Source organism: Podarcis muralis, chromosome 11 (assembly GCF_964188315.1).
Source record: "Podarcis muralis chromosome 11, rPodMur119.hap1.1, whole genome shotgun sequence".
In the NCBI taxonomy this organism is placed as follows: domain Eukaryota; kingdom Metazoa; phylum Chordata; class Lepidosauria; order Squamata; family Lacertidae; genus Podarcis; species Podarcis muralis.
In genome coordinates, this window is record NC_135665.1 from 36,359,736 (window position 1) to 36,603,528 (window position 243,793).

General features: G+C 42.5%; 3 protein-coding genes across 5 annotated transcripts; 1 reads left to right on the top strand and 2 right to left on the bottom strand.

The window, feature by feature from the left end:
• Positions 1–27,915: 27,915 nt before the first annotated feature.
• On the top strand, positions 27,916–97,635 carry MAP1B (microtubule associated protein 1B). Its single transcript, XM_028748881.2, has 7 exons — positions 27,916–28,351; positions 36,919–37,020; positions 72,894–72,976; positions 75,400–75,540; positions 80,127–86,403; positions 89,771–90,009; positions 91,478–97,635. The coding sequence occupies exons 1-7, from the start codon at positions 28,174–28,176 to the stop codon at positions 91,631–91,633; spliced, it is 7,176 nt and encodes a 2,391-aa protein (XP_028604714.2). The 5' UTR covers positions 27,916–28,173; the 3' UTR covers positions 91,634–97,635.
• Positions 97,636–106,473: 8,838 nt separating this feature from the next.
• MRPS27 (mitochondrial ribosomal protein S27) lies at positions 106,474–164,569 on the bottom strand. 3 transcript variants are annotated; one of them, XM_028748067.2, is made up of 11 exons: positions 164,509–164,569; positions 159,822–159,899; positions 152,746–152,816; positions 148,947–149,005; positions 123,043–123,157; positions 121,491–121,569; positions 120,354–120,469; positions 120,080–120,182; positions 115,420–115,562; positions 113,297–113,443; positions 106,474–106,907 (listed from the first exon to the last, which is right to left on the bottom strand). In XM_028748067.2, exons 1-11 carry the CDS (start codon positions 164,552–164,554, stop codon positions 106,668–106,670), a joined length of 1,197 nt encoding a protein of 398 aa, XP_028603900.2. In that variant the 5' UTR covers positions 164,555–164,569; the 3' UTR covers positions 106,474–106,667. The 3 variants fall into 3 exon arrangements, with proteins under 3 accessions (XP_028603900.2, XP_028603898.2, XP_028603899.2); XM_028748065.2 differs by lacking the exon at positions 164,509–164,569 and adding an exon at positions 164,123–164,276; XM_028748066.2 differs by lacking the exon at positions 164,509–164,569 and adding an exon at positions 162,802–162,859.
• A 29,364-nt stretch (positions 164,570–193,933) lies between these two features.
• Positions 193,934–225,663, bottom strand: ZNF366 (zinc finger protein 366). The gene is made up of 6 exons (XM_028749119.2): positions 225,465–225,663; positions 209,556–209,624; positions 207,423–208,744; positions 206,256–206,447; positions 197,604–197,778; positions 193,934–196,180 (listed from the first exon to the last, which is right to left on the bottom strand). Exons 3-6 carry the CDS (start codon positions 208,731–208,733, stop codon positions 195,663–195,665), a joined length of 2,196 nt encoding a protein of 731 aa, XP_028604952.2. The 5' UTR covers positions 208,734–208,744; positions 209,556–209,624; positions 225,465–225,663; the 3' UTR covers positions 193,934–195,662.
• Positions 225,664–243,793: the final 18,130 nt, after the last annotated feature.

The window sequence follows — 243,793 nt, forward strand, 5'->3', positions numbered from 1 at the left end:
GCCCTTTGGAACGCCCTCCCATCAGATGTCAAGGAAATAAGCAACTATCCTACTTTCAAAAGACATCTGAAGACAACCTTCTTTAGGGAAGTTTTTAATGTTTAATGCTGTATTGTGTTTTTAATATTTGATTGGGAGCCGCCCAGAGTGGCTGGGGAGGCTCAGCCAGATGGGCAGGGTATAAATATTATTATTATTATTATTATTATTATTATTATTATTATTATCATTATTATTATTATTATTATTATTATTATTATTAGTCATGGTCTACTTTGAGTAAAATGTAGTTGAATACTACCCACTATTGAGAAAGTGACCTAGATAGCTAAGCACTATGCAAAAATAAAAACAAGATATTGACCACACATGTTCAGAAAAATACACCCCTATTCAGACTATAGATTTTTAAAAATAAAATAAATAATAACACAGTTCTATAAATTATTGGAAGCCATCCAGAGTGGCTGGGGCAACCCAGTCAAATGGGAAACATAAAAATAAATTATTCTTATTCTTAATATCAGGAGCAGAATGCCTTCTGTGAGAAAGAGGGCAAAAAAAGGAGCGGTAGATGAGTGATGTAACAGTCTATCCTGAAAGAAGGTATGGCTGACAGGCTGGAACCTTGAACTGGAGCCCTCCACACTGCAACATTTTGTCGTATGTTCCACTTGTCCTTCCTAATCTGCATAACATGCAATAGATGGTAAGACAGAACGGCACCTATGATATATTTACAAGCACTAAGGAGAGTTGCAACCGGGATCCATGTAGCAGGAAAGGTTAAGGGCTTTGGAGGCTGAAACCCTTCCTAAACCAAGAGTCTTTAGCACTGTTTCTGTCTTTGCCTAATTACCTGGGAGCAAGCACCTTTGGACATGTGTGGCTTGTTTATGTGCAAACATGCATTTCTCTCTAATTCTTAATTCTAGGAATCAGTGCCTGCCCCCGCCCTCAAATCACCTCACTAACTACAGGGAGAACGTTTAAATCCAGCACCATCAACAATTCTATGATTCTCTGTTTTTGCAACAAGTGCAAATGCAATTTCTACATGCATCTAATGCCAAACCCATCGTGTGAACCACCCCTTTCGGCTGAGAGGCTGAATACAAATGGGATCCCTCTTTGCAAATGTCGTAAGTTTAAAGAGAAGCAGGGTGGCTAATGGGCAGGGCCTACCGCTGTGACAGAGACTATAAAGAGCAGGAATTGGGAATCTAATGTAAAGACTGCAATGGAACAAGTTCAACCAACAGCGCTGGAGCAGAATCTTTTCAACTAGCAACTCTGAACAGTCATGAAAGAAAGATGATGCCAGACACCCCCTGCTGTATCGCAGTGCTCCATAACCAGAATGGCACAGGTTCATAGTTGCAAGGGAAATCTTTCATCTCTGTGTCTTCCAGGGACAGCGCTGAGGTTGCCTCTACGTTTCTCCACTCCTGTCCTCCATTGAGGCTGTAAATAATGAGACAAGTAAAATCCAAGACATGGGCGATGGGGGGAAGGGGGAGAGAGAGAGGAAGGAGGAGGAGGAGGAAGAGGAGAAGTAGAGAGGCAACATTAGTCAAGTGATCAATTTAGCAGAAAGGGCCTGAAAGCAAGCCAGCAGACGTTTATTGTAAAATTTTATCGCCTTTTGTTCTCATGTACTGATAAGAAAGTACCCAGAGCACTTCAGTTGAATTCAGCCGGATTGTTCAAAGATACTTTTACATGTATGACAGGTATGTGTTGTGGACCAGATCCAGAGCATCAAATGGGAAGGACTCAAAGACATTTACAGGCAAATCCTATGCATGTCTATTCAAAGGTAAACCTCAACAAATTTAATGGGGCCAATATAAAGGGTTGCAGCATTGTGTAAATTCAGTGGGGCTTACTTCTGAGTAGACATGTACCAGATTGCACTGCTAATTTTTTCTTTATACACAGCAGTCCAGTCATCCTGGCTGGTATTGGAAGCTCTTTTGAAACTCACACTGGTTTCAAACATAGCTTTTGAGAACAGCATTCCCCCACCCTATAGGACTGAGGGACTGCTGTTCCAAGCAGAAATGTTTCATGGAAGCAAGTCATGGGCAACTTACACCTGCTAGGAGTCATATGGGCCAACTCCCTGGGTGCCCAAGCGCCCACAAAATTCCCCATGAAGGGTCCAGGCACCCACAAATTTTGGTGCCAGGGCCATGCATGCTGCTTGGCACCCACAGCCCCAGGCACCCATGGTCGTGGGGCCAAGTTGGTACTCCTGCCAGGAGTGATGCCTCAATGCCTTCCATATGTACTGTGTCAGGAAGATTTGGGCATCGCATAACAGTACAGAGTCTCAAACAAATATATGCTTTTCCAAACCCACATTCCTAGTGGTTCTCATTTCTGTCTCAGTGACGTCTATGCTGGTTGGTCATGTACCCAGAATGGAAGGTGACAGGATCCCCGGTTATGTGCTTTGTGGTGAGCTAGCTTCAGGTATGAGGCCTGTTGAAAGACCAATTCTGCCTTATAAAGATGTCTACAAATGTGTCATGAAGGTTGGCAACATTAACCCCACCGTGTGGGAATGCCTTGCAGATGACAGCAGTGCCTGGAGACAGGTTGTGTAGCTACAGCAGTGACCAGAGGAGAAATGATTGCTGGGAGAAACACAGTGTGGTGCATTTGTAACAGCAAAACCAGATGCCTTCCTCTGCCCCAGCTGCAATAAAATAAGTTTCTCCCATATCAGTCTCTATAGTTACAGCAAGCACTGTAAGTCTCCAACATTTTGACTTTACATCTGATGGGTGCACTCGTCCATTGATTCTCAACACAGGCAGATGCCAACACATTCACTTCCAACTGGAATGGAAGTTGACTTTTTAAAAAGAGAATTTTGCACAGTAATTGTTAACAGGCATAAAATAACGTAAGAGCATAAGAAGAGCCTGCTGGATCAGGCCAATGGCCCATCTGGTCCAGCCTTTGTTCTCACAGTGGCCAAACAGATACAAGCAAGATTTGAGCACAAGGGCCCTCTCCCTTCCTGTGCTTTCCAGCAGCTGGTGTTCAAAAGCACTACAGCCTCCAACTGTGCAGGCAGAGCATAGCTATCATGGCTCATTGTCCTCAACAGCTCTCTCCTCCATGAAGTTGCCCAGTCTTCTTCTAAAGCTGTCTTACATTTCATAGGCTTACACCCAAATTAATTCTGATGCATCAAGATACCAAGGTCAGTTCAAAGATCCCAACCTTCACTGCAGAGTGACACATTGAATCTGCATAGTGCAGTAATAGAGATCACAGTGCCTGCCTCCTCTTCATCACTCTTGGGGTGTTACTGCCTGGGTACGCTCTAATGTGTCAATTGCAGTTTTTCTCATTTTTTTTTTTTATTTCTCTGGTCTTAAATTGAGCCCACCACTTTTCCACATCAGTTTGTGATTTTTTTAAAAATATATATCAGGATTTTAGTGTGCATTGCTTCTCGTTTTCCTAAATATAATGCATTTTCTATGTTATTTTCACTCATATGTGCATATTATACACTTTTTCACCTGATATACACCTTCTTTGGGTTGAAGAACCGTACTGCCAAATTTGGAGAAGCGCTAGCTTTAAAGAACAGCTGCATTTTGCTTCACATTCTTTCGGGAAATATGAATTAGATAGGCCTGCTTTAAAATGCAAACTGAACTGAATCTCCCCTGCATTGCTATTTCTGGGCATTCATGTGGCTGTCATTCGGGCTGTCATTAAGTCTCCCTCTGGCCCGTGATTCCAGTATGCAAATCAATGTCTGCATCTCTTTATACATGCAGAGATTTACATTGCCATGCATGAGAGCTGAACAGGTTTTTACACACAAGGGTAAGGGCTTAACAAACGACGTTTCAATGGCACCTCAGTCTGCAAGTTACTGCCAAATATGTATAGCCTTCATTGTTCATGTGACAGTATCCCCACTTGGTACAGGATTTACGGTCTTATCTGATTAAATGATACTGAGATGATTTCAAGAATTATAAAGCATGCCACATAAAAGTCAACATTTGGCACACTTCAGTCTCCATAGTACCCAAGCTAAACACATGGGATGTGACTTTTCATGGGTTTGCGAATCTTTGGTTTTTAATGATACTCAGTGGTACTTAATGGCTTAGCAGGTTTAAATGTTGCTAAAAGAAACCTCTCTCACGCAATGCATTGTGGGTTGGTAGAACTCTCTGTCACTGTGCAGTACTGAGCTCAAACAGCAGAAATGCCATTAAACTTTAATATGATCTCATATCTGTTATTTTAAAAATTCAGTTCTTATGGTTTTATTGGGAAATTCTATGGCTACAATGGTTTTATTTGAAAATGCTGTTTTCTATTTTTAATATGAGGCATTTTATCCATGTAATGGTATGTTTTGTTTATTGTAAATAAGTATTGTTTATTTATTTTAAATACCACTCTGAAAGCTTTTATAAAGCCAGGTAGTGGGATATAAATTTAATACTTAATTCATCCTCTGGATTAGGATTAATTCACCCTATGCAATGCCTATCCCATGTGCACCACAACCCTAAACATATTTAGTCAACAGTAAGTCCCACTGAGCCCAGTAGGATTTAGGACCTAATAAATGTGCTTAGGCAGCAGCCTAATGCCACAATCTTATGTTCACTGACAGATCAATACTGTGCATGCTTACTCCGAAATAAGTCACACTTTGTTCAGTGGGACTTACTGTAGGTTAAGTTTGGATAGGATTTCAGCCCCAGTTAATTAGAACATACAATAAAACATTTTAATACCACTTTTATAGTCATGGAAAGTCCTGGGAACTGTGGTTTGTTAAGGGTGCTGGGAATTGTAGCTCCGTGACATCAGCACCCTTAACAAACTACAATTCCCATGATTCTTTGGGGGAAGCCACGAGTGCAAAAGTGGCAAGAGAGTTATTTGAATGTATGGGGACTATTTTTCCACCTTTTTTTTTTTAGGTAGACCTACTGAAATTAATGGACCCAACTTAGTCATGTTCATTACTTTCTGTGGATCTAACTTGAGTAAAACTTAGTGGAATACTTCCTATGGTGTGGAGATGACTCATTAAAGTCAGTGAGGCATATTTTTGTGTAAATATACATTGGGTATATTCTGCAGTATGCTATCACCTGGTCAACGGTCATTTGTATTCACCTGTGATCATCTGCAGTGGCCTACAAAGTAGTGAATTCTATGACTGGCCCACTTTCCTGGATTTCTGATTGCAGGCAGGCAGGTAGCAACATGTTCCTTACCACCCAGTAGGGCACTATAGCCATCATATTATGTGCTTATCTGCACACTATGGCAAGATAGGAACATACGAAGCTGCTTTACACTGGTCCATCTAGTGCAGAGTTTCCCAAACTTGGGACTCCAGCTGTTTTTGGTCTACAACTCCCATCATCCCTAGCTAGCAGGACCAGTGGTCAGGGATGATGGGAACTGTAGTTCAAAAACAGCTGGAGACCCAAGTTTGGGAAACACTGATCTAGTGCATCACTGTCTGCACTGACTAGCAGCGACTCTCCAGGGTTTCAGGTAAACGGGGTCTCTTACAGGAGAAGCTGGGAATTGCACCTGAAACCTTCTGCACACAAGAGAGATGCTCTGCCACTGTACTATGTCCCTTCCCCTATTTAGTAAATCAGATACTCTCAGAAATTCAGCTCATCGCTGTGTGGACGCATTCAGTCCACTGCAGGCAGCTGCCACTTGATCAAAGGCAATCTATATTCATCTTGAGAATCAGATTCTGAGAATAAGGCAGATTTAAATTCTAGAGGTGGTTATAAAATTTATTATATTGCAACATGGAATGCTGGCAGGCCTTCACAGCAGTGTTGCAGAACTGGGCCTTTTGCAGAAGGCTGAATTAGTCACTTTATATTGCAGTGCTCCAAAAGCATTGCCATCATTAACTGAAAAGGCAGGACCTTGTGCAATATAAATTTCAAGGTAAGGAAGGTCATATTGTCTGTGGTATACATTTATTTTACAAGGAATTCTCTCCCCCACCCCCACCCCCTCCGCCAATATGTATCTCATAGTGTACAAGAGCTAGAAACAATGTCATTAGGACTAAAGCCAAAACCTCATTGCTGAGAATGACCTCATCCATGATGCTTTTAGCTGAACCTGGAGGTTAAGCAAGACGCTTACAAAATCTTGCTTGCAGTTGAGCTACCTCTCCTCTGCATTCTGCTGCGTAATGAAGGCATGCTTAAAATGCAGTATGGCTTGTTAATTTTATGTTTTGTTTTGGGAGAAAACAATGTGGGTAATTGCCACAATTAATTAACATGTCATTAGTTAATCAAAGCCAGAAAACATCTCTCTCTCTTTTTTAAATGCTTATAGTAAAATCTCTTTGGTCACAAGGGCATTGAAAGACAAACATGGGGTTGGATCTTGACTTAGGCTTAGAACAGACCAATTGAAATCTATGGGACATAAGCAAAGCCACATTCACACCATACACTGAACGCACTCTGGCACCACTTTAAACAGCCATGACTCCCTCCAAAGAATTCTGGGAAGTGTAGTTTGTTAAGGGTGCTGAGAGTTGTTAAGACACCCCTGTTTCTTGCGCTGTTTCCTTCTTCGCTGAAGGGGCACTGAGGAGAGGGGGATAATTTTTTTTTCTTGTTCTCCCCCTCTAAAACAAGGTGTGTCCTATGGTCGAGTGCGTCCTATAGAGTGAAAAATACGGTATATCATGTTGCCTCCTTCTCAGCTTTTCTCCAAACTAAGATGCTCCAAATATGACAAGCTCCCCTCATAGGATACATTGTTTATTAATATCCTTCCAAACTTGTGCTAGCAAGTTCCTTTACTTAGCAGAGTTTCACATTCCCCTTTTAAAAGCACAGCAGGTAGCTGGTTGCAGGCTTGTGTAAGCCTCTCACTATTAGGTTCCTGGTAAGTTCCCTTATATCCCTCTTAAAAGAATAAACACGCCATAATATTGTTTAAAGTATATAAAAGAAGTTTACTCACATTCAGTTCACAGTTGGATCCCTGAAGGCAGACTTAGTAACAAAGTATATATATGTGAATCTATTCCATATGAGGATAATCCCAGCGTCCCCTGTTGGCTGAGAACCAACAGAGCATCTCTAACTAAAAAGCTGCTCCGACGACGGAGGAAGTCAAAGAGAGTGTGCTGCGTGCCTTGTCCTTTTGTTACCTGGACAAGTAAGGTCATGCCCACCTCTAGTCACGTGCAAATGAAGTATGTCCCAGCCAGGAGGAAACAGGAAGTTTTCGACTGGCTGGACCAAACATTCCATCATCACATGTCCACTCTAGGAAAACAAGGAAAGTTGTACTTGACTGCTACTTATGTATCACATCCCACATGGTCCACCCCCTCGATCATTTTGGTTGTCCTTTATTAATTCTACAATATATTTTTTGAGGTCAACTGTATGGTTGCACCACAGATCTGTGTGATGGCATTGTGACAATGGCAGTTTTATTTTCAGTTCTTTCCTAATTATTCCTAGCATAGAATTTGCCTTTTTTCACAGCTGCTGCACACCTCCAGCTTGCAAATGTGCCTGCAGGCGCCAAAAGGTTGGTGATCTCTCTGTTAAGCCGAAGGCTGGAGCATGTGCAGCTGTATAAGCAAGTAGTCAGGGTTTGTCGACTTTACATATATAAATGTACTATAATTTTTAATAAGAGCTGCAAAGAGGCACTATTATCAATTGCTATGATTTAAAGAGCACTCGTAGCCTTTATTAAGCCTTATGGAAGAGAATGCACCATTTCTTAAAAACAGCAAAACAATGAAAATGCTGAAAGCAATCAATAATAGTTGATCCACCTACAGCACCAGCACCGTGAGGCTTGCTTAAACAGAAATGTCTTGACAAGATGTCTGGAGCTAAACAGTGAAATGGCTTGGCCAATATGTCCTTGCGTTCTTGTTGGTCTTTGCCTTATGATGTAGTGGCCTGCTGATAGACGCTTCCACAGTAAACAAGACATGAATTTCTAATGTAAAGAAAATCAATCAGTTGTGCAAAACTATCAGGCTCTGAAGATGCTTGTGACAAGGCCATGACAAATGACTTGCTCTGAATAAACAGAAGCCTTTTCTTCCAGTCTTCAAAAAATTGCTTTTGATATTTTAGTGTGTATTTGTAGATATTCATTTCCTTTTTTTCCTTGCTGCCCTGAGCAATTTTCAGTGCAAAGGTGACTGATAAGCTCTTAAAGAGAGAAAGAGAGAAGAGAAAGCTGTTTTTGTAAATCTGATTCTTGCATTCGACAACTGCTAGGAGATATTTCCTCACTGGAGTTCCGCAACTCATTTCATGAGAGTTGGACACCATATACCTCACAGTTTCAGCAATGTTCTTACAACCTGTTGGGCACTGAATGCTCAGTCCGGGTTTGAGGGGCACCTCTGTACAGTGTCCTCTGGTGGGCCTTCTCTTGTGCCATTGGATCCGTGTGGGCTTATCTAGCAGTGGTCTGGCAGCTGCATTTGAGCCACCATTTTAATTTCCCACAGTGACCCACAGCATAGCATTGCTACAGGATTTTGCAGGAAATTTATGCAGTGGTTCTCACTGGTGTGGCGATCCCAGGACAGGGAACAGTGCAGTAGCAGGCCCTGTTGAAGACCTGGCAGCCTGGCTGCAGGTCTTGCTCTCATTTCCCCATGTGGTTCAGTGAGCGATGCACCAAGTCATGAACAGCAATGCCTGTTCACATGACCTATCTAGGGTTTAGGCAGTCTGCCTTTTGCTCCTAGACCTCTGGGCTTAACCACCTGCTTGGAGTTTGCATATATTCAGCCTACGACTTTTGCTCCATAGGGAGCTGACCATGGTCCTGAATTATTGCAACTGCCTAACCCTTCCTTCTTGCCAGGTATCAACATTCCTGCAGGGTGTGGGTGTGCGTGCACACACACATACAATATTTAAATAATATTTTATGTTCAATTATTCATAAAGCATCAGCAACCACCCTCAGAGCAGATAAAATCAAGCAGATATACAATCAAGCAGTATACAAAACTTATAAATAAATGAATCAGTATTTTCTCTTTGTTCAGCGGTCCTCCCATATCTTCACAACACTATGTTTTCAAACAAGGCAAAGCAGCAAGTCTATCCTAAATATATTTAATATAAGGCCATTAGGTTTATGACTAATGCTTCCTTTTCAAACTACTTTTCATACTTTCTGAAAAAGTATAAGGTGGTTATTTATTTTATTTTATTTTATTATTTTATGAATATTGGGTCACTTTGGCTCCATATAGATGCATATCACACATTCCAACTGCCCTCTAGACTGCCCCTATTACAAAGTAAGATTATACATGTCCTGACCTGCAGACTTTGACCAGGATAGAAAGAGCCATAAAACTAGTTTTGTAAGCCTAAGGGATCTTCAAATATCTTTTTCTCTAACAAAAGATCCTCTTCCTACAGTGTGTCATATTGCTTTTGAAACTGAGGGTGAAGTCAAAAGCAGTTTGTGATATATCAATGGGAGGCATGATACTAGTGCCTGTTGCTGTCCAAAGAATAAAGTGGTCTAAAATTGAACAAATATCCATTTTGGCATGTGCAAGACTATTGAGTGAACCTAGTGTTTAAACTTTAGACCTCTGTTTTTATATCTAAGTTCCCAAAGGATTGCTTCAATTCTTATATACCCAGTCACTACAGTCTGCAGGAAAAGGGCTCGTACAGATACCATCTTATCAGAACAACCATTCCATGCATGTAGCAATCACACCTTTAGTGTGATAGTAACCACCATTTGGAGCTTCCCCACATTATATATCAGACGGACAGCGATTGTTGAATACCTTCTTTTTCTAATAGAGATTTTTGTCCTTGACTTTATTGGGCTAGAAAATCTATGCATATGTATTCCTTTGTTAATCATTTCAGGATGTTTCATGGGAGGGGATTCGTGAACAGAGTAAATAATATATCATCATCAAAATATCTAATAAATTGGTTTAGACATTTTCTGAGAGCCGAGCAGAGAAAATGCTACTGACTACCAATACTTTGCCAAAGGCACAACAGCACTGAAGAATTAACTTCTTTTTATGCTTTGCAAGCTGATTACTAAGCTAGCGTACCCATTCAGACTAAATGAGGAGGGGAAAACAAACCCTAGTGTCAATGTGATAAAGTGAGGTAGCCACTTCAGACAGCTGATTTTTTGGTGCCATGGAAAGACAGCCAATCGTTAGTAATTTAAGTTGTTGATGTTTTACTTCCAGCAAGAGGTGCTTCTGGGATTTTCCCTCTCGGCTTTCAGAATTCTTCCTCTCTGGCAGCAAAAGGACAACAGGAATGATGCAGTAACTAACAATTTGCTGCTCTTTCACGACACCTTGAATCTACCATCTTTAACTGTAGTGACAACCCTGTCCAATGGCCATTGGCTGTGGTAGTTGTATTATACCTGCTACTTTTAAAACAAATGGCCTAGAGTCCTCCTAATATACTGAAAGTCAGGGGGGAGGGAATAATTTCTGTCTTTTCATTCTCATTATATATTATAAACCTCTGCCCCTTACAATGTGCCTTTCTTCTTTTTTCTTCCTAAGAAGATGAAATGGCATCTTCACTTCAAAAGTTTTCCATCTGCAAAGCCTGGACAACGGTGCCCTTGCCTTGTGCAGAGTTATTTGGTAAGCAAGATTTCATTAATCACAGTAAGAGATTCATAATGTGTTTTGCTAACAGTAGCATTTTTATTATTCTTATTTTGCAGCTCAGCATATGTTTCTCAGGGTAAATCCTTCGTGTGTGTTGCCAGGATGAAACCTGGAGAAGGCTACTGTCTCAGTCAGGAGGCCTGACTTGTGTGCATCACAGAGATTACTTTTTATGTAGCAGTGCTGCTTTTAGCTTTGCTTTATCATCCCTTCGCTGAGCTTCCAGCTGGATGCAATCCTGGAGATAAAAGCCTGCAACTTCTAAAGGAGGGTCACATTTGGCAGCAGTTGCAAACATCATAAAGCCTTCCAGGCCTGCTTGCTGCTGGGTAATCAAGTTGAAAATGTCTTTGGGAGAGTAGCTTTACAGTGATTGTCTTGCTCAGACACCTGCAGAGTTAAAGGTTTTACATTAGCCCTCGGGCACATTGTGTCACAGAAAAAGACAACTGGAGAAGATCGAGGAGCCTTTGTTTACCCACCAGCCCCAGTTTTCTACCAAACCGACTGAGCATCCTACTTCTTCTTTAATTGCAATCCCAAATGAAAATGGAAGGCAAGGTTCCTGGCTCATTTATTCTCCGAAGGCAAGGCTGGCTGATAGCTCTTGAGGGCAATAATAGAATGTGAAAGTTTGCCTTGGAAGGCATCAGCCTCCTGCAATGTCCAGATCAAAAACCTTCTGAATTGAAAAGGAAGTTTAGGAGCACTTTTGCACTTTTGCAGTCTTTGGAAAGGGTACCATCAGTCAACGTAAAACTAAGAAAAGCCCACCGTATTGTTTTATTGTTACAAATATATATATAGATGCAATATAGTTACTGGGAAAGTATAAGCAAATGCAATAGTGTGCATAGAAAAAATAATGAGCTATTTTCATTCTTGTATGTGATTAATGTGTGGAAAGCTTTATCATGAATAAACCAATTATATACAAACTAATTCTCAGTAAGAGTTAAAAAGTTATTCTAAATGTCCTTGGAGTACAGCATAAATATTATATATCATCTTTGTCCCAGCAATGCATAGATATGCTAACCCAAATCAAATCTTTTAATGTAACAGAAGTATAGGGCCAGAGGTTATGCTGAAACTGTATATTTCAATGCTTTATTTTAAAAAGGCTCCCATCTTACTTTAAATATATTTTGTGCTCTTCCTTTCATTTGTTTTCTGAAATAATTAAACTTAGCTGAGAAGACCTCCTTCCCAGAATGTCTTATGCCATTGATCTATGCCTAATGACTTAGAATACTTCTAGTTAGCAACAATATCTAGTCTAGCTGCAGCCAGTATTATTTATTTCAAACATTTCTTGCTTGCACTTTAATACAAGTGCAATTTTGGAGAGGATTACTCCTAAAACAATTTAAAATACATAACGCAATCACGAAAAATAGCAGATAAGTTGCAACCAGCCAACTAAAAATAAATTGCAATGGGTTTCCTTTTCAATACCTATCTGAAAAGTCAGCGCTTATAGTATGCTGGTGTTACTATAGAGACAGTGCCCTATATGTGAAACATATTTTATGGCATGTAGCAGTTTGCAGGAGTAAATTCTGAAATGTGCGTTCTCTGAGACAGCTTTATAATTGGTAGAGCTAAGCTGGAAGGAATACATTTCCACGGGGGCACAGTCTCCACAGGCTCTCTGTTGTATCTCTTTGCCTTGAAGGTGCTGCTTTTTATCTGTTCCTGGGCCTTACATGCAGTACGGTGCACTCCCGTGAATGTTTATTTGGATGCATATCCCACTAAGTTCAATGGGACTTGTTCCTGAGTAACTGCATATATATATATAGGATTTTGTATGTTTATATTCTGCATCTTAAAGCAGAGACATCACCTTGCCAACAAAGGTCCGTATCGTTAAAGCTATGGTTTTCCCAGTAGTGATGTATGGAAGTGAGAGCTGGACCATAAAGAAGGCTGATCGCTGAAGAATTGATGCTTTTGAATTATGGTGCTGGAGGAGACTCTTGAGAGTCCCATGGACTGCAAGAAGATCAAACCTATCCATTCTTAAGGAAATCAGCCCTGAGTGCTCACTGGAAGGACACATCCTGAAGCTGAGCCTCCAATACTTTGGCCACCTCATGAGAAGAGAAGACTCCCTGGAAAAGACCCTGATGTTGGGAAAGATTGAGGGCACAAGGCGAAGGGGACGACAGAAGATGAGATGGCTGGACAGTGTTCTCGAAGCTACTAGCATGAGTTTGACCAAACTGCGGGAGGCAGTGGAAGACAGGAGTGCCTGGCATGCTCTGGTCCATGGGGTCACAAAGAGTTGGACACGACTAAATGACTAAACAACAGCAACAATTCTGCATCTTCCATCAAAGTCAGCTCCTCAGAGTGGATTACCCTCAAGATCCTATTGATTGCATACATTAATAAATCTCAAATAACTGCAGCCTCCATTGAATGACCTGAAAAGGAGGATCCATGCATGATGAGCTGCATCTGGCAAAATTCACTCTTCTACACAGCTAATATGCATGAAGGAGTTTTGTCCCGCTTAACATCTGGTCACCCATGTAAGGAAATTGCTCTACTCTTCTTTTGCCATGACTGCTAATCTAGGTAGGCCAGCCATGCAAGAGGCTCTCAGGCAAGCTGCCATTACACTTATATTGCTCTAAGTGGAAGTGAAACACAAGGGTGTCACCCGTCTCTCACCCGAGCCCAATGTAACTTGCTGTTCTCTGCTAAATCCCACCTGATGCACACACAGCATGAAGGGGAATATCCTTTTGAGTTTGGCCCGAATGCACACAAGAACCTCAGCAGCCAAACTGAAGAGAGTTTACTAAACACAGGGTTTCAGAGGGGGCAAGCACAAGTGAAGAGGCAGAAGGATGCTTAAATTTTCTAAAAGGTTGTATTTATTTTATTAGGTAAGCTACTCACAAAAGTCTAGGGCCATCTTCAAACACAAGCAGTACAGCATCTTGAATAGTCAGAGACCAAGGGACCAAGGAATACTTACATTTATAAAGACTCTTGACTTAGGTGGGTTCTGGTTGACAGGTGGCTGTGGCAAGTCAATCCCAGGAGTTTCATTGCACATAGCCTGGAATGGCTGATTCTTGGGAAGCTGTTTACTAGTGTGATTGGGCTAGTTCACAAAAGTCCTTCTCAGGCATTTGATAAAGAGTGCAGTAAATGTGGAAGGTGGCAGTGGGTTCTAGTGTGCATGGACTTGTAATCTGGTGAACCAGGTTCGCTTCCCCGCTCCTCCACATGCAGCTGCTGGGTGACCTTGGGCTAGTCACACTTCTCTGAAGTCTCTCAGCCCCACTCACCTCACAGAGTGTTTGTTGTGGGGGAGGAAGGGAAAGGAGATTGTTAGCCACTTTGAGACTCCTTAGGGTAGTGATAAAGCGGGATATCAAGTCCAAACTCTTATTCTTCTTCTTCTGCCCTCCATCACTGTTCCCATTACCCTCCAAAATGGTGCTATAAATCTAATTTATCACAGGCGCAATCCAAGGCATCTCAAGGCATGCTTAATTTCCATTGAAGCCAGTGTATGAACAAACCTGCTTATCCATCCTATTAATTTAACCGACATTTATATATCTCCATAGCGCATTCATAAATTTATACCCCTGATATGTGGCTTATACTGGGTAAATGCTCTCAAGATGGTAATGGTAAAAATCCCTGTTTCAAACATTTAATAAAAACAAATTATTAAGCAGTTAGAAACGAAGGACCTCCTTTTCAGGCACAGTTGGCAAATAATATTAGCACTAAGCAAAAGGGCTAAGTGAAGCCAATCAAACCTGCTGTTGTATTGTATTAGTTCCCTTTTTTATTATTATGACTCAGTAATTCTAAAAATGATTTTGCTTAGTGTTTTTGCTTCCTGTTGTAGATGCAGAGTTAATGATCTCAGATATATCCAATATAATTGGTCACAGAATCATTATATCTGAGTTAATTATCTTTCTGCCTCTTGGCAGTTTATCGTCAATAACCAACAAGAATAAATCACTGTTAATCCTAAGGTGGATTTGCTTATGTGAAAAGAGTTATGAAAATACATTTAACCTTTAAGATGCTGTTAGTGTCTGCATATAATTGGTGAAATACTTAAGCGCTAATGGGCACCTTGGGTTCAGTCATCCGTCAAAGAAGTTCATCAGTCAAGGATTCCGCAGCGTATCTTGCAGCATATACAAGCTGAAACAAAACCACCACCCAACCCCCACCTTGAGGCATCGCAGGTGTACAGCACTCACAATGCAGCCAATACATTAACACAGCTTGCCGGAATTCTGATGTAATGGATTTTGCTGTCGCAGCTCTCTTTTTCTTCCAACATGCTTTACAGGCCAGCAGGTAGATGCAGGAAACAGGGTAGCAAGAGTGATTATCAGCAGCTTTACAACTGAAGCATTGCTTCTGTTTACAACTGAAACTCTGCTCCTCCACACATCTCCAACAGAGACTTAACACTAGTAGAAAGCACTTACGTTCTGACAAAGTTGGGGCACCTGATTCTGCAGCTCCAGTGACCTATCTCTCACTGTTCTGTCAGGTCCCCCAATCCTGAGGAGCAGCTGGAAGGCAACAGGGGCTGCAGTGGGTAGGGGGATCAGTAACACTCGGGTGCAAGCAGAAGTGCTTGCTACAAAGCCACCACTGGATAAGAAGTTCGCTTCAAATTGTGAAGTGTAAATACATCAGAAATCACGGGTGTACACATATTACTTCTACTATGGGGTGGGGCAGGGAGAAGCCATGGACGGACTGGGTGTGCAATGGGGAACCCAAATGGCCATGAAGGGAAGGAGTTAACTGAGGGGATATACTCTGCTTTGTTGCTCTTGGGTCTTTGCTGCATCTCTCCTAGGCAGGGTGAGACCTGAGTCCCAATTGTGCAGTGTAGCTGTGATACATCAGTAATGTGACCCTTTACCCCTTGAGAATCTGGTCATAATTCTTTCAACCGTCATTTTAGCTACACTGATCCTGAATAGATATATTTAATTACAATGGTGTGAAGTGGTGCTTTGGCATAGCAGCAACGGCAAGTGTTCTAGCATTAAAACGTTGTACCTTTTTAACACTTCTGGTCCTAAGATCATAATATTACTCAGTATTTCTTTAACTCTGCCTCCTTTAACTCCAAAAAAGCCTGCTTCCTCCGCCTGCTAGCACTGTCAATTATCCTGCCATGACCTTGGCAGTTAAATGCTGTTGGCTGGAGGCTGTGTGTGCTGCTGCTGGTTTGATATGGCATGAAAATGCTGAGAGAAGTTCACAAGGTCAGAAAGGAGGAATGGTTTTCCCTGAGATCATCCTGCTTCCTCTTCTCTCGGACTCCCATCTGCACCCCGGTATTCTGCACAGTGCTATTTTTCTAGAAAAAGAGGTGCTGAAACTCACCATGAACACCTCTTTCATTGTCTTAGAACCGCAATGGCATCCACCTTAGTTCTGGCGAGTTCTGGCTGGAAAAAAAGCCCCAATTCTGCAAGAGAAGAAGGGAGAATGATGTCCCTTTCTATTGGTTTGCATCAACCCATTTTTATTCTATATTTCTTTTGCAAACCACCTATATACATGGGATGATGATTTGGTGCAAGTCAGCCACTAAAAGGTAAAGGTAAAGGGACCCCTGACCATTCGGTCCAGTCGTGACCGACTCTGGGGTTGCGGTGCTCATCTCGCTTTACTGGCCAAGGGAGCCGGAGTACAGCTTCTGGGTCATGTGGCCAGAGCAGCGCACGGAAACGCTGTTTACCTTCCCGCCGGAGCGGTACCTATTTATCTACTTGCATTTTGACATGCTTTGGAACTGCTAGGTTGGCAGGAACAGGGACCGAGCAACGGGAGCTCACCCCGTTGCGGGTATTCGAACCGCCGACCTTCTGATCGGCAAGTCCCAGGCTCTGTGGTTTAACCCACAGCGCCACCTGCGTCACAAGTCACAAGTCAGCCACTACCTGTCCTTTAATTCAGCAACAGCAACACCTTGCATTGAACTGATATTAAGGGTCACACATGTGGAAAAGTATATGGGTGTATATGCTTTTCTTGGGCTGCCTTAGCCTTAGTGAGTGATTGGTCTCAGAGAGTGTTCAGACAAGCAGATGGATTGCAAGGTATATAGACTGTGCAATGAATACCACTGGTCTAGGAAAGGTGGCGTGTGGCTGCAGCTACTCTAATCCTTTAGACCACTGCAGACAGTCCATTCCCTGCGATCATTGACATCAGCTATATTTAATGAGCTGGAACAAAAGCAGGTCAATGCAATATATAAATACACTGTTGGAGGAATGCCAAATGCCTAGGGTTATTGAATACTAGTACTGTCTGTATATGGATGCAATCAGAAATCTAAAGGATAAGCAGTCATCTTACCTTCCCCAACACTGTCACATCACTTCCCAGAACAGAAATTATTTTGACCTGCATCTTGAACTGCTTGTAAATCTAAGTGGGCAAAAATAAGTGTTTATTGTATGAAAATACATTTGTTGACATCTAGGAACCTGGGTTTGCAGAAAGCCTAAATTACTTCCAGCATTTTGGAAGGTGGATACTTTGGCTGCAAGAAACCTATTATGTAGAACCAGACTATGAATGTAAATAAAGTCTTAACATTACAAATTCTTTTGGAGGTTGGTGTTTTTCTTCTTGGCAGGAGCAAGCAAGCGCTTCTGCCCTGCAGAACATGACCACTGGATTCCAAATATGTAATCTTCATCCCTTTACTGTCTTCCTAAAGGGGGGAAATGCACACGTTTAAACAGGCATCAGATATAGAAAAAGGCACCTCAAATTAGGTTAAATTAAAACTACTCTAGCTACTATTTCATACAGGACAAAGGGTAATTTGACACATCAATTTGATTGACTCTAAAAGCAAAACAGACAAGGAAAATCTATAAGTTTCTCACAGTGTTCAGTCTGCTAGGAAACACTTAATTGAATAGCATGATGATTAAAGAGCTAAGTATGAATGGGTTCCCTTACCAGCTGTAGAACAATTAAACTCTTTGGTTCTCTTGTATTACAAAATGCACACGCTTTGGTCAAGAGAAGTGCCAACATTAATATACAGCACAATATGCATTTCTGTCCATAGTCTTCCCCTGCCAGTCATTCGAAAACAACATGGAAGACAAGGGAGAGAAAAAGAAGAAAGCAGCAGCAGTTGCCACATTTTCAGCTTGATGGTTAAAACAGAAAACTTTAAATACATACATCACTAATTAGGGACTTATTTATGGAAGGGTCCTAGGGACCACTGACCTGTGATCCACATGGGCATGAGTTACCTTACTCAGCAGGATACGTAAATATGAGAGCTGGAGGCGCTATCAATGCTGTCAGGCAGAACTCAGACTAGACCAAGAGGTCTTGAGAGGGTGCTACGCACCAGCCAGTTCCAAGGGCGATCATTCACTGTGTCTAAGCATTCTTTGGCAGCAGATGGAACATTATAATGAATCAGTCTGGAATGTGTTTTCTTCTAGCTGGGTTTAAGAACTTGGTAGTTTGCCTTTTTCTAGTCTAAGTAGGGTATATTGTGCGTGTTAATGTCTAATGCTTGCCTAAAACACACAGCCTTCACCCAACAAGCAACTGCTTGTTGCTCTCAAATCCAAAAGAACCACTGCCTTTGGCAAGCAAAATATTTGGCATAAGAGATCCCAATACATGATCCAAAATCTAGAGCTTTGTGATTAGAAGGATCTAGAGGACAGTTAAGCAGATATTTCTTCCTGGAGCATTCCATGAATGCAATTAATATTAATTAATTAATTATTATTTTTTTGTATTTATATACTGCTCACATGCCAAAATTGCTTCTAAGTTTAGAAGTATAAAATCAATTATAAAATCCATACATAATTAAAATACACAATAAAATAATTCTATCAAAACATTTTAAAAGCCCATGTACAATATAACAGGACTACTGAGTTTGGTCAAAATTTGTCAAATGTTTCATCTGACTGAGTATTGTCTCTGTTCTTCCAGGCCCCCATCACAAACCATTATGCTGTAGTTTGCTTTTAGTCTTCATTACATTCCTTATAATGACAAGAAGTAAGTCAGTACTCAGCAGCACCTTGGGACTAATGGCTAGAAGAGGTTAACTGCCTTTGGCTCTGCTTATAGCTATCAACTCCTCCCAGTCCATCATTAATCCACAACCTTACCCTTGATCATTATTCTCAAAATCAATACCAGACTCATCATTAAGCAGATGAGTACCAAGCAAGGTGGCTAGAAGACGATGGCTGTGGAGCTGGAAAGTAAATTAGGTTGTTCTCTCTTGGTAGTGAAATATTGGTTTTGCAGCATACATACATGATCTGGAATTTTGACTTTGAAAACACACACACACACACACACACACACACACACACACACACCATTGACACTTATTAATAGGTATTGTTAGCAATCTTTCAGAATGTGAGTAAACTCAATAAATGGCCTAAATATATAATAATGGATTTTGCATCATGTTCATAGACATCATTCCATTATGTGGCGTATGGAATAAAAATATTAATGCAATCCATTTCCTAACCATCAAATGTGGTACTGGGGATATTGTGAAAAGCCACTATGCAACACAATCAGAACATATAAATGTCTTCAGAAATAAATTAAATTAAATGACTGTATTGCTAATACAGAAGTCATATTGATCCAGTGAGGAACTTCAGTGCATTCTTCTATTCTGCAGTGACAGTTGATGGAAGTTCATATAAGCTAATCATTATTTCTTATTATTATTTAGCAATAACATATTAATCACCTTTCTAGTCAATACAGGAGGTGACATGCTCCCTATAGAAACATTAGCTACTAAAAATAAAATAAAATGATATGATGCAATATTTTTAGCAGCCGTCTTCAACCCGACACCCTCCAGATATTTTGGATGACAATTCCCATAATCTCTAACCATAGACTATGCTGGCTGGAGGAACTAGGGTCCAACAACAGCAGGCTGGGGAAGTCTGCTTTAAAGCAGCAACAATAGAGAATCTTTGTAAAACTAAGAGGCCACCTATAGAAACTCATTAAAAGCATAGTGTAGTGTAACAACTAAAAATGAGCAAGCTACGAAAAGTTGGTCAATTAAACTATGATCAGCAATATCAGTTGATTTACCAGCCTCTTCATTTGCATTCTCAGAGGTTTCTTTAGTACTATTATTCACAGTTATCATTTGCCATCACTTAAAATAGTTATTTTGTAATTCTAGGCATTTGGAAGTGCTTCAGTTTCTCAGATTCTAGGGCCCAATAGAACCATAGAACTGGAAGGGACCACGGGGGTCCAACCCCCTGCAATGAAGGAATATTTTTGCCTAATGTGGGGCTCAAACCCACAACCCTGAGATTAAAAGTCTTATGGTCTACCAACTGAGCTATCTTGCAGGCTAGAGCACTTTAAGCCCAATATTAGAACCAATGGAAAATCCTGTTGGTCAAAGCTAAAGCATCCATTGTACAAACAGGACCCAGAAAATTAGCTGATTGTGCTGTGATTTGCACCTAGGATCAATGCCTGTCTGTCTGACTCGTGGGTGCATTGACTGTGATCTGCAGGTTTCTCTCTTGATTCTTTTATTGTCATAATCAGAGGGTGAACAATTCTGCCTTCAGTTTATTCGTATTGACTTCTGAATCACACAGAACTTAACTTAGCTGTCAAGCTTTGTCAAAGGCTCAAGTGAATTGGTTGAACATGGCACTTGGGTGGTGAAGAACAGGGAGTTTTACCTTTTAAACGGAGGCAAGTTAATCTGGTAACTACCTGGAAAAAATCCAGAATGTCTCTTTTAAAGGGGAAAGCTTCACTTTTGAATGATCTATTTAAGGTCAAACATCAAGTCAAGAGATCTGAAGGCTCCATGCTGTCCTGTGAAGCACAATGTCCATATTATCAGATGGACAAGCAATCACATCCAATATGTCTGGTCACTCTTTCAGAATTCCTACTCTGGTGGGTGACCTTCAGAAGTTCCTCCTCAAGGGACTGGAGTTCAGTTTTGTTCAGATCAGTGTACCTGATCCTGGAAAGTCTCTTGGGCAGCAGTGACTTCACTGATTTTCAGAGACAGACTCCGAATGACATGTTTGGGCTCTGGGGTACAATTCAGCTGAGATGTTGCTCTCACATAAAGAATTCCATTCACTGCTATAATCATGGGCTGACTGGTAAACATTTGGTGCTGGAGATTGGCTAACTTCTGGGAAGAAAAGCACTGAGTATCTGACACTGAGGAGCTGGGGGTTCTTAAGATAGCAAAGACTGAGGGAAAGACCCTGGTCATGCACAAGAAAGGAAATGATGAGGCAAATTAAAGCTAAGTTGAAAGCCTGGGGCCAGATTCCACTCTGCCTTTACAAATAAATTATTCTACTTCTAAGAACAAGCAGGTCTATTGCTACATGCAAAAAAATATTTAAAATGCTGCTAATTCTTGCATATATATGGTATATATCTTCTAACATAATCATGTCCCCAGGGTAGCTAACAGAAATGTAATAAAACAACACATGATAATTTTTTTTTAGCAAAAATAGGTAAAAAACAAAACAAGCCCCAAGGCTGCAATCATGTACACACGTACCTATGAGTAGGTCCCAGTTAGCTTATCATGAAACATACATGTTATTGCACTATTAAACAGAAACAAACATATATGAGTAAAACTGTTGCCACTTACTATGTTCAAAAAGATTAAACGAGGTACGGTTCCCACCAAAATTTGGCAAAATAAAATTATGCATGTGCCACCCCAGACTCTGTTTGCACATAATGATGTATATTTGACCCATGCTCATATATGTGAACTGGTTCCTGGTCACCACATTCTGTTTCTTGCTATATAGTTTCTTCCCATAACTTCATCCCACACACACTTTTTCCTATGGATTACCTTCCCATCCCCTGTCACTTTGAAGCATCATTGCAACAATATTTATTTTTCTGTGGCAGGACTCACATATATATATATATATATTTAAATCCAACCTGTGCAGACATGTCTTGAAAAAGCATGTGGTAAGTTTCAAAAGATGTCATATAGAAATGCAAAGAATTCACTTGCAGGATATCTGGAGGGAGAGAAGGAGAAAGAGAGATAGATTGACAAGCTATCAAACATTCAGGTATGCAGTTGATTGCAATAGGTCCTAAAGAAGTAAAAGAGGTAGAAAACATTTTGCATACAGTAGATTTGGCATTTCAAAAACAAACAAACAAACAAACAAACAAACAAATAAACATCACAACCAACCTCTCTGCAGTTCCAATCCAAACTGCTGAACAAAATTCCAAGAGGCCAGACTAAGATCATGCAATTTCCCCCTGCCACACAAGATCAGCAGCCTTGAAAGGGTGCCCAGGTAGAACAGAAGCAGGCATCATCAGACAGTGATTTTCAGAGACTATTCCCAAGAATTATATTACCGTTAAAGTAACCTTTCCATTGCATGTTTCTTTAAAAAGATTAACGAGTGGTTCTCTAACTTTGGGGAAGGAGGACTTGTCTACTGTAGGCACCTGGGAGTGAGGGAAGCAGAAATCATGTTTCTGGGAATGATCAGATCCTGTGAGAGATAGTAGCTTTCGGTCAGACCAGCCAAAACACGATTGGATTAATAGGATTTCCCTCGGCAATGGACCTTCACTGAGCCATACTTGAGGCGAGGTGGCTGCAGTTTTACTGCATATTTCGCTTGAACCCATGACCCTGAGTTTAAGAGCCTCATGCTCTACCCACTGAGCTATGGAGGTGGAATAAAATTTGAAAGAAACTTATAGCAAACAGGTTAACAAGTTGCTCAGGAATAGGAAAATGACAACTTTGAAAATGATTGAGACCAAGCCATGCCAATTAAAAAAAAGAAGAGGTTGCATTAAGAACTCGTTTGCACTACAGGGTATTGTTGGATAAGGATATTCATAACTGTGATGCTTGTTGAGATATTTATAAATTTGATATTTATTTTGTTTTGCTTTTGCTTCTCTTTTTTCTTTAAGTTCTTATCAATATAGTAAAACTAGGACTGTGATGTGTGAAAATATATCCTCTACAGCAGTTTACAGGATGGCCTCATTTTTTAGGCAAATTACTTCCCTTTTTTATTTAGAAAAATACATATATATCATTATTCTTTTTTTAAAAAATCAGTTTACAATAGTATATACATAAAACCACACAAAAAGACATTTTTCCCCCTAAAAGGAAATCAGCTAAGTATTCTGGAAATATATATATATTTAATTTCCTTGCATTTTCTCTACTAGATCAGTTTCTCTTAGTTTCAATCCACATGTTCTAGCAGTTGCCCAAAGCAATAATATGACATTTAATAAGCAAAGTATCAAATTAACCAAAGAAAAAAGGGAGGGGGGAGGAAAAGGAAAACCAGAAATGGGAGCATAAAGGAATCTCAGATTCCTGACATCTTGATAACACAATTCCAAAGACCAAGTAATAGATCTGGCAGGAAATAAATGAAGGAAAATGAAACCAAATCAAATGCACACTAATTATTGAAATTTGTTTAATACCCATATGTGCAGGAAGCAAGAATCCAAAACAGCCCAGACTTAGGTAAAATTAGTTGTAAAAATGGCAGAGTTTAGCAAGACTTTCTTCTAGTTAGTGGGCTTAGAACTTGCAGCCTTCGAACTTTATATTGGAAACTAGAAATCCATTGTAAAATAAATGGATTAATATTTCAGTCCAAGGTGACAACTTTAAACCACAGAGATTTTTTTCCAAATAGAAGATGCTCCAGCAAGGAGCCCATGTTTCTTTTTAACTGCCAGAGCTGACTTCTGCGGCAATTTGCAGCTCACGTGAAGCATGTGAAGAAAATCTAAGCAAGGGTCAGTGCAGACTGAGTAATATTTTCTGGGCACAGGATCAGCACTTAAGAAGCTCCTGGGTCAAAAGTAGATGCCTTGTCTATAGAGATGATAGATAGATAGATAGATAGATAGATAGATAGATAGATAGATATAGATAGACAGAAAGAACGGATTATATAATCAACCACTGATGAGTACAATGTGAATTAGACAGCATGCCCTTGTCTGGAGTGGAACATGTAATTCTGGACTGTCCCTTACTTAGACATCCAGTCCTAAAAGTATGCTAGCAGAAGGAGTTGCAGGAGGAAAAGGAATTGCATGCACACTCATGCAAACAAACACACAAAGCACATGTTCTGAGAAGAATGTAGTGAATATAAATCGGACTTCCGCTAATGTCTATCCACATTAGTGGGCATAGGTTTCCTCCTTTGTACAGGGTTGCAATGCGACATACCCAACTTATTCACACTATCCCTTCACTTTCCCCCTTTCTATGCAGCCTCTCCCTTTTTTTGCCCTTCACATTTACAGTCTAAACAACTGGTATGTTTTCAGTGTTACATCTGGACCCTCTGGGAACACTCAAATATCATCACTTCGCCAGTGTGGCTTCTGCCCCTTGCACACCCCAGTTAATCATAAGCACGGGGTCGGTATATTTTTGAGGGCATTTTCACATGTGGCTTTAAGGGCGACTTCTCTTCATGATGGCTGTGCAATTACATGCTGGAAACTCATAGAATATTTGGTTGAAGGCCCATCTGGAAGGTGGGTTTACTTTTGCTTGATGTGCTTGTTTGGTCCTCTGTGAATGAACATGCTGTCTTCTGAGCACACCTGCCTGGGCCCTTGCTATGATGGAGAACTTCCAAGTGGCTTTGGCAATCTCTGCAAGAGGACAGGTGCTTGGTTTGCTTAAAAATGTGTACCACAGATACCTGATTCGTACCTGGGATGCTTAGCCACCCAAAATCTTCCCAGTGGTCTAAATTTTAGGTCCACGTTCCCGTGTTTAGAAGCTCTGCTCATAAGGAAATCCCTGAATTATCTAGTCCCCTCCTCCCCAAAAAATGTGAGTTAGAGGTGAAATGATAGACGTTCATAAAATTATACGTGGCATGGAGAAAGTGGATAGAGAACAGCTTTTCTCCCTGTCTACTGCGAGAACAAGCTGCTGGATTGAATGGACCAGTGGCCTGGACCAGCGTGCTATTATTGTGGTCTTATGCCCACCTCTGATAGCTAGGCAGCACCAGCAATGGAAATAACAATATGCATCATGGTATACATTAAAAAATAGCATCCCTGTGGTCTGGTTCCACATCAACCTGGTAACATTTGGAAGCTTTAAACGTAAGGTAAACTGTGATTATATTGTTACTTCTGTGCTTGTGCTGCACATTCTATCTCTAGCTGTTGTACGAAATCAATTAAAGGGCATAAGAGTGCAACAAACTAACAAACCTCACTGTGAACCTTAAACACCCAACCCAACCCAACCATAAAACTCAAATACCAAAAAAATTGACACAATGAAATGCAATACAAATGATAAAAACGGCTAGAAATCACTGGAGCTAAAACTGTATCACAGGAACTAAAATATTTTTAAAGGTCTGGCAATCATATAAGGTTGCACTTGTAGACACAGCATTGCAGAGCAATCAGAGACAACATTACCAGAGATAAATTTTGTAATGACTAGTCTCTCTTCATTTATTTCTCACCAGAAAAACCTAGACCACCTTCTATCCAGATTTTATTTACTCCAGATTGTATTTAATTAAATATGTCACTGACTGTCTCCAAGGTTTAAAGAAGGTTGCCAATGACAAGTCCGCTGTTGTGATCAGTACTATATGTTTGGCATTTATATTGTATAATGAGAATGCATGGTATTTTTCCCTTCTATTGTGATATTGGACAAGTCTGATTATTTTATATTGGTTTGTTTGTTCTAATGTCCTGTTTATCATTGCATCGTGCAATAAACTTACATTTTTAATATATTAGAATATTTACATTCCATAGCAAGGCAGTTTACAGCATAAAATCAATACAGTACAAAAGAAAACAAAGCACCCAAATACTACAGATATCTGATATCTCTAATAGAGCCAGTACTAAAAAATCAAAGCTTGAGAATGTTGTCATGAATAGGTATGTTTTAACCAGCTGGTTGAACACCATTACCATAAGGGCCTACATATATCTAGGAAAAGGCTATTGCAAAGTATTTCCCATCAGACAAATCTCTGATGGGTGCAGCATGACTAACAGAGCTTCCTCTGATGATCTCAGTGAATAGTCTGGATTGTAAAAAAGAAGGTAATCACTCAGATTGACTGGACCTTAGCAACAGAACCTTATACTTGACTTGGTAGCAAATAGGCAGCCAGTGAAACTCCTCTAGTACACAAATGCTATAAATGTGTGGTAGGATGTACCACTGAGCATCCTGACCACTGCGTTTTGAACTAGCAGCAGTTTCTGAACCAACCTTAAGAGGAGCCTCACACAGAGTTCACTGCAGCGATCCAGTCTAGAGGTTACTAATGTATGGGTCAAGCTGTCTCTGTCCAGGAAAGGGCATGGCCGGCATACCAGCTGAAACTCATAGAAGGCGATGTAGGTAAAAGTTAATTGTTCATTTATTTACTATATTTGTATGATGTTCCATACCATGAAGCTATCTCGAAGCCTTACAAAAAATATGTAAAAACAATTGAAATATATAGTAAAACAAAACTATTTTTTTAAAAAGGGAGGGATGAAATTTGCATAAATTCAGCAAAGCAGAACTTGCTGCCCATCCCCTCATTAGAAACATATTTTAAACAGAGAGGCTCAGAATATCTCTGTTATTTAATAGGCTTGTGGAAACACCGGATGCCCAAAAGTTGTTGCCATGCAAACCTCCTTGTAGAGGCTATTATGTAACCAGGTGCCACTACTGAAAAGTCCCTCTCCCAGTTGGTTAAATGAAGAAGCACCTCTTTTTGTCTAAACCAGAGGTTCTCAAACTGGGGTTCATGGACCACAAGTGGCCATTCAGGATGCTTTGTGGGAAACCTGCACCATTTCAATTCTATAGTATGCCACGGAATTCAATTGTAACACAATAGAATTAAATATTTAAAAAATAAAAGAAACAATAAATGTAAGTATCTGAAGGTATCTGAAGAAGTGTGCATGCACACAAAAGCTCATACCAATAACAAACTTAGTTGGTCTCTAAGGTGCTACAGGAGGGAATTTTTTTAAATAAATATACAACGAATGAGCATACACTATTTGGCACAGATAGGGGTGAAAACCATTAAGTGTTCCATCAAGACCCTCTGCAATTTCCCAGTGGCCTGTGGCGAGGGTGGAGTCGGGAATATTTCACCAGTCAGCTTTGTTGAATGATGCCTGGGTTCTAGCGCAGGGGTAGGCAACCTAAGGCCCGGGGGATGGATGCGGCCCAATTGCCTTCTCAATCTGGCCCGCGGACGGTCCGGGAATCTGCATGCTTTTACATGAGTAGAATGTGTCCTTTTATTTAAAATGCATCTGTGGGTTATTTGTGGGGCCTGCCTGGTGTTTTTACATGAGTAGAATGTGTGCTTTTATTTAAAATGCATCTCTGGGTTATTTGTGGGGCATAGGAATTCGTTTATTCCCCCCCCCCCAAAAAAAAAATATAGCCCGGCCCACCAAAGGTGGCTGACCCCTGATCTAGCATCACCAAAGAGGGAAGGAGAAGAACACACACCTCTAGCCACTTTCTCCACAGTGCAAATGTAACGTCCGTGGTTTACAAAGGAAAACCAAAACAGCCTGGCACCTGGCACATCCAACACCACGTGCCTGACCTTAGGTACCCTCTTCCCCGACCTATTCTCTTCGGGGTCCGCTAAGGAGAAAAGGCTCTCCTGCTGGCTTGGCCTTCCCTTCCCTTGACTGCGGGGCGTGTTGGTCTCCATCGCCTCCGCGCGCGCTCCAAGCCTCCTTGGACACTTCGGAGCAAAGAAATGCACCGGCTCGGGTGGAAAGTGACGGGCAGGTTCACCTTGGGACCCTGGAGCCCGAGGGCTGGGCCGGGCCTCCTTTGCCCCCCGGTCTACTCGCCCGGGCATTGTTCGCCCACCTCGTCCTTTCTGCTTCCGGAGGCAGCGATGGGAATGATTTGCTGCAGATGACATCAGCTGCCTGGGCTGGATGCTGGCGAAGCAGCAGCAGCAGCAAGCGAGCAAGGCAGCGCGCGTGGCTGTGCCGGGTCCCCTCCTCCTCCTCCGACGCCTCCGACGCCTCCCTCCTCCTCCTCGCCAGGTCCCAGCCCCGCACTGTCTCGGTATAAAAGCGCCGCCGCCTCCCCGCCCTCCCTCACTCGCCCGGCTGCCTGGAGCGCGGTGGTGCCTCTGGAGCGCGCGGTTTTGTGGCTGTTTTTTTCCCGCCCCTCGCGAGGGAAGGAGGCGCCTCGTTGGAACTAAAAGCCTTTTCGTCCCGCCGCCTCTCCTCTCTCGTCGCCGCTGCCTGAGGGGAGAAAAGGCGAGGAGGAGGAGGAGAGGGGCTTTGCCAGGATGGCGACGGTGGTGCTGGAAGCGGAGACGGAGCCGTCTTGTAGCCTCCCCAACGCGGTGCCCCCCTCGCCCAGCCTGTCGCACCGCTTTCTCGACAGCAAATTCTACCTCCTGGTCGTTATAGGCGAGCTGGTCACCGAGGAGCATCTGAGGAGAGCCATAGGCAATATCGAGCGAGGTAAGGCGGCGCCGCCGCCAGGCAGCCCTCCTCCTCCTCCCCTCCCTCTCTCTCCCTCAGGAGCCAGGCGAAGAGATACTTCAGCTGCCGCCCTCCGTCTCTCTCTCCAGGGGCGGCCAGTCGGGTGGGGTGGCGAGGGAAAGGGCTGGAGAGGCGACCTACAGGTTGCGTGGCGCGAAAAGTCCCGGCTCCCGCAGCGCGAGGGGGTTTCTGCGCCATCGCAGCCCAGGACTGTGCAGCTAACCTTGGCGCAGCCGCCTCCCCGTCGGAGCTGCTGCTCATTGTGGTCTGAGGTTGAAATCGGTGCGGGGTTTCACTGGGCTGACTTCATGGTCCAGACAGAGAGAGGGTCGAGAAGGGGAAAATTGATGCAACCACTCCCTCTCCTCCCCCCCCCCACCCCCGTGTGCGTGTGTGTGTGTATTGGGAGGGGGCGAGGAGGCTCCTTCGTCTAGAACTGCGGCTCTAGAGTTGGCAGCGATCTCCACCACAGCCTCGGTTTCCTACCCAGCCTCTTCTGACTCCGTTTCAGACTCTTCTCGGAGTTGCATTGCGCATGGAATGAAAGAAGCTGCAGCTGGAATCGCGGAAGGGTGTGTTTTCTCCACTGGCTGGCTGCAGTTCTTGGGTGGAGGTGGCGCGCGCGGAGCGGGGGGTGGGTGGGTGGCGAGATGGAAGAAATGGCTCCCTTATAATTAATGGCTTTGTTTTTAACCATAGCTGACTTTGACAGCAAACCAACAAAACAACAACCGTGAAATACAGTCAGAGAAAAGTTGATTCCCCACCACCGCCTTCTCTGTCGTGGTTGGGGAAGCTTGTACAACAGATGCACTCATCAAACAAGAGTCTCTAAATCGGCTCCTGTCTTGCAGAACATGTAACAAGGAGGCATTGCAGGAATCCAGTGGGGATTTCTTTCTTGGGCAGGTGGGTGGGTGTCCAAGGTTGTGACTCCCTCTCTGTCTCACTTGATAGCGGTGCCTTGAGATGCTCATCGCTCTTGAGAATCCTGCAGCAGCAACAGAGTAGGGGGGAGACAGGCTCTTTGATTCCCCCCTCCAAAGATCTGCAATTCTGGCTTTTTGCATTTAGCTGCGCCAATTGGCACAAGGAAGGTGAGAAGGGGATATCACCCCCTCCTCCCATCCTCTGAAAGCAGTTGATCTTGAGTTTGCGCCACTTTTTCCTTCTGTGAGTCATTCCGCCTTCTCGCTCCCAACATTGTCATTAGACACCCTCCCCAACTAGCTGGGCAGAGCAGAGGTCGTTCAGGTCTTTTGCAGAGCCAGCAACAGTCCCTCCTTTGCTTTCTCTTTCTCGCCTCTTGGTGCTGCTGCTGGGGAGTCTGCCCAGAGATACCGGCTTGTGGGCGTGGTGCAGTCCGCAGTGCGGTCCCTATGGCAGCCCATAGCGGACAAAGGGCGTTTACACAGTCAAGGAGAAAAAGGAAAATGCATTAAATAAGCATCGGAAAGTAGACAGGCTTTGCTGCCTGCAAATTGAAGCAAAAAAGATTTGGAGATCTCTTGTGCTGCAAAAGGTGCAGCTCCTGACAAGAGATGCTGCTGCAGCTTCCTTTGTTTCTAACTTTAAGCCATAAGTATTCTGGGGTTTGTTTCGGGAACCTTAGAACAAAACTGAGACTTCAGAAAGATTTTCCCCCAAGAAAAACAACAGTAACAATAAAGGACAGAAGCTCTGGTTATAAAATATTGAGCACTTTTCCTGTTAAATCTTGTCATTGCTCAGCTACAGACATTGCCCTGCTATAGAACTGTATTGTTAACTTTTATTTTATAAAAGTCACGTTGGAATACTGGCCGAAACAAGTGGATTTCTTATAGATGATCTTAAATATAATGCTCTGCATTGTGTCATTCTGGGGGATGCAGTTATGCACTGCAAATGGGATAAATGATACACAAGTGTTAAAAGGCAGTATTCATAGGTTTCATACAAGTCCTTAGTAATATTAAGTTTTTGAGCAAATGCATTTCTTTTTTTAGTGGGTTTTGGCTTTATCTGGGAGAGAACAAGGGATTTCAGGAATCTGCCATTTTCAAAGAACCCTTAGGCAGTGCCTTGATTACATTCTTGCTATATAGGTGTGGTTCAGCAGATGGAGGGCTCCAGTTGGTTCCTATTGTTGCTTCACTCCCTACAAGTGGTTCGAATCCATAATTTCTTTGTGCATCTTTTCTCAAATCCACATTGTAGTGAAGATGGGACTGCCTGCATTGGTGGCTATTTTTATAAATTGACCTGTTTTAATCTGACACTTGCTCAGAATGAAAGTCTTTGTTTTAGACTGCTCTGGTTATTTTCTTTTTAGCCTTATCTGAAGTTTTAGCTTAAGCCTGAACTAGCTGTTACTTACTTAAAGTTATTAATAATTGATATAGTAAATGGAGGTGTGTTGTGCTCTCAAGGCATCTGATGCCAACTTGCTCACATTGCCCCAGAAGAAATAAGTTTTCTTCCTGCACCATTTCCCCCTCCCCCACTTGCTTTATTGTTTGGTTGTAGCTCCTTAGAAACAATGCCTACTTTTAAAAAGCTGGATTGAGAGCAATACATGCTATTTTTAGAAATCCAGGGTCTCTCTTATTAATGATTTTATGCTGAACCTGGTTTGGGGAAGAATGCAGATTTTTCTTTTTCTGTGGAGCTTGATTATATAGTTAAGGAGTGGACATATTAAGTTCTCACCTGAAATATGCATTCCCAGCAAGGGCCTCAGTATTTCACGTAACTTACCTGTGCTCTCAGTTTTGTGCCTTGGGCACCACCCTTGAAGATGCCGGATTAATGAGATTAATGAGACTCACTGCAGAGAAATCTGAGAAGACTTCATGTACTGATGACTTATTAAGGTTTATCCTGAATTATCTGGAGGATGAAGATTTGGTTTTTGTTCTAAATATTGTCAAGAGGGACTTTGTCCGGCATCATTTAATAATCTCCATAAGCTATTTGTTTTAATTCACTGGCTACCCTTTTTCAATATGTAAAAGACTGACTCTAGGATCTGTACGAAACTCAAGATTTGTGGGTGTGCCCTCGTTGCTAATGGAGGGGGGTCTGCTGTAAGGCCTTCTACTCTTCTCACAGAAGAAAACAACTTGATCTCAATTGGAATTCCATTGGTCACTCACATTCATAACAGCAGACTATCTATATATATTTTTCCAGATTTCCCCTGTATTAGTGAATTTTGTGTTGTGTTTCTTTCATGTTTCTGTCAGAACTGCTGAAAAGACATAGTCCTGGCTTTGATCCACACAATTCCCAGTTTGCTTCAACGATACTGCATGATTTGCAGCTACAAATGATATATGGCTGGAGTTTATTTTTAAACAGCAGAAGGCAAATCACCCAATTTGGCTACCTAATGCTTTGTGCTGTGATGGCCCATCTCCAAGTGGTCTGATCATGAATGATCAATGCAAGTATGGCCCCCACAAGAATATGAATATATATATATATATATATATATATATATATATATATATATACACACACACACACACACACACACCTCAATTCAATCTTAACCACATAACAAATGATACTGAATGTTGCCCACAATGAAAATGCTTGTGATATCTGGAAACCATGAAATATGAACACTGTTTTATTATGTTGCATTAAACAAATTCTGAATATACTCTATGGAAGATCAGTAAAAATCTGCAAGAAAATGAAGGTCAGATTCAAAACAGACATATCTGTATCTCTACACTAAGCAACTGGGTCAAAACATCCTCTCTTTGATATTTCCCTGTACTGGATTGAACAAAGAACTGTCACAAAGTAAAACTATTTCTTTTTGTTACTTTTGAATCTCTGGCTGTATACAATGACACTGAGAATAAATGTCATTGAAAACTATCTGCTTGGTGAAGTTTTTCATCCTCTTGTTGACTTTGATGGGGGTTATATGCATAACTGTGTAGGATTGCAGCTTTACCTTCAAGTGTAAGGCACAGCTTAAAAGGTAAAGGTAAAGGTACCCCTGACCATAAGGTCCAGTCGCGGACGACCCTGTGGTTGCGGTGCTCATCTCGCTTTACTGGCCGAGGGAGCTGGCGTGCAGCTTCCGGGTCATGTGGCCAGCATGACTAAGCAGCTTCTGGCAAAACCAGAGCAGTGCACGGAAACGTCGTGTACCTTCCTGCTGGAGCGGTACCTATTTATCTACTTGCACTTTGACGTGCTTTTGAACTGCTAGGTTGGCAGGAGCAGGGACCGAGCAACAGGAGCAAACCCCGTCGCGGGGATTCAAACTGCCAACCTTCTGATCGGCAAGCCCTAGGCTCTGTGGTTTAGACCACAGCGCCACCCATGTCCCCTAAGGCACAGTTTACACATGGCATATTCATCACCCACTAAGTATGGAAGAAATAGGTGATATGCATGTGTGATACAGGTCACAGATCAGTAAGCTCAGGCTTGTTGGTCTCTGGAAGGGAGAGTATGATTATTGCTTTCAGTGCAAGAAATCCTAGGCCCTGTTCCTGGACATATCCATACAACCAGAAGAAGTGGGCACCACACCTTTCAGGGATGTTTTCTTTCTTTAGGGGAAGGATTGTAGTTTGGTGGTACAGCAGATGTTTTGTGAACAAATGTCCTATGTCTAATCTGTAGCATCTCTAGTTGAAATTGGATAAGTGAGCACGCAGACAGTTCTGGGTTAGAAGGACAAATAGTTTGACCTAGTATTATCTATATTCCTATTGCAGGCTCAACCTTCCTTTCTCCTTATACTTTTCAGTGGAGACAGTTTTGCATTTGGTTGAGGAAGATGTTATGAGTCAGTTCAAAGTGTGAATCTGCCTATTCCCCCTTTTTGGACTCTGACACTAGTGGTCATTACTGAATATTGGAAGTTTCCACAAAGAACAGGGATGAAAGTCCATTCTAATTTAAATGATGTAGGCTTTTCAGCAAAAATTGAATTCATAAACTCCAGTGCCCTAAATGGTTGGGAACATGATTTAGCTTATATGACTGACACATTTAGTAAACATATCCAACAAAAATACAGCAGATTAATTTTTCATCCTATATAAATCTCATAAGTTTTTGCAACAGCCAGATAGTGACTCATCAGGGATTATCAGCAAAATTCATTAAGTATTTCTTTCCATCTAAAACACATCTGTAAGTATTTCAGTATGCCTCAAAGTTTGTTTAACCATTGTATGTAACACTTACGGAAAGTTCTAGAACATATATATGCACTTAATGTATATATATGCATTTATATCTGGCATTTTTAATCTGTCTGACAAGCTGGTTGTTTTAAAAGTAGATAAGGACTGTGTGAAAATTGTCTAAGACATCCTCCCCCCTTTTTTTACCAAGATCATGTGCAACAGAAGGATCAAGCAACTGTGAATGTCATTGGTGGTACAGAATCACCATTGGAGTGACTCTATTTTACTGCACATAAAATAACCACTACTCCCAAAAACCGTATTAAGAGGAAAACTAGACTTTCTTTTTCCTCCCTAGTGAGATTTTGTTGCTATTGCAAGCATTTTGAATTTAAATGCTGGAATTTAAAACTGCTCTCACATAACTTTTAAAAGCTTTATATGATAAGCTAGGTCCTTTGAAATGATGTCTCCTTAGCCACATCATGGTACATTTATTTGATATAAACAATGATAAAATCTCAACGTTGGGACAGAAGTAAAGTTCCAACTAGCAGTATTCACCCATTCTAATATTACTGTGCTGTAAAGCTCACCTATTTTTAGAAAACCATTCCATGGTTTCAAGCTCCATATCTTAAATGAGGGATGATAAACTTGTGGTCCTCCAGATGCTGTTGAACCCAAACTCCCACCAACCCATCTGGCATAGCCAGTGGTTGTGTTTTATGGGAGTTGTACTCCAACAATATCAGTAGGTTCACAGGATCCCCATTCCCATATTAAATGCTTCTTATGCACATGTTTACACAAGTGTATAAGCACAGTCTTCTAGACTCCACTGCTTGCTTTTAATTTTTAACATCAGACAAGCAATTTGACCATTCAGAGTTTCTTTAACTTTCTTCTATACTTTGGTTTTGTTTTGACTTCCTCCATCTGAAAACAGGCAAGTGACCTTTTGAAATATGACATAGCAACTAGTTTGGACTTGCTTTTCAAAACATCTCTGCTTATTCTGCCATGTAGAACTACTGCTTGCAGGCTTTTTAAAAAATATATAGTTACAATCCTAAAACTGTCTTGGATTATTATGTGCATTTAACATTTAGTATATGTGTCTTGTAGAGCCCTGTATCACAGGGAAGCCTTTCCCAAGTAAACAGTAAAACTCTGTTCTTTTTGTTTTTTAAAGTGCACTTTGGTTTAAAAGTTTTAGTGCAGAACATTAATCTGGGGGTGAGTGAACATCTACATCAGGAATAAGAGGGAAATAAAGATCTAAATTGGGATCTACTGCCCCTTTGGATCCTGCCGCCTTACCTCATAGGTGGATTTAGGTGAGCACGACCTGTTGGGTCATACTGGGTGTGTGGCCATAGGGGCACCACAACTGTTATGTAGAATGGAAGGTGAGAGGCACAGGGAGGCACCGAATTTTGGTATTGCACAGGTTGCCACTGAAATTCGAAACCCCAAGGTCTGTGATTGCCCACCTGACCTCCTGGATGGGCTGGTCCTGATGGTATGTACAGGAGAGATTGAAGTCCTACGAAGGGAAAAGTGAGCGATTTCTTCAATAGAAAGAAGAGGGCCTCATACATACAGGCCTCAAACAAAGACTAGCACCCACTGATGTGATTGCCTGCATAAAAAAAGTTGTGAGGGTTTGGGCTTGTCACAAGTTGCCACAGAGTCTGGATCTGAGATGGAAATGTAGGCATGAGGGCAAAAGCCAGAAAACATGGATGGAGGGCTAGGGATGAGGGAGTCAGGGATGAGAGTTTTAGTCGCACACAGGATGGAAGTCAAATTCACCTTGCTTCACTTCATTAAATATAATGATGGAGTGGAGCAAGGTGCAGTGCAGGCTGAGGCAAAGCAAATGCAAAGGATGGAAAAGAAGGTGTGCTACCCAATGGAATGACTAAGAGCCTGTGAGCCTAATAATAATAATAATAATAATAATAATAATAATAATAATAATAATTTATATCGCACCCATCTGGCTGGGCTTCCCCAGCCACTCTTGGGCGGCTTCCAACAGAATATTAAAATACAATAATCTATTAAACATTAAAAGCTTCCCTAAACAAGACTGCCAAACCAGCCTAGAAGGAGCTGTCAGGCTGTAGCTCCAGTTGACAGTGTTCAGGCTACTGCTTACAGCTCTATGGTGCCTGGTCTTGTCTGTCTGTCTGTCTGTCTGTCTGTCTGATAGTGCTGGTGCAGGAGATAGGCTGGTTGCCAAAGGGGGCCCATTCAAAACATTCCCTGTCCACCAACCCCAGGCACTTTTGCTTGGGAATCAAACAACTAGCTAGCTGAAGGCCCTCTTCCAAGCACAAACTATGTAACCCAACAATCCCATTTATTACGGAAAGCCCAGAACAAAAGGGTAGATTGGCACACTGGTGTGCTTCCTATTACTGCTACTATTTATAGCACTATGGTGCATGCTTTTCTTTGTAACTGCAGTGTGGTTAACAAGAGTTTGACAAGGTTGCTGTTGTGGAAAGAAATGAAAAATAAAGTTCCTTCTTGTGACAGGAACTTGGATTTTGAGTCATACGGGTAATAATTGAAAGTGTGAAAGACACCAACTAAATGTGGCCTATTCAAAATTAGTCGCCACTTTTTGAGTTTTAGCCACACTTTCATATATGGATAAAGACTAATAAATGAATTTCACTCTTCCATTGTGTTTATACATAAAGAAGAGGGCAATGTAATTCAAGTTAGTGATTGTGAGGAAAGAAATGTGGTCTCAGCTGAGGCAAGATACCCTAAATCCAATGTACGCTCTCAAAGTAAATCAGAGTAACAGATTTGTCCATTGTATTGTATCTGCAATCAGTATTTTTCAATGAGGGAAGTTTTGTATTTTTTATGTTACATGCTATTTAAGCTGCATAAGCAAAATTTCAGGTTCATAAGCAAAACTAATTTACTGAATTTACTGAAAATAAAATGTTGCAAAAAAGTTACTGGGAAGAAGTTACAAGAATTTTAATCATGCAGAATGAGTAAAAACAAAAACAAAAAACCATTCCAAGTTAACTATGTTGTAAATAGGTTTGAAAATGTTATCAGTTGTCACCCTGTAATCCTGCTACATATTAACCAAACTAGTAACAATTCTTAAAGTTGTGTTTACAAGGACTTGAGCAGAGATTCATTCAACAACTACTGTACTGTATTCAGAAGAACTAGAAAATGTTTAGCATGGTGATGGATGGAGTCCTGGAAAATGAGAGCAGATAATTTATTTTTAATCACCATGTGGCTTTTAAGAGCATAGAGTATCCAGATAGGGCACAGATTTTATTAAAAGAAAATTCAGAAATACGCAATCTGTTTGTATCCAATAATTACATGTATTTTATTTATCTTGGTTTTTAGGGATCCGGTCATGGGACACAAACCTTATTGAATGCAACTTGGATCAAGAACTTAAGCTTTTTGTGTCTCGCCATTCGGCTCGATTCTCTCCAGATGTGCGGGGTAGGTTTTATTTTTCTGTCTTTACCCATAAACAGCATAAAAGAATGTAAAAATACTTACTGGCATAATGGAGCATGATTTCAGTTTAATTCATTAAACTATTATTTCCCCCTATGGCAAATCAAGCCTTTTGGATATTGTGTGTTCATGTAGATAGAATTATTCGTGGCTCTTCTGTTAAAAATAACACCACACAGTGGATATAAACATGGGATCACAGCCATAGCCTGTAATTTAAACATGCTTGCAAGGAAGTAAGTCTCATTGAACTCGGGGGGATTTAATTCCCTGGAAATATTCCTAGTTGGGCAAAAAGCCTTGTAAACAGCTATGCTGTGTATCATATTTTGCACATGGGTTCTGTTTCTGGACAAACATTTTTGCGGAGTTCTACATTTTCTTCATATATTCCCTTTTGTGCAGTAATAGTGCAAAGAAAACCCCACTGAATTGAATGGTGCTTACTGGGTAACTGGGGTTAGCACTTTCGCCTAAACTGTAACTCTGCATATCAGTTACATTTAAAATAATTGTAACTCTGCCATATTAGTTACATTTAATTGGGCAGAGTGCTTAAGTGGTTATAGATTGACATGGAAATTTGAATAAGCAAATAGTACTTAATGGGCATCCAAGGCATTAGCGTTTTTTTGCTGCTGCATCATGTTAGGCTTGTGGTCTGCTAAGAAAAGACCCGGATGCTGGGAAAGATGGAGGGCACAAGGAGAAGGGGATGACAGAGAACGAGATGGTTGGACAGTGTTCTCGAAGCTACAAACATGAGTCTGACCAAATTGTGGGAGGTGGTGGAAGATAGGAGTGCCTGGCGTGCTCTGGTCCATGGGGTCACGAAGAGTCGGACACGACTAAACGACTAAACAACAACAAGACTCCTAGATCCTTTACACATGTACTCAGGTGTCCTCCATCTTATATTTGTGCAGCTGGTTCTTCCTGCCCAAGTGTAGAACCTTACATTTGTCCCTATTGAAATTCATGTTGTTAGTTTGGGCCCTGATATAAATATAAATTAAACACATTCTGGGAGAGAGAGAGAGAGAGAGAGAGAGAGAGAGAGAGAGAGAGAAGGAGAAGGTTCAGTCTCAAATCGGCTCTTCTGCAAGCTTGTGTGTTTATATGCCTTTCCTGATCCAGTTCTCTTCATAAGACTCCTGTGAGGAGGGAAAGTGTTGTGTTAAGTGGCTAACACTTACCTGGGTTGTCTATATGCTCAGGTTTATAAATAAAATGCTAGCAAGTCTTCACTCACACTCAGGATAAAATTTAGTAACTCTTAAGTCTACCCACGGAGCTTAGTGAACCTGCCCGTAAGCTGAAGTGACCTTCTGAAAGGTCTTGCCAAAATCTTTAGGAATCTCACTCCCTTGTTGGAAAGTGTTGGGCTGTTTATCAAGCTGAACTTGCTTGTTTTGGTCTAGTCCAGGCATGGCCAGACTTGGCCCTCCAGATGTTTTGGGACTACAACTCCCATCATCCCTAGCTAACAGGACCATTGGTCAGGGATGATGGGAACTGTAGTTCCAAAACATCTGGAGGGCCAGGTTTGGCCATGCCTGGACTCTAGTCCCACTTAGTTAGGGGCAGAGCAATCATAACCCCTGATACACATTGCTGAAAGGGAATTATTGCTGCAGTTGTCCCTGCTGCACCTGCTTAAAGTGTGGTGATGCTACTGCTGACAGCGTCAATCCCTGCAGCAGCTGTCATAAGACCTCAAAAGCAGATATTTTAGGGCAGGGTGGTGGTGTGCTGTGGTGTTGGCTCTGTTTGATTCAAAGCTGGTCCATACCTGAGGAGGAGATGAATCCAGGCCTCTGTGCTAGTCTGTAGCAGGCAGGGCAAAAAACAAAGCTTGATCCTATCAATGGAGGAGCCTGCTGCTCCATTCTACCCCAGCCTTGGATTAGGACTGTTCTCCTAGTCACAATGAATTAGCTCCAATGTATATATGCAGCAGAATTAGGCAGTAGAAATGGGCTGCATTGCTTCAGGCAGGGGTCTTCCCTTTCAAAATAATCTTTATTTATTTTAGATATACTTCCTGCTGTGTAGACTTTCTACTTGCAGGGGATTTCTTTAATGTAGGGAAGCAGTGTGAGTCTGCTGCTGAAGTCTGAAGAGGTAGAGTCAATTCTGTCATCTTAGTCTGTTGTATGCATAGACTTCAGCCTTACTCTTAGAGGAGACCTGTTCAGGTAAGGATCAACACAGAATACTTGGGTGGGAGGAAAAACAGCCTCTCCGTAACTGTGGAACTTGAACAAAAACTTATTGTCTTACAAAAAATAAGTAGCAATATAGGCAAGCTTATAATGAGCTACTTCTTGTATCCTGTAGAATGCTAGGACTGGCTATCACCAATGACATTCTGATTATTCTTTTCTGTCTTGCACTGCATAGTATTTCAGACTGGCCTGGATCACACTCCTGTTTACTTTTGCTGTAATTTCATTCATTTTCTTGCAGCATTGCATCAGATTTTGTAGCAGAAACTATAACTGGCGATTGCATTCCTCCCCACCCCAAATTCAGAAAAAAAGAAATGGCTCTGGTTTATTTTGGGCTTCTAAAAAACAGTGAAACAAATATGTAGATGTAGTCTTCTAAATGGCTGTGTTCCACAAGTTCAATATAAGTTTACAGTATTGTACACTATGCAGATTGTGCTGAGTTTAAGAGCCAATTTCATATTTGTTTGAAGATACATCTTTTTTTAATGTAGTGAGAGGGGTTAGGCGAGATTTTATTCCTAAAGTATTTAACATAAAATCTGATTTAATAATACTCTGATGTAAATGTTTTAAACACTGGTGCAGCTTAGCTACTTGTGGCACCATTGCAATGCTGTTCTAATCCTGACATGATGATGTTTTGTGAATCTGCATTCCTCTTTGCGTATTATCTGCACACCTCTTGCCACCCTCGGCTCCTTTGGGAGGAAGAGCAGGATATAAATTCAACTCAGTAATGATTATTTTTTTAAAAAAATCCATTCTAAGGATATATATGGTGACAACGCCAAATTTAGGATTAGGTTTTAAGAAACACCACGTGGTTGATTCAAAGCTATGTGCCCTCCTGCACAGTGGGAGGTTAATGTACAAAGGGTTTGTCTCCTTTCAGATTCCATGTTAGTTGTATAGCGCATATAGTAGAATTGGGAAGTACCTTCAGATGTGGAGCTCAGTGTATACTTCTTTTTTAAAAAAATCATATTTATTAAAATTTCCAAAATACAAAAAAAAGATAAAAATAAAACAAAAATGAAATACATTTGCAATCTTACTTTCATTAACCACTTTCTGGGACTCCCCCATTCCCCCCCCCTACTGTATTCCCCTTTCATAATGTTGGTTCTACAAGCTCTCACTCCCAATTTACAACTTAATTTGTTTAACCCCATATTCAAATTTAAATTATACAATCATCATCATTACCTTAAAAAAAGAAATACAAATCAAAAATTCTCTCCCCAAGGCCCACCTCAATTTCATTCCACGAATTCCCTTTTTCTTTTAATAAAAACACCCCAACAAAATATTAAAAAAAATCGAAAAAATAGTTACACAGCCTTTGGATTCTAGTTCTCTCCCCCCCCTTCCCCGGTTTGAATTCCCCATGTCCATCAGTCTGTCTGTCTGTTGTCTGCCTGGAGGTCTTAGATCCATACTCAATTCAGTTCCACCTTGCCAGTTTCTTTTTTTTAATATTATTTTTATAGTGTTTAACTTCAAACATCCAATCCAAAAACGACCCCAAGGGGTTCCCCCCATTGTTCTGTTCCATGTTGTTGTCAAATTTCTTGTCCTGTTCTGCTGCTAAAACGTTCTAATTCAGAAATTTGGTACCTCTACAGGGGTTATTGTTATTCAGGAACAAAAACTTACGTCCAGTCCCTTCCTTTCTTCAATAGAAAATTCTATTGTCTCCTTTAATGTAAACACCCCTGTAGACAAAATACTATTTCAGTTTTGCAGCTTTCCCAGGCAATAATAAGTCCTGTACAGTTCCCAGAGTGTTTTTCCGCTTATGGCCGTTCCTGTAATGTCCCGAAACCCCTCTAGGGGGATTGTAGTAACTTTGTTTCCTCTTATCCAAAAGTCCGGTTGTTGTTCCATATTTTCAACATTTTGTATCCAAATCATAACAAATTGTAACAAAATTAACTAGCAAAGTCCTCGTAGCAAAGTCCTCTTTACACTTTCCGACTTTGACAGCCACTTTGACAGCTGTCGAAGTCTACGTCTCTTTTCCCCAGGCTCTCTCGCAGGTCGCCCCGGTTCCCGGGGGGGGGGGTTACGTTTCCCTTCTCACTCCACTCTTCTCCTCCAGCACAATTCTTGTAGTTTCCCATCGTGAAATTCTTGATTTTTGTCCAAAATACGCTTCTCTCTAGACCTTGGTTACTCAGTCCTTGTTTTAAAATGCTTACAATAGGGAGGGGGGACTGACTTCCTTTTTGGATCCCCCCTGCTCGTGCCAAATGCGAAATTTTTTTTCTTTTTTTCTCCTTTTAAACCCGGTTTCCAAATTACTCATGGGTTGTTGTTAAAAGTCCGAATTTTCAATGGAAGAAGTCAGTGCTCTCCGCCGGATGGCATGCGGCTTTGCTCAGCAGGGGAAGCAGAGGACTCAAAGCACCACGCCACTCCCCGGCACCCGATCCGAAGCCTCTAAAAAGGCTTCTTCACGAGTCGGGAGGGCGCTAACGGTACCAGCCGAGTCACCCATGTCCACGGTCTCTGTGTCCGTGGTTTTTGGGGGTCCCTGCGTCGCCGGCGCGGTAGGACCCAGCCCCTGCCGAGCAGACTCCCTCCGGAGCTCGGAGGGAGTCCGCCATTCGGCGATGGCGCCAACCCGGAAGTCCAAGCTCAGTGTATACTTCTAAGGATCCAGGTGTGTGCATTGAAGCCACTGGATTGGATGTGAAATTGGAGAAACCACTGCAGCAAATGTCTCACTTTGATCAAAGGCGAAGTCTCTTAACGTGGCCAGTGTGTTTGATAGCTTCATTCAAGAACTAAAATAATGCAAATCCTCCTTTTCAAATGAATAAAGCAGGATTATATTATCTTTTGAATGGAAAGATTTGGTGTACTCTAGGAAATATTTTCCAGGAACAATATTTTTGGTCTAGACTTGTACGCTTAATCTGTCATTGTGTCGGATTACAGTTTAATTGCATGTGACTAATTCATCACCACCTTTATGGCGTGCAGTTGTGGATATGTTTCATGAACTGCAGTATTTGAACAAAATGCTGGAAAGCAATGTTCCAGGCATGGAAAGCAATCTGTCTTAAATCTGTGTTAAACCTGAAACACCTAAGAATTTATTTATTTTTTAAAAAACAAGGTTCATTTTCAAGACACTAAAAATTACCATTATAGGATGCATCTGTGTTTATCCTAGCTGCATAGTTAGAAATGCAGTCTGCCTTGTACATTTGCCCATTTCATTGTCTCTCTGGGCCTTTGTTCTTCCATTCCTTACAATGCCAAGCCAAGGATGCTTCTGTGACTGTAGTCACAATAGGCAGTGAAACCTTGTAAGATGGAGGCACCTAAGCCTCATGATACACAAAGTAGAGTTTCACTTCATGAGATTATAGTACCCTTGCTGTTTAAGACCCTTGCTGAAGTTAAACAACAAATTTTGCACTGGTGTCGGCATTGTGTATTTTATGTTAAACAATCAAGATGTCTAATTAATGGTTGCTATGACAACAAAGAAACCCAAATGTCATAATGCAGTGGTAAGCAGCTTGTTCAGGGGGCGGAGCCAGTGTGATGCTTCCATTTGCAGCAGAAGGGCAAAAAGGATGCCTACCACAATAAATGCAGTCTTGCTGTATCCAACCCATGCCCCATATTACATCTGTGAAAGTGTCCAAGAGCAGAAACAACAAGGGAAAATAACTGATGAAGGATTAATGGAGAAGTAAACCAATGTTCATGGTGGAATCCAGCTGATGCCAATGGAAAGGGTTTTTGATGTAGCAGACATATCTAATAACAGAAGAGGAGTAGGGGGTATTTACCAATTCACTTTTTCCTCTACAACCCTTCCACCTTGTTTGGTGAATTCTTCAACTCTCTGGAGTCTATTTTTAGATTGTGCTGGGGGTTTCAAGGGAAATCAGAAAAGGCCTCCCTTCTTCTGTTAAGGGAGGTGTCCAAAGGAACAAAAGCCCTTCAGTGAGCATAAGTGCATCAACTGGCTTCTACCCCCATGTTTTTACCAATCTGTTTCACGATAACTTGAAAGGAGGAGGTATAATTGCAGTGCTATACACATTTACTTGGAGAGTAAGTCCTGTTGAATTCAGTGAGGCTTTAATGGCCCCATGGAAAAGACTAGTATGTCAAAGTCATCAATATTCCAATATTAATTCTTTGATTAATATATTTATACCCATTCATTATCCCACAACACTATGTTTCAAAGAACACTTTCTTGATTATCAGCAGGCATTTCCATTTTAAACTTTAAGCTTTGCTTGCTCTCTACTTCTAATATTACATGGAGTGATGAACCAATAGGAATGAAGTCTGCACAAGCCTGAGTTGTAACTGAATGGCTATTTCAGTCTTAATACTTGTGCTGCTTCACAACTGGATAGTTGTGGCATGCTAGTATTCACCTGCTAAGCATTTGATCTTGTGTACTTATCATTTTAACTCCTTAAAATAAATCACAAAGCATGTGCATGCTGCTGGATTATTGGACATGGTGTATTTTAACATAATAGGGAAATATTGGGTGTGGTTCAAGCAGTGCTGGTTTCCATCCAGTTTCATTAGTATACTCGCAAGGTGCATGTGGAAGTCTGTGCAGAATAGAGAGCTGCAACCACTGGAACAGCTGTGCATTCCAAAGAGGTTTTATGTTTTATAGTAGTGGATAGGAAGGAGTAGCTATAAGCATAGAGCTGTAGTTATTTACCTTCCTTTTCCTCCATTCCTTGGAATGGTTTGTTCTCTACCAGCTGACTTTGGAGCATTGTGAAACAATATTGTGAAATAATGGTTTAAATGCATTCCAGCTTTGTCATCTGGCTTTGCAAAGACATTTAACATTTTCGAGGGATAGCTAGCATGCATTGCTATGAATCTGCCCACTTACTGCATCCAGCATTTGAGACTCTGCTTTGTGTCCTGCCAGTTTCAGAGGGGTGACTGGTAGGTACACAAGAACATTTGTGGCTCCCAGACTGTGGATCACCCTCCTCTGGGAGGTTTGGTTGGATCCCTCTCTTACGACCATCACCAGATCTATTGTTGACCTTCTTATTTTGTTTATTTGATAGCTTCTGCACTTCTCTTCCCTTTGCGGTTATTTTTGTTTTGTTATGTTGACTTGCATCTACATCTCTTACCCCTCTTGTTTTTATTATGCTGGTTTGTTTAATTTTGTAAGTGTAAGTGAATCTCAGCATCTTGAGAAGTAGAGACGTCACCTTGCCAACAAAGGTCCGTATAGTTAAAGCCATGGTTTTCCCAGTAGTGATGTATGGAAGTGAGAGCTGGACCATCAAGAAGGCTGATCGCCGAAGAATTGATGCTTTTGAATTATGGTGCTGGAGGAGATTCTTGAGAGTCCCATGGACGGCAAGAAGATCAAACGCATCCATTCTGAAGGAAATCAGCCCTGAGTGCTCACTGGAAGGACAGATCATGAAGCTGAGGCTCCAGTACTTTGGCCACCTCATGAGAAGAGAAGACTTCCTGGAGAAGACACTGATGCTGGGAAAGATGGAGGGCACAAGGAGAAGGGGGCGACAGAGGACGAGATGGTTGGATAGTGTTTTCGAGGTTACCAGCATGAGTCTGACCAAACTGCGGGAAGTAGTGGAGGACAGAGGTGCCTGGCGTGCTCTGGTCCATGGGGTCACAAAGAGTTGGACACGACTAAATGACTAAACAACAACAACAACAACAAGTGAATCCCACTTTTGAGGGGGTAGTTGTTAGGATTGATGGGTGAGGTTCTATATTTGGGGGGATTTTTTTAAAACTAATGTGAAGTTTTAATACTATTTACCTTATTTATTAAATTTATGTCCTGCCCTTCCTCCCGTAGGTGCTCATAGTAGATATACTGTGGTGCGAAGAAAATTCAATACCCCATGGCACAGCAGTTTTGCAAATTTGCAGAGTTAAAGCTGCTTCAGAAACTGAAGCAGCTATGCAACTATTTCATTAAACTCATAAAGAGCAGTCTTAAGATTTCTGATTGCAGAAGAGTGTTATTTCTGGAATAACTCATAAGAGTGGATCATAATGGCTTGGCAGATCTTTGGATTATTCCACTCTGACTCCCCTAATTGACTGAAATCTTCAATGCACATCTTTATACTTTCTCTTAGAGAGAAGGAAAATGGTGACTAGGAGACAGAGGTTAGATTCATTTAGCTGATTCATGCCGATGGATCCTTCCTTCGTTTTCTCCGTGGAGGCGTTGCTGCTAGCAACTGTACCAAAGCATCGCTATCTGTAGCTACACAGTAACAATGAGTTGGGGAAAACAGATGTCTTAAAAGTTCCCTGGATTGTGTTCATTCTGTGGGGTACGGGGGGAAGCCCTATGATTTCACCAGCTGTAAGTAGCATTAAAACTGAATGTGTTTTTAAGAAGCAAAGTAGAATATGTGCTGTTTCAAACCTGGTTTCTGTATTGTGCACCTTCCGACCACAGTGTTGGCCTTTAAAGTAAAATAGCTTTCTGGATACATGAGCTAAAACGTTCGATGCTGAAAAAGAGGGCAACAAAGTCCCCCCCCCCCCCAAAAAAAAAGGTTATTGACTTGAGGACACTGCAAATATAATGCATTTCCAGTATGGCATGAAGTTTGATGTAGGAAAAAGTTTGGCATTCATAGGATGAATTCCCCCATATTTCAATTTCACCTTGAGTGCACATAGTGATTTCTATGCAGAAAACATGTAAAACTTTGAGAACCACTTCTGTGCTGAACTAATAATGAAAACCAATAACATGCACTCTTGCATGCTAAAAGACTAAAATTTCTGTGGTGCCCTCCTTCCCTTGATGGCCTAACCATGTGCTTATTTTGCTTTACGGTTAATCCAGCCCTGATTATGCAGCAGCTAAAAGGTGGCAGGAGGAGGCGAGGCTCGTAAAAAAACAAATCCCAGGGTCTGGGCATTCCAAGGGTGGTGGTTGCCTTAAATACAGTACTGGCATCCACAAGAGTCCCAGTAGATTCTGGAACTCGGAAGCTTCTGTTTATTTTTTCTCTATAGAATTGGTAATCAGATCTGACTAAATAACTTTCACCTTAACTTTTTGAAGATTTTTGTTGTACACCTTTTAAATGTTTTAGCCTTCTGAAAGATATATTAGGAGAGTCATAAAAGCCCATTTGCTCTAATGTGTCTGAAGACAGGATTTAGCAGTCTGCTAATTTAATATTACTCATAATCATTTGTCCTAGTCTATTGAATTTTTAAAGTTGTCATTATCAGTTTTAAGCTGCAGCGCTCCAATTTCTGAGAAGTTCATTAAGACTTAAAAAGATTTAAATATTCTTCAATAGGTAATAAGGAGCATTCAAATTTAGCACTTATTAAAAACTTACAATTGTAATATTTTACTGTCTGCATTTTTTGGCTAATTATATTTATTTTTTAAAGATATTTTTTTAAGGGGGAAGGTTTCATGCAGAAACAAAACAGATCTTGTACAATAATTCCAGAACCTTAACACACTTTGGTTATTTGTGTATGGCACAGTAATTAAGTCTTACGGTATCTCCTTGGAGGTGAATCACAGCATGATTCCAAAATCACATATAGAGTTTGTGCCTCCTCCATTTGTATTCATAAAGAGACCCAAGTGGGAATGGCTGCTTTGCCCCTAACAACTCCCCCCTCCCCATTAAACCCTGTAATTACATCAAGAATTATAATTTGTCTTTGGCTTCAGTGGGATAATGTCATTGCATGTCAAGTTGGGGATTATCAAGTGGAAGGAGACCCTGCTGACATTGTCATTTTATGTTAAATAGGAGAATCTGATTTTAATTCATCTCATAATGATTCAGTAGAGTATAGCCATTTACTAGGCAAGCTAATAGGAGCATCTATATAATAACCCTTTACCACCAATTACAAGCAAGACAGGAGACACTATAGAATCATTAGTTCAATAAATAGGAGTAGCTGTGTTTCAGCTGTTACACTATATGGTGCAGTCTGAGAATTCAGGAATCTAATGCTTAAAGTCAGTGGCCCCATTTATCCTCAACTTCACAAATGAATAAATAAATGAATAGAATATAAAAAGGGTTGCAAATTGTGGAGTTTGGGTTCTTTTAAGAAGTTTGCTTCCCCTGCCTAAGAAACTATTATTAGCATTTTAAAATGGGCAACAAACTTGAGGTGCTTCTTCTGCCTTCCCACCAGCCATTCCCTGCCCCAACACAACTCCTGCTTCTTTTCTTTTCTTCTCCATCAATTGCTCCCTGCCAGTCTTACCAATGCTACAATCTACTGAGCTCCCAATCCTTCAGTCCCAGAGGATGGAATAAAAGCAAGTCACTCTTGCATCTCTACCACGTATGAATGAGAAAACCAGCCTCTCCACTCACTCATAGCACTGAACTGCCAGAAAGCTGCAGCACATTTGGGATGATTATCTTCCAAGTTGGCTATCAGAATACAGTGGTACCTCAGGTTAATTACTTAATTTGTTCCAGAGGTCTGTTCTTAACCTGAAACTGTTCTTAATCTGAAGCACCACTTTAGCTAATGGGGCCTCCTGCTGCCGCTGCGCCGCTGCAGCACAATTTCTGTTCTCATCCTGAAGCAAAGTTCTTAACCTGAGGTAATATTTCTGGGTTAGTGGAGTGTGTAACCTGAAGCGTATGTAACCTGAAGCGTATGTAACCCGAGGTACCACTGTAGCTTACTTTGTACCATCAAACAAATCTTATTTGGTTTGCGGTTTTCTTTTCCATCAAATTCTGTAATTTCAAAACATGACAGCTTTATAGGAATTAGGCATCCTCATTTTAGATAATTGGTTAGGTTTATGTTGTTGGTTGGTTGGTTATTTTACAACTAATTGTCCGTGTTTGGAGCAAGAAATCACATTAAGATACAGTAAACAATGTTTCATTTGAATAAAACTTGGTTGTTAGGGATGGTTTAAGAGAGAGAGAGTTCAGATCATGCTGACCCAAGGATCCTTATAGTCAGTATCTTCCTTTCAGCCAAAAAAGGGCCTCTCACAAAGGGTCACACCCAAATACAAAATTCAAATACTGCACACAAAAAATAGTACTCTCACAAAAAATAGCAAAGTCTTAACATTAAAAGAAACATTAAAAGCCAGATATTTAAAGCATTGGTGTTTCTGATTAAAAGGGCAGTCCCTGCAAAGATACCAAAGAGAGCAAGTGTAAATCCTTAGGGAGCAACTCCTCTTTTTCAGGGTCCCAGGCAGGATGGGCCAGGCAGGTATAAAAGCTTAACCCCTTAATGGTTCAAGCGCAGTCACTCCCCTGTAGCAATGTCTCTAACAATGGCCATTGAAATACTCTAGGGAAGTCCACAATAAGGTCTTTCCTCCATTGTTTGACCCTCTTCAAGCGGCATTCATACAGCCTGTAGATTGGAAATGATGGCTAATAACTCTTGACAACTCATCTTCTATGTGTTTTATTAATCCCTCTTAAAGCCATCTAAGCCAGTGGCAGTGAATTTTCCCAAGTTAATTATATGCTATCTGAAAAAGTACTTTCTTTTTAGATGCCATACTTTCTTTTTGCTCCATACTATTAATAAATGTCAGTCATAGTCTGTTAATTTCTCCCCCCAAAAAACTAGTTTTTCAAAGGGAAGATCTTCCCTCTCTGTACTTTTTTTCTATGGTACCCCTTTGAAATGCTGGCTATCAGAATTGCACACAGTACTCCAAATGTGACTGAACCATAGGTTAATATTATTATTTTGATTGTTTTTTTGCTTGCTTTGAACTTGTGGATTGCTTCTACAGTAAAAAAGTGTGTAAGGTAATGTGCAATAGAAGTTAATGCCTGGTTTTTAACCAGTAGCTGGCACTAAAAAAAGTTGTTATTCACAACCACTTGCTTATAAAAGTTTAATTGTATTCCCACTTAAACTTCTGCATATGAATACTGCATATGAATATATTAAATATTTATTAACAGTTTCCACCATTGCCTCTTTTTCTAAAAAAAGTAAGTCATTTGACCACAAAAGCACCAGTCATTAAATATCATCAGAAAACTGGCTTTCTAAAATTTTAGAATCGTTATCGTCCCTGCTGTTATTATTAGAATGTAAAAAAATAAACATCAGCTAAAACACTTCCCTTATGTTCTGAGATAAAAACTCTATTTTTCTGCATATCCCCAGCAATAAGGTATGAAAGACATTTGACAGAAACCAAAAGGCCCTGCCCAAGTCCCTGTGAGCAGAATCCCCTGAGTGCTTTAGATTCTGAGCGATGCCTCTCTTTCAGAGATTGGGCTCCTGTGGAGACAGGGGGAAATGTCATGTAATTCTTGACTTGGTCTGGGAAGATGAGAGTTCAAAACCTTACTCAAAACATGAAGGTCTTGGGTGGCATTCAATTGAATACAGGGTGATCCTTGAAGGGAAATCCTGGGTGCAGGAGGAAAAATGTAGGCTTTAGCCTGAATCATGAGAGGAAGAGGTGTGTGCAACCCCAGTCCTTCTCACTGTCTTCACTGCTGCCATCAAGTGGGTATATTTGTTTCCAAGCTACATCCACCAAACATCCCCCGACATCTGGAATGTACTTACTGACCCTGCCAGCTCTCTGTACTAGGTGGCGTGGTGAAACATTTTGCCGAGAGGTGAATAACAAGGCCTCAGACAGCAGTATGCCAGAACAAATGTAGCTTTTGAAAAGGTTTTTATAAGGCAGACAGTTGAATATTTTCAGGAGCAGGAAGCCCTAATTTTAAAATGGTTGGAACAGTTGAACTCTCAATGTTCAGCTTTGTCTGCTCCAGGAGTCAATAGATTCACTGTAGCTCTTGGCATCTTCCTTCTGATTTTGGCTCTTCTTTCTGTTTGGTTATAGTTGCATACACCATTTTCACACCCCCCCCCTCAAACTCTTGGCCCTTATGTGTCAGGCTAAACTTGACTCTAGTACTCAGACATATCAGTCACCAGGAGTGGGTGGAGGTTGTGGCCCAACATCTCCTCCTTTGCAGCTGACCGTTGGCTCTGGCCCCAGCCTGCTGTGGGGAATGACTAGATTGACACGTGCAGTTCCTCTATGCAAGGACTAAGTAGTTGTGTATTGTGCTCAGGTTTTAACTGCTGCTGTACTAGATTTGAGTGTGAGTATTAAATTGCGTTATGTTGTTAGTGTTTTCAAATAGTAAGCTGCCTTGGTGTTATGTATTGAAAGATGGATTTTCAATTTTTTTAATATATAAATAATCAAATTACCTTCATATCTTTATTTCTACTGAGAATCTATTGGTAGGTTGTGCAGATGTTTCAAAATTAGCTGAATATGTGCTCATACCCATTTGCTCATTCTTGGTTACAGGCTCTGCATCCACACTAGTCTGAGAATAGAGCTGAGTCCGCAGTGTGTTAATTCCATATATGGGTAATTTTGGGGTTTTATTCCAGTTCTGTATTTTTTTAAAAAAATATTCATCTGTTTTTAACCAATACGCACATAACATATTCTGCAGTGATCGTGATTTACTGAGCTGCTATGTCAAAGGAAAAAAACAATCTGTGTTCAGTTACTTTTCCTCCGCCCCTTGCTTTTAGTTCTAGTAGTCTTGGCAGTTGGTAAGTGGCTTTGCAATGTTGATACTCCTCTCTAGAATCTAAAAGGTTTGTGCAAAGCAAAACCCATGATGAAATACGGGCTGCTGTCTACTCAAGTTTCACTTCACAAAGGAATTGGATGCTTTTAAGCATTGCCATGTCTCTCTGGAAGTACCGTATGTGGGTTTTTTTGTTGTTTCTGGAATCTGTTTGCAAGTCCTTTAAAAAAACACACCAAAAAAACCCAACAACCCAGAAGTGCTTACAGGGTAAAAGTTAAACCCATGCAGAGACAAAATAGATGAGTATTCTTATTAAAAGCCCAGGTGGGCTTATTTGCCTGGTGCCACCTTCAACTCCTGGGGTTGATGAGATTGACTAGCATTTGGCTTTTGTCACCTCTGATTTGCCAGGAGCACACGCCACCGCCCAACATTGATGCATATTTTATGGCTGAGGGTTAATTAGAACACTATAAAGCTGAAGTAGAGGAGGTTGATTTAAATTCCATCTGTGTGGATTATGATGTAGCGGGGTGCATTAGCATGCAGACAGAGTTTCTATACGTATCTTTCAAATGACAAGTGACTTGAAGGCACATCACAATCTGGCAGATCTGCTGTGTGTTATAGAGCTGGCCTACACCTTCATATTAGCACAATTTAATTAGGCAAGAAAGAGCACCATATCTCTTAAGAGACAAGATGAAATGATAAGTCAATATTCCTTCCAAAGGTTCTTTCAAGTAGAAAGTATGGCCTGCTAAACAGATTTTCTCATTTGTAAAGAAAAGAAAAGAAAAAAGATGCTAAATATGCTTATTCCTAACAGTTAAACATTCTTTGTCCAATACCAAGTATTAGAATAGATTTGCTTTGTGGCATTATATTGTCATTTCCATTTCCATTATGTTCTTACGTCATGCTGTTTTAGTGTAATATTCAAGCTTGAATAAAGGCAGTGTTTTATTTACAGAGGCTACATGCCATTAGTTTTCTTGAGCTAATAACCACTGTATAAATACCAGAATGTTATGAAAATGATGGGCATTTATCTTAACTAACAAATGTACATTTTTGGCATCATTCTCATCTAGCTGGTTCCGATGACTTTCAAAATTGTAACATCTCGCTAATGTACTTAATAAATAAAATGTGATAGTCCGCATGTAGCCGGCTGATGGGTATTGCACACGGTCCTCTGAACATTATTTACTTATGGAAACAGCCTTGTAGTTTACTCCCAGATAACATGTGCATGGTAGGTGAATAAGCTATACATTAAGGCACAAACAAACAAACAAACAAACAAACAAACAAACAAACTAACATGAACCACATATTAATAGCCAACTTGCATTTCCAATTTATCCAGCCATTGCAAAGTAGTAATGGGAGGGGACAGTGTGTAGGGGAGAATTGGTGGGTGGGAGAAGGAAGTTATTCTACTCCTTGCCACTTTCCCCACTCAATCCCTCCCGCTTCCTACCCACACCCCCAAACTGGGTGTTCTTCCAAGCAGTGCTGGTCTTTTGTATGCACTGATCTGCTGGTACCTGGTCTCTGGGCGTGAAGCAATGCACATGGTGCTCTTGATCAGGATGAAGGGTCAAGATGTACAGGATGACAAAATGGGCTCCACCAACTACAGATCTTGAAGCAGCCACAATGGACTGAGTTGGACCAATTCTTGGTGATCTGAGAAACATTTCACTGGACATAGTTACATAATATCAATGTCTGTGCATGGGCTTGGGCCAAAATTACTTTCTTTGTTTCGAGTTTCCAATGAACTTTGTGAGTGTTGAGAAGAGCCACCCATTTCTGGCACTTTTTGTATTGCTTTGATGCTGTCCTCTCGACTGCCTCTTTTCTTCTTTGTTGTCCTTAGTCAAGTATGTGCACACTGAAGTTTTATCTATTTGACTGTGGTTATCCAGATAGTTTTGTCCATGATGTCATGATGTTCTGTTCTAGTATGGTGATGTCATGGATGCCACGGATGCTTAGAAACAAAATCATTTGAGTCACACCACAGTCACTTTGAATGTAGTCATTCTAATTCCCTTTTTGTAAGACTTATATTTAATGCTGTCAAAGCATGTATCTCACCACTGATTTAAGTATTCATCCCTTAAGTTTTATAATGGATGAGTATAGTTCAGGCATAGGCAAACTTGTCCCTCCTGACCACTGGTCCTGTTAGCTAGGGATGATGGGAGTTGTAGTCCCAAAACATCTGGAGGGCCAAGTTTGCCTATTCCTGGTATAGTTTCTTCTGTGGAGAAGTTCCCAGTAGAAATGCTAGAAGCTCCCAGGAATTGACATTACTTAGCTGGAGAAGAAAACATTTGTTATCCAGACCTACTGGAAAACGATAACAAAATGAAATGGAATACAGTTATTTTACTGTATGAAGGAGCATAAAGGTTTCTTGGAAAAATTAGCATTCACCTGTCATTCCACTGTGTGTGCTATTTTTGACTGATGGTGATCTTAAAAGCTTACTGAATATTTTTTTCCTAAGTAGGTTAAAGTCTTGCCAGTGCTGACACCTTGTCGTTCTGACGGGGTACAATTTATGAAACTAATTACATAGTCATATATAAATTGGCAAATGGGAAGTTACACATCTAAAACAACACTTTATATATGCTACAATCAAATCAAATCTGATATTTCCCAAGAAGATTAAAAGCTCTTTCCTCAAAGTAACAGTTGAATATTTCTGACTTTGGGTGCAGAAGTGGTAGCTGTAAGGAGAGTCTGTAATAAATCTGTTTCTTATCACGTTAATGGAATGTCTATAAAATTGATTGATTGTCTTTCTGATTGAAAAAAGGCACACACGCATAAAAAAGAAAAAGTAACCACACTTCTGTCTGAAAGCACAAGAGAATAAAAATGAATTTACACTGTGCTTGAACTCTGAGAAGGCTAAGATGGTCATTTGTTATATTACATTTATATCTGACCTTTTCTTCCAGGGAGCTCAAAGCAACTTCCATAGCTCTATTCTTGTTCTAATCTCACAACAACCCTGTGAGGTACATTAGACCAATGGCTGGGTGTGGATTTGAACCTGGATCTCTCTTGTCCTAGGCAGTGCATCATTTACAGAGGCTACATGCCATAGGGTAGCCAACATGGTGCCCTCCAGATATTGTGGACTACAACTCTCATCACCCTTGGCTTTTGGCCTTGCTGGCTGAGGATGATGGGAGTTCTAGTCTAAAACATCTGAAAGGCACCATGTTGGCTACCCCTGCTCTGTCCACTGCACCAAACTTGTTGTCCTTGGAAGATTATGCCAAACCTGTGGGCACTACAAGATTTCACGTCATGTAGGAAACAGTTTCAGCAACATTCTCCCTGCAGAAGACCTTAAAGAATTAGGGTGTTCATACAACAGGAGACACTCACTTAGGTAATATAACATCATGTGGACTAATATAGCCACAGATGATACTGTTTTAGTATTGTTTGACTGCCTTCTCCATCTCCAATATAATAACTTTTTCTGCCTGCCTCCCTTGCCCATGAATTGAGGGTAATGGTGCTGGATTATCATTTAAAATGGAAAAGGGAAGACAAGACGTTTCATTTTTGAAGAGGAATTAAAATAAGTGGAGTGTTAATAAAGGCAGTCTGTAGTTTAGGTGCAGAAGAAGTCTCTGTAAGCAGTTCTATATTAGACATGTGGTACTGAAGACAAGCCCTGTTCAGCCAATCCATATTGAAAGTACTAGTATTGTGCTACAGGGATAGCAGGTACTTACTACACAATTTGAATACAGTAATTGTACCTCAGCATGACATTTAGGGATGTGAATTCTAATATTGCCCAAGGGCTTAAATTCAGATTAATGCAGTACATCTACTTTTGAAATACTGCTTTCTCTCATTAAAATAAACTAATTCGAGACCCACAGCAACACTCACATTTTCTTTGTAAGACTTCAAAAGTACCTGAAAGGTATTTTTACTGTAATGTGTGGCTTAGGATTTATAAACCCAGGTTGAATGTCTTGCCGTTTTGTAACGAAACTCCTATTCCCTTTTTAGCTATTTTTTTTGTTGAAATTGAAAGCAGTTGTTCAGAGTCTGAAAGTTTTTGTATGATAAGGGAGCATTACTCATACGATGAGATCATCTCAAAAGTGATATTTTTTTTTGCCAACTCTGAAATGAAAAAGGAATTCTGTCCTCCTCTTAACCTTTCACCTTTCTCTGAATTATTTAGCTTAACTGGATAGCTCAATTGGTAGAGCATGAAAATCTTAATCTCAGGGTTGTAGGTTTGAGCTCCATGTTTGGCAAAAAGATTCTGGCTTTGCAGAGGGTTGGACTAGATGACTCTCGTGTTCCTTTCCAACTCTATAATTCTATGACTTTATGAAAACAGAAGTCGTACCCTATCAGAAAAGGAACGCCTTTGCTGTGGGACATAACATTTGGGTGCTTTTGGGTTTGAATTGCTCCCTTGTCGTTCCATTATCCCTTTGCTGCTGTTCATTTCATTGCTGCTCTTGATACGAATGTGTCCTTCCTGGATTGTTGAATATTTCTATATTATAGCGCTATATGTGTGTACAGGTGATGCTGCAATTACACTTGTGCATCTTGTGCAAACTTGTTTGGCAGCAAACAATGAAGACGGCAGCTGTACTCTGTCAGGGTTTTAGCTTACTGAATGGTTACTTGTTTCTTTCTTGAATTGAGCAGAAAAATCACTGCTAACACCCTCACCTTGTGGTCCTCATGATATCACAGACTTTGATTGATATCTAAATCAATTTGAATTTGAATATGCTGGCATCAATGGGTTCTGCTTTGCCTGGGAAATTATCATACCAGCAAGATTCATTTTCACTCCATTTGGTTTCAACAGGATGACCAAGTGCTTTGAAACATAATGCTACATATGCTATATCACACCTGATAAAAATAATACACACAATTTCTCTATACAGTGGTACCTCAGGTTAAGTACTTAATTCGTTCTGGAGGTCTGTTCTTAACCTGAAACTGTTCTTAACCTGAAGCACCACTTTAGCTAATGGGGCCTCCTGCTGCTGCCATGCCGCTGGAGCACAATTTCTGTTCTCATCCTGAAGCAAAGTTCTTAACCTGAAGCACTATTTCTGGGTTAGCGGAGTATGTAACCTGAAGCGTATGTAACCTGAGGTACCACTGTACAGTGGTACCTCGAGTTACAAATACCTCAGGTAAAAAACGCTTCAGGTTACAAACTCCGCTAACCTAGAAGAGTTACCTCAAGTTGAGAACTTTGCCCCACGATGAGAATGGAAATCATGTGCTGGAGGCACAGTGGCAGCAAGAGGCCCCATTAGCAAAAGCACGTCTCTGGTTAAGAACAGTTTCAGGTTAAGAACGGACCTCCAGAACGTATTAAGTTCATAATTAGAGTTACCACTGTACTTAAAATCTAGGTAAATTAAAATGAAGCAACATGTAGGAAAATCATGATCTTCTGTGGCTGCTAGATCACAGAGGAGCCAAGTGAAGCCCCAGTAAAACTTGTTTGCCTTGATTCCAATAGGATGCTGGCAAATTATTCGGCATTCCTCTGGGGCACAGTCTTCAATGCCACCCATGCTGTTGGCCTTGTCTGTTAATTGACCTCAGGGGGCTGGAATAAATATGAGCAGATAGTTTGTGATATCTTGATGCAAGCTTTTTCCTCAGTTGACAAGCATTCCAAGGGGAATATCTTGAACTTCTTGGTACAGTTTTGAATTTAATGGCTCTTTCTTATTTAAACACAGTGGGAGACTAGATGACCAACTAGGGCAAATAATATTTCTTTTCTAAATTGCAGCAAACAGTTGGTCCCTCATTCTTTTCTTTTAAGTAGCTGCTGGATGATAATGATGACAAGAGATTTCTAATCATTATGTCCAAGAAATGGCATCACCTCACCACCCACCATTTTAGAGCGTTTAGCTGACAGTCCTAAGTGGAGAAAGGAAGAGAAAACCACAGGGAACTAATGTATTAGAGAAGCTTCTGTGAAAACCTATTCACTGCTTTTTATTGTTATTGATCCCCACACCCTTTTGCCTGGATGTGCCAACTTTGCACCTAGGTAATAGGCTGCTATTGTTGTGTGCAAGCACATTTCTTGTGGGGAAAAGGACCCTTTCGTTTCTCTAAAGCCTCTCAAGGGAAAACTTCCAGTCTACTATAGGGTTTTTTTCACACAAGGAAGCAATCTGTTCTATGAGTTTGGTACGAGAAATGCCTTTCTGTGGCTAGAATCTTTGGCACACTTGTTTGAGAATAAATCACTTAATTTGTATGATAATGTGTACAAATATTTTGATTGGCCATTGATCCCCATGCTACAAGTATTTTGGTGCAGCTCAGGGAAGCGGATTGTGATATACAGGATTATTATTATTATTATTATTTAATTAAATTTATATACTGCCCTTGCAGGGACGCGGGTGGCACTGTGGGTAAAAGCCTCAGCGCCTAGGGCTTGCCGATCGAAAGGTCGGTGGTTCGAATCCCCGCGGCGGGGTGCGCTCCCGCTGCTCGGTCCCAGCGTCTGCCAACCTAGCAGTTCGAAAGCACCCCCGGGTGCAAGTAGATAAATAGGGACCGCTTACCAGCGGGAAGGTAAATGGCATTCCATGTGCTGCGCTGGCTCACCAGATGCAGCTTTGTCACGCTGGCCACGTGACCCGGAAGTATCTCCGGACAGCGCTGGCCCCCGGCCTCTTGAGTGAGATGGGCGCACAACCCCAGAGTCTGTCAAGACTGGCCCGTACGGGCAGGGGTACCTTTACCTTTTTATATACTGCCCTTATTCAAAGATCTTTTTATCAGGACAAGTTACTTGTTGTTTACTGTTGTGATAATTGTTTTCTCAAAATTTATCTTCTGTATCATGAAAATAAATAAAAACAGTATTAAAAAAAAAGCACAAGTAAATAATTAAACCAAAACAACAAAACAATAACTCCCCCTCCTTGTTTGCTTCAGAATGTTGCTTATGGAAAGCAACAACTAATGAACTGTTACATTTAAAATAAAGAAAGAAAGCTAAATGTATTGTGAAAGTTAATTTTTAAAGAAATACAAGTATTTGTCTTATAAATGAGCAAGTCTGATTCCCCCTGATATATGCATTACTGCAAAGAATACTGATGTTTTTTCTTCCGTTATATATTCAATGCCTGACATTGCTAAGTTTACAAAGAAGGCTATGCAGAAGCTATATTACAGCTTTTGACAGTAATACCATAGACATCTGATGCTCTCTGAACCTTTTCTAGTAAAAGATTATCCAGGATCTCAGTGGAGTTTTTTAAACCCCAAGATGCTGTCAAAAAACGATATTATAGCTAAATAGGGTATCTATGCACATTTAATCTTTTTTTTTTTTTTTTTACTAAGCTATAGCCCTAAAGGAGAAAGCATTGAAACAAAATTCTCAGAAACCTTATGTATTGCCTTTGATATGAATGAACTGACACTTTCAGTAAAAATTGTGCTAGAGACATTTTCAGAAAAAAATTCTAAATGCACTTAGGGCTGCTACACTTGGTTTGCCAGTACGGAAATCTTAGTATACTTAGTTTGTGCCATTTGTGAATAGTACCCATTTAAATTTTCTATTTTTTTCAATAAAATGCCCATCGGTCTTAGTGGAGACTGACTGGAAGTTGGCAACAACAGGAAAATGAAATTATGCATATATTTTATTGCTTGTGGCATATTAAAATGCTCCAACACACAATTTGAGTGTTACAGGTTTAAGAGCTGCAGGTTTCATTCTTGAAACAAACATAGATATACAATTGCAGCACTAAACCCCTTTACTCATCTTCACTTCTTTTCATGCTGCTTAGAGGTCTAATTATGAGGCCTAAAATGTTACTAGAGTTCTTTCAGTCATCATTAAATATCCTGGAGGCCTGAAAGTGCTCTTATCCCATCTTTACAGAGCTTTGTGGTTAGTGTAACCTGGCTTCAGTTTTTTTCTGTTATATGAAATAATAGTGTGTGTATTCAACACTCAATCCACATTCGATCCCCAAATAGTTCACACGCCTTTTTTGGACTTCTGTGCTGATAGCTTATAACAGCAATAGATTCTTTTTTAGGCAGGAACTTTGTGAAAGTGGATTCAGAAGGTGCCATCCACTACTATTCTTGAAAAAGAGCAGCTGCACAATGCATGAATCTTGTGGGGCAAAATGCATGGATACAACTTCCTGACAGTAAGAGCTGTTCGACAGTGGAATTTGCTGCCAAGGAGTGTGGTGGAGTCTCCTTCTTTGGAGGTCTTTAAGCAGAGGCTTGACAACCATATGTCAGGAGTGCTCTGATGGTGTTTCCTGCTTGGCAGGGGGTTGGACTCGATGGCCCTTGTGGTCTCTTCCAACTCTATGATTCTATGATTCTATGAATTTTAAAGGATTTTGGATTTCAGGCTTAATAGACTGACGTTGCATAGACTGACATGGAAGCATATCTATTTGAAAATACAGTAGCTCAGAAGATGGTTCAGAATGACTTCTCTTCAGATTGTATGCTACAGAATACATTTCACCATTTGGCCAATGTATTTCTGTGAGAGGTAAATCAAAAGAGTTTGTATTTCTTTTATCCATGAGAAAAAGTTCCTGTTCTTTCCTCTGGCGTCATATTATCTAGTAAAACGAACACAGCGTTTGGACCCAATAAATATCTGCATTTTATTGTGGGCCTGCCATTTTTTGGTTGTATGAGTGAGTCTCTTCCTATATTCACTTTCTCTTTGATTAACAAGCCACTTTTTTGCTTATTTATTTATTATTTAAATGCTTTGCTGATTTTTTGTTTTGTTTATTGGCCAAGACCTGTTATTAGCTCTCATTCTGCATGAGATTAGGTTGCAACTACTAGGCCAAATATGGCAACTTAATTTTGCCTGTAGTAAGTACACAACAGAATTCCATAGGATAACTCAATTAAATTTCATTCCTCCCCTCTGGCATTCAGGAAGGGTAATTTCCTTAAGAAGTACAGCAAAGCACAGAGGGCAATATCTCTGTGTGCCAAAGTAGAACAAATAGGATTAAGTTGTACTGTAGAGGCTTTTTCAACCTGCATGACTGAACACTACTTTCACAGGTTTGAAAGAACCAGTGGATTGTAACTGGAGAGAAAACATGGCAAATGTTCCTCTTTGTAAAGTACAAAAACTATGACACCGGTTTTTAGATGCTAGGTGTCAACTTTGAAATGCAAATTGTTACAGTAATGTACTAAAAGGTTTAATAATTTAGAGCCCCAAATCCTCCTTTACATATTAGCGTATTTCATTTTCTAAAAGTTAGGAAAGGGTAAGCTAATAAGGAAGTAAAATGGGCTATAAATGCTATATTGGATTTATTTAACAGAACACTTATTTAAGAGAACACAAGGAACATCCCCGACAGCAGCCTTGAAATGATGACATGTGAAAAAAGCTTGTTTCCCATTTTGGTCTCTTGAACATGCTGAATGATCAGTGCAGAAATACTTCAATGACCAGGATAATTATTCCACATTCTGCTAGAATTGAAATAAAATATTTGGTAGCATAGGGACGCGGGTGGCGCTGTGGGTAAAACCTCAGCGCCTAGGACTTGCCGATCGCATGGTCGGTGGTTCGAATCCCCGCGGCGGGGTGCGCTCCCGTTGCTCGGTCCCAGCGCCTGCCAACCTAGCAGTTCGAAAGCACCCCCGGGTGCAAGTAGATAAATAGGGGCCGCTTACTAGCGGGAAGGTAAACGGCATTTCCATGTGCGGCTCTGGCTCGCCAGATGCCGCTTCGTCACGCTGGCCACGTGACCCGGAAGTGTCTCCGGACAGCGCTGGCTCCCGGCCTCTAGAGTGAGATGAGCGCACAACCCTAGAGTCTGTCAAGACTGGCCCGTACGGGCAGGGGTACCTTTACCTTTACCTAGCATGAGTTCTGATAATGTTACAACAGCTATGTACCAGGTCACATAGAAGATTTAAACCTAATACAGTGGTACCTCAGGTTACAGACGCTTCAGATTATGCGATTTCGGGTTGTGCACCGAGCAGAACCCGGAAGTACCAGAACCATAGTTGTCAACGTTTCCCCTTTTTAAAGGGAAATTCCCTTATTCCGAATAGGATTCCCGCAAGAAAAGGGGAAAGTTAGATAGCTGTGACCGGAACGGGTTACTTCCGGGTTTTGGCGCTCGCGCATGCGCAGGAACACTAAATTGCGCTTTGTGCATGCGCAGAAGCGCCGGATCGCAACCCACACATGCGCAGATGCGGTGCTGCGGGTTGCGAACATGCCTCCCACACAGATCACGTGTGCAACCCAAGGTTCCACTGTAGAAAGTGTTAGGTGTGATTTTATTATAGGGTTGCCATACTGGACATAGCTGGAAATTGGCCGTTGGAAACAGCATCCGGTCGAAAATATCTGAAATGTTTGGGAAAATCCGGACATATGGCAACCCAGGTTGGCAGTGTCATTTTTTAAAATTTCCCTTAGAAAATGGCAGGGTTGCCAGCCTTCACATCATGTTTGTAGGCATATCTGTAACACAGAATTGGTCTGCGGCCTGGTGCATGAAACCAGCTTCCCACAGAGTACATCCATGGGGGTCCTGCCATCTTCCATTCTGTGGACATCAATGGGATAGTGAAAAAATGGCTAAATATTATATACTCAAATAAAAGAAGATATCTGAGGCAGATAAATAAATATCTAATCAGCTATGTTAATATAACTAGAGTTGGATTATTCAAATTCAGCCAGAGTTGGTTTTTTTAAATAAGTCAAATGTTGAGAACATTTTGCTGTTAGCCTACACAAAAGATGAAATAGAAAACACACTATGCAATTTCCTCAGAACTGTTATAAGTTAATGCTTAAAGTCTATGTAATACAGTTTTAGATTCTAAAATACATTTCCTTCAGACACCAGTTTGCATTTCACTAAAACTGACTAGCATGCCTCTTCTTTCTAAGAAGTCTACTGAGAGTCCTCTTTTGGTATTAGAAACTGCTTAGGTGAGCGGTTTGGCTGAAACCAAATATTGGAAAATGCAAATAAGTGATCCCATGTATTTCTAAGCAAGTCAGAAAATCAATTTATAATGTTCTGTAAGCGCTGAGAGAGGAAGCCTTTATAAATATATTAAAAAGATGAGAAACCTTCTGGGGCTTTATGATATATTATTTATACAGCATGAAGCCAAGTGTTTCAGTATGAGAAAGCAGCAAAGAGGTATATGAAACTGAATTTTTAAAGACTGGATTGCCACTGACAAAAAGAAAAAGACAATGCTTAAATGGAATGTTGAGAAGAAGATGCAGGTGTTGTTGGTTTTGATTGTGATAATATCCTTCCCTACATTTTTAACTGAATTGACACAAAACGAAGCTTGCTAGGCAATTTTGTTTGGAATTCTGGAGATAAGTCATTTTAGTGACATAGTATGCTCTTCATGCCAGATATTTACCAGTGCAACCTTATTGAATGTGTATTCGGAGCCGCAAGCCATAGTTTCCCCTGATAACCATAATACACTTGCAGTGAAACACATTGTGTATCTTTTTTTACATAAACAAAGTAAGGTGGCATATTTTAATGCTCCATTATATTTTAGCGTAGTGTTACGCAAGCAGGTGCATTATGCAAACTCTTCGTAAGTCAGAACTGGAGATTAAAAGTTGGCATACTTTTGCACTAAGGGAGAGGTGCTGGGAGCTTATCCTGCTGCAGTACTTGGAAGCAGAGCCAAACCTGTGCTCCCAACACCACACACTGCACTGGAACAACCTCCCCACATGCTTCATTGGGTTCTGTTTAGGATAAATTGGTCTTCTTGGATTAAAATTTAACAGAATAAACAAGACTTCAAACTATAATATCAGTTACTTCAGGCATTTCTTTAAAAAAGTTATTGTATTAAAAGGTATCTGAAAAGCTAGCCAGGCTTTTCTTTTAAAAATGTGTTCCAAATCCAAATGATAGCTTGCTGTTGCATGATAGAATCAACTCTTTCAAATAATTCTTGTTAGTACAGTGGTACCTCAGGTTAAGTACTTAATTCGTTACAGAGGTCCGTTCTTAACCTGAAACTGTTCTTAACCTGAAGCACCACTTTAGCTAATGGGGCCTCCTGCTGCTGTTGCGCCACTGGAGCCCGATTTCTGTTCTTATCCTGAAGCAAAGTTCTTAACCCAAGGTAATATTTCTGGGTTAGCGGAGTCTGTAACCTGAAGGGTATGTAATTTGAAGCGTATGTAACCCGAGGTACCACGGTACTTCATTTCTTTGCTGGAGGTCTTCAGGCAGAGGCTGAACAAACATGTGCTGGGAACACTTCAACTCTGAATTTAATGGATGACATTGAAGTAAATAGTCCACAAATCAGTTCTATAAATATGATTCATTCTCTGCCTTTTTTTAAGAGGAGGGGGCTTATTTCTCCCTATGAAGTACCTTGTAAATGATGTTGTTTATGATAGTCTTCATTCTTCCCAAGAGCATAATCAATAGATGGATTTTGCTGTCCTTTATACATGTGGATATTTCAGAATTCAGTTTAGAAATAAAATTACATATTCTGTCAGTTTTTCTGCCCACAGAAGGGGAAGTGGGGACCTGCAGAATTCAACTGAGCTCCAGTTAGCAGGTTGCAAGAAGAAAAATGCATTTTTAATAAGGCAGAATTGTCTCTGATGGCTGTTAATGGATTCAGGAGATCCATATGTGTCAGAAGAGGAAGCCTCTGGAAGAAGGAAATATAAAGCAAGAATAATCAATATCTCATGGATACCTGAAGGGGTCCATAATTTGGGAGATGTGAGAACTGTAGGGGATAAGGGTGCATACAAATAACTTTTTATGTCTGTACCGTTTTATTAATAAATGAGAAAAACATTTCACTTTTATTATAAACTAACACCTGCTGCAAAATGGTGCTAGCCAGGGATCAAATCCATGGTTCGTTTCTTATGATTTACCCACTCTTTAAAGCCAGTAGAATTTAAAAATGAGCAGGACAGACTAGATACGTAGAAGCACAGACAACAGATTTTTCAAGAGTCCTATAAACATTTCTAGTGCTTTTCCTATTCACAGTGGTAGAAGGGTTTTTTATTTTTTTGGAGATTAGAAACATTTTTCTTTTTAGTGTTTAACCTTGTGTATTATACCAAGGAATTTGGTGGCATAAAATAAAATATAGAAAATCTGAACTATGTCTAGGCTTAAAGGTACAGGGTTGTGTACAATGCTAGACACTCAAAGTAGTTCATTTGGAATTACTGGACGTTGATTCTAGTAGGTCAGCTTTGAATAGAACTTAGTTGCATATAACCCATAAGTTTTTCATTATGCTATGATAATGATACTCTGTTCACTATAGGCTGCTCAGAAGAGAAAAGTCTGGTTTGAGCTGTGCTTTCCTTCCATCCCTATATTTGTCTTACCTCAGATGAGAGCCATGTGGCCTCATTAATGGAAGGCTAGAAATTGCAGCCTGTAGTAACCACAAATATTTCTTCATTGCTTTGTACACATATGCACACACAATGTTGTTGTTTTACAATCTGTTGGAGCTTGAATTTGGAAAATAAATTTTGTTACATTGGCCATATTTGCCTGCAACACTAAACCATGGTTTACTACAACCTGCTTTAACCTTGTGCTATCTGGATGTTTTGGACTACAACTCCCCCATAATCCTTGACAATTAATCGTATTGGCTTGGCTGATGGGAGTTATAGACTAAAGAGCATACAGTTGGGGAAGACTGTGGTTTAGCAAGTTCTGGAACATACACAGAGTGCCATGGAATCAGGCTCTTGTGCTGTGTCCTCCTCTTTGCCAGTATTTATTTTCAGTTTCTTGCTAATCTTGGCTTGTTGTGTGCCAAACCAATGATTGCTGTTTATCACAAACTCTGGCTAGTTGAGAAAACCACCTTCTCGCCTAGCGCTTTCATTGCACAGCTTTAGGCACCAGGTGAAAACATTCTTCTTCTCTCAGACCTTTGGCTAATTAAACACTATATGGACTTTTAATTGTTTTTTTGGGGGTATTGTTTTGTTTGTTATCATGTTATGTATTTTTCTGTTTTTATTATACTATAAACCCACTCTGTGATCCTTGGATGAAGGGCAGTATTGCATATCTTTAGGTGCCATGCATTACCTAACCCTAACCCCAACCCCAACCCCAACCAAAGGCCTTTGGCTGATTAACATTCCATGTCCTTTTTTGTTTTGTTCTTGTTTTGTATATTGTGATTTTATTTTTGTATGTTTATGTTATGAACCTCCCCTTGAGATCTTAAGATTTAAGAAATAAAAACAAATTTATGTAAGTGATTTTGATATTTTTTGTATAGTAATAAGGGTGAGGGGAGTTAAATCTGTCTATACTTGATATTTTAGGAAAATTACTAGGTTTGTGTTATTTTACTGAAACTTTCCAATCATAAAGACTTCTCAGTAAGAAGACGTTTGTGAAACTGCAGGAATTTGAATTCAAGTTCTCTCAAAACACATGCAAAATCTTTAAGGAAGATGAATAAAATTGTGTGTAGTTCTTTGAGATCATTACACTAAAGCCAGTTTGTACATCTGTCCCTATCAGTCTTATTATTTCAGCTGTTTAAATGTGCCACCGCATGAGGTCTTTTATTTGAAAATTTATATATAGCTATTCACATCACTTTCCCTCCAGAGACTTTTGACTCCCCCCTGCCTCATCTTTGTTTGGATGGGGGCTATTATTCCTTTTATTGCTACTGTCACAGAAAACCTTATAGTCTAAACCATTTAAGGAAGTAATCCCTAGAGCCATCCTGGGCAAACATCCAGACATGCAACGATTCCCAAAAGAAAGACATTCTCAGAGACAAAGTGGGGGAGAATATTTTTGATTTGGGAATATCAGTCTTCAGCAGAGGGTTATGATCAAGGGGCAGATAGGCTTCTGAAAAGCATTTAGATAAGGAATACTAAAAATATAAACTAGAATGCATTATTTATGTAAGTTGCTAATGTGAGGTTAAAAAACAACAGACAAGAGACATGTTAAAACAGATTCTGCCTCCCAGTCAGTTTAGGGTTTTCACTTAGACCAGGGGTTGCCAACCTTTTTGGACTCATTGGCAAAATTTCATATTGGAGAAACATTTCTGGGGATCACACACACATATCAAGCACACACCACAACCTATTCTGTTGGGTTTGTATTCTAATGTTTCTTTCTAGTCTAATTTCAGCAGAGGGCAGGGCTCTGGGAATGCCAATGAAGGCTTCTGTGGGAAACGTGTTAGGTCTAAGTAAAACAAAGGCAAAGGTTTGGGGAGATCTGGCTTGGTGGCAGTACATGTAAAGAGAATATAGTTGTCTTAGCTGATCATAAGCTGACCATGAGCCAGCAGTGTGATGCAACTTCTCAACAAGCTAATGCAATTCTGGGCTGCCTTAACAGAAGTATTGTGTCCATATCATGGAAAACAATTGTTCATCTCAATTTTGTGCTGGTCAGGTCCTGTATTGACAAAGTGTCCACTGACAAAATGGACTGTTGCCCATAAGAGGGCAGTCTATGAGAAACAGTTGAAAGTACAGTGGTACCTCTGGTTAAGTACTTAATTCGTTCTGGAGGTCTGTTCTTAACCTGAAGCACAATTTTAGCTAATGGGGCATCCTGCTGCTGCTGCTGCACCGCCGGAGCCCGATTTCTGTTCTCATCCTGAAGCACTATTTCTGGGTTAGTGGAGTCTGTAGCCTGAAGCGTATGTAACCTGAGGTACCACTGTACTTAGGTGTACTTGAGCTGAAGAAGTTCTGAAGAATATTTGGAAGAGATGTAGGGAGCAGTCGTTTATACAAGAAGCTGGCATAAAGCAAGCCAACGCCAATTAAACCAGCATAAACTTGCACCCAAGCCTGTCAGAGGGGAAACAAGCCTTTAAAAGAATGTTTGACTTAAACACACACCCTTTTTTGTAGCTGACATGACTGAGCTGAACAGAATCCAATTTCAGTCCCTGCTGCCCATTCCCACCTCTGGGGCACCCCTTTTGGGGGGGCTTACTAGCCTTTGCTCAACCAGCTGAGCCAGGATGAGAAAGTTATCTTTGGCTGAAACCGGTTTGGGTTTGGGGACTTAATGCCAGCTGAGCTTGAGATCCACTGCATCCTAAGCTCATCCTGACAGATCTTGCAAAAGGATTGCACCTCTAAATGGAGTTTAATGGCCTTTTGAAGTACTGTACTTTGTTGTAGGGTAAATGTGTTGCTGTGATTTGTTGATTGCCTAAGATAACAGATGTTTTCGTCTGAAGAAGCGCTTCTGTTGCTAGGATATTGCATTTCCCCAGCACTCAGACCACAACATCTTGTTTCTGGAAGAAATGCTAGTCCCTCAGGAGATAGTACTGTTGTTTCAAAAACAGTGGTCATATCAAAATTATTTCTGTGAAATGTCATAGGAATCTGTTGGTGAATGCATCATTAATAAGATGACTGTATTGTTTGTAAACATTTCTTTTCATTTATTCTGTTTCAAAAAATTCATAAAGCACTTCATCAAAACATAGCATTGAGCAAAATAATTAGCAATAAAAAGAAGGGGGGATTAGTAAACTAAAAAAACATAGCTTACTTAGGTGGAACATTGGCTTTGGTTCCTTAAGTGGAAAAAAATCAAAATCAACAGTAACAAAATGCCTTTATTAAGACTAATTACATTATAAATGTTCTAATAAATGCATTACTTGATGTGTATTTGGAATATAAAAAGTAAGCCACAACTAATTGTATATTAGTGGAATAGGGCACAATTCAGCAAAAGTTAAGTATTTTTAGTCACCCCTAAAACAAAACTCCAAAGTGCTTAATTTCACTTAGCTTGTGACTCTTGCTTTCTTTTTAAGCATCACTGGAAGAACATTGTACTGGGTTTGCTGGTTTTTTTATACTGTACTTCTTGTTGAAATGGTTGCGGTTGTTGTTTTCATCTTCCAGCAGTATTAAAAAATGAAGCTGTGCATTTCGAGGAGTGATAAATGTGGCAGTCGTGAGAAGTTTGTCCCTGATGGTAAATAATGGGGGTAAAAGGTCAGATGTTTGTCCGTTGTTGATTAATGGCAGTAGTTTGACAGCAAATTAAATGTCACATAAAATTGGCAAATGATACAACAAATCAATACCTAGTGAGAAAAGCTGATACAATTATTCTGGTAATCAACACCATTAGACACCCACAACTTGATTTAAGTCATGCAGTTTACTACAGAGGCTTTCATGGAAAATGCTCGGTGTGTCCAAAATAGCCCCCAAAGTATTCAAGTCAAGAGGCAATAATAAAAACAATCCCCAGCAGCTGAGGCAGCTTGATACCCTTGTTAAAAGTTAGGAGTAGATGACAGCCATACACCGATTAAAATATAGCAGCAGATATCAGGGCATGCTCACATCGTTCTTATAAGTTCAAATAAAGGTTTCTTTAACTTAGTGTGACATGCAGTCATCATATACTGTACAAGATGACTAGTTGGCATAGTTACTGCTCAAGGTGAATCACTGTCTTGATACCTGATAGCTGTTCCCAGGCCCGTTGCCACCTGAAGATGAGAAACTAAGGCTGTATACACGCTATACTTTTAAAGCACATCTGAAGCACATTCATTCTCTCAATAAATTCTGGGCACTGTAGCTCATCCCTCACAGAGTTGCCATTCCAAGCACCCTTAGGAAACCACATTGCCCAGAATTCTTTGAGGAGAAAAATGTACTTTGAAGATAATAGTGCGTATACAGCCTAAGCCTCACTCAAAGGATCTTATTTCTGATTAAAAATGCTTAAGTTTGCATTGCACAAACTTTGTTTCATTTTGTTTTATTCATGTTCATAAAGACAAAGCTTATCACTTATTTCAATATGCAGAGAAAACGTGCATTTAGGAGCTGGCCAGGATTATATTTATTGGGAAATCATAAGAACCATATATCTGCTATTTTGCCAGCCTAGCATGGGGAAGTTTTATCTGTTATTTTTCTCCTATAATTTCACTACACCTTGCACAGTTCAATAACTTCTTGTTGTATTGCTACATTTCCTCAGATCATTTGTTGTGCCTTGTAACTTCTAATCACATGTATATATATACTTTATATAGATTCTAATTCTGCTTAGTATTAGATATGCTTGAAAAACAACCACAGTGTCAGGGAATTGTTACAACTATTGATGTAAAAGCAACATTGACTGGGTTTTTATTTACATAATTTATACTCTGCACTGTCAATATACTTTTTGTGTTCCCAGGGCAGATAATGAAGTAGAATTGCAGAAGAATTCTAGGCCAGAGGTGGATTTAGGGTAGCACGACTGGTTCCACCACGCTGAGTGCTGAGCCTAAAGGGCAATGCAGAGTACCTCAACTGTGATGTAGTGAACTGAGCAGAAAGGAACGTGGGGGCATCAAATTTTGGCCTTGCACAGGATGCCGTTGAAATTTGAAAGACCAAAGTCCACCCCTGGGAATAGTATACCATATTTTTCGCTCTATAAGACGTACTTTTCCCCTCCTAAAGAGTAAGGGGAAATGTGTGTGCGTCTTATGGAGTGAATGTAGGCTGGAGGCTCTGCTCAGCGTGGAGCGTGTGTGCGACTCTTGGGGGCTTTTCCCCAAGGAGGGAGAAGGGCAGCCCATCAGTCCCTTCTCCCTCTTGGGGAAAAGCCCCCAAGAGCCACACACGATCCGCACGCTCTTGGGGGAGCCTTCCTCCCGCTGCCCGTGATTCCTGGCTCATGGGATAACCGCACGCAGCCTCTTCTTGCCCATGTCTGTGAACCCTTTCAATATTATTCCACTGCAAGGAAGATGTGCGGGCGATACATTGGGTAATGTGAAAGACCTCATAGTTTGGCCCAACTGAAAGTTGTTGTGCTCTGCACACTTAGCTTGAGAGTCAGCTATGCCAAACCTACTGCTGGATAAGCAAGCATAAGGTCAATTGCATTTCAAGTATTTTATCACCAATACATTTTATGTTTTTTTATTTAATGAGCTTGTAGAGCGGTCTGAAATTCAGTGAATGTTGTATTGCCAATTGTCCTGTGTCTTCCCACATGTATGCCTTAAAAAAAACACCCTTAAAACCCTGATGTGAGCCTCTGTTCTGCAAATAGTACTTCCATCACTATTCACATTGTGTCCACCTCTTATCAATTGAGCCATTTGCTTGCATGTCTGTATAATCTGGGTTATTCTATTATGTGTCCAGAAAAAGGCTGACTGTTATTGGAGACAGGCGGCTATTCTGCATGGCTCATTGTTTTGACACAGTATGGTAGTTAGTTCCTATTATGCTGATCAGTGCCTTGCATTATTTTTCCATTCACAAGCTCCATAAGTGCTTTCCTTGAGTTGTCTTGTTCTGACCTACAGTAAGAGCTGGGCTCTCAGTGAGATACATGCTTTCTATTTTTATTCACTGGGGGACTGAAGTATTGGAAAACCTGTCCATTTGGACTGGGGGGGGAAGGGGGTTGAGAGGGAGGGAGTGCTTCCTGTCACTGACAAGTGATTTCCCCAGTTAATTCTTTAGCTGAAGTCTGTGAAGCTGCACTGTGGGGACACCAGGAAAAATGCTTTTGTTCAGTGTCTTAAAACCACAGATCAGCCATCCATAACCATAGAGTTTGAATGGCGAGAAATACTTGGTGAACATTCTGATTGTACTGACATCGGAGCTACAACTTTCTCCCCTGCTGTTCCAATTGAACTGTGCAATTTCTGTTTCGCACCTCAGGTCTAAGGCAGCCCATGCCCCCGCAAAGGTTCAGAAGTGATCAAAGCTTTCATTAAAACCCAGTCTGAAAAAAATAAATTCCACGTGGTGTGGCATGTAATCTCTAAATGGGATTTTTGTTTTCCCTCTATAACAGTAACATTGATTCAAGGCCAGTGGTCTCGTCTGACTAAAAACATTAACACAATATATTCAGGCTGCAGTTTGTTACACAAAGCATTTCTTTCAAAGGGCATTCTCTTCTCCCTTGCCCCCTCACATCACTATTTCTGCCGTTTAAAAACATCCGAGAATGAACGGGAACCTTGGATGTGAAATTCTTGCTTCCTTCAAAGCATTTTTGGCCTCTTTATTTTTGTATATCATTAGAAGGATGCTACTACAAGGCAAGAGGAAGTTGGGGGTCTATATGCATCAGAGCTAATTTGCAAATACATAGAGGACTCACAATCTGCTGACTATTCAGAGTCCTATTCACTTGTTGTGAGCAGAAGATTCATTAGGGAGCTTTGCTGACTCTGACATCTGTTAAGCCCCTTGTGGTGTGATGTCTGCAGTAAACATATTGTTCATTCCATCAAAAGCAATACTTGCAGCAGAATTCTATCCATGCCTACTCAGAAGTAAATCAAGTTGTGCTCAGTCGGACTTGATCCCAGCTGAGTGTGTGTAGAATTGCAGCCTTAAGTTATAGGCAAATAAGTATTCAGAATAGCCAGGTAAGGGCACATCATAAAATGCTTGAACATTCTACTTTTCCCAGAAGGGACCAAATGTCTCCCTCTCTTTTTATGATTTTTTTAAAACCAAAGAGCATCTTTCAGAGTACATCTACCAAAATGCTATGGATTCCATTTTAATTAGGAATACTTAAGCAAAGAGTTAGCATTCAGTGCAATGAAAGCTAATGATACCATCTCATTTGACCTCTCTGAAAATATACATGTTCTGTGATGGAAGATACATTATTTTAGGTAACAATGTAGAGGAAGAGTCAGAGCCATCCTTCCTTCATTTACCTATGCCTTCATTTATTATTTCAGTATGCAAACCTTACACAAAATGGATGATGTTGCCTTCACGGTAAATGATCCATAAAGCAGGAACAGCATACTATCTATCACATTGTGAAAGGTCACTTGACTGCCTGACTAGAGTGTTAAAATCTGACCTGTGGAAATTAACTTTCTGAGCAAAAGGGGCAGTTCAGTTGTTCCGTCACACCTAACTCTCAACAATGCCATCAGCAGACTAATGTGTCTGTAGAAACAATTGGCCCCATCTGATTTAGGACCTCTCACAGAGTAGGCATATGAAGAAGGACTTCAGGTGATGATCACATGGTCCAGATTGGTTCATATGGGGAGAGGTGGCCTTGAGGCATTGTGTAAATATAAAGGTGTGTGAATTATATTCAAGAGACTATTTTTATTATTATTATTTTTTGGCTTTTGGAACCCTTCTGTAGTTGCCCAGATCCCGTATTTCACACTAGAATCTCCTGTGGCAGAAAATGTTTATAAGTAAAAAAAAAAATTCCATAAAAATGTCAGAGCTTTTACACCAATTGATTTGAACACTGGCACATTTGTTATCCAGCATTGCTGTGTTCCTTTTCATGGGTTTTTAAAGTGTATGTGTGTAGGGTGTGTTTTTGCACTCTTTTTGTCAAGGTTGATTCATTCATTCATTCCTTCCTTAAAAATTAATTTTGTGCCTGGCTTCTTTTCTGGGTGCTGGACTAATTGCCGTTTGGGTATCTGGATGACATTCCCTTCACAATCACAATACGAGTGCTAATTAATCTCACTTCTTTTCTCAGAGAAAGGAGCACCAATAAGAATGCTGCCAAACGCCACAAAGAAAGAAGAAAATGGCAGAAGCCTATTGTAGGCAGCTGCACCAAGGCTGATGAGCATTACATTGAAAAATAGATACATGCTAACTATTGAGTATTTACAACAACAGTCTCTTACACAATCACACCAAATTTGTCCCCGTCCCCCCCGAGCGCTCATGTTATCATCTTTGCTCAATCTTATTTGAAAACACTAGTATTTCATATGCCAGGGAAAAGCAAGATGGGACTCCAGAATGAGTTTATTAGAAGAGCTATCCTTACGGAAGCTAGACTGTCTTAAGGGAAACAAACAAAAAAACCTGTTCTGCAAACCTTACAATTCATTTTCTTTCCTTCTGTTTATGCAGGTCAGAAAATCCTTCACCACAGAAGTGATGTCTTAGAAACTGTAGTCCTCATCAACCCTTCCGATGAAGCTGTCAGTACTGAGGTAAATTCATCAATAATGTATAAATGAATGCATTGTACACAGCAGACATAAAATAAATAAATTTCATAAGAGCCAGGACATTGATGTCCATCTCTGAAATCTGGGCTGACATTTTTATGGCCCACCAATGTCTTGAAAACATACATTATTTTGAAAATAAAATAAAATATAAGAATCCTTTGCTTCCCATTATCTAGTTTTTCCTTGTCAAAGTTCTGTTTGCCTCTTTATTAAGCAAAACCATACCAAGAACCTTGCTGGGTCAGACCAAAGGCCTACTTAGTTCTTCATCCTGTTTTCTAAAGTGGGCAACCAGAGGCCTATGGGAAGTCCACAAGTAGGCTGTGAGGGCAATAGCCATCTCCTGTTGTTTCTCAACAACCTCTCCTCAGAGGCCTCTGATCCTAGAGATAGCATATTAGCCATAATTGCCTAGGAGCCATAGAGAGCCTTCTATTCCATGAACTCGTCTGTTCCCCTTTTAGAATCATCCAAATTGATTACAACCATGGTTGAACTTGTGGGAGTGAACTTCATAGTTTAACTATGTGGTGTGTGACACGGTCCCTCCTTTTGTCCATCCGGAATCGTTGAACATTCAGTTTCATTGGATCACCCTGGGTTCTAGCGTTCTGAGAAAGGAGAAAAACTTCTATCACTTTCTCTACACCATTTTATAAGCTTCTGTCATGTTCCTCCTTACACACATATTTTTTGAAACTAAAAAGCCCCAAATGTTGTAACCCATAAGAGCTGTTTGACCATGGAACACACTCCCACAAGAGGTGACTGACTGCTCTATAACTTCACACATCCATCTGGTTCCCTTTTTAAAAAACTGAAGTCTGCTGGTACAGAGGCCAATCTTAGTACATTTGAGAACTCTCAGGTGGATATCAACCAAACCTGGTGGTTTGTTAATTTTTGGCTTGTTAATAAGGTATTTAATTTCATCTCTTGTCACCAATATTCGTATCAGCTCTTCAGATTCTGTTCCCGAAAAGGTCAGTGTAGGCTGTACACCTTCTATAGTGAATACTTTGCTGCAATCTTCTCAGCTTCTTTTGACTCTCTTCTTATCCAAATATCTAATTGTTCTACTGAATTTATTTTTGCACCTGTATTATCTGTTTGCATTTCTTTAGCCAAAATTTGTGTTTCCTTTCACTCTCCTTATTTGAACAGAACTTCCAACTTCTTGTCTCTAATAGCAGCAGACATAAATATTTCAGTTTACAAATAGATAAACATTCTCTAAGTCAGTATCTGGAGTGAGAGAGAGAGGGGGAGAGTTTCTACACATGTTGCCTGTATGCCATCTATAGCCATCAATAAATAAACAGGGTGCAGGAATATCAGCAAAGTGGAGGTGCTGGTTTTTTTTTTTATGAAAAAGCTAATGGCTTTGTACAAAAGCTTATGGCGACTTTCCCAGAGCTTTTGTGCCAAACACAGGAAACAATAAAACAAGATAATTCAATTTTTAATAGTTTTAATGCAATTAAAACAGGTGAGATTTAAGTGGCACTCATCTGATTGTTGAGTGCTATATATTTTTGTTTAAAAAAATGCATACAGAAAATGGACTTGACCCCATCAAGGGTAATGTTACATTTTTATATCCCAATACAATTAGTGACAAACCATAATGGGATTTCTTTTCTCTGCTGTTCCATGTGTTTTAGTGAATGCCCTTGAATTATCTGTGGAAGGTGAGTCCTTGAATAGAAATTCAGGGCAGTCCTGATTTTTTCATGGCATGCTTTTTTTAAAAAAGCATTTGGTTGTTTGACTGTTTATATACAGATAAAGATAGCTTGCTGAGAAAGTATTTTGAGAGAATTCAGTTGATTCACCTAGCAGAAATAGTTCGTGTATGACAAAGTGAGTCTATTGAATACACTTGAGAAATAATGGCAGAGCATGGGGGATAGTAATACAGTAGTGACGAGCAACTGAGAAAACATATTTTTGATGGTGTTTGCTTTTGATCTAAAGAAAGCCATTCTGCTTGTTAAGTAATCTGCTTTGAATATGTTTTTATTTTTATTTTCCCAGGCCTTCTAAATGTTAAATGATTTCAGTTTATAGGCTGCATTTATTTTTCTGCTGCTTCAACTTGATAGGTTTAACTTTGTCATTTTCACTGTGCTACTGCTTCTATTTTTGGTTATAGTTCATTTTGGGATAGATTTTTGTTCGAGTGTAAGCTGCCTTGGAAGCTGAGCTTATAGAGTTCTGTCCTGTTGTGCACCATATTTTACAAACCCTCTTCCCCCATCTCTTGTGTTCCTCTGTTTGGGGATAAATAAAAATGCAAAGCCAGTTGCATGCATGTTTATTTAGGTCAAGTAGAAGTGATAGTCCCTGTAGAAAGCAGGAGATATTTTAAGGGCATTTTTTGTTTTAATCCTCTTCTACAGGTGCGCTTAATGATCACAGATGCTGCAAGACATAAACTCCTGGTACTAACTGGGCAGAGTTTTGAAAATACAGGCGAGCTCATTCTTCAATCAGGCTCCTTCTCATTTCAGAATTTTATTGAGATCTTCACTGACCAGGAGGTTTGTATTTCACTATTCTCTATTCTAATGTCTTCTTCAATATTAGTTATTTGCACGTTTAATTTGTAGATTTATGTGCTGAATATTCTCAAAGAAGGTGGCAATAAAATAACAATAAAAAACATACTAACAAAGCAATCCTGTGGTGGGCAGAGAAGAATTGGGGCACAGCAGCTGCTGTTTCCTGTGCCCTACCAAGCTCACGCTGGCCAGGGCATGAAATGGGGGGGCGGGGGGCGCTGGAGAGGAGACAAGTTTACCTACTCCAGGACTGGCTTATTTCCCTTCCCTTGTCGAGGTCACATCGCAGTGATCAGGGGAACCAGCTTATTATATGATACCCCTCTTGTGGAATCACGGGTGCCAACTTGAATGTAATATGGGGGGCAGGTAAGCCCCACCTGCACAATCAATTTCAGGATGCAATACCCATCAACAGTGAGGGAGGGCTCGAATATTTTTGGAGGTGGTGCTGAAGGGACCTTGGCCCCTAGGAGTTGGCTCCTCTGTTTGAAATGCTCTCCCCAAGGAAACTCACCTGATGTCAACATTACTTATATTAAGGCACCAGGCAAAACTATTTCTATTCTGGCACACCTTTGGTGTTTAATTGACTGTAGCCTTCAGAAGGTGGGATTTTTTAGTCCTGCCTTTTAAGTAATATGAATGAGTTTTAGATTTCCCCGTTTTGTTTTATGCTGGTTTTACCGTACAGTATACTGTTTAATTAAGGGACGCGGGTGGCGCTGTGGGTTAAACCACAGAGCCTAGGGCTTGCCGATCAGAAGGTCGGCAGTTCGAATCCCCGCGACGGGATGAGCTCCCGTTGCTCAGTCCCTGCTCCTGCCAACCTAGCAGTTCGAAAGCATGTCCAAGTGCAAGTAGATAAATAGGTACCGCTCTGGCGGGAAGGTAAACAGCATTTCCATGCGCTGCTCTGGTTCGCCAGAAGCGGCTTAGTCATGCTGGCCACATGACCCGGAAGCTGTACACCGGCTCCCTCGGCCAATAAAGCAAGATGAGCGCTGCAACCCCAGAGTCGGCCACAACTGGAGCTAATGGTCAGGGGTCCCTTTACCTTTATACTGTTTAATTACTATTGTAAGTAGCTTTGAATTACTTCTGTGAAAGGGGAGGATAATAAAGTTCAATAAATAAAAAGTTGGCGAGGATCAGGATATGTTGGTGCTTTCCCCAAGCATTTCCCCAAGGTATTTGTTAAATGTTTGGAAAGTTATACCATAACCCTTTTTATTACACTGTAGACACTCAACCAAGGTTCTATGACCCACACAGTGGTCCTTTTCCAAGTATTTTTCTCTGTGCATCCCAGGACGTCGTTTGAAACAAAACTAAAAGGTGGATGTGAAAGTAATTCTTTCCCAGCTTCCCCCACTTATGTGTGTATTGTAGGGAAATCTGTCTTTAAAAATGATTTGCATCATTCACAATTGATTGGATTGCAGGCTTATTCTGCACTTTAAACACTGATGTCTCAAAGTGGAAATGGAACCAAATCACTGGAATTTCAACAGATACAAACACAGATATTTCCAGAGTTTTTGTTTGAAACTAGGAGGGATTGAAAGAGATTATAAATTAAATCAAAAGGGTATGGTGGTGGCCTGGACCTGGAGCCCACTATACATCATTGTTAATCTTGTTCTATGGACAACAGTATACATGATTTGTGAGTTGTGCTCCCTAATATTCAAAACATCAACATTCCAGAACTGAAAGAATCCAGATCTGCTATCTAGAGAGATGGTCTATCTGTCAAGTAGTCACTAGGGCTGCACTTAATTCTTTCTGTTTCTCTAGACATTATGTTGGCTTGCAATTAATGTACAGTGTCTGCAAATTCCTGAAAGGCAAGGAACCCATCGTAAACAGACTGTCAAGCTGAATTATGTATTTTTATAGCACTGATACACAGGCACAGAATGAATCCAAGGAAAGTTTAACAGATCTAAGCCTCAGTCAGACCAATATTAAGAGAAATCTGGTCCCATAATATGGGATACTTATGGAACATATGGGGTACTTTAGGAAATTATCACAATCATAATTATATTTATACCTTGCCTTTTTCCATGAGGGGACTCAAGGCAGCTTACAGATAAAAACAAGAACTGCTAAAAATATAGAAAACTCAATCATCAAAATACAATTAAACATTGATAGTATTAAGACTATATACGCATATTTAATCTGTTTTAAACATACCAATAATTACAGTAAAAACAGTATGGCACCAGACCTTTCATTAAAAGCAGTAAGTTCGTAGTAGCCTACTGGAACAAGGTAGTCTTCACCTGCCAGTGGAAGGACAGCAAGGAAGGAGCCAGTTTAGCTTCTCTAGGGAGGGAGTTCCAAAGTATGGGAGGAGCCACCAAGAAGGCCCTCTCCTGTGTCCCCACCAAGTGTGTTTGTATGAGTTCAACTAAGGCAACATGCTCTTCAAGATTTCTGGTTTGGTTGTGGGAAACAGACCAAAAAAATCAATCAATCAATCAATCAATCAATCAATCAATCAATCCCTTGCCTGATTTCTATATGTAAGTTACCTTGCAAAGTTAGTTTTCAAAAAAACCCAGTTGCATCATGCTTCTATTCATTCCTAACAGTTCCTAAAACATTTTTAAAGTATTAGCTTCATGCAAATTATAAATATGTATCTAGACTTGCAGTTTTTCATGCATAGTGGACAATCTGCTGCTACTTACTGGAATATTGCCCACGAAAATATACCTTATTAAAGAGGTATACTGATTGCTTTGACATGAAGTCTCACATTGTTTCTCTTCTTAGCAACAAACAACCCAGCCACCCATTTTATGACCCTGGCCAGTTTTTTCTAATTTAATGTGCTAATTTCTTTTATCAGATGTCTACTTTGCAACCCTTGAGGCAGGCTACTTCAGGATTCTGTCTCAAGGACATACACATATTTGTTTTGGAAAAAATGAGAAGCAACACTGAAAGAAAATGAAATTTGATAAAGTCTGCTGATACCCCAGTTTTGCATACTAAAAAATGAGGATGGCTTCCATTATCAATATGTCATAACATTTAAAGGAAAAACCTAGATCATGTCTTATAAATGCTTCTGTTGGATTATATTCTAGAAAACCTGGTGCCTTTTATTGGCTTTCCTCTTGTATCTTGCAGTGTTTATTCTCCTGAGTGTTTGCTACTCTATTAAATAATAGTGTTTTGGCTTCTCTGCTTGACATTTGGATAAGATCTATTTATATCCCATAAGATGGTAATATACGCAGTTTTAGTGACATATGAAGACAAAACATCTGTTCAGTCTTCTTTATTTTATTTTGTTACTATTTTCTTTTTATATAGATGTTGGGTGGATTATTTCTCAGGAGCAAAACATCTGCTCTATGACTTTCATAACAGTTTCTTTCAAAATAAATAATAAAAAATACTCTATATTAAAATACATAATAAGTGCTTGAATCTCCAAAGGAAATAAATATGTGCTTATGGTTATTTATAGTCCTTTTCCATTCTGCTAGCTAATTAAATTTGTGGGCCAGGATTCTTGGCATGACCAATTAATTCCTTGATCTAAACCATCCCTTTAGTGTACTGAATTTTTATTTTATTTTATGGCATTTGTCTCCTGCCTTTCTATACACATAAGCAGAGCAGCTTATAACCATAAAACAATAATCAAACAGCAATGAAGCAACAAGCAATTATTTAATGCAATAAAGAAACAAGCATTGTGCTTCTGATTATCAGTCGCTGGGCATCGCAGGAGGGGGGAGAGTGTTATTGTGATCAAAAAAATTATGAAAAAATACTAAAAGCAGCAACCAGTAATAAAAGAAATATAAATACCCCCCAATGCCCACTAGAATAATGCCAGTTTTACTGCTCCTCTAAAAGCAAGCAAGGATTGGGACAGGCATACCTATGGGATGGGGCAGCGATGCTCACCTGACCTGTCAACAGCACCATGGCTTACTGGGGTGGAAAAGGGCAAGGCGGTGATGAGGTCTTCATGGTGTAAGAACACAGAGCCAATCCTGGATTCCTACTTGCACATTTGTACCTGTCTCTCCCACTAAATCACAGCAGTACTGGTGGCAGGAGATCAGGTAAGTGCCACCGCCCTGCCCCACCAACTGCAACTATCTATGTCTCTTGCCACCTGCCAGTCATCTGAATCATAGCCTCCTCTAATCTGTCTCTTGAATCCACTTCTTGGTGTGCACTACACACACAACCCTGAGATGCAAGTTTACTCGTTCATTTAAATGAAGAAAACAGCAATGTGTGCACAGGTATGCATGTCCAAGTGCTTCCTCTGTTGTGGTAAATGGAGAATCCATTGGGGGAGAATTCACTGCAGCTACTGGAATCTGAATGAATAAGAGAAATGTATTTTTTAAAAATATTTGAGCACGGTCCTGCCTTTCTTCTTCAAATAGAGTACATTAAGAAGTCTTCCTTCTTTTGAGGCTTTAGGGAGTCCTGAGAACTGCCTTTTAGTTTTATAAAAAGTGACTACAATTTAGTGTAAATTGACGCATAACATTCCCCTTTATGTTTTGCAACCCCAGATTGGAGAGTTATTGAGCACGACTCATCCTGCCAACAAAGCGAGCTTAACACTATTCTGCCCTGAGGAAGGGGATTGGAAGAATTCAAACCTAGACAGACACAACCTTCAAGATTTCATCAACATTAAGCTAAACTCTGCCTCTATCTTGCCTGAAATGGAAGGACTTTCTGAATTCACAGAGTACCTGTCAGAATCAGTGGAAGTGCCATCACCTTTTGATATCTTGGAGCCACCAACATCAGGAGGTTTCCTGAAGCTTTCAAAACCTTGCTGTTACATTTTCCCAGGTGGAAGAGGAGATTCTGCATTATTTGCAGTCAACGGATTCAACATGCTCATCAACGGCGGGTCAGAAAGAAAATCTTGTTTCTGGAAACTCATTCGACATTTGGACAGAGTGGATTCAATTCTGCTCACCCACATTGGAGATGACAACCTGCCAGGGATTAATAGCATGTTGCAACGGAAAATAGCTGAATTAGAAGAGGAACAGTCTCAAGGCTCCACTACCAACAGTGACTGGATGAAAAATCTAATTTCACCTGATTTAGGAGTTGTATTCCTTAATGCCCCTGAAAGCCTAGGAAACCCCGATCCTAATTTTCAGTTAAAAAGAAGTGTAGAGGAGGCTTGCTTTACCCTGCAGTACTTAAATAAGCTGTCTGTGAAACCAGAGCCTCTTTTTAGAAATGTGGCAAACAGCACTGAGCCTATTATCCTTTTTCAAAAAATGGGAGTAGGTAAGCTTGAGATGTATGTGCTCAACCCAGTCAAAAGCAGCAAAGAGATGCAATATTTTATGCATCAGTGGACGGGTACAAGCAAAGATAAAGCTGAGCTGGTGCTACCAAATGGTCAGGAGGTAGACATCCCAGTTTCCTATTTGACTTCCATCTCATCCTTGATTGTATGGCATCCCGCAAACCCTGCTGAAAAAATAATCCGAGTTCTTTTCCCAGGAAACAGTACCCAATATAGCATACTAGATGGACTAGAAAAACTCAAACATTTAGACTTTCTTAAGCAACCAACAGTTACACAGAAAGACCTAACGGGTAACATGGTGAGCCCAGCAGTAAAACAAACTAAACTGAAGCAGCGAGCAGACAGTAAGGAAAGTCTTAAGCCGGCTGCAAAATCCCTGTCTAGCAAGACAGTCAGAAAAGAATCGAGAGAGGAAGCGTCTGACACAGGGAAGACTAGCCCACCTGAAAAGACTCAAAGGGTAGAAAGTAAAGAAAAAACAACCACAAAAAAGGACAAACCAGCAAAAGCTGAGACTAGGCTTTCTGTGACAGAAAAGGATCTGACAGCTAAGGAACAGCAGCTGGCAAAATCTGAAACAATTGAGAAACAAGCAGCAGATGTCAAACCAAAAGTAGTAAAGGAGAAGCATGTGAGAAAGGAAGTGAAAGTAAAATCTGAGGAAAAGCAAGAGGAGAAAGAAAAGCCAAAGAAAGAGGTGTCTAAGAGAGAAGAAAGGATAGTGGCTAAGAAAGAGGAAAAGCCTAAAAAGGAAGATACCAAGAAAGATGTGAAGAAAGAATCTAAGAAAGAATCAAAGAAAGAAGCTCCCCCAAAAGAATCTAAAAAAGAAGAGAAAAAGGAGAGCAAAAAAGAAGAAAAGAAGGAGCCCAAAAAGCTTCTCAAAGAAACAAAGAAAACATCTGCCTCTCTGCCGGAGTCGAAAAAGACTACAACAAAGCCAAAGCCACAAAAGAAGGAAGAGTCTGTCAGAAAAGAAAGTGGGCTTGTTGGGAAACCAAAAGAAAAAGTTAAAAGCAAGACAGCAAAGAAAGAGATCAAGGTTGCCGAAACGCCTGCTGCAGTGGCTGCTCTGGGAGCTGTCGCTGCCACGGTAGCAGCTGTAGGTGTTGCAGCTGCTGGAAAAGAACTCGAAGCGGAGAGGTCCCTTATGTCTTCACCAGAAGATTTAACCAGAGACTTTGAAGAACTAAAAGCTGAAGAAGTTGAAGTAGTAAAGGAAACAAAGCCTCAGGTAGATATCATAGAAAAAGAAGGCAAGTTAACTGATATAGAACAAAAGGATTATGAAGTTCAGAAAGAAAAAACAGAAGGGCCTGCTGATTCTCCTGATGAAGGCATAACTACCACTGAACCTGAGGGTGAATGTGAACAAACTCCTGAAGAGCTGGAGCCTGTAGAAAAGGACAGGGTTGATGACAATGAAAAGTTTGAGGATGAAGGAACAGGTCTTGAGGAATCTTCTGAGGCAGGGGACTATGAAGAAAAGGCTGAGACAGAGGAAGCCGAAGAACAAGTTGTCAATGAGGAAGAAGAGGCACCACTAGGCCTCAGAAAACAAGACCTGAAGGATAAACTAGAAACTGGGGAGACTGAAAAAGAAATGGCTGGAGCATTTGAGCATGAAAAAGCTAAAGATATGAGATATGATGAAAAAGCAGAATTTAGAGCAGAGGGTGAAGAGAGAGACGAAGAACATGTAGATGAAATGGTTGAAAAGGCAGAAACAGAAGAGAATGAGGAGGAAGACAAAACTGAGGATGTCAGAGATGAAGATGAAACTGAAAAAATAGAAGCTGAAGAGGATTATGTTATGGCTGTGGTGGACAAAGCAGCAGAAGCTGGTGAGATTGATGATAAATATGGCATGCACCTAACCACTCCAGCTAAGTACTCAGAACCTCCATCTCCTGCTAAAGAACCAGCATCTTCAATCCATGATGAAACGCTACCTGGTGGTTCAGAAAGTGAAGCAACTGTTTCAGATGAAGAAAACAGAGAAGACCAGCCTGAGGAATTCACTGCTACTTCAGGTTATACCCAGTCCACCATTGAAATATCCAGTGAGCCAACGCCAATGGATGAAATGTCAACTCCAAGGGATGTCATGAGTGATGAGACTAATAATGAGGAAAGTGACTCCCCTTCCCAAGAATATGTAAACATTACCAAGTATGAATCAACACTGTACTCTCAAGAAGTTACTAGGACTAAACTTTCTCCCCTTCCTGATGCTTTCAATGGGCTATCTGAAGGATCTAAAACAGATGCTACTGAGGGAAAAGACTATAATGTTTCAGCTTCTACAATTTCACCATCTTCTTCCTTAGAGGAAGACAAATTTGGCAAGTCTTCCTTCCAAGATCTGTACCGCCAACGAGAAAGTGAAGTCAAGAGTACTAGTAAACTAGAAATTTCAGAAGCTTTGGATGACAAGCATAGCCCAACTAAGAGTCTAGATGAAAGCCCTACCCCTCTGTCACCTGTTGCTAAAACACCTCTAAGTGAACGTAGTGTGAACTTTTCACTGACTCCCAATGAGATTAAAGTGACATCGGAACCTGCAGCTCTCACAGCACTCTCTGAAAAACACGAAACCCATGAAGAGCACTGCCCCAGCCCCGATGATAAAACATTAGAAGTGGTGTCCCCTTCACAATCAGCTGCTGGTAGTGCTGGACACACACCATATTATCAATCTCCCACAGATGAAAAATCAAGTCAACTTCCTTCTGAAACTACTGGAAAAGCAGATGCTTCATTCAGCTTTGAAGCTAGTGATACCAAAGATAATATTACAAAACACAGACTAAGCCCAATGGATGAACCAGTGCCTGACTCTGAATTGCCTTCTGAAAAAGTGCTCTCACCTTTACGAAGCCCCCCACTGATTGGTTCAGAGTCTTCCTATGATGCATTTTTGAGTGGTGATGTAATATCTTCTGCTAGAGAAACTGACAGTCCCTTTGAAAAGAAGAGTGAAAGAGATGGTTCTCCTTCACAGAAGAGCCCAGTTTCTGATGTTGCTTCTACACACCTTTTCCAAGAACAGCAAGTTGAACACGATGTACAGCTTTCACCAACAAAATTGGACTTTGTCCTAGAAAAGAAAAAGGATGACTTAGAAACTTCAGAAACTCAGCCTTCATTGGTTTTGGATGACAGGAAGCTAGGAGAGGTCTCTCCTACACAGGTAGATATTAGTCATTTTAGTTGTTTCAAAGAAGACACCAAGATGTCGATCTCTGAAGGTACAGTCTCTGATAAATCTGCAACACCTGTTGATGAAGTTGTAGCAGAAGACACCTATTCACATATCGAAGGAGTTGCCTCTGTTTCCACAGCATCTGTTGCTACTAGTTCATTCCCAGAACCAACCACTGATGATGTATCTCCTTCACTGCATGCTGAAGTTGGATCCCCGCATTCTACTGAAGTAGACGATTCTCTTTCTGTATCTGTTGTTCAGACACCAACAACATTTCAGGAAACAGAAATGTCTCCATCTAAAGAGGAGTGCCCAAGACCTATGTCCATTTCTCCCCCAGATTTCTCCCCTAAAACAGCAAAATCAAGGACACCAGTTCAAGATCATAGGTCTCCTGAGCAATCAACTATGTCAGTAGAATTTGGGCAAGATTCTCCTGAGCAGTCTTTGGCAATGGACTTCAGCAGACAGTCTCCTGAACACCCAATAGTAGGTGCTACTATGCACCACATATCTGAAAATGGTCCAACTGAAGTCGATTATAGCCCTACAGACATGCAGGAGCACTCTTTTGCAAATAAAATATCACCAGTGGAACAAGCATGTTTTGGCAATGACAAGGATATTTCCGAGATTATTTCAGTATCTCAGATAGAAGCTTCGCCCTCTTCCTCCTCTGCTCATACACCATCACAGGCAAGTTCTCCACTACACGAAGAAACTATATCAGGTGTCACTCAGCCTAGTGATATGCCCTTACATTCCGCATTTCCATCAGAAAAAGTGAACAGCCTTGGAGAAAAACTTTCACCAAAATCTGATTTATCTCCATTAACACCACGGGAATCTTCTCCTCTATACTCACCTGGTTTTTCAGATTCACCTCCTGTGATGAAAACAACTACTGCCGCTTGCCATTCACCTCCATTATCATTGCACATGTCCCCCGACAAATCATTTGGTTATCATACCTCAATAGTTGAAGACCCTTTAACAAAACATAGCCAAGAGCTCTTAGCGTTTACGGACCAGGAAGACATTCAGGAAACAACTAGATCACCTGAAGCTCTTAAATATTCTTATAATGGAACTGGAAAAAGCACCAGATCACCTGAGGCTGTTAGTTATTCCTACGACAAAACAGAGCATACCACTGGATCCCCTGAAGCTCTTGATTATTCCTATGTTGCGACAGGGAAAACCACCAGATCACCCGAGGCTGATAGTTACTCCTATGAAACAACAGAGAAAGTCACCAAGTCACCAGAAGCCTTTGATTACTCCTATGAAAAATCCACCAGATCATCTGAGTCTGTCAGCTACTCTTATGAGACCACTGGAAAAACACACATATCTCCTGAGGCAGTCAGCTATTCTTATGAGACCCCTGGGAAAACTAGCAAGTCACCTGAGACAGTCAGTTACTCTTACGAAGTGAGTGGGAAAGCCATGAGATCCCCGGACACTGCTAGCTACCACCATGAGGTTGATAAGTACTTTATTTCAGAAAAACCAGAAACCCGTCAAGATGTTGATTTGTGCCTCGTTACGTCTTGCGAATACAAGCATCCCAAAACAGAACTTTCTCCCTCCTTTATCAACCCTAACCCCTTGGAATGGTTTGCTAGTGAAGAACAGTCTCAAGAGCAAGAGAAGCCGTTGACTCAGTCTGGAGGAGCGCAGCCGCCTTCAGGGGGGAAACAGCAAGCACGCCTGTGTGGAGAAACTCCCCCAACCTCCGTCAGCGAATCTGCCCCATCACAGACAGATTCAGACGTGCCGCCTGAAACAGAAGAGTGCCCTTCTATTACAGCAGATGCTAACATTGACTCGGAAGATGAATCTGAAACTATTCCAACAGATAAAACCATTACATATGAACACATTGACCCTCCGCCAGTCCCCATGCAAGATCGCAGTCCGTCACCTAGACACCCTGACGTCTCCATGGTAGACCCAGAAGCCTTGCCTATCGACCAGAACTTAGGCAAACCGTTGAGGAAGGATCTAAAAGAAAAGACAAAGACGAAAAAGCAGGGCACTAAGACCAAGTCTTCCTCTCCTTCCAAGAAGAGTGACGGCAAATCAAAACAGGTGGCTTCACCAAAGCCTGCTGGCTTGAAGGATTCGCTGGATAAAGTTTCCAGAACAGCTTCTCCAAAGAAGAAGGAGTCCGTGGAGAAAGCTGCCAAAAATGTCTCTACTCCAGAGATAAAATCTTCCCGTAATGAGGAGAAAGATAAGGAGACAAAGAATGCAGCCAACTCTACAACATCGAAGTCGGCAAAGACCGCAACTGCAGGTAAGAAGAAATGGCAAGGTTAATTCCAAAGAGCAGGGGAGGGGGAGTCTCCAGCCCTTGGGCCAAACATTGGGCAGCCAGCCCCGCCCATCTGCCCCACACCTGACGTCATATACAGGCAGAGATGTGGCTGCTACGTGCAAAATCAGGAGCCTCAAAGTGCACTCCTAATTGTGTGCTTTCAAGCAGAAAGCATGCTTTGGCTCTGCTTCTCATCTGCTAATGGCTCGTCTGTGCTAGCGCGATCCCTGTGGGGAACTCTCTGACACAGTTGATGGCTGCAGGCAGCAGACTTCAGCTCTTCTTCCCATCAGCCACTGGTAAAGCCTCAGATACTTCAAAGCATGACACGGGGCTCTATGCAAGCCCAGCATCGTGCTTTGAAGCCTCAACTTCAGAACTTCAAAACACCCATTCGTTTGTTTTCACTGTGACTGACAGGTGGGCAGCCCCAACTGTCAAATATGGCCTTGCGAAGCTAGGAGCAGAGAAGGATCTGGCCAGGGGAACCAAAAAGGATCCCTAGTCCTCCCCTAAATGTAGCACTTGTTTGCTTCAGCCACAAATTCAACCTATGTTGTAAAACAACCATCTAAAGAGAATGTAGCTATAATAGTGGGCCAGTTTGCACATAATGCTAAGGCAAACCAAGCCAAACTGCAATCATGAGTCATTCTGGAGCAAAAATCATGGCTTTTTCACTTCTCTCCCAGTCCTGCTGCTGCCATGCTACCCAGAGCTAAACCATGACTTGGCTTAGCAATATGTGTGAACATATGTGTTCATGGTTTCACCCACTCCAAACAAACCACAAGTTGTAGCCAAGATTGGCTCTTTGCTTACCATTCATGAATTGTTTTGCAGATACATAGCATGAGCTCAGATTGGCATGTAATGCTAAGTGAAACCATGGGTTTATTTTGGGTAGTGAAGCAGCAGGGAAGAGCAAAGTGGCTGTTATTTTACCTCTGGGCCCAGACATGCTTGATTGTTCAGTTATCTATGGTTTGGCTTAGTTTTAAGTATGAATGAGACCAATGAATTCTGCTGCCTGTTTTTTGTACCTATGCTTACACATTAGTTATTAAAAACAATCATTTCACATATGCATCCATAAACCTACATAAGTTCCTGCTTTTGCTTTCCATAATTTTGATGTCATCCATTGTACAGTTTTAACAGCATTTTGATCAAACGTTAATTATTCATGGGTATTTGTTTATCCATTTGTTATTGAACAATGACTGAGAATGGATCCAGATTTAACATGCCAGAAATGCTTGCTATGGATATTTATTATTATTATTATTATTATTATTATTATTATTATTATTATTATTTACTTACTTATTTACTTATTGTGTAATGCCATAGAGTTTGGACAATGTGCTACTACATTTAACATCTGTGTAGGCTCCTATGTCTGCAAATTACACCCACCTCTGTGGAAAGGTAATTACATTATAGCCGCTTTCATATTCCCCTTTATAGTAAATGGGTAGGGGCATAGCTTTCTTCCGATAGTTTTAATTCAGTCTTGAATAACAAGTTGGACTGGGAAGACACACAGTGGCTCAAAAGCAGACAGGGCTGCTTCCCAAAATAGTGATAGAAGTTGAATGTTGTGGTCAATGCACATACAGGTGTTTGAAGCTAAAGGTATGTTACTCACACCTTAGGCAGTAAAAATGCTGCTGCTATGGTTTACATTGTGCTAGTAAAATCTGTTCCAGAAAGAAGGAAAGGCTTAGATACCATGTACATTATTGTTACTTTGGAAAGAATAAGGGTCCACTTAGTAGGTAAAAGGTTTCTGAGAATGCCTTGACCTATAACATCCCTCATTGTAGAAATGAAGCACTGTGTACATTTTAGGCAGCCAAGCAACTGGCTACAAGAAAAGGTCCAGAGGTGCCCATCAAAGAGTTCGGTATTATATTGATTGCTAGAAGAACTATAGTGAAAAGTGAGGAAGGTGGAATATGCATAAGAGCTATTTCTTGTTTACAGAGGGAACCTGGATTTTCATGAGTGCCTAGAACAGTGGAAATAACAAAAAGATGGGTGCATGCAAGCATACACATAGATGTAATCCATGTTCATCATGCACTCCCCTGGTGCATTAGCTCATATTTTCTGAAAGAACTGTAAGCAGTAGAAGCTGCTAATTGTCAGCCTTTTAAAAAACCAAACCAAACCAGAATGGCTTTCCCATTTTGCCTTTGGTATCCTGCCTTTTTTGCAGAACTAGCACTGCAGTTAGCATGTGCTATTCCTTCTGTATATCCCATCTCTATTAGCCTTGTATTACCAGTTTCTTTTTCATGAATGGAAGTACAATGGTAGCGCAGTACTGTGGTAGCACAGTACCCACCCAGTCCTAGCTCCATTTTGCATCTTCTCTTATGCTGTATTTGATTAGCATCTACTGTGATACTGAATCTCCTAATATTTCTACTTCTTTATATATATAGGAAGCCATATACTGATTCCCATTCCCCTTCTTGTTTAATTTTTGGGGAGTGCCGTTGTGCAATAGGAGCATTAAACAACAACAAAGATGAATAACATGAGAAATTGCATAATGTTGAATTGTGGCTGGTGAGAATGAGTACTTGACTCACAAACTTGGAAGGTGCTGAACATAAACACAACCTACATCTTTTGAACAAGTTGAGCAACTGATCTCCTGATTTCTTCCTGGCCCCTTTCCCATAAGTTCTTCGTCACCTTTTTAGAAAATCTTACTTTCAGTTCCTAAACGCAGTTGCATTGCTGCTCTTATATATCTTGCAAGGTGCTACTGTTCTGCCATGGTTTTGCTTAGAGCTCTCATCCTAATGGTCTGGGTCAACCTTTTCCTGGTTCCAACACCTGAGTGACCTTTGAGCTGGCATTTGGGACAGTAGTTCTTCCAACTTGAAAACTGTATGATAGAGGGACCTCCTTCAGGAATTTCCCATAAATTCTGTTGAAGAATCCTATTTTTTTGAATGACAATTTAATAATCACAGTTTCTGCATGACAATTCTTGAATTAACCAATCCTATTACTTGATACAAAGTACCTGATGATGAGGGTTTAAAGCAAAACTACGTAATAACTGATCGGGTATATTTCCCCTTCTTGTTCTCCTCACTAAGCAGTCTTTGATTCTTTAACTGTCATATTTTAGCAAATCTTTTAAGAGTCAGTAGTATTCATTGGGGAATATGTGTTCCACAGTCAAAGTGTGACAAGCCAGCTCTGTCCAACTTTAAATTATGTGTTTTCTAAGGTCACAATAGTATCAAGATGTGCATTGACATTTTCTCATCAATGACTGAGACAAGACCCTTGTGTGTGTTTGTGTGCTTTTTTTTTAAAGGACCTGGAAATGTAAAACAAACAAAATCTATAGCTATGCCTCCAGGACCTCCTGTGTATTTGGATCTGGTCTATATTCCCAACCACAGCAACAGTAAGAATGTTGATGTAGAGTTTTTCAAGAGGGTGAGGTCATCCTACTACGTGGTGAGTGGGAATGATCCTGCTGCTGAAGAACCGAGCAGGGCTGTCCTGGATTCTCTGCTGGAGGGCAAGGCTCAGTGGGGAAGCAACATGCAGGTAGGCTCTCCAGTATTTGTGAATTAAAATCTGAAGAGATAAAAAGGTGACAAGGAACTTTGAGAAATCTCCTAAACCAAGATGCTGAGAGGTGCCTCATATTTGATAACAAGTTTCTTCAAGCTTTTTCTGGTCACAGTGATCCTCTTGCATGGTAAAACCAGAATGCATGGTTTATCATTACTATAAAGATCACTCCCATGAAAAAAACAAGCAAGGACTTAGCATTGTTTCTGAGTCAGGAATCATGGTTTATTTCACCCAAACAAACCATGGTTGGCAAATCAAGAACAAACCTTGGCTTCACATGGCAATTCAATTGGAGGAAAACAAAGAAGTCTTTGGTTGAGTTGTCAGGACTTCTGCTTTGCTGCTCCGACCCTACTAGGAGAGGATCAAGTTAGCAATCTTCTGTGTGTTCACTGTAAATCAATAATTATGGTTTACCATGGCATGTGAATGCAGCCAGTGGGGGGGGGGGGGAGGAGTGTTCTCATAAGCTCATGATTTAAAACAACAACCAGAGCTATATTGAAAATTGTTTTTTCTCTTAATCTTCCACAGTTTGTGTTAATTACTAATCACACATTTTAATTGACTATTTGCATATTACCAAAACCTTACTGTAGGTTCCTTTTTCAGATTTTGAATGATGTTTAAGTGCAGAACTAGACGCAATGTGGTAGTCCCATGTCTTCAAATGCAAGGCATATCCAATTTTGTGTGTCTAGTATATATTTTAATGGTTTCATGTTCTATATCCAAGATTTTGAGTATGGCTTAAGAACATCTTTAAATATTGTGCTCAATGCTTGGAAACTGGTTTTCTGCGAGCAGTTTTGGGGTAACATTTCAATAACCCAACACCATGGTCAAGCTTTCTCAACTGGATTAATAGGCCTCTGCCATGAGAGTCTCCTTCTATGTTATTTTATTTTTAGTTCATTTGCTGTTATTTTCTGCTTTAACTATTTTTACTGTGTTGTGTAGATTGCCTCAAGACACACATGCAGAAGGTAATTAATTAACAATTATAATGGGCCAAGGCCAGTTTTGGAAAAGCAGCTCTTCCGTGGATGGGGCGAAAGATGCCCTCGGCCCTACAAAAACGTGATAGTGTTGCACATCATGTGTTCAGTATTTTGAAAAATGTGGATATGTAGAACTTAGTGCCTGTCAGAGGCTCCCATTTCACAAATGTAGAGGTTGAAGTTCTATACTGTACCCCAAGTAGTCTCTGTCTTATTTACATAAGGACCATACGCCTTGAGATAGAGTTTAGATTACTCATCATCTCAAAATCCACGTCTTCTGATAAATGTTTTTGTTGCCCCTAGTTGCTACTGGTGTTAGCCGTAGAAGTATTCTTTCAAAATGGGGGCCAGTATTCTCAGGACTTGCTCACACATTAATACCGCCCTCTGTTTGATCTTAATGTGTCCTCTGTTCTCATATTCTTGTATTGCAGGTGACTTTAATCCCTACCCATGATTCGGAGGTGATGAGGGAATGGTATCAAGAGACCCACGAGAAACAACAGGACCTTAACATCATGGTACTGGCGAGCAGCAGCACTGTTGTTATGCAAGATGAATCTTTCCCTGCATGCAAGATTGAACTGTAGAAAAAGAGAAAGAAAAAAAGCAATGCATCACAACCTTAAACTTTGTTTCCAGAAATTCTTCAATTTGAAAACACCTTTTCTAATGTAACCCATCTAATTCAGCTGCCGAACTATATATATATATATACCTGCCAAATGCTATACTGTATCACAGTGATGCAAGTCACTAATCTTTTTTTTTTTTTCCAGTCTTTTGCTGATTGCTAAGGGAAATAACAGTATTCCCACCATAGGGTTCAAATTACTGCAAAAACTGCAGATTCTGGTTCATCTCCGCTGAACAGTTGGAAACCATGCACTAGCAAACACTGCTGACTTCTGCCAGGTATGGGGGCATTTGCCCTTGAGAGAAAGACAGGGAGAGAAAGCGAGAGAGAGGAGTAGAGGAGAATAAAATCATTCGTTTTGCATTACTCTCAAAGCAATCGATATATTGCTTCCTGCAGTCTGCCATCACATAAAAAGAAAGATGTAGGTTTGCATTAGTCTGAATTACTTCAAGAGCGGGCGTTTTTAATTTAGTGACAAAATTAGCTAGAAAATTACGTGAAACCGAATGTGGCTTTGAAAGGACGTAAGATACAAAACACTCACTTGCTGTTGGCAACTTCACTTTGAACATGTCATATTCACGTCACAGAACTCTCCTAGGCAATATATGCAAGTAGTTTGAACCCCATTCAGTTTAACATGCAAACATGTTGGTCTAAGGCATGCTCCCAGTGAAAAATACATCTAGTCTACTCTTAAATTCGACAAACTTGCATGCTGAAACACCCAAGTCACACTCAAGTTTACTGAAGCAACATACCAAAGCAGTTGGGAGTACCTATGGTAGACAATTTGCCTTAGAATGTGACTTGAATGTACAAAGATACTTGATGCACTTATTTTTTAAATGCAAGATAGCAAGTTTATAAAACATCTGTGTAGGATTATAGTTACACCAGTACAGAAGTATGCGTGTGCATGTGTGCTACTGGAAACCTCTCTGATTGGTCAAATAGCTTGGTGCTATGAATTATGCATGTAAGTTGAGCACTTCATTTGTGCACCTGAACAGCAAGACTTTTATTTTTTTTGAAAGTCTGCTTTTTCTCCTCCTCCCCCTTTTCCCTTGTGAAAGAAAGGGTGCCCAGTACCAGAAATTAACACATACAGAATGTTGCAAAAGGTTCTCTGCACTCTGTACAGTCTTTTGGAGCCTTGTCTCACCTTAGTTTGACTGTTAATTTAAGAGCGAATATGGGAACAAATGTACAGATTTTGATTTTTTTTCTAGCTAGGTGCGAACTTTTAATAGATGAATTTTTAAACAGAAGTTTTGTTTACAGGAAAATTGCAAAGAAAAAAAATCAGGTGAAGGGATTTTTTTTAAAAGTAGTTTTGTAAGACAAGTGCGTAATGTTATTTTGAGGTTCTGGTGAGAATGAAGTACTGTATTTATTTAACATAACTGCCGATAATTTTGCAGGGAGCACACTAAAAAATGCTATTATGTGTCAGTGATTAAAGAACCCGAGAACTAAAACGCAGGCTGGCTTCCTTTTCGCCAGGAGACTGCCTAGGTTCCGGGCTGGCCCAAGGGCACAAACAACCCAAGCACTTGCTTGTGGCAATGTTTTTCTGGAGGCGGGATGTATCAACGAAAGCAGCTTTTGATTGGCAGTTGCACCGCAGCATCCTTTGGGATGCTGCTGCAATGCACTTCTCCAACTGTTCAGGGCTACTAGTTGGGGCAGCAGAAGAACTGGCTCCACCTACTGTAGGTTTTCCTTTCTCCTGGCACCTGTCTTAAAATTAGCTCAAGCAAGTTCATGCTCCCCGTATTTACAGATCCCTTCCAAAAGAAAAACTAGGATTGTGTGAATGTTGCAATTCTGTGAAGGGTGCAGAAAAGCTGATTGCAGAATTCAGCTTTCTGAGAATTTCAGCGCTCTTCCTCTCTTTTTTTTAACCCTTATGGTTACAGGGAAGACCCAGAGGAGTGGCTGTCTGGAATCTCAGTACCCTGTGGAGCCTTTTGCATTTCCCCAAGATTAGCAGTCAGAAAATGAATTATGCAACATTAGAGAAGTCATGCAAATGTGCATAATTTATGCATCTTGCAGAATTAAGCTTCAGTTGTCACAGAATTTGTGTTACCTTGGGGCAGAAGTTTTGATTTTTTTAAAAAGCCAGCCATCACGCACAGCTTGAGGGAAGGCTACTCATTATTAAGGCAGTTGTCAAAGGGTTAGGGCATCACAGAACCTGTGGTAGTACCTGAAGCTTCATGGAAATCTTACTGGTGCTGGTAGAATATCTTGAGGACTGGGTCGCAGTTATCACTGCATATAACAATATCCATTAAGCTTTATTTTGTGGTTTTGTAAGGAATTTACATGACCGCCATAATAGGAATTTGCTTTGTTCTGTGCCAATTGTTTTTTTGCAGAAGGCTTTGATTCCCTAAATAGTGGATTTTATATCGTTTTATTTTCTATTATAATTTATTTCAATGGTTAACATTGTTTATTTTTATTTTATAGATGTGTATTTGCACTGCTAATTTTTAAAAAATTATTTTTCATACTACTACAACCCCCCTTTTAATTTGGGCTGTGTTAGCCCAGTTAATGCTGTGAAATATTGTTTGTTAAATGTTTTGTGCATTTTTTTAAAAAAAGTTCTAATATTTTATTTTTGTTTGACTTTTGTAGCGATGCTACTTTATTTATTCTTTCACCCAGGTCATTCAAAAGCTTGTGTTCTTGTGGTCTCTTTGCTTTTATTGGAACAATATACATGGAAGCAACTAGTAGTAGTTTGGGACTCACGTCCTTAAAAATTCCATATGATTGTGGTACGAAAGACAAAGGGAAATGTACTGTGGAAAGAGGCACAATTTCTAAGTTAGGTGTATGTACAATGCTTCTTTCCTAATGTGAACAGCTCAAACCTAAAGAGGAATTTGCACCACAGCACAGAGTGGTTTGTCCCAGTATAGTTAACACAGAATCCTGAAGTGGGGGAAGTTAGTTCCGCTACCTGTAATTTGAAAATGCCGGCATCATGAAGCTGAAATGCTACATAGCTGATGAGCTCTGGATATTACTCCTGCCTGCCCCTTTTGCAGCTCAACACTAGCTTTTCGTAGCCCAGCTACACAGCATCTCTGATGTGGTGCATCTTGGGCAGTGCCCTTGTCCACACTGGATGAGTTAGCACGATACCATCAACAGCACATTAAGTGTGCCGATGTGCTGGCCGCAGCTGTTATTACACCACATCCTGAGCTTGCCTTGTTAGCAAAGGGTCAAGGAGGATTGGCCTTTTACAGTCTTAATCCCGTTATGGATCGAGTAGCAAGTCTTGCTGAGTGCAGTGGGGCTTATTCCCAAGTAGGTCTCCAGGGTTCTGCAGCTTTGGGTCTACCAAGTTACTAACACAATATTCCATTTATCAATGAACTGTGCAGAAATGATTTGTTTTGTGACCTGCCCCCCACTTTATATGTAAGCAGAAATTAAATCATTTTTAGTGGGAGTATGTTTTATAAACATATTGCAAATAAATAAATAGAAAAATGTCGTTAACAGCAAGCGAGTATGTGAAAGTAGCCACTTGGCCTGTTTTCAAACAAGCTGCTTCTTTTAATTAAAAAAATGAAGACTTTCTTTTAGTTCAGCCCTAAATAGCAATATTAAATGAATATGTACAAAAGAGAAGCTGCCATCTCTTCACGCCCTCCTAGAAGTGGCAGTCTTTCTAGTCATATGCACACCAGCAGTCCCATAGGAGATTAGTTGAAATCAGCATAGCAGTGCAGTCCTGTGTATGCCTAACTCAGAAGTAATCCCCACTCAGTTCAAGGGGGGCTTATTCCCACATAGGTGCATGTAGGATTGCAGCCTCAATGGGGTTCAAATCCGGCCTTAACATTCCTTCACTCTAAGAACATCCTCAATCGTTCTCATACATATTTTGTTGTAGGAACAAAAATTTAATCAGGTATTTATGTTGGGTGCACTACTTCTTTTAAATGCCTCAAAAATGTTTGATAGCCCCATTCAGCTCTTGGATATCAGCAAACATTTTCCTGTATATAAAAAAAAATGGTACTCTGTACGGCTTCGTCTCAAAGATCTCAATTGTGCAGAAGCCATGTCCCTGATCAATCTGCACACAGAAACATGCGCACAGGTCTGCAACCCAATGTGCTTCTTGAGAACTGGCTCTTAGGGGTTCGAGAACCCTCCGGAACATCTTTTCAAGGATACAGGGCGATTGAAAGTGTATGAGATGGATACCCATCCCCCCACCATGAAGGGGAGTGCCTTCCTCTTGTGTAACAATTTCTTGGATAGCCTGTGCTCTCCGTTTCAGGATTCTGAATAAGATTGCAAAAGTGGGGTATAAATTTTCTAAACAAATCTGCTTTTTACGCACACACAAGTTTTAAATGGCAGCCAATTTTGGCGTTGTTTTTTTTTTATTAAAAATAAAATCTCCTCTTGACCAAATTAATGCCTTTCTTGCCTGTGCAACTAACCTAATTGTGTTAGTTACAGCCATACACAATTAGCTTATTGACAGTCAACCAGGAAATGCCATGGATACTGATACTGAGCTCTGTTGCTCAGCACAGATTACTAGAAGCATGGTTCAATATTGATTAGCCTAATTTTAATGTGTCAATATTTGAGTGCTGATAGCACTCTAGAAAATGATGGTATTACCCATTGGTATCATTCCCCTAATCGTAGTCTTTATGATAGTACTATTCCATTGAATGAAATTCAGTGACTGTTTAGGCGAGGTCACAGTCCATTTCCCAACTTGACAGTGCAGTCCTATACATGTCTACCCAGAAGCTAATCCCCAGAGCTTGGTGGGGTTTACTCCTAGGTAATTGTGCATAAGATTGTAGCCTAAAATGGATCTTCTTTTGCATGCCTTTTCATCTTCATATGGTGGGTCTGATTACAACAATTCCTACCTTTTTGATTCCATTCCCATTCTTCGTCTCTTTGAGTTATTTTTAACTTCTCATACTGTGGTGAATGGATCCAAATGTGTATATGAATGTATTTAGCTGTCTTCAATAGCTTAAGCAGTTTAGGAACCTAAAAACACTGAACTGAGAAAATAAATTTGCTGGGGAAAATGCCAAGTCTCCCTGCCCCAATGCTTCCTGCTCCAAGGAGACGCTCTGCATTATAAATTTTATGTCCTAGGCCTCTTCTTTGTCCATATGTAACCAGAAGTTCTTGCTCAGAGGAAAATAGTAGTTTTTGTGGTCTGGCATTATTAAGCAATGGGGGGGGGGGATACAATCTTTACACTTACAGAACAAAAATAGAGTTTCTGTAAGTGATCATATTCTCACTGAATAGTTGACAAACCACCCCAAAAACAAAACAAAACAAAAAACCAGGAACAAGCAGTTCTTCAAAACGCATTTGCAAATTGCATTATTTGCCTTGTTAAAGATGCTTGCTATTTTAAAAGAAGAAAGTTCGCTGTGATTTTAACAAAATAAATAAATAAATATGCAGCATCTAAACCTTGAACATTTATGGGGGGGGGGGAATGCTTCTCTGCACTGAATTAGCTTTAGGAGCCTCCATTCTATTCATACAATGGGCTGTACTCACATTGGTAAAAGCGCAATTCTGAAGTTCCAGGATGCTTTCACATGTTTGCATGCAGCCATTTATTCTTCCAAACCATGGCGAGAAAGTCTTGTTGCTGGCTGAGAAGCTCCTCACACACTCCTCTCTCTCTTGTTCCGAATGGTCTTGTTTGTGTCGGTCTGCAGCTGTGTATGGTTTTATGTCTTATAATCCTTCATCACCTCTATTCTATCCAGTCATATCTAATGTAGAAAATTAGTTTCCAGTGAAAGTAATATGTAGTGCTTTTATGATATTTGTGTGCAATATCCCCTCTTCTGTTGAGGATATTTGATGTAAAGGAAACAAGCTCAGTTCCACAATAAAATACAAAAATAGTTATAAGCGTCAGTGTGGGTTCTTTTTGTATTTATATGAGGATGCACTTTCAACTCTCTTCTTAAATCGCATTCCTGGAAACAGCAAAGGAAATAATTATTATGTAGCAGATGAATTATGTTAGTAGATGTGGGAGGCAAATGGGGTGTGGAGCAGCCCTCACAATCACAGCCTACCTGTGAGCTTCCCAGGGGCATCTGACTGGCTGCTGTTGGAAGTATTGCAGCTGTCATTAACTGGTTGGATGCAGAGGTGTGGCGGGAAGAGGGCTCAGAGCCCAGGGACTGGTGGTGGGATGACACATGAGTGGTCAGAGGAAGAAGAGGGAACAGACTGGTAGGAGGAGGGGTCGGAATCTGAAGAGGCAACAGGGTTTAGTGAGCAGGAAGAGGCTGTAGCAGAGAGCAGTTGAAACTCAGAGGCAGAAGCAGAGGCTGGAGAGAGAGTGGACCAAGAGGCAGTGATGAAGAATCCAGGGAGTCCCTCCCTCCTGCGACCATCTTGCCTCCCCCACAGGTCTCCTTGAACATGCAGAGAAATGAAAAAAGCAGAACAGAGATTGGTTGTGCACAGACACCATCCATGACTGCTTGGGAAAAAACCCTGGAGAAGAGGCAACTGTGGGAAGGCAGGGAACTCGCAACTGTCTCACTGGACAGTTACGATTATGGCTGTTATGATCAGTTTGGCACATAAAACTAGTAGCAGTTATGATGAGTTTCCCACACAAAACCAGTGGTGGCTATTTTCTGGGCTGGGATAAGAAAGATTCCACCTCTCATCAGCTACAATTGGTATTATTCTCCAATATATACACTTGGGACAATATACAATATATACACTAAGGGACACGGGTGGTGCTGTGGGTTAAACCACAGAGCCTAGGACTTGCCGATCTGAAGGTCAGCGGTTCGAATCCCGGCTACAGGGTGAGCTCCTGTTGCTCGGTCCCTGCTCCTGCCAACCTAGCAGTTCAAAAGCACGTCAAAGTGCAAGTAGATAAATAGGTACTGCTCCAGCGGGAAGGTAAACGGCGTTTCTGTGCGCTGCTCTGGTTCACCAGAAGCGGCTTAGTCATGCTGGCCACATGACCCGGAAGCTGTATGTCGGCTCCCTCAGCCAAGTAAAGCGAGATGAGCGCCGCAACCCCAGAGTCGGTCACGACTGGACCTAATGGTCAGGGGTCCCTTTACCTTTATCTATATACACTTGGAGGGGGGAGGGAGCCTTCCATCCAATCAGTTGTAATTTGGATTGTTCCCAAATTCAGGCATAAGATGAGCTGGTAAATGCTGTGACTTGCTGGTTGTGCCTGCCAGTATCTCTTTCAGGTTATGTGAGATGCCTTCTGGTCTTAAATCTATTGTTGGTCTGTCCCTGCTTAAGTAGTGAGTTCATAATCTGGATACCCTGGCTAGCAAATGTGGATTTTTTTGGGGGGGAGGGATGAAGGAGCAGAGGGTTAAACCGCAATATAGACTCAATTAGCTTCTGCCAACCTGATTCCCTGCAGATGTTTTGAACTACAACTCTCATCAGGCTACCTACTACAAAACATCAGGAGGACACCAACTTGCTGAAGGCTTCTGGGCATCTCTTTGAAGATTTCCAACCAAATGATGTATTGATCTCACCTGCCTTGGCCCTGATCGGCATTGTAAGATCTACAATAGAGGAATGACTGCATCTTTTGGTTCAGGGCTTTAATATTGATCGTGACATGTTTGCGATCTGCAAGATCTGTCAGACATTTCAAGTCTGCACTTGAGACTGCAGCAGAGCTTTCAGAGGGTGGCAGTGGGGGATTTCTCAGCTCCTCCAGCTCTCTCTTCTCGATTCTGTTCCCTCAAGGTTTTATGTCATCCCCTTTTCAATGATGAAACCACTGAGCAAAACCCAGGTGCTAACAGTATGCTGAGGACACTCAAGTTTCCTCGTTCCTCCCTCTTCTTACTGCTCCTGTGAGCTAATTCTGGCAATCTAAACCTGTTTAAGCAAATCTGGCGAAAAAGAAAAAACCCAAGATTGTGACAAAATAGATTGGTAGAAATAAAATGTATTTGACTATCTGTCTTGCACATACCACCTTGCACCCAAAGATATGTAAGTGGTGCACAATAAAAGGAATAAGAACCTCTAATTCAAAACTAAAATTGATAAAAATACAAAGGGCAGGAGCAAGAACTCCAAAACAGCACTTTTATTGCTCAAACACCCAAGCAAAGCCAGTTGCATTTCAGGAGGAAACGTGCAGGAGTGTGACTTACAATATGCATATTTTAATCTATTAAAAAGTATATACAGTGGTACCTTGGGTTACATAAGCTTCAGGTTACATACGCTTCAGGTTACAGACTCCACTAACCCATAAATAGTACCTCGGGTTAAGAACTTTTTGCTTCAGGATGAGAACAGAAATCGTGCAGCAGCGGTGCGGCAGCAGCGGGAGGCCCTATTAGCTAAAGTGGGGCCTCAGGTTAAGAACAATTTCAGGTTAAGAACGGACCTCCGGAATGAATTAAGTTCTTAGCCCGAGGTACCACTGTACTGACCTATCAAAAACCATCAGGGGGGGCATACAACAGAACAGAAAACACCACGAAAAACAGTACCAATAATAATCAGGCTTATATGTTGACTGCATAACACAGCATTGACTCCCCATTTTCCTGGTATCTCGGTACTGAAAGATGCTTAAATGATTGCAGTTCCATGTCTGAAAAGATTGAAATAAAATTGCCAGGCTGTTCTTGGGGCTTTAAGATTCTGGGTCCACACAAACCGACATCAGTGCAAAGGACAAAGACAAAGTGATACTGATCGATTCAACAGCACCTAGAAAAAAAGGCAGCGTACAATGCAAACTGTCTGGCATGCCAGTCATATTCTATTTTAACCAGCTATAATATCTGGAGGCTGGATCTTGCTGTTTCACTCTGTTCTGAATGTGAACAGAATTATTAATGCTCTTTTACCAGCTCTGCTACTACTGTATCTTGATTCTATGGCAGCAAAATACAGACTAGCCTTGATCTGAGATGGAGGGAATTACATGTGCAATTTCCCTCTTGTGAATAATGGATACTGACCTTCTCTATGGGATTGACAGCACCGTGAATAATGAAGGGAAGGGAGGGAAGTTGTATATTTGCTTACCTACTCATTAAAGTATTCGGAGGCTGCTGCGAATTTGAATCAGCAATTTGCATTTCAAATGAAACAGAACTCTTAGTATGCAGATATTTTGTTCGCATTGCTGGACACACGAAACCCCCAATCAAAAGCTGCCAATGCAGATTGAAGCAAAGAGGTTTATTTAAAGGCAGGTTGCCCTTACAACCACCCCCGCCCCCCTTGTAAGATGTGTTTGTTTAATTTGTATACTGTCCTTCATCCACAGATCTCAGGGTGGTTCACAACATAAAAATACAATATAAAACCACAAAATACATGATAAAAACAAGAACCAGAAACCCCACAAAGGAATACCACCACCTCCCCCAAAACAGGTGTTCTTTCCATAGCAAGCTCCTTGCTTATCCATCTGCCGCTCATGAATCCTATGGATGGAAGAATACGGTACATTCCACAACTTATAAAAAGATCAGAGGGAAAAGGCTGAGGCTACAATCCTGTGCACAGTTAGGGATGGAGGAGAAATTAAAACAGTCTGCATTTTAATATGAGCTTACCTAATAGATGCGTCTATAAACCAGAATAGAGCTAATCCTTAGAAATTTGCACTTATCTGAATTTAGTAGTGCATCCCAAAATTGGGAACAAAAAGAAAACGCAGAAAAAAGAATGTACAAGGATGCTTACAAAAATGTGTGTATTAGGAAACTGCAATTGACAGATACAGCTACCCCTAAGCACACTTGCAAGTCTCACTGACCACAGGAGAACTTACTTCCAGTAATCATGTATATTATTATTATTATTATTATTATTATTATTATTATTAAATCCGTAAAAGCTCTTCAATTAATTTGTAGTACAATTATGCTTGTCTTCATAAAACAGGATTATTGCTCCAACTTTAAGAAAGTTAAACAAGTAGATTTAACCAAACAAATAGATTGAATACTAGCACTGGGCATTTATTTCATCCTCAACCAACTTTTATGGCATTATTCAGTGATCTCCATGAAAATGTTCACATTCTACAAAACTGGCCGAGTCATGCAAATTGTCAGCCAGTAGTATTGCTGCTCCATTACTATTTATGGTCGAAACAAATTACACACATATGCAGCCCGTTCTATGTGCCTGTCACTTTGCACAATACAAAATGCACTTCCTGAACCCAAGGCCAAACCAGGGTTACCAAAACCTTTCGGCTGCCCCTTGCAGCTATGCATGATCTGCAGACAGCTGGAAGTGGGAAAGTTTATCTCTCTGCTATGTAATGCTTTCCTTATGGAGTCCTGAAAAAAAATCAAGCTTCTGTTAAAGGAACAGGAACAGGCCACTATCTCTGATCCTACATTATAAATTTATTGGTGTGTAGGTAACCATTTAAACATGTGGAATAAATTCACAGAATCCAATAATTTCTGAATTGGCCGAGAGCTTTGCTGGGCAAAACAGGGCCAGATTTCTCCTATAGCCTTCACTGTCCATTAACACAACGCTAATGTGCAAATGCGCTACTCTTTAAAGTCTCACATTAACAGCACTGAGAGCCATGCTAAACTTGTTACTGCTGTGAGAGAAGTTTTGAGGATCATGGTGCTTATGCTATCTGAAAGAGGCCGTTCAGGGCTCTCCCTGTGGAGGGACTGAAGCTGCTAGAGGAAGCAGAGAATCTGGAGCTGTGTGGCACCTAGTCTCTGTGCAACCTGTAACCACAGGCAGAAATTCCCCAGACATCTTTGGAAATGCTGGAGCACAGAATAATAAACACATCATTATGTAAACAAGAAGGCATGGCTGTTAATTCCTGTAATAGCACCTGCACAACAGACCCCATAAGGGCTGGCTTAGCATCTTCCTTTTAGTAGTAACATTTGCATCTCAAAAGGGTAGGATTAATCTGCTAGGCAAATGAGTAGCATCCACAAGTTCTCTCACCCAGTGAAAAGTAGACAAATGCAAAGCAGCAAACTCCATTGTATAGCCCGAGTTCTCTGCTTGTGGATTACATCATCCTCAGGGGCGCCGACTTGTAAAAAATATTGGGGGGGCCCATACCGGGGTCCTGCCCCGGGAAGTTTTCTAAGTTCCCCGCCGGGCAGGGCCGCTGCCAGTGGCATAGCGTGGGTTGTCAGCACCCGGGGCAAGGCAAGTAATTTGCGCCCCCTAACCCGTGGATTTTAGCACCCAAGTGCGAGCGCGCCCCCCCCCCCATGTTGCGCCTGGTGCGGCCGGCACCCTTGGCACCCCCCATGCTATGCCACTGTTCCAACGTTCAGCTTCACTGGATGCCTACGAGTTATATTGTACGGAGAGAGGGATAAAAACTTTCCTCTCTGTCCACTCTCTCCTTGCCATGCCTAGTTTTGCAGGCTTCTCTCCTGTCGCCTCTTGCTTGCCTTTTCTCTAAACTAAAAACAAACCCAATGCTGCCGCCTTTCCTCAGGGCACCGGCTCCATCCCCTTGCTTAGATTCCCTCTACCAAAGCTGAAAGCAGCCTGAAGTTCCTCCTGACCGTGAATGGGAAACAGCTGGCGAAGCCGGCGGCCTGCCAGGGAAGGGATCTCTTCCTAACTCCTGCTCCACGGAGCCCGTTCCTTGCAAGTGCTTCCTGTCCCTTGGATGGCGAGCGCCTTTGGAAACGCGGAGCAGGCGCTTGCCGGCGAGCAGCCCCTCCACCCCTTCCCAAGCTAATCCTTTTAAAACCGAAAGCCCCTTAACCCGCTGGCGAGAGGCTTAGCCGGGCCTCGCCCGCCCACCGGCTTCCTCTCGGAGGTTTTTGGGGAGCGCAGGGCGCGGCGAGGCCCCTCGGAGCTCTCCTCCCTCCCAGTCGGCAGAAGCAGCCGCCGCCTGGGGCTGGGCCGAGGGGATGGCGGCACGTCGGGTTCGGTGCAGCCGCAGCAGCGGCGGGGGGGGGGCGCGCTGGGGCGCAAGGCTGGCGGTGGAGGCGGGGAGCCCGGCGGAGGAAGGAACTTGTCCCTTCCCTCTGGACTCGCGCCCCCCACATGTTGCGCCCGGTGCGGCCGGCACCCTTGGCACCCCCCACGCTATGCCACTGGCCGCTGCAGAAGGGTGAGTGGCGAGGGCGGGACGGGGCCGCACGCTCCTTTCCTCGGCTGCCCTCGTCGCTCGCCTTGGCTCCCGCGGCCAGCGAGGGGAGCCCGGGCCGCGCGCGGCTGCTGCTGCCGCCGCCTCTCCTGGGGGCGCCGCCTCCCCGGGCAGGTGCGCGAGGGAGGAGGGCGGCCCCCGGGGGCTGAGAGAGCCGGGCTGCCGTGGCCGAGAGGGCTGCTCTGCTGGGCGCCGCTGAATATAACTAATAATTTTCTTAAATTATTGGGGGGGCAGAGCCCCCCCAATAAAATTTTTGAGGGGGCTCAGGCCCCCTCAGGCCCCATGGAGTCGGCGCCTATGATCATCCTTATGCGTACATTAGATGACTGCAGTGCCTAGAGACAGACAGGTTGTGTATCCATATCAGTGACCAGAGGAGGAATGACCGCTGAAAGGAGCGCAGAAAGAAGAAACGTTGTGGTGCATCTGCAGCAGCACAACCAGATACCTTCATCTGCCCCAGCTGCAGCAATACATGTCTCTTCTCATTTCAGTCTCTACAGCCACAGCAGGCACTGCAACCTTCCAACAGTTTGACTTTACCCCCAAAGGTGCACTCCTCCCGAGACAGATGGATGCAAAAAATGTGTACATTTTGTTGAAAAATTGCAGGTTCTATTTCCCCCAGAAACTTAATTGTACTGTGAATATTGCACGCCAGTGTGAATTATACAATGGTCATCCTCAAGGGATCTGGAACAACTGGAGGCAGCTGCAGGAAACACCATACGTACAGATCAGATGTCCTCACTCAGCATGTTATCTCCCAAATGAGAAGCATCCATGCAGCTAGATGATTTCTCTTTCCACATCAAGGAGCTTTCAGTGTCCCAGGGCCAAAGTGGTGGAAGCCCCACTCTGTAGTAAGCCTGGCTTAACAGTTGACCCAGGCAGGAAATATATGGCAAGTATGTGAGTAGAAAGGAAAAGGTTTCAAGGGAGTCTCAGATGAGCAGGGGGGCTCATGGAAGGTTTGGGAGAGAGACTATAAGCTTATTTGGCTGTGTTCTGAACAAGGAAACACCCAAGAAGGCTAAATATAGTCTTCTTTAGGAGGTGGAACACTACAAATACTGTAAGACTGAAGATATGAAGAAGAGTCGAAGCTTTAGCAGACAGGCTTCACCCCAAAGCTGCTATCTTTAATAGTAGTTATTAATATGATGCGGGACGCGGGTGGCGCTGTAGGTAAAAGTCTCAGCGCCTAGGGCTTGCCGATCGAAAGGTCGGCGGTTCGAATCCCCGCGGCGGGGTGCGCTCCCGTTGCTCGGTCCCAGCGCCTGCCAACCTAGCAGTTTGAAAGCACCCCGGGTGCAAGTAGATAAATAGGGACCGCTTTCTAGCGGGAAGGTAAACGGCATTTCCGTGTGCTGCGCTGGCTCGCCAGATGCAGCTTGTCACGCTGGCCACGTGACCCGGAAGTGTCTCCAGACAGCGCTGGCCCCCGGCCTCTTAAGTGAGATGGGCGCACAACCCTAGAGTCTGTCAAGACTGGCCCGTACGGGCAGGGGTACCTTTACCTTTTTAATATGATGCAGCCTGCAAAATAAGTATAAAGGTTCCAGAGTCCCAAAAGTTCAGGTTTATCTTACAGGTTTGCCACTCCAGAGTAGCTCCATCCCACAAAGGTCCATTAACACACAGGAACCATGGGGCAACGAAGCTGATCTTGTGCACTGAGAATAGGGCCTGATATATCCTGACAGGCCTAATTACCACGTTTACAGTCGTGCACATAGACTGCTATGTGGGTTGGAAAGCACAGCCACAGCAAGGGGCAAACAGCCAACAGCAAAGAGAGAAAATGAACTGCAAGAACATTCACTCTGTATGCACATAATCTGGACATTTTTGTTTGTCCAAGCCGTAGAGCTGTGAAAGAGTATCAATCCATCTTGCTCACTGGGATTATAGGTACATTTAGCCCCAATAGTAACTCTCAAGTAGTGGTGCTATAAATGCCTGTGAAAAGCTTCTAAAAACCCAACGAAAAATGGTGGGTTTTCACCCTGCATCTAAAAGGCTGGAGAGAGATTACATACCTGTGGAGTCACCACCAAAAAGGCTGCTAAAAGGCCTGTGTCCTAATACCCCTGGGGCAATGGCTCCTCCTGAATGAACTTTCTACAGGTGAGGCCCTGGTGCAGATTCCAAGTTATAGGTAGGCTAGGTCAACTTCTGGAAGAAACAAAACCTCTTCTATCACAGCCCGCATCTTGTGGAATACCCTCTGGACAGGGTCCTTTACCAGCTGATCTAGCCTCCTGCTGCTGTATTGACAGGGCATGGAGGAGAGAGCAGCTCAACACATGGTGACAGCTTCCAGTGCCCTAGATGCCTAATAGCAGGGCTAGAAAGACCCTTGCCTGAAACCCTGGGATGCTGCAATCCGTCTGAGATGGTCTGACCTGATACAAGGTGGTTTTACGTGTGCTGCCTCCAAAGAAGACTCCAGATCTTAACTCACCTGGTTACTGCTTGTGATCCCTTGAACAAAGCAAGCAGACAACATTTTGAACTCCTGTTGGTATCCTTTTTTAAACAGCAGATACTGACTGTGGCCAGAGCGTTTGGAATGTACTATCTCACCCAGCCTGTTTTAGAAATGAATCACTTTATTAGACGACAGGTAGACATAACTCATAACAAGCAAAACTGAGACCTTCAGAGAAACAATCATAATTACAGTGGTTTTTAAGGGGGTGGGGAAGAAGCACTTTTGCTGCAAGATGAATCTGGAAAGGTTTCATCTGCATACAGTCAAGGCCGCATCACAAGCCAATCTTCTGCGTTAAAGAGATGCTTTTGCTGCATTCTGGGCTTCCAGCTCCTGCCTGGCCTTTTCCCTCAACTCTCTCTCCCTTTCAGTCAGCAGCGTCCGCTCCTGCTCCCACTCCTTCAGCTTCTCCTTGTGTTTTGCAATGTCTTCCACTTCAAATGCTGGCTGCTTTTCCTCCACAAGCTGGGTGGTCAGTGTCAACAAGCTTGCAGATTCCACCTTGCCAAGCGACTGCAGCTTAGAATTCAGCTCCTGTCATAGCAGGGGTGGGGGGGTGGGGAGAAAAGAAAGGAAAAGAAAGAAGAAAGAAAGAAAACCGCTAATCAACCAGTCGCAATACATCAACAATCCACTTGCCCGGCCTGAGTAATCCTTTTCCCCCTCCTCTTTCCCCGGAACTGGAATGTGAAATTCTACAAATCGGCACTGTGCAGCTGACTTGCGTTTTGCCCTGGAAAAACGTGGCAGCCACAATAAAGGAGCACTTCTCCATTCCTTCCCTCCATCCCCAAAAGAAAGAGAGAAGAAAAAAAAGGTGGGGTGATGGAACAAGCAAGGGGCAGAAATAATTTATAGACTAGATTTTTATGATTTAGCAATAACAAAGCAGAAACAAAAAAAGAATCAATCTTTAATTCTGCTAAGTGCTGGGATAGCTGAACTTGCATGATGACTGAGAAACATCATTAATAAAGACTCGTTATGCTAACAAATGATGAATGGCCAGCCGGCAATCTAAACATCCTATGGCTCCCACCCCCATTGCTGATCCAAGGACTCGCCCTGAGTCGCTTTGGCTAACCTGCCGCTCAACAGATGGGAATCATTTAAATAGGCTTGTCCTAATGGCATACTAAATAGATCCCATGAGCCCCTGTGCAACTGCCCAGCATACATTCCTCTATGGCCCCCTTTTTAATGGCTCGTGTGATTTCAGGCTCAGCTCACTGGATGCAGCCCCTTTACTTTACTTTACTTTGCTCTGATTCTGCTTGTGTGGGTGCACCAGGGTGGGCTGCATGTGGGGGTACTCCATTGCAGGCAGGCAGGATTCGGCCAGGCAGCTGGGCAGTATATCACAGCAGAGTTCCACTTCTATCTGTGGTGTAGTGCTTCTCATGACACGCCCCGATGCATCGTAAAAAAATATTAATTCACTTAAGTGCTTTGAGATGCGGGGCCATTTGTGGTTATGGAAGTTTTACTGGACAGCTTGATGTTCCCCAGACAAAAGGCAAATTAATTGCCCTAATGGAGAAGCCTCCAGAAAAATGAATGGGAAGAGAGCAGCCCTAGCCAGGAAGGATGCAATAGGACAGCTGGAAGCTTCTAAACAGCCACGCTTTAAACAACAACAACAAAAATCCTTGGTCACTCACCAGGAATAATATTATCCTCGGATGTGCCTTTGTACCAAAACGAGAAGATACCCATAATTTAAAGAGATACAGGTTAGCTAAGACTGACTATTAATGAGGTGAAATAAGATGCACAGTGAGCAGGACTCATTTATTTATTTGTTATCACATAAAGGAATTCAGGATGGCATCAATCAGGGCTGCAGAATCTGTAGCTCTCCAGATGCTGAACTCACAACTCTCATCAACTCATGCCAGCATGGCTGTTACTGCGGAGTGAATGTTTTGTGTGTGTGTGTGTGTGTGTGTGTGTGTGTGTGTGTGTGTATGGCAGATGAAGAATTGGAAGTTTTCCTTTTTTCTCCCTTTCCTCTTTTCCCTTTCCCCTTCCTCTCTTTTTCTTCTTCCTTTTCCTTTTTTTGGCTTGTGTTTTTTTTAGATAAGTTTATCTTTGGTATTCTAAAAAGATACTGAGCCTTTGATATTAACTTTTGTATATCATTTCCCCCCCAAGCTTTAATAAAATCTTTTTTTTTTTTTTTGGGGGGGGGGGAGGCAGCATAGCCAAATGTCAGGGCCCGATGGAAGCTGAAGACCCAGAGCGTTAGGAAATTGCTCAATCTTCCCCCGTTTCCAGTTTATCCTCTTTAGGCTGACAGATAGTGACTGAGCAAAGGTTAATCAGTGAACAACATGGCAAAGTAGAGACTTGAACCTGGTCTCCCCAGTTCTAGCCTGAGGAAGGAATTCAAGGTAGCGCTATGGCAATCCCTCTGTTAGTGTGTGCTTTTCAGCTTGGCAGATCAAACAATCCCTTCTCCGCCATGTGGCATGCTGGCCTGGGGAGTTTCCCTGGGGGTTTCCCCTCCTGAGCCAGGAAATGGGGGGGGGGGGGAGCCCCATTACAATAGTAGAAGTCCTTGTGTGGGCATCTGCTAACGAGACTAGTTAACTGAATCCTATCCTGCTATCCCACCCTTGTGAGATTCATGCGCAACACATAAGAGGAAAACCTGTCAAACCACAGGGCAGTTCTACTAAGGAGAGTATCGCTAGACTGCAATTCCTGCTGTCAACAAGAGTTACCACACAGGCTGTTTCAAAGACCTCCTGGGCTTCTCCACTCCCCCCATCCTTAGTTCATGTAGCCTATAATTTCCATAAGCCATGCAATTTCCATCTCCATGTTTACTCACAACCACCCTCCAGCATGGGGCCTGGACACAGAAGAGAGCTAAAGCTTTGTAGCCGCTGCAATGCAGAACTGTCTGTTATGCAATCACTGCTTTGGCCTCCCACCCAAGGAAACATCATCGGGCAGCTCCCATGGGGAAAGAGCAATTTTGTCATGTTCTGGACCACTGACCTTCACCAAACTATTTGCTGAAGCAACAGACTATGTATGGATTCAGTCGAGCAAATCCAAAGATAAAGAAATGCACAGAGTTGGCCAGACTCACAAGAGAACTGCACCATATTGGAGTGTTTCAGAGCAGTATCATTGGAATATGGAAAATCCAGCTCGTATGCTGGCAGGTTCTATAGAAATGATACATAATGGCAACTGAAACAAGTTTTAGGTGGGCTGGCTGGAAGCCACCTGTGTATAACTCTGCCATAGGACTTTATATGTGTTGTTTATGCATTCTAATACTGTGACACCAGATGGCACTGTGGAGTTCCGTTTTTGCCAACCTGATTTCTCATACAAAATCTGCAACACGTTTAACCGAAATGCTTCTTTGATGTGTCTTGATCTAGCTACGTTCTGCCTTGCTTTGTATGACTTGATATTTTTTAAAAAAAGAAAGCAAAACAGCAGAGTTTCTAGGACTTTTGATTAAAAACGCTTAGTAAAGTGAAAGCAGATGCAGTTCTGAAGAATCAGGAATGCTGTTGTGTACTTCTGTTATCCACACCCTAAGCAATCTGCTGTAACAAACTTCCAGGAAAGTTTGAGGACAAAATCACTGAGATCCAGAGGCATCAGGATGCCATAGTACAATGGAGGTGTGTCTACAGCACTGATGTTCCCCCTTGACCCCTGTCCATCTAGGTTTCTTTTGAACTAGCTGAAGGGAATTGGCTGGTTGGGTTCAGGGGGCAATTAAGACGCTCAAACTCAGGATGAAAGGGAGAAATGTGTTAAGAGGAAGGCACAGTTGGCAAACCCTCACTGTGATCAACTCCCGCCCGGAAACCTGTGTCCCCACTGTGGAAGGACATGTGGGTTCAGAACTGGCCTCCACAGTCACTTAAGGACTCACTGTTAAAACTGTGTTTATGGAAGACAATCTTACTTGGCTACGAGTGATCGCCAAAGAAGAATGCTTCATTGGAGGAGGGGAAGGTACCATCTGCCTTGAAGGAAGTGGTAAATAAGGTAGGAAGAATGGTGGCGGCAATAAGTCTAAGCCGTAAAACCATGGGATATTGCCATAGGTAGGACAGGAATTTACTCCAAGCCAATAGGTGGACTGCTTCTGAGATAGGCTGTGCTGGTTCACTGAAATGGCAAGGGGAGCTGTTGGGGACTGCAATGGAATTGGCCAGTGCAGCTACAATTTTATTTAAAATAAAATTTAAAAACAACATATTGGTCTATTTGAGGATGAGAGGCCGGCATGGGATGATCACTTCCAGCTCGTCTCTGGCTGCAGGGCTGAGGCTGCATAAACCAACCGCCAGATTTATTTTCTTCGAAGTAATTTCCATTAGTCCTCCATTAGTAATCTTCTTGAGCCTTTCACTCTCCTGACATAAAAGCATTTGCACATCTCAGTCGCCAATAGCAGGGGACTGTACCCTTGCACAAATAATATAATGCAGATTTAGAAGAAGAAGACAGAAGAAGACCTGTATTTAGTTTAGTGGAAATTATATCCTGTTTAGAAAAGTGACCCTGTTCGGAAAGGAACTGAGCCATCACGCTGGGCATCTTGCTGAACAAACATACCATTAAACCTTGCTCAACTGCTATCTGAGTCTCATTTTTTAAATTGTGCTATTTCTGCTGCTATTCCTTGGGCTTTGTGGGCAGAGTGTGAGAGACATGGCTTTCAGCAATCTTCCCAGACAGAGAGCCAGACCATTCTGCCATGAGGGGGCCTAGAAGGGCATGTCTGCAGGAGAACGGATCAGTGCAGAAGACCCAGAGCCCAAACACCAGTAGCAAAATAGATGAAAAAGTTATGCAACTATATAAAGCATTAACAAAATGCATTTTAACTTTATAAATATTAAACATTAAGTTTAGTCTATAGCCTGACAGTTATCCTTATGCCCTGCACTCCTTAGCATAGAAATAATGCAAGGCAGCTACTTACTGTGCCATTGGGAAGAATGTGGCATCCACATTTTTCATTAATCTCAACAAGTAAGAGGAACAGAAACTTATTTTTACCTTTAACGAAAGATGAAATTTCAGGGAAGGGGCATGGAATGATCCTGCAAACCCTCCTCCTGCCCTTTCAGCTTCAAGTGTTTCCGGCCTGGTAGAAGCTGTTCATAGACTAATTAGAGGTGGATCATAAAAATCAGCTGCGTACTGAGTCACTGGAAGCTACAATTCCTTCCAAGCATGCATGTTATCAAACCTACTGCTTGCTTGTGTTGTGACAGAGGCATAGGGGTGGGCGGACTATCACATTTCCGTAGGCTGGCAATGCATTTGCAAAGCTGAAAAAAGGATTACTTGGGCAAAACGGTGCAGAACTCAAAAGACACAAAATACAATGCTAACTATATAGCTTTAATCCAGGGGTAGGAAACGTGTGGCCTCTCCAGATGCTGTGGGACTCCAACTCCCATCAGTCCTAGTCAGCATGGCCAATGGCAAGGGGTAATGTATATAATATAGTTCAAAACGTAAGAGGACCACAGGCTCCCCATCCCTGTTCTCACGTTTTATCCTGGGGGAAAGCTTCCTTATCATCTACTGTTGGCCTACACTAACCAGTCCACCAGGTCTCTTACAGGTTCACTAATAAAAGGCTTTTCTTTTTACCTCCTCTACGATATAATCAGAGAACTTTCTTGCAAGCGTCCCTCCCTGATTCATTTCAGAAAGAAACGAAGCCTACATTCCTATGCACACCCAATAAAAAGGCTTAACATCTGTATAATACATTCCAGTCTTCAAGCTCTCTTCACATGCACTATAGCTGTAATCTGTAGTCTGTAGTACTACTATATCTAGCTGTAATCCTCACAACATCTCTGTAAGGGTTGCAGATGGAGGGAGCATGGAACTGAGGCTGAGAGAAAACAAATTTCCCCATGTGAGTTCATGGCAGGGACAAGATTTGAACTGGCAGAAATTTCCTGATTCTTAGCTCAGTCTCTATGTGGCAAGTCCTATGGAAATCTGTGGGGTTTACTTTCGAGGAAACATATGCCGGATTGAGCTGCACATTTCATTCAGCAAACTTGCCAAGACACAAACATCTCACCAAGGAACAGATTCTTAGAACAACACTGTAGGTATAAATCTGTAGAACACTCTCTGTGCCATTTCTATAAAAGGGTGCTTTCCCCAGTGACAGGGTGATAAATCATGCAAAAACCACAATGAGGGAAAGGGAATGCAGGAAAAGGCTGGGCCTCAAAACGAAACAAAAACCCCAGGCAAACCATCTCATTTACTCATTTAGTGGACCTTCTTAGAACTAAACACAGGACCAAAATTGCGACCATTTTCTTACAGTCATTAGCAGGCTGCATAAGGGGGAAAGACCTATTAAACTGCATTGACCCAAAGAGGGGAATGCATCTAAACTGTGTCCATAGATGCCAGAGATAGTGCAAGACCAAGCAACTCATCAGGAGTGACACTCCATTTTAGTTAGCAGGAGTTTGGCTTACCAAGTCTGATGTATGAAATGCAGAAATAACATCCCTGCAGCCAGACAGCAGACAAGGGACACTTTTTAGAAAGGCAATTCCCAGTTTGAAGCAGTAAGAAGATAGCTCAGTTGGTAGAACATGAGACTCTTAATTTCTGGGTCATGGGTTTGAGCCCCATGTTGGGTGAAAGATTCCTGCATGGCGGGGGTGGGGGGTGGACTAGATGACCCTGGTGGTCCCCTCTAACTTGACAGTTATATAACTCTATGAATTCAATGTCAGCATCCAAAAGCCCCAATAGCATTCCTGGTGGGACACCAATGGAGCCTTAGTGTCACAGAATAAAGAAGAAGAAAGGTGCACTCTTTTCTTTTTTGCTACAGACAATCATGCTAATTAAAACCAGCTGGAAAGAGGGAAAGCTGAGACGCTGCATACCCCAAATCGGTTCAAGTACTCAGGCAGTCGTGACATCTCTGCTTCTTCCAATTTCGCTTCCTTCGGTGTTTCTTCTGAGTCCTTGGTGTCCTCCGGGGAAACTTCTGTCACAGGGATGGGCTGCAAAGTGGCTGCCAGAACATCAATCTTTGCAACAGAAATGAGAAAAAGATAATAAGTGCTGTTTAGAAAAACTGAAGGGCATCACTGTTGCCTAAATTACAGGGGTGGTCAATATACTGCTCCTGTGGGCCTTTTTATGCAGCTTCTGGATTCTTGTTAAAATTCCTGAGAATACCACCTATTAGTTTAAAAAAGGAGGGGCATTCCTAACCTTTATGGATCAAATTTGATCACACAAGAGCAACAGTGCTAGAAGGTCATAAACAGAAGGCCAAGCAGACAATACTCTAATTCACTATTTTTCAAATTCAAGACTTTCCTGTCCTATTAAGGCTGCACATTTTTTTTGTCCAGGTCCTACTGCAGAAAAATGGCCCAGGGTCTCTGAGATGGTCTACTGTAGACGGAATGCATAAACTTTAAAACCATAAAGGCACAAACAAAAAACATAATTTGATAGTGTCAGCAGTGAATTATTTTACCATTGCTATGAAATGAAACCCTGGGAAATTAAAAGCGAGTCTTGTTTTTCTTTTGAAGTGCCTGCACGGTGGCCAAAGTTAGTGAGAGAAGCTATTTGACTAAGCCCAGCCTTTCTGGAATTACTATTGATTTTATGACTGGCTCTGGACAGGTCACATAGGCTCTTACTGATATTCCACAATTATTACATGTATATTGGAAGAGATTATTGTGCACTTATATAAAGTCAGCTGGCATCTCAATTCCTGTTTTGCTGAAATGCATCATGAGCTCATTGTGTTCATTTGATTTTCAGTGGATTCATCTATCGGCTCCCTCTCTTTGATAATGGACAGGAGAGAAAGGCAGGCCTGGGTGGGATGGAGTGAGCTGATTCTGCAATGGAAGCCACCTGGGGGGCAGAGCAAAAGCTGTATTTTGGACAAGGCAGAAATGCAGAAGAATAGGAAGCTTGCAAGGCACTAGTAGCTCCTGTTCCCTTTGTGTCAATGCCACATCCAAGGTCACTCAGTGAGGCCATGTGAGGAGTACGGTGGATGTGGTTCTCCAGGACTCTCCCAAGTCCATACTCGTCTCCAGCCCTTCTGCACACCCTCCAGTGGTTGCACTGGCTGGAATGTGCCCTTGATCTGTGACAATGCCTCTTGCTTGCCTGGGTTTGTGTGTGTCTATGGCTGGCATGTTTCCTACTGCACAAAGATAAGAGTTGCATGCCTGTCTCTGCCCACTCTTGCCTCTGGCTTTGATCATCACTGGCACGCAGGATGCCCCAAAAGCAATGTGGCCCTGACTGAAAGAGGTTCCCCACCCATGCATGCCAACAGGAGAAATGATTATTTCATACAACTCTAGAGAAGTTGGAAGGGGAAATCTTTCTCTATTAACTTTACTCTCCTTGCTGAAATACGAGAGGCCCATCAGCATGGGCATTCCACGGGCTCCTAAAGACAAACCTGTTTAGACAAGCATTCCCCTCATGCCCTGATTTGAACGTCCTGCTTTATTTGCTGTTTTAACTCTTTCAACAGGGTTGTTTTACTGTACATTTCAACTATGGCTGTTTATTTTAATGCTGTGATTGAATTGTTTTATGGATGTGTTTATACGTTTAGTATTTTTTAATTTATTTGTAAACTGCTTAGCAACAGTATAATTACATAATATATACTGTGTTTTGACTTGAGTCCAGAATACCCCATTTATCCTCCACACTACATGAGGAGCAGAGGGTGAAAAGGAAAACTCTGCCAGGCACTTTGCCTCTCCAAGTCAGAAGCAGAAGCAAGAAGCTGAAAAGCAAAAAGTCGCCCTTTCTAGGTATGCCTCTCCAGTTTTTTGGAAAGGATGTTCCTCCTCGAGGTGAAGAAAAATGCCACTGAATGCAATCAGTTCAACATAAATTTGAGCAACACAAATCAGGGCAAACAGCAGTAGCCACTAGGCTGCTGGTCTCCTTTGAAAACCCGTAAGGATCTCTTCTCAAAAATGCACAAGGCCCTGCTTTGTTCTCCACTTACAGCTTCCTTGCAGAGCTTTGTATCATCAGGAAGCAACGTCACTCTCTCCATCACTTGTAAGGCTCTGTTCAGGTACCCGGGGGTCCACATGAGCGGCATTTTGTGGTACACAGCTCGTAGCCCCTTGTGCAGCTCCACTTTTCCTGTTATTATTAAAACAGACACTGCGAGTGTTACTGCATTATTTAAAGTAGAAAGCACCGTTAAAAGTAGAAGCATCTTTCCTGTACTCAAAGTAGACGAGATGCTAAACACATCACTGTGAATCATGTCAATGTCTTTACTTGGACAGCAGATCCAGAGCGCCTTGGTTTTCACTGGGGCTACAGCATGTTGGAGGAGAAAACGTAATTATTTTCTCCCCTGCTGGGGTCCTGATGAAAATCTCCACTTGTTTGCTATTAACGTAGCACCAAGGGAAGAGTTTTGTCAGGACAATGGTGTGGGAGGAAAGAGTTAAACCTCTGCTTCCATTCCCACCTCAGTTTGGCCTCAAATAGTCATTGTTTGTACCTGGAAAATGAGTAGAAGTTAGTCAAAAAAGCAACAAGGGGGTCTTCCTGTCTCTTTCTTGCCACATCACCCCCCCCAAACAAACAACAAAACCCCCTCCTGAGGGTCATGTAGACCTCAAGAACTACCTCAGATGGAGGCTTCAGCTAGAGGAGTGGGAATCCTTAGTCTCCTTCTCTGCTTGATCATATCTGTAAGTTTCCTGAACTTGGAAAGAGCCAAACAATGTTCAAAATATTCACACTAGTTTGTGTACAGTGAGGAGAGTTGGAGGATAGTGTTAGACTTAACTTGCACATGACATATTAGTGTCCTTTATTACCTAGAGACAATATTTGGTTTCCTTGATTATTGTATACTCATAGCACCAAGGGCTGCAACACATATTACTGTTTTCCCATGCGCAGGAAGTTACACAGATATCTTCAGGCACATATCTGTTTTTCTATTTTGAAAGACCTTTTCTGCGTATGAAAATTGTAACACTTCAAGTAATCCTAAACTATGTGTGGATTAAAACCTGAGCAATGGCTAACCAAAAATTATTTATTAGCAGGATCCACCCCTTGCTGTTGTCTTTCTGGTGAAACCCAATCATTGACGTTAAACATTTCAGATGTGGCCTTGCTTCTCTTACTGGAGTTTCTATCACCTTTAACTGTCTACGTTAATCACAAAGGTACATCTAACAATGAAAACCACTGTGACACACCTTCATCTCTCTTCCCCAAACAGGGAAGCCACAGAGAAGCACAGGAACGTGTGTGCAAACAAACGCTCATTGGGCAATGGCTAAATATAAACTGCTAAGGTGCTCCAGGCCAGTCTATGCCCACAGACATCTTTCACTCTTTGCAGAGGTCTAGCCCATTAGAGCTGGCAAGACTGCAGAATATGTGACATAGCAGAAAATAGCTTTTGATCTTCTGAATCTCAATGTCAGCAGGGTCACTAGCACACAACAGTAAAATAATTTGCTAAGTGCAAGGCCTTCCCATATTATTTGGGCTATATTTAAATATGCATACATACATACATACGTCTGCAGTAACCAAAGAGAGGAGGAATGCATTTATCTGTCAATAGCTCAAGCGAAGAGCAAACCAACAGTTCTGCCAATTTGCAGCAGTTTTCATCTTGGTTCCTACTGCATCTGCAGTTTTGTCTTAAAGTCAGGTAAAATCAGAATCAGCGCCCTCCTCCTGATCTGTCACGGGCATTATTATCCTTGTTAACAAGCTGTGAAACTTAGAGAGAGAGCAACTATCCAACTTTTTTTTTTTTTACTAAAACTGTATTGCACCTAAGGGTAAACATGCCATTAACAGCTAGGAATGGAGAGGGGCAAAACTTTCATGGACTTTTAACCTGGTATGAAATAAAATCATAATACAACATAAGAAGGGTGTTGAAACAGGGGACTTCAGACACTGTGGCCTCAGAATTAATCCCACCTCCCCAAAGGTGTGGAGTCTCAGTGGGTTTATGGAATCATGTGGAGAGACAGGATGAAGAGTTGCTCTTGAGTTGACACCCTTCCCTTTCCTTCCAGGTCAATATATACAGCTTCTTATATCTGCTATTGGTATTCTGGTGATTAGGAAACTATGGAAAACTATTCTTTATTTTAGGGGTAGAAAAAGTTTTTAAAGGTGTGAACTCAAAATGCACCACAACCTGAAAAAATCTGGTCCCATTCTGAGCTGGGTCCTGCCTCCTTCAAGCTTGGCCCAACTTAAAATAAACACCACACCAACCCTCTGCTGGTGCTCTGCTCTCCCACCCTTCTTAAGGAATGAATGGTCTTAGTCTGATACAGACGAAACCTCACAAGGACTCATCTTAGATGCAAATGATGCCTAGAGCTTCATCTACTGCTAGGGATCATAGTGCTTGTAGTTAGAAAACTGCAAAAGGAAGGACTTCTTCACAGCACAACTGAGAGTCACAATATGTAGCAATAGCCACCAACTTGGATGTCTTTAAAAGGGGATTAGACAAATTAATAGAGGATACAGCTATCAAGGGCTACTATTTTATATTGACGTTGTATACCGTCCTACATTCGTAGATCTCAGGGCAGTTCACAGCATAAAATCACAATATAAAAAACAGAAAATACATAATACAAACAAAAACAGACAACCCAACTAGTCCTAGTTAAGGACTCGAGTATAGTGGTACCTTGGGTTAAGAACTTAATTCGTTCCGGAAGTCCGTTCTTAACCTGAAACTGTTCTTAACCTGAGGCACCACTTTAGCTAATGGGGCCTCCTGCTGCCGCCACACCGCCGGAGCACGATTTCTGTTCTCATCCTGAAGCAAAGTTCTTAACCCGAGGTACTATTTCTGGGTTAGCGGAGTCTGTAACCTGAAGCATATGTAACCTGAGGTACCACTGTACTTAAAGAAGGGGTCAGCAAACTTTTTCAGCAGGGGGCCGGTTCACTGTCCCTCAGACCTTGTGGGGAGGCCTGAATATATTTTTTTGGGGGGTGAGAACGAATTCATATGCCCCACAAATAACTCAGAGATGCATTTTAAATAAAAGCACACATTCTACTCATGCAAAAACAGGCTGATTCCTGGACCGTCCGCGGGGCGGATTTAGAAGGCAATTGGGCTGGATCCGGCCCCCGGGCCTTAGTTTGACTACCCATGACTCAAAGGATAATTACACAAACACCCACTCACCCACACTCCATACCAGGTGGCCTTGCTCATGGTTCCCTCAATGGACATGGTCTATGGGGCTGCTACACATGGCAGAGCCTTCTCGGTAGTGGCACCAGCCCTGTGGAACGCCCTCCTATCAGATGTCAAGGAAATAACCAGCTATCCTATTTTTAAAAGACATCTGAAGGCAGCCCTGTTCAGGGAAGTTTTTAATATTTAATGCTGTACTGTTTTTAACACTCAATTGGGAGCCGCCCAGAGTGGCTGGGGAAACTCAGCCAGATGGGCAGGGTATAAATAATAAATTGTTGTTGCTATTATTCAAGTAACAACTTAAAACACATTTATTTCATCTGGCCTCTGCACAAAATCAGAATTACTTTACTCTGCCATACCACTGTCTGTTAATACTATATCCGATGTTTTATTTTAATGTTATGTTTAATTGTGCATTTTTCTGATGACTGTTTTTAGCAACCTCTGAGCTGAGCATGAGGAATAAATAAGCAACCTTTGGTATCAGAAAAGGGGAGTGATGCTCAGGTCCTGCTTGTGGGCTTTCCATAGGCATCTTTTTGGCTACTGTGGGAGGCAAGATGCTGGACTAGTCTTTTCTTATGTTCTTACTAGCTGCATACCCAGTAGAAAATGGCACCCTGTACATCACTTGCAGTAGCCTTGTAGGCCCTGTTCTGTGTCGAAGTGAGCCATCCATCACTTGTAACTCTTTACTCTTTTTCCAAGGTAGGTATTCCCGCTTGCCCCCCAGCTTAGGGATAATGGGTGGGAGTAGAGAGAGAGAGAGAACTTGGCAGGAAGCAGGGTTCATACATACAAAGCTCAGTTGGCAGAGCGTAAGACCCTTAATCTCAGTGCCATGAGTTCAAGCACCACGTTGGGCAGAAGATTCCCACATTCCAGGGGGTTGGACTAGACGGTCCCCATCGTGGTCCCTTCCGACTCTACAGTTCTATGATTCAACCAACTGGGATTTTCATGCATTCAGCAGGAATTTAAAGCAGCAGCAACAACATCTAGTTGATTTTTGAACTTCACACACCTATGATTTATTTGGACTGCATGCCAAAACACAAAACTTGATTTAGTTCTAATTTTGCAACCCGTCAAAGGCAACCCGTCAGTGGTACCTCAGGTTACATACACTTCAGGTTACATACGCTTCAGGTTACAGACTCCGCTAACCCAGAAATAGTACCTCAGGTTAAGAACTTTGCTTCAGGAGGAGAACAGAAATCACGCAGTGGCAGCGGGAGGCCCCATTAGCTAAAGTGGTGCTTCAGGTTAAGAACAGTTTCAGGTTAAGAACGGACCTCCAGAACGAATTAAGTTCTTAGCCTGAGGTACCACTGTATTAGAATTTAAATCAAAGAATCTCACTAATCCAGCTACTTTTAATCAACCAACAAAGCAGAACGGTAAAGTGCTTGTAATGAAACACTATATAACTTACCGAGAAGTGCTAAGCCATACAGCTGGGAACTGAATCCCACTGTGTTGGTCTGCTTCAGGCCTGCCAAGAAGAGGGACGCTCCGAGATTCCTCTCTTCCTCCCACTGAAAATAGCAAACATTGCTGTCACATTTGGTGCTTGGTTTTCACCACCATGCAAAATGTATTCTCTGATACAAGCTGGCCCACATTGACTCTTCTGTAATGGAAGCTGCTAGTCAGATGAATGGAGCACCTACCCCTTCATGTATCTTACCATCTCAGCCACAGCTTACCGTAAGTTCTGATTTGGTTGTCAAATACTTGTACATCACGTAGAGTGAGAGAAGTTGTGTAGAAACTTCGTCAAAACTTTCCTGTATCATTATCTCAGTGACCACAGCCATCGCATCTAACAATAAACAAAACATTTAAAAATTAAGGGAGTGGTTTGCCAAGACTCTTCTTCCCACATTAGTTTCAAAAGACACGAGTGTGCTTTCCTCTTTTACACCCAAATCTTGATGCGCAAAAAAATGCAGCATCAGAAGAACACCTTTGCCCTTTGCAGAACCAGGAGGCACATAAGGAAAACAGCTGGAAGCAGTCACAAAGCTGGTGTATCTTATCTATGCAACAGTTCCGCTCTGTGCCAGGAGACCTTCCTCAAAATTAAAATGGGAGTGAGAGAGGATAAGAGTCATGGTACGCAAGCAGGAGGCACAGTACTTTACACATAAGGACTTTAAACTCACAAACACCCTAATCAAAGAATACTTCATAGACTGTGTCAACAAAGCTAACTGCAAAATGAATTCAGGGGCTATGAGCTTAAGGCAAGGTCTCTTGACAACAAGCCCTAAGTTTGCTGGAGGGCACAGCATTTCGATACAAGCAACAATGCACAAATTCTTGGATGATGTACCATCTAGAATTTTTTCCTAAGTGGTTTTAGAAGTGCTTAAGGAAAGGATGGCACTTTCCACTAAAAAACTTTGGAAAATAATGTTGATACAAAGGAACTCTCGGTCAACCCTCGCTGAATTGCACTGGGTGATTTGATTACATTAATAACACACCCACCCCGACCTGCTCAATTTTTACCTCCTCTCTTGCAGAAGGGCTACAGAGGCTTAGTAGTAGAAGATGCACTAGGCATGCAAAAGATCTCTAGCTCATGATTGGCACTGGGGTTGAGAAAAGAATCTTGCTGGAAACGCTGGTGCCAGTTAATGTCAAAAATACTGAGCTGGAAGGATCAATGTCCCGACTCAGTAGAAAGGTGGATTTCAGTGTTCTTTACTTTTTTTTGGCTCCTCCCATTAAAACCACAGCAAATCAGATGAACAGAAAGAGGTCCAAAGGGGGCCATATATAAATATGAAGAAACAGGGAAGATCATGATGACCAGCAGCTGCCATATGCTTACTTACCTTCATAATTCTCATCCTTTATAAAAGAATCCAACAATATATTGAAGGTAAAATAGTCTGGGATAATTCCATACTGAACCTGCAAAAAACAAGTGGAAAGCACAACAGTCATACTTCTAGCATTTCATCTCATTTTGGACTATGATATGATTGTGTAACACAGTACAGCAAGGTCAAGGGGATGCCTGGACCAGTAAATCTCCCACTGTTACTTGTCTTTCACTGCTTGAAATGGGAGGAGGATGAAGAATGTCCTTTGGAACATACCACTGCCCAGTACTAACCAGGCAAGTAGAAAACTGCAACTGCATGTAGCTGGCCATTCATCCCTTACTGCCTATCCACTTGGGCCACCAGAGCTCTCATAGGCTTCAGATGTTCAAAACTGATAGCATGGATTGTTCTGAGCTGTGTTCTTTGGGGTGGGGGGTGGGGGGGACCTAGTAAAGCTACGTTTGCCAATTTACAGCAATGTCTCTGCTCTTAAGGTAGTCCTTCAACAAAAAGAAAGACAGAGCTCTACATGCAGCAATGATACTGCTGCTACAGCTTTTTTTCACAATCACGAAGTCTTTGTTTTCATCGATTTCATCGAAGGTGCTCTGGGAGCCTTCAAAGCTGAAGAGCAGGGTTTTAAAAACGCTTCACAGAAACAGCAGTCAGAAACTTGTGCATTCATGCAAGCAGCCACCTGTATGCATGCATTCTTCCAGCATTCCCTATAGTTAAAATTTGCAGTAAGATTGCACAGGAATACATTTAGCGATGTGCAGTGTGGAAGAGCCCTTTATACTCTATGCCAGAGGCAAAGATTGTTCAGGGATGACTGTCACTTCACTGTGTTTCTTGCCAAGCGGTAGATTGTAAGGGGATGGTTCCTGCATAATTTTCCCCACAATTCTTTTGGTCCTCTTAGGAGCAAGACCTAATTCCTTTGTGCACAGACATAAGAATGTCTCTGCATCACTAAAGCAGGAGACATCATCCGCTGCCAACTTAAAATCTAAGCTAAAAGGAAAAGCCAAAAAGCTAAACAATAAATGCTGCAAGGATCATGTGCTTCTGGGAATGCAAAGATGGTTATCTACAGGCAATTATTGCCCACTCCTGTTCAAAGCATTTCTGAGTCGGGTAGAAAACATCTTATTGATGCTGCCTACAAGGCTCACAGCAGGTTCCACAATACTATACTCCAAATAAATTAAATAATTCATTCAATGCAGAACTTTAAAATAAGCAGTGGGTACAATTCAGACAATAAAGAACATTTTCAGGTCACACTGATTCCAGCAGGAGATATATATATAAGCATGGGTTTAACTCCCCACCCGCACCCTGGAAATAGCTGGGACTTGTTTAAATTTGGCTGGTCAGCTCCACTACGAAAAGGAAACAGCAGAGATTGCATGAAGTTTATCTAAAATTCCACACTTTCATCGTAAACAAAGAATGCAGTCTTCTGAATGGGAGACACATTCACAGAAAGGTTTCAGATGTAGCTAACTTATGTACGTTTAACAACATTTGAAAAAATGTCTTGTTAAAGCATCACCTTATTTTGCAAAGTGTACAAAGCTTTATCCTGTGCCCCAAACTTCAGGCATTGCCTGATCCAGCTGTGGATGATCCAGTCTCTCAAGTAAAAGCAATTTGGGCTGTGACGAAACCTAAGGGATGAGAGAAAACATAAAGAATTAAAAGAGACCCAGACACATGCTGGCCTACAATGGTATGTGAATTAATTAAACATAAGTGGTATAAAGCACGGATTTTCTTTGTAGTTTCAGGGGGTAGATCTATAAAGAGAGCTGGATCCAGACTTAGCCATGTTTAGTACAGACGTATTGAACAGGACCTAAGCATAACCTTGTTTGTTTAAAAGGAAGGGAGAAACATGAGAAAATCCTCTTCCACCCAGTATTATATAGAAAAACACCACCACCACTGCCTTCAAAATGCATTTTCACCTCTACCCTTGTGGAAGTGGCAGAACCACCTTTCCACATGACAGAAACAGTTCTGTTAAGGGGTGCATGTGAGAGCTTTTTGGCCCAGTGCCAGATACCTCCATCTTGTTTTTAAACAGCTACAGAAGGACCTAGTGCGAAATTCAACCAAGTTGTGTGCATGGAACAAGGTCCACTCACATAATTGGCTTTCTCCCTCCTCTCTCTTGCTGCAAGCCACCCACCCCCTAAATATGCTCTAGAGGGGGACGGAACCCATAATAAGTTGAGGGGGCACATGAGGGGGAGGAGAGGAAGAGTCCTGTTGATTTCATTCTATGTGTACACACGCACACACTCTCTCTCTCTCTCTTAGTGCTACAGTGGTACCCCGCAAGACGAACGCCTCGTGAGACGAAAAACTCGCAAAACGAAAGGTTTTTTCGTTTTCGAGTTGCCTCGCAAGACGAATTTCCCTATGTGCTTGCTTCGCAAAACGAAGCTTGCCCCGGGGACAGCGGGTCTTCTCTTTTGAAGCAAGGGGTGGCGGGGAGATCGCTTCTCCCCGCCGCCCCTTGCTTCAAAAGAGGTCCGGGGGCAGCGGGAAGCGCTTCCCGCTGCCCCCGGACCTCTTTTCAAGCAAGCGGCTGCGCTTCTCTACGCAGCCGCTTGCTTCAAAAGAGGTCCCGGACCTCTTTTGAAGCAAGCGGCTGCGGGGAGATCGCTTTTCTCCGCAGCCGCTTCCTTCAAAAGAGGTCCCGGACCCCTTTTGAAGCAAGCGGCTGCGGGGAGATCGCTTTTCTCCGCAGCCGCTTCTTTCAAAAGAGGTCCCGGACCCCTTTTGAAGCAAGCGGCTGCGGGGAGATCGCTTTTCTCCGCAGCCGCTTGCTTCAAAAGAGGTCCCGGACCCCTTTTGAAGCAAGCGGCTGCGGGGAGATCGCTTTTCTCCGCAGCCGCTTGCTTCAAAAGAGGTCCCGGACCCCTTTTGAAGCAAGCGGCTGCGGGGAGATCGCTTTTCTCCGCAGCCGCTTCCTTCAAAAGAGGTCCCGGACCCCTTTTGAAGCAAGCGGCTGCGGGGAGATCGCTTTTCTCCGCAGCCGCTTCCTTCAAAAGAGGTCCCGGACCCCTTTTGAAGCAAGCGGCTGCGGGGAGATCGCTTTTCTACGCAGCCGCTTGCTTCAAAAGAGGTCCCGGACCCCTTTTGAAGCAAGCGGCTGCGGGGAGATCGCTTTTCTCCGCAGCCGCTTGCTTCAAAAGAGGTCCCGGACCCCTTTTGAAGCAAGCGGCTGCGGGGAGATCGCTTCTCTACGCAGCCGCTTGCTTCAAAAGAGGTCCCGGACCCCTTTTGAAGCAAGCGGCTGCGGGGAGATCGCTTCTCTACGCAGCCGCTTCCTTCAAAAGAGGTCCCGGACCCCTTTTGAAGCAAGCGGCTGCGGGGAGATCGCTTCTCTACGCAGCCGCTTGCTTCAAAAGAGGTCCCGGACCTCTTTTGAAGCAAGCGGCTGCGGGGAGATCGCTTTTCTCCGCAGCCGCTTCCTTCAAAAGAGGTCCCGGACCCCTTTTGAAGCAAGCGGCTGCGGGGAGATCGCTTCTCTCCGCAGCCGCTTCCTTCAAAAGAGGTCCCAGACCCCTTTTGAAGCAAGCGGCTGCGGGGAGATCGCTTCTCTCCGCAGCCGCTTGCTTCAAAAGAGGTCCAGGGAACACCTGCCCCAGCCGCCCCGCTTCGGAACGCTGCTCCGAAGCGGGGCTGTGGGGCGGGAACCTCTTCCCCCCGCCGCCGGGCATCGGAACGATGCCCCGATGCCGGGCGGTGGGGCGGGAACCTCGCACCCTGCCGCCGGGCATCGGAACGAGGTCCTGGACCTCTTCTGAAGGCAGGCGGTGGCAAAAGTCTTTGCTCCCCCCGCCTGCCTTCCCGGGACAGCGGAGACTTCTCCGCTGCCCCGGGCGATCTTAAAATGCTGGCGGGCGGGAGCGAAGCGTTCGCTGCCGACCCCCAGCATTTTAAAATCTCCCCGGGGCAGCGGAGACTTCGCTCCCGCCCGCCAGCATTTTAAAATCGCCCCGGGACAGCAGGGGTTTTTAAAATGCTGGCGGTCGGCAGCAAAGACCTCCTGTCCCCGGAGCTTGCAGGGCGGGAGGTGGGAAGAAGGGCTTTTCTTCCCACCGCCAGCCTTCAGAACAGCCTTCTGAAGGCTGGCAGTGGGAAAAAAGCCCTTGTCCCCCCGCCCCCCAGCCTTCAGAAGAGGTCGGGGGACAGACTGTCCCCGGACCTGGTCTGAAGGCGGTTTCCCTAGGAACGCATTAATTGATTTTCAATGCATTCCTATGGGAAACCGTGCATCGCAAGACGAAAAACTCGCAAGACGAAGAGAATTGCGGAACGAATTAATTTCGTCTTGCGAGGCACCACTGTACGTTGAATTCTACCTTCATGTTCTATGAATGAGTTAGTATGTAGGATACAGGAAAATGGAGTCATGCAGGAGATGTACAATAAACTGCCTCTCACATGCTACTCAATCATTAAATGGAAGTGCTTTGCAAGTAGGAAGCTGTGGAAACTTGTATGTAGGTAGTCAAATATTGCTGACGGCAGCATAATATGAAAGTTATTATCTGAAGCGCTTTCCTAAACCTAGGTAGCTATTTTAGAAAGCGGGATAACAAAAGAAACAAACCTATTTCAGAAAGGTAATACTAATATTCCATAAACTATCAGACTAAACAGCCCCTCGCACTGTCAGCGCATGGATTTTAGTATTCAGAACGAGCTGCAGCAGATCAGATTCTGCCATTGTGATCTATTATTATCACCGTGGCTGGGGTCAGGGGTTCGGCATTGTTGGGCACTTGCCAAGGCTCACTGCCCAGCAGGGGCCGACTGCCAATCCCGTCAGCCTTCTTGCCCTGCTGTCTCCGCCTGTTTCTTTGCCCTCTCTCAAAGAGCAAGCAGTGAGATGAGCAAGGAGAGGCACTAAGCTCCTCCTGTCTTGTCCTCTCCTGCTAGGAGCAAATGCAGACTGGGCCCAGAGGGAGAAGCAAACAAAGGAGCAGATCAAGGTGGGTGAACTGTGCACATTCAGGGAGGGAGGCCTTGCGGGAATGTATTTCCCAAGGCAGCCCTTCTCCCATTCCCTCCCACCTCAAAAAGCAACAACACCCTGCACTGATTGTTGTATTCTGTACTGTCTTATTTATTGTTGGCTATATTTTCGAAAAAGGGACACAGGTGGCGCTGCGGGTTAAACCACAGAGCCTAGGACTTGCCGATCAGAAGGTCGCAGTTCAAATCCCCACGATGGGGTGAGCTCCCGTTGCTCAGTCCCTGCTCCTGCCAACCTAGCAGTTCGAAAGCACGTCAAAATGCAAGTAGATAAATAGGTACCACTCCGATGGGAAGGTAAATGGCGTTTTCGTGCGCTGCTCTGGTTCGCCAGAAGCGGCTTAGTCATGCTGGCCACATGACCCAGAAGCTGTCTGCCAGCTCCCTCAGCCAATAAAGCGAGATGAGCGCAGCAACCCCAGAGTCGGTCACGACTGGACCTAATGGTCAGGGGTCCCTTTACCTTTACTATATTTTCGAAATAGAAGAGAAGTTACTTCCAGGTAGGGGTAGTATTAACCATGAGATGCAGCCCTGTTAGGCTTAAAGGGTGCTGTGGTAGCATTTATACACTGCACGCTCTGGCATGCGCACCACCAAAAAGCTTTTCCCAAATGGGAGAGCACAGCCTATGCTGGAGCGGCATGCATTTGTGTTTTGAGATGTCTCTGTGCGGTTTACACCTCATCAAAAATACATGTGCATTATATATAAATACAAATCTCACCTTCAACTCAGCTTGATTGCATATGCTACCATTATAGTGTGTGAGAAGCCTTTTGGCAGCAAGATGCAAAGCTTGAATTGGGCCCCAGAGCCTAGAATCAGGCTCTTTGTGCAAGACAATCTACAGAAGGTCAAGGCATAAAATCTGGTAAACCAAAGTAATTGCCCAGAGGAAGTCATCCTTCATGGACAAAAGAGGTCCAAAAATAAAAACACCACCAACAGTAGTGTTGAAATACCACAAGGTTTTAGGGCTAGATAACTACTTTACAGTGGACGCTAGTGGTTTCCAGACTAGGATTTAGAAATGGAAATGTTGGTTTAGGTTGTAGTAAAACATATAATTATCTTCAGTGTTCCAACAACTTTCTCATAAACTCTCATGCCCTTAAAGTATTCCTAAAGGACAGAGTTTTACAATCGACAGTTAAATCCGGGTCTGGAAAATGCTAGAGGGGCCTTACGTTTATCTGTATAAAGAAGCGCCACAACATTTTATGGGGGGAATTAATGGTATAAAAGAATTCAATTGTGTTTAATAGTAGGAAGGAACTGGAAGGCGGGTGGGTAGGGCTGAAGGGGAGAAGGAACTCCCTCAACATTTGTCTTGATCGTTGTCTGAGCCTCAGACAGAAGAACCTAAAATCTATGTAACCGTGAGCAACAAGGGCTAGCAAGCATTAGATCAAACCCCCAGTGAGCTCCAGCCCAGACCTCTTTTTGAAGAACATCAGGATGAATGAACAGCACTAATACACAGATGCTAGCAGCCTGGAGCCAAACTGCAGCACCATTTAGTGGTAGGATTGGTTCTTCCATCTGAATGAGCATGCTTTCCAGAACATTTATCAGACTATTATAGCCACCAACCCTTTTCACTTCCCTCTAGTGAGTTTCAGAGAATTGTCCCTTATGGCTACCGGCTATACAGATTACCAAGGGGAGGAGGGAGGTTGCAGCAGTCGGCCGTGTTAGTAGAGACCCAGCTGCTAGCTAAAGGATGTATATATGCTATGTTGTAAGTGACAGATTATCTCCCTTCGTATTAATGCTAGACTTGTGGGGGTTTTTTAAAGGCACATTTAAAATATCAAGCCATGAATGTCCATTTGGATGATCTAATTGGTTCCTACATTTCTCGCTTGAACTCTGATATTAAGAACAGGAAGATCCTATATTTGCTTTCATTAGGGGCCTGGCTCAAAAATGCTTGCAGGAAGCATCAATTACAGGCAATCAGGCTGAATCATATTATGATGGATCAATTACCTAATTGGTACTGACTGGCTCACTAGACAGCGAGAGAGAGAAGAGGTCAGACAGCAAGATCTGCATCCAGTCACAAAGAACGGAAAATCCTGTATGGGGCCCCAATTATCTCCTAAGTTTCCTGTTCCAAACTGGCAAGTGTATGGGTGAGATAGCGAGTGGTCAAAATCGTGGATAGCAGGACTGCAAGGCTGTATGCAAAAATAGGATGGGCCACAAGGTTCACTGTTAAGGAGAAAGTGTTGCTCCAACCCTGGCCTGGAGCAAACAGAAAGGTCGTACAGGGTGAGGTGCGTGTGAAGCCAAGAAGCCTAACTGAGAGTTGAAAGGACCACACACGGGCCAGAGCTGGAATGCTTCCTGCAGCCTTGGCTGGAAGGTGAGATGCAGGTGGTGAGCCCTTTTTCTTCCATGTGACTATCTAGCAGGCACACTTGACAGCCAGCCACCTGTAGTAGTTTGTGAATCCCGTAATCTTTGTCACGACATATGCTGCCTTCAGTTTCTTGAAGGTGCAAAAAAAATAACAATAGCTAAATAATCTATGCACATAGAACTGCCTGCACAAAGGGTCTGGTACATGCAATTTGGAACTCAAGACATTTAAACATTGCTGCATGCTAGCAAACCGTAATGTCTTGAAATATTTACTTGTATTCTTTTTTGTGTGTGTGTTTATTAAGTTTCTTATAAATGTAACACATATTGTAAAAACAAATACAAGAGAGAATAAAAAAAGAAAAAAGAAAAACAACATAAAACAAGTACAGCAAATAACAACAAATAAAAAATATAACAACTAACACATAAACAATACAAATTGATTACAGTATTTAGTTAAACATCCAACGTCATAAACATGTTGCTTGACTTCCTCTGGTCCCTTCCATCTGAATTTTCCTTGTAACTAAATGTAGCCGTTTTCCAATATCATTATTCCAAAACAATATTCTAATTATAGTCTAATTTATTAACATTTCTTAATATTCTAAATCTCATTTATTTAATTAAATCCTAATTTAATCCTAGGCCTGATTAGTACTTTCAAGTATCTTCTAATTTTTAATATTACAATATTTATTCAGATAGTCTTTAAATTTCTTCCAATCTTCTTGATGTTCCTCTTCTTTGTGGTCGCGGATTCTTCCAGTGAGGTCAGCTAGCTCCATAAATTCCACCATCTTCATCTGCCATTCTTCCACCATTGGTAATTCTTGTGTTTTCCATTTCTTGGCTATTAAAATTCGAGCAGCAGTTGTGGCATACAAAAATAACTTTTCATCTTTCTTGGAAATATTTACTTGTATTCTTTAAAAAATTCTAACAGAAACAAATTTAAAGCTTTGAATTCATTTAAATACAACATTTAAACAACACTAAGCAGAGTTCTCCATTGATTTCCCTCTCTACTCCATTACTTAAATGCTCTTTGCCATTAGAAAACTCTTGAGATATTTATACAGCATGTAAAATTAACGTTCTGTGCTCGATGAAGTTTGTTGGCTGAATATATAATGTTGTTAAATTTGATCTCTAGAGATTTAGGACATTTTGAGGGGGGGGGGTGAGTTGAGGAAACCTACAAGTTCCCAGTCAGTGGAGATGCTACACATTTGTCTTAAAAAGAAAGAAATAAGTATTTAGAGATCTGTTTACCAGCAGCTTAAAGCACAGATCTGATAACAGAGATATGCTTCAGAGAGCATTGCATAGTATTGCAATTAAAACAGAAGAATATATTTACTGCTAAGAAAACCAGAGTTCAGATGGATGTTCCAACTGTAACAGGAACTGGAAATCTGCTTCTTCAGAATTTCCAAACGCTGCATTTTAATGCAAAACACACACCAACCCCTATTTGCAAAGGGTACCAGCTCCCCTTGGGAATGGAACAAGTCACAGCCCTGGATGGCCACAAGAGGAATGGCTTGGGAAGACATGAATGATGTCATGTCTAGCATAACTTCTCCCTAGCAACAGGATTAACATTTGAAAAGGGGAGGAGGGTTTCAAAGGAAGGAAAACAGAACCCACAACATATTTCCTAACTGGCCGGGGGGGGGGGGGAGTGTGACAAGTCTCTTGCTAGTTGTGACAGACAGGAGCACACAAAGAAAGTAAATGCAAACATACACACACCAGCTGACAAGAGGCTTACAATAGTTGGGGGTGGGGGAGCATTGGGGGCCTTACTAAAAATATGAGCTAGACAGCTTCAATTAACCAAAAAGCAACACCAGAGCACTGTGGGTTATGTTCATGACACCACCTCCAGTTTCATATGCCTCCCAGGTATCACTTTGAGGCACAGTAAAGGTAAAGGTAAAGGGACCCCTGACCATTAGGTCCAGTCGTGTCCGACTGTGGGGTTGCGGTGCTCATCTTGCTTTCCGGGCCAAGGGAGCCGGCGTACAGCTTCCAGGTCATGTGGCCAGCATGACTAAGCTGCTTCTGGCGAACCAGAGCAGCGCACGGAAACACTGTTTACCTTCCCGCCGGAGCGGTACCTACCGTATTTTTCGCCCTATAGGACGCACTTTCCCCCCTCCAAAAATGAAGGGGAAATGTGTGTGCGTCCTATGGGGCGAATGCAGGCTTTCGCTGAAGCCTGGAGAGTGAGAGGCATCGGTGCGCACCGACACCTTTCGCTCTCCTGGCTTCAGGAAGCTATCCGCAAGCCTTGCGAGCCCGGCGGGAGTTGCCGCTGGGCTCGCAAGGCTTGCAGGCAGCAGCCTGTTCTGGGGGCTGGGGTCGGGGGAAACTCATTCATTTCCCCCCCCCAAAAAACGAGGTGCGTCCTATGGGCCAGTGCGTCCTATAGGGCGAAAAATACTGTATTTATCTACTTGCACTTTGACGTGCTTTCAAATTGCTAGGTTGGCAGGAGCAGGGACCGAGCAATGGGAGTTCACCCCGTCGTGGGGATTCGAACCGCTGACCTTCTGATCAGCAAGTCCTAGGCTCTGTGGTTTAACCCACAGCGCCACCCTGTGGTTTAACCCACAGTGTCCCTTGAGGCACAGTAGGGCAGGAATAGAACAGATACAGAAAGAAAGAACTGCCCCTACTAAGAAGATGTGGAGTTTTCAGGTCCATGCCTTTTCCAACAGGAGCCCTTAAATCTTACCATTAATAACTGTATCAGCCCAAGATACCAGCCCATAGTGAGCAACAATTCCTACTGGGTATGTCAGTTTCTAGACCCAACAGGTAGCTTTCACTCATATTCCCCTGTCACAACGTAGGTAGTCAAGGAGCAACTGGTGAGATTTGTAGCTTCAAAAGTTATACAAACATAAAATCATGGTTCATTTGAATCATGAATGGCTGCTGTAGAATCATAAATGAAGGACATATCGCCAAATTTCTGGACAACTCTATAGCCATTTTGAATGTTCCCCATCCTGCCCTCACTGTGGGTGTGGAAACATGTGAATTCTGAAACATGGTAGGAAAACCTTCAAGAAAAAATATTCTTCAGTACTGTACCATAAACTTCCTACAAAATTCATTTGTTCCCTTACTAAGGTTATACTGCAGAAAGATTGGCTGACAACTGCTTTGTCCTTATCTACAAAGCCAAAATTTTGGGGACTAATTTTGTTCCTCATATTCTTAAGCCTGGGGATTCTTTCTGATTTAGGATTCAAGCTGAAATGGAAGATTTCAGGGCCTTTTAAAGAGATGTTTCTACAGTTGCTTCCTCTCTCTTTTTGTTCCTTCCCCCTTTTCTCTTTATGTTGCCTGTAGACAGAGTTCATCTGGTTTTGTCTTTCTATGGCACCATTTTAGATGCTGGACAGATAAATATTATTTTTCTTTAAGCAGAGAGAACAGTTCTGTTTGCCAATAACTTAGCATGAAATTAAACCAGTCTTGTTACTCTGGTACATCATAATAATTGGCTCCAGATAACCAGTCACAGCCATTGCCAAGGTAATGGCAACCAGAAAAACAGTCTTCTCCCTGTGATAAATAAAGGCTGAACAGCCATCCCTCTCTCTCCCTCCTGTTTAGCCTGGGCTAGGGAAGAGATACTGGATTATTCCGTAAAGGAAGGATAATGGATGTTAGAAGCAGCAGGATCTGGCCTGGGTGGGGCAAATGCCACTGGAAAATAGTGGGCAGCAATGGTCCCTTCCAACTCTGCAGTTGTTGAGGTTATTAACTGCCTAGAAAGTCACTCTGGGATGATTATGCCTGTTGATTATTTGGGAAAAGTGGCCTGAAAGGCAAACTGTCACTCTGGTATCAAAGCACCAAATGTGTTTTTAAACAACAACTTCAGGTGGATTCAGACAAACAACTGAGGTAATGAGATGGTGACTAGCCACCAAAGGCATGGGTCACTCATGTGAATATGTGACTCATCACTGTCAAATAGCTATGGTGTAGAATTCAAAGGAACTCTAGGTAACCTCACCTTTTGGTGGCTGCGGCAGACACCCCTTTGTGACTTTCTGCCTTTCTGAATCAATCGTCAACTGGTTTCATTTGAGCTGTTTCCAGCACAAATGACTGAAGGATTGGGATGATCACTTCTCTTGTTGAGTAGCTCCATCAATAGTAATAAACACCAGTATAAGTAGAGAGAATGAGCTGTACTCACGGCAGAGCCAAGTTTGGGTGCTATAGGTTACCGTGCTCAGATGACTGTTAGTAGCAGTGTGTGCACGACCGTGTGTAAGGCTCCCCAAGGACCCAACACTCCATCCAAGAAGGGTCTGGTTCCTTTTTGTCCATTTTAGTTCCCTATGACCTGGATGAAAACTCAAAAAATGGCATAGTAGATGCTTTTAAAAATATGTATTATTATTATTATTATTATTATTATTATTATTATTAAACTGAAGGAACTGTTAGTATATCTCTGCTCAGAAATCTTGATAACAGGATATAACTAGGCTGTGCAATATGTACAAGGACCAGAGGAAGACTGGGGGTGGGAGTGGAATGTGTAATCTATTTATCACAGTTCCTGCGCAAACCTTACTGAAAGGAAAGAGAGCTGTGTGGAGCAGTGCTTGGTGCATTGCATCTTAAGACTACAGGAAGCCAGCTATGATAATCAAAAGAATACCCAATGAGTTAAATGAAGAGGGGACCCTCTGGCACTTCTTGTGTACTGAATGGAAAGACCATGAGGTTTCCCTGTGGCTTTCTGGTATCTTTATTCCTCCACGTTCCTTATCACCTATTCTTTCAAAAGGAAAGATCCCTAAAGAGCCCCGCTGTAACTCTGGCCTTCTATTCTTTAATATTTATGCAAAGAAATCAATCCGACAGATCCTCAGAGCCACTGAACTGGAAGGCATTTCCAAACTCTCCCTCTCAAGCAGCGGAGGATGACTAAATCATACTCACCCCAGGATTACGCTGAAATTTCTCCGAATAAGATAGAGAAAGCTCCATGTAAGAAACACTGTCACAGCCTGTGAATTCTTCAGAAGGCCACATTTCCTTGATCAGCTGCCATCAGCTGTCAAGGCTACATTCTCAAGCAGCAGCCAGGACTCTAGCACAAAAGAAAAGCCCACTGGATGAAGAGAACCAGTGGAGCAAGCCACAGAGGGGATGGTTTCAGAGCCGAGCCCCTTGAAGTCAGAGACCTCTGAACTGAGAACTCCCCTAAGACAGATTCTTTCTACACCCTCAGACTCCTCAGTGCCTGTGCCCCATCCCAGCAGGCACAAGGAAGGCGCTGATTGAGAGGTGACAGAGTGCTAGGCTCTAAGCCAGAGGACTACTTTTTTTAAGGCTCTCCATTGTTGGCAACAAAGCAGAGTCTGGAAGGAGTAGCCTGGGTCAAGAGGGATAACAGGTCTCCCTTGATCTCCAGACTGAGCAAGTTGACTGCTTAGAACTAGTCAAGGTCCTGTAACTCAAGCCTGACTATGCGACCCTGGGATATTACACCAAAACTTAAGTGCAAAGAACATGAAGGCAATACTGGGTCTGGAAGGCCACAGCCCAGCTTTTCCCAGCTCTTGGAGCAGATGAGAGAGGTAGAATGTAAAAAGGGGACCAGAATCTCTGTTTCAACTCTGTAAGAGGAATGGAGGATCTGATATACACCAGTGATTGAGAGTTTGGAGCCACAGCCAATAATTCACTGAGATTAGTTAAAGAGGAACAAGAGGATATAATTTGTGTATATGCCCTTAAAAGCAGAAGAAACAACACAAGGATCTTAAGTTTTGTTGGGTGCTACCAGGTGACAAACTGCTGTATTGACGTGCTCATATTCGTACAGAAATCCAGAAACCCAGCAGCACTGTAACTGCATACAACTTCAATGCTACACCCAAAAATTCATGCATGCAACAGCTGATTTCAGTGGGATTATGTTCATGCTTCTAAGATAAAAACTGTAGAGAGAAAAAGCCGTCTTTCTCTAAATGTAAAAAGGAAAAGGGGGAAAGGGTGAGAGAGAGAAGTATTTATTTATTTACTCACTCATTCACTCACTCACTCACTCATTTAGTATACTGCCTTCCATCCATGGATCTCAGGGCGGTTCACATGATTCATATCCAGGACAAAGAAAACTGAAATTAGCAGGAATCAACATAGTGGAGGCTGGTCCACTTGGGCCGGGCATGTCCAAAGACCATTTTGGAGGCTTAATCTGGCCCGCTGGTCCAGTTTAATTCGGCCCCTGTTGCAGTTTATTTTGAAAAAAGTTTGGACACCACTGATTTGGGCCAATGGGCATTTCCTCTGCCCTCAGCCAACCCCTGCTTCTTACTTATAACAAGCCCAGGGGGTAACATTGCCTGTCAGCTTCCTCCTCCTTAGCCTCATTGTTGCTCTTGAAGAACTCAGCAGGGAGGAGGATGGGGAAAAAACTATAATTAGTTGGCTCTGCCCGTCAATGGCTCTGCCTCCACTTTATGTTGGTCTCTCCACCTTATGCCCTACTGGTTCAAACAAGCACCAGGCACCACTGAGGTTGTGAACAAATTATGGAGTCCCTAGCTTAAGAATTTACTTTATTTTTAAGTTCTAAAATGAAGTAGCTGAAGTCAAAGGTTGTTTTAAGATGGGGTTGCCCTATTTCAGTGTTTCTCAACCTTGGGTCCCCAGCTGTTGCTGGACTACAATTCCCATCATCCCTAGCTAGCAAGACCAGTAGTCAAGAGTGATGGGAGATGTAGGTCCAACAACAGCTGGGGACCCAAGGTTGAGAAACACTACCCTATTTCAAACCGTGAAAATCTGGACAGAAAAGTTGAGCTGTTTTCAGTTTTGCCCAAAGTTGTTGGGCCCAGACACTACTGCCAACTGCAGTATTCCAGATACGTCCGGATGATGTATGGCAACCCTATTTGAACCACTTTCCATATCATACATACAGTATGCATACACTGTGCACAAAGTATACTTGCTCGCCTCTGAAGCAGCCAAAAGTGCCTATTTTACCATGTTGCCTATGTACCAGGGAGCTGTTTCCAAGTTCTTGCTCAAGGTAAATCAGATCCATGTGTCTTAGTGAAATGCAGTGGCATACATTGCATGTATGCATTCCAAAAATCTGCATGTGAGCATTTATTTTTCTAAACAGATTTCCTGCCCTACCTCCACCCCGGTTTACTTCAGATTTTAACATAATTTCAGAGGAAACCAGACAGAAAACAAATGCTTCAGTTGCTGATGAAGCTTTCAAACTGCCAGAAATAAGCTGATCTACTGGAATGAATCCAAAGCCACTTCACTTTGTAAATGTAAGTCATAGCTCTCTGTGTCAAAGCTTTAGCTTTTAAAAAAATGCCACGTTCTCTCTTCCCAGGCATATTTTTAGGTACAAAGCTTAATAATCAAATAGATTCCAGGCAGGCTTAGTATAGAAACTAGAGGGCTTGGGAGGACATCACCAGGAAATCTCCTTTGTCTGCCATTTCAAGCTGTAAGCAGTGGAAGAAATCCTCTGCATTATAAAATAAAATAAAAAAATAAAAAAGGCCCAATCACATCGCACTGTCAAAAGAAAACTGCCCCACAAAACCCTTTGCTTCTTGAAAGTTGGCTTTTAATCATCCATGAGTAAAAGCAGCTTTCCTTTTATCTCCTGGCCGATGTCAAGCTTGCATCCATTTATATGTATGCATGCACATGCCCCCTCCTCCTTTTCAAATCCTTGTACAACCTATTCAGTGCACAAGTTCTTATAGGAACAGTGCACACTTTAACTCTACATCCCAGGGAGTAAAAGAAGGGATTCCCTCCCAACCCAGCTTTGTAAAAATTAAAATTTCCAATGGCATTAAGGAAACATTTCCTCTGTGCAATGTGTCACAAATCTATTTAACAGCTACGGCAATTACTATTATTATTTAAACCTTTTACACAGCTACTGAAATCAAGGGGGAAGGAGAGAATTTCAAAGCAAATAAGGACAAAGAAGTAGCTTTCTTCTTTGCCCGCTTCCCCACAGAACTAGGCCTGTTATTTACATTTTCCAGTAAATAAACTATGAAAATGCAATCATTATTCACCCACTCTTTAAAGAAAGGCTATCAGACCTGCAGAGGGTTTTTTTCAGGCAAGAATTTAAAGAGATAACATTAATTTTAAATATTTTGTTATAACCACTAACATGGAACATAAAGGCTATTTTTAAAAAATAAAGACCAACCTAATCTACTGAGCATCCAAAGAAAATTTCCTTCAAAATTATGAAATTTATCCCAATAAATCTGCATATAGGATAGGTTTGCTATCTGCTTAATTATACGGATCTCTATTTGGGCAATCGCTGAATGATTTGGTCCAAATTAAACACATGCTTGAATTTGGCTGGATCTTGCTCGATAAATGCATCTAACATTGTACAACAATCCATACAGAATTATAGAATTGAAAGCTATTTCAAGGGTCATCTAGTCCAACCAAATCATCAAACCAATGACTGGCACAGTCAGCTTAGACATCACTTCTCATATGTTGGGGTGGGGGGAGAGAAAGGTGAGTTGTGGTATAAATGCCTAAAACTCCAAGGTCCAATACACACATTCTTTAGAGACTGCCTCATTCCGTTGCACGGTCGTAACTGTACCATTTATGCACCAAGCTCAATGCAACAGCATTATCAGCTGCTGGCCACAGTTGTGGAATTACCTTGCCTCCAGAGGTCTGCCCAAGCCCACTCCCAAGAATCCGTCAGGAATCTGGAATATTGTAACTACTAGCTTCATGGCCTGAGCCTCAACACTAGCCTAGCTGAAACTAGCCAATAAGAAACTCTTCAGGCACAGGATTATGGTATGTTGCCTCTGGAATAAAACACAGATGCATCAGACCAGATGTGCTCATGCACAGGATTTCTCTATGCAGATGTCAACTCCAGTTCAGTACTGTGCAAGATGCTGGCAGCTAGGACCAGATGCATAGTCCCACTGCTATGCATGAATAACACCTGAATAAGATTATGTCAAAATCAAACCCTCGACCGTAGCATCTAACCCACAGGTCTCCACAGGTACAAAAACACAAGCACCAGTTAGGCGCAATTTTCCATTTTCTTTACATCTTAGGTTTATTACATGTATGATGTAAGAGAGTTTTGCTTGTTTGTTTAAAACCCCTAAACATAGCTTTGGAATCTTCTTTAAAAATAAAAAAATAAAAATCCTCAAAGGATAGGAGTGAAGAAGAAAGATCAATGTTTCCCTTTTGTTGTCATCACTGTTCAGTGATGTATGCCTAAAGAACAAACATTTTAAGAACTAGTTTCCCTGAGGTTTTGCTCTCCTGTAATCTCCCTCCCATTCTTCCTCTCCTTCTGTAGGAAAAAAAGAATATGCTTTTTCATGTATAAATAAAGATCGGATACTGTTTTCACTGTAAAGCTACAAACTCTTTGAAATACTTAAGAAACCAAACTGGGAAATGTCTTTCTTTCTTTTTTTAAAAAAATATCTACTCACAATAAAGAAAACAGTCATTAAGGATTTCTTCCTCTTAAAAATTACTTATGGGCTTCACCCAGTTGAAAATGACTGGATTTGAATACAAATTCCTTTAATAATCTAGTGTTAGAGCACACACTCTGATAGGCCCCTGAAAACACTGGAGGATGATGGAGTGAGCTGTTACTATAGCAACCTGAAAAGAGATTCTCTGGTGCTTTCCATAGTCCCAGCACAACTACAATAAAGTCTAATTTACAGCCAGACATTTGCTTGAGTAATATTTTCCCCTGTTGCTTATGTCATTTATATTATTATTTTTTAATGAGCCGTTCAAAACATTTAACTTCTTACTTTGGAAACATTATCCAAACATCAGCAAGTCTGTAATGCACCAGATAAAACTCATACAAGTACTGTTTTTTTCAATAATGCTTAAAAGGTCATGTTTATTAGTTAGATGCATTCCTTCCTCAGTGAAAATTATACAGAGCCATAACCGCAAACAGGATAGAAACGGTATTTCGATTTCTCCCCTTGACCCACTGTAGTTAACCAATTCCTCACTATAATAAGGACACATTGTTGTGGCAGCTATCAACTCTGAATGGGGGCACAGAGCACAATTAGAGAGGAAGATATATCTGTTCAAGAGCAGGCAGCAAACAAGTCTACGCTACTAACTAATCACATACTTAAGCTGCGAACACTTCATGCAATGTCAAATAGGGCACATCTTCAATGTTTAAACAAGGCCTCTGAAAAATGCCTGTATTTTTTAACGATATGAGAGCATGAAATGCTTAACTGTTTCTGTAATTATCAGAAGAGAGCAAATAATGTAAGGGTAGGAAGCCTTCAGAGATATGTTTTCCATACCTCTGGAAAATGTTTCCCATAACAACACAACAAGTAGACATTTTTTGTGCGAATGAACATCCTAGATCTGACAGTTATATTTCATGTTTTGAGCTGAACCAAGATGTAATCTTCAAATTCTAGTTGTGCGCTGCTGCTGTTTTAATGAGAATGGCAATCTTAAAACTGTCTGGAAAATCCCAAACCCTAAAGTAAAAGGCTAATGGAAGTTCATTAGTAGTACTAGTAGTCTTTCTATGACTTTGTTGTTCCATTACTTTTTGGATCTATCATTTTCAAACATACTGAGGGCTGACTGTGGCAGACTGGAGTTGGAGCCCAAAATCTTTGGGTGGCAAAGGCTCAGCAGATTATATACCTGATGACAGGACCTGCGTTGTTATAAAATCTTTGTACAGCACCTGGAAAGCTTAATTTAAAAACTTGGTAACTGAATTTAAATTTGGTATGATATAATATGAAAGGAACATGCATCACATGGCTCTGCTATTAGTCCAAAAATGTTCATTTGCAACTATTTTATTTTTGCTTAAGCCATGCTAGCGTGGTATCTTTTTGTACCCTCTGCCCCTCATTACTTCTGTACAGGGCAGCTGCTGCTATACTCATTCGTTCCTACCCACTTAATCTCCTAATTCTTCACTATGACAACCATATTCCACTGTGTGCGCCTGCCCCCAGCACTGCGCCAATCGAAAATGCCAGAAATATAATGGATGAGATGAAATGTCAAGAAAAACAAATGGAGGCCTTGTATTAAAAACAAATCAAGTCTCGCTTCTTTTTACATTCAAACACAGGTTAGGAACACATGGATCTGATGTTTGAGGCTTTGCACCCAGGGGAATACGGGTGTGCAGGGCATACCAACAACGCCTTACTCCTGGGAAACAGTCATGAATATGTTACCAAAATCAGCCTCTCTGATTAATGATGCACCCAAGATGTCTACCTTCAAGCTGTGCTGCAGCTCATGACTGTGAAGTCACATGCCAGGCTTATCATGAATACGTAATTAATTTTAAAAGCCTTATTGTATTGAACAATATTACACTGCCTCGATTATACCCAGGAGGTAATGGGGCTCTAACAATAAATTGTTGTACAATTAGCTCCATCTGCCTCCTTTGGTTATTAGCACTGGTGACACCTTTCTTCCTATGAGTCAGGATTAGATGCCAGGGAGCTCTCTTTACCAGGAGAATGAAGAAAGCAGAGCCAGCCCCCCCCCCCCCCTGTGTGTGTGTGTGTGTGTGTGTGAGAGAGAGAGAGAGAGAGAGAGAGAGAGAGAGAGAGGTGTGCAAATGAGAAAGATGGTGAGCACAGGTGACTATATTTTAAGTGAGCACATGCGCCAGAGAGGTGTGCTGGGCATTTGTGAAACGCTGCTGGTAGGACAGTACCCTGGGAGGTGAGGGAAAGCTCTCATTAAATTTCTGATAACCAGCTGCTATTGGATGATCCCTCAAGAGATCAGAGTCTTACAGCAGCGTGGAATAGATAAGGGAGCTGGCCTAAATCAACTTAATCAATGAATCAGTGGCTTCAGCCAGCTCTGCTATTATGCAGAGTAGGACAGCCGCCTCGGGCAGCTGACTGTAGGTACCACGAAAAGGCTGCAAATTGCTAAAACATTTAATTTATTATTATCATTATTGAACCTCTACTGCCAGCGAGGAGGACAGATGCTTGTGGGATTTCCTGTCTCAGGTGCCAAAAGGGTATGACCAGCTTAGGATATTATGCATTGTACCATAGGCAGCAAAGTCTTGGGCCAGCCCTGACTAGGGGCAATTGGTACTCTTTTACTTCACTTGGAGTGAGCGTTTTGAGGTCTGGAATACTTACTGTATTGGCCTGAATATAAGCCGCACCTTTTTTCCAAATTCTGACAGTGAAAAGTTAAAGTGCTGCTTATATTCGCAACCCTCCCTTTCCCCCAACGGCTCCGGGGAGGCTTGGGAGCAGCAGGCGGGCTGTGCGCCATTGCCCCGCGCTCCTGGGCTGCTCTCTGTAGGGGGAGGGAAGGCCGCTGGCAAAATGGTGTGGGAGAATGTCTCCCTCCCCCTTTAATTCTGAAGGTGCGGCTTATTTGAGGGTGCGGCTTATATTCGGGCCAATACATGAATCATGTTTGGGGGGCTAATTCGGCCTGCCGGTCAATTTAATCCAGCCCGGTAGCAGTATATGTCCTCGGGCAAAATTCAAAAAAAAAAAGCTCAGCAAATCCAAAAAAAGCTCAACTTTGGCCAGCCCTCCTCACGTATGTTCACTTCATCAAATCTGGCCCTCTTTGAAAAAAGTTTGGGCACCCCTGTGGTAAATGCTGGGGTCTGACTTAGGTCCAGAAAGCAGAAAGACAGCACACGCTTTATCTCTATCAAGTTTTCTTCTAAATGTTTTGTGGAGTGAACAACTAGCAGCCAAATAACGTCACTGTGAAGTCACTAGAAACAAACCATCCATCAGGGGAGAAATAAGAGCTACTCCAAACAACCCCATTTATCAAGTGGTAATTTGAAAGGGAATGAGTCACTCCTGGGAGAAGAGACATTCAATTCTTAATGCTGGCTCAAGATCCAGATGAGAGAATTCCCACACAAGAAACCAGAAGTAGCTTAATCTTTCCAGGAGTTACTATCATAGTGCGCAATCACACTTATTGCTAGATTTGTGGGTCTTGTCTGAAAGCATTTTAATGGGAAACTTCATCAGTCAGCTCCCGTAACACAAGTAATTAGAAGAACCAGCTCCTGTACACAAAAAATGATCTGTACACATAAAATGGCTGTCGTGCAGAGGCTGCTTTAAACAGATTTCTTCAGCAACTGCGTCCAGGCAAAACAGTGCAGCAGTTTATCGTTAAAATTGTTTTCCGTTTATATGGGGCACAAAGCAGCCAAAAGTTTAGTAAGTGCTTAATTCTCCCACGTAATATATACAATATGCTTCAGGTACTTTATTTCTATTATCCTTACAACAGAGATAAATACAGCTCTATTACAAATACAGCTGCACAAATATAAGATGGGGGGGCACCTGGCTTACTAGTAGTACATGAGAAAAGGATCTGGGGGTTTTAGTGGACCACAAGCTTAACATGAGTCAACAATGTGAAGCAGCACAAAAAAAGCTAATGCTATTCTATGATGTATCAACAGAAGTCTAGTGTCCAGATGAAGGGAAGCCAAAGTACCACTCTATTCTGCCTTGGTCAGACCCCAACTGGAGCGCCAGCGTCCAGTTCTGGGCGCCACAATTAAAGGAGGATACTGACAAGCTGGAATGTGTGCAATCAAGATGATAAACGGCCTGGAAACCAAGCCTTATGAGGAACTTAGGAGGAGTTGGGTACGTTTACCCTGGAACAGAGGAAATATGATAGCCATCTTCAAATATCTTAAGGGTTGTAACGTGGAAAATGGAGTGGATGGGGCAGCTTCTAATAAATAAATAAAATTAAATAATTGTATATTTCATTTATATCCCAGCTTTCCTCCAATGAATTCAAGGTGGCGTACATAGTTCTCTCCTGCCCTGCCCCCCTTTTAAAGTCTCTCAGGTCCTAGTCCAAAACTCTAACCACTACACCACACTGCTTATTTTCATGTTGCAGATTTGGGGGGGGGGGGGAGAGACTGAAGCAAATCATTATTTTTAAATGAATCTTACCCATTTTTGACCATGAAGTCCCAGGGGATTCAACAATATAAGAACCCAGTATTAAAATCAGTTGAAACAATTTACAATCAGTAAAACAGAGTGAGCCCTAAAATATATCTCTCAGGTTTCAAAAGACAGCATTCAGCAGAAACTATACAAAGAAGGAACCAGATGAAACCCTGTAGGGGAGGGAATTTCACATCTTAGGGACTGCCACAGAGAATGCCATGTCCTCGGCCATCTCCCTCCCAAACCTTTGAGGGCAGCAGAACTACAAGAGGGAAGCAGTATTTCACATACAATGGTACCTCGGGTTACATACGCTTCAGGTTACAGACTCCACTAACCCAGAAATAGTACCTCGGGTTAAGAACTTTGCTTCAGGATGAGAACAGAAATCGTGCTCCGGCGGTGCAGTGGCAGTGGGAGGCCCCATTAGCTAAAGTGGTGCTTCAGGTTAAGAACAGTTTCAGGTTAAGAACGGACCTCCAGAACGAATTAAGTACTTAACCCGAGGTACCACTGTATTAGGAGCCTAAATCATATAGGCCTAAACACCCATGTGTTTTACAGTAGCTTGTAATTCAAGGCAGAAGTGAGACTGGACTGGGCACTTTCTGTTCCAAAACAACATGCAAAACACTGGCTAGTTCATCCCACAGAGAGAAGTCATGTTCTCTCCCTCATTTATAGCAATAATCTTTTTCCTGCTCTACTTACAACTCAGGCATTTAAAAAGAAAGAAAGTTGAGTGAACTGCCACTGAGGAAAAGGTGGCAATGTATGTGCTATAAATATCGCACTGTGTTATACAAACCTGAGAAATATCTTTCTCCGCTTTTCTTTTTCCTTGGCACATGGCTGTAGCTGTGCGTTTCTGCACATTAGTTTCTGAGGTTATAGATCCCATCCCACTACCACTGTCGTAAAAAAATTAGGTGATATTTAGGTAAGTTCCACTCAGAGAAGACCCAATGAAATTAATCTACATGACTAAGTTAGGTTCATTAATTTCAATGGATCAACTCAGCAATTCTCCTTTCATTTATTGAAAGAAGTGCAAAAGCTCAGAACACTATACTCTCTCTCACTCTCCATGGTGCAGTATGCAAGGATTTAATTTTTAATTTTAAATCACATTGAGAATTGGGGGCAAAGAGAAGAAAGCAAGCTGAAAAACACAGACCAGCTAGGCCCATGTATAATATTCACCAATTTCTTTGAGCTGTCTATTTATTTTTTCAGGTTGCGCAATATGAGCCTTGGAGCTATTTTGCACGTGGGGAAAAGTTAGTTTCACACCAAATGTGTATTAAATAGGAAAAAGCAGCCAACCACAGCTTCCCAAAGTGTGTGCCTTTTACCCTTTGTTCTCTTTGTTTTGTTTGATGTTTAGGAAAATGAGTGCAATCATAACTAAAAGCTAATTGAACAGTGACGTTACAATACAGAAAGAATATGCTACTTTTAGGCAAAAGGAAATATGTCGCATTAAAACAAAAAACAAAGAAACCGAAGAGGAAACACTATTATTCCCGAGATGGCTGAGCAGTTCACGAATTCTGAAGACTGATCAATTAGCACTTAGGAAAATCTTCCCATTTGCCAGTTGGTGCTCAGGCTTGCCTCTTAATTAGCCCTTCCAAGCAGGCATATTTCCACGACATTGGGGGTAATGGACAATGAAATGTCCTTGTCCTCCCCCAGCTCCACAGATGCTTCCCCTCCAAACTTCTCCAGGAAAGACTTGGCCAATTTGCCACGATCATTTCCATAAATCTCATTTACACTCTGTGCTCACAGGTCCCATCGCTCTCCTCCTGCCCACTTATGGTATCCCTTCACTGCCCATGCTTAGGTGAGGCAAGACAGCTATAAAACCATAAATGAGTTTTCCCGTGAAATAACAGACCAAACAGGTAATTACAGGTTACTAATGAATCCAAAAGAGCTTGCATTGAAAAAGAGAAATCTGTGCGCAGTTACTTACCTGTAGTAGGCAGGGTGCCAGCCATGTTTACTGTACCATCTTGGCTGCCATCTGTATTTTCCAGCTACTGCTGACCTTTCTACAACTTCTAAACCTCATTTCCCAGCTGTTCCTACATAAGCAGGATAGCTAAGAACGAAGCAGTAATTAAACGCTTCTGATGCCAAGACGATATGCAAATTAAGACCATATCTAAGGTCCTAGCCAACGAGATGCTGGTATCTTTGAATAATGAGTCAGTGGTAGCACTTTCGTGTTTAATCTTTCACACAGCCTTTGACATTTGGCTGTAAAAAAGTGCTGTGTATTTTTTTTAAGGGTAAGTGAACAAAGCATTTATGGATGGTGATGTGTAAGACATAAATAAATCACTACCATAAAGCTGTGTAAGGTACTTTTTTTAGCCAAGTGAGTTGGGTGTTCTTTTTTTATAATTAATTCTTATTGCTTTTTAAAATATACAAAAAACACAACTATAGCAACATATACAGACAGCGTAAACTATCAGCAAATCAGAATGGGCATTTTATTAGAGACACATAACATAAAGAAAAAGAAAAACCGTGCTAAGTAAAAGGAAGGAAGGAAGGAATTCCAAGTTTATCACATTTTGTTGGGGGAGTCCTTTGATGTTCTTTTTTCTCTAATAAACTAATAAAAATCATACCACCCTACAATATTACCTTTCTTCAATTTTCCACTGAGCACTCTTTAAGTTTCTGAATTAGTTTCTCTACTAGACCTTATGATACTGGCAGTGTTAGAAGCGTAGATAGAAAAGCTAGGAGCCAAATGGCTTCTGGGACCCGAGTTGTGGGCACCAAAACAGAATCTTTAGTCGCCACATTTTGTGGAGGTTGGCAACACTTTTTATTTATTACTTTTATAAGCATGAACTAATACACAATTCACATAAGAGACACATTGTTAAAACCACATTTTTATCAGAAATTGTTAATACATGTTTAATTTGGTGTTTACAATAAAAAAATCAGTCCTGTACTTCGGTTTGAAAACACGCTACTCTTTATTGTTAAACTTCTTAACATGTTGTCTATCTTTAACATATACAGTGGTACCTCCGGTTACAGACACTTCAGGTTACAGACGCTTCAGGTTACAGACTCCGCTAACCCAGAAATAGTACCTCGGGTTAAGAACTTCACCTCAGGATGAGAACAGAAATTGTGTGGTGGCGGCGCGGCAGCAGCAGGAGGCCCCATTAGCTAAAGTGGTACCTCAGGTTAAGAACAGTTTCAGGTTAAGAACGGACCTCCGGAATGAATTAAGTTCTTAACCTGAGTACCACTGTACTTTGAGGCTTCAAAGCACATACATTTCAGTAATCCTTGAGTGTTGGCCAGGCCGAAAAATGGCACCCAGACTTTTTGAGGTGCTCACAAATGGAGAATCTTTAGACGCAAAATGCGCCTTGCGCCCTGCTAATTTTGATCCCTGGATACAGGCATTCAGTTGTAATACCTTTCATGTACTGACAATATATTGCTACTTTGAGATGTGTCACCAGCAAGAGATGCACACTTGCTTTTAATTGGTTTCCTGCATGAGCAGGGGGCTGAACTGGATGGTATTTGAGGTCTCTTTCAATGCTATGATTCTATTGTCAGCAAGGCAGTTACTATGCCCTTTGGTTTCTGTGAAGCCTTCCAGCAGTGTTGGTTAAAGGGATAATGAAACCTGCATTTCACCCTGAAAGCTATTAGAATTCTCATTGCACCATTAAAAATAAGAGTGAAAAATATAGGTATAAAACTGGACCAACCAATTATTCATAATATGTAACGGTCAAATAAGGAGAAGTGTTTGCTTTTTGAACTCTGTCAGCAACCCTCCCTACTGGTTCTTCTGATTAATGCAGTAGACCCAGAAGTAGCCTTCAACTCTCACAAAGACACACAAGACCTCAAAAATAGCCGTTTTAATTAAATTATGACCTGGAGAAAAACCAAGCAGAAGCAGAAGCTGTGAACAGGCATGTCATTCCACATATTTTATTCAAGGCAAAGCTGGTGGCTCTGTTCTAGCTGCTCAGTTGCACATCTACATTTTGCAACAAGAGTCCACTGCCAGAGGATAGTAGACCAAGTATCCAAAGCAAGACTAAAGGTTATTTAAACACTCACAACTATAGCTGCAAAAGGGTCGCCAACATGATGCCTGCTGGTGCCAGTGTGCCCACAAGCACCTCCTATGGCACCTGCAGGCCATTTCAGCAAATATCGCCCCAAAAATCAACAATGCATGGGAAACTTGTGTGTTCTTCCTGGTCAGTCTCTGTTTGCACTGGCTCTGACTCTCCTACGTTTAATGCACTGCTTTAAGCAAGTCCACATTTAATTACAGGTCAGGACTGAACACTCATATTCCCTTCCATTTTGAATACAAGAGATGAGGGAAAGAACCTCTCTCTGTAAGTGGCTGATATGTGTGCCTTTTGTTTTCTTGGGGGGGGGGGGGGGCTGAAGGGGCAGGCAAGCCGGCACCATTTTGTGTTCTTGAATCCTTTTCTGTTATTTTAGATGTGGCAGCCATTTTGTGTTATGTCACCCCCGAACACAAATCAGCGTTTTTGTTACTGGCACCCTTGGACCTCCCTCAAAAGTCCAAATGCGATTAGTAATCTGCAGGGAAAAAATGTGTTCGGCTGAATCAGATGTACCAGATTCTTAATGAAGGAAGAACTCTGAAGGAACTGCCTTTGCTGGTTGTAATTAACTAGTTTTACACTTGAAATCATACATGAGTTTCAACACTGTTTAATGAAGAGAGAGTTTGACTTGAGTACCATTTTCAAAACGCAACTTAAAATCACATAATCCGCCTTTGGTCTTAAGAAAGTACCTTCTTTTGCTACCATGGTTCACTTTACGTAAAATGGGAACAACAGCAGTCTACCTCAAAGCAGTGTTGTCAGAACATAAAATGATGATGGCTGTAACACACCTGATCCATTAAGGTTTCAATCCCATGCATACTGGGAGCAAACCAATTAAACAAATAGGGTCCTACTTCTGAGTAAATATGCACAGGACTGGGCTGCATAATTGGTATAAAAAGTGCTACAGAGAGAGCCATTTTGGTGTAGGAGTTAGGGCTTCCCACTCAGCCATGAATGTCGCCACCATCATGGTCTGCCAGTCTCACCTAACTTGGAGGGTTATTGTATGGCTAAAATGGAAGCGAACCACATATGCTGCCCTGAACTCTTTGCAGACAAGTCAGAATAAAAACATCAATAATGCTAAGCAACATTGTGCCACATTTGCATCCAACATTACCATACCACAACCCCAAGCACACCTAGCAAGGTGAGAATGCTCAGTGTACAAATCTAGCAGTCAATGAGTCTAGAGGTTACCATACAAACAGCAGAAAGGCACATCATTACACCCCATATTGGCCCCCCGTCAACAAATCTTCACTGGATTTGGCAGCCAGCATTCTTGCTGTGGCCCCCCAGCCCACTTCCGGAGGGGACAGGGCCCTCTGACATTATGCGGAGCTTGAAATTCAGGGCAATTGTGAAGAAGGGCAGGAGTTCAAACCCACCTTGCTAAGCTTCAAACTACCAGGAAGCAGCAAGAAGTCTAATAGCTTTCCAAGTTTCTGTAACGCTTACTGCAGCATCAGAGAGGGTCCCTGCCATTCTCCCATGCTTCTAAAGTCAATGTGGCATCATGGAGAATCCTCACACTTCTCCAGGTGCATAAGAACAGTGAGGGCTTTTCCTGTTCCTATTTTCTCATCAGAGTAAAAGGTTTACTCTCCAGGGCTGAGCTGGTTAATGCATTTATGGATCCTTGGTCACCTATTGATTGGTGATCTGCAATATAATTACAAGTAAAACCTAACTGTCCCCAACCAACAGCTTGACACAAATAATATATTCAATAGCCTTGATTTCTTTATCTCATAAATCAAAGTTTGGAAACCAAAAAGGTTGCTTACTTGTAAAGATAATACTCAGCTTGATCCACTTGTTCACGGGAAGTAATGTTGTCTATAAACTGAAGGAGAAAAAGACGATCAGCCCAGAGTGCAGAATGGTGCAAACCTAACGAGTTTTGTGAATGGTTCAACAAGTGTTACAATTTGCAACTGAAGAACATTACAGTTCCAATCGCTTGCCAGGTAAATGGAACATCATAGGATTGTACTGAACACAGTCAATTACAATTGGGACATATGGCAAGCCATTTACAAACCAGTTGTAACTGGGCTACTCAATTCTATTCCCCATTTCACCTGTTTTCCTGCCCCCACCTTGCAACTGTCAGTCAGCAATCCTTGGCCTCTGAAGCTCACTCAATCCTCAATGGCCTGTTTCTGGGCTTCACCTCTCTTAGCCCTCCCCCACAAAATATTTGTACTTCTACAAACTTTGGGGTTCCCCCAAATCTGCTAATGCCTCTATCTTGTGCAGTGCAGAACAGTTGTCATGCAACGGCACAGATGTCTGAGCATCAGAAATAGAGGGAACGACTCCACATTATTTATGTAGTTGTTAAATTTATATGGCTGCCCACCTATGCTTTTTTAAGATTATACATTTATGAAGATAGGCTCGAAATACACAGTAATACTGAAAGGGAACAATGGCTGGCAAAATCTTGGGAGATGACGCATGAGTAGGACATCCAGTGACCATCGGGTGGGGCTCCAATATATTGCATAGTTCCTTCAACCTTTCTTCAAGCAAAAGCAAAAAACAAATTATGTAAAACAGTTGAAGTATGCAAAACTTGCTTAATTTGCATAATCTATGCAGCTCACAGGACTCCACATTTTTTGGTAATGTCACAGAATTTTTTCCCTTTTTTCAAAAAATGCAAAGTGCATGTAGCGCCATCAGAAAGCAACATTATCAAGTCTACCTTTCATGTTTTCATTTATCATTTCCTTCAGAAACCCCAGGTCGTTCCCCATTTCTAGGACATAGTGAAACATGAAATGCTGGGAAGCCTAGGAGGGAGCACAGTAGGACTTCATCAAAGGGAATGGAAGCTCCTGAGAGAACTCCTGAACAACAACTACTACTAATTAATGATGATGATGATGATGATGATGATGATGATTTGCTAAATTCGTTAGTCACTTTATGTTGCCCAAGGCAACCCAAAGCAACTTACAACCAAACTTCTAAGCTGTAGCAGGTGTAGCTTCTCCTATCACTACAGCACCGTGATGGGAAAAGTCCTATATGGTGAAATCTTACTGGGCTGGTGGATCCCTATTTTCCAGTATCTGTCAGGGGCAGGGAAAGAGCTACCCACTCTTAAGTCCTTGGATGTCACTGAAGAGCAATCATCCATTCTCTCGACTTTGGGGATTAAGGACACATGTCCAGTTCCACATGAATGCAGTATATTGAGCTATGTATAATTATCGGTGAACTGGAAGAAGCCAAATGGAAGCAGCTGCTTTCTCTTTGATGTGGTACCGGAATTGGAGAAAAACACCCAATTAAATGAACAAACAGCATGTGCTGCTCTGGTTTTAAATGAAATGCTTTTTTCACAACACACATAGCTGACCTATGGAACTTTCTTCCACCAGCTTTAGTTATGGCCAACAACATAAGCCATATTTAAAATGGGGATAGAGCAAACATATTAATTGAAAACAGAAGTATCAACAGTATTAATATAGTTCATTTTTCCTCCATGAAGAAAAAGCACAGCTGTCGGTAGAGCAATTTCATTTTCAGAAGGACCCCGTTTCAATCAACTGAGTCTCAGGTGAAAAGAATCAGGAAGCATACATTGTGCAAGGTTCTGCCTGTGACCCTGAAAAGTCACTGCCAAACACAGAATAGATCAGAAACAGGAAACTGATAGCTCCCAAGATTTTTGCAGACTACAACTCCCATCATCCATGACCACTGGTTATCTGGCTGTGGCTGATGGGAGTTTGAATCCAAAATAAAGTAGACAATCCTGGCCAAGCTGGATAAACAGCCTGACCCTGATACAAGGCTGTGTTCCTATCATATAATATCACAGGTTGCCTATTTTAAGATATTCTACAATTTATCTGGACACTTTTCAAGCCAGGTTCGGACCCAGGTATAGCATCCAAACTGATCTTTGTAGGGAGAGGTCTGGGGGGACGATAGTTGATTCTCTTTGAGGGGCCCTGAACTGCAGTGGTTTCATTTCTATATATGAAACCATAGCAATGGGAAACTATTACTTGACAGCATGTGAGTTAACTTGCGGTGCCCACAGGGGTCGATTTTGTCCCCCATGTTATTCAACATCTACATGAAGCTGTTGGGAATGTCATCAGGGGTTTTGAGATCCCACTGATGACACACTACTTTATCTCTCAATGCCATGTGAATCAGGAGAGGCGGTTGAGATGCTGGGCTGCTGCCTTGAGGTGGTAATGGGCAGAGTGTGGGCCATTAAACTGAAACTGAATGCAGACAAGCTGGAGGTGCTGAGTGTTGTGGGCTCCAGGGTCCAGGAAGTGAGCAGACAACCTTTTCTTGACAGGATGTACTCCCCTGGAGTGAACAGGTCCATAGTTTGAGTTGGGGGTGCACCTTGAACCAAAAATTGTCTTTTCATCTGACCTCATCATTGTATAGATTTCAAAAAAAGGTCAAGATGCACATTTTTGTCCAGGCCTTTGTGGGTGGAGGACGAGACCAGAATACCCTTCCCATTTCAGTGCTGTAGTTATTTCCAACTGATTCTTTAATCTGTGGTCTTGTAATGTTTATGCAAAACAGTTTATTTGAATTGAGCAACATGTAACCCTCTCTGGGATCATAGGCCCCAAATCTGCGAGGCTAAGCAAAGCTCAGCCCTGCCAAAGTACGCAGGGACAGGGCTGAGCCCCCCCCAATCTTGAGGGGCAGGGCCCCACCAGGCCTCCCTGCAGTGGCAGAGGGCCACCCCAGGGCCTGCAGCCTCCACCCAACATGTGTGATGTCACAAACACGCGGCGAGTCCCGTCCCCCCCATAATGTCACATGGAACTTGGCATCTCTGTCTGGGACTGTGTGGTGAAGGGTGGGCTGTATATGACTTCAAATAAAAAAATGTAACCCACCAGAGGCTGGGATTGAAAGACAGGAAATCAAATATTGTATCAGGCTACTAGTTTGATAAGCTATTAGTTGTATAATGCCCAGAACACTTTAATATGAATACAAATAATTAATAACCATCAAGTGTCCTCATGTTTCTACATCTGGACACTACAAGAACATCTGGCCTAGTACGGCTACAATGTTCTTTTCCAGGCAGTCTTATCTTTCTTTCTTTTTCAAAATCCAATTTAGTTGATTGCCTTGATGCTATATTGACATGCATGACCTCCACATGCCAGCAATACTTTATTGACACTTTAGAACTTGGAATCTTATCTCTAGGCCTGGGGGAGTTAAGAAGTAGAGCTTGTACTACAAAGCATTAGCGTTATAGCCAAAGAAGGTCAGCTCAATAGTGAGACAAATAATGTAAATTAAAAAGTAATAACAAAGCTTGAGAAGAGAGATTAGAAAGAAGGCACATCACACTGAGGCAAATCATCTCAACTCATCTCAGGGCTTTAAATGACTATCATTGTGCCCTCAGCACAATACTAACTTAGATCACAGTATAGCATATGCAGCAAAAAATATTCCAGTTCAAGATCTCCTGGAAGAAAAGAGGTTATATCTGACTAGGGGCTTTCTAGCGAGGGTTGGGGGTATTGTGGCTTTCATCTTTAGCCAAACTTGAGTGTGCATTCTTACCCGGGATACAGTTAAGGAGCTGACAGGAAGCTTTCTTTCATAGGTTCTGTCCATCAGAGTGGCTAGTTCAACTGTAGAAAGAAAATAAAAATCTTCAATTATCACTAATCATTTCTGAGAAGGAAAAAACCCCCAAAGAAGTATAAGCAAAGTTACTCAGCGATCTGCACTAAAAGACAGATAAAAGCATTTAATGTAAGCCTCCATTTTTAAATATCAGCCATGGAAATGTAATAACTTCTCCTCACTCCAGCCATAGGATTTGCTGCTAGCCTACTCATCAAAAGTTAGCACTGCCTTCTCAGGGAACAGTGGAAATGGAAGCTAGCCTTTCTTCCTACAACCATAGCTCTACGCCAGGCTTTCTCAAACTTGGGTCTCCAGCTGTTTGTGGACTACAGTTCCCATCATCCCTGACCACTGGTCCTGCTAGCTAGGGACGATGGGAGTTGTAGTCCAAGAACAGTTAGATACCCATGTCTGGGAAACCTTGCTATAGAAACACAGCATAAAGCTGCATAAACTAGAACTGTGGCTTTTGAATTGGACACAGACTTGAAACATGTATGTTCCTAAATTATCAGAATGAAAACTGAATCTGCACAATTTATTCCAGATGTAGACTTCTGATTTTCTATTTCTGAACTTTCAAACCCCTTGGGCAAATGCTGTTGAACTACCACTCTCATAAGCCATTCTTGCTGGTTCTGATGGGCTTTGTAGTTCAGCAACATCAGGAGGGCTAAAGGCTCTCCCACCTCCCACACAGTAAGCCCTACTAGAGCAGGGATGGGGAACCTGTGGTCCTCCGGATGATATTAGACTCCAGTTTCCATCAACCCTAGCCAGTATGGCCAATGGTCAGGGATGATGGGAGTTATGGTCCTGCAACATCAGGAAAGTAACAGGTTCCCCACCCCTGCAATACAGCTTCCTCATTGGTGCACAAGACTCTTTCTTTGGTAGAATCATAGATAATCTGGTGCAACCCCCTTCAATACAGGAACCTCAACTAAAGCATCCATGACAAATGACCGTCCAACCTCTGCTTAATAGCCTCCAAGGAAGAAGAGTCCACAACCTCCCAAGGGAGACAATGCCACTGTCGAACAGCTCAAAAGCTTTTCCTGATGTAGTCCGATGTCTTCGCAAAGTACTTGGAAATCTTTGCCAGAGCTTTTGCTCCAGTATAAAGCATGCTCTGCTGACACACATTCATCAGCCCCATCGTGAAATGCTTCAAAAACAGGTAGTAGAAATCAGGTTAACCGAACAAAGTAGCAGTTCTGCCAGCAAAGCTTCAATTACTGTTTCAGTACTGGGAAAGAAATGAATAATTCATTTTGCATTTGCCTCTTTTATACACTTGCAGCATTCCTGCAAAAAAGATAGGACTTTCCCTTGATTCATCATATGTACTTGTTATTTAATATTTTAAACTCTAGTTGTCATTTAGTCAAACAGAGTCTCATGTGTCAGGTAATAATAATAATAATAATAATAATAATAATTTTATTATTTATAGCCTGCCCATCTGGCTGGTTTTCCCATAGAAGGCTCTCTGCCTGGTTCCCTGTAACCTTGCTTCTCGCAGAGAGGGAACCAGCAGAAGACCCTCGGAGGAGGACCTCAGTGTCCGGGCTGAACAATGGGGCAGGAAATGCTCCTTCAGGTATACTAGGCTGAGCCCTTTTAGGGCTTTAAAGGTCAGCACCAACACTTTGAATTATGCTCAGAAGTACACTGAGAGCCAGTGAAGATCCTTTAGGACCGGTGTTATGTGGTCTCGGCGGCCACTCCCAGTCACTAGTCTAACTGCTGCATTCTGGATTAGTTGTAGTTTCCGGTCACCTTCAAAGGTAGCCCCACATAGAGTGCATTGCAGTAGTCCACGCAGCAGCAATGCACTCTGCGTGGGGTGCATGTACCACTCTGGGGAGACAGTCTGCAGGCAGGTATGGTCTTAGCCGGCGTACCAGATGGAGCTGGTAGACAGCTGCCCTGGACACAGAATTGACCTGCACCTCCATGGACAGCTGAGTCCAAAATGACTCCCAGGCTGCACACCTGGTCCTTCAGGAGCACAATCACCTCATTCAGGACCAGGGAGTCCCCCATACCTGCCCGCCCCCTGTCCCCCCAAAAGAGTATTTCTGTCTTGTCAGGATTTAACCTCAATCTCTTAACCGCCATCCAACCACCTCCAGACACTCACACAGGACCTTTATTGCCTTCACTGGTTCAGATTTGAAGGAGAGGTAGAGCTGGTTATCATCTCCATACTGGTGAATGCTCAACCCCCTGATGATCTCTCCCAGCGGCTTCATATAGATGTTAAAAAGCAGGGGGGAGAGGATGGAGCCCTGAGGCACCCCACAAGTGAGAGCCCAGGGGTCTGAACACTCATGACCCCCCAACACCACTTTCTGGACAGGAAGGAAGGAGTGTAACCACTGTATAATAGTGCCCCCAGCTCCCAGCTCCTCTAGACAGTTCAGAAGGATGTCATGATCAATGGTGTCAAAGGCCACTGACAGATCCAGCAGAACCAGGAAACAGCTTTCACCTTGGTCCCTGGCCCACCAGAGATCATCGACCAGTGTGACCAGGACAGTTTCAGTCCCATGATGAGGCCTGAATCCCGACTGGAAGGGATCCAAGCGGTCCACATCCTCCAGGCGTGCCTGGAGTTGTTCAGCGACCACCCGCTCGATCACCTTGCCCAAGAATGGAAGATTTGAGACTGGACAATACTTGGCCATATTGGTTAAGTGTCTGTCCCCAATATGAGCAAGACTATTATAATCAGATGGTAAGTGGCAAACTCTTAATTTAGCTGGATCAGTTCTTTATCAGTATAGCAAGATTACAGGTGCCCTGGGTACAGAAGGCAAACAGTATCTCCTTTAAGGCAGTGCTTTTTCTCAAATGTGGGTCCCCAGCTGTTGTTGGACTACAACTCCCATCATCCTTAGCCAGCAGGACCAGCAGTCAGGAATGATGGGAGTTATAGTCCAACAAGTTTGATAAACACTGTTTTAAGGGCTAGGGAGAAAAACCTACTAAAAATAGACTTTGGGCACCTCTGGGCTGAACAGTTATAGGCCAGTTTCCAATCTCCCCTTTTCAGTGTGGGTTGTTACTCAGGAAAAAAATTGTCAATCTTTGTCTGGTGTCTATATTACCTATGGTGTACAAAAGATATATATTGTCCTACAAAGTCCAAATTACTGAAAGTGGTATGGAAATCTCATGAATCAGCCAGAGAAAGTCATAATTAATTCTAAATTCAGAGTGACATCCATCCAACAACTAAGCATAACCTTCCAAAATAATGAGATCCAAGATTGCCTATTGATGAAATTTGCTTTACCACTGTCTGTAGAGATTAAAATTCCCAGTCCCTATAAATGGGTGACTCAAGGGACTTGTAACTAGGAATAAAGCTTTTCAACTCCCAAAATTGCTGGTTCAAATCTGGCTCAGGTCAGCACCAATCAATGGAAGGTTATTGTATAATAGCTGCTTGGTATCCTCTTTGAAATAAATCAGTGGTCTCAAGTTTAGTTTCTAATGGACAGGAGGAAAAACCACTAGCACAAAGAGGTAACTGTAGATTGCAGGCAGTCTCCTTAAGGATGTCAGTACTCTCATATGGCATTCAGTATTTCAATATGTCAGTATCCTCATATGGCATTCAAAAAACCACTGTTAAGCAGTAAATATCTCCTATGGTTTAGACAAATAATGGGATTTTTATAAGTCATGTCTGAGGTCTTGTGCGACCTTCAATGCAACTTCTGGTTTTCTACTAGATGTTACGTTGGAGGCTTCGCAAGGCCTTGCATGCTGCCTGGGAGATCTTATCGGAGCCCCGCAGTGTGGGTGCTGAGCACCCAAAACAAAATTCTGTGGGCCCCTTAGAGCTGGCACCAGTGCTTGGCAAAGGGGCACAGCCCTCACCCCATTAAGAAGTAAAGAACCCTGCTGGAACAGACAAAATGGCCTATCTAGCCCAGCATCCCGTTTCCCATAGTGGCCAACCAAATGCCTACAGGAACACAAAACATAAGGGCAATAGACATCTCCCTTTGTCGCTCCCCTTCTACCTGTATGCTGCATCTGCATCTGATTCTGGAGAAAGCATATAACTAGTAGCTGTTGATGACCAATGGCCCATCTAATAAAGCATCTTCTGGTCTTCACAGTGGCCAACCAGATGCCTATGAGGAGCTCAAAAGCAAGACCTGAGCTCAACAGCACTCTCCCCTCTTGCAGTTTCCTGCAACTGGCATTCAGAGGCCTCTTACCATGAAAGCAGAACATAGCCATTGTGGTCAGTAGCGACAAATAGCCTTATCCTCCATAAATGTGTCTAATTCTCTTTTAAAGCCATCCACATTGGCAACTATATCCTTGTGTCTGTGAAAAACTATTTTCTCCACCCCCCCATCCCGACTCTCCCTCCATTCAGTTTCTTTGGATGACCCCAGGGTCTAATATTATGAAGGAGGGAGAAAAACCTCTTTTTCTCCACTTTTCCCACATCATGCATTAATTTCATGAAGCTTGCTTTATTTACTGTACTTGAAAGCATTTATAAACTGCTTAATATTTTTAAAACCTCTAAACATTGTACAACGTAAGAACAATAAAAAATAATCGAAACAAAAAACACAACATAAAACTTGTAAAACAGTAATATAAAACTTTATAAAATCAGGAATTCAAACAATTTTTTTAAAAAACAAGGTCCGGACTTAAGGATCAGGGAAATATTGGGCAAAAAAGTGTTTACGAGTTTCCATCCCCACCCTTCAATACTTGCATTTTTCTTTTTTATTAGACTAAAAAGACCCAAACATTTCAATCTTTCATAGCCTAAGAATTGTTCTAGCCTTTTGTTTGTCCATTTCTGCATCTTTTTCTGCACATTCCATCCCCTTTGTCGACACCGAGCCCTGGAACAATCCCATGATTAATGCTTGCATTCTTTCCCTTTTCGAAATTAATCAACCTGCTGTATAATCACAAAGGTGTTTCAGAACCACAACCCATTTTAATGTTCTTTTTAAAAGAGTGGTGAAATCCAGGCTTCAACTGCTATGCCTGTGAACAATAGAGCCTTTAAATGGTGCTAAGGGAAGACTCATCCACAACAGGGGCACTTCATGCATGACTCCCCCACCCACCCACAGGAGAAAATGCAGAGCAGCTCCTGAAAATGGGAAGCCCCAGCAACATCCACACTTGTGTACATCACACAGCACCAACATTTCCCCCTTACAGGGAGATTATCTCCATCATGTGCAATTGTAATGCTTCCCTGAGTGACCATTGTTGCAAAACTAATGCATCCCTTGATTGAGAGTTGCCATCATCTGCAAAGACAGCACTGCCATCTTGTGATCAAATAACAGATAATGCAAGATTGCTGTTTGCAAACTGAAAAGCCCAGATTTTTTCAACCAAATACAGACAGGAATTGTTACATCCCACATCCAAGTATTTATCCCAGTCTCTATTTCTTTGACCTTCTGTCCATTCAGAATCCTGACTTGGCAGCTTGCCTCCTAGGATTTCTGCCCATTTTCCCTTCAAAGTTAGATGGTCAGCTATTTCTTCCTGCCTAAATCATTGCTTAATGGATCATCTTTTAGCATTAATCCTGTGGGATTTGACTGTCCAGTATCACAAAGTTGTGTTTGCCTACCCCTGCAGGGCAGAGCCACTGATGAGGAGCTGGGATGTCATGATAGAACCATGGGGAAAGTTATGTTACATGGAGAAAAAAACTTGCCACAGAAACGCCATTTGCAATAGCAGCCCCTGTTCTGCTTTGAAAGGTTCTTGGATTCTGCTACCACAAAGACCACACCTACATTATACATTTAAAGCAGATTCAAACCACTTTAAACAGCCTGTGAACTTAAGGGTCCTGAGAGTTGTTAGGAGACCCCTAGTCCCCTTACAGTTACCATTCCCAGAGTTTTTTAACAATCAATCCCTCTTCCAAAGGAACTCTGGGAATGGTAACTGTGAGCGGAATAGGGGTCTCCTCTCAGCACCCTGAACACACTTTCCCTGGGGGGAGCCGTGCCTCCTGAAAGATATATGATACTGCTTTAAACATATAGTGCAGATAGAGCCTCGGGTTAACATAACTTCTATTCCAGAATTTAATGTCTGGACAGTTCTCCACTTCTTTCTCACATACCTCACCCTCAACAACTCAGATGTAATGCTCTGGGAAAACCTAGTGAAGACCACTAATGAATGTGAATTTACAGGGCCTTTTTGGCGGCCCATAGCAACATTTGACACCACGCTCCCACCTCAGCCCTCACACTGCCTTGCCAAAGCCAGTGAAGTGAGGTGCTAGGCTTTGGGAAGGAGGCATGAGGGATCTGACAGTGCCCTAGAGTCCTCCCACCTCCTTCCCAAAGCCTAGTTAGCACTTTCCGATATTTAGGACCCTGCCAGAGGCATGTGCTTCCTTCCCAAAGTCCAGCGCCTCTCTTATCTGGCTTTGGGAAGGCAGCATGAGGGCTGGGAAGCAGTCAAATTTTGGCTTTGCTGCCCCCAACCCACACGACAAGGCAGTGTGTGACCTGCAGATTCTGTGTCAAAGTACTCTTGCAGCCCACTTGGTATGAACAGCTGGACTGCCCTGATTTAGACAACAGATAAAGGTAAAGGGACTCCTGACCATTAGGTCCAGTCATGGCCGACTCTGAGGTTGTGGCGCTCATCTCGCTTTATTGGCTGAGGCAGCCAGCATACAGCTTCCGGGTCATGTGGCCAGCATGACCAAGCCACTTTGGCAAACCAGAGCAGCGCATGGAAACGCCATTTACCTTCTCGCTATTTATCTACTTGCACTTTGACGTGCTTTCGAACTGCTAGGTTGGCAGGAGCAGGGGCCGAGCAACGGGAGCTCATCCCGTCATGGGGATTCGAACCACCGACCTTCTGATCAGCAAGTCCTAGGCTCTGTGGTTTAACCCACAGCACCACCCGCTTCCCGATTTAGACAATAGTTCACCATTATTGTAGACTCCAAAGTATTTCCTTACCCAGGCTCTGCTGATCTTTTTCTCTTTGTTCCCATGTTGAACTGTCCACATATGCTGCTGAAAGAATACATCTTCTACCTAATAAAAAGAGAGTCAATAGCAATATATAAGCACTATCATTTAGAAAGGTTTCAATTTCTCTAAATGCACATTTTATTAGTCACCTTCTTTTTTAAACATTCAGTTCTCTAAATTAAATGCAATAAATTGCCATCATGCTTTGGAATCCAAACACTGTAGAACTGAGAACTCTGATCTCCCTGTCAGCTTTACTGAATATGGCTTTAGGGGGTGTCCTGCCACTACATCATAAATCAGACCTCCATAAAACACAGGCTGATCTTATAATTCATTGCATATTGCCTTGTTATTAACAGGAGTACATAAACATGATTCCCTATCTAAAAGGTGCTGATTAAAAGGTGAAATGCTAGTACCTTTCAAGTAATGCAAAAGTGGAATCTGAAATCCATATGCCTACAGATAATGCAAAATCTTTGTACTGCCAAGATTACAGTATATATTCCAGCATTCCAAGTGAATGCTAGATTTCAAACAGCATGGGGGATAATTACCGTATTTTTCGTTCTATAGGACGCACTTTTTCCCCTCCAAAAATTAAGGGGAAATGTGTGTGCGTCCTATAGAGCGAATGCAGGCTGCGCCGCTAAGCCCAAAGCCAGAACAGGGAGACGGAGCACTGCGGAGCGCTCCGTCTCGCTGTTCCAGCTTGGGGACGGCTGCGCGCAGAGCGTCTCCAGGGCAGCGGGGTGCCTTCACCCCGCTGTCCTGCAGAAGCTAGCAAGGCTGTTCCCAAGCCAGAACAGCGAGGCAGAGGGCTCCGTCTCGCTGTTTTAGCTTGGGGACGGCTGCGCGCAGAGCGTCTCCAGGGCAGCGGGGTGCCTTCACCCCGCTGTCCTGCAGAAGGTAGCAAGGCTGTTCCCAAGCCAGAACAGCGAGGCGGAGGGCTCCGTCTCGCTGTTCTAGCTTGGGGATTTCTGCGCGCACAGCTTCTCCAGGGCAGCAGGGTGCCTTCACCCCGCTGTCCTGCAGAAGCTAGCAAGGCTGTTCCCAAGCCAGAACAGCGAGGCAGAGGGCTCCGTCTCGCTGTTTTAGCTTGGGGACGGCTGCGCGCAGAGCGTCTCCAGGGCAGCGGGGTGCCTTCACCCCGCTGTCCTGCAGAAGCTAGCAAGGCTGTTCCCAAGCTGGAACAGCGAGGCAGAGGGCTCCGTCTCGCTGTTCCAGCTTGGATACGGCTGCGCGCAGAGCGTCTCCAGGGCAGCGGGGTGCCTTCACCCCGCTGTCCTGCAGAAGCTAGCAAGGCTGTTCCCAAACCAGAACAGCGAGGCGGAGGGCTCCGTCTCGCTGTTCTAGCTTGGGGATTTCTGCGCGCACAGCTTCTCCAGGGCAGCGGGGTGCCTTCACCCCGCTGTCCTGCAGAAGCTAGCAAGGCTGTTCCCAAGCCAGAACAGCGAGGCAGAGGGCTCCGTCTCGCTGTTTTAGCTTGGGGACGGCTGCGCGCAGAGCATCTCCAGGGCAGCGGGGTGCCTTCACCCCGCTGTCCTGCAGAAGCTAGCAAGGCTGTTCCCAAGCCAGAACAGCGAGGCGGAGGGCTCCGTCTCGCTGTTTTAGCTTGGGGATGGCTGTGCGCACAGCCTCTCCAGGGCAGCGGGCGCTGCGCTCCAAAGGCTTCAGGGATCTTTGAAGCTGGTGGTGGGGGAAAGCAGCGCTTCCCCCCACCACCAGCCCCACAAGCCTGGGTGAATGTACCTTGAACGCACCTTGTTTTAGAGGTGGAGAACAAGAAAAAAAAATTTTTCCCTGTTCTTCCCCTCCTGTGGTCCGGTGCGTCCTATGGTCCGGTGCGTCCAATGGAGCGAAAAATACGGTATGAACCCTGACAAACCCCACAAGGAAGCCTTCACGGGGCCAGAGCACTCCCTAAGCATCACCCGCTGGAAATGACCATCCAATTAGGAGTGGAACCACCACAAAGCTGTGCCACCTACCCCTTCTGGACAACATACCACGGTAGATGATACTGAAAGCTGCTGAGAGGTTGAGAATTAACAAAGACACCCCCCCCCTCGACATAGGTTACCATATAGGGTGACCAAAAAAGTTTCGGTGTCAAAACCGTGTCTAAACCCCAACTGAAATGGGTCTAAAATCAGTTTCCTCCAAGAGTGCCTGGATCTAGTCTGTGACCAGGTCATGCTCAAGAACCTTTCCCAAATAGGAGAGGTTGACAACTGGCTGGTAGTTACTTAGTTTTACTGAATCCAGGGAGGGTTTCTTAAAGAGTAGTTTTACCACTGCCTCCTTCAAACAGACAGGGACCACCCCCTCTTGCAAGGAAGCATTAATTGCCTCCTGGCCCATCAAGTTGTCTCCCTCCCTGCTAGTTTTTCACAGCCAATAGAGAGGGGGCTGTTTAGCCTTGGTGGGGTTGAAGAAGCCTACAGTTGCCCCACACCCTTAAACCACCTGATTAAAAAATGGTCTAGGTGTATATTTTAGGATCATAGAGTAGGAAGTATGCTGCCTTCAGAAATAAATCTAGCGCTGGACAATGTCCTTGCTCACTTGGTCCTCTTTAGTGTGCAAGGGGGTCAGACTAATGCAAATGAGATTTGTAAACATAAACCTGACCGGGCAACCTAACTTCATTCCAACCGCACATTTTCCCATTCCCCCATTAAATTTGAATGCAGGAGTCAAGATAGGGCTCATTGCTGAAACACAAAATGTGCCCCTGAGAAAGCCCAACAACCATAATTCCAATGTCTCATTGCTTAAGATATCACACTGCACTGGGTTTTCCGGGACATTTTGACAACATGTCTGAGGTGGTGAAACTCCAAACTCCAAATGTAGAATTTGAATGCTTGTACTCAATGTCATTCTGACATCTTAGATGTTCAATACACTTATTGCATTACAAATTAAAACCAGAGTAGAGGTTAAAACAAAGGCTCACTTTGTTCAAGGGAGGTGGGGAATGGGAAAACTCCAGCTTTCATCTTCAACCCTAGAGGGAAATACTGTACATTGTGGAAAGGTACTACAGAATGTTTGAGGATTCCACATCCTTTCTCTCTCTCAGGAGGCAGTTAAGGAATGGAAGAGGGTGAAGTTGAAAACAGCTATTTTTCTCCATTTCTGTGTCTCTCGCCTTCTTGCTGTACAAAAATCCTCCAACGGGGACTTAGCTCTGACTCTATGCAAATCCAGGATTATAATGCAGCACTACAAATCTCCCAATGGAGACTACATGATGATGGGTTTATAGTTTTATGTATACAAGAAGAAAATAGCCCGTGTCAACCTGATGCCCTCCAGTTGTTGCTGAACTCCAGCTCCCATCAGCTCCAGCCAGCATATCTGGAGGGCACTAGGTTGGCAAAGGTATAAAATGATCAGCCAAAAGGCCAAAAACATACAGTATTTGTTGGCCACAGTCACTATGCTATTGACGTAAAAAAGGAAGGGCATAATAACCCCAAGCACATTTTTCTAACCTCCAGGTTCTCTGTGATTTTGACAATGACAGCATATATGTATGTACACACACACACACACACACACACACACACACACAGAGGGGGAGAGAGCACAAGGAGGGAGGGCAACCAAGAGCCTTGATGGAAATCCCAAGTGGTCAACAGACAGATCATTTGACAGAGGAGGGAGAGATAACCCTCCTTCTCAGCTGGCTGAAATGTACACAAGAGCACTTTGGCTAACTCTCAAAAAGGTTGGCGGAATGAATGTGGTTCTCACACCAAAAGGTTAGCCCGTACCCTTACATAAAAGGTCAACGTGGTAAAACGATGGGGGTCATAGAATCACAGAACCCTAGAGGTGGGGAAAGATCATTAAGGGTCATCTAGTCCAACCCCCTGCAGTGCAGGAATCCTTTTGCCACAAAACAAAAAGCTGCCCCAGAAGTGACCTCAGGGCTCCACTGATAACCATGAATCCTTCGCAGCGCTGGATGAATTCTCTGGCAGCTAACCCGGAAACCCTAGGGGGGAAAACTCTCACATATAAAACGGCAAAGGCTGTAGTGACACGAAAGCCGTTTAAACTCGGGCAGCCTCGTTCAGAGTCAGGCGCAGGAAGGTCAAACGAGGAGGCTGCTGCAAGCCTGACGCCCATGTGCTCCAGTATCTGAGGGCATGGAGAACACATTCCGGGGCGCAGCCTGGCCTCACTCTGACCTCGCCTGCGCTGCGCTCGGGGTCCCTGGAGCTCGGTCCCCGAAAGACCCGCCTGGCGGCCCCACAGCCCACACCCACCTGCCGCAGCCCAGCTCCGAAGCGCAGCCTGCAACCCTCGCCTCAGGACGGGCGCCGCCATCTCGGCTTGCACCACCTCTTCGACGGGGGTGGAGGAGCCTAGGCGGCGCGTCGGCGCAGCCGCTGGCGAGGCGCGGGAGATTCGGCGAGGGCGGGCCCTGCGCACCCCTCCTGCCGCGGCCGCTCTTGGTACGTTCCGGGGACAGAATGGCAGCGGCAGTGGGCAGTTCCAATGGAATCCTGCGAGAGACCGTCCGGCGCTGCATGCGGGGCACGCTCGTCGCGGCCGGCTGCCTGAGCTGCCCGCAAGGAGGTGCGTGAAGGGCGACAGGTGGGGAGGCTGCAAGGGGGAGAAAGGGACGCTCTATGGAACGCGCTGAGCCGACCTTGTAATCGGAGAACTGCATATCCCATCGTCCGCTGCGGCGCCATAAGCCAATGTTTTTTTACTGTGGCGGAATGGTGCACGCTGGGGGTTGTAGTCCCGAACGTGACGTCGCAGGAAAGGCCTGATGTGCTCAACCCAAGGTCCTTAGTATGTGGGAAGCTGCGTGGTTGCGCTCCGCATGCTTCTCTCTTGTTTAATCACCTAGGGATGAATGTGGAACGCCCTAGGTGACAAAATAAAAAAATTCCTTCCAGTAGCACCTTAGAGACCAACTATGTTTGTTATTGGTATAAGCTTTTGTGTGCATGCATCTGAAGAAGTGTGCATGCACACGAAAGCTCATACCAATAACAAACGTAGACTATGGCAGACCAACATGGCTACCTACCTGTAACTAGCCCTAGGTGACTACTGCACTGGAGCCTGTTGCGTGGAGTGTGTACAGCCTGTGAGATCCACAGAGATCTTCCATCAGAGAGAAAGTGAAAAGGCGCCAACAGGGATAGCCGCAAATAACTTAACCCAGCATGTTTCGTATTTGAGAAGAGTTGTAACTCATTTGAAATAAATGCTGCTGCCTTTCCCAGTGAATTCAGAAGGGGACATTGTTCAGTGCTGGAGCACGCTGTTTCTCAATAAACCTCTGCATGTGCATAAGCATATTTCATTATTGCATTCACTAGTTGCTGCCCATGAAACATCCTGAAGCAACTGAAAAGTAAAAACATTTTCAAGGCTAGTATAGGATACATAGTCGTATCCAGTGTTAGCTGAAAAAGCCTGCTGAGATAGTGGAGCAGCAGCGTTGGCTATGACCTGGTGGCTCTACTCTGAGTAGAACCACGGCTGTCTACTCAACATAACTTTTTTTCCTTCTGCCTGCATTGCAGGGGGTTGGACTAGATGACCCTTGTGGTCCCTTCCAACTCTTCAAGCCTATGATTCTAAGCTTCTGTTTTTAGCCTTGTGCACTGTTATACTTTTCTGTTCTGGCTTATGAGGGCTAATGCTTGCTTATGATCACTTCTGGTGGTAGTTAGACAAAGGGAAGCTAATTATAGGTGTGCCTCCTTGGTCCATGATGTCCAGTCTGTTTCAGACAGACAAGTTATTGAAATAGTTAACAGTTAGCAAGGGAATCCTCTAACTGGAGCAGGCCTACTTACCTTGCAGAAGAGGAGCTGCAGAGAGGGGTGCTTTTCAGCTGTGACTTTCAAAGGCATGTACCATGAGGTGAAACATGGGCAAAGCAGGAGGTATAAGTGAGGAAGGATAGGAAGGCATCAGTCAATATAAGTCTGCACCTGAGAAATAAAAATACAGAAAAGCAAACATATTTATTGTTACAGGTAGGTAGCTGTGTTGGTCTGCCGTACTCGAAACAAAATAAAAAATAAAAAAATTCCTTCCAGTAGCACTTTAGAGACCAACTAAGTTTGTTATTGGTATGAGCTTTCGTGTGCATGCACACTTCTTCAGATATTCAGATATTTATTGTGTCATGTGCTTTTATGGGTTAGAACAGACTTTCTAAGCTTATCCAAATATTACAAGAGAACGTTTACAGTCATTGAGTAGAAGAATATTATATCTGCATAAGGGATGTGAGTCCCCACCATTCTCCTTTATGTTAGTAGGTGAAAGTATGAGCATTTCTGAAACTGATATACAAAACATCCACTTTCTTTACACAGCCTAAGGTTTAAATAGATACTATTATTGAAACCTTAAATGTACTGTATGGTGTATTCTGAATATCTCTCTTTTCCTCCCTTTCATTTTCAGCCAAACGTTATTTGTTAACAGAAGATGTTTTGCAATTACATGCATTTCAGCAACATAAGTTGGAAGTGGGATATAAACTATATGGCGAGAAAGGTAAGCCCTTCAGGGAAATGTTGGTCTCCCAGGGTGAGAGGCTGGGAGGAGAAAGAAAAGATCCCAGGTTAGAGCTGGGAGGGGCTGCAACCTTCTGTGGGCGGTAACGACCTTTAAGAGGGGATTCTGTACTCTTATTTTTTGTAGCTGCTTTTGTTTTTAATTTACATTAGTTTTCTGTATTGTATCATGAAAAAAAACCTAATAAAAATCTTAAGAGAGAAAGAAAAAAGAAAGGTAGCCCTTTCATGTATACCAGGGGTGGGGAACCCGTAGCTCCCCAGATGCTGTGGGTCTACAACATCCTGAAAGCCTCCAATTCCCCACCCCTGATGTGTATGCTTTACTTAACCATTCACAAGTTTATGTTGCAAAGCTTAAAGGCAATCAGTGGTTTATCAGATACGGTTTTGCTAGTCATCACAGGCTCAGAGCAAAAGCCATATTGAGGCTTCTCATAGTTATTGTACATTGAGGAATTCTCTGGTGTTTGGTAATGCTCTCTGTCCTTTGCATAACTGGTGTATGCTCAAACGTCTCTTTATTTACATCTGTGTTTCCATCCCTTTATTTATTTATTAGGAGTATTTAAACATCACAGTAATACTGTAGTGTGGGGATGGGGAATCTGTGTCCCTCTAGGTATTTGTTCGACTCCAGCTTCCATCAGTCCCAGCCAGCAGGGCCAAATAGTCAGGGGTGATGGGAATTGTAGTCCATCAACAGCTGGACTACATCCCTGCCAGAACAACATAGGACAATAAAAAAAACATGTTCTCAAAAGAGGGCATGTTTTTTGTGGGAAACTGCAGCTTCTATCTTTGTTTTGAGCAAATACTGTATTGGCCCGAATATAAGACACACCCGCAAATAAGTCACGCCTTTTAAATTAAAGGCTTATTTGCAGATGCACCCCGCCTCCTGGCACTGCCACCCTGAACGGGGGATGGGAGGGCGGGCAGCACTGGCACTCTGTTCTGAGCGTGCTGTGCGCCCGCCTCCCAGCACTACCACCTCCCCTGTTCAGGGCAGTAGTGCCAGGAGATGGGCGCGCAGCGCTTGGTTCCAACTATATGCTGCACTTTAACTTCTCACAGTAGGAATTTGGGGGAAATGTGTGGCTTATATTTGGGTCAATACGGTATGTGCTAAATGTCCCTTGTGGTTGGCTGGGGAGCAATGGTTCATCTCCCTCCTGGGCATAACCCAGGCACTAGCGTCCAGGCACTAGACTTGCCCCCAGTAGATGATCACTAAAGGTAAAGGGACCCCTGACCACTAGGTCCAGTCGTGGCCGACTCTGGGGTTGCGGCACTCATCTCGCTTTATTGGCCGAGGTAGCCAGCGTACAGCTTCCGGCTCATGTGGCCAGCATGACTAAGCCGGTTCTGGCGAACCAGAGCAGCTCACGGAAACGCTGTTTAGCTTCCCACCGGAGCGGTACCTATTTATCTACTTGCACTTTGATGTGCTTTCAAGGTTGGCAGGAGCTGAGACCGAGCAATGGGAGCTCACCCTGTCGCAATGGGAGCTCACCCTGTCGCGGGGACCTTCTGATCGGCAAGCCCTAGGCTCTGTGGTTTAACCCACAGCGCCACCTGCGTCCCTAGATGATCACTACTTAAGGGCAAAGCTATTGCAATGTGACATGTGAGGGCAGAAGTTTTTGTGGGGGTGGGTGGGAAACCCCGTACGCTCTACAACTAATCCGGCCATGACTACAGTAACTGGGATAAGGCATGCAAACTGACAGTATGATTTTTCTATATAACCTAAATACAAATAAATATATTCTATTAATTCTGTTTCAGACACATATTTCAAAACTATTGAAGACAAGTTAGCGAAAAATATGCTAATTCTCAGAGATGAATTGAAATTGTTGCTGCATTTGTGCCAGACGAAAGATGAAGTGGAAATAGTCAAGAGGGTGATATACAGGTAAAATTCAGAAGAAGAGATTCTAGTTCCTTCTTTTGCATTTCCTTTAGTCTAGAATATCCTGGATCATGCTACAGTTTGTAGGGAACTTTGATCTTTTTAACAGGATCACTTCAAAGTTTTCAGTCCATGCCTGAGGTCATTGGGTTGTACTCAACATAGCACTATAGTGGACTTTCCATCAGTGCAAAGGTTTGTACTTGTGCAACAGCATGATCTCCTCCCCCCTTGTACCCCTTAAAACCCTCCAGAACAAAATTGAGATGGCATAGGGCATGCATACAGGGATCCCAGGGTGCTGGCAGAAATATTTTGTTGACTAGTACCCACTGGGCAAATACATTTAAAGCTAAGTAAAGTAACATGATTTGCTTGTGGCTGCCTATCCAGGTTTGTCATCCTGAAATGCTGTTGCTGTGAAGCAAATGCAATTTTTATCATAAAGTTAATCAAGTTGATTAGGTTGAATCAGCCAATAAACGCCTCTGATGTCAATGAAGAACAGCAAATTGGGAACAGAATTACTGTTCAATCTGCAAGTAGATGTTGTGAAACACGAAATACTGACTAGAAGAAGATAATTAATTAGAATCCCGTGCCATCTTCCAAAATTAGTATTATGCCTATGACAGAGCAAAGGATTAATTCTGAACAGGGCTGGCCCACCCCTTCTTCCCAGGTGGGGAAGGAGGTGCCGTTTTGTTGTTCACCTCGGGTGCCAAAATGTTTTGGGCCTGATCTTGAAAGATATCATTTCTCCTCTTTGTTATGTTCCATCACATGGTAATTCTGTGCAGTGGCTCTGATCGGTTTTCTAGTCACATACAAGCAGGCAGCAAGTAACTCTGTGCATGTAGGTTCCTTTCATTTAAACTACCTTGTTTCTGCATTTATCTGCTCTTTAAAACTAGATTGACACACACACAACAAATTCCATGTCTTCTCTACAGGTACCATGCTGAGAACAAAAATGTGGCCTTTGGCGGTTTCAAATTTGGTCCTCTTTTTATGAGGCTGTGTTATGAAATGAATCTTGAAGCAACGGCACTGGAGCTCATCAAAGACCAGGTAGAATTCAGAAACACGCCCGTCTCTTTTCTTCTCTAGTCCAGTAGGAAATCTTCCCTATACCAGCTCCCTTAAATCCATGGTAGTTGTGAAAAGTATATAGATAAATAATAAGCACAGAGGCTTCTGGGAGAGGGTCACTTTGCTCTTACCAGAGTTCTGAACTGATTACACTTTCCCCACCCCTTCCAATGGCTTTTTCCTCCCACCCTCCTTCTCTCCCTTTCTCCCCCTGCTTGCATGAAATTAGGCCAAAGATTGCTTCCATGAACACCCATTTGTGTGTGTGGGAGGGGGGACACTCTGCTATGGTTTACATGCCATCATGTAATATGAATAAACAAGCAAACAGCTTGTGCTGCATTGGAAAGAAAATTCTCGTTTCCCTTGTGGATCTTTCCCATTCTTACAAAGGATTGTTTTTAAATGGTAGGAATAAAATCACTGGAGAAATGTGATGAACGTCATATTTTTCTCTCTTAATGTGGAGGTCTAAGGCTGGAACCCAAAGGGCTTTGGAGCTTTGTGGTTTCCAAAATCTAATCCTGAAGGCTGGAGGAAGTGCTAAATATTATTTGTTGTTGTTTATTTAGCAAAAGATTGGCAGTATTTATTTTTTAACCAAAGCAGATATCTTTATTCAAAAAGCACAAATGAAGAGAGTGAGATCAAAGGAGATTTTTTTAAAAAAACGAAAGAGAAACAAGATAAATGAAGAAGAAATTTAAAGGTTTGCATTAATTAAATGGGAGGGGGAAAGTTTTTTTTATTTAAAGTTGTTGTTTTGAAGCTGTTGTCTCCTACAGGCCTTAATAGAATGCTAACTGTCAGGCGTTTGAAAATGAAATTTTAAGACCCTTAATTTTGCCTCCCAAGCTTTGGGGTTCAATGGCTTCAGTTTGAACTATTAATTGGGTGCTGATATAACCAATACCTGTGGGTTGTCCCAAACTGATGTTATTTATATTCTTCAGGCTTTGCACGGCTTCTTTTCAGAAAGCTCATCATTCAATATTTTGATGGATCTGCTCTTTACAAAAGGTCATTATGAAAGTAAGTAGCGTAAGATCCCTAAAAAGGAATATATTATTGACAGCGAAACTGTCTTTCTGATATGAAAAAACAGAATATTAAAGTGCTATAATTGACACTGAATTGGTTGATCTTTTGAGCTGGCAAAACCTGATGTGATCACTCATGGGTGTTAAAAGAGCTGAATCACATTTTGCAAATATAATTGAAGAGTACTTATTAAGTACTTGATCTCTCTCATCAAATGTAATCATACAACTCATGATTAGGGCTTTTATGGATCTTTTTTGGTAACAATTTTTCATCTTCTAACTTCCTGCCTTTGCTCTCAGCCAAGCAGCTGTCTTTAGTGAGCCTGGGAATTTTTTAATCACTGCAAGAAAACATGCTATATTTTCTGAACACCGCATATTTTCACCACCACCCTATCTCGCCCATGATCTACTCGTCTACTTGGAGACAAGATCCTTTGAGTTCAGTGGAGTTAACTTTTAGGCAAATGTGCATAGGATTGCAACCTAAAGATTGCAATCCGTACACAGACTTGGGAGAAAATGCCACCAGTCTTTTGAGGAAACACATATACAAATGTTTATTTAAAACCGTATTCCTTTTTTCATAACATCTCAGAGCTTTGCACGTATTTTCAAAACAATAAAAACCCAAACCCCAATTTTAAAGTACAGTTAGTAGAGAACAAAAGAAATCGGTAGCTCGGTGGCAGAAGGTTTTCTTAATCAGAAGCATCTTAGGGAGCAATCCTATGGCGAGATCCACTGCAATGAGCTGCTTAGGATGCAACAGATCTCAAGCTTAGCTGGTTGATTCCATTTCTCAGCTGGCATTAAGTGATGATGCCCAGCTGATGATGCCTGATTTGCCAGTGAAATTTGCTCATCCCAGCTCAGCTGGGGTTCATCTGGCCGAGGCTGATGCAAATCCGCAAAAGGGAGCATGGTGGGGGTGGGAATGCGGGGCTTAGGCTAAGCCTGTTCAGCTCAGTCACATGACCTGGCAACCTGGCAGAGAGCACTATTTAGAAGGCTTGTTTTCCCTCTGCCAGGTTTAGGCAGAGCAGCAGCAGCCTGTTGCCGAACATAGTTTGGACCTGGTATGCCAGTTTTACTCACCCTGGCTTGCTTGATGCCAGCTTCTTATAGAATCATAGAACTGTAGAGCCAAAGGGTCACCTAATCCAATCCCTGCAAGGCTAAAGAATCCCTGACACATGACCATCCAACCTCTGTTTTAAAAACTTCCAATAAAGGCGAGTCTACCACCTTCCAAAGGAGTCCAGCCTGGGAGCTAGTCTTGTGAGTAGGGTTGCTCCCTTAATTTTGTCTTCCAGAAGACAACAGGGAGGGAGCTCTTTGGAGACAGATTCCCAAAGCTTCGGAACTACTGCATTGGACTCTTTCCAAACAGGACACAGTTCTGGCCACCGTAACTTCCTCGTACGAAGAACATGCTCATCATGTCATTGATGAGAGGTTGATGCGCTTGTGTGAAATGTGCAGTTTTCCTCTTCAAATAATCATGATTGATTCGAAATGGATCCTTTCCCAGAACATGCCATGCTAGTTGCTAAAAACCATTGCTGTCATTGGGGTGAGGGCAGGAGGGAGGTTATTATCTTTGTCGCTTATCACTGGTGCAGTCCTTTGTCTGTCTACTTGGAAGCAGGCGGCAGGACTGTAGCCTTAATGCGCTAAAACCTATGACAGTCTAAAAAGGCCCTTGACCACCTTTCCTAATTTGTGTGTGCTACTTTAGGTGTGTTAGGATGAAACCATTGTATCCAGCTAAATCATTCCCCTCCCGTGCACCCAAAAAATCAGTTCCAGGGCTTCCCCAGCTTTTGTGCAGATTTGTGGGAGGGAAGGGAAGTTTGGTTGTGCTTGCACAAATTGTTCTATGTGTGCAATGATTTAGTTAGATTCAACTCCAAGCATATAGTTTGTATGGCATTTTGTTCTGTCAAAATCACAATTGCTAAAAACTTAACTTTTTCAGTGAAAATTTGTATACCTAGGATTTTCCCCTATCTTGGTTGCACATACTATAAAACTTGCATTAAATTTGCATATCCTTAGCAAGTGGATTATATATAGTGCTATGCATCTCATCTGCAAAGTTTTTTTAAAAAAACACACAAATGATCATTATTTTTCAGAACTCGGCTTAGGGTTCTCAGAAGTGTTATTAATTAGCAGCTAATACACTAATCAGAAAATGATGGAAGTAACAATAACTGAAAGTCTGTTTGACAGGTGCTCTGGAAGTGCTGTTAGAAATGAAGAGACAAGGTGTCAAATTCAGCAGTGATACCTATTTGCTCGCAGTTGCGATATGCTACAAGCTGGTAAGAACACATAGTGTTAAAGAGTTGCTTCTAGGGTTTTTTAATACAAGAAAGATGAATATTGGAAATGCTGTAAAACCTAAAACCTAAAGGTGGTTTTCTTTTCTTTTCTTTCTGGAATATTACTTATTGATTTATATTTATTTCCCAAAAATAATGAATGTAATATATGGAGGCAGTGTACAGTCAGGCACCATAAAACAATCTAATATTAAAAACAATACATAAATAATAACCATAAGCATGACTGGCTCACCCTGAGAAAGTTTAAACAACTCTATAGGCCTGTAGGCAGTCTTCAATAGATAAGTGGAAATTATCAGTTTGGATGATGGTCAAATCTCTGCTGGAAGAGTATTCCATAGCATGGGACCAGTGACATTAAATTCTTGACTCCTGGTTGAAACTCGTTGGACTTCTGAACCACAGGGAACAACTCACTGCCCTTCTCAGTAGGTCCTTACTGTAAACCTGGGGCCAAGTTATTTAGGGCCTTTGTATATTAATACAAGACCCTTAAATTTGGTCCAGCCAGGCATATGTTTTAGCAGAGCTGTTGCATGCTGTCAGCCATCAGCAGTCTAACTGCTGCCTTTTGAACTAGCTGCAGCTGCCAGACCAGTTGCAAGGCAGCCCCTCATACAGCAAATTATAGTCATGCAGTCTCAAGGTACCAGTGCCTTGACTAAAGTAGCCAGACTTTCTTGATTCAGATATGGCCATAGCTGGTGTGCCAGGTGAAGCTGGTATAGCCACAGAGGTCATTTGCGTCTCTGATGAGTAAGTTGTATCTAGGAATAGCCCCAGACTATATACCTGCTCCTTCAGAGGGAGTCCAACCCCATCTAGGCAGGCAGTTGGCCTGGGTATCAGACACACAACAGTCTTAGCAACTTTTTTAGTAAGTTTATATCTCATATTTTAAGCATGCGCCACTTATGGCAACTTAAGAGAGGGCATGCACAAGCAATACAGTTGAACAATGAAAAAATGACAACCAGCAGTAGATAACAAGACTGCTCTTGACTAAAGAGATTATGGTTTACAACCAAACAAGTGGCAAAGGGTTATGTTTCAACAAAGAGGCTTTGATTAGAATAGGAAGTTTTTAAGATCATTTAAACTTACCAAATGCTGTTGCATTCAGGTCCTGGGCTGCCTCTAAGGATCTGATTGGCCACTGTCAGAACAGAATGCTGAATTAAATGGGCCATTGAGCTGGTCTTATGTTCTTATAAACATTTTAAAATTGGGAGACATTCCGTGTTTACCAAATTAATTAAAAAAAATTTAAAAAAGATTGGGAGGCAAAAGAAAAGTGCATGAGATGCATGTCCAGATATTTATTCACTACTTCACGAGTAAAGCTCGTGATGCACAAGAGCACATTGCTGTTTACCCCCCTGGGCTCAGATGCACTTACTCTAAAATGTTTATGTAGGACTGGTTAATATAATCTGTTGCGTTCACCTTTTTCTTTTTATGTAAGGAGCTAATCCCTAGTATGCATAAACATCTATATCTCGTACTAGTAAATAAAGCTTACATTCCACAAAGACACATATATATGTTCCTTTCTGCATCTGGAAGTGCCTTCGAGAGCCAGTGTGGTGTAGAGGTTAAGAGCGATAGACTCGTAATCTGGGGAACCGGGTTCGCGTCTCCGCTCCTCCACATGCAGCTGCTGGGTGACCTTGGGCCAGTCACACTTCTCTGAAGTCTCTCAGCCCCACTCACCTCACAGAGTGTTTGTTGTGGGAGAGGAAGGGAAAGGAGAATGTTAGCCGCTTTGAGACTCCCTAGGGTAGCGATAAAGCGGGATATCAAATCCAAACTCTTCTTCTTCTTCTTCTTCTTCTTCTTCTTCTTCTTCTTCTTCTTCTTCTTCTTCTTCTTCCCTCTATTCCAAGTCTAAAGAAGCGCTAAAACTTCCACAGCCCATCATTCCACCTCATGCAACTTTAGGATGGAATGCTCATCACGTTTGGCATTGGAGTCTAAAAAGTACAGTGGTGCCTCGCAAGACGAAATTAATCCGTTCCGCGAGTCTCTTCGTCTTGCGGTTTTTTCGTCTTGCGAAGCACAGCTATTAGCGGCTTAGCGGCTATTAGCGGCTTAGCAGCTATTAACGGCTTAGCGGCTATTAACGGCTTAGCGGCTTTAAGAAAAAGGAAACAAACTCGCAAGAACTTGCAAGACGTTTCGTCTTGCGAAGCAAGCCCATAGGGAAATTCATCTTGCAGAACGACTCAAAAAACGGAAAACTCTTTCGTCTAGCGAGTTTTTTGTCTTGTGAGGCATTCATCTTGCGGGGCACCACTGTACAGTAGTGCATTTTCAAGTTCTGTAATCAGTGGGCTGCATGTGTGTCTAGTGTAAACTTTCTGGAAAGCTTTGAAGTACCTTAACTGTTGGCACTCAGGCAGTAGGGCAGTGTCTTTATCCCATGGATCTGAACTGTGAGTCATTCATGCATTGAAATCTTTTATTCTACAGAACAACTCGGAGTCCAGAAGAATTTTTACTACGTTACTTGAAGATGGGCAGCTCAAAGGAGTTAATATATCAAGAAGAGTTTACTACTTTGCAGTAGTATTTGCTCTGAAACAGGTACTGGATCGTTTTGATTTATTGTCAGGGTTCCTGGAGTCTCTGCATGTAACAATAACATGCACTCCATTTTTCCTGGACCCATTTCTCCCCGCATTCCTAGGGAAACTTGAATACACTGGTACTACATAAACAATTGTGGTGTGTCATATGCATCATACATCATTTTCTAGAATATTTAGGGGGGAGCCGGGGGGAGCTTCCTACGGTACCTGTTTTGTTGGGATAGGAATCAAAACTGTAACTGCCCATCAGCTTGAAAACTCAAAGTAAATAAAAAGAAAGGGTCACAAAACAAAGACAACAGATGGCTAGCTGGCTCACTCTAGATCAGAAGTGGCCCCTGGGCCATCTTTATTTGGCCCCCTGGTGGCCTTTATGTACCATTTTTGTAAGCATTCTGGCAAAGGACCTCAGCCAGTCCGTCTCTCTCTAAATCAGAAACTCAGTCCCCAGTCAGAGATCTTAAAGAATCCAAGCTCATGTGCTGTATAGCAGTTGAGGTCCTTAATAATACTAACTTTAATGAAATGCTGAGCACAGCTTTGTTTTACGTGCACAGTTTGATTTATTGTCTCTGTTTATTCTTCCTAGAATGATATTTCCAGGGCTCGTTCCTTCTATTCTCACATCATAAACACAGAAAGCAGAGTTTGCACTAATCTGACAGTAAGTCTGCTGGATTTTGTATGTTATTCCTGAGCCATGAATGGGAAATGCATTGGGCTGCATAGAAATTTAATTAGTTAATTAATAATAATAATAATAAAAATGTGTGGGTTTTTAAAATTAAAAAGGAAGGTTGTCCACTGCTTTGAACAACTTTAGACACACAAGATGCTACTTCATTTGATGCTGTTCTGGAAAAAATCCAATTCTCTTGGGGTTTTTCTGGAGTATTTCCAAACAGTTTTAGGATTGCTGTTTAACAGACCCTCTAAATTGAAAAGGTATGTTATAAACGGCTACCTATCTACTCCTCCTCACTTCTACATACAAATAACCGAAGATTTGAAGTGTTTTATCTTGTAATGTGCTGGAAAAGCCTCTGATGCTATGGATGTTAAGTCAGTGATCTCATGGAATATATTCAAACATGTTGTCAACTAAACATTCCATGACAGTGGAGCTGTGAACTCTAACACAGCCTATCTTCAGTTAGAGAGGTGAAAGTTCAGTTTGGCTGAGGGAAAAACCTCACACAGCCGCTAGGGACAGGAGGGGCCATAGCAGGAAAGCTCAGTGGGGAGAGGACTATGGTAGCACTTAAACTCTGAGGGGCAAGGAGCCCATGAACATAGTAGTCAGAGGAAGGGGGCACAATGTGGGAAATAAATAGAGCAACAGAGTCAGAACTGGCGCAGAACTGAGGAAGAGGAAGGCAGAGGGGACGGGAAACTGAGGAAAGGATGAGTAAATGAAAGTGAAAAATACAAATCGGCTGTATGCTGTCAGCGAGCAGAAGACTGGAGTAAACGGGCTGCAGTTAACTAAATTAGTAGCAAGTCCTGCTTCTTCTCCTCCCAGGCATCCACAGTATATAATTCATAATCCTTCTGATTTGGTTTGTTAGAACATACTACTCTACATCCAGCATACAAAGCCGTTTTCCTTCGAAGTCATTTATTTAATTTCATTTAGGCACATTTCCTCTCCAGGGAAGCCTCACAGAATATTTGGGGGAGGGGGGATTCCTTAGAGAATGTGCCGTTTTCATGCTTTTATTTTTTTTAATTCCACAACGTTTATTTGCCTCTTGATTGTAAAAGTGGTATGCAAAAAAATAAAACAATAACATTACCAGTGGTTTTTTTGTTGTTTTTGTTTTTTAAACCAAGTATTTAAAAAATCATTTTCTTTCACTTGGGCCATTGTGTTACCTACAAGGGCGAAGTATTTGTCTGTTTTCACTGTCCCTTTTACTAACTATTCCAAATCCTCATGGCTCTTAGAAAGGGGGGAGGGGAAAAAACATCTGTATGTTTGGTGGGGAAAACAATCCATCCTTCTGACCTTTCAGGTTTCAGGGGCGTGTTTTGTTTTTACCTAATCCAGAGCTTATTAAAGCTTAATTAATTAATGTTTTGTTTTGTTTCATTCAAGATTCTTCTTCAGGTTGCAACTGGTGATCTAGAAGACCTTGTCCAGAGACTGAAAAAGGCTTCAGAGTCCAGTGTTTCAAGTTTTGTGAAAAAACCAGAGTTCTGTATGGAAGTGGTAAGTGGATGGTTACTGTGGAAGCCAGTGGGTGACCGTCAACAGTCTTCATAGCAGAGGTAGGCCATGTGTGACCTACCAGATGTTGTTGGACTCAAACTCCCATCATCTCCTACCAGCATGGCCATTGGCCAGTAATGATTGGAGATGTAGACCAGCAACATATGGAGGGGAGGGTCACAGGATCTCCATCTTTGCTGTACAGTGGTACCTCAGGTTACATACGCTTCAGGTTACATATGCTTCAGGTTACAGACTCCGCTAACCCAGAAATAGTGCTTCAGGTTAAGAATTTTGCTTCAGGATGAGAACAGAAATCGGGCTCGGGTGGCGCGGCAGCAGCAGGAGGCCCCATTAGCTAAAGTGGTTCTTCAGGTTAAGAACAGTTTCAGGTTAAGTACGGACCTCCGGAACGAATTAAGTACTTAACCTGAGGTACCACTGTATGTTTGTTCTCTTGTATGCCCTATTCTGAACTTCTACCCAATAAAACGTTTCCCTGACCTTATGGCATGGGTCCAGGCAGTGGTGTGTGGTCAGTGGACGAGGGGGACTAGGGTAGCCCCCTAAATGTTCCCCTGGCGCCACCAGCGTAAGGAGGTGTGATGCTAACTTGTGTGACATCACAACATCACACACGTGATGTCAGCCCACACACAGCTTTGATCAGCCAAGAAGGTCAAGAGGTGTAGTGTGGGTGTGTATAAGGTAATCTTTCTGCTTCTAGTTGCTGATCTCTTTGCCATTGTTTTCTCATAGCTGGCTACAGCCAGAGAGAAGCTGGAAGACATCCCAACTCTCCATGTCCAGTTTGAAGAAATCGTCGCCAAGCTGCAAGCCTCAGGACAGACCATTTCTCAGACTCTGGATGACTTGCTGTGTCAGCCGCCGCGCACAAAGAGGCGCCCCATGCAGCTGCTCAAGCTGAACCAAATCAGCCGTCGGACTTTGAAGCCTATACACTCTGCTCTCCTGGCTGAGTAGATCCATCCCTTCCCCTGTTAGAATTTCTGCCCAATATAACGTCTCCCTGGCTTAGAAATGTGGTTTTCACTTGGTGTGTTTTCTGGGATGAATTATGATGCTCCAAACAAAATGTATGAGTGGACGCTGTGCAACCAAACAAATAAGGGAAAGACTTAGATCTGCTCAAAGAAGACAACTTGCAAGCAAGCTTGTTCAGCCTCCTGGGGAAAATAGTTACTGCTTGACGCAATATGTGTAGAAAGTTATCACAGATGGTGAATGACAGAGACCACCCCCCTCTAATCTTTGTATTATCTCTGACAATATTCAAGATGCTTTATTGCTTGTACCAAACACCAAGTGTTTAGCTGAAATCTTTCCTAATCTTGTTGATAAGTGTTAGAAATGGAAAAGAAGGGTATATGGAGATGTGATAAAATTAGACCATATTGGGGAAAAATATTGAAGGTTATAGAGAATAATAAAATAATAGGTTGGGGTCCCTAACTCAGCACCTTGTTTATTAAAGTTATATACCACCCTTCATCCGAAGAACTCAGGGCGTTTCACAAGATAAAAATACAAGTAGAACAAAAAATAAACAATCCCACAATCTCAATAGAAACCTCCTCGGAACGCCACAATCCACGGCCAACAGTTTGGTCTTCCTGCTCAGTCCGTGTTTGCAGTGGCTTGGACTCTCCTATACTGAATACACTCCTTAAACATGCCCAAATGTGAAGGCAGAAAAATGTATAAAAGTAGAAGAAATAAACACAAATTTGCCTCATGCACCCATTAGATACTGTTTCTCAAAGTCATTTTAAAACGTCAACTTTATTTTAGAAAATGAAATGTAATGCTAAATTTTTGAATTCCAATAACTTGTCAAAATACTACACAGCGGACAGTAGGGGGCACAATGGATCGTGCAATGTAGAACAATTCATCTAGCTTGAATATAAGGAATGTAATAAATCTGCAACCAACGTCAACAGTCCCGTTATCATCAAGAAGCTCCCCGAATTAGCTACAGTATATGTAAAATTTTGAATTTGTGTATTTCATTACTGACATAATCCATACATTTGTATGTGTGATTTGCATCTTGAATTGCATGCATGAGAGGCCACCTCTTCATGCTCAAAGAAGATGCATAGGCTTAATGAGAAGATACCTTCTGGAACCTCATTAGTGGCACTTGAAGCTATGCTGGAATGTAACTGCATCCAAAAATAAAATGCTACAAAGGAGGAGTTCCGAATGGAAACAAAATTAGTTTTAAGACAATCTCAATGTGCATGAATTTTAATATTCTTTTCATAGTAAAGTGTTTATGCAACTGAGATATCTTCCACTATGCCTTGATGGTTGGTCTTGAGAAGGATCTGGTTTAGCAGGGTCTCTTGGTCAACAGTTATATTTATACCAAAGAATCATTGCAGTCCAAGTAGGGGGGAGGGGAAGGTAAATGACCGCTGGATGGTTAAGTCCAGTGAAAGGCGGCTGGGGTGCAGCGCTCCTCTTGCTTCAAGCTTTCCTGGTCATGTGCCCAGCATGACTAAACTGCTTCTGGTGCAATGGAACACCATGAAGGAAGCCAGAGCTCATGGAAGCGCTGTTTACCTTCATGCCGCAGCGGTACCTATTTATCTATTCATGCTGGTATGCTTTCAAACTGCTAGGTTGGCAGAAGCTGGGACAGAGCAACGGGAGCTCACCCCGTCACGGAGATTCAAACATCTGACCTTCTGATCGGCAAGCCCAAGAGGCTCTGTGGTTTAAACCACAGCATCACCCACTCCCTTAGATCCAAGTATCAGGTCACAAAGGCCTATGAGGAAAGGTTACAGAAGCTAGGCTTGTTTAGCCTGTAGAAGAGAGGTGATATAATAGCCAATAGAAGCTGATGCTATTGAACCATTTCTTCATCTCGAGCTTATGTCTGCTTCAGGCAATGCCCTTTATCTTTTGATCTATACAGTATAGCTGTTAGAATTCCATTATCTTTCATCTCAGGAAAGAGGCGTTGGCATGAGGTTTTGAAAGTGTCTGATTTACCGGAGAGCCAGAAGAGAGGTCAAGAAAAACAAGCAGATAAGTACCTTGAATTAATAATGTGTTGCGGTATGAGGGAGAAAGGTATTTCTCCTCAGCATAAAAATAAAATTAATACAACACTTTAAAAGCAACAAATATTTATTTCTTTTAAAAAATTGCTAGAGACAGTTTGAATAAAAGCCCATTTTTGCACATTCCCAGTTGTATGCAATAGCCTCAAAGTAGAAAAAATTAGTTACATTTAATAATTTATAGGCTTGCTTTAAGACCATTTTCAGTGACAGGGAAACCAAATGTAAAGCAGCTCCTGTGTGGGAAATGGGAAATGGGCCTACAGGGATTTTGTTAATAGATTTTTGTGTCAGCTCTGAATTTTTACCCATTACCAATAATGATACTTTTTGGAAAATGGGGCCTTTTGATTATTCAGTCTTCTATAAGACCATACATCCCTTAATCCTTACCTACCAATATTTGAAGCTGTGTTGACAAAGTTTGATTCTTCCAACATTAGCTGCAGTAACTTCAGTTAATGTCACTTCAGCAAATTTGCCTGTTGCTGTAGGCTCTCGCCAGTATTATGCCATAAGAAAATGCTTATATCTAGCCTGTAAATGGTGAATTTCAGGTACTCAAAGTAATCTGTATTTGTAATAATTACAAGCGGACCTGTAAGTTTGGCCAGCCACCGTATTATGGATAGGGGGCGGAGGTTGATAAAATAGTAGCCCAAAACTTCTAATATTGAAGGGAAGATTTGGACTCTAAGTTCAATTTCTTAGCATATTTCTTAACACACAAAGCTTGTTATCACATGAAGAACATAGGTTTGTGCCTGTGCAGCTGTCCTTGTTGTGGTCAAAGGACCCATCAGGATGGTGCATGACTGAGGTGGCCTTTGTCCACCCATGTCCACCCACTTTCTCAGCCATGGAATGACTTTTGCAATATCATTTCACTGCATCTCACAATGGTGCCTGTTGTTGGCACTTAAGTCTTGATAGGCTTGCTGAGCCAGCAACATCCCAGGCCTGCTCATAGCACTGGCACAACAGGGCACATGCCCTGCCTGCAGGAGGTCCCTGGTTCCATCCTGGACTGGATTTGCTTAGTCAGTGAAAGCCTTGTGCAAATACTTCCACTTGGAGAAGTACAGCCTTCTCCTGTCTCTTCTTCCAGGCCCCCCAACATCTTCAATTGGCTTGGTGGAGGGAAACTGGGAGAACCTTCAGAACAGTGTGCAGGGGGGGAGCACAGATGGAACATTCGACCAAGTGCAACTTGGAATTCCACTCTCCCTGCCTAAAGCCCTGAAGGGCCACAGCCAATCAGCATAGCTGATACTGAGCTAGATGGCCCATTGGGCTAACCTGATATAAGGCAGTTTCCTATTGTGCCATTGTACATCATGAAGCACACATATGGAACATAAGAACAAATCAGTTTCCCAGAAGTGTCATTTTGCTGTTCTCAAAGATGTGTGTATTTGGGCAGGGGAAGGAGAAGGAGAAATAAAAAAGAGAATGGTTTTGGGAAGGACTTCTCCTTTATGTGTCAACTTTTGTCAGTTCCCACATCAAACTGCTCAGAAAAAGAGAACTGTGAGAGGGAAAGATTGATATAGGTACAAAACCATTTCTGTGGTTAAGCAGTTTCAGGGGAAATTTAGACCACAGAATCTGTTCTTCTGCACTTTTACTACCTTTTGGAGAGGTGCTCATTTTAGAAGTGGCAATCCGTTGAGGCTTTGAAGTCTCACGCATCTCCATGAAGACCAAAATAAGCATTCTCCCATTTAATAAGAATAATGATGTGTCTGATTTTCATCTTGTCTTTATTTGTTTGTTGTATTTAAAGCCTACCTTTTTCTTCAAGGAGCTCAAGGTGGCCTACTTGGTCTCCCCACTCCTCAATGAACCCCCAAAACAACCCAGCGAGGTTGGGCTGAGAGGAAGCGACGGGCCCAAGTTCACTCAGCAAGCTTCATGGCTAAGTGGGGATTGGAATCCTGATCTCCCAGGTCCTACACACAGAATTGTAAGAAAGGGGCTTCAACCTTCTCGGTAGTGGCGCCCTCCCTGTGGAATTCCCTCCCTTCAGATGTCAAGAAGATAAAGAATTACACAACTTTAAGAAGACATCTGAAGGCAGCCTTATATAGGGAGGTTTTTAAGGCTTGATGTTTTTATTATGTCTTTAGATATGCTGTAGAGTGGTTGGGGAAACCCAGCCAGATGGGTGGGGTATAAATAATAAAATTGTTATTATTGTTATTATTATTATTATTATTACCATCTGAAATGCAAGTGTGGGCTTATAACACCTGCCTCAGCTTGCAACAGGCCACCGCACAGTTAATACAAGGCTGCATTCAGTGATGGAGACAGTGCCCAGTGTTTACATTGTTCAGACACAGAGTATTTTATTTTCTCTATGCAGTGGTATTACTTGGGTACATGGCTGTCTGGAGAAACCCTAGTGTGAGCTGGCTATTTTACCTGGGGACACCCACAGCAATTTCTGTCATTGCTGCACGCATCACAAAGTTAATTTGCTCATCCGGCTTAGCTGCTGATCAAATGTCAAAGGATGAACTTGTCCGAGGCATGTGGCTGAATGCACATTCTAGATCAACTGTCCTGCATGTAAGCAGATGCCTCACAAGAAGTTCCCTCTGTATCCAGCACAGTGGCTTGGTTGCCCTTCCTGGACAGCCCCAAAGAGATGTTAATCTCTTCCAAGATTTGACCACACGGATCAGCAAAGGGCCACCCGGGAAGGGCCACCACTAAGTGCCCAAGCATCTCCAGGTAGGTGTGAGGAAAACACCAGCCTGAAATCAGCATAGATGATTGTAAATCTGATGGTCCCGTGGTCTGACTCAGGCTAAGACAACTTCCTATGTTCCTAACAGTTTCACACAGTGATCTTGGCTGAGCTCTGGTTCTTCTTTTCATTCCCTCGGTCAGAAGATTGGGGCTGGCACAGCTTTGTTAATCATCTGTTTGGAGCTGCTTATGCACATTGACTGCACATTGCACAGCATTGACTGTGTACACAGCAAACAAACACCTATAACCATGTGACTATGAGTGGCCAGAATCAGCTGCTAAATCTTCTTTAGAAGCTTAGAAGATTCCTTGAAGGGACAGCAACTCTCTCACAGTGGCATCAAAGAAAAAACACGACTTAAATGAACTCAAGCTTACTTTAATGGCACACTATGAAATCTGAATAGGTGTGCACGCCACATCTTTTACAAACACCTGACTCCACCTTCCTTAGTCTATGACTGCCTCTGTTACTGGGGTAGGATTAGACATCTGTCCTCAGCACACTAGGAAGAAAGGCCTATGCATTTCTCTGAAATTTGTGTTTTGGCAGCACATTTTCACATGCAACTGCAGCTGAGAAACTTCCAGGTTTGTGCGAATAAGGTTGAGGTCCTACACACCTAAGACTGATTCTGAGTAAAAATGTGCAAGAATGTGCTGCACGTGCTCCATGCTCAAAGCTAAATATAACAAGGAAACAGCCATCCATATGTCACATGGGTCATTCAAAACATGATGTATGGGTTCTTCCACATAAAGGTCAAGCATCTTGACCAATTATAATATGCAGATGACATGACATTTACTTGGACATTTTCATGGACTTCATTGAATCAAATAGGTTAAACATTTAATGTGTACTTCGAAGAAAAACATTGCATCACATCTATCTAGAGAGCTAAGCAAAAGGCACTAATCATGATACTGTTCTGCATCCCAAGATTAGTGTTTAAAGTTGTCTTCTATCAATGATGAATAATTTTAAAAGGGACTAGCAAAGATAACAAAAAGAAGGGAGCATACTGACATTTCAAACAAACTTCACAGCAAATGTATTTGACATCAGCTGCTTGCCTTGCCAAGATGGATTTGAATTTCTTCTTACATTAATTAGGACATAACACATGGTGGAAAGTAAACCCAAACCAGTCAGCTCAAATGCTCAGACAGAATAAATGAGAGGCACAAAGAGCTTGTGTTGTATCCATGAAGTCAACTCTTTAGCGCTGGGATGAGGAATCTCCTGGGCAGTGGGTCAGATCCTTGCCTCTGCACACCTGGAGGGCCAATTTTGGAAGGGGGACCATCATAGTGATGTCAGGTGATGCTGCATTTTGAAGCCCCGACTGTCAGGACATTTCACTGTGGGGCTGTTTGAAAGCCCTTTTGCAAACAGTCCCACACTGCTAATTAAACCTTAAAGGGCAGTCTGGGGCTGCTTGCAAAAGGGCTTTCAAATAGTCTGTGCTGCTCTTTGAACCTCTGCTGCTTTGACTGTGTGTGCCAGTTTCCGACAGGGGAGCAGGCATGTGCAGATAAGGCAGTATCAAACCCCTCATTCCACCAATCAGAATCCAACACAGAATCAACACAAAATGATTCAGCCGATGCCGAATCAAACCCGCCCCCCAAATCAGCCACCGGCTGATGTCACTCCCCATGGGAGTGACATAAGCTTATTGCAAGTGGGGATGGTTTCTGAAAAACGACCACACATCCGTTTCCCAGCCCTACATTAGTGCAAGGATTAGCGCAAGCAGTGCTTTTTTCTGGGGGGACGGATAGCCCTAAACAATTTGTGAATCTAAGTTTGGCCTCATTGAGAGGCAGTATTTCATTATGAGTAGGAAAATGAGAGTGCCCCTAAACATTTTTTTAGGGGGAAAAAGACGGAGCGCAACCTTATGTCCTTGTGATAGTGGAGCAGCTTCACTGAGTACAACTCCTTCTCTCTATCAGTGAGTGTATTGATAGCTGATGTAGGTGCCTTTTTCTATTGGTGGAGGACCAGATGGGGTGCGACCCTCCACCTTCCTGTGGTCCTGTTTCTTTTTATTCTCTTTTAGATGTTGCAGTCTTTTTGTCCTATGTCATGCCCCTCAGCAAACATATTCCAAATGTGTGCATTGGCCCAAAACAGTTGGCAATCCCTGACCATTAGGTCCAGTTGTGACCGACTCTGGGGTTGCGGTGCTCATCTCGCTTTATTTGCCAAGGGAGCCGGTGTACAGCTTCCAGGTCATGTGGCCAGCATGACTAAGCCGCTTCTGGCGAACCAGAGCAGCGCACGGAAATGCCGTTTACCTTCCCGCCGGAGTGGTACCTATTTATCTACTTGCACTTTGATGTGCTTTTGAACTGCTAGGTTGGCAGGAGCAGGGACCGAGCAACAGGAGCTCACTCCGTCGTGGGGATTTGAACCGCCGCCTGTGTCCCTGATTGTGTCAGTAGAGAGATAGAAATGCAGACATTTGAGAAAATGTCTGAGAAAGTGATGACTGCTGCTGGCACTCTTTCATGTGTTTAGCATGTCCTGGACTGTCTTGTGATGTCAGCACAACTTCACTGGCGCAGGAGACTAGCAGCTGATAGGATTATGTTTTGGTTCTGATTGCACTGATGTTAATTGATCAGCTTAAATCTGTTTGGGCCTCGCTGCCTTGCAATTCACTCTGGTGGTGCTTTATTTGCAGCAGTTTCAGAGCTTTCTACCAAACAGACAATAATCATCAGCCTCGCCACCACTACAGAGGCCATGATTTGTTTCAGTCATTTCCTCTATTTTATCTAAGCATTCCAGCATTTTCCCCAGGAAATTCTTTCCTATTCATTTTGAGTGTCTTTCAGGGAAGCCAGCAACATGAAAGTTCTGAAAAATGTTGTCTTATTTTGACATCATAATCAGATGTTTCCCCTTTCTTGCAAGCTACGGGAGAAGCAGTCCTACAGTCCTTGGTGCAAAAAATGAGCTATTAAAGATGTGAGCGAGCACTAAGCTAAAATATGAAATTTTAATTCAGCTGAGGTGTGTGTATGTGATTGCATTTTATTCTTGCCATCTCAAATCTAAAACAGGAGGCTTATTTTTAATTCTGGATAGGGTGGCCAGTTAGGCATTGCCAAATGCATCATCAAAGGACAAGTGAACAAACAAAAAAGACACACAAAACCTGCATGTGCCAATTTATACGTATAGATGCACATTTAGGGGCGCCTCTAGACTGATGGTGTTTTGTGGCTGTATTTTTCAACAAGTCATTGGCACATTAGGCTGTATCATTCCCCTCTATTAGTTGTCCTGGGATGTTCCCCATTGCTACTACATTATTGCTGTCCGCAGAGGCACTCCTGTGCTATAGTGCAATAAAAGTGGGACAACCCCTCGCAGTCCCGGAAACACTCCAGAACTTTTGTGGTATGAATACTTACAAGATTTCAGCAGGACATGTGCTGATTGAAACAAAACTGGATGTCTGCCCTGAAACATTTGCAGGAACAAACAGTATTGAACGAGGGACCACGTATTACTACTCCAATGCCATCATGAGCACAAACAATCATGAATGCACAAAATGAAGGACTCTGGAGGGGCCCCTTAGAATTACTATAATGTAAATACAGTCCCAATGTGATTAAGAGTCTCGTGCTCTACCGACAGAGCTATCCACAGGGCTGAAATCAGATGAATTTAAAATTTAAAGAAGAAACAATGTGCCCTGTGCTTACAGCAGTCTTATGAGTAGACAGAAATTAGATTAGTTCCAGCTCACAAACCTGGAATACAACCTGATGAAGTGAAATCTTAGCTGACTGATATATGAAGGGGGAAATGTGGTATCCGAATAGCAATGAGATGCAAAAATTACAGTTAGTGATACTTAGAACTGCAGTGTATATTAAATAGGCACAACCTTTGCAGCAGCAGACTGGCAATCATTTACTCTGTAATGCACATGTAGTAGTAAGACAGACAACCATTCAGAAATATCCTGTTATAGGTAAGCTGATTAGCAATGAATGGTTCAGATTCTAATAAGTAGCTCCTGCAATGTTACAAAAACCAATGAGAGATGTGCTACAGAAAACTAATAGCAGAGCATTGAGTCCTATTGCAATAGAAATACATGAGTGCATCATGTTCCTGAAAATATTTTGCCTATTCAAGGGCTCAGATTGACAGGTGCAGATAGCCAATCAAGAACAAGATAGATAAATAAATCATGGCAACTGTCTGGGACTTCATGTCTTCTGGATCTTCCTAGTGTTAAAAGATGTATTTTACCATTAGAGTTCTACGAGGCTGCTTTAATGCAATAAAGGACTAGAGTGTATACCTTCTTCACATCATGGAACGTCTGTTGCTAAACTGGCATTTATTTCATATATATATATATATGAAGATATATAGTATACAATAATATACACGTAATTGTTGCCTAGTTCCAAACAGAAGGAGGAGGAAGTTTGTACATCAGAAAAATTGCTTCCTATTGCAGCATGAATAACCCAACTGGTAGCAAATTGGCTGTTTGCCACTCAAAATTCAACTGCTGCTGAACTGCGTCCCACTTGTTCTCTGTTCGAGAGCTGATGCTATCTAGCCATAACTCCAGCACAACTGTTTATAGGCTGCCATCTGTTCAGCCCTGGATCAAAAAGGACAGAACAAGGAAGACGTTTGTCGGACGGCTTTTATCTTCCATTATCTGGCAGCCAGTAAGTCATTTGGGTTCAAGGGTCCCGAGACACCTTTGCTGCATGCATCCAGCTCCATAGCCAACAAGGCAACTGTGCATTGACAATCACTTTTTCACCTACCCTGAATATGAGGGATGCTGAAACTTTCTCATGCTAAAGGCTATATGTTTCGGTGAGGAAAGAGCTGCAGTCAAGGTGTGGATAAGAGGAATCAGAAAAGCTGGCTCATATTAAGCCAGACTGTTTGGCTGGCAGGGCCAGCCCACCCATGAGGCAAGGTGAGGAGACTGCCTTGGATGCCAGGATCCAGAGGGGCAACAGATCCAGCCTCCAATAAATATGTTGCCCACGGCAAGTCCTAGGCTCTGTGGTTTAACCCACAGCGCCACCCTACACACTTCCATAGTTAATGCTAAATACATTCGTTCTGGTAAATGAGCCACCATAGCTGCTAAAGGGCCATGAAAATTTGTGTCATGGGATTTTTAGACTCATCTACCCATGTACTAAGGGATGTGGGTGGCACTGTGGGTTAAACCACAGAGCCTAGGACTTGCCGATCAGAAGGTCGGCAGTTCGAATCCCCGTGACTGGATGAGTCCCTGCCCCTGCCAACCTAGCAGTTCGAAAGTGCAAAGTGCAAGTAGATAAATAGGTACTGCTCTGGCAGGAAGGTAAACGGCATTTCCGTGCGCTGCTCTGGTTTGCCAGAAGTGGCTTAGTCATGCTGGCCACTTGACCCGGAAGCTGCACGCTGGCTCCCTCGGCCAATAAAGTGAGATGAGCGCTGCAACCCCAGAGTTGGTCATGACTGGACCTAATGGTCAGGGGTCCCTTTACCTTTACCCATGTACTATCTGAAACCCAAGGGGCGCATTGGTTGCCAGAGGTGGCATATATTGGCATTATTTTCAGCTCTCATATCCCACTAATAAACCTTAAGCTCTTAGTCTGCTGACCAACAAATGAGACCAGAACCTGCTTCCCTTCTTCTCTCCAGTCCCCCAGACTACTTAGACTGAGAACCGAGGGCTCTCTTTGGCAGGGCTGGAGGGAAGATATTTCTTGACAAATCTGAAGAGGCACCTTAAAAACAATTCTTACAGGGAAATCTATTGCCTTTCAATAAATATTCAGGAACAAGAATCAGAGCAGGCTGCATTCAAGTTGCTTAAGCTTCAGGCATCAACAGTTAGACCCTGGCTTGGGTATGATCGTGCACAACCCTATCTGTGTCTATTCAGAAGTAATTCTCACTGTGCTCACTGGGGCTTACTTCCAGCTAAGTGAGCATAGGGTTGCTTCCCTCCCAGTTAGTGCCCACATTTGCTTTACATAGCAACACATCTGCCTAGGAATGTGGATGGAGCCTGGGTGGAGTTATTTTTCAAAACTGAACCCGAGATGTACGTGAGCACTAAGACTGTTGATGTTGGCAGCTGAATACTTGTATGTTTGCAATGCGCAGCTGGAGATCTCTGCTGGTCCATTTCCAGCTACGAGAAGGTGTTTGATCGTGGTCTCAAAGAATAACCATACAGATAAATTATAAACTGAAAAGAAAAACTCTTCCTTGGGACTGAGTGTTTTCATCCCATCATTGTTACAAGCTAGAAGTCTAAGGCGTGAAAAATGTTTGCACCCTTTTCTTTTTTTTTAAGCCAAAGATCCAACAAGCTCCTGAGGCTCTGCACATAAGTAATAAGCTAGCTACAGCAGAGGGTAGTATCCCCCTCCACTGCCTTATGTAGCAGTATTGGAGAAGCATCTGTGTCAGTACTTCCCACCCTACCCCAGATGGATCTCACTAGCTCTCACTATGCTAGCTAGCTGGGTCTGATAAGAGTCCAACAGTAACTGGAAGTCCACAAGCTGGTCACCCTTGATATACGTGTTTGCAGTGGAGAACAATTGCTGCTCTTCAAACCCACACTGAGACCATGCATGCATGCGCACAGCGCAACTGTGTGGAAGCTACAGAGAACTGGCTCTAGTCAGTGAGGGACAGGCTGTGATCTCCTGTGTATGCCACCTTGAATTCCATGAGAAGAAGTGGCATTTAAAACTGGTGTTATTTAATTAATTAGCCAGGGGGATTTATATGCAGCTTAATCATCAGTTAATTTGTAATTAATATTTTTCATCCATGGGGCAAAGGCAGATAGTGTTGGTTGCATATCACACTAGAAGTAAACCACTTGTCTCATACGGGGGATTGAACATGCAGCCTTGGCATCATCAACACCATGCTCTATCCAAGTGAACTACCCAGAGGGGACACATTTCCCAAAAGTGTGGATGAAAGAAGAAGACACTGATTTACATCGCATTTGCATTTGTTGAGCTATAAATCATGGAAAAAGACTGGCCAGGTGATCTGAACAACTGTCCTGCCTGATGTCTCCCACTATCATTCTGTAAAATAAATCTCCCAGTGTTAAATAATGTGTCCGTGAAAAGTAGTTGAGAAAGAGGGGTTGTTCTTCTCTATCTTTTTCTCTATACTCATTATCCTAGAGATCTTACACAGCCCAGTTCTGTACATGTGGTGTGTTCATAAGGATCTTTCTATAGCAGTGGGTTAGATTTCAGGCCATTTCTATCAGTCCTTTATGGGACTAACTTAGGTCTGTTAATTTCAGCGTGTCTACTCTGTGTAGAACTTAGCTGGACACAACCCTATGATTCAAGGTGGACCCAGTTCAAGTGTCCACAAAAATGACACTAGTAAATCATGAGAAAAGGGGATCAAGTGCCTTTTCCCCTCAAAATTTGTTGTTGCCTTTAACAAAGAGGAAACACCGAGAGCCACTGATACTGAGCCACATGGGACTGCGCTGGTCACTCCCAGCTATCAAAGACACAGAGCTTCCTCCACACGCTGAATGAGTTTACAGTGTTCACAAAACATACAATCAAAGCCTTCCCCCATTCATGTTGTTCCCTGAAATGAACTATGCACAGAACTACAATGGCTAACCTTTGCCTCACAAATGTGGAGAGGCTGAGTGTGTTTCGTCACGTGTGTTCAGATCATTGTTTAGATCAGAACCGTTTTCTTTTCACGGCGGATTTTTCAGAGCCCCAGCCAGGCTTTGTTGCTCTGAAGAGATATAAGCAAGTACTTTAACTTTGACACTGTAAATTATCAGAACTTGGAGGGCAGGTTCCAGTGAAAAGCCAGGGCTGCATCCTGGGAACATACATAATAACATAAGGAGAGTCTGTTGGATCAGGCCAGTTCATGGGTGGCACCAGAGTGGGGGGCATGTGGCCAGCCAAACAACTATTTTTCTGGTGCCAGTGACCATCTAGTCCAAATTCCTGTTCCCACAGTGGCCAGCAAGATACCTACGAGAAGTTTGCACAACATAAGCACAACAGCACTGTCCAATCCTGAGGTTTCTAGCCACTGCTATTCAGAAACATACTCCCTCCAACATTAGATGATTAACATCAACATCAGTGTTAGTAGCTACTGATAGCTGTATCCTCCAAGAACTTGTCTCATTCTCTTTTAAAGCCAACCATGTCGGTAGCCATCACTTCCTCTTCATACCCTCCAACATAATGTGGCCCAAATTCGGGACACCATCTTCCAGATCTGAAATCCTGAGTGGGTCATGCGACCTGCTGAGATCACGGACCTGGGAAAAGTGCTTTTTGGGGGGCATAGCACCCAAACATGCGTGTTTGGGGGCCCAGTGCAAGATTGCAGACTCAGGGCAATATCTCAGGCCGAAATCACACGAGAGCAAGGCATCCAAAATGGCTGCCATGTGCTCACAAGGGGAGGGAAATGGGATTTCCTGTTTTTCTGGGGCAGTTGATAGGTATTCCTTTTTTGCAGGTGAGGCCTGGTGAACAGGCACTTCTCATGCCCATTAAGCTATTTGGCCCCATGCAAGTCAATGGACAGATACAGCCCTCTGGCATCTCTATTTGGTGCACCTTCTGCCTTTGCAAGTTTCAGTAGACAAGCAGAGCTGCCAGAGCTCCACAATGGCTACTTGGCTTTGGATCAGTGGGGCCTCATAGTCACCAGCTTCTTAGTCAGTGTTGAAGGATGGCTTTCTCCTAGGACAGAGATAGTGAATGTGGTGCCCTCCAAACGTTGTGGACTACAACTCACATCATCCCTGACCATTGGCTATGCTGACTAGAGCTAATAGGACTAGTATTTCAGAACATCTGAAGGGCACAATGTTAGCTACCCCTGCCATAGGTTAAGACCTGAAAACAGATGATGAAGCTTATGTCCCCTAATCAGGCCTCCACTTCCTGTTTCTTCTGAGGAACAGTGAGTACTTTCTGAGGAAAGTGAGCACCTCTTTAATGAGGGACTCATTATACCCCCCTCACACCAAGTGTTCCGTGGGATGTTTGGCCAGAGCATTAACTACAAGTAAATCTACTCACAGGGGAAAAGAGCTGAGTATGCTATGGGAAGTAGTGTAGGTTGCAGCCGGTGGTTCCAGCTTGGCATTTCACAAAAGAGCTGCCAACTTATTTGGCCGGCCTCTGCTCCTGTGTGTTCCTGTGTTCGCCAATATAGTGCACTATCTACATTACTTTCTTTAATATCTTCATTTTTGTGAACACTCTCCTCTCAAATAAGCATTTTTGTAACCACCGTTTGGTTAAAGAATTTCATCGCATTATTCAGATAAGTGTGACTTTTGAAGGTTGGCTGTGTTTCGATTCACATATTGTTTGGGAAAGTATGAATTTGATAGATTCCGCTTTTAATGTGTGCCGAATGGAATTTCTCCGACACCCCTAAAGGCAATTAATGCATAAATAATCCCTGCTCTTGTAAGGAGCAACACAAACATTTAGCAGAGCAAGGAGAGCCAAACTTGAGTTTCCCCTTCTTTCACCCTTTCCCTTCCAAAGCTATATCGTTGGCATTTGACATTTCCTAAACAGGAATAGAATTGTACAATCCATCACCTTTAGCTTATGAACTTGAAGTGCACCATCGTTTTGAGAGGTTCCTTCTCTTCCTCAGGCCTCACACTGGTCCCCCCATTGTGAGGTGTCGTGTGGCTGGGCCTATATAATTCTGTTCTTTTCAATGGCACACTGTCATGGAAGCTCTTTGCAAATCTATTTACTGATCTTGGGTGCTAGGTGTGTCAACCTACTTCTTGGCTATAGAGTATATACCCACAGGCTTAATTCCAGGTACCTGTACCAGTCTTCCCCTCAAAGCAGGGTGCCTATTTGCAACTGCATTTACTTGTGAACCTTGGAGAAGGCTTGTAGTTCGGTATTAGAGCTTCTGCCTTGTTTGCAGAAGATGCCAGGTTCAATCGCTGCCCCTTCCAGGTAGGGTTGGGAGAGACTCTGCCAGTCAGTGTAGATAGTATTGAGGTACATGGACTGAATTTAAGGCAGATTCCTATGTTCATAATGTTCTTTGTTGACGAGATTCTGACTATTTTTGTGACAAAAACAGGGCCCTCATTGCAACCAAGTAACTATAACAGTTATGGTGTAGGCAGTTGATTTGCTGGTTGTCCACCTATGCCCATCCTATATATTTGTAAATAAATTCATATATATTTTTTAAAAAAACCCGCCAAAAGAACACATAACCAGGTAAGTGCTGCTCCTGGAACATCTCCCAATTGGGAAAGTAGTGAGCAACATGTAACAGTATAACCATGAGAAACGTGGACCAGTTGTTTTATCAGGACAGAGACAATTGAAATTGCTGGGAGGGTTTGATGCAAACTACAGCAGCACCTTTGATATACATTTATTTGTTTGTTTTAAATTAACAAAATGTATTTGACATGTAACATTTCAGATGAGCTACTGGCTATCAAGAAATATACTGGAATTTGGGTTGGATCCCACTTGTCAGGTGTTGTTTACAACACATACACACACAAATCAATGCACAGATACAAGAATACATACTGTTAATGCTGTTATTTCCTATTCAGCTAAGCAGACGCAACGTGTTATTGTACACCTGGCAAGACTTTATTAAATACTCTCCTTGGCATAATAAATACTATATTTTAAATTGCACTTTTCAGATTTGCACCGTCTACAGCAGGGATGAGGGACCGGTGGCCCTCCAGATGTTTGGAACTCCCACCTTATCTGAACTCATCTGACCATCGGACATGAAGGCTGGGGCTGAGGGGACCTGGATGCAGGTTCCCTACCCATGATCAACAGCCAAATGCAGCAACACTGTGGAAACAGGAAGATGCAAAGAAACTGGAACCAGCACAAAGGTCTCGAGAAGAGAAGAGAAGAGAAGAGAAGAGAAGAGGCTGCAACAGACTGAGACAAATAACTTAGAAATAACATGTTGAGGAGAGCAGGGGAGCAAGGGACAAAATTATAACCTGAGTAAATTCATAATGAAATTAATTGGGACCTGCCTGATCTTTTATCCCATAACGGGATATCCTAAAAAATGCTGATATACTTCAAATAATCAGAAGTCTGCCTTTGTATTGCGTAGCAGTTTGCAGTGGACCCAGGTGATCTTTATTTTTTACCAGTCTCCAAGTGCATCTGAGCTCTCCTGAGTCAGCTGTTCTAAGGCCAAACCCATTTGTTAATTGATCATCATGTTACTGATACCCTTTGTTGTCCTAGCCACATCCTTTCATCATGAGCTATGATCAATATTTCCTTTGAGTTTTCCACTTGTCTGCTCTATTCTGCTGTACCTTGCAGAATCCTACTTAGCTTCCCAGAATCTCTGTGTTATGTACCGCCTGCTCTTAGGTAAAGCATTCTGAATTTGCTGAGCACTTCAGATGTTTCTCTAAGGCCATATCTACATTACTGACTTCTGTTGGTTTCACACCACCATGGCTTCCCATGAAGAATGCTAAACAGTACGGTAGTTCTGTAGCAGTGTTGCTGTGAGGGAATGCAAAGCCACTCACAGGTCTGCAGGCTGAAATGTCCATTGACCATAAAAACTTAAGAAGAATCTAGTCCAGCGTCCTGTTTTCACAGTGGCCAACCAGATGCCCAAGGGAATTCCTCAAGCAGGAGTTGAGTCCTGTAAGGTACACCTGACAGTTAAAACACCAGGAAGTTAGAGCAAAAATATGGAATAGCCAATATCTTTAAGTACGGTAAATAAAACAACAACAACAGGTTACAGCACATCCAGGAGAACATTCAAATCATGACGCCTCCTATGCAATCTATTCCACTATTTCAGGACTTGTTCATTTCACTCTGCTGCGTGCATGGACCGGGTCAGAATGTTGGGGGAAATTATTGGAAAGAAGCTTATAGACTAGATTGCTATATATGACATCAATGTATCTATGACATTATTGTATAAAAATAGGGACAAGTTAATGACGGATGAAAATTGCATTAAATTATTTATGCTTATTCTCTTTTTCATCATTTGCCAGTCTTGTTAGATTACAGCTCATGGTAATGAAAACTATGAAGGAACTTCTCTTTCCTAGCGCTAGGTTTACATGTGTCCTTTTAGATACCCAGAAAAACAGTTTGCTTTTCCATTTTCCTTTCCAGCAGCTCCTTCAAACTTTTGTTTCTATGTTGAAAATACAAGTAGTCAGAGAGAGACTGAGTGAGTCTGTTATTCTCAAAGTGGCTAAAGCCCATATGCCTCCCGTCATTATTTGCAAAGTCTCTTTCTCCTCGGCTCTGGTTCCCGTTGTTCTCCTTCCTCTCCTCACATTTTGAATCCAGCATTTTCTCTTTCTCATCACAGTACGACTCTCTGAAGTCTTTCATCTTGAGTCCTGATTGGCTGGAAAAATCAGGCTTGCTGTTGCTGTGGTACATGGCAGGACTCTGCGGCTCCACCCCATAGCAGTTGTCTTCATCTTCCTCATGACACGAGCTTCCTTTGGCACTTTCCCCATCAGAGTGAAATGAAAGTCCTTTCCCTTGGCTTTTTTGGGAAAGGTCAAAGGGTTCTTCCTGTTCCAGGCTCCTTGAGGCATCTGTTTGTGATGTTCTTATTCGTTCCCTTCCATGTCCTATAAGAGGGGTTTTTTTTAATTAAAAAAAAGATGATTGTGTTAGCAAATATATTTGCAGCCCTACACCCATTTTATAATCAAAATAACTCAGAGTTGTGATTCTAGGATGAATATTTCAGCTTGTGTCCCTTTGTTTCTATCTGTTTATCTTGCAAATAATGGAAGGGGGGAGGTAAGGGGACTTCCTGCTGATCTGCTTGGCATCCCTAGCACAGAGGAAACAGCATCTGTCCCAGCGGTACTCAGTACACGCTTCGACTGCCGTGGAAAAGGCCCAGTTTCATGACATATGAAAGCACAGCAATGGTGTCATGGTTGCATTGGTTGTGGAACACCTTTAATTTTCTGTTCAACAAGCAATTCCCAAATGTGTTCTTTAAATTTGTAATGTGAACATCATACCAATGTGAAGTGGGATTTAGGGTTCCTCCCCATTAAAAAAAATAAGTCTTAATATTTTGGATTATTAAGTCTGAAATCCCATGGGTTGGGCTGAAGCAGCCTAATTGTATGATTTGGGGGGAGGGGAGAATCAGTAATGTGATATTTGTAACCTGTTCTGCCATAGTTCTGTATGAACACACTGGCAGGAGTGCTGGATTGGCTCCACTGCTGTGACTACACAGTCTCTGCCTTGTTGCCACTCTACCCCATCCAGATAAGCAGTTACATATTGGGAGGTTGGCTCCATAGCACCATGCTGGCCACTCCTGAGTCCGACTCCTAAAGTTATTGAACAGCCTTAATCAGAACATCCATTTAGACATCCACCTTCATTACACAGGTAGGCAAATCTACAAAGCAGACTGAGCTCTAACATTTGGGAGCCAATTTAGACCATTCAGTTTTATTGGTCAAATCCAGCTACCTCAGCCAAGCATTGCGGTGTGATGTCAATAATACTAGCAGCTTGATTTTATAGCTGCAGCAATTCACGGAGCCACAGCATAAATACAGTAGCATTCCTTGCATGGTGAGTGGGTGAAAATCCATGTTGCTTTCCTTCACATAAAATGCAAGATACATTTTAAAAAGTTTACAATGCAATATTGGCATCGAGCCTGCTGTGGTCCTGAACCGAAGATATGACAATGCAGAGCCTGACTTGCAATAATTTACTACAATACCAGACAACCCTTTAAGTGTCATCTCAACACCTGAAAAACCAGAGCAGGTTATGTGATGAACTCTGACCCTTAATTGCTTCCGGGTCGTGCAGTCTTCTTTTATCTGTGCAGCAACAGGACACAACTGGGTCTGTCTTTCTTCCTCAGACTTGGCTAGCCATTCTCTTATTTAGCAAGGTCTGCTTCAATTAGGTTTACACAGACACGCAAACTGCCTTTTAGATGCTACTGTATAAGTAGTTTGGAATTATTAAATCTAATGCAAAAATCAGCCCAGCTTGCTGGTCATTTACCTTGAGACCGAAATCCTCTTTCCATCACTCCGTGTTTGACTTTCATGTGTCTGGTGAGGTTCCCCTTCAAGGTGAATTTGCTGGGACAGTAGAGACATTTGAACGGCTTGCTGTCTGAATGCAAGTGCATGTGCCCCATTAAATTATGCATTCGATTAAATTCCTTTCCGCACAGCTGTCAAAAGACCAATGACAATCAAAGTGATTTATTCTGCAGATACACAGGGATCATTTTGTTTTCTTGAGATAGAGCCCCTTGCAGCTGAGACAGCTTCTTGAGAGTTCCACAGCTTATCATAGACTGTGCTTACAGGGGAAATCCAAATAGTTTCTTCTTCCTAAAAACCACCGGGAGAACAATCCCATCCCTCCCTTAAAGCTGGGTTTGTGGATGAATAGGCCCCACATCAATGTAAGGCTATGTACATTTAAAACACTTTCAAAGCACATTTTCTCCCCTCAAAGAACTCTGGGTGCTGTAGTTTGTTAAGGGTTGCTGGCAGTTGTAAGTGTGAGGGATAGACTACAGTGTCCACAGTTCTCTGAGGGAAGGAATGTATTTCAATTGTGTTTTAAATGTATAGTGTATACACAGCCCAAGTCTAACACAAGGAACTGGGGTGGGGTGGGGTAGCATATAGATTTGATAAATGAATGAATGAATGAATAAAACTTGATTTAACCAGGCACCCAGTTTGTGGAAGTAATTCTATAACAGGCCAAAATTCAGCCCTAGCTTCTGGATAGCAGGGCTGACCCTAACATGAGGCAGACTGAGTAAGCTGCCTCAGGTGCCAGATGTCATGGGGTGGGGAGTGGTGGCAAGATGTTAGAGGATCAAGCCCCTATTCATGTTACCAGTGTGAAATTAAGATTCGACTGCTGAGCCAGTCATCTTCGGAATATGGAATGGGACGCCATCTTGTCCTCTGCGTCAGGCAGCAAAATGCCTTGGGACATCCCTGAAGGAGCTAAAGGCTTTCCGTGCTCACTCACTGAGGATTAGGCTGAAAGTTGCACAGGAGCTACTGGAAGTGCACCTAAGTACCTAAGAGTTTAAAACCGCATCACAAAAAATGCAAAATACAAATATAACAAGCAAGTGTTTTAAAGCAAATGCTGTTGTGTGGATCTAGCTATGGCTACTTGAGGGAAGACCTAGGTTTGCTGCAGTGCAGTGTTTTAAATGGCCTCTGGGACTGTAGGGAATTTCGTAGATTCAATCAGATATACAGGCAGGGCTTAATCCTAAGAGCAGAGCTGCCTCGTTCCAGGAGATGGCATATGAAACTGAGATGAATGTGGCCAGAATCAGGACCCTTATTGTCGAGGGAAAGAATGTCTGGAATGCTGCAGGGAAATAAAACAGATGAAGAGGAAGGTTTTGTATTTCCTCTTGAGGCATCACGACGCCTCCATTTCTTCATTAATCCTAGATTTGGTCATGCTTCTGTATGTGGTGGTGACCCAGAGCAGCCCCACCCAAAGCCATTCTTTCACCATCTATCAAGCATTTTTCTAGGAGTCCTTAACACTGTCTTTGCTCTCTTGGGTGTGCAGTTATTTGCCTTTGTTGTGAAGCAAAACTTTTGAATGTCATGGGAAGGAAGGGAGATGAAAAGATTATTGGCATGTTATTGCTTATACATTTATTACCCACTCTTCACCTTAGGTTCCAACATTATGGCAGAAAATCTCTCTGTGGATTGTTGGGCATAGGAAACTGAAATTATTAATATTCATTTTAGTTAAATTGTTGTTGTTTTTTGGAGGAGGAAGCTAGTTTTTGTAAGGACTGGCAACAGCTCCCACCAAGTCTTGCTGGAGAGAAAATGTGTTTGACAACATGCAGATGGCCTCCTCCTCTTCCTTGTTGGCAGGAGGAGTGGGTGGGGTTAAAAATGCACAGAAACAAAATAAGATTTTGATCAATTTGGATTATTTAGGTGATCCATGTGGTGAATGAGAAAAAAGGGTCACTTCTGCTTAAAGTTACACACATACACACAGAGAGAGTGAGTGCACATTGACACTGTAACATATACATACATGTATATCATATGTCTGTAGTCAGATAACTAAAATTACACGAATCAAAATGTAGCATCGGTTACATGGCCAGAATTCATGTTATGAAACAAACAATGAAAATTTTTAAAAGGTTATGAAATCTTACGCAGGTGAAGCACGCAGAGATGAAAGGGCATAAAAACTATGAAAGAGAAAGAGCTATGAACCATCATTTGCAAAAACGGGGGGGGGGGGGGGGATTGACAAAAGTGAGACAAAGCCACTTCCGCCCTTCAGAGGAGGTGGAGTTGCGGGCTTCACGGCCCCACCATGCGCGCAGCGGCTAGAACCCAGCCCCAGAACTACTGGGGGGATTTCCGGCCGCGTCACCTCCTGGCCAGCCAATTGGCTGGCTCTGGGGGTGTGGCCTGCCTTATTTAAAGCAGGACGTGGCCAGGGATCTCCCTATTTGCTCTTGTTAGGACAACACCGTCATTTCATTGCTGTCCTTGATTTTCTTTACTACCACAAGATGTGGATGCACCACTGTGTGTGTAATTCATTGCCAGACACTGGATTGGATGGCTTTAAATTTGTGGAGGACAGGTCTATCACAAACGAGTAATTATCATAGTTGCCACATTCTAGTTCTTTTTGTTTAGGATTAGACAGTCAAATATGATGTATATCCACACTGCGTAACTCAAGACACATTTACGGCTAAGTTAGTTGTGTCTGCCACCAGTGCTGATTGGTTATTTACCAGGAACTGAGGTTGAGCAGTACCATGTCGAATACGATTATGTAGTTAGGAATTAGGGGGTAGAAGTAGCTTTTATACCCCAGGGTGAGAGCCTGCTCTGGTATAGAACTGGGCTTTTCTCAGTTCAGAGATGGGGGTGAAGTATCAGATGGTCCAATGGGTGTAAGGGCATGACTCCATTAGTGGGGAGAGTATCTTACATGTGTTTGCTTGGCTGCAATCATTTGTATGTGGATTGTAATATTCGTGGTGTACAAGTGGCTCATCTAAGGCTGGTTGGTTGGCAGACATAATGCATGAGAACGACTGAAGTGGTTGCATGGAATGGCCAGCAAGTAAGATGGATGGAGGGGTTGTATGAACAATGTGTATTTTGTTGGTTGAAGGTTTACATTATACTGCCTCGGAATGCTTTCTGACTTATATAGAGAAAGTTTGTTTCATTTCCTCCCCCAGGTAAATAATTTGACATGAGTTTTGTTGCACTTCTTATGCATGTGTGTGTGTGTGTGTGTGTGTGTATTTTTATCTATTGTAAACCACATTGAAATCATCAGATAGTAAGCATCTCTAAATGGAAATATGATAATGATAATGATGATGATGATGATGATGATGATGATGATGATGATGATAATAATAATAATAATAATAATAATAATAATAATAATAATAATGGCTAAAACCCATAAAACACTTGCAGCATAATTCCATGCATAGCTACTGGGGCATGGATCCCACTGAATTCAGTGGGACTATCTCCCAAGGAAGTGCATACAATATTACAACCTTAATGTAAGATAGCTACAGACTTGCTCAATGGATTTTTGGAACTTTTAGGAAACTGTAACAAAGGACTGCAGCTTTGCAAAATATAGAAGCACCTAACTTAGCACCAGGTTACAGTGATTGAATGTAACTCATTTTCAAGGTGCAAAGCTCAAGTCTTTAGCAGCATTGACAAAAGGCGTGAGTCAATGGCAAAGGATTTTATAATATTACCTGTATCATGTGATTCAGAGCTGCTTCAGTGGCAGCCTTGCATTAGCAAAACGACAAGTAGGGATGAGCAAATTGGTCAGTTTCAATTTCTTTCAGTTTCTCATCTTTCCAATCTTAATTTCCACATAAGTTTGTGCAACTTTTGTATTAAAATACCTCCTCCTGAAAATTCATAAGCATATTGGCACAAAATTCTCCTAAGGTTAACATTTTCTATGTAATTTTGCCAAACGTGCACATTTTCAATAGCAATTTTCCCTAATAAAATGCATTTTATGTTATTATTATTTTTGGCACTATTTGTATTCAGCATGTGCAAATGAGCACACATTGCTTGGCTGGAAAACTGCACAGCAAAATCTGGGGAAGTGCAAATTTCAAAAAGTGACTGGGTTTCAGTTCGCACCTTGTTTTCTAAGGTGTGAATTGGGAAAGTTTGCCTTTTTAAGCATAAACAGGATCAAATTCCTTCCCCATCCTTTAGTAAAGGTAAAGGGACCCATGACAGTTAAGTCCAGTCGCGAATGACTCTGGGGTTGCAGCGCTCATCTCGCTTTACAAGCCGAGGGAGCCGGCGTTTGTCTGCAGACAGTTTTTCCAGGTCATGTGGCCAGCATGACTGAGCCACTTCTGGTGAAACCAGAGCAGCAGACGGATACGCCGTTTACCTTCCCACTGGTAAGGTACTTGCACTTTTTGGCGTGCTTTCGAACAGCTAGATTGGCAGGAGCTGGGACCGAGCAACGGGAGCTCACCCCGTTGCGGGGATTCGAACTGCCGACCTTTTGATCGGCAAGCCCAAGGCTCAATGGTTTAGACCACAGCGCCACCTTTACTCGGAAGCAAAAGCTGTAAGGAGGTTTATTTTAAAATAAATAAATGAGCCATCTAGATTGACTTGCCCCAAAAGACATTGGGCAGCAGTGCTTCTGAGAGAGAAACAGCTCTGTGGCTGAGGATACATGAGTGGCAAAGACTTTATTCTCCCCTCAAGCCACATATGGGTCCTGTGTGGCCATGATTAGCTCTGTAGGAAAGACGGGTGTTTTCTTTTTCCCTGAGAAACAAGGCCAAGAAAATGCAGCCTGCCATGAGGCAGAAAGGCCACTGTTGTGTTGTCCTTCCTTTGTAGCCTTTTTTCTTTCTTTCCTTCTTTTTTTTTAAAGAAGGTTTAATAAGAAGGGTGTTCCTTTCCTGAAAGTAAGAGAGAGAGAGAGAGAGAGAGCAGGAGAAAGACTGTAAACTGTCCAAAAGGGCCGTGAGAAAACAGGAAGCTCTGAAAAGTACAAGAGAAAGCAAGATGAAATCTATTTGCAGGCCATTCCCTGGGGACATGCAGGCCATTGTTAAGCAAGCGGTTCGTACAGCTATATCCTTCCTTCTGCTGAGGAGGAGCCTGTTGCCAAAACAGCGGCTATCTGGTCATTGCCTTAACTCACTGAATGCCAGCCAAAGAGGCTTAATGGAGCCCAAACTCCTTAGGAGGTTCTTAAAGTCCAGGAGAGGAAGAGCCTCGAAAAGCTGATCAGTCTGATTCTCCGCTCCCTTGTTTTCCTTCTGATTTATTTGTTTAGCCATTCCTTTATTTTATCACTTCATAAGCTGCCTGTCTGGAACAGGACGCTCAGGATTTATCATGAACCCAGTGCTGGGAATACAAGTGGCGTATTAATTTATGCCCTGAGAAGTGGGCATGTTTTAGAGAAAAGGTGACATGATAGACGTTCATTAAAAATATATGCGCAAAAGGTTTTCTCCTCTCAAAACGCTAGAACTCATGGACATCCAATGAAGACAAATGCTTGAAGATTCAGGACAGATAAAAGAAATTTCTTCCCAGGGCGCAAGGTTAAACTGTGGAACTCACGCCCGCAGGAAGCAGAGATGATCTCCAGTTTGGATGACTTAAGAGAAGGATTAGACAGATTCATGAGGAGAAGGCTGTTGATTATTACTAGCCACAATTACTATGTTTTTCCTCCATAGGTAAAGGTAAAGGGACCCCTGACCATTAGGTCCAGTCGTGGCCGACTCTGTAGTTGCAGCGCTCATCTCGCTTTATTGGCTGAGGGAGCCGGCGTACAGCTTCCAGGTCATGTGGCCAGCATGACTAAGCCACTTCTGGCGAACCAGAGCAGCGCACGGAAATGCCGCTTACCTTCCCGCCGGAGCAGTACCTATTTATCTACTTGCACTTTGACGTGCTTTCAAACTGCTAGGTAGGCAGGAACAGGGACTGAGCAATGGGAGCTCACCCCGTCGTGGGGATTTGAACCGCCGACCTTCTGATCGGCAAGTCCTAGGCTCTGTGGTTTAACCCACAGCGCCACCCGCGTTCCTTTTTCCTCCATAGATCAAGGCATTAGTGCTTCTGAATACCAGTTCCTGGAAACAACAGGAGGGGAGAGTGCTCTTCTCCTCGGGTTCTGCTTACAGGTTTCCTGCAGGCATCTGGTTGTCCATTGTGGGAAGAAGGTGCTGGACTGGACAGGCCTGATCTGACAGGCTCTTCTTACATTCTTACGGTGCAGGGAAGGGGTGTGTGGGGCACTTCAGATGTTGTTGGATTACAGCTCTAATCCTTATCCATCACTGGCCATGCTGGCTGGGTCTAGGAATGTACAGATCTATTCAAATTCCAGTTTCTTTCAGTTTCCCAGTCTAACATTCAGCTTGGCAGTTTTCTGCATGGGGTTGAATTTATTTATTTTAAGTTCTCAAAAAAATTCACCACCATTTAAGTGTGCATTTCCCTTAATATACGCATTTTCCCGTGCAAGTTTGCCCAGCAAGTTTACATCATATAATGCATTTCTGTATGTTGTTTTCACAAATATATGTATTTTTACACTCGCTTTCTCTTAATATATACTTTTCCCTGCATAGACACTGCATCACCTTCCAAATGGCTCCAAACTGTGGATCATGCAGAAGTTGTGAGGGCCTCTTCCATCACACAACAGAAAGAACACATTCCAGCTGATCCCTGGAGCACTATAGTCTATGCATATACACTGGTCTGGGTGGGGCTGATGGGGGTTATAACCCAAAATATCTAGAAGGCACCTGGTTGGCAAAGGCTGCCACAGCAAATAATATGGGTTGAAGCGGCAGTGTGCTTAGAGGGAATTGCCAAGTAAGGGGGCAGCTGAGCAATGGAGATAAAGTGCAGGATTGCACCAGTGTGTTCATCTCCTTCAGCTCACAGCAATGCTTTGGCTAGTCTCATGAAGCAGCAGATACCCAATTCTGGGAGTTTAATTTTTATGACCCTGCAGTGCAGATTAAGTGGGAGTTTAACTAATTTCCTTTATCCTGTTTGAAATATGATAACACCCTATCCAATCTTGTTAATAGACACCCAGCCTTAAGGTTTCAGCATCATTTGTATTGGGTTCTGATAAAAAAAAACTTCCGCACGCATGGATTGATTCATGTGTTTAGCCAGTATATCAAATTGTTAAGCATCCTTGACCTCCCTTTGGGATGAAATGTGCTATGCAAATGTCAGATATATTTATCATCAGCAGACGAGCAATTATACTAAGTGCTGTGAAAGTGCAATCTCGAGATGAGGAATAAAACTGAAAGGAAATAAAAAAAGGATCAAGCCTAACAGTTGAGCTTCAAAGCTTCCTCGTTTGAACGAAAGGCATGAGAAGCAAACAAGAACACAACTAAGCCAGCGTTCCAAAAGTGGCAAAACATGAAAAAGCAGCATGGAGGTATTCTGTTGTTTGTTATACCCCATTCACATGCTCTTTGCCTAAATGTGGCATAATCTGACCATTGGGGAACGCTCCTAGTCCTGCCCCTGGCATCAAACACACTTCCTGACTCTGGCTCTAGATGTCCACATGTTAGCAGACTCTTCTGCACAAAAATAAAAAAGGGCTTCCATGCAAACATCAGCAGTATTTGGGACATTATAACCTATCCCATTGTCTGGGGAAAGTGAAAAGTCTTCACCTGCCACCAAAAAGACAGTATGTACACCAGAACACACAATTCAGCTGAAAACTGGCTGTCTTTTTGCTTTCTGTCTCTCTTAAACAGCATTCACACCAACGATGCAGAAGAAATTCTAAGGTTCTTTTAGTATTTATTATCTGTGAAAACGCCATTAAGATTTAGGAACGGCCCATTTATGGTGATGAATAATACCACAGGTTGTCTTAACTCTTAAGAGCTGTCAAGAATTAGTCTCTTCTCAAATATGCAAATGTGCCTCCTTTTAAGGGACTAAGTGTTCAGTTAGGTTTAATAAAGCAGACTTGGGCATCACGAAAGGGTGGCAAAGCTATTGAATTTATTATTATGCCTTTACACACAGAGAAGCATCTTGGGCTCAGTGATGGAAGGAAGGAAGGACATAGATGTAATGAAATGAAAACAAAACACAATGTAGATTTCATACGGTTATTTGATAAGTTGTTTGGCTTTATGTGTTCCACTTTGCGAGTATATTTTCCTGAAAAGTGTGATAAGATACATAACCAATTCATTAATTAAACCCATATTTTCTGCTGAGGAGCCAAAATGGAGTCTCAGGTTATATTATTACTATTGTTTTTGTTATGTATTTTGTGTTTTTATCTTGTGTTTTGTGTTGTAAACCGCCTGAGATCTTTGGATGAAGGGCGGCGTACAAATAAATAAAAACAATACAATCACTTGCCAGTTTTCACCTGGTTGAGTCACTATGGAAGCTACGGGGATTCAGTCAAGAGTTCTACCTACAGACATTATATTATTTAACAACTTTCCTATTTACTGCACAAGGTGTTCCTATTTTTATTCGCCATGCCTTCTACTGGTCTGCCTTCTACTTGGATGCCATTCCGTTTGACTGGGTTGCCTGTCTTTGAAGGACTCACCTTACATTTGAAGGGCTTGACATCTGAGTGGACAATCATATGGGCTTTGAGCGTCTGTTTCTGCACGAAGCTCTTGAAGCACAAATGGCACTGGTAGGCCCTGATGTTGGTGTGAATTAATACGTGTCTCTTCATATTAGCGAGTAGCGTGAACTCTCGGCCACAGATCCCACACTTGTGCTCCTTCACACCCTTGAAAAACAGAACAGCAAGGAAACTGAAACATATAGCTATTTTAAGACCTGCACAGCAATTCCCGATTTCTCACTTTAGTGGGAATGACCATCTGCCACATCCTTTCCTGGTCTTTTCATTAAATGTCTTGTTGCACTTCAACTTCCATCAGCCCCAGCTAGCATAGCCAATGGTCAGGATGGTAGGAGTTGTAGTTTGCCATCCCTGGTTCAAACGCAGGTACATTTAGAAGCTCACCAATAAGGTACCTATAGCCCACCAGTTGGGAATTGTTAAGTATAATTGTTTAACTGACACTGAAATGGAGAATGCCTGTGTGTGTTGCTGAAAGGGTTTAAGTGGAAAATTCAATTGAAGCTAAAGATAAGCAAGAAGAGCCCTATGAGCTGCTTCACGAGTTGACAATTGCTCTCTGGTAGCTATGATGAGGTGTTTAAATTTAGATCACATGGGAGGCTATTGAATTGCAAATCCGCCATCTTGGAAGGATGGTGGCTAGAATCTTTGTTCCCAGGCTCCGTGGAGTAAGGATATGTAAATGGCTCTCCAGGAGCACACAGCCTCAGGCTGGAATGGAGGCTGGAAGTGAGGAGAGACAAAGTTTTGACCTCAATCCTGTTTAAAGCTATTTTTAAGAAGAGACTGAACCTATGCTTGAATAAGCATATATTTTATGGAGCTGTTTGGGTATATCTTTGATGTTTTTATTCTGTTTTGAAGAAAGTTCTGCAAGTAAAGTTTTGAATAATATTGAATGGCTCTGGACGATGTTTCGCTCCAAAAAGAACCAGTTGTAGGGCGGTGGGTTTTTCTTGCTGTTTTATTTTCATGGTACAGAAGATAAATGTTGATGAAACAATTGTTACAACAGTAAACAACAAGTAACTTGTCCTGAGCCATTTTTTAGGCATTCGGCCGCTTCAAGCTGCACAATATTAATATCTGCGACAGGAATCACTGACACTGACTTACCTTATGAGTCAAGGAGTGCTGCTTGAGGTGATGGGGCTGAACAAACTCCATGCCGCATTCGGTGCAGATGTACGGGCGGATGTCCTTGTGCTTCATCATGTGATTCTGCAGCTGGCTTGGGTACTGGAAGGTCTTATCACACTCCGTGCAGCTGTACTGTATAGGGCCTCGATGGGTGGTCAGGTGCCTCTTCAGCTGAGCCAAGGTCGGGAAATCAAGGCCGCACTCAATGCAAATATTCTCCCGGCCGCTCTCATGCTTGGACTCGTGGGCTTTCAACTCGCTAGGGTAGGCAAAACCTCTCCCGCAGATCCTGCAGCTGTAAGGCTTGACGTCGCTGTGCTGCATCATGTGTCTCTTCAGGTGGCTGGTTTGGGTGAAGGCCTTGTGGCACACTTGGCATTTGTGAGGCCGGGTGCCCTGGTGGGTGAGCATGTGGGTGTGCAAGTGGCTCAGCTGCTTGAAAAGCTTGCCGCAGCGAGAGCAAGCGTGCGGCTTGATGCCGCTATGCCCCAGAATGTGGGTGACCAGGTTGTATTTGGACGTGTAGGACTTGTCGCACATGGGACACTGCCAGCGCTTTTGTTCCCCTCCCACATCGACGTAATAGCTGTCATCGATCTGAATGTTGACATCCACCCTCTCCACCTTTTGTTTACTTTCAGCTTGTTCCCCTAACTCCGTCCTCCTGGAGAAGGGAGGCTCCGGAGGCCTTTTCAGTGGGAAAGGGCTCCTGAAATGAAAATCTGGGGGCATAAGAAATGGAAACATCATAGAAGGGTGAACTTTAGGGTAGTACGGATAGGGCACCTGCAGAAATGGGGCAGGCCCAGGCCAGAGCACATTAGGCTTGATGGGTTCTTCCTTGATAGGCTGTGCTCCAAAGTGTTCCAGTGTTCTGTAGAACTGAAAGCCAATGTTGCACAGGTCAATCATGTGGGCGTTGTAGTTTGGCTGTGTGTGGTGGTGCTGGAATATTACAGGGAGGTCAGGAGAACCTGCAGTGGGGATGTCTTCAGACCTGTGCGACGGGGAGGTGGGCTCTCCTGGTGAGACGGCAGAGGGCATTTTCGTGGGCATGCTTTTACGCTTGCGAGATCCCCCTTCTAAGGAGCCCTGGAAGTTCTGCAGTTCTGCAGGGGAAGGGCCATATCCAAACTGGGCAAGCTGTGCTCTGAATTCTTCATTGAGGGGTGAAGCTACGTCTGACTTCACAACAGGGTCCAAGCAGTGGGGAAAGGGAAGGGTTTGTATGCCATCCATATTGCAGGGAGCTTCCTCTTTCTTCATCGCATTTAATTCCTCTTGCATACTCTAGCTTCCTTTAAATAAAAAGTAAACGTTTTTAAATTCACTCTTGTTCTCGTTCGTTACATCATATTTAACTTTAATGATTGGTGCCTTTTGGTGTTCAAGTAGAAGCCCCAGAGTTCCAATTTGAATGGTGGGAGTTCGTTCTAGAGTGCCCTGAACATGCAGAAATGTATTTCTTTCAAGCCTTGAGCAGCACCCAAATCCAGTCCAGTACACATCTGCACTAAGGGGGGGGGGAGTTTTTCTGACTTTTTTCTTCCTGTTCTGCCCATGAGCCAAGAAGACGACAGTCCAGCCAGACCTTAAAATTCTAACTGGCTGGACTGCCAGGAAAATAGGCAGTTTGGTTGGCCATGCTAGCAGAAGGAGGAATAAAGCACCCTAGAAGACTTCTACACTCACTGTAAGTTTGCAGCTCTGTGGTAGAGCTCACACTTTGTATGCAGAAGGTCCTGGGTTCAATCCCTAGCATTGTCAGATAGGGCTAGGAAAGAGCCCTCTCTAGGATTCTGGAGAGCTGCTGACACTCATTATATACAATACTTAGCCTGATGGACTCGGTATAAGGCAGCTTTCTATGTGTCTGTGACCTGATCCTGCCTGGTCCCAGAAGGCAGTCTTGCTGGTGCTGAATCAACACCCGCAGTGCCCTGATTTGAAGCCATCTGATATGTCCTTCGATGTCTGGGTTCTGCTGTTCTCTGTCCAGCAATTTAAATCAAGCTTGGAGTGTGCATTAGCTCTTTGCCCTAATGTACAATGTCCATTGAAGAAATGTGCATTTAGCATAAGAATCAATACTGCAGGATTTGTACTTACATTAATTCATCTCCTTTGTGCCAAATCTGCTTTAAATGCATCTGCACAGGCTCCAGGAGGCATTTGTGTCTAAGGAATAGATAGAGAACAATCATTCTTCAAACTGTGTTATAGTTGTGACAGTCGTTTTATGCTCGACGTTCTGTTACTGTTTTATGGTGCAAAGACGGAAGCAATAATAAAATTGTCTCAGGACACGGTGTGCTCTCTTGTTTCTCTCTCCCCCCCCCCATACTTGTAAAAAGGTTTTGAAGAAAGACATAAGGCACAATGCGACAGTGGCTGTATGTTTTTTGTTGGACTGTGAAATGCAAATGAGTTCTACATGTTCCCTTCTCAGACATCCCACCCTATATATCAGGGTGGGGGTGGGGGTGCTAGCCTTTTTCTTCCTCAGGTTCACTTGCAAGGTTGTGGCCAACCCTCCAGGGCCACATCCCAGCAGTGGTGGCGGCGGCCAAAATTGTCATATATGCACTGCACTCATCACAGGCCACGCATGCACACTCACAACAACACTCTGGTAAGGGCAGAAAGGTGAAACTCTCCCTCCCCAAACTCTGCCATCACAAAGCTTCTCAGCTTTACCTGAATAAACTCTCCCTCCCCAAACTCTGTCATCACAAAGCTTCTCAGCTTTACCTGAATAAAACTGCATGTCTGTGTAAAAAGGTAAAGGGACCCCTGACCATTAGGTCCAGTCGTGGCCGACTCTGGGGTTGCGGCGCATATCTTGCTTTATTGGCCAAGGGAGCCAGCGTACAACTTCTGGGTCATGTGGCCAGCATGGCTAAGCCACTTCTGGCAAAACCAGAGCAGCGCACGGAAACGCTGTTTACCTTCCCGCCAGAACGGTACCTATTTATCTACTTGCACTTTGCATGTCTGTGTAGCCTTGTCTAAACAAAATAGTTTTTAGCAGTATTGAAAAGAGGGCAACGATGGTGCCTAGCTAATACCAATAGTTCAGTGGAAGTTATGTCGGAGCAAACGTGCTTAGAACTACACTGTTAATTTTTGGCATACTGAGCAGCAGTATTTCCAGTGCAACCTCCTTTCTGTAAGTTTATATCTAGGAACAACTGTATCCCATTGATTCTCACAATCTGACCAAGTTTCTGAGATGCTCACTATATCCATGCTAACAATTTCTAGGGGAGGTAGCTGTATTAGTCTCTGTGACACACGTGGATGCCAACTTTGTCTCCATTTCTACTTGAGGAGAAATATTGCAGGACCGAAAAAAGCCATTCACATCAGGGGTTTCTTTCACCTGCTTAATTGCCAATGTCATCATTTGCCAACAATGCCCTTTATATTTTACACAGGACAAACGTGTCAGCTCAAAATGAGCACCTATATGACATCAGCGGCATGCCCAATACATTGTTCATATAAAAAGCATCTGAAGTCTTATTTTTATTCATTCCCATTGCTTTAGTCTTTCAAAGCCACCATGCTATGCCGAGGTTCTAACTTCCCCAGAGCTGCAGAATGGTTAGAACCCGGCTGCCCTAGAGAGACCGGAACGTCACTGTGAGGTTATATTTGGCAACAGGCCAATATCATAAGGTCACTGAGCAGAATCCTGGGAACCACACAGAAATATACTCTTTCAGATTAAAATAAACTTGGAAGTGGAGACCAAGCAAAATGTAAAATGAACAAATTTCACCTGCGGAAATTAGACTTTCACCTGATTAAATCAGCGTCTCTGTAAGGCCAGTGAACGAAGGACCTTGGTATAGACTTCTGCTCCTACATGAAAACCTCTAGGTCCCAATTGGGGACAGATTAATAGGTCAGTTTTGGGTTCTCTCTGGTTGTTTTTCCACATTTAAGTTCAGTTCTCCACATAAATTTGCAGCATTTTAGTGCACTTTTCTCCCAAGGCTCACATCTTTGTGTGCAATTTTTCCCAAAACAGACATTTTGGCAAGCCATTTATTTGTAGTCTTCCCCTGCTGCCCCCTCCCCAAATATGCATTTTTGTACAGAAGTAGCCAGCAACGAGGGCAGCAGCGCTTTCCTGACCTCCCAGTACCGGCATTGCTGTGTCTTACTCCGAGGGAGAAGAGCAAGGTAGGGAGGTTCACCACACTGCAGATGTTTTGGTGGGAGCACCAGGCTGGTTCCACAGATTCATTCACACCATGCAAACTTCCCCATTGCTTCACCCCTCTCCCTCTCCTTGGTGGCATAGCCTCAATTACATCAGTGCCCGGGGTTGGGGGGCAGCCGAGCACCACCTCTCATCTCTACCAGCTACTCCTCTTTTTATGACCCTCTGTTGGAGGGCCTGCACCACAAAATTCAGAGGAGTACAAGCTTTGAAGGATAGCTGCAGTACTTTAGTTCGGGTGTTGTTCCGGGGAGAGCGGAGAAGGTACGTTTGCGTCATTTACTTATTAAAATATTGATAAAGTGTGCTTTCATACCAAATATCCCAAAGTGGTATGCAGATGAAAAGCACAGTGTTGCAACAAAGATAATAAACACATAAAATTCATCTGTAGGAACTGCTTGTCAAAGAATCACAGGTTGGTTTTTTTTTGGGGGGGGGACTTATCTGAACAATACAGTTTTAAGAAGATGTCAGACCTCTGTTGGCAAGGACCTCCATTTTGTCAACCCCAGCCTCAGCCCTGGTCAAGGCTTGCAGACCCTGCATTGCAATGTGAACTGAATTTCTCCCCATCTCTAGCCCCAGTGCATCCAGGTTGTGCACATAACCCCTTGGTGGTAGATCAATAATAACAATAAAATTTATTTTTATTTTAAAATTTAAAATTTAAAATTTTATTTATACCCCACCTTCCCCGGCCAGAGCCAGGCTCAGGGCAGCTAACACCAATAAAATCATATTCAAAATCAAAAGTAAAAACATAATAGGGGGGAAAGGGGGGGGGACCAATTTAAAATACAGGTTAAAATGCAATTTAAAATGCAGCCTTATTTTAAAGTAGCTGATAAATCAAGACCGTAAAGGGAGGGAAACATAAGGGTCAGACCGAGTCCAAACCAAAGGCCAGGCGGAACAGCTCTGTCTTGCAGGCCCTGCGGAAACTTGTCAAGTCCCACAGGGCCCTAGTCTCTTGTGACAGAGCGTTCCACCACGTCGGGGCCAGTGCTGAAAAGGCCCTGGCCCTAGTTGAAACCAATCTAACCTCCTTGAGGCTCAGGACCTCCAAAGTGTTGTTACTTGTGGACCTTAAGGTCCTCCGTGGGGCATACCAGAAGAGGCGGTCCTGTAGGTACATGGGTCCTAGGCCACATAGGGCTTTAAAGGTCAAAACCAGCACCTTAAACCTGACCATGTACTTCACCGGGAGCCAGTACCTGCAGCGATTGCCACCAGCTTGGGTAGCTTTAAAAGAGAATTGGACCAATTCATAGAGGACAAGGCTATTGGTGACTTCTAGCCAGGATTTCTCTGTTCCTGGTCCACTGTCAGTGGCGTCGTGGCTCTGAATACCAGTTGCCATTAACCACAGGAGAGGAGAGCGCTCTTGCGATAATGTCCTGCTCTCAGGCTTCCCAACAGCAGCTGGTTGGCCACTGTGAGAACAGGATGCTAGACTATATGGGTCATCAGGCTGATCCAACAGGCTTGTCTTAGGTTCTTGCTATCTAATCAAATGGCCATCGCCATTTGGAATGGTGTTGTGCATGGATGGGAATTTGCTTTCTCTTTGCTGTACGCGAGCAACTTTAAACCAGCACCAACATCTATTATAGAACTGAACAAAGTTAGAGAGTCGGCTCTACTTTCATGGTACAGACGATTAGATGAAAAAGTAGCTGAACTCGCTGTGTGTGGGAGGTGCGCAGATAACCCAGGATCTTTAAATTATAGGCTCTTATTTCCCACAGAGGGAAGTGCCAGGCTTGCGGGAGGAGAAGCAATCCTTTCCTACAGAGATATAAAATTACAAGAAAAGGCAATTTGCTTCTGATAGCATCCACAGATGAGGCTGCCTTGTACAGAAGGGGGTCATCATTTTGCCCAATCCTATCTCTGGTGACAGCAACTCCCCTGAGTCCTTCTCAGCGCTCAGCTCCTTCCTTTAACTGGAAAGGCCAAAGAATGAACGTGGTATTTTCTGCATGCCAAGCATGTGCTCTGGCCTATTCTCAAGATAGCAACACTCCCACAGTGCACTGAAAAAGGATGTCACAGGCAAAGCAAGTCTCTGACAAAGTGAAATGGCTACTGAGGGCCAAACTCGAAAGGAAAGAGGAGTTGTGAGATTTTGTTGCAGAAGGGCAAAGTGATGGGGGTCTGTGGTACAGTGCAAAAAGAGAGGGGTTTTGCCTTTAGCCCCACATCAGTTCCTTGGTGTAAATGGCCCCCATGAAACAGCCGTTAATTTCAGAGTTTAAAAGACACAGACTCCCATATTAATACCTGTATGTTTTCTCTTACATCGTAAGAGCAGTTTGGGGTGTGTGTAATCTCTAGCAGAAAATCAGCATGGGAGGCAAAGGTGTAATCAGTCCAAATCAGGGACATATAGAATTTTTTGGGGAGGGGGGAAGCCCTCTGAAAAGACAAAGAAGTCTTTGGCAATACCTAATTTGGCCCTGGGGTCACAGGTGGCGCTGTGGGTTAAACCACAGAGCCTAGGGCTTGCTGATCAGAAGGTTGGCGGTTCGAATCCCCGCAACGGGGTGAGCTCCGATTGCTCAGTCCCTGCTCCTGCCAACCTAGCAGTTCGAAAGCACGTCAAAATGCAAGTAGATAAATAGGTACCGCTCCAGCGGGAAGGTAAACGGCGTTTCCGTGCACTGCTCTGGTTCACTAGAAGCGGCTTAGTCATGCTGGCCACATGACCCGGAAGCTGTACGCCGGCTCCCTTGGCCAATAAAGTGAGATGAGCACCGCAACCCCAGAGTTGGTCACGACTGGACCTAATGGTCAGGGGTCCCTTTACCTTTACCTTAATTTGACCCTAAGTATCTTTTGTATAGCCACAGATCAGCAGTCCAATTAATCTAGGGGTGGTTAATCTGCAGCCTGCCAGACATTACTGGACTACAACCCCCATCACCCCAGATCATTGGCGTTTCTGGCTGTGACTGATGGGAGTTGGAGTCTAACAACTTATTTATTTATTTTATTTTTATCCCGCCTTTTCGCCAGTGCAGGACCCAAGATGGCTCAAAGCATAAATTATAACACATACAACTAAAAGCACACAGTAGATATAAACATTTTTAAAAATGAAATAAGTAACCCTTACGGAGGGCTGTAGGTTCCCCAGTCCTGAAGTCATCTGCGTATTTGATTGTAACTGATTGGTGTTAACTGTTTATTTATTGCTATTTACATACTGCTTTTAATTCAAAATCACAACATGGCAGGGGGAGAGCAGTGAAATAAATGCAAGGGATGTTGTAAATCTGTGTTGCATTATTATTATTATTATTATTAGTAGTAGTAGTAGTAGTAGTAGTATTTAAAGCAAGTTTGCATGACTACTTATCAAGTTCTGCAAATAAATTGAAATGTACTGCTGGGTCATGAACTAGGTAATGGGTGCTTTAGGTCAGCCAAAATGCATAGTGCTTGAACACTGGAAGCAGAAGTCATTGCCTCCCATACAACAACGGATTAATGATTTGCACTCCCTGTCCTTCCTTGAACTGGCAAAGTATCAGCGTGACCACAAAGAAGAGAAATGTGAGAACATCTGGCCAGCTTTCCTTAAGACTTTTGTGTTGTGGTTAGCAGTCTGGTATATATTTGAATTAACAATTTATATGGCCACATTAGCTCCTGTTCCCCTTTCCTATTTTGACTCGCCACATTTTCACATCAGTGGGTGGTTTTTGTTGTTGTTAAGTCCTCGTGAAAATTCATCAGCATTTTAGTGTGAATTTCTAATATACATTTTTGTGCGTAATTTTGCCTCATATACACATTTTGGTATGCAATTTTGTCCATGTATACATGGAAAAACAATTTCTCTTACTGTGTGTGTGTTCCCTTTATCATGCCATTTTTCACTATGCGTTTCTGTGCACAATCATGTCTGTTTGTGCATGTTGCTTGGCTGGAAAAAGGCATTGCAAAATTCAGAGAAGTGTGAATTTTGAACTGTAAGAACATCAGAAGAGCCCTGCTGGATGAGGCCTGTGGCCCATCTAGTCTGACATTCTTTTCTCACAGTGGCCAGCCAGGTGTCTGAGGGAAATCTACAAGTGGGGCCTGAGCACAAAGCATGCTCTTCTCTTGTGGTTTCCAGCAACCCTTTTATAAAGCCATCCAAGTTGGTGACCATCATTGCCTCCTGTGGGACCAATAGTTTAACTATACACTGCATAAAGAAGTACTTTCTTTTATCTGTCCCGAATCTGACCCAACATTCAGCTTCATTGGAAGTTCATGAGGTCTAGTGTTGTGAGAGATGCATTTTCTGTGTCCATGTTCCCTATGTTGTTGTTTAGTCATTTAGTCGTGTCCGACTCTTCGTGACCCCATGGACCAGAGCATGCCAAGCACGCCTGTCTTCCACTGCCTCCCGCAGTTTTCTCAAACTCATGCTGGTAGCTTCGAGAACACTGTCCAACCATCTTGTCCTCTGTCATCCCCTTCTCCTTGTGCCCTCAATCTTTCCCAACATCAGGGTCTTCTCCAGGGAGTCTTCTCTTCTCATGAGGTGGCCAAAGTACTGGAGCCTCAGCTTCAGGATCTGTCCTTCCAGTGAGCACTCAGGGCTGATTTCCTTCAGAATGGAGAGGTTTGATCTTCTTGCAGTCCATGGGACTCTCAAGAGTCTCCTCCAGCACCATAATTCAAAAGCATCAATTCTTCGGCTATCAGCCTTCTTTATGGTCCAGCTCTCACTTCCATACATTACTACTGGGAAAACCATAGCTTTAACTATACGGACCTTTGTTGGCAAGGTGATGTCTCTACTTTTTATGTTCCCTATGCCACGCAAAAATTTATAATCTTACTCGCCTTCCCTCTAAAGTAAAAAGTCCGAAACACTGTGTTTCAGTTTGCATATTGTTTTGGGAAATGAAATTTAGGAAAGTTTGAGTTTAATGCAACCTGAATTGAATTTCTCCTCCACCCCTCTTCTGCCCCATTGCCATTTGAAGCACAGGAGTTCCTGTTGATCTCGTTTGTTTCTTAGTCTTTGCCGCACAGGTTGAGAATCTCTCCTCTGTTTGTTGCCATTCTGGTCATATGTAAAATGCCACTTGGAGTATAACACATCTGCCATTCACATATTCAGCCTACAGGGAATTAATTCTGAAGCCGTGACTCAACCCCCTCCTGCCTCTGTTCTCTTTATCCTCCTTCTATTGCTGACATTTCCATGGAGATTTTAAGCCCCCCTGAACCAAGTGCAGGGGCGAAGGCAACTTTAGCATATCTTTCCCATGAAGCAAAGGGAAGCACAGCCTAATCAGAATAATTTTGTAGCTCATCTCAAATATTTTCACAAAATGCCTTAGGAGTTGTTATCACATTAGGAAAAGCTTTCTGAATGACACAAGATCAAGCACATCAAGTTCTTCCAGAAATAAAGTCTGCATACAGGAACATTACAGAAATCAATTTTTAAATATAGGTGTCAAGGATATCCGAACATCACATCTGGGACATCCTTCATAAAAAATGCTGACTGTGTATTTAGCGATGCATATTCTGTCCCAAAGAATTCTAATTCACAAAGCACTTAAGTGGGTGGACTTGGCTTTAAGCCTGCAATTATAGTCAATTGGAGTATTTCACCTTTTAAAATCATGAGTATTCCCAGTTTAAAAGTTTGGAGATTAGACAAATTTCATAATTTCTTATTTAAGGTATTTGCAGCCCACTTTTCAGTTTAAAACAAAGCTCTCAGTTAATATCAAACTAATAATTTCAACCTTAAAATAACAATTAGTTAGCAATTTAGTTATCAATGGTCTTACAGTTTGATGTTCCCATGATGCCCACAAAACAGGTCAAATATAATAAGAACTGGTGTATTCGGGTCTAAAGCAGAGCTGGACTAAAAGGTTTTATATTTCATAAGTTGCTGAGTGTCCAAATGTTGGTGTAAAAATGCAACCATTTGAAGTTTGAAACCAGCATTTGACATTCAAATGTTGTCTTTTGTATTGGTGAAATCAATGATATCAATATAAAATTTGCTAAGGCTGCAAATCCTATGACCCTTGAAAGGGTATCCCAGGGGCCTTTGGGTGTTTCATTTCTTTTCTTTTTTATAATTTGTTTTATTGGTTTTACATAATTTTATACATTTTAACTTTAACCATTTCAAAACATTAAAATAAAAGGTTATTTCAAACCTTCGGATCTCCCTCTCCCCCTCCATGGGTTATATATATGTATATATTCTGCATCTTTTACCATTATCTATCTGTTATATTTCCATAGTTACCATAGTTCATTTCACATTACAAATGTCATTGTATCCCTGCCAATGATTTTAACTGTTTACAGTGGTCTTTTAAATATGTTAAAAATTTATTCCAGTCTTTTAGAAATACTTGATCTTCCTGGTTTCTGATCTTTCCCGTCAGTCTCGCCATCAGTTTAATCTGCCATTCTTCTCTGGTCAGCACTTCTCCCTCCTTCCATCCATTGGGTGTTTCAGGTCTCCCTCTCTGAGGATGGCCTGACATCAGAAAGGGATATCCAAGACTACTTCCTACCACCATGGAAACCTCTGCAGCCTTGACCTTACTGATGTCAGAGTTCCAATACTGCTAAAGACAAAGGGGCAGAATGTGTCATGACCCCAGAAACAAGCCAGGTGACCAGGATACTGAGACAGAGTCTACAGGGTCATCCACTAGGAGACAGACCATGTTTCTGGCCCCAAGCCTAAAACTTATGGGACCACCGAACCATAAACTGGCAGGAAGGAGCCCACTGAGCCACATCCCAAAGCACCAGGGCCTTCAGAATTAGAGCCAGGACCTTCAGGGGTGCTTTCGCCTGTGCCTCTCACAGTACCTCACCAGTCCAACAGCACAAAGAGCTCGCCGGGCTGCAGACCATGGAGTTTAGGAGAACTGCCTACCTTCTGGTCAGAGGGCTGGCACTTTAAAAAACTCTAGACCTCTAAAAGGGAACAGAGGTGGACTGGAGGCATACGCTCAAAAGACTTAAGTTCACTTGTTGGAACAAGTTTCTCACTAGGAGCTCTCCTTAGTGCTGAAACAACTAACTTGCCTTGCCCTGTGGGCTCCTTTGGGAGACCAGCGCATGACGTTGTGTTGAGGGTGGATCATGAATGTGTTGGAGTGGATTTAAAGGAGGCATAAGTCTACAGGGTCCACAACTTTCTCAGTCACTCAATGCCCCCTCCCAAAAATCTATATGGGAGTACATAATAGTGAACACAATACTGAATCATACTGAACACAATCAGTACAATTTTTTTTATGTTGCTAAGAAGTAACCCCTTCTGTGTTTAGCAAGGCTTACTCTCAGGTAAATGAGTTTAGGATATCTAGACAGTGGGACTTAAATGTGGTGACCTCCAGATGTTGAATGACAACTCTCTTTATGCCCAGCCAACACAGCCAAGGGTTAATGGGAGTTGGAATTCAACAACATCTGAAGGACACCACACAAGTTATGCCATTGTCTAGTTCAGTGTTCTTCAACTTTGAGTCCAAATGTTGTACTACAATTCCCACCATCCCTTCCCATTGGTTACACAATCTGGGGATGGGTGGAGTTCTAGTCCAAGAATGAACTTAGAACGCAAGGCTGAAGAACACTGATGTAGTCTGTTGTGCTCTTAAAGGGTACTTTTTTAAGGGGAGAAATAAAATGTGATAAAGAAAGGCAGTATTCCCCAAAGAAAAAAATGATTTTCATAAATACAAAACCTTTCCAATGGAAAGGGTTTCAAGAACAGTAATAGATATGCATACATCCTTCATCTACATAAACAAATTAAGTCAGTTGAGGGGAGAGGTCAGCAAACCTGGATTGTAATGTTGCTATATCCTTGCTTGGCCTTTAGGCTTGTCCCTCAGTCCTGCCTCCTGGCTTTGTTCTCAACTTGTTCTTTGGGCTTTTGGTTCCCAATTGGTGACTCATCCTAGTCCGGACAGTGAACAGCAGCAAAAGAAGCAGTGCTGTGGTGAGCTGCTCACATAGCAGTTTTTTTGTTCGTTTGTTACATTTCTAACCCTTCTGTTCTACCCAAATGAGTTCAAGGTGGCACCAAAGGAGCATTGCTTTAAAGTTTGCATTTCTTTAACTGTTTTGATTAATGGTGTTGGAACTGGAAGCTAGTAGAAAGCTGCTCAAGATGCCCATGACCTTGAATGAGTTGGAAATAGCAGTAAAGTACACACACAGAGATGTGCACAAGGAAAGGCTGGCTGACATCTCACTTCTCTATTGGAAATTACCTTCAGGTGCTGATTTGGACTACAGAATGAGGCATTTTCCCAACAAGAACCACTTCCTATCTTCATTCAGTTCCCATCCACATTACTAAAGTGGAACTGAAGACGTGACAACCCTTTTAAGGGTTGTTGAAGAACACAAGTAAGAAAGACTCAGGGTGTGACTTCAGCAAGGCAGCAATCATGTCCATCCAAAACAATCACATAGAGCAGTACAATTTAGGAAGCGTTCACCATTCCAGACCAAGTGTGCATGGGCCAGGGCTTTTTGGCTGCTTCTAGCAACACTTTAGTCACACAAAGGTGTTTGTGGTTCATCTTGAAGGGCAAGGGGGAACATAAAGGATCACAATATACTACACAAACGCTATGCTATAGAACAAAAGAACATTACCTTCTCATCTCTGTCCCTCCCTTTCTCTCCCCCCCCCCAACTGAATGTGATCTAGAATGATAGGTAAAGGTACCCCTGCCCGTACGGGCCAGTCGTGTCCGACTCTAGGGTTGTGCGCCCATCTCACTCAAGTGTCCGAAGACACTTCCGGGTCACGTGGCCAGCGTGACATCGCTGCTCTGGCGAGCCAGAGCCACACACGGAAACACCGTTTACCTTCCCGCCAGTAAGCAGTCCCTATTTATCTACTTGCACCCGGGAGTGCTTTCGAACTGCTAGGTTGGCAGGCGCTGGGACCGAACAACGGGAGCGCACCCCGCCGCGGGAATTCGAACCGCCGACCTTTCGATCGGCAAGCCCTAGGCGCTGAGGCTTTTACCCACAGCGCCACCCGCGTCCCTCTGCTCCCTTGCTATGTGATTAGAGAATGATAGTGTCTCATATAAAATGTAAACCAACTGTGAAAAAAAAGGTGCTCTATGTACTTTTCCCTGTTTGCTTGTTTTGTGATGCAGGAAAAGCTCTAAACTAATTTTTTAAAAAATGGACCCACAATATTGAATGCACAACTCCTGGTGGATTTGAACATCTGAGCTTAAAGGTAAAGGTAAAGGGGACCCCTAACCGTTAGGTCCAGGGTGTAAATGTTTTAAATCAGGAAATGAACAATCTGCCTAGAAATTGCCCATATTCTGCACGGACAACTACGCAACTGTTTCCCCTCAAAGAACAGCTACTCTGATTTTATTTGGCACTAAATCTTCCACTCCAGTTTCAGAAGATTTATTTTATTTTTTGGAATGAAATAGTCACAATCTCTGCAAGAATCTACAAGTTAATGTGAAATATTTAATAAATCATTTAATATAAAAATTATTTTTAAAATATTAAACATTTTGAATATTAAATGCAATATAACAAGAACAGCAAGAACACATTGTCTCATAAAACACAACACTGGTATAATCTCTAAAGTAACTGGGGCTACACATTTTGGAAAACTCTTAATATACTTAAATATATATATATATATCTTCCAGTATCCATACCTAAGCAATGATATGCAATATGTTGTTGTTGTTTTCCCCCCTCTCACGTTTCCTTCTTTTTTACTAGAAGGAACAAATAAGCCCATTAACCAACCAACCAACCAAGTAGTCTTATGAACCTTTAAAATGAATTCACAGAGAGAGAAAAAATCTGTTAAATGCCAGCAGATTACTCAGAAAGTAAACCAAAGATCTAGCATGAAACCTGCATTTCTTTGACACTAGTTCTGTGACTCTCAGGGTGTTTCCAGATGGGGCTTTCATACTGTAAACAGGTCACTAGCAACAGAGTATTTCATTTCATTTTGGGTTTTTTTAATTATCAGGATTTCCCCAGAAAGGGTATGTCTGAATTTTGAAATTTTTCATTAGGTCAACCTGTTCTTAACTTCCGGCTTTTTATCAATAGTTTTAATGTATATTTTATATTTTATGTAAATCACTTGCATTATTTATGATTAAGTGGTGTACAGCTTCTGTTAAATAAATAAATAAAAATTAAATGGGGACTGGCATTTCTCCCCCCCCCCTGACAATTTCATGTGACACTACAAAAACACTTGTACTTATGTGGGTCACTGATCCCTCCCCCCCCCCATAAAAAATACCCAATCTGCAAGCACGCACCCCCCCCCCACCCATTCCTGTCTGCTTGGCTGCAGTGAGAAACAGACTATATGGACCTTTGATCTGATCCAGCATGGAATCATTTATACCAGAAATGGGGAACCTGTGGCCCTTCAAATGTAGGTCCCATCCCTTGTCACAGCTCCCAACCTCCCTTACCACAGGCCATTCAGGCTGGGGCTGGTGGGAATTGGAGTCCACCAACATCTCAAGGGGATTGTTCTAGAAACTAGATAATACTTGGGGTCGTTTCCAACTCTACAATTCTATGATTCTATGATTTGTTTCCCTTTCCTGGTTTATACCAGAAACTTTAACTACAAGGCAGAGGTAATTACTTGCTCTACTCCAGCGCAACACTGACCCAATTCTTCACGAGGAAAGGCACTGACATGGAAATTCTTAGCCAGAAAACTATTATGCCATTATGTGATATGCTTCTAAATATCAGTCACAAACATGAGAGCGCTATTGTGTTCATGTCCTGCTTGTGGGATTCCCATAAGCATCTGGTTGGCCACAAAACGCTGGACTAGACAGGCCTTTGATCTGGACATTATTATGTTCTTAAGCTGTTTGCTTTGAGCCCCGGTGTTCGCTATGAGGAAAACAAATTCACAGAATTCTCTGCAAGGGGATAGGATGGACCTCTGCTCCCTTACCACCACTGCCCTGTGCTTGACAGACCACAATAACCATGTCCTTTTGTGGCACTGCCATGCCACGTCAGGCCAGCAAACAGCTGCTCCCTTTGGGAAATGGCTTCCACTTTGGGGATGAAGGGCTGTAGCTCAGCGGTAGACAATCTACTTTCCATGCAGAAGGTTCTAGGGGTTCCGCCTCTGACAACTCCAGGTAGGGCTGAGAAAGGCCCTCTTCTGAAACTCCGAAGGGCTACTACCAGTGAGTGTAGACATCACTGAAGTTAGGCAGACCAAGGGTTTGACCCATTATACGGAAGCTTTCTTTAGTATTCCAATGTTATTGACACAAAAGCAGTGATGGGCTTGTGAGTCACAGCATTGGAGCTAAGCCCCTGAGAGATTTCCCCACTTTTTAAAGCATTCAAGGAGGCTTACAATTTCATGACCCAACTGCCTCAAAAAATGGAGACGCAAAAGAGCCCCAAGTCAAATAAGAAGGCATTGATCTAAGACTGCAAAATGGTGGAGCTTTAAGGGCTGCTGAACTTCCCATACAAATCAGTGCAGAGGGGTGAGTCTCCCTTTAGCAGTATAGCTATTTTGGTAATATCTAATGCTGTTGTTATCTAATATATCAGGTGATGTGTTTTGGACCACAACTCCCATCAGTCCCAGGCAGGAAGACTGTGCTAGCTGAATCTGGTGGAAGGCATAGCTGGAAACATCTGGAAAACACTGGGTTGAGGATGGCTGTGTTCATCATCATAGTCTGGTTAAGCTTTGAACAACATCACATTCTTCCATTAAGAAAAGACTCAGTGCTAGATCTCTGGGGCAAATCTTCACCAAACATATAGCACCACCATATGCATGTTTATTTGTAAGTGTGCTGCTGAGTTCAGTGGGGTGCGTGCCACAGTGAGTGTATATAGGATTACAGCCGTAATGAAAACGGGTTCTTACCATGTAATCGGTAGCTGAAAAATACCTCTAACAAGATCCTGGTATGGCACAATTAATGACTGAGCCTACAAAATCACGACTTGAAGCCTTTATAATGCAATCCTATACATTATAGGATTGAGTCCTGTTGAGTTGAATAGGGTTTACTGCTAGGCTAATGGAATGCAGCCTTAAAACTCAAATTTCCTTGAGAGAAATATTACCATTGATCAATATATTGCCCTTTTAAAAAGACAAACACAACCGCTTGCAATTGTTTTTGTACATAACAGAGTTCCAAAAATCCCTGCTTACGATGCAGTTCAGCAGGTTCACTGGTATGGTACACTCTCAAGAACGAAGACACATGAGATGTGAAGAATTAACATGTGAAATGTGAAATAGTGTTCCCATGTTATATCCTCTGCTTTATCACAGAAGTAGTAGGGATCAAAAGACTGTTCAGTTCTTCACACGTCAGCCACAAGAAAAGAGCAGATGCGCTCCCATCAGATGTCAAAGAAATAAACAACTATCTGACTTTCAGGAGACATCTGAAGGTAGCCCTGCTTAGGAAAGTTTTTAATGTTTGAAGTCTTATTCTGTTTTTAATGCTCCATTGAAAGCCACCCAGAGTGGCTGGGGAAACCCAGCCAGATGGGTGGGGTATAAATAAATTGTTGTTGTTGTTGTTGTTGTTTCCCAGATGTTGTGAGCAGGTGACTCAAGGCATACTACAATTCTAGGCAAGGCAACCCTACCCCTGCTCATTCCAGATATATTCACAATTCACATATATACACACTTGACCCATGGTTAGGTTTCTACTATAACCAAAATATAGCAAGCCAGTTCCTGAGCCTGTGTAACAGCTACCTACTACAAGACTCCCAAAAGGAACTAGGGAATTAAATTCCATGCCTCCAAAACTTTTCTACTTTCCCACTATTTGGGGCACAACAAAGCAATAACAACAAGAACAACAACTTGTGGTTTCAGAGCAGTGAAACAGTTATATGATTTAGATTTTTCTAGAACAGATGTTTGCAGTACTAAAGGACACTGGTGCTGCTATGGGGGCAAAGCAATCCTTATAAATAATGCAAATGTAACTAGTGATAGAGAAGAAATTCAATTAAGTTACCATTTAAAGCCAAGTGTATCAAATTCACACTTAAAAAAATAATAATATGAACCAAAACACAGCTATCCTTCAAAATTCGCACTTATCCTAACGTTGTGATGCAGTTCTCCAACCAGCCGGTATTTACATAAATTCATGTAATTAGGGGAAAGTGTGCATAAAAATGAAGCTCTTAGTGAAAATAGCATGTAAAAATGTATTATATTAGAAAAATGTTGTAAAAAAAGTATGTAATAGTAAAAACTGCACATAAAAATATGTCTATTAAGAGAAATTCACACTAAAATGCAGATGAATTTTCATGAGAATTCTTTTCTTATTAAAAAAAATCACAACTTGCTGCAAATGTAGAAAACTGAATTTAAGACAGGGAAACTGAGAAACTGAGAGAAGAACTGAAATTGACAGATCCTTTCAACTCTGGTGATAGCATTCTGTAATCAAGATGCTCATTCTGTTTTATGTGGCTGGGGGATAGGAATAATCCTTTAAAATAAGAGAATCTGGCAATGTTAAAATACACCGAGAAACTTTTAACAGTTCCCTTTCTGCTGAAATTATCCATCTTCCTGTCTCTTAGATCTCTGATGGCTTGCTTCAGTAAATGGAAAACTGGAGCGTAGTCCAGCCCAAAGCAGCATTTTCCTGTGATATCTCCTGAATTTATTAAAGTTTCACATTGTTACCTTCAGTACATTGGGAAGTTTAACTTACCAGCTGCTGACACTGCTCTGGTGGCCCAAGTTCTGTACCTGCTTCCTAATGGGCAGCCTCTGTCGCTTCTTGAGTAGGGAACTGTGGTTGATTTAGAAAATAAGGAGGGACAGTGTTTCAAATGACTTAAGAAAGAGAACAGGAACAATCACTTCGTTCTGGGGTTGTTGGTTTTTTTTTTTCATTTTCTTCTCTCAGATGAGTTCTGTACCTTCAGAAAGAAGGAAGGAAGGGAGGGGAGAGGAAGTCAACAGCCCTTTAGCTTTCCTGCAAAAAAAATAAGGAAACGGCAGATAGCCATCTCATTTTCTCTCAAACAAAATGGTTGGAAAAATAAATATCACTAAACCAAAAGAAATTCCTCAAGTATTATATCTTTATGATGGATTTCGTAGGGTGTAATTTATAACTTGATGGGTGGAATGCGATCAAAACAAACACAATGTTCCAAAACGTAGAGCCTTGCCTTTGGGGAGTAAGATGCCCATATCTAGAAGCATTTTAACAGCCCTAGCCAGAAGAATACAGGCAGGGAAAATATACTAGGCAATTCAAAGACGGAGGAAAGATCTCGGTGTACACAAATAAAACTAATAGCCTCAATAGTACGTTTATTAAAGAATAAATGTACATAAAGAAAGAAAATGGGTTCAGGCTTTTTGTGTGCTTTTGATGAGGTGAACATATAAATCTGAAGTGCAATCATAAGCATGTTTATTCAGAAGAAAGTCATATATATATATAATGAGAGAAAATTGCTGCTTGCCACAAGTACTATCCCAAAAGATCATTTATTGCAAGAGTGCTCATTGTGCTCTTGCCAGGGGGGGCAGATCTTTTGCCCCTGTGTTGAGGGATGGTTACTACAGGAGGTCTTCTGACACGTGAACATGGCTTGAGCAAAGATAGGAATTATTTGTGGCACCTCTCACAGCACGTGTGGCTGATCATTCCTTTCTGTTTTGAGCCTGAATCAGTTGCTGCCACAGGAGTAGCCAAACTAAGCCTCCTGGTGCATATTTTGCTCTAGGACAGAGATAGGCAACCTAAGGCCCAGGGGCCAGATGCGGCCCAATCGCCTTCTCAATCCAGCCCATGGACGGTCCAGGAATCAGTGTGTTTTTACATGAGTAGAATGTGTCTTTTTATTTAAATGCATCTCTGGGTTATTTGTGGGGCATAGGAATTCGTACATATTTTTTTTCAAAATATGGTCCGGCCCACCACATGGTCTGAGGGACGGTGGACCGGCCCATGGCTGAAAAAAGGTTGCTGTGCCCTGCTCTAGGATGCTTAGTTTGGTCAGAATCGGAGTATATACACTTCCACAGTTAATGCTAAATACATTACTTGTGGTCAGTGATTTTGGAGGGCGTGGGGGTATACATACCCCTAAACATTTTGCGAATCTTTGTACTTTTGTCCATTTACTGTATTTATTTTTCCCAATTTGAACTATAAAATGGTGATTTTTCTTGACTCAAAATGAGAGTACCCCTAAACATTTTTTAGGGGGGAAAGTGCTGCTTAATGAGCCATCATAGTCATGAAAATTCGAGTCCTGGGCTTTTTAGACTCGTCTACCCATGTACTCTCTGAAACCAAATGGGCGCACTGGTTGTCAGATGTGACATATTTTCCAGCTCTTCTACCCCACTATTCCCCTCCTCCGCAGATCTCTGTCTCTCCCTATCCCAACCATTAGTCAGCATTTTGTGGCTACTGAACACACTCGATCCCATTGGGCTGTTTGGGGGATTCACCCACTAAGGGGGATTCACATACATACTTCTGGAGTTCCCCTAGGCCTGCTGGCATCTCTCCTCTGTGGGTGAATGACATAAGCAATGACACTCAAGCATTAGAAATAGCATGAATTTTGCTTCTTCTGGTTTTGTTTTCTAATGGAGGAATCACACAATCGCCAGCCTTCAGCATGGAATGATACAGCCCAGGATCAGTTTTACTATGTGATGAGGCCTATGTTTCTCTATTAGAAAACATATCAGGAGATACCAGGAGGTCAGGAGGACCACTGGTATCTACAAGAAAATGAAACCATTAGAATCTTCCCCCTTCTCCAGTCATTTTCATGGGTGAAAATGTGTTGCACTCCCACTGCTCTAAAGAAAGGCTCTTTTATATGCATGTGGCGTAGCAAATGAACACATGCCAAGCTTCAAAGTAGTTATCAGCATCAGGAGTTGAAAAGGGGCATCAGCCAGAATAATTACGTAGGTGAAAACAAGAGCAGAGTCCTTCTGTCTGTAGCATTTCCTCAAAACACACAAAAGAAAAGAAGTTAAAAGAGGATAGTTTTGAAGCATAGTTTGCTTAGACTAGCTTTATTTAATGGAAGAGCATTTTGCTGAAGCTCACAGTAAGGGTGAGTGTGTGTAGAATTCGTTCCCATAAACAGATCAGATGGGTTGGGGAAATAATAGCAATGGCTGTGTTTCTTGCCATTCGTAACTATGAATACTGTGGACAAATATAAAGAGCATTTCAGATAGGTCTAATATTAATACAAAGTAGGGAAAATTAATGCATACTGATTTATCCTTCCACCACCTGTTCAACTGACAGTGCACCTCCATGTTCCTTGTAAAAATAGGGTAAGTGGAAATATGTCTTGGGTTGGGCTAACTAGTTTAATAGTATTACCATGCCAGAGAAATATCTATGTCTGTGAGAGCTTGCAAAAGCACAGGGCTATCAGAAAACTATCATATCAGGGAGGATATCAGTATTCCTCCCCTCCCCCATGTTTTCTATAGGCAGACAGGGATTGTGGCTGTATCACAATATCACAGGCATCTTCTCAGATCAGCCAAAAGGGGGAGCTTCTCGTGGAAATTTAAAACAGAAGCAGGAAGTGTCCTTTTTGTGATTTGTAGGATCATACTGAAGGGGGCAATCTGCCCTTGAAGTTGATTTAGAGTTACGACCATCTGTGATCTGACTGGCTGGAATCCTCCATGTGGACAGTCTAGGAAACAGCCCTCAGCCAGTTGCCAGTCTCCCCCTTCTTGAGTAAAGCCTTAAACTGCTCAGGACCACAATACCTCAAGGGCCGTCTCTCCCCATACAAACTGACTGGGACCCTGTGATCGTCATCTGAGGCCCTCCTTCATGTGCCTCCTCCACAAGAGGCCTGGAGGGTGGCAACACAAGAACAGGGCTTTTCTGTGGCGGTTCCTCACTTGTGGAACGCTCTCCCCAGTGAGGCTCATCTGACACCTTTGTTACTTATCTTTAGGCACCAGGCAAAAACAATCCTCTTCTCTCAGGCCTTTGGCAAATTAAACAATCTGCGGCCTTTTAAACTATGTATGGGGTATTGTTTTTGCTATTATGGTATTTATTTATTTTTTATGTTGTAAACCACACTGTGATCTTCAGATGAAGGATGGAACAGAAATAATAATAATAATAATAATAATAATAATAATAATAATAATAATAATGGACTTCAGTGACATCATTATATAGTTGTGACTGATTGACTACATAGTATCATGGATGATGGGGACGTGGGTGGCGCTGTGGGTTAAACCACAGAGCCTAGGACTTGCTGATCAGAAGGTCGGCGGTTCGAATCCCCACGTCGGGGTGAGCTCCCGTTGCTTGGTCCCTGCTCCTGCCAACCTAGCAGTTCGAAAGCATGTCAAAGTGCAAGTAGATAAATAGGTACCGCTCTGGCGGGAAGTTAAATGGTGTTTCCTTGCTCTGCTCTGGTTCGCCAGAAGCGGCTTAGTCATGCTGGCCACATGACCTGGAAGCTGTACGCCGGCTCCCTTGGCCAATAAAGCGAGATGAGCGCCGCAACCCCAGAGTTGTCCACGACTGGACCTAATGGTTAGGGGTCCCTTTACCTTTACTTTATCATGGATGATGAGATCATCAGACAAGGCATGATTAGCATAGCCCTTGCAGAAAATGATCGATCATGCAGATCAGTTGTTTGGCAAGGAGAGGAAGCAGAAGAGAGCAAATTGTCAATGTTCTGAAAGCCTAAGTGAGTAGACTGGGAAACAAAACACACATTTCAACCATCATTTACCTCATCCAGGTAGGGAGCAGATGCTCAGGAGGCTGCTTCCGTGTCCCTTTCCCCCCACATTGCTTCTTAGCGAAAAAAAGTTATATTGCTCATTTCCATGAACACAGGGCACTGAATAAACACACTAGCTCTTTTTCAAAATTCTGTTGCAAAAAAAACCCAGCATTCTGACTCCTACAGTGAGTCATAAATCATAACGTGCAATAAATTATTTTAATTCTACTGGGATGCAAACACTAACAATGAGGCATTGTGGGCTGTGTGCAAGAACTGTGCACAAAGCTCTGGCTCCAAAAACCAGTGCACTGGGAAGTGCTCAATATTTAATTACCCTTCGCAAGAAGGGAAGCGCAGAGGAAGGTGAGGCAGAAAATATGCTGAGGAATAAGAAAGGAAGGAGGGGGTCATATATCATGTAACCTGAAGAGCAGTGGGCAAATCTGTCAGATAGATCAGGCTCACAGCAGTTCCGCTAGGTCAGCTTGCAATTTGGAGCATGTGGGAGGGCAAATGGGAAGCAAGACCTAATCAGGGCTCTTGAGCCTTGAGTCTAAATTTAATTGGCCCTGCTACAGAGTGAGAAAACACCCCCAACAAAACAAAACAAAAACCAGGCTAATTACAGGATAGTAGATCAATCAATTATCGTTTATAGTTTATTTTATTATAAGCACTTTTTAAAAAGTAGTGATACAAATGTACTTTAAAATGTAACATGTTGCAATAATAATAATAATAATAATAATAATAATAATAATAATAATAATTTATTATTTATACCCTGCTCATCTGGCTGGGTTGCCTCAGTCATTCTGGACGGCTTCCAACACATATAAAAGCATAATAAAAAATCAGACATTAAAAACTTTGCAATACAGGGCTGCCTTCAGGTGTTTTCTAAAAGTCAGGTAGATGTTTATTTCCTTGACATCTGACGGGAGGGCGTTCCACAAGGTGGGTGCCACTGCCAAAAAGGCCCTCTGCCTGGTTCCCCATAATTTCGCTTCTCGCAGTGACGGAACTGCCCAAAGGCCCCTGGAGCTGGTTCTCAGTGTCGGGGCTAAACAATTACACTATAGTTGCAATGCAAAATATGTCAAAATCATAAATATATTAGGAAGGTGAAATTGGCTTCTAGTGATGTCCTAGTTGATGACGAGCAATGCTCTTTAGAACAGAGAACTGGGATAGGGGGTCATAACATACATGCAGCTGTCATTTACCTGTGCAGTTCCTCATCCCGGTATGGATGCTCACCCCAAAGCCTGCCTCCATATGTCCATTAGGCCCATTATGAGTCAGAGATACTTATCCCAGCAGGATAGATAAATCATCAGAGGGATCAAAGCTTTGACAGGTCTCCTTGGATATTCCACAATGAGATACTGCTGTGCCTACCACAAGAGACAAAACAGTGCATAAACACCTTTTTTAAAAGTCCTAATGAAAATCCACCAGCGTTTTGTGGGGTTCGAATCCCCACAACAGGGTGAGCTCCCGTTGCTTGGTCCCTGCTCCTGCCAACCTAGCAGTTCGAAAGCACCGCAAAGTGCAAGTAGATAAATAGGTACCACTCCGGCGGGAAGGTAAACAGTATTTCCGTGCGCTGCTCTGGTTCGCCAGAAGCGGCTTAGTCATGCTGGCCACATGACCCGGAAGCTGTACTCCGGCTCCCTCGGCCAGTAACCCCAGAGTTGGTCACGACTGGACCTAATGGTCAGGGGTCCTTTTACCTTACCTTTACTCCTACTAGACACATTGCAAAATTTGGAAAACTGCAAAATTCAAAGGATGGCTGTGTTTCAATTTGCATATTGTTTCAGAAAGTGTGAATTAAGTAAGTGCACCTTTAAATATGAACCGAATCAAAACCCATACTCAAGAATCTTCTCCTGAATCTTCTTCAGAGAGAATGACTATCAAACCAGTTTAAGGCTGTGGTGTAAGTAGGGCTATAATGGGACCATAATTTTGCTGTTAGGCTGACCTATCACAGTCACTACCACTGAGCACACCACACTGGCACATGCTCTGGGAACTCTATGCAAATGGCACTTGAGCTATTTGCACTTTCCGAGAGGCTCAGCATGGTGTCTTGCATCCTAATGGACTTATGCCAGACATCCATTTACTTACACCTAGACTCTGGAGGTATATGGAGGGTTGGGGCTAAGCTTGTTATGGATGCATCTTACAAAAACCCTTCACACTTTCAAGGAGAGGAGGCAGACAGCCGATGAAGACGTATATTTAGGGTTCCTTTCATGCAGAATCTTCAGACTATCATTTTATTTTTTATTTTTTTACAGGGAGGAGGCAGACAGTTCATTGCAGTCTGCGCTGAAGGATTCTCATCTCAGGGGCCTAAGGAATAGAATTATGCATTAGCAACACTTCACAACGCTGTACTGGGGAGGCAGAAGTGAAAAGTTAACATTCATTCTGAAAGTGCAGGAGAAAATATAGGTCAGCCCAGCAGAGCGTAAATAACCAGGCTGGAATCTGATTAAGACTTAGCCACATATTCTTTCCCAAAAGCACCACTGGATCGCTGACTCGTGCATCCTTTCCCATGTAGGTTTTGGTATTCCCCATGTTTGTAATTTTCATTCAGATTTATAGCCTACAATGGCTGGGTGTGTTTGATTTAAAAGTAGATCTCTTCTGCTTTGTATTCCATATTAGTAACAGAGAGAAGTGAGTCGTCCAAGAATAAGAAGTGTCCTTAGCATTATTTGCAGAAACGACGGTAGCATCTCATATAAGAAGAAAGCGCTTCCCAAGGTTGATCATACGAGGTCACCATGTCTTAATTCAAGGACAGAGTGCCATCTATTGACTTTAAGCTTAGCCAACACCAGGAAGAATCCTACAAAGAGCATCATTCTAATAAAACCTCAGTTTGTGATAATAAAGAAGTCCTAAAGGTTGGTCATGACTGTTGCTCATGGAGCAATCCAAACTATAAGGAGCAAGTGCATTTTATGCTGGTGTTAATTATACTGGTGTAATTTACTCCATAGCAGGGGACGCGGGTGGCGCTGTGGGTAAAAGCCTCAGCGCCTAGGACTTGCCGATTGTCAGGTTGGCGGTTCGAATCCCCGCGACGGGGTGCGCTCCCGCTGCTCGGTCCCAGCGCCTGCCACCCTAGCAGTTCAAAAGCACCCCCGGGTGCAAGTAGATAAATAGGGACCGCTTTATAGCGGGAAGGTAAACGGCGTTCCGTGTGCTGCGCTGGCTCGCCAGATGCAGCTTGTCACGCTGGCCATGTGACCCGGAAGTGTCTCCGGACAGCGCTGGCCCCCGGCCTCTTAATTGAGATGGGTGCACAACCCTAGAGTCGGACACAACTGGCCCGTACGGGCAGGGGTACCTTTACCTTTACCTTAATTTACTCCATTCCAAAGCCCTTTCAGGAGCAAACCCAAGCTCAAGCCTAGCAGAGGGGAAACAGGTCTTGAAAATAGGGCTCGATTTACACCACCAATTTTGCTGGTTTACTAGGTCATGCGATGGATGGAGCTGAATAGAATTTGGAACAGTGGTAAGTCTCTCCTGCCTCACTTGAGCCCCTCCCCTCCCCCAGAACATCCCCTTTTCATGATTTACCCTGACGTTGGCTCAGCCAGGGCTCAGCTAGCTGAGTTCCAACGTGACCTGACATATTCATCCCAAATAATGAAGCACATTGCCTCTGTCCATCTTAGTGTAATCCTTCTAGTGCAGCGCACTGATGTAACATGACGTCATGATGTTATGTCGTGAGTGCCATTGGGCACACATAATCTGGAGCCCAAGTCGGCACCCCTGATACCACCCAAATAAAGGATGGCATCTGATGGCCCTCAGCTGCAGTTAGGCCTGTGTTGAGAATGTCTCACTTGGAACTGCCTTCATTCTGACCAATGTCCAACAGCTGTCTGGGCTAAAGGAGCTGCATGATTCCTATGCAAACCCCCAAAGATGAAGGCTGGGGATGCCCATGAACCAAGCAGAGGGCCTTCTCAGTAGTGGCACCCACCCTGTGGAATGCCCTCCCATAGGATGCTAAGGAGAAGAGTAATTGTATAACGTTTAGGAAACATCTGAAGGCAGCCCTGTATGGAGAAGCTTTTGATGTTTAATGTTTCACTATGTTTTTATATGTGCTGGAAGCCGCCCAGAGTGGCTGGAGCAACCCAGTCAGATGGGCAGGCTACAAATAATAAATCATCGTCACCATCCATTGGATCATGGGGAAAGGTAGGGGTAAGGCAGTCTCAGGGCTGCTGATGGTTGCATGTGTGCACCTAAGGGGAACTGGTTTCCTGGGAAATGTACCATTTTTCTAGCCAAGGCACCATAACTTGTTTCAGGGGTCTAACATAGACTACACAGATCTCCCAGCTAAGTTAGCCACGTTGAGCTTTTTATGAGGAAAGGCGGGGGTACAAATGTTTTAAAGAAATAAAATGTTGAGCATGAAGTTAGTTGTAGGCATCCGTGAATGTTGTAGCTTCAAAGCTAGGAATTCCTCAGCTGTGAAACAGCCTTTAAACTGTTGAGTTTGGGCATAGTTTGCCTTTTCTTTCAACAGAGTTCTACATGCTAATTGAAACAAGAGCGACAGCCCTGTTTATCGCACTTATCAAGCATTCTTTCTTCCTGCTCCCCAGTGAGTTCATGATGTCAGTGGTTATCTAAACGTGACACCTAGCGTTCAGCTGTGGTGGCAGTAATTAAAAAGAAATCCTTGGGAAAGTTCAATGCACTGCACTTCAAATCATTTCCAAAGGGTGGTATCGTGATAAGGTTATCTTGACTACAATGCAAGTTTAATTTTCTGTTCTCCCACGGATGGGATGTCATGAAATGACTTCTTTCTTAAAGTAGGAAACAAAATGAAGGAAACAAATGTGACAAGGCAGAAGACCATTGCAGATTTTTTAAAGTTTGCAACCAACAAAATCCTCAATAAAATAATAATAATACAGTGGTACCTTGGGTTACATACGCTTCAGGTTACAGACTCCACTAACCCAGAAATATTACCTCGGGTTAAGAACTTTGCTTCAGGATGAGAACAGAAATTGTGCTCCGCCCCACGCGGCGGCAGCAGGAGGCCCCATTAGTTAAAGTGGTGGTTCAGGTTAAGAACAGTTTCAGGTTAAGAACGGACCTCCGGAACGAATTAAGTACTTAACCCGAGGTATCACTGTAATTACGAATTGAGAGGAGCAGGGGATCTTCTCAGGTGCCAAGGAGGTATGAGGCATCTACCCATTCCAGGCTTTCTCACCTTTTCCAAAATTCCCTGTGAGGCTGCTAAGCCTTTAGGAGGAGCCTGCAGGGCTGCAGCAGCTCCCCAGCCCTTCCTTCCCCCAGCTGCATCCCCCTTCACTCTAAATGCCAGTCAGGCTACTGGTGCATAAGTGGCTGGTGTGGCAGCTTCTTCCTCCATATCTGTCCTCCCAGAGAGGTGCTTAAGCATGTCTTTGGTCAGCTGTCTAGCAGCCCTGGGTGAGCAGAGGATTCATTGAGCTCTGTGTTTGCTAAGATAATTTAAATATTAACAGTTGCACTTTCAGTAGCCTGGCGCTGCTTCCCAAACGCCTCCTGTGCCTTTGCTGGAGGAATGAGATTTAAAAGCCTAAATAAATAATAGAGCTTTCTATCTTTACACATCAGTGAGCTGGTGGCCCTATCGGTGCTCCCACCCCGTGCTGAGCAGTGGCAGAGGCTCAAGAAGGAGCAGTGACGGTGCTAATGCCCTGGAATGGGAAGAGGATCGCTTGTGGACTTCTCTGACTCCTCTGTCCAGGAATGAATCCCGGCCACATAGCCAAATAATCTCAGGCATACAGAATTAAGGCTTAACTCTGGGGACTCCCGGCTTACATAAGCGATTGCTTTAGGGAAACAAAGATTTTAAATCGGAAAAACCAGCTGCATAGCAAGGACAGCTGCTTCTTCATCAGAGAAGCCTCTTTCATCGGGGCTATTAATATACGCAGCTTCAAATGTGCCACACAGGAACCTGGATCTGCATTACACTGTATGCAAGGGAGAGACTGTGATCTCGTTCGGCGTCAGCATTGGCCTGGGTTGGTATGTGCATATTAGCCACTTAAAACACAGTGAGGTAGTTTCCCCCAATTGCATTTCAACTTGCTTTTTAACGTCACTGTACACACCAGAGAGTGGGCAGGGATGCCTTTGCCCACTGCCTATTACCTGATTTATACACCAAATTCCTGTTCAAGGAAACAGTCGACTGAGCGTGAACAACAGCTTTCCCAAAAGAACATGCCTCATCAGATGGAAGCCAGAAAACGCACCAAACAACAGTATTTCTTGAAAAACTATAAAATAGCAGTGCATCACACTGGGACTCCCACATACTGAGTCCCAAAACCAGGATACATGTATTACAGGCTATGTTCCCACGCAAATCCCATGCAAGAGCACAGAACCCAAAAGATGCACTTTTTTTTGGGAGCTGTGCTCTCACAGCACCCAAAAATGCACGTTTTGGGGAGCCGCATGAGATCCTGATGCAAGGTCTTGGCGCAAAACCATGCAGGATCATGGCACTCAAAATGGCCACCGAACTCTTTCAGGAAAAAGCAGCCTGTACCGTTTTTCCAGGTCACTTGCAGGGTATGTTATTATGGGTAATGTTGTATGCCCTCTGCTTCAAACACCAGCAGCGGGAGCACAGAAGAAGAAGAGTTTGGATTTGATATCCCGCTTTATCACTACCCGAAGGAGTCTCAAAGCAGCTAACATTCTCCTTTCCCTTCCTCCCCCACAACAAACACTCTGTGAGGTGAGTGGGGCTGAGAGACTTCCAATAAGTGTGACTAGCCCAAGGTCACCCAGCAGCTGCATGTGGAGGAGCAGAGGCGCGAACCTGATTCCCCAGATTACAAATCTACCGCTCTTAACCACTACACCACACTGGCCAGAGTAAAAAGTCTAAGTGCAGCCCAGCCTTCCCACCACACCTGCTTTCTGTTACGTGCTGAAACGTGCTGCAGACCTGCCAGGGGACTCTATATAAGCCTTTTATATAAACCTTTGAGGGTGCTGCCAGATTACCTGTTTAGTGTGCATTCCTGCTGATTTGTTTGCAGAGAGGCTAAATGATGCTACATCAAGCAAGTGTTATCCCACACTTTCCAGTGCATTTTTCCATCACTTTCCTTATTGCAAGAAAGCAATAGTTCAGTGGGAGAAGCAGAGTTGTTGTGCAAGGCCTCTCACTGAACTATTATTGCACAACCCAAATTTGCCGGTGTGAGATTGAATCCCACCTCAGAATAGCTGTGGCCTAGAGGTGCCCTTAGTTACCAGTACCTTTGCGGAGCCTGAATCCTGTGTAGTCAAAGTTCTACAGACAACATGGCAGGGTGCCAGGATACATGCAGGAATCCCAGATACTACCCCCTGCTCAGAGCTCGGGGTGCATGCAACAATATATTCAGGTACATGTAGCTCCATCTATTCAGGCCTTGATGCATATCCCAGAGAAGGGAATTACACAGTTGTACAGGGGGAAACATATGGGCACAACCCTTATTGTGAAATAAACAACCTGACTGCTGGGGCAAGGCTGTAGTGATGAGCTTGCACTATGAGAAGATTGCCATGCACGGGGTTATGTAAACTTCCGAGGAGTGATTAAAGGTCACCAGACATCATTCCGAGATGGAAGTATTAGACATGGAGTTTCTCAATTGCAGCACCTGAAAGGAGCCTGGTGATTCTTCAGGTCTACAACAGGATGACACAACCAGTACAAAAAGTTCCTCACATATATGCCAATTGTCCTCTGTTTATTTGCATGTCACATTCTCACAAAGGTGTGCTCAAAGTATCTCACAACATATCAAACGAACACTATCAATTCAAAAAATGTATTGGAAATAATCTTAGGTCACACCCATGCCTCACATTTAAAAGTACATTAACAGCCATGGCTTCCCTCAAACAATCATGGGGACTGTAGCCTGTCCCTCACAGAACAACAATTCCTAGCACCCTTTACAAACATTGATTTCTATTGTCTAATGTAGCTATCCTGAGAAGATTCTCACTCCCAGCCTTCTTGAAATCCCAGTGACTTCCATTTCCACAGAAAGTCTGGAAACCCTGTTCACTGTTGTTATACAGAGATATATCTTTTTTTTTTTTTTAAAGATTTTTATTACATTTTCAGTTACAAAGGCTGGAAACATTTAAGACATATTAAAAAGAAAAAACAAAGAAAAAAGGATAAAAAAACCAACTTTCAATTTTTCCATTACCAACTGGACTTCCCCACGTCTCCCTCACCGTGCGTTCCTCGCAATTCACATATCAGCAAATTATTCCCTTATTTCATATCATATTGTAACTTTCAGATATCATACTTCGGAATTTAAAATACTTTTTATCAATAACTTGTACTCTGAAATAAATATAATTTAATTTAAATTTCAATCTTTTCTTGCTTATAACTTACTTTCCTAATCACTGAATCTAGTTGCTAAAGCTAACATTTCCAAATCATGCAAATTCTTAACATTCATTCAACTTATAATGTTTTTGTAAATAGTCCTTAAATTTTTTCCAGTCCTCTTCCATTATTTCTTCTCCCAAATCTCGGATTCTGCCAGTCATTTCAGCCAGTTCCATATAGTTCATCAATTGCATCTGCCATTCTTCCAGTGTGGGTAGATCTTGTAACTTCCAGTATTTTGCGATGAGTGTTCTTGCTGCTGTAGTTGCATACATAAAAAAGGTCCTGTCTTTCTTTAACACCTTTTGGCCAACAATGCCCAGGAGGAAGGCCTCTGGTTTCTTAGGAAAGGTGTACTTAAACACCTTTTTAAGCTCATTATAGATCATTTCCCAGAAGGCCTTCACTTTTGGGCAAGTCCACCAAAGGTGAAAAAAAGTCCCTTCAGCCCCCTTACATTTCCAGCATTTATTATCAGACAGGTGATATATTTTTGCAAGCTTGACTGGGGTCATGTACCACCTATATATCATTTTCATAATGTTTTCCTTCAAAGCATTACATGCCGTGAATTTCATTCCAGTGGTCCATAACCTTTCCCAGTCTTCAAACATAATGTTGTACCCAATGTCCTGAGCCCACTTTATCATGGCTGATTTAACTGTCTCATCTTGAGTGTTCCATTTAAGCAACAAGTTGTACATTCTCGAAATTACCTTAGTCTTAGATTCTAACAGTTCAGTCTCTAATTTCGATTTTTCCACCTGGAATCCTAATTTTTTATCCGACTTAAATACCTCCTGAACTTGAGCATAAAGAATCCAGTCCTGCACCCTATTTTTTTTCGAAGCTCTGCAGCCTCCAGTTATCTCCAATTTTTTCTATAATTTCCCAGTATTTCGGCCGGCCGGCCTCCATATTGGGTCTTTTTCGCGCCTTGGCCTCCACTGGTGATAGCCACCTCGGAGTCTTACTTTCTAACAAGTCTTTGTATTTTGTCCAGACCATAAATATTGCTTTCCTGACAATATGGTTTTTGAACATTTTATGAACCTTTACCTTGTCGTACCACAAATATGCATGCCATCCAAAAGCATTGTTGAACCCTTCCAGGTCTAGGACATCAGTGTTCTCAAGTAATAGCCAATCTTTCATCCAGCAGAAAGCAGCAGCTTCATAATATAACCTTAAATCCGGCAGGGCAAACCCCCCCCCTCTTTCTTTTGCATCAGTTAGTATTTTAAATTTTATTTGGGGCTTTTTGCCCTGCCAGACAAACTTAGAAATATCCTTCTGCCACTTTCCAAAACAGTCCACCCTGTCCACGACCTGGAGGGTCTGAAACAAGAATAACATTTTAGGCAATACATTCATTTTTACAGCTGCAATTCGACCCAGCAAGGAAAGTTTCAATCTTGACCAAGTCTCTAAATCCTTTTTAATTTCTGACCAACATTTTTCATAGTTGTCTTTACAAACATTGATTTCTATTGTCTAATGTAGCTATCCTGAGAAGATTCTCACTCCCAGCCTTCTTGAAATCCCAGTGACTTCCATTTCCACAGAAAGTCTGGAAACCCTGTTCACTGTTGTTATACAGAGATATATCAGAGGCAGCTTTCATGTCTGTTTGCTGGGTTTTTCCTTTACCTACTCCTAAGTGTTGAGACTGACTCCAAGAGAGAATGCAGAGGACAGAGGGCTTCATAGGCTCACTATTAGACTCTGTGGGTATTGATGAACCTTCCAGGTACCTTTGAAAATATTAAGGAGAAATGGAGGTGATAAAAACACTGAAAGACAATTTCCCCTACTGACAGCCTTCCCATTGCCATGCTGCACCTATCTGTAACTCCCATTCTGCAACTTAGGTTGGAGTGATGAAAGATTTCATCTATGCAAACAGTATTATACAGTACATAGTGGACTGAGGAGACCTGTGGGTTCAAATCCCCACATAAGCCATGAAGCTAACTCGTTACTCAAAGGACAACGATCTTAGCCTAACCTTCCTCACAGGGTTGTTTTGAGGATAAAAATAGTGTGTGTGTGTGTGTGTGTGTGTGTGTGTGTGTGAGAGAGAGAGAGAGAGAGAGAGAGAGAGAGAGAGAAACCAGGCACACTGCCTTGATCTCCTTGTAGGAAGAGTGGGGTATAAATTCAGTCATTAACTATTATTGGTAATATATCATTTTAGATCAGCACCAGACCCATTCACTGGGGCCCAGAAGAAACTTAGTGAGTCATCCCGCATGTTGAATATTAAGAGAGGCAGACACCTGGGGGTGGGACTAGCTGCCTGTGGGGCGGGGCTAGCCACCCATGGGGGTGGGGCTAGCTGCCCGCAGGGGTGGGGCGAGCATCCCAGGGGAGTGGCGCCCTGATGTCACCCCCCCCCCCATGGATGACACCCGGGGCAGACTGCATCTACCGCCCCCCTTCCTCCACCAGCGAGTATTAATAGTCTCACCAGAGACCTAGAAATAAAGAAAGGAAAGTTTAAAAATCTGTAAGTCATCACTGACATCTCATAAGAAGAAAAAGCCATGGAAAAAGAATTGGTAGAAATTTAGTTTGCATTTTGGGGGCTGCTGCTCATATATTCTGGACAACTTTCTTGAGTATCTTATTCTGCTCTGCATGTATTCACTCATCTTTAAATTATGTATGGCAGAATATTCATGGTCCATTAAAGTGTCATTCTTATCTCTCTCTCTTTAAAGGAAGAGTTTCTTCATCAGTGCTTTAGGATGCAAGGATGACTTCTTCTATTTTAAACATGTCACAAGATGACTGCGTGGCAAATGGTGCGATCAAACTTTGAGCTGTGAAGCCATCGCTACGGCTGATGCATTCAAACCTCTGCATAGTAACAGTTGTTCGTCACAGCTATATACAAAACATGCATTATTTTCATTACCACTAGGGAAAACAAATCTTAATCATTTGGAGGTACCTTGTATAATGCAAGTGGATTCCATCAAGAAACAACCTTAATAAATTAATGAAACTGGTAGGCAGCTGTACCGCCTTCTGAATAATAATGTGTATAGTTCGTTTCATTTATCGTTATGTGCCTTGGTGAAATGCTTTTCATTACTGTTTGCATGAGTCATCTAGTTGAGCAGAACATTTGGTTCCTTAAAATCGTCTCCCCTGCCTCCACGTTTTTAAGGCTGAGACATAAAATTATATGGAAACAGCGCAATAAAGTGAGGCTGGTATGACTGGGGGGAAACACACAGAGGAACTTGATGGAAGTCCAAACTGGGTTTTGTGCTCCAGGGCTTTCCTCCTTCAAGGGCCAATGTGCCTAAGAAGGCTAAAGCATTTCAGAATTTAGTTTCCAAGACGCAGAGGACCAGAGCCTTATGGTAGCTTAGCAACCATCTGCCTATTCATGAGCAGATATTATAGCGACATAGAAGCATCCACTAAGGAAGGTGATGCTTGATTTACAGCAACACCATTCCAGGTGGTTGTTTGCTTTACCTGGAAACCTCTTATTCACTGCCAACTCCCAGCTGCTGCATTCTTCCCTTGCCTCTCCGCAGCTCAAACCAGGCAAGCCATTTACAGGCTCTCTCAGGCGGATGTGACTTTAGACCCATTCCAAGGGACTGTTTTAGATGGAGAAATTTCTTCAGCCCAAGGCCTGCTTTCCCTTCCCAGCAACCTTCTGAGGATCATGTGCTGGGGCTGGGCAAGGCCGGTGAAAACACTGGGTGGAGCAATTCGTATGAATTCTACCTTTGTTCAGGAAGCTAGTTTCTACATCCACACAGCTCTCTGTCCTCCATCCAGGCAAGTGAGAAGTATCAGAATTCAAGGACACACAAACCACACACAAACTTCTGTTGTTGGAATCCATCTGTCTCGAGAGACATTGGAGTGCGCCTCCAGGCGTGAAGTCAAACTGCTGCATTAGCAGCACTGAAGTGACCTCTCTGGGGTACAAGCCTGGGCAGTGGGTACGGAGGTCCTGGGCTGCCCAGGCGTCAAGATGTGGTCCAAAGAAAAGCAGAGCAATACGTTTGGCACCAGCTTGGCTACAGGAGTTGCTGGAAGGAGATGTAAAAGGCGCCATCCAGATTTGACTTGTGTAGGGCATACGCCTTAGCCTTTTCTTCTCCCAAAGATATCCCTCAAGGCAGCAGAGGTTTAGGATCATTTTCCTTCTCCTAGATGGGCTACCTTTCCAGATTGATGAGCCCCATTTGCCTCTCGCTTCCCTGTACAGTGGTACCTCAAGTTACAGACACTTCAGGTTACAGACTCCACTAACCCAGAAATAGTACCTCGGGTTAAGAACTTTGCTTCAGGATGAGAACAGAAATCGCACGGCGGCGGCATGGCGGCAGTGGGAGGCCCCATTAGCTAAAATGGTGTCTCAGGTTAAGAACAGTTTCAGGTTAAGAATGGACCTCCGGAACGAATTAAGTTCTTAACCCGAGGTACCACTGTATAGCATATGCAGGAACCACCTTCTTGACCGTTGGACCCACTATTGGTCTCACCCACTCAATCCGCCAGAGCTTGTCTTCACATACAGGGGAAGTCCCTAACTTAGAGAGGGTTTGAGACCCATTGGTATAGCCAGCCAGTCAAAGCCATTTCCAGGAATGTGGCCGCTGTCACATGCTGACAGCTTCTAGGAGCCACAAGTAAGAGCTGAGTGCAAGGTGGGGCCAAAATGGACAAACTACCCCACGATGTGTGTCCATCCCCCCACACCAGAGGTACTACTGCTCCCCTAACACCCCATACACCCCAACACAGGGGCATTAAAAACCCTCAAAGAGGACGAAAAGAAGGACCAGCGAGAAATGTGGTCTGGGGAAAGTGGGTGTGGCTGGGGAGAGTCTTAAGAGCCACTTGAAAAGGGCTTGAGGGCCATATTTGGCCCCTGGTTCTGAGGCTTCCCCTCCTTGACTTGGATTAAAAAGATGCGTCCTGGCGCATTATACCCTTTCAATAATCAAGCCAAACTAAACGAAATGGAAAAACAGCAAAAATCATCAAAATTGTCTTGAAAGCCTTAAAAGATGAAATCCCACATGGATAGCTGACGGCATGCAACAGTGCTGTAGTGGGATTTCTATAGCGATAAGGAGATTTTCCCCTCCTACTCATGCATTTACTTCTGAAAAAGGGACAATTACATACAGGCAAATTTGAAATGAAAGAACACCTACACAAAACGAAGTACATTTTGTCGGCTAAGTTCCCTGAAGTGAGAATAAAGCCTTGGTGTAATCTGGACTCCTTCACAGTGAGAAAAGCAATTCTCTCAGGCAACCCCTGTGTCTGTTGGGCTCCGAGCGCAATCAGGTTTAGTAAAAAGGGGAAAGCCAACCTCTGCAAAAGAAAGAGTGTTCCCTTTCATAATTCATCTTCTCCTTGCAAATTAACTGGTAGCATTAGGACTACAGGAGATCTAGCACCAAGCAAACTGGGCGTTAATGTCATCCTTAAGTAATGATGCTGAAAGGATAAGTTCAGAGATTGTATGACCCAGCAGCACTTCAACGGACTTGCATAAAACACAAGAGTCCTGATCTTCTGAATGAACTCTAATTCTACACCCTTTTTTCCTTGGCTCTATTATTATTATTATTATTATTATTATTATTATTATTATTATTATTATTATTACTGGCTTCCAACATAATATAAAAACACAGTGAAACACCAAACATTTAAAACTATAGGGCTGTCTTCAGATGTCTTCTAAAAGTCACATAGTTGTTTGACATCTGGCAGGAGGATGTTCCACAGGGAAGG

Bases quoted from the DNA above. Each gene is read 5' to 3' on its own strand.
- MRPS27 (XM_028748065.2), bottom strand. From the start codon at position 164,183: ATGGCGGCGCCCGTCCTGAGGCGAGGGTTGCAGGCTGCGCTTCGGAGC. The intron at 152,817-159,821 runs GTAAGGAAATAC...TTCTTTCTACAG, and splicing joins AAAAGATCAGCAGAGCCTGG to TTGAACTAGCCACTCTGATG. The intron at 149,006-152,745 runs GTAAGAATGCAC...TTTCTCCTTCAG, and splicing joins GCTCCTTAACTGTATCCCGG to TTTATAGACAACATTACTTC.
- ZNF366 (XM_028749119.2), bottom strand. From the start codon at position 208,733: ATGCAAGAGGAATTAAATGCGATGAAGAAAGAGGAAGCTCCCTGCAAT. The intron at 206,448-207,422 runs GTAAGTCAGTGT...CTGTTTTTCAAG, and splicing joins AGCACTCCTTGACTCATAAG to GGTGTGAAGGAGCACAAGTG. The intron at 196,181-197,603 runs GTAAATGACCAG...CCCCTCTTATAG, and splicing joins AAGAGGATTTCGGTCTCAAG to GACATGGAAGGGAACGAATA.
- MAP1B (XM_028748881.2), top strand. From the start codon at position 28,174: ATGGCGACGGTGGTGCTGGAAGCGGAGACGGAGCCGTCTTGTAGCCTC. The intron at 86,404-89,770 runs GTAAGAAGAAAT...TTTTTTTTAAAG, and splicing joins GGCAAAGACCGCAACTGCAG to GACCTGGAAATGTAAAACAA. The intron at 90,010-91,477 runs GTAGGCTCTCCA...CTTGTATTGCAG, and splicing joins AGTGGGGAAGCAACATGCAG to GTGACTTTAATCCCTACCCA.